At 38.4% G+C, this 239,086-nt stretch overlaps 1 protein-coding gene across 5 annotated transcripts; it reads right to left on the bottom strand.

Moving 5' to 3' along the window:
* Positions 1-5,434: 5,434 nt before the first annotated feature.
* On the bottom strand, positions 5,435-173,895 carry Rbpms (RNA binding protein, mRNA processing factor). Of its 5 annotated transcripts, XM_077792569.1 has the most exons (9): positions 173,276-173,895; positions 103,359-103,436; positions 100,585-100,623; positions 99,302-99,364; positions 73,427-73,577; positions 18,781-18,850; positions 17,429-17,437; positions 13,175-13,271; positions 5,435-6,971 (listed from the first exon to the last, which is right to left on the bottom strand). In XM_077792569.1, the coding sequence occupies exons 1-9, from the start codon at positions 173,339-173,341 to the stop codon at positions 6,966-6,968; spliced, it is 579 nt and encodes a 192-aa protein (XP_077648695.1). In that variant the 5' UTR covers positions 173,342-173,895; the 3' UTR covers positions 5,435-6,965. The 5 variants fall into 5 exon arrangements, 4 of the variants coding, with proteins under 4 accessions (XP_077648695.1, XP_026269833.1, XP_026269832.2 ...); XR_003303069.2 differs by lacking the exon at positions 17,429-17,437 and having other exon boundaries at positions 13,175-13,278; XM_026414048.2 differs by lacking the exons at positions 5,435-6,971; positions 17,429-17,437 and adding an exon at positions 32,346-32,476 and having other exon boundaries at positions 13,191-13,278.
* Between the last annotated feature and the right edge of the window lie 65,191 nt (positions 173,896-239,086).

The following is a 239,086-nucleotide window of genomic DNA, read 5'->3' as shown; positions in this document are numbered from 1 at the left end:
CTGGTATGGTCTTGAACAAGGAGTCATCTTGCCAACCTGAACATTAGCTTTACCATGTCTCACCCCTAACATGACTTGGCCTGAGGTTCATCTGGTTGAGACTCCCACTTTCCCCCTGTCACTGGCCTGGCTCATGAGAGCCTTTATCAAGTATGTGTGGGTTTTTTTCATAATGGGAAGTTGCTGTGGTCCTTCCTGCCTTCTGTAGCAAAGTTCCCATTTTCCCTATTGATGCTTTTTTAAAAAAATATTTTTTAGTTATAGTTGGACACAATACCTTTATTTTATTTATTTATTTTTATGTAGTGTTGAGGATTGAACCCAGGGCCTCACCCGTGCTAGGCAAGAGCTCTACTGCTGAGCCACAACCCCAGCCCCTTATTGCTGCTTTTTATATGGACTACTGTGGTCCTTTGTGTTAGTGGCTTCATATCACAGGTTGAAATTGTATTGGATTATAAAAGTGAGGTCTGGTGTTCCTAAAAAATGATGGTACCCAAAGCAGTGAGTCCTTTGATTAGATGACAGAAGGCATTTTGCTTTTTAAATTTATATTCTATATGTGAACTTCCTACCCATTTAGTGCTCTCTGTTTGCTTTATGTCTTTCTAAATTCCAAGCTCTAAAACATGAGATATGAAACTGAGACTCCCCTTGATAATTTGGAATACAGGAAATTCAACCTGTTTTGCTTTGTAAATAAGGAACTTTAATGACTTACAGCATAAAACTAGTTTCATTGTAAATGTAGAATTAGCTTATCTCCAAATGCTGGCTTTTGTGGTCTGTATACCCCATCCTATTTTATGGGCGATGCCTTTTGGATATTTCAAATACTTCATCTTATTCTGCAAGGAGATAGACCTTCATCACAGATTCTAAAACAATATGCTTTACAGCTCGTTGTGTATTGTTAATAATTTCTAGCTAAGCCTGTGCTCATCAATACTTCATGGACTGGCCTGATAATTGATTGTTGTCTAAAACTTATTTCAGAAATGAGGAAGTTTAGATCTAGAGAAGTGTATTGCCAAGTCGATAACATGTGTGAACTATAGCTTTGTTTCATTCACTTGCATTTTATTTTGCTGATAAGCCTTGATCCTCTTTGCCTATGACATGCAATTCCTGCATGGTGAAGTACTGAGATTGTATCACTGAATGATGTGGGGAGGATATTGTTTTTGTGGAAAATTTGAGAGGATCCTAGTTATGTTTATGATCATAATTAAAGAAGTAAGTTTTTTTTAGCAGTTTTTTTGGGTGTCTAAAAAATATTCTCCAGAAATTCCAAGCTAAAAGTTGTGTTCCCACTTCTGCCTGTTTCTGTTGGATCTGCTGCCATTCAGAAGCAAGTGGGGATGGGCATGGCTGAGTGAGTTAAAAGGGTAAGTCAGGCTGTAGTGCATTTAATTTATAATTCATCAGTCACGTGAGGCTTTTAGGGGATAGCTAAGAGAAGTGTAGTTGAGCCTGGACACAGTATAAAAATGAACATTTGGCCACTGCTGTCATAGCCGGTGAGTGTGGCTAGATGATGGTGGGACTCCAGGGACAGAAGAGCACTTTATACCTGTTGAGCAGAGAATTAGGAAAAATGCAGTGCAGAGACATCCGATTACTTCCAATCCCAGTGTTCATAGGGAAGGAATGCAAATGTACAGCCTTGGATTTTTCATATGAGCTGTTTGAAATCACTGGCAGCAAAAACATGTTATGAATGTAGTTGGTTATGTAGGACTAGAGTATTTGTATTTATCAATTACCCAGTTCCCCTCAGCTAATGGCTTAAAAGATGAAACTCAGTCCCCCCTTTCTTCTAGCCACTATTTTACTTTCAGCTGATTTGTGGGAAGATATGGGGTTTTCTGAGGTTTCACTGTTAGCAAGCTGAGGCAAGTATCGTGCCTTCTGTAGCAATGACCTGTTATCACTCACATTGCTGTCCTTGGAATTAATTTCCCAGTGTGTACTGAGAGAAGAGTAGGTGGGAGTTAGAAGCTCTGGGAACCTCTTGAAAGCCATTTCTCTAACTTTGGAACACTTGTCACCAGGCTGTTTTGTGACTGTTGGGGGAAGCATAGTTTAGAAAAGTGGATTTAGAGTAAGCCCTGGCATTATGCTATTGGCTTTCCTCTTAAGATGAAACTGGAGTTTTGAGTGAGACTTCATTCCCTACTTGGCCACTTTCCTCTTGGTTCTTGCCTGCAAGTTCTGAAGAATAAAATCTACAGACAATAATGGAAGGGAAGAGTAAACAGAGTAGGATTTATTTAAGCAAGAAAAGATAGAAGTCCCGCCTTGTGGAACGAGGCCTGATAGCAGAAAACCTCATTTTGGTGTGCCACCTTAGGAGTTTATGTGTAGTTTGGGCAGAGCATGGAGCAAAATAAATGTAAAATATGCAAAAAGAATCAAGGCTATAGCCTTATCATCTGGGTTCACCCCCACCTTCTGTTTTTCCGCTTTAAAGAACAAAAGCACATTTTCCTTCATAAAAGGATTTCCATTAGAAAAAATGAACATGTTCAACTTACCTGAACATGTTCAACCTTGTTCAGTCTCAGAAGCTAAGTGGGTTTGGCCCTGGTTAGTTCCTCCATGGGAGAAATAAAGATTGAGGAGGCTGCTATCTTAGGCCCCTGTAGAAGTTTGGGGCTGTAGTATTAATCCAGCTCATCTGATTTGGGCCAGCACCTTGTGAGCATGTTGTGGTTTGAAGATCTGGTGAAATCTTACTTTTCAACCAGCCAGAACTTTGCAGGGTTCATACGCCACAGGGCATTCAGTGCAAAGCCTTGTGCATTTATAAGAATACACAGCCTGAATCTGGCAGAACTAGCTCCAGAAGCACTTTTATCTTATACCAGTTTTATCTTGACTCTTATTATTAATGTCACTACCACTAGGATGTCCTGCATCATTGGTAGACAGAGCTTTATTTATTTATTTATTTTTTTTATTTATTTTTTTTTTTTTTAGTTCTCGTCGTTGCACAACATCTTCTTTGGTATACGGTGCTGAGGATCGAACCCGGGCCGCACGCATGCCAGGTGAGCGCACTACCGCTGAGCCACATCCCCAGCCCCTAGACAGAGCTTTAAAAAAACATTTTCCTGCAAGTGTGGTGGCACATGCCTGAAATCCCAGCTGCTTAGAGGCTGAGGTAGGATTAAGTTTGAGGCCCTGTCTAAAATAATGGGGTGTGGGGAGGCGCTGGGTAAGGCACTTCTGTGTTCAATCCCCAGTGCTGCGAAAACAACCCTCCCCCCTAACTTGGAGACCTTAATCAAATTGACTACTTATATTTGGTTTAGCATTACAATGATACTTTTAGTAGAGGCATTCTGAGGGTACTTCAGAAAATAGGGCACTAATAATAAACATTCTTTAGCCTAAGAATGTTGTAAAATTTGTTTTGTTAGGTGTGACATAATGGTTTTAAAGTAGAACAGTAAGAGAGCAACCATGTGCTGATATTTAAACTACTCTGGAAGAGTGGGCTTTTCACCATAGTTGAATGTTGCAGTGGTGTGGAAGCAGGAGGAAATCTGTCCACATTGTTAGCCCTGATCATCCCTTGTCCAGATTCCTCAGAAGTAACTTTGATATGGACACCAAGGATTGTGTATTAAGATACAGAATCCAGGACCTCAGCCATGCCTTTATCATTCTTAAGAATGTTCCTTAGGGGGGCTGGGGTTGTAGCTCAGTGGTAGAGCATTTGCCTAGTGCATGTGAGGCCCTTGGTTCGATCCTCAGCACCACATTAAAAATAAATAAGTAAAATAAAGTTATTGTATCCAACTACAACTAAAAAATAAGTATTTAAAAAAAATGTTCCCTAGGCCACACAACTCAGGATTCAGGGATGCCATAGAGTTTGAGATGGGGTAGTAATTATTGCAAGTTAGCCCATGAAAGTGGGGTTGACATTACGCAAGCACTAGGTCCAGTAAAGCTGGAGCCTAAATGTGATTAACTGGAGGAGTTTTCATTTGCAAATTGTAAAGTTCTTTCCAAATTCCCTTAATTCATAATTTTGTTACAGAAGTGGAAGGAGTGTTATTTCAGATGCTAGTTGATAAAATTAGTTCAATTAGTCTTGTATTCACAAGGGAAAGTACATTTGGTAATGAAATAAAGTGATGGCTAAGTTAATCTATCTACAGAGGCTACAAATTTGGGACATTGAGTAAGGGAGCAAGAGCTAATAGACATGCCTTTTTTATTCCATGTTCCTGGTTCTAAAAGACAATGCATTCATTCATTATCAGTAGAGTGACAGAAAAGACAAATTTTCAGAGACTGTAATGAAGTTGGTACTCAAATGCTTGGTCAGCACTGTAATTTGCACAGAACTGGTAAATACCATCCACCCTTGTCACTTGCACATCATGACCACCAGGCACTCATCCATCCCAGGTCCTCTTCTGAGAAATCATCTGGGAAGTGACTGTGTTCAGTAATGGCTATTGGGATAGTGTAGCCCACAGCTGTAAAACTGGCTACCCTCAATTCCTGGGCCATATGGCAATCTCTGGCGCTTTTGAGTTGGAGGCTGACGGATGGGCTAAAGGCAAAGGCACATGATCAAGCCTGCCCGGGATAGGCGTGGAGCCGAGTGTGGCTGTGGAAAGCTTCCTGTCCTTTTTCTGCAGTTATCCATGAGTTCAAGGGACCGGAAGGTGGCAGTGATAGCCTGTGTTTGGTGGATAGTCGCCTCTGGAAAAGGATATGAGATCCAAAACACAGAACCAAAAAACATCAGTGTTCAAGTCAAGGATTACAGTAGCTGTTGTTGCCATTGTTTGGAATTAGGCATTATTAAGAATGGTGAGGGGCTGGGGATGTGGCTCAAGCGGTAGCGCGCTCTCCTGGCATGTGTGCGGCCTGGGTTCGACCCTCAGCACCACATACCAACAAGGATGTTGTGTCTGCCAAAAACTAATAAATAAATATTAAAATTCTCTCTAAAAAAAAAAAAAAGAAAAAAAGAATGGTGAGTGAGCGCATGTATGAAACTCCATCAGTCATCTTGGCTAAGTCAGCATAAAGCCATCAGTGACACCTGAAGAGAATTCGAATGATCTTGAGCCTTAGCTTTGTAGCCTGAGGTGGATGTCTGTTGAACTCAGTGAAAGGCATCTCGGAAAAGTTGTGAATCTACCTTGGGCTCCTTTATGGCTTATGGCAGTAGTGACAGTGACCCAAGTGGTGCATCTGTGGAGGCTGTCCCCTGGTTCTCCCATTCCTACCTGTTTCCTCCTGTAATCTTTCCATTCTAGTGCTTAGCTGGTCCCAAAGCCTGAAACAGAAAAGAAATTTCTGGTCCCTAGGCTGCAGTGTGTGGGACACATTTGGCTGATCTTGAAAAAAAGAATTTGTCAAGCAATGGTGTGATAGCTGGAATAAGCACTTTATTTTTTAAAAATAACAATAGAAAAGTACCTTTAAACAAACAGTTTAAAAAAGCATAATAGTGAAGTGGCTCTGTTTTCCTTAAAATCAAATACAGGAGTCTCACCAAGAGCTAAGTGGTGCTGAGGGCGTAGACCCTCCCTAAACACCCAAGCAGATCTATCAGGAGCCTCTAGGCTACTGCCTGCCCTCTTTCTTCTTTTTGTTGGTAAGAAAGAGCCCCTCACTCCTGGCTTTGCTTTGTTGTGATAACCATTAAAAATGTTATTTTTATTTCTAATGAAAAATAATACAACAAACAAAACCCCCAAATCAAGCATATAATCATTAAAATATTGAATTTTTCAACACAGTGAGCAGATCAGTAGGAAAGACTGTGATCATTTCTAGCTATATTAGCAGTTAGAAACTCTTAGGTCAATATAGTTTTACACATGGCTTTTATACAAGGAGGAGGGGGAGAGGCTGAGCTGTCACAGATTCTGGAATGTGTCACCTGAAAACACAAAGACTGTTTAGCTTTTGACCATTTTGAAACAAGCCCAACTGTCTTTCTCTTGGCCATTGGTTACCGTGGTTCCCCCTGTGCCAGAGAAGTCGGGAACCTCACAACAAGCAACCTGGGATTCCAGAACCTGTGACAGGCGGTCTGTTTGAACACTAGCTTAGTTCAGCCAAAGTTGGGTAAAATCACTTGGCAGATGTGGGTTTGCCCATTGTAGTTGGGCAAAGCCAGCCCCGAAGCCAAGGTGCTCCTTCCCCATGAGGGCTACTACAGTCCCACAGGAGCAGTGGCATGGCTGTGGAAGTGAGTGATACAGCAAGTTAGTCACACAGGGGAGCATGCTCTCATAAAAGATAAACATGAAACTTGAAACACACAGTTCATACAGTCACAGATGGAGCTGCCAGATCTTTCTAAGGGCACACTCTAGTCTAAAGAATTTCTCCCCTAGTTTTCTTTGCCCAGTTGTGAATATGCCATAAAAGTAGCTCCTGGAAGCTTTGATTGTCTTGTAGGGATATCATATGGGAACTGGGATCACAGACCAGGGCTGAAGAGAACAGTTCTAACACCACATTACTAATGAACCCTGGACTTCAGCCAGGCAGACAGTATCTATACATTCACAATACAATTCTGGAAATGTTGGTAACTATTTCGAAACATGCCTCAAACATGCAGCTTATTTTAAAGAAAAAAATAGATATTTTTAATTACAAGCATTCGATAAGTCTAGGATAAAATTTGTGATCCAACCCAGTGTAAGAATCCATCCTGTCAGAATTAAAATGTTTGGTATAAAAATACTCACTTTCTTAGTTTTATTGTTGACTTCTTTTATGTTTCATTTGAAAATATCTCCAAACTGTACAGAAATTATGTCACACCATGCATTCACAAATAACACTATTTCTTAGAATTATACAGTGTAAAAGAGTAAAACATTTTTTATTATATATTTTTTTTCTTCGAGAAAAACAGATGTGTGATAGAGGCTGTGGCAAAGTCTTGAAGGGATCAAAACTGGGCAAGGTTTTTTTCAAGCCTGAAACAGAAAGAAAACATGTTGGCAGAGTAGACCTCAAAACCATGTACAGTACTTTTTTCCTAATGCCATGGCTGAGAAACCCATGGAGAAATTCAAGAGTGATTCCTTATGAGTGTGTAGATAAACAGTCTCTCCCAATAAAGACCATAAACAAGAGGATCCACGGTCACACCACAGTGAGATATAGGGCTAACATTTAATTTCCACTTATCGTTACTTATATAATAAAAACTTTTATTAAAGGTCCCCTTTCCTAAAGTTGCAAAGAACTACCTTTCTCTTTGCCTTGTGGCAAAAACAAGGGCCTTCAAATAGTCATTGAAGTCCTTGACTCCTACCTATCTGGCACTGGTCCTGGACGTTTTCTCTTTGTGTTGTGAGGATTGATTCCAGGGCCTTGTGTGTGCCAGATAAGCACTCTGGTCCTAAATGCATCTCAGATCTATTGTGTTTTGGTTTACCTAATTTGCCTGTACAATTGCTAAGGTGTGATATCACACTTGCAGTCTGAACTACTTGGAAGGCTAAGGCAGGAGGCTCACAAGTTTGAGGTCAGTCTGGGCAACTTAATGAGACCCCATCTCAAAAAGGACTACTAGGGTTGTAGATGAGAGGTAGAGTGCTTGCCTAGCATTAGGTATGAGGCCCTATGGGTGATCCTCAATACCCTCTCAATACCTGCCCCCTGCCACCAAAAACTCCAAACCCTCTATTTTTCCTTTCCTTCTCCAACTCCTAATGCCTTTGTTTCTTGCCAACATGTCATACTCACTTGTATTTGTAGAAAAGGTATTCGCAAAAGCAAATAAGTATATACTAGACATTTGTACAGGGAAATGTTTATGTGAGAGAAAAGGCTATGAAGAAAACATCATTATTGATAACAACCACTTAATTGTTCCAAGGTAGAAATTACTTGGGGAACTGAGTACTTAGTAAATCCTGAACTCAGAATATTTAGGTGAACATTCAAACATGGAGAACTGAATACTTTTGTAACACTTCTCCATAAACCACCACTGTATAGGGCTGCATCTGGACCTGAACTTTGACACACAAAATACCTTTCCATATCCTAGTTTTTAGATGACATACAAATGGGTAGAAATAATGGCTTCCAAGTCTTAAGGCCCAATATAATACCATGCATCCATGGATCATGGGAAATCCCTAGGGAGAAAGCAGGACAAGGTTTTCTAGAATGGGAATCTGGATATCCTGAACCTTAACTGCGGCGTTACTATGCTACTACCTATCTACCTATTCAGGTTGTTGCAAAAAGTGAATTAATCCTAGCAGGCCCAAACTAGAGAGCTGTAATGTGCTCAAGTGATCCTGGCCCATTTCCACCTTTACAGCCTCAGATTTCTCTGAGCCACAAAAAGGTTCTACTAGGAGCGAACAAGGAAGTAAACTGCTTCAGGAAAATCTCATTTTCTGATTCCTTTGCCTCCCCATGGTACCCAGCACAGAAATGAGGAGTCAACTACCACTTATCATACGCTCTGTAATGAAGAAATCACCCTGGGCGGGGTGTGTACACCCTGTCTTTGGTGCATGCCATATACCTGTGACACTCAGCAGGGCCAATAATAGGTCCCCTGCTGGTAACTGTCTTTTGTCTGCTGCATCCTGATTTCTACCTGGAAGCAGATGGGGGCACAAAACCCCACAATCTGAGAATATGTTGTATGAAGCAGCCCAGGGTTGGGACTTGGAGTTGCAGGGGGCTTATGGTGGGGCCAGACATTGTTTAGGGGGCTGTAGCAACTGAAGTTCCCTTGTGAATCCACACTTACTAAGCCTGGTTTGCTGCCCTTGGACTCCCCTCAAGTGCACTGATTACAGTGTGACGTGGTACCAACTCCTCACATTCTACTCCCAGGGAGTGTATGTCATAGTGGAGTGAAACTAGCTTACTAAAGAAATAGACAAGGGCAGTTTTCTTCTTCTGCAAGTTCCATCTCATTCTAAACTTGACCACATGCAAGCAGCCAAAGGAAGGTTTATGTGTGGATTCCTAGAAACCTTTCCTGAAGAACACTCTACAGTGGTTCTTACTTTGGGATAATTCACATGGGACAATTATCTAGCAGCCCCTGTGCTCTGAGAAGGAAGGGGCTACTGCTGCCTCTCTGGGCTTGGAGTGGAAAAGCAGCTGGCCTAGCTGTGGCGACGTGGCCTGTAACCAAAGCTGTCATGTTGCTTTCAGGGACTACAAAAGGAAGAAATGGAATGGGCAGGCAAAGGAAGTGGACCATATGAGTTTCCCTTCCTAAGCTGGCCCTGTGCAGTCTCTCACACTAAGTCCACATGATCATCTGTTCCTTTCCAATATCGCCATCACTACTTTGGGTGTACCTCTTTGTATATGGACTGTTACTGTGCATCTCCAACCGCTTTGCAATGGGTAGGCAGCAAAGTAATGATGATTCCCCCTTTTCCAAGCCCTGCTCAAGTGTCCTCAGTGACTCCCCAAGTCTCATATCCCTAATACATCCTTCAAGGCCCTCAAAAGCTCTGTCCCAGGCTCTGTACTTTCTCTTTTCTGTCCTGCTCCCTGTCCGCCCATGTTATACATTCTCCTATCTTTTACAACTCACCTTTCCTGATCCTTTCAGCCTCCAGGGCTTCTTCCTACAAGCAGGAATTCTCCCTGTCCAGGCCATTGTGGCTTTCACGGGGATTATCTTGGATAATCCTTCCAAAAATTATCTACTCCCTTCTCAACTCCACATATAGTCATTTACATATAGCAAAAACACAACCCTGTAATTTGAACATTGGGAATCCAGAGCAGATGAAATAGGAGCGATAGGCCACGATGGGATATGGCACTAGACTTGGGTCTGAGTCTTGACAACGCCAGGAGACTGTACCCAGGGGGCCCATCTCAGTTGTGCACACCAGCCCTGAGCACCTCAATGAGCAGTGCCTTCTATAGGAAGCTGATACCGCTGGGGGGAGGAGAAGGCATTTCCAATTTTTCTGGGCAATAAAGCAAACCGGTCCTGACTACAATTCTGTATACATCTGCCTGAACAGGAAGATAGGTAAATTTCTGGTTAATACTGGCTGATTACAGAAGCTGATCTTCTGAAGTGGGGGGAGGGAGACCATGGAAGGAAGGAAAGAAGAAAGGAACAAGTTCTGAGCCTTCCAGAACTGTGCCATACAGATGTAATTCTCACATGGGAAAAGAATGTATCCACATTGCCATCAATGTTCCCAGACTGAACAGAAGGTCAAAGTGTGGCTATTTCAGTCCCTGTAAACAAGGAAGAGGTTTAGCTAGGAACGGAGTTCAGACCTTGGAATGTATTAACAAGGACATTTTAAACAGAATCTAAAGACATCCGGGAACATGAAGCACCACAGAGGGACAGTGAGCCAGGGAGAGGGTCAGGATGAGGGGGGTGTCTTTTCACAGCACCTTTCCTGGGAAGAGATCAACTGTGACATGCAAGCATAGGACCTAGGGATGTGTAGAAAATCTTAGTCTGAGGTACACAGAATTTGAAGACAATGGAGAATGGTGCCTTAAAAGATATGGGTGTGGGGTCAGGATGCTTGCTGACTGACAGAGCAGGGGACACTTAACTGTAACTAAGTCAAAACCTGTTTGTCCAGGTGTACTGTGAGCTTTTTCTTCCAGTGCTAAGATTTAACTCTCCTTCCATGCTTCCCTTGTACATGTACTGTTTGACCTAATCACTTGTGATTTCTTTCCCAAAAGTTTAACCCTCTAATAATCATTTTTACCAAAAGTCAGATAAGGAATATTTCCCTCCACCCAACTCCAAATAAACATGGGACATCATATACAAATGTTAATAATAAGAATGTTTTAAAAAAATTTTTTTAGTTATACCTGGACACAATATCTTTATTTTGTTTGTTTATTTTTTATGTGGTGCTGAGGATCAAATCCAGTGCTTCACATGTGTGAGGCAAGTGCTTTGCCACTGAGCCACAACCCCAGCCCTAAGAGTGTTTTTTATATCTGTCAGCTTGACTTCTTAAAATCAAGCACTGATTCTAATACACAATATAAAACAAATTAGCATTTAAAAAATTTAAATGCAAAGTTCATGATCTATGGAATCTCTAGAGGAACAGTCTTCTGTAATCAGTAACTGTTCCACCAGTCTCATATCACTCTTCTCAGCCCACAATAACAAGTATGTGCAGGCTGGCTAGCTACATCTGTGCATGGTTCCAACTCCATTGGCTGGAGAAGGCCCAGCTCCAGATGGAGATTCTAACTTCTCAGCCAGGTCCTTTCTACCCTACAAAGGTCGATCACATAAGCAATGTAGTCCGACTTCAAATTTGGAAAGAGAAATAGCTTCTTCCAAACTCCCTTCTGTAACCTGAGGATGGCTCCAGAAACTGGTGAACCACACGCTGAGCTAACACGTCATCAGTGCTGAAACACCCCCTCCTCCCCACCTGCTTCCACAACAGCTGTCAGCTCCTCATCTTTGCCAGCACTTCTGGGGCATCTTCCCACCAAGTCATAGTCCCCGTTTCCAAATTTTTCTGCGCTGCTCCCCCCACCTCCCAGCTTGCATTACTAGATCCTTGCATTGCCGTGAATTCATCAAATGCTGCTGCTGCTGCTGCTGCTGCTGCCTTGCCTGGGCTCACGGGTATATGCCTTTTTTTTTTTTTTTTTTAAAGAGGGTGAGAGAGGGGAGAGAGAGAGAGAGAGAGAGAGAGAGAGAGAGAGAGAGAGAGAGAATTTTTAATATTTATTTATTTTTTTTTAGTTCTCGGTGGACACAACATCTTTGTTGGTATGTGGTGCTGAGGATCGAACCCGGGCCACACGCATGCCAGGCGAGCGCGCTACCGCTTCAGCCACATCCCCAGCCCGGGTATATGCCTTTTAATGACTGATGTTTTAGTTGCTTTACTGCCTTAAAAAAAAAAAAAAAATCACATGTAACTTGCTTCCAAAAAATTGCATGGGTAGCTTTTAATTGGTCTTTAAATTTATCTAGAGAAGGGGGGGGGGCGGATAAAACAAAACTAAGGCTTTTTAAAAAGTTTGAGTGATAATACCAACAAGAATTACATGAGCATTACTACTAAGAACCACAACAAAAGGAAAATCTAACAAAGCAGAAGACCACAGATTAGCAGGATAAATACCAGCTGCCCAATGAGTTGTGGAAAAATGTTGCCTGTTGGTAAGTTGAAGTCAGTGAAGATACACTTCAGTAGGAAAGATACTTGAAGTGCAGGTAGCTCACTTCCTGTCCAGAAAGCTGCCCAAGTGCAGGCAGGTGGAAGGTGGGCTGTGCACACCAGAAGCCTGCACTTCTGGTCAAGCACTGAGAGGGGCTGTTCTCTGAGTGTGAAGTTACTCAGGTCCTCAAAATGTGGTGATGACCTCTGTGGGCAGCACTACCTGGTCCTTTGTCCTTAGCAGGAATCTTGCCTCCTTTCTGATCCATCATGGGAATGAAATCTGCCACCTTATTTTGGCTGAGACATAAATTGCTGTCTCCCAGCCCCTGACATTCCTGTGGTTCTAAGCCAAGCTTTCCAAAGACACCAGAAGTCTCCATATGTGGTACCTGGCAGGCAGGATACTTCTGAGAATGTACATTATTATTATTTTTTAAGACTAGTGACTGAGAAGTGACAGCTAACACTGGCAAGAAGACGAATGGCCAAAATCATCACTAACTAGAAAAACTAAGTGGTATAGAGGGATTCCTGGAGAATCTTGCAGACTTAATTCAGTCATACCAGTCAAGTGATTATCCCTTTCAGAAGAGGCTCATAAAAATGTCCCCGAGTCAAGAAAATGCTGAATTATACTTAATGTAATTGGACTGATAAAGTAGGGGAGCATACACACTACATCTAAAACAGATTTCCAACAACATGCTGAATTTCCGAAAAAGGCTTAGATGCTGGTGGAATACTCTCAGTCTAGGTTGCTACTGGATAACCACATGTTAGTATCAGCCTTACCTAAGAAGGCCATGATGCACTATGAAAATGGCTGGTGGCTATCCTGAATAACTTTTCCTAAGCAGGTTGGGCTGGACAAAACAGTGCAGAGCACTGAACCACCTGGAGAGATGAGCACCCAGACTGGAGGCCCTACCCCAGAGTCTGGGGTTCTCAGGCAATGCTGGGGCCTGTCCTGACCATACTGGTTGACACTGGCCTTTGGAACTCACCAGCAAGCTCCAGTTTTGCACAACAGCTGGAGTACAGTCGCCACCAGTGAAGATCGCATTAATACCCACAAGACAGATTGCAGCCGCCATCACACACCTGGGACCTGGATGAACAAAGAGATGACCCATTAACCACGTACAGCAAACCCTTACCATGGGACTCTTGCTGGTGGGCCCTGGGCCTTGATGACCAGTCTATGACTGAGAAAGCCCAAGACCAAGAGATCAAAGGTCTCTGATGCTGAGCTGATGACAAACTGCCACTAAAGAATGACATCAAAGGCATGAAAAGCTCACAGCGAAGAAAGTGAACTGGGGCTTGGTGAACAATGAGGGTGCTCTGAGGGAAGTGTGCTGAGTTTTTCTGCTTCACCAAGGGCAGAGCTGCAGCACTCAGAGGCCACAAAGTCCAGCCTTTGGTGACTCTACAGATATGGTCACATGGTTAGATCCCACGGACTGTGCACTAGACCCCAGGTGCCACTCTGGAGCCTGGCCAAGCAAAGGCATGGGCTCTAAGGCCCTGGATAACCACCTCTAGGACCTGCTTAGAACAAACAGCTTCGGGCAGCCCAAGGCCATGGAGAGCTCTGCACATTAAATTTTGCTCTAAGCAACATCTAGAAAACAAAATCAAAACGAAACACGTCTGTGAACATATCCTGTGATGCCCGAGGGTCTGAGCATTTTGAAATATGAAGGTGCAGAGACACAGCAAATCATATATTTTTAATACTCTTGAAGGCTTGGGTATCTCTGGGCCAGTTGGTTTCCACAAAATCCCCAGTGCTTCTGGGTGTGGGGGCAACTTGGAAGGCTAAGGCAAAATGATGGCAAGTTCAAAGACAGCCTAGGCAACTTAGTGAGCCACTCAGCACTTTAGAAAGACCCTATCTCAGAATAAAAAAGGGCCAGGAATGTGGGTCAGTGGTAAAGCATCCCTGAGTTCAATCCCCAAAACAAGAGGGGGAAAAAAAATACTGTTGCAAAGGAAAGGACCCTCCATGCATGCGGACACCAATGGCTCTTTTTCCCAACATTGTTTGGATTTTCCATCCCACTGGATGCTCTTTTCCTTTATAAAGTCAGAGTCTTGTTGTACTGTGGCAAACCATCTGAGCTCTTCACAATATGTCACAGGCTCAGTTGGCACAGGAAGCCCTTCCAAGGGAGGTCCCTAGCCCCTCCAGGGCCCAGTGGGGAGACAGCCTGTGCACCCTTTGCTAAAACCTACTAAAATTAGGGGTAAACCTGAAGGAAAGATTGCCTTTGTAGAACATTTGTCTTCTCTGAATTAAGGGGGAAAATGTTCACCCCAGAATTTTACTATAAAGACATGAAATGATGAGTAGGTGTAATTCTAATTTTCTAGTAAAAGGTTATTTGAGTACAGGAAATAAATATGAATCCTTGCAAATGAAACCAATTGGCTCACCCAACTCCCTCCTGCCCTTGCAACACTCCCACAGCACCAGAGGGTCAGGGGGCATGCTGCGAACAACAGGCCCAGGGTGCCTCCCTGGAGTGCCCGATCCTTAGCTACATTTTTAGGATGCCTGTCACTGAAGAGGTCATACTGATGGTCAGATTCCTCTTGGCTTAAGCTAATCAGGATGACTCCCCAACTCACCCCCTGTTCCTAGAAGCATGGGGGCATCAATGAGCTGCTCTTTGTAGTTACATCAACAACAGTTGTGCACACTGGGGTTCCACTGGTGGGCAAAGAGCATGCATGAGCTGGAGTCATTCCAGAGACTTAAGAAGATTGCTCCTTAAGAAAATGGAATCCCAAACATGTTCACTGCTCACTTTATGCTGAGTACACACATCTTCTTAATTTCCTTGTAAAAAAATGAGTAGAAGAGAGGCTGGAACTGGATAATTGAGACAAGGGCTCCTCTGATGACCCTGGTTTGAGCTGTGAACCACTGAGACTCAGTGTCCTAGGCTCACACATGGCCACCCTCTTTGAACTAATGGGTAGCAGCCGCCAGCCAGCTTCAGAGAAACAGGTAAGGGGAAAAGTTAGCAGCTTGTACTCAGGGCTGTCCTAAGAAAGTTCTCTGGGGGAAGGGCTGCCATGGGCCTACCAACTGCCTCTTCCAGGGGGTCTCTGAAGTCTCCCCTGAACCAAGCTGGCTGCATGTCAAGCTCATGCACATACTTTTATTTAGCAAAGAGTAGCAAGAGGAACAGGATCAGAGGAGTTACATTATTCTCCAAACTTGGGAAGGTAAGGCCTGTTTTGAAAAAGCAGCCCCTTATCAAACTGGGAAAGTGCCAGGTCTCTAGAGTGCTGTTCTCAGGACGACCCTGCTAACTCTGCCACCAGGATAAAACAAGGGCCTGTCAACCCCACAGCAGTTGGCTTCCTGCCTGACTTCCCTCTTTCCCATAACACTTACGACCTGTCCTACTGTGTTTATTATTCTATTGCCCATCTCCTCCCCATTACATTGTAGCTGTCCCCTGAATATTTATTATATTAAGGCTTTTAAAAGTGATATGGAGACCTTCACTGATAGAAGGGGAATGGCTGATTGGTCACAAGAATTGCTCTGGTTTCTGGCCACACTGCAGTATGAAAGCACAGCACATGCATCTCTTCTAAGGGAGAGGGCATAGGTGATTGCAGGATCCACAAAAACTGTCTGGGCCTGCAAGCTGCCTTTCCCTCCCGTAAACCACCTCCATGTCCAGCCCTCTGTGCTCAAGGCTCTCATGCTCACATCTAAAGACAGGCTAAGCTATTCTTCCTATAACAAAATATAAGGAATAAACTGCTTTGAATTCCAGTCACAGTGCTCTCTCTCACCATTTCCTTCTCTAATTTGGTGAAGATGTAACAACATGTGCTTATAATTTCTATGCTGTGGTCCTGGTCCATGGCCAGGATCATGAGTTCTTAAGAATAGTGTCCCACACCCCACCAACTCCCAAACTCTTTTATTTTTTAAAAAATATTTCACTGCATTTGGATATCTAACAAGGAATGCTGTGATCTCTCATGATCTGCAAGGAGTGACAAAAAACTTGTTTATGTTTTCCTGTTCACAATGCATTGGGAAATTCATAAATTTCAATCATTATTATGTATTCTGAGGTTCTCTGCCACATAGCTGGACCAAACAGTTACCAAGACTCTAGTGAGGGGTGGGGGATACAGTGTGTAGGCAGACTAAACACTACTTGTCAGGCCAGATTCTGATCAAACAACATGAGGCCACCGAGCCCTCTGACACCCCTCTTTAGACAGCCTTCCTTCTGTCAGTGACAAGTGACGTACCTCCCCACATGCTTATCTTGAAGCATCCTAAGTAATCTCTCTTGTCTTTAATGTGCCCACAGTTCTCCCCCACTAAAACTTGAGCTCCTTAGGGGCATAGGTCTACTGTTACACATTTTTATATCTAGTGCATAGCAGACATAGCCCATGTTTATTTAAAGAATAGAGTTCAGTTTATATTTCTAGTCTAGTCACTGATTTCTCTTTAGCACAAAGGAATCAAAGTGGATAAATTAAAAATCCTTAAAGGACCTCTGGGAGAGCAAGATTTGGAAGATGGCATCTAATGCTCCATCCCATCAGAAGTGCCCGCCAATCTACATGTAGGCTGTTTGATACCAGGCATGGCTCTTACCCTCATTATCTGTTCTGGTAACACTTTCTACACAGAGAAAACAACAAGTGGGGGGAGCAAACCCTCTTTATAAAATTGAGGAGACAGTGATGTTACTGTGTGTGCTTTTCATTTGAGTTTTCTGACAGACTCATTTTGGTCTAACATATTTATATTAGCTCATCAACAACATAGTTTCGAATTCTAATTTACATTTCCTTAGGGTTACGTAGCCTGGATTATTAGCTGTTTTTGAAAAGACCTGATCCAAGAGACTAGAAGGAGTTGGAATACTGGATCCAGGCTGAGCTGGTCTAACTCTGGATGCAGCAGCAATAAGCACTATTGTCCATGATCTTTCTTATCTCCCCTCCCCAACACCATCCACATCCTGGGGAAGGAGTCTGGCCCACCATCCACATTTAGCTCTGAACAAATGACTCATCCTCAAGTGAGTTTGCATATTCGGATTCAGATCTTACAGGGTTCTTATATGCTGTATGTTGACTGCCAGCATTGCTTTGGAAGCAGTTGCTGTCTCTGGATCTCTGGCTGATGGGTATCCATTAATGGGTCTGTGGAGTATATAATTTGCCAATACAAATGGCAAGTCGAGGATCTTTTGGAATGAAACCCAATGCAACTGCTTAATGATGAATGTTTTCCTTTTGGTCTAGATAAATGTTAAAAAAAAAAAAAGTCCCTTTTTTGGCTCTATGCAACCATCTTTTGCCAGTTTCACCAACTGAAATCACTAAGGTGAAAGTGTTCTCTCCTGACTCAACATTCTGAGAGCACCTGCCACTGCTGACAGAAGCTACCCACTGGGCTATCTTGTATTCTGGTCCTACTTCCTTCACTCCTGCTGGGGGAGAAGAGCAGGCCTCCTTCTGAGCCAGGGCCTGTGCTTGCCCAAGAGTGGCAAGAACTTGGCCAAGTGAAGTCCACATCCTGGTCTGGAAGGTGACCTGACCCACCAACTGAGACTTCAGGTCAACAGGGCAATTTGCTTGTGGAAAATAAATCCCATCTCCTTTGAAAACTCCTCCTAAGAGGGCACTAAGCTGCTTGAGGACAGCTCTAGCACTGTCATTCCTTCCATCTTTCCCTGTGAGCACTCTTAAACACGTGTCTATTTAAGTGAAACCTGGTCACTAGATGCCAGTTCTTTCCACACAGTACCTCTCCAAGAGACCCAATGGCCTCAAGTGATGTAACGGAGCACACAGAACTCTCTGTCACAGTGGAAGAAGAAATAACATTACTTTTATTTTGAACCATTTTTATCAGAAAATATAAGGTCCCCAAGAAAAGACCCAGGCTTGCTATGACTTCCTTAGTGTTTCTAATAGGATTAAGGTCTGATCCCTTCCTCTTCCCATTTAATTTTCAGCAGCCTCCCCAAATTAACACACCAAGTTATAGTTTAGAATAATGATGCCTTGTACTTAGCAGAAGTCCATTCAAGATATTGAATTACAGAAGGTATGTGGGCCATTGTGGAAATTCTACATTTATAGGTAAAAATTCATTTGGTAGTTGCCTGAAGCAAAGTCAGGCCTACAATGGCACAAAGATGCCAACATAAGATATTGTTTCTCTCAAGATAAAAAATCTTAAGGAAAGAGTTTATTTAATGGTGGGAGGTGAACCACAATTACGTAAGGAAACTTTCTGACACGTGTTCTTCAGAAACAAGCACTGATTGCTTATTTATGAAGTGTCACAGACAGGAATCTGATTCCTAAGTTAGACTCAAACACTGCAGTGGCCATACCTCACTTTTCCCTGATCCCAGATGAAAGCTTTCTCTCAGAAGAGATGCACTGCCACCTTAGAGTTTTAGTTTTTAAAAGATGGACAACCAAAGAGAGTGCAGAAGGTGTGGGTGTGGAGAAAGGATGAAAGCTGCTGTTTACCAAAAGCCCTGTGCATTGTCTGTCTGCTGCTTGCTTTCCACATTCCTCAGTGAGACCAAGTACTTACAGAGCATTCAGCAGAACTGACGGGACTTCCAGCCCTGAGAAGTAGCCTCTGAGGGAGGGAGCCAGCGCATCTGGAAAGACACATGGGAAAAAGCTGTGAGCCAGGGGTCCCAGCCTACATTCTCATTCTTCCAATTTCCTACTGCTCCCAGGTAGTGCCCACTCACACTGGCCCGTGTGGGATTTGTCACTGAGGAGCTGAAAGCACCAGTGCAGTGAACTGAGAGCATTCATGCAGTTCCATGAACACCTTCTAAGCTCTCAGGGAAGCACTCGAAATTTTTCAGAAGTCCCTGCACTCAACCTCCTTTTCAAAGTTAGCAGCCATCATGAGGCATGGTCTGGCCTAGTGAATTCCCCTTTCCTTATCTGTGTTGATAAGGAAGAGGCAGTTCTTGACCTATTCTGTGATAGTGGCCTAGTCAAAACTTCTTTGAGGTTCTGATCCTATTATTTTAGAAAAAGGGTTCTGGTTTCTTAGAACTGAGGGCTGTCTCCTGCCTGAGGCTTTCTGCTCACTCTGCTGAGGAAAGGAACCTGCAGCTTGGGCAAGGAGCCTTGCACAGGTGAGACAGCAGTCCTATCTTTTCTACTACGTTTCCAAAGGGGAAGGCCAGTCCCAACACAAATTGAGTGATGCATTGTCCACTTGGCAGAATGTCTGGATCCCTGACACACCAAGAGCAAGTACACTTTGTTTTTAACAAATATTCACGTATTGGTGATGTCAGTTTTGCCCCTAAGCCGTTGAACTGAGGCAAGAAATGCCTGTTCATTGCTGCTCCTCTTTTTACACTGAGGAGTGATGGCCTACCCATCACTATGACAAGCAACACAGGAAGCACTGGTGGAGTGGAGAATGGAAAGCAAATCACAACAAAAAGGGGACGCTCCCCAGCAAAGGGCTGGAAGGCCCTGTGTGAGGCAGCACCTCCTGCTGGTGTGGCAGGAGAAAGCCTCATTCAAACTTCTAAAACATCAAGCTGAAATAGGAGCCATTCTGGCTGAAAAGGGGAAGCAGTGGGACTACAGGCTGTTTCATCTTCCATTTTATAGGTGAGGAAACCAACTGGGGTCTGGATATTCTAAGTGACAATGGTCACAAAGCCCAGTGTAGTCAGGCTTGGTCAGAACTCAGGACTAGGCTACTACATCCCCTAACTTGATTCTAAAAGCTAGAATGCCTAGAAATTAGTCCCAGAGAGAAGTCATATTGTCTCTGACCTTTTGCCTTGGTCCCTCCAGGTTAAGTCCTGGGAATTCTTGTCCACCTCATGGGCCTTTTCATGTCCTCCCTGGTTGTCAGTGCAGAGGCAGAGGACACACTGGGGGACTCCATCCACAGAGCCAACTTGGAGCAGGTCTCTGGCCTAATTTTGGATATGTGGCTTGAAGGGATTAAGGATGCAGTCTGAGCTTCTGCTTCCACCAAGAACCCACCTCAGGGAATCCCTCAGGCCATCCGTGTGTTAGGTCTCTTCTTGGAAGCACATGGGATATTACCAGAAACCAGATACCAGCTGGAAGGAGGTCCAAGTACTTTAAAAGGGCAAAGTTGTATTCCCTGGAAGCCACCAGAGCCCCCAACTCTCCTTCAGGGCAGGGCCAGAATTACCTTTACCACTCATAGTAATTAAGGGGTTGAAGAATCACTTTCCCCTGTACATTGGCTAAAAGCACATTACTTTGGGAATTTAGGGATTTGAAGGGCAAAGGAAAAGAGAAAAATAAAGGAGGGGGAAATGTGGGATGTAGGGCTGGAAGGGAGAGTGAGAAGAGTATGGAGGAGGAGGGGACAGGGAGAAGAGGGTTCAGAAGAAAGAGACAAGAAAAAACTTGTACCTACCCCATGGCTTATGGCTTTGTGCATCTGAATCCACTTGCTCACTAAGCAGAGAGCAGAGTTGGAGCTGCCTTCCTGAGACAGGTGGTAAAGAAGGGGCCAGGACACAAGGCCCCTGGGGCAGGTGGGGAGCTGGGAACCTAGACACATAGTAGAAGGGGGATGGGTCCATGTGCACCGGGTCAGTGTGGAGTGCGGTGGCGGCTGTGCTGCCTGGGTGTGGGGGCGTTGAGCCCTGAGGAGGCCAAGACGCGATGGTGTTTCAGAGGGGACACAGGAAGGGGTTGACCAGGTGGAGAGCCGCAGAGTGGATGGCATAGGTCTGGGATCAGTGAAGGTGAGTGCACAAAGGAAGCCCCTTACCTCCCAGCCACCCCAGCCTCTCCACCCACCTCTCTAAACACACAGCCCCTGCATTCTCTCAGGCGCACATGCGTCTGTCCATCAGCCTGGGCTGGGACCATCCAGGGTGACAAGAAATATGGTTCCCAGTGACGTGGTCCAGGATAACTGCTCAGCTGAGCTGAGGTTGGAGGATGCCAATGTGGAAGCAGGCCAGCTGATTCTCAGAGAAGATGTGGTGGCAGATAGGGTACAGATGGACCGCAAAACGCATCACTCTTGTGCCCCATGGTTGGGACTACCGCACTCGCCAGAGTGTGGGCTCTTGTCACTGCATTCCAGAGACAACCCAAGATACCTCCTCTTCTGGCACTGAGGCCCAGTAGCACCCACCTTCCAGCAGAGGGCAGTGCCCACTAGGCGGAACTGAGCATTTTAGGTATGTTCCTGGCACAACATGGGGCCAGAGTTTATGGGGCAAAGCCAGGCGTCCGGGCAGCTAGACAGGATGTTTTGTTCTAATCACTGCTGTTTAGGGCTTGTGAGTCGAGGATTCCCCCTTATTCCCATTTGGGCCGCTCCTGCTGTGGCTTTGGGACCCAGGTCACTCCTGTCTATTCTCTAGGAGCTGCTTTAGATACATCATTAACAATGTGGAAAATCACAGCTCCTTGCAGACTCCCTATTACTCTTCTCCAGGAACAGCTCAGCAGGAGTTTAAGCCTACTCATGGCAACTGTATATGGATAAGGGCTGGCCTTCCATGTAAGGCAATGACTCTTGACATTTCTTCATCCTGTTTGTAGAAAAACCTACGAGTGTGCTCACACGTACTCAAACTCACACATTCACAAACCTAAATACAATTCCAGGGGCTTCTAAAGTCCCCATAAGAACCTTTAACATAATATATTTAACCAACACCGACCCTGATTTAATTTGGACAGAGACAGTACTAGGCACTTCAAAGGACTGTGAAATCTGTGTGCAAACTGGAAGACCTTGGGAATCTTTTATACTAGACCAGTTGCTTCTGTTACAATTCACTACTTAGGGGCTAGGCTTTTAGAATCCTCCCATCACTCCCTGCTACAGTGCTCTTATAAAATGCAGAGCCCCCTGCAAGGCAATACACAGACTCTAACATCTATCTCCAACTGCTGATGGAGTGGACAGGAGTACCAGATGCTCAAAAAAATGACTGGGAGCAAAAATAAAATGAAATGCTAGAGTTAGTGAGCATCCTTAAAAATAATTTACATCCTCTTCCATCTATAGATGAAGAAGCTAAGCCCTAGAGGATTAAAACACAAACCAAATTTATGTTCCCAATTAATTATGCCAAGGAAAGAAAGACCTCGACTGTCTTCAGGGCAGAACCCTGCTTGATCACCATCCCTCCTCTTTTCCAGTGGGTCCTGAGCACAAGTTAAGACACTGAGAGTCATTTGCCTAGTACTAGTCCCTTTCTAGTGACTGAGTTCCAGGAGCACACCCGCCTTTAGAAATAGTCATGAGAAATGCTTACCAGGTGCTGGCCAATTAATGGTCACTAATGGTGACCAATTAATGGTGCTGGCCAATTAATGGATACCCTTTGGTTTGGCTATTTTATTCTTTGCTGAATAGAAAAATAAGTCCAGATCAGTGGTTCTCTAAGTATGGTCCCAGAACTATCAGCATCCCCTAGAACTTGCTAGACAAGCAGAAACTCTAGGGCTGGAGTTCAATAACTCGCCTTTTAACAAGCTCTCCAGGTGACTGCAATGCACACAAAATCTGAGAGACTATGCTCTTGATCAAGGTTTCCAGATGTATGGCTGCTGGACTATGCTTCTCAGCAGATTCTGGATATAAAGCAGCACATGAAATGTTCTAAGAAATTCCAAAATAAAGAAACCTGTTTGACTTGACCTAGCCCTGGGTTTATCTGACCAAGGCATCTTTTAATTCTAGAAACACTATTAATGTTTTTGGCTGCCTAGAAATGGTAGTCAGGAAGGCCCCTGCCAGTGGATTCCTAGATCCATTTGGTAGATCTAAGCAGTTGAGGTGTGCCAATGTGGCATTCAAATTTCTAGTTCTTAATAAAAACTAATTTGTATTGGAAGACCACTAAATTGGCTGGTGTCCTAGATGGCTGATCTGGGGCACTGAGGAGGATTTCCTTGTGCCTTTCCTAATGCAGGTGCAGGGTTTCTCAGGAAGCACATTCAGAAGATGTTCTGAACAAAACAATTAAAAACAGTAACTTGAACATTTTATATGAATGACTCAAATTAATGGATTTGTCAGATTTTTAAAAAAGAATTTAACCTTTATTTCTAATTTATAATAATTTTTTATGTGATGTGGGGGATCGAACCCAGTGCCTCACGCATGCTAGGCAAGTGCTCTGCCACTGAGCCACAACCCCAGCCTGGATTTGTCAGTTTTTTTTTTAATATTTATTTTTTACTTATAGGCATACATAATATCTTTATTTTATACTTATGCGGTGCTGAGCATCAAACCCAGTGCCTCACGCATGTTAGGCAAGCGCTCTACCACTGAGCAACAACCCCAGCCCCTGGATTTGTCAGTTTTTAGGCCTAGGTATTCTAAGTAGGTTTCTACCTCTGTCCCCAAATGGATCCTTGAATAATCTATCAGGGGCTTCCCCAACCTTGAAATGACTGCACTGAGCCACTAAAGTGCTGTTTTAATGACAATTAATTCTGTCCCCACTCACTGCAGACCTGTCTGGACCTTCTCTTGGGGCAGCATCACCAATTAAAACCCAGTCAAGTTCTTCAGTTGACTGACAGGGCTTCAAGCTGGAAGCACATTCTGTTGTAAAAAACCCCAAACTCATCCAAAAGAGTAATGGCTTGCATTGCAAAGATTATCCTCTTTATGGCACCAATTGTAGGGTTCTTAAGCAGCAACCTTCCCCATTTCTCATAAAGGAGAAGACTTTTCAAGCATGACTATGCTGCATAAAATGAGGCCCATTGGAGGTCACTGGTAAAGGAATCTCCATGCCCCACACCCTTCTACCTCCCCATGCTGGCAGCCATGTTCTCTATGAGCAGATGCACAGGGCACAAGATAGAATCAGCACTCTTTACTACTTGTTTGGCATCTTGATACTCCCTGCCTAAGACAATAAAACAATGTGATAATACTGAGGCAAAAATGTTAAGATTTATATAAGTTGGTTCACAGACTAAACCTGCCAAGGCACCCAACTTGGCAGCTGCAAAAGGGTGAGCAAGAAGGTCATGGCTTGGAGAAGTCCATGTTCCACCACCAGCTATAAGCTTTTGCAAACCTCTCAGGCAGGGTGGCAAAGGATTGCCAGGGTCTAAGCTGGGGCAGGGACAAGATCTAGACCACAAGAGCAAGGTCCTAACCATGAGCACTTTCTGCTAAGACCAATCAAGACCAGGTTTCATTAAACATAAGACCTCAGGGGTGGTTTTCTCTCCTAGGCTCTTAGACTTTTTTCCTGTCTGTCCAAAACACAAGTCAGGCTCTTGCTTCCAAATAGGCATGTGAAATGTGCTCAGACATCTCCAAGTTCACTCAAGTCGCCACTTAGGTTGAGGGCACCCAAGCATGTAACACCCTGTGTCAGATTAAGTCCACAGTGGTTGCTTGCCATCCATATTTAATTTTGTCAGTCTGTTAATTTTTAACTATGTTTGCTATCAAAAGCCATTAGAGGTCCCAAGGAGCTGAGCTCAGTGAAGCGGGTAGAACTTTGTGGCGGAGAATGCATGAAGCTTGAGGTTGGGATGTCCCACTTTTCCATCATGTCACTGAGTTCTGGCCTTCCCACTGGCAGCACAAATCCTGAATAAAACATGATCCCATTTGGAGTTGATTTTCCTTTTCCCCCTTGTCACAACTGGTTTTCTTCAAGGAAAAGTTCACTTTCTCCTTTGCAAAGATTACATTGTATAATTCCAAAGTTTTTCTGTCACCTCTGGTTTGTTTTCAAGCAGTTAGAATTCACATACTCTAAGATGGTGCCTGGGTTCTTGTACTATGTAAGGGCCTCAAATTCCTGGTGGATGGCCCCGAAAAGTGGCTTCCTCTTTTGTCCTGCTCTAGCTGCTCTTCTTCCTAACCAAAGAGCAAAGCCCAAACCCCTAAGTTTCTCTTGTCTGGTCCTGATCCAGAGTCCATGTTTTGTGTATTCCTCACACTTATTAAGAGGGCCATACCAGAACCCCTTCTGACAAAGGGAAGGTAGTGGAAGAGCTGTTTTAATAATAATGACTATTTTATGCGAAACATTTTATTCCTTTCTACAAATGAACTCTATGAAATAAGTGTTCATTCCTCTCATGTATAGATAATGAAATCGAGGCTCATCAAGGTTAAAACTCGCCTAAAATCTCAAGTTTAGTAGAGAAGGTAGAAACTATCATGAGAATCCTGTTTGTTTGATTTAATGAGTCCTAATTAGGTGTCTGGCTGTCTGCAATATGCGACTGACAGCTGGTCCACACCTTTGCTGATAATCCCAAGGAAGGAGTAAATTCACAAACAGTATTTACAGGCAAGGCATGGTGGCCCACACCTGTAATCTCCACTACTGGGGAGGCCGAGGCAGGAGGATCATAAGTTCAAGGTTAGCCTGGACAACTTACTGAGGCTTTGTCTCAAAATAAAATAAAAAGGGCTGAAAAATTAGTTCAGTGGTAGAGCTCCGCTGCATTCTATTCCCAGTACTGCAAAAGGGAAAAAACAAACAAAACAAACAAAAAATACCCAAAAACCCCACCCCACCCCACATTACTTACAGGTATGACTCGGGCCTGGGCTCATACTGCCAATAAGGTCAGAGAAAACCTGCATAAGATCCATCCGGCTTAGTTATACACTGAGGACAAAAATGGGACATGCCTAAGAAACTGGAGACAGTACAGACACTGAAGGTAGAGCTGCTGTGCCCTCAAAGGTAGCCATTCTGAGTCAGCTCCTGTCTTGGCAATGACACCACTGATTTCTAGGGAAGTCTTCTTGGGCTCAGTGACCCTGACCAGGGCCACATAGACACACACTAGGTGACTGATTCTGGTTTCTGTGACATGTCAACTACCTAACACTACCTGTTATGGGAAGGTTTGGGCCTCGTTTGTAGCTACCAAGATAAATGACTTTGGATTGCTTTTAAAGAGACCAGTGTCAATGCCTACATCTCTCATTTCTAACTAAGGGGCTTCTTAGTTCCAAAAATACCAGAGCAGATGAGGAGAAAGGATGGACAGGGTCACAGGGAGAGAATATTTGTTTGGCCAGGAGTGGGATCCCCTGGATTTCAGTCACAGCACTATAAAGAAAAGAATCCCCCAAAGCTCAAGACCTAAGTCTGCTGCCTGGAAACGAAACTGGGCAGAATTGTTGTGGAGGGAGACTGTGGGAAGAAAGCACCAGAGGCCCAGGGGGGAATGAGCTGGGTGACCCACAGGTCCTTCTCTTCTCCAGTTTCTGATAGGAAAGCAAGATAAGGCAGCAGCTGGAAAGTTCAGGGACAGCAGCTCTGTGGAAAGCAACAACAAGCACTGTTGAGTCTCTCTGGGATTTCAGCCATTTTCCACTCTTGTTTCCTGTCAGGGAGAGGTTTTCTGCTGGCAAGAGTGTCCCCGGCATGGCTGCGGGGAAACTTCCTTTCAGGGACAAGTTCTCCAACTACTGGCACAGCTGTGGAAATCATGCTGCTGGATGTGGGGCAGGTGCTGTCACTTGGCGATGTTGGGGGCACTCTGTCATTTGATATTTCATCTTACTCTGGTCCCTCATTCTTTCCAGCCTCTGACTTTCCATTTGGTACAGGAGGGCTCTGCAGCCCCATTACTGTCATCAAAACATACTGCATGTCCTCAGGATTTTAATTACCACTGCCCTATAGGCAACTTGGATTTAGTCCTAGATTTCCTTCTCCTTATTGAAAATTCAAAAACTCCTGGGAAAGGCTACCTTTTAAAAACAAGCAAACAAAACATCCCCCAGAACAAAAAAAACATTTTGTAAGCTCTTAATGTGTGCCAGACACTATTAAGTCTTTTATATGAGGAATGATTAGCTATATTTTTCTGAAGCTCAGATAGGTTAAAGAACATGTCATCATGGCCATACAGATTGCAAATGGTAGAACCATGCTTTCAGCTCTGTCTGGAATTAAAAAAGAAAAAGCAGCATCTTGTAATGCTCCTGATGGGCTCAGTTCATAGCACAAGACCTGGCCAACAGGTCTGGGTAAAGGAAGGGGACCTTAGTGTTCTTAATAATTGGAAGAGGCACTAACCACAGTCACAGGAGACTAATGCTGTGAGGACAATGTCTGGTCTTCCTGCCCCTATCTTCTGTAATCACTGAGCAAGATGTTCTTAGCCTAATAAGGCAAGACTGGCCCAGTCAAAGAGTTGGGGCACTCAAGGAATTCTTTCTCCTCATAGTCTGGCCTCAATGAGCTTCAGGTTTAGAGTGAAATGTAACTGTCAGAGGATTAGCAGTTTGTTTCATCAATGTCTGAAGACAATGTAAAGCTTTGGGTCTTTTGGACAGCTGCAAGCAGCAGCTTTGGAGGCCAGACAATTTACCCATCGGAGAGTCAAGCTTGAAAGTCAAGGGAGCCAGGGCTATGAGCTGACAGGATCTGAGATTCACAGAAGTGACCAGAATCTCCCTTACTTCCGAAAGCCAGGCCTGTATGTGGTGATAAAGCCTCTCTACCTATGTGTTGGAGTTTGAACACAGGTCCCACAGGAACAGCTACCATTATAACACTAGCTATTGCCTGATGAACAGGAAGTACACGCTGGGGGTGGGGAGGCTGAAGGGGTTGGGAGGGAAGACTCCTTGCCATGTGAGTTATACCAGGCACCTGGGTAGGATAGCTGCTATGGAGGCAGGTGATTACCAAGGGGCTCTGTGCATGGTTGGGTCTACATTTCCTCTCACACTCTTCAGACTTGCAAAACAAGACTCTGTGTTTTATCTTTCTAAATATTCTCCACAGAACAGTAATGACAGAGGAGATGCTTAGTGAAATTTGTGTTTTAAAAAATTCTCTAATCCAATTCTTGGAAGCTGCACCATGAAGCTCAGTAAATGCTTAGATGTGGTGGTGTTGGGGACAGCTCTGCAGTGCAGGCAACCCACATGCTAGTCCTAGGCCCACCTCTCCCTTTGTGATCTCCCTGTCCTGCCTGCCTATGTCTCCTTCCTCATGGTCCACTTCTGTATTTATTGAGATTAACCTTTAAATTTTTCCAGTGTGCCACAAGGGGCCTCCCAAGGGGTACACCTCAAAGAAGTCTGTGTTGTAACTTTGCCTCAAAATCTTCTGTTTCTGCAGTACCGGTCGTGCTCCAATCACAAACTGTACAATAGCCTGTGTGAGTTCCAAAATACCTGCTGAAACTTGGGCAAATGAGGCCTCTGGAGAAGCAGTAGGGAACCAGGATTTTCTTTCCCAGGCCTTCCTCCCTGCAAAATTCTCTGACCCAATTTTGTGACTGACTCTAGAGGAGGGTAATTGGTGCTAGATTTCTAGAATGTGGAGAGGACTATACACTTTCTCTGTCCCATGAGCAACAAGACTAAAAGCAGAGATGTGTGAGCATGAGGTGATAGGAAGTGCTGTATGTTACCTTTAGACCTTCCAGAAAGTAGTGGATGAAACCTTCCTACATATTTAATACAATTCAAAGATCAATGGCCTTCATAGTGAACTAGACAGTCACTTCTAAAAATGTTGATGACGTTTAATACACTTTTATCCCCCCAAATAATAAGGTGCTACCAGTGTGCAGTCCTATTACCATAGCCAGTTGTTTCTGAAAAAAGGAATTGATTGCAAAAAGTATCTTCAAATTAGAACTGGAAAATCTGAGGGGGTGCCAGATCATGACTAAAATCTAGGCAGAAGTAGAAATGTGACCTAACTCTGTTTTAATGACAACTTCCGTTTCCTCAGTCCTCTTTCCACTGGGTCACAACTGATGAACTGGAAAACACATCCACTCTTTGCAAATGGGCTTCTGCTAGCTAGATACACTGTCCTTCCTGAAGTGAGAGGTCCTGGTAGTTGAGAAGGCTGGAATGAGAATCTTCTAGTATGCAGCTCATAGTGGTTCAGGAGCCCAAGAAGATACGTGCAGCAGTGATGAGGCCTGGGTTCTGGGGCCTGGTCTCCCCAGTGTGCTTTTTCCGAGTCCTTCTGTGTAACACATTTAGCTGTCATGGGCCCAATTCTCCCAAAACCTCAGTCAGAGAGTAACAATTTTGCTTCAAAATTTCATCACCATAAAAACAAAACGCTGTAGTCTACTTGACATAATTTTTTGCTCTGATTAAAATTTTTATTGAAATCTCTCAAATGTTGCCAAGAAATAGTTTTTGCAAAAGGGGGAAAAATAGCTAACAGACAAATTCAACATGGGAGCTCCCTCTGCTGGTCTGCAGTAGGTTGATATGTGACAAACACATTCCCAGAGACAAATCTAATTTGCTGGAGAAGTGGACAAAAGACAGGTGTGTTGGGCTTTGCCTCAGGAGAGAAACACTAGAAGAAAAAAAAAATCCATGTCTCAAAACAGAGCACAACATTGCTAAGAAAAGCAAAATTACTTAGAAGACTCTCCAAAGACATTATAAAATTTCCAAAACAAAAACTGAATTATCCACTAAGGGGAGAGGCTCCACCTGGAGCTTCCCCACTCTGTTCTACCTCCAGTTAGTAAGATTCTTTGAGGCCCTTTGGGTGCAGGTTAAATGCTGATTCCCTTGTCTTTGCCTCCAAGTCTCTTCTTATAGGTTTCCCATCTAAAGTTCCAAGGAGTCACTGGATTGAGGCCTCTCCAAAATTCCATTAAATAAGTCTTTTGGTAAGCCAGCCTCGGAGTAGAAAGGGATAGGCCTGGGAGTCAGGTGACCAAACTAGGTCTAGTCATGGTAGAGCCACTGTGACTTTGGGTAACTCCTTCCATCTTCTCGGGCCTGTTTCCTCATCTGTAAAATGGGTCAGACCAGCTCATCTGTAAAGCTTCTATCAGTTCACTCTGTGAGTCCCAGAATTGACTAAGACATTTAAATAACCATATTCATGAATGAATCTTTGGGATACAGTTCAAGGTTGCATTGGGAATGACTCCAAACAGGAAGAGGGGTTAAACACATGGATCTCACTGATATTGGATGACAGTTCACCAAATCTAAGTAAGACTGATGTGGCAGATTCCAGGCTGGGAAAGTCTCAAGGCCAAGGAAGAACTCCCAGGGGAGGGCACCACATGGGCAATGCATCCCATTTATTCAAATAGGTCAGTCCATCTAATCTTGCACTGTGTCTCCAGCTTCCCTTACAGGTGGAGGCTTACTAATCCCTTAAGATTCATTAGGTCCTTTTCCTACCATGTCCCCAGGATCACTTCTGATTTCATTTGTTACATGAATGAAGCAATGGCAGATGTCACAGCCCAAAGTCACTATTCCCAGACCTTTTCGCTCATTGTCAACTTTTGATTCTCCAAGGAAATGGTGACTAACCAAAGCCATGGGCATTCAGAATAGTATGCAAACTTGTACTGTTTCATGGTATTTATTAACAATGGCCTTAACTGCCAATCTGAGCCATCTAGCAAATGGAGACACAATATCCAGATTGGTGGTGGTGATGGAGGGGAGCAATAAAAGGGGCTCTTTCAGTTGCTCCTCATTATTTATAAAGTCACCCAGACTACTATAAACATATTGATGACTCAGCAGAAGACTGCCACAGGCTTACATCTCCCTCCCTCCTGTTAGATGCCAGCTGTGAGGGTTACAAGCAATGACATGGACAGAAAGTGGCAAAGCAGCAGAGGAAGGGAAACCAAAAGGCACAGCTACTCCTCTAATTTGTTTTCTGTGCCAAGAAGCTTCTCTGCCACTATCTAAATTTTTTTTATAACTCTATTTTATTTATTTATTTTTATGTGGTGCTGAGGCCTGAACCCAGCACCTCACACGTGCTAGGTGAGCGCTCTACTGCTGAGCCACAACTGCAGCCCCCATCTACATTTTTCTTTACTACTTTTTACCTTTTCCTCCCAACACAGAGGTCAGTGTCTCTCAGGAGTCCAGGGACTGAGGAACAGCCCCAGAAGCCAGGTCACTAGTACATGCAGAAAGCATTGGTAATTAGTTACTTAACGTACATCACTCCTGACCTCATGGCTATGGAGAAGCCTACTTAGGGGCTACTTGCAGGTGAGTCAGTCAACATAGTTCTGTCCAATGTGAAAAGTGTTTTAAGTCAGAAAGAAGAATTTTCTGGGAAACTGTTTATTCCATCCAGCCTTGTAAACAAATATTACCCAATAAAACAAAAACCATACCTGTCCAGCCTGACAATTTTTTAACAACGAGGCTGAGGTTTTAAAAGCTTATGTGGGAAGACAAATATTCTTTCTCTTTTCTTTTATTTTGGTGTGCTGGGGATTGAACCCAAGGTCTTATACATGCTAGTCAAGTGTTCTACCACTGAGCTACATCTCCAGGCTCTGTATTCTTACTTTTTATTTGTTATTGATCATTACTCTCTGAAGGCCAAAGAATGAGTGGTTATTTCCAACAATGGATCTTAACAATGATTGCTACTACTACCAGCACTAAAAACAAGGCTCAGAGAAACATTTTCTCCAAGAAGAGAGGAAGTGTTAGTATGCAGAGAGTCATCTCTGGGGAGAAACAGGGAATTTGTTTATAAAACTCAGGCTATTCTTAACTAAGAATGAAAGTTGGGCAGAACAGAGATCTCTACTTTAACTTGTAATTACATTCTAAATACTATATTGCACCCTTCCTACAGGGCTTCAACATGGGAACAAGGAACTCTTCATCTTTCCTGTAATCAGTGTAAGAAAACACAGTCTTCCTCTTGGAAGTTTCTCTTCTTGTCCTTAGATCCTCATGGGAAACAACAGCAGAAGCCTCTCAACACACAGATACACGCACAGACACACATAACTTCAAGTACACTCCTCCCTCGGTAACCCTTCCACACGAAAAGGCAGACGTATCTATGCTTGGGTGATGCCCTCTAGCTAGCTGGGAGCCAGGGAAGTGACCTTGCCCCAGTCTCTCGTGTAAGATGAGGGTGAGATCATTAAGGAAGAGAGAGGTGTTTGGGGGGATAAACATCAGGCAGTGGGTGGTATCATTGCTGTCAGACGCTCCTCGTAAGTCCTGGAGGGGTGTCAGCTTGATGTAGAGGGGATCATTCATCTCCTGAAGGTGGATCTGTTAGCTGGATAGGTGTTAGTTGTATGGTGTGCTCTGGGGAACCAGGTTTGAAAGGGCTGGTGGTGGAGTGAGTGAAGTCGTGGCCGATGGGTATAAATTACCTGGGCATGCAGTGAAGCGGGATAGGTGAAAGCAGGAGGAGGTAGAGCAGGCGCTAACTCCGCTGGGTACAGAGGGTACGGGGCCCACACTTCAGGGCTACTGGGGTAAAGTGCAGGCACTGTGAGCTCATCTGCAAGAAAAGAATAAGGGAAGAGTTAGTGGTTACCAAACAGCTGCTTTCACATCAGAAAACAAAATACCCAGTAACCCCAAGACCCAACCAATGTCAGAAGTCAAATTATTCTCATTCTTTTAATAACCTGTTGGCTTTTGTCCCCAAACTCAAAGTAAGAGAACAGTAAATACAAAATTCTGCTACCTGACTGGCCTGCTGATACCTTAGGCCTGAACTCAGCCTTTGACACTCTGATCAGTCTTTCCAACCATAGCCAGGGAACCAAAGAAGAGTGGGAATTTCCTGCACAGACCAGAAAATGTGTCTGATGAGCAGAAGGAAGAGAGAGAAGATATCCACCAGGAGACATTCCATGAGAACCCACTGCAGAGCCTTTGGTAGAACAATGGTTTATTGGCATAACCAATAACCCAGAATAAGTCCAGAATACCGTTCTGTTTATCAGCATAATTACAACTGACAAATAAATCATGATCAAGCATTTTCCATTTAACCTTCAGAAGTACAGCACCAAACACTAGAACCTTAGGGTATTTAGATGTTAAAAATTCAGAGAATGGAAGTGAAGAATTTTGAGAATCCTAATTAAAGTTAGGCTCCACAAAGATGCAAATAAGCATGTTTACAGGTGTGTCTGCTCTGAGCATATTTTCTAGGAAGAAAAGTGAGTTGTGTTGCCAACTGCCTGGTCTAAATGTTCCTTGTGTAGTTCCAGTCCATTCAGGTGAAGCTGCAGTTTGTCAGATTGAAGGGCAAATGGCTGGGCCTCCCTGTGTATCAGGAAGCAATCCATTAAAGTAACAGAAAACACATGAGTGAGCTTCTCAGCAAAGGCAAAAATAACATCAGTCAATAGTTATGAAATGTGGACCCTGTGAAGCAGCAATCTCAATACGTGCTTTTATCACCTGTCAAAATCTGAAACCAGTGCACCAAGGATGCTATCCAGGACTGCTGAGGGAGCCAGGATAAGGTGACTTGATAAAGCCATTAGAAACACCACTGAGGACTTTCCAAAAGTCCATAGGGCATGTGATCCAAGGCCAAGATAGTCACATCATCATATCTTTCCATTGTCTCTAATAAGCCTTCCCAGGCCTGCTATCTTCCACATCCTTCCCATACCTGGAAACTCTGGTTCTGGATGCAATGGATTCCACAAGGGAAGTGGGCCAGGAACAGAAAACTGCTTTGCTGGATGTGACATGCTGACTACCAGAAAGCAGTAGGCCTGGGGGTAGATGTGGAAGAGATGTGTACAGGGTAGGTGAGACTTTGAAAGCCTGCATTGCAAGAGCTTCTCATAGGATGGGAGGGAGTCATGAGCTGATTGGTATCTGTCCATTCAGAGGGCAGTTCATATTCATTTCCAGACATCATGCATCCGAGTGAGGTGGTTTTTTTCATAGGCTATAGCTGACTGGCCTCCCTGATTCCCTCCCTCCTCACAAGGTAGGAAAGCATCTCAGAAGCTGGTGATGGGAACAGACAGTCTAGGTGTTGAGGCTAGAGGGGCCAACAGACTCCCAAGTCTTTTTAGAATGGTCAAGTCCACACCACTTACTTCAAGTTCTAGGGTACATGGAGGTCAATGCTCAGGAAATCTTCTCAGAGGGGATTTCACAGACCCCTGTGTTTCCTCTCATGATGAGGCCGAATGCTTTCCATTACAGCAATTCTTGTGGGAGCCCAGCTAGTGGAAACTGCTGCCAGGAACGGGCCTTGGATTTTAAACAAACACTACTCTCTGCAATGGCCAGCTATTATTGTTGTTATTGTTATTTTAGCTACTACGCTATTTTAAGACATTGAGAGTCTTTTTCTAAAAGTCAAGAGAATCTCAGGCCCCAGTACACTAATCCCTAGCTGGTATTTGTCAGGCCTGCCATGATAGCAGAAGACCACAGAGCTAATACTAGCTGGCAGAAGGAAAGACCAGCAGAGGGATGTGGTTGGCATGTCAGTGAGCCTTCACACAATCAGTGGGTACTTGAAAGTTTGAAAAATCGAATATGTCCTTTAAGATATCTGGTCCTAATGAAATAATGAAGGTAAGGCGGAATCAGGTTTCAATCTTAGTCCAACTGATGAAATTTATGATTTCCAGGTCGTTCTACATTTTACCTCAAGCATTATTTCTCATTAGGTTTACACTGATGCTCAGAAACAATTCACTGATTAACATTTGCACAAAACTAGCCCAGCAAAATAGGATTTGCTTTGAAATTCCCAAACTCAAAGTTGCTGAGCAAAGGCCTAGATGGGATTAAGGTGAACATTCACTTGATAAGCCCCTGGTATATCCAATCATCCCCCTCTCCCCCTCCTCTAGGAATTTGTGGTTATGGTGAATGTCAAAGAACATGTAATGAGCAAGTCAGCATCACACCTGCCAAGCAGTTTTCACAGACACCTCCATTTTAGCACAGGGCTGAGAGCTCTCCAAAATGACATATCCACTCATTTGAGGGAAGAGAGCATTAAGCAGAAGGAGCGTTTTGCATGTGGATACTCTTTCTGGTTGCTATTGTGGTCTTAAGAAAAATCACAAAAGCTAAAGAAGTAGGTTTTCCACAGCATGAATACTTTACAGGGACCAATCAGCCAAAGGAGCAGACAGAGGCAGGGTGGGTGACACCTTCCCCAGGTCCATCCAACTCTAGTTTAGCAGGAGCAGGAGAGAAAAAAGCAGGCCCAGTGGGAAGAAATGAGTTCAGGAGGCATTGAGAGTCCTTTGGACAAAAGAGGCTCTTTACCACCCAGGATGAGCCAAGCTCCAGTGAGCTGAAAGAGGACAGATAAAGAGGCTGGGGTCTTTTTGCCTGGGCCTAATCCCATCCTCCTGAGAAACTGGGTAAATCCTTTCCCATTGTCCCAGATCTCCTTATATCCTTTTTTTCTTTTGCACCTTCTGAGGACAATGTTGTTAAGGGCTCTCAATATACATCTGAATAGGTTTTTTACTTAGCTCCTAGAATATGCAACCAGAGGAGTTCAATTTGGATTCAGAAAAACAAGGAGGAGAAACTTGCAACTCTATCTTTCCATCCCTTTGAAAAGAAAAGAACTTCAGTGTCCAGGGAAGATCAGCCAGTCCACCTTTCTACTTCAGATGGGGACAGAGCCAGAAAGGTCTTCCAAATCAAGGCCATCTCAAAACAGAGGTAAAGAGGAATGATTCTTACAGGCAACTGAGAGTGATGAAGAAGAAAATCCTTAATGGACTTAAGGTCCAAGAACTTTAAATCAGTATTTATTCTGCCTTCTAGAAAGTTTTGTTTGGAAGTATATACAACCTCATCTCAACATACTCCAAACTAAATATGCCACCTTCAACAGCTGGTCCTCCAGATTTCTGGTCACTCTAGATTTCAGTAAAAGATGCTACTTTCTACTCCATGCCCAAATCAGACCTGGTCCTCACCTCCTTCTCCTTCACATTTAAACTTTCTTTAGATCTATCCCATTATCCACTCTGATTTTAACCATCAACAGTTACCCCACATGGTCTGATCTTTGTTGGTCTCTCCAGCCCTGCCTGTCACCTGGTTCTGCCTGTAATCTAGGATCAGTCATTTCCTGTGTGGCCACACTGACTTTTCTCCTGTTTCCCAGGACTTCCACACAGTACTCCTTCCCCCAGAGGCATTCTTCTCTCATCCTGTCACCTGGCATTAACTCTTCAGAGGACTCAACTTAGAGGCCATATCCTTGAGGCTTCCAGAAGTGCCCTCCCCATGCTACAGTGTGTCCTGTACCCCTCACCCTCCCAATAACAGCATTACCTCATGAGCAATAAGCTCCTAGTGTCTAGCACAGTACTATTAGAGAGTCAACTGTCTGCGGTGAATTGATGGAGATGCCTTCAGAGATGGAAATGATCAACTTGTGTTCTTGAGAGAGAGGTATGCACATATGGGCACCAGAATCTAAAACTTTTCAGAGTCAATTTAAATGGAACCCAGGTCTCTTATCTCACTGTTCAGGGTCCTTCCATATACCATCCTGCCCTCTCCAGGGGTGGGTGAAGCCCCACAACAGGTGGTGGTAGGAGGGCTCCTATAATGCAGTGGTCTTTTTCTATAGCTTTCAGCATACTCAATTTACTATAATAAACTCAGGGACAGAGTATTAGTGGAGAACTGGCATGGTAAATGAAGAATTTGGCCAGGAAAAATAGTGGCCTTTACAAAGAAAACCCAAATGTGATGAAAAATTATATTTTTTAATAGAAAAAAAAAAACCAAACCACAAAACACCCAATTCTGAAACAAGAAAATAAATCAAGGATTCTGTTAGCAATCAATTCTCACTTGCAATTACTTAGGACGTACTCTTTCGGGCTGGGGTTGTGGCTCAGTGTTAGAGTGCTTGTCTAGTATGCATGGGGCACTGGGTTCGATCCTCAGCACCACATAAACATTAAAAAAAATAAATAAAGATATTGTGTCCACCTAAAAAAACCCTAGAATATATATATATATATATATATATATATATATATATATATAAAATCTACTCTTTCAAAGACTGGAGTATTAGTACATGCTCTTCTAGTGTTAGACCTCAAATTGCAGCCCATGCCAGCTCTGATGGTCCAGGGAAATGCACATGAGCTCCTGTAATGGATTGAATAGTGTTGGCTCAAAATTCAAATTCACCTGAACCCTCAGAATGCAGGCACTTAAGGTAGAAACAGGGTCTTTGGAGATGTTATAATTGAAGGATCTTGATAGGATGGAGGCAGACACTGGAACCATGTGTCTACCAGCCGCAGGATGCCAGATTGCCAGCAGCCACCAGGAGTTATGACACAGGCTTCTCCCAAAGAGCCTCCAGAAGGACCAACACTGCTTATCCCTTGATGTCAGACTTCTGGCTTCCTAAATTGAGAGAATAAATTCCTGTCATTTTAAGTCACGCAGTTTGTGACAATTGGTTGTGATGGCTCCAGGAAATGAATATAGTTCCTATGGAGGGTCGGGCACCTTCACTGGCTTCCCTTGAATATAAGTATAGGGGAAAACTCTTTCGGAGAAGCTAATAAAAAGATGGCTTGAAAAGTTCAAGCGGTGCTTAGCATCACCCTGTAGAAATCACCCCAGTAATTTTTTATGTTCCTCACAGGGGAACCAACTAGATAAAGTGCTCAGGACATGAGGAGAAATCAAGTCTGTGCTCAGCTCACCACAGCTTTCTTTCTTTGCCATTTCTATCATCTCAATTATTGATTCTAATTAAAATAATTCAGACTTCTGTACCTTTTATTTCTTCTCTAATGTAAATAAACTGAACTCACTAAACTTAACCCATTCAATAACGCAGTCACTGATGTTCACAAATCAATTTCTTTCTTTCAATACTCTCCATGTTCTATGTACCAGTGCTCTTTATGAGAGGCAGTAACATCAGCCCCTTTTATATTTTGAGGAAGCTAAGGAACAGGGAGGTTTAAAATCTAGTTCAGAAACTCTCAACAACCGAGAGAAACACGATGTCAATGAATCAAGGTCATTTGAGTCTAGCCCTTTCCTTCTTGCATTTCACTGTCTCTCCATCTTGGTTATTTCCATATATTGATTCCTCTACTTTTCATGCTTTCCCTTTTCATCCTACTTCTGCTACCTTAATATAAGTTCTCACCTGGCCTGTTTTGAGTCTGCTGACTATAATTGCTACTTTCTCCTCATTCCAGTATTTCTCTCAGACGACATACACCTAGAGAAGCAATTTAAGCCTCTCAAGTGGGAAACAGAGTTCTATGTAGTAAGTTTGCTGGAAAAAATTCCAAAAGTTTATTGGTTTTTATTCAATTGGCCCAGAGTCAACTCCTTTCCAGTTAATCTTTCTGCCATCCCTCTTTAACAGTCATGCTATCAGGGTCCGTTTCTTCCTTACTGCCTAGCTGTTCCATGCCAAGAAACTATCCAATGCAATCTTGGTTTTAAAAGCATTTGATCCCTCATGTGACAGGTAAAGGGAACCTAGAGCATAAGCTGGAAGAAAACTGTCCCTCTGGGGACTTAGGTCATGACTGTTATTTATTCTTGTTTATCACTTCGGGAGATTTTCAGTCCTTTTCCTTGTGCCTTGAAGCAGCAGGGATGACAGCTGCCAAGTTTCCCCAGGCAGTCCACTCTCAGTCATGGGCAGATTGAACATTCTCAGTATCCTGTAGGATGGCCTGGATTACTAAATGGCTGCAATCAAAGCTGAGAATTTAACAGAAGCTGCATTTTCATAAAGGACTAGTTTTATGTCACACGAACTTGCTCCATGAAGGCACAAGAGTGTTCTGTCATATTCACTAATGCACCTGGCACAAAGTAGACACTAAATATTTCCTGAAGAAATGTACTCTCTCTTTTGTATCAAGTGCCTCTCCCTCTTATTCTATTCCAGAACTACACTACTGTCTATTAATTAAAATATCTTCTGTTTCTTTTCCATCCTGGCAAACAAATTATAAAGGAATCTTAGTATTCCCCATCAGGGTAATTATGTGGCTTATCCTTGGGATTCTTCACACACTGAATGGTGGTAACAAGAATATTGAGAGTCTGGTATTCCTGGTACTGAGAGACTGAGAAGGGACGATCACAAGTTTGAGGTCAGCCAGGGCAATTTAGTAAGACGCTGCTTCAAAAAATGTGGAAGTAGCTCAGTTCAATCCCCTAAATTCAATCCCCAGGAATGGAGGGGGAAAAAATCGTAGGGTTTATGTTTTGGGCAATATGCTTCATAGACTTTTATTCACTTAATCTCCAGAACATCCTTATGAGGTAAATTCTGCTGTTATCACCTCTACCTCAGAAACAAGGAATGCTAACCAAGAGTTTAGCAAGATATTAAATGATAAACCCAAGACCAAGCAGCTGGAAAGGCAATTTCATGAATACAAGCAATGTGGCAACATGGTGAAGCTTCCAGGATGGTTTTGTCTAGCCAATAAACATCTCCCCCAAAACCATAGACTTAACTTCTTAACTAAGTTATAAGACAGGTCAGACCTTCAACAACAATAACAATGAAATACTATTTTAGATGAATGAATGGTATAGGAGTTATCTGGAGACATGACAATTCTGGTCTACTTTTCCAGGCCTTGGTAATCTCTAATAAATATTTTATCTTTTAGATCTACTATAAAAACAAAAGCATTTTTTAGAATGCATTGACATATTATACAAATGGAGCACAACTTCTCATTCCTCTGGCTATACATGGTGTAGAGTCACTCCAGTAGTGTAATCATACATGTGTATAGGGTAATAATATCTGTGTCATTCTACTGTCCTTCCTATCCCCAAAGCCCCACCCCTCCCCTCATACCCCTCAACACAAATCAAACTTCCTTCATTCTTCCCAATTCCCCTGCCCCATTATGGAGCAGCATCTTCTTATCAGAGAAAACATTTGGTTTGTTGGGTTTGGCTTGTTTCACTTAGCATGATATTCTTTAGTTCTATTCATTTACCTGCAAATGCCATAATTTCATTCTTCTTTAACGCTGAGTAATATTCCACTTTGTATAGGTACTGCGTTTTCTTTATCCATTCATCTGTTGAAGGGCATCTGGGTTGGTTCCATAGCTGTTGGTTTAGCTGTTGTGAACATTGATGTGGCTGTGCCATTGGAGTATGTTGATTTTAAGTCCTTTGGATATAAACCAAGGAGTAGGGTAGCTGGGTCGAAGGGTGGTTCCATTCCGAGTTTTCTGAGGTATCTCCATACTGCTTTCCAGAGTGGTTGCACAAATTTGCAGTCCCACCAATAATGTATGAGTGTACCTTTTCCCCCACATCCTTGCCAAGAATTATTATTGCTTGTATTCTTGATAGCTGCCATTCTGACTGGAGTGAAATGAAATCTTAGAATAGTTTTGATTTGCATTTCTCTAATTGCTAGAGATTATGAATATATTTTCATATGTTTGTTGATAGATTGTATTTCTTCTTCTGTGAAGTGTCTGTTCAGTTCCTTAGCCCTTTTATTGACTGGGTTTTTTTTTTTTTTTTTTTTTTTTTTAGTGTTAAGTTTTTTGAATTCTTTATATACCCTGGAGATTAGTGCTCTATCTGAGGTTAAGTTTGGTAAAGATTTTTTCCCATTCTGTAGGTTCTCTCATCACATTATTGTTCCTTTGCTATCAAGAAGCTTTTTTTTTAAAATATATTTTTTAGTTGTTGAAGGACCTTTATTTTATTTGCTTATTTAAATGTGGTGCTCGGAATCGAACCCAGTGCCTCGCAGGTACGAGGTAAGCGCTCTACTGCTGAGCTGCAAATCCATCCCCTGAAGAAGCTTTTTAGTTTTCATCCATCTGATTTCTTGATTCTTGATTTTACTTCTTGCACTTTAGGAGTCTTGCTAAGGAAGTCAGAGCCTAAGTCAACATGATGAAGATTTGGGCCTACTTTTTCATCTATCAGGTGCAGGGTCTAGTGTGTCTGTCTTTGTTCCATTTTGACTTGATTTTTGCACAGGGTGAGAGACAGAGGTTTAATGCATTTTGGTACATATGGATTTCCAGTTTTCCCAGAACCACTTGTTGAATAGGCTATCTTTTCTCCAATGTATGTTTTTGGTGTCTTTGTCTAGTATGAGATAACCATATTTATGTGGGTTTGTCTCTGTGTCTTGTATTTTGTATCATTGCCTATATGTCTATTTTGGTACCAACACCATACTGCTTTTGTTACTATTGTTCTGTAGTATAGTTTAAGGTCTGGTATCGTGATGTTTCCTGTTTCACTCTTCTTGCTGAGGAATTCTTTGGCTATTCAGGTCTCTTATTTTTCCAAATGAATTTCATGATTGCATTTTCTATTTCTATGAAGAATGTCATTGGGATTTTAATAGGAGTTGCATTAAATCTGCGTAATAGTTTTGGTAGTATGGCCATTTTGACTATATTAATTCTGCCTATTCAAGAGCATGGGAGATGAAAAGCATTGTCTTTAAGGAAATTTTGACATGAGTTTCACTAAATCTAGTTAGGAGATATGCTATGTGTAAGAGCACAAGTGAGGGAGAAAGGATGCATGAAAAGGTGTAGGTTTAGATCACAGAGATGATATATGAGAATGTCAACAATTTATGCTATACTGAGAATATGAGGAGACATATAGGAAGGAAAACAGTTTCTTGCAACATTAAAAAAAATGGATATCATTTTCCAGTGGAACTTTCATTTGTCATTCACCTTTCCTAGCATACAGGCATTGTGTGGTGAGGGAGAAAAGTTAGCAAAGAAGAGACCAAAGTGTTTTTTTAATGAAACCAATGCTTGGGGGCATCTCTATCAAGTTTACAAAAAGAGATCACCAACAAAACAATTTTATTGAACTACAAGTCTCTGAGTGCAGGCGGCCTGGGTCTGTCTTGGTTACTGTATCTCCAGTGCCCAATATAGTATATGTTGCATAGAAGACATAATTTTTCTACAGGTGTTATGTTAGGCATAGGTTTTTAAGTATATCTGTTTTATTCTTGAGATAAGTTCTAAGAGTGTAATTAATGTCTAGGGCACAAACATTTCAAGGACCTTGTCAATATATCTTGCTATATTGAATTGTTTCAATGTATTTCCCAAAAAAATATTTATGTTTGCATCAACTTTTAATGACAATCCTGGGAATTATCATTGAAAACAAAAGTATACACTGATAATTTTATAAGCAAAACTAAAATCTACTCATTATTTGTACATTTCTTGTTAATGAAGCTGAACTAATGAACTTTCAGTATCTTTGAGGGAATAGTGCTACTTAGAAGTCCTTCAAGAGGGCACAATAAAAATACAGGCTACACCAAATATCTGTGCTTTCAAAACAGCCTAAGTGTATCATGATCATGCTATTTGTTATTTACATTGAAAATGATCTCTTCTGGGTCATTCTTCAAATTGTAACCTCCTATCCCCAGCATATAGAAGGTAACTTTCCATAAAAGTTATCATAAAATTGGTGAAATTAAACTGATGTTATCAAGTCCCTGTAACTTTCAATGCACAAGTTGAGAACAATCAACCTAAACTATAAATCATTAGGTTCAGAACAATCAACCTAATGATTTATAGTTTAGCTCATCTCCTTGACTTTTAGAAAAATGTCAGTCTAAATCTGCAAAGGTTCCAGTCCTTAGTTAAAAGGCAGAAACTTTAAGACTCACATTGATCTACAGAACTGATGAATCAGAACCCCAGAATACACTTCAAAGCACAAAAATCCAAACACACAAGGCACAGTGGTTTAAGGGCCATGTGAGCAATTCCTGAATGGACTAAGCTCCCTCATTCATCCACTTCCTTCTCTTCCTCTGTGATGGTTCGTCATCATCATGTCCAAGGGCCACTTGCTCTCAACTTATCCACCAGGGACGTCAAGATCCTTTGCAAGCCATTGAAGCACATATCTCTGCTGCACAGACTGAGAAAGTGAAGAGGAGAGGTGGGTGGGCCAAACTGGCAAAACCTCTGTCACCCTTGTTTCCCCTTGTCTGATTCTTTTTCACATCATATCAGTGCTGGTCAGATATTCTGGAAATAATCTGAGTAAATATGAATGGCCATGTCAAAAAGTATACTTTGTAGAATTCAAGAAATTCATGTTCTTTATCACAAGGAACCTTTCCCATCACTGGAAAGGAAAACAGCCTATCCACTAAAAAGCATCAGTCTTAGATGATAAAGACCTACTAGAGTAAAATGTTATCTCTATAGATGATTAATAAAGTTTTACTGCTTTCCCATTTCATCAGGTGATGTTGTAATTATAATTCAGACTCCCCAGAATTTAAAATAGCAATTAGAAAATTCAACAACGTAGTTGGAGTAGTGTGTGCCTTTTATCATCTTCTGGATCGAGGTAACCTAGGTTCTTTACTACAGCAGCCACCCTGCCTTAGCAGAATAACTTCCTCCTTCCCCATTCTCCTGGATGCAGGGCACTGAGACATACATCTGAATGCAGCCAGAGAATGCACTAACTATGCCAGAACCAAGGTCCATCAGAACCAGGAATATGACAGTCAAATTCAACATGTGCTACATGTCTAAAAAGCTCCAGGCATGACATGAACATGTTTTCCAACTGCTCCTGCCACAGTCTATGAATATTATTTGAAGAATGAGAGGAAAATACAAATGACATAGCATATCTAAACTTCATGGAGTGACAGAATGTCTATTTTCATTACCATCACCATCCTAAAGAAAGTCACTTTTCCTCTTCTGGCTCTTTGCTGAATCTCTACAATAACTGTCAGTTGTTATAATTACTCCACTGAAAACAATGAGAAGTTAATTAAACTTTGGAAGTAAAGAATTTAAAACAATTTCAATGTCCATCTCTTAGGATAAGCAATTCTATTTGTGGAGATTTATTCTACATTAATACACACAATGTTCTACAGAAAAGTATTTTGAAAGCAATAGAACTGCTTTAATAACAAAAAATATGAGATATTCATGATTAGGGAAATTATCTAGGAAAATTAGGGTATATCCATTTACCATTAAACTGAGGCCAAGCTGTTTATACTCATTTGAAAGAACATCTAAAATACTGATAAATTTAAAAAGGGTTGGAAAATAGTATGTTTAATGATTGAAATTCTACTTAAAATTTATGTCTGTATGTGCCTAGAGATACAGGCACATATGTGTTGACATTATAATTATGTGATGATATTTCACATGCATAATGTCTGATTTAATCTCCTCTAAATCCTTTGGGCTAGACACATCCATTTTACAGATGAAGAAATTGAGATTTTAAGAATTTTAGTGACTTAAGGTCCTATAGCTCACAGGTGGAGATGGAGAGATAGGAACCTAAAGAATCTGCTTCTAGAGTCTAACTTCCCTCGGCGGCATTGCTATCTCCCAACTGATTATTTTCTATATTTTTCTAAAGCTAAAATGCAAATTAAAATTTAAAACTAAAGGCAAACCATTTTTATATATATTTGAAATAATTTAACCTAGTTTGCATTTGACAGAATAGAAAATGGACTGTGAGAAGCAAAAATTATACCATTATTTAGCCCTGGAAACAAATTCCACACATTTGTTCTACCCTTCGGTGAGTGACGAGTACTTAGCATCAGATTATCAATAGTACAATTCTGATGAGTATGGAGAAGGTAACTGAACATTTCCAGAGCCAACATGTTTTAGCATCTCTGTTAGGGAAGCCAGAAATCAATCACTTACTTATCCAAAGTGTCATACTATCAACTACTGTGAACTGAGAAAAGACAACAGAAACAGCACCATCAGTACCTAGGGAACAGTACCTTCAGGTAACAAAGTACGTACAAGTAGATATCTCAAAAGAACGATCCTCCTTTTCCATCTGTCCTTCAGATTAAACTGAGTGCAAATCAAAACTCCACTTCTGTGGGCATCCATGGCTATGAGCTACTCTCCTCCCCCAACCCATGCTCTGAGGGGTGAGTGAGGGTTGACATTCCACCAAAGGACAATTCTATCTTCATACTCTTGTGATGACAGTGAATTAAACAATGTGTACTGGATGTTGAATCATGAGGACACAAGATGGATGAAATAACTGGGCAGCCTTCAGGTTAAGAATAACAGAAAGGGATTCTGCTGGCTCTTAAAGTTAAATGGAGCTCAGGACCAGTATGAATAAATAAAGTGCAGTTATCTAAAAATATCAATTTAGTCAGGGCTAGTCTCCCTCGAAGTTTATCTCATCTTGGACAGTGTCTTCAATAAATATCTTCTGAACATTTTCTGCAAGCCAAATGCCAGGTGAATACCATCGTCTTTCATTTTTCCTGCCCAAACCTAAGGGCAGTGATCCAAGCTATAAAAGGACCCCATTATACATACCAATTCCTGCTTAACTGAATGTATTTTGGAGACCCCTGGTGGAGGTGGGAAGAAGGTACTTGAGGTCTGGGGCTGTTGCCTGCCTCACATGTGTGAAGCACTGGGTTTGATCCTTAGAACCACATAAAAATAAATAAGTAATTGTATCCCTCTACAACTAAAAAAAAAAATGTTTTTTAAAAAGAATGTACTTGATAAAAATCTATGCAGAAATGGAACTCCTTATTAATTTCATGGAGGCAGGTGATTAAGAAGATGTGGTGATACTTCATCTGAAAAGTACCTTAAGACCTGTGAACTTGTGTGTGTGTGTACTAGAGATTGAACACAGGAGCACTTTACCACTGAGCTACATCTCCAGTCTTTTTTAATTTTGAGACAGGGTCTCACTAAATTGCTGGACCTGAACTTGTGATCTTCCTGCCTCAGCCTCATGAGTCACTGGGATTACAAGCATGTACTACCACAGCTAGCTGAGTTGTAAACTCTTTGGAGTCTGTAAACAAGTCACTGAAAAGGGCACAGACAGGAAAAGCACAAATGACCTTCTTGCGTCAGTTCCATGCATGAAGTGATTCCAGAATGTATGTCTAGGGTGGTGAAAAATGCTTCACTAGGATGTACACGGAAAGTCATGCATGTTTTTCCTCCTTAAGTCCTTCAGCTGTAAATGCTGCCAGCTACACAATTGTGGCCAACTCTCAGCCTCAGCCTCAGCTTCCTCAGGTAAAAATATAAACTATCACACAGGTTTGTTATAAAAATCACACAAGAATTTGAGAGGTATAGAGTGGGTGCATATTTTGAGGAAACAACACTAATTTTGATGCTAATGTAAGAAAGGAGGCAAGGATACAATCTGGAATGTAGGTAATGTTATCTATGCTACAGAAAATCTATCTTTTGCACAAGAAAATGCTTTGATTCATTAGATTATCTGGGGCCCACCTCTGTGGGCAGGGGCAGCCTGGAGGGATGCTTTGGGATTCTTGCCCTCAATCACTTATCATGTTTAATTCCGTTTCTTCCTCATTCTTTTGTGCCTTACACATATTGCTCAACTCTTTTTACTGGGAATAAGTTGATGATCATGAAGGTAGAGATTTCTTAATTACAAGGGTGTTTACTTCCGTATGTTTAAAATGAGAACAGTGCCTTTCATTTAAGAGCAGGAGACTTTCTTTAAAAAGCCACTCCCTGTCCTCCAACTTCCCTAAGGGAATCTGATCTGCTTACAAGGTCCACTTAATTAAACAACTGTCCATGTGCAGCTGAACCTCTGATGCATGCTTCCCTTAGCATCTGTCCACAGGGGCAAGCATGGTGCAATGCTATGGCAGTTCCAGGTGTTGGTAAAGCCCAGCTCCTGGATGGCCATGCTTTGTGATCCTTTTTCTTTCTATCTCTTTGTCTTATAAAAACCAGAAAGACTCACCACAAGATTAAGAACAACCATAACAAAGGCCTACGTTTTAATTTTGCAGGTGGTTAATAGACATAATGTTGACTTTCCAGTAAGATAAACAGTGAAAATTTGGCCAATGATCACATAAACACCCCCCCCCCTTCTTACTCTCTCATTCCTAAGGGCTGTATTCATTCTTGGGATGTGAAAGACAGTTAATTTAAGAAAACAGGGTACCCTAACCTGGTTAGAGGCACTGAAAAAAACTCCTTTAGTTTTCTTTTACCAAAAGAAAACTAAAGGAGTTCAGGCTAATTGAGCTTCTACATTTTGGGAAGTGGTGATTCAATCCCATGAGGATGCTGGTTTGTCATACCCTAAAAGGTGGCCCAATACTCTGAATCTTTCCAGTTTCAATCCAATGTAAAAATAGGAAAATTTAGGTATGAGGGTCAAGCTGGAATGCTAGATGATTTTGGAATGACTTTAGAGGGTGATCTCATAGGAAGCAATAAGTGTTGTGGGTTTCTCACTTTTCCTCCAAACCAGGTACCTGAACACTTTAGAATAGAATTGAGGTGCCAAAGCCATCTCAGTGTACACAGGGTCTCCCACAAATCTAGAACTTGCAGGTGGTTAAGCATAATGAAGATGGTCATATAAACTTAGGAAAAAAATGGTGAGATCTAGCATACTATAATATAGCATGTTATAGCCACTGAAAGTGGCGATATAGATAAACCTATATTTATAAATATAGATATGCACAAAGCAGTAAATGTAAAAATGGGTTACAGGAACAGTAAGTACAGTACGATGCCATTATCTCTCTCTCTCTCTCTCTCTCTCTCTCTCTCTCTCTCTCACACACACACACACACACACACACACACACACACACACACACTCATTCTGCATGAGGGATTGTCCTAATGCTTTGATAGACGGACCAAGGATTCAGCCCATCACTGGTCTGCCACTTTATCAGCTGTATGACTAGGCTATGTGTGACTTCTCTCAGGCCAAATTTTCTTATCCAAGGAGGAGCAAGAGGAATAAAGGAAGAAAGTAATAATTATAATTATTCTAATTAAAAATAAACAATAGGATGAAGATTTTCTTAATTTCATATTGTTAAATTTGTCAGTAAAAATACACAGGGAGCTAGTGAGCCCCTTTATTAATAACAACTGAGTATTATGTGTCTCGACCCTTAAAAGTAGGTATTACTCCTTCTGCTTTATAGACTAAGAAAGCCAGGGTCAGAGATAACTTGATAAACTTGACTCAGGTCCCACAACAAATTCATGTGTGATAGGCTTGTATTTCAAAATCCAGGGTGAAAGATGGAAACAACACAAGTGCCCATCAGCAGAAGATAGGATAAGCAAAATGTGATACATTCATACAATGATTATTCAGTCGTAAGAAGGAATAAGTTCTGATGCATGGTACAACATGGATGAATTTTAAAGACATTATGTTAAGTAAAATAAGCCAGACACAAATATCAAATATTGTATGGTTCCACTTAAATTAAATAGCTAAAACAAACAAGTTCATAGAGAAAGTAAATTAGAGGGTACAGGGGTTGGGAGAAGAGGGAATGGAGCTATTGCTTAATGGTTAGAATATGAGGTGATAATTTCTGAAAACAGATGATGGTTGCATAACACTGTGATTGTAATTAATGTCACTGAATCTCTACAATTAAAATGACAATTTTTGTCATTCATTTTACCACAAAATTTCCCCATATTTTTACTGGTACGTTACATAATTATACATAATAGTGAGATTTGTTGTTTATACATGCACATAATAGTATAATTTGGTCAATATCATTCCCCAGTATTTCCCCTTTCCCTCCCCCTGATCCCTTTCTTCTACTCTGCTGGTCTCTTTTATTTTCATGAGATTTCCCCCCATACCACCATTTCTTTTTCTGTTTCCTATCTTCTACACAGGAGGGAAAACTAAGACCCTTGACCTTCTGAGTTTGGCTCATTGTGCTTAACATAATGTTCTCAAGTTCCATGCATCTTCTTGCAAATGATATAATTTCATTCTTTTTTATGGTTGAATAAACTCCATTGTGTATATATAGCACATTTTCTCTATCCATTCATCCACTGATGGATAACTGGGCTTGCTCATTCCATGGTTTGGCTATTAAGAATTATACTGCTATCTACATGGGTATGCCTGCATTGCTATAGTATGATGACTTTCTTCAGGAAAAATATCAAGGAATCGTCTAACTGGATCATATGTTAGTTTTATTCCTAGTTTTTTGAGGAAACTTCATAATGATTGCATAGTGATGGTACTAATTTACAATCCCAAGAGTGTAATATTGTTCCTCTTCCCCCACGTCTTCTCCAGCATTTACTGTTTATATTCTTGATGAATACCGTTCTAACTGGAGTGAGATGAAATCTTGTGTAGTTTTGATTTGCCAAACAATTTTTTAAAAATATATTTTTGGCCACTTGTATTTCTTCTTTTGAGAACTGTCTGTTTAGTACATTTGTCTATTTATTTATTAGGTTATTTGTTTTTTGGTTAATTTTTTTGAGTTCTTTATGTATTCTAGATATCAATCCTCTGTTACAAAAGTAGCTAGCCAAGATCTTCTCCTATTTTGTAAGTTCTGTCTTCACATTCACAATTGTTTCCCTTGCTATGCACAAGCTTTTAAATTTGATGCCACCCCACTTATTAATTCTTGGTATTACTTCCTGACTTTCAAGAGTTCCATTCAGGAAGTGTTGCCTGTGCCTACATTTTCTTCTAGGAATCACATAGTTTCTAGTCTACTTCCTAGGTCTTTGATCCACTCTGAGTTGACTTTTGTGCAGGGTGAGAGATAAGGTTCTACACATAGATAACCAGTTCTACCAGCACCATTGTTAAAAGGGCTGTTTTTCCTCCAATGTATATTTTTGGCGCCTTTGCCAAGGACCAATGACTAATTCTGTGGTTTTGTCTCTGTGCTTTCTATTTTTTTTCCACTGGTCTATGTGTCCATTTTTTATGCCACTACTATGCAGTTTTTGTTATTACAGCTCTTTAGTATAGTTTTAAGTTAGGTATTGTGATGTCTCCAGCATTGCTTTTTTTCTTAGAATTGCTTTGGAATTCTGGGTCTTTTATTCTCCCCAATTAATTTTAGGGCTGTGTTTTTCTAATAATGTGAAGAACATCATTGGTAATTTGATGGGGATTGCATCAATTTGTAGATCACTTTTGGTTCTATGGCCATTTTAAAAATAGCAATTCTGCCAATTCATGAACATGGGAGGTTTTTGTACCTCCTAGTATCTTCTTCAACTTCTTCAGTGTTCTGTAAGTTTCATTGTAGAGGTCTTTAAACTTCTTGGTTAAATTTATTCCCAGCATTCTCCCTCCCCCACTTTTTTAAGGTATTGTGACTGGAATTGTTTTCCTGATTTCTTTTTTTTTTTTTTAATATTTTTTTAGTTGTCAATGGACCTTTATTTTACTTATTTATATGTGGTGCTGAGATTCTAACCCAGTACCTCATACATGCTAGGCAAGCGCTCTACCACTGAGCCACAGCCCTAGCTGTTTTCCTGATTTCTTTCTCACCAGATTCATTACTGGTGTATAGGAAAACTATTGATTTTTGTATGTTGATTTTGTATCCTGAAATTTTACCACAATTTTAAAAAACAAAAAAGATATATTTTAAATGGTGAGGTGTGTGGTATGTGAATTACATCTCAATAAGGGTGTTAAAAATGTCTTAAATATATAATAGCTGCTACTATTATTACCATTACTGAACTTTGCATTCCTATTGTTGCCCAAAGATCAATCATGTCATATCTATCCCAGGTTTCACCAGTTCTCAGAACTATATAAACCAATGACCCACCACAGTGACTGACAGGTAAATATCCTGGCTCAGAATCTGAAACCCAATATGTAAACATACTTGCAGAGGTTCTGCCATATCTGATACAAACAAGAAAATCTAATAGCTAATTAGATGAGGGACTGAAAATGTAGGAAGCAAAATCCTATTGCAAAATCCTATTGTAAGCACCTTAGATCACCCCTCCTCAATTAGCATTCCCCATACAAAGCCTATCACAAGATTTTTTCCCCTCTAAGATCACACATTTTTTTTCACAGTACCTTTACTTTATTTATTTAGTTTTATGTGGTGCTGAGGTTTGAACCCAGTGCCTTGCACATGTTAGACAAACATACTACCAGTAAACCACAACCACAGCCCCAAGATCACACATTTTTAAAGTATCTTTATGGATAATACTGTGACCATGACGTGCATGGCTTGTGTGGTAAAGTACGAAAAGAATAGATTATTCACATCCCCAGTGGCTATGGGCCAGTGAGTTCATGATAGCAGTTTACAAATCTCAGAGGGAAGAGAATGAAAACTAATGAAAAGAGATGACAGCAGAAAGTTTAGTAGTTTGGACACCTGGAGAACTGGTGGCTAAGGGAAGAATAAACCCCTTCCAGAATGAGGCTGGAAAAACCTCGAAAAGACTTGTCAGGATAGCTCTTTAATCACGGCCAGTGTAAAGTCATTGATATAGAGAAAACCCACAGACTCCCAGGCTGTTCCCTCTGTGAACTGCTCTGACCTGCTGCAAACAGAGCAGGCTGCTTGAGGGTCTACACAAATCTCAAGGTTTTGTTTTTCCCAGGGTATATTTGCTTTTAGAGTAGAATTTAGAATATCTTTAAATGAAAATAAGGTCTAAAGGGGCAAATGGTGCTGGAAATAAACAGTGGTAGATGGAGTACTGGGAAAGTATGTGTCAGCAAACCAAGCCAGCAGGCCTTTTTTACAATGGAGTTCCAGAGAACTGTCTGCGTCATCACCCTAGTACTTTTGTGAGGCATTTTTAATCATCTTCTATTTTCTCTGATGAGAAAATATCTAAAACAAAGCCACATCTCCTTTATTTTCTTCTGTTGAGTTCTGACAACATGATTCCCCTTCTGACAAATCTCCAATAGGTCCCAATGCCTTCTGAATCAAAGACAATCAAAGCTGTAATAGGGATTTCCATTTATTTCTTCTTCCTCGATACATCACACATTATTATCTCACCTCTAGCTGGGTAAAATTAGTTTTGATTTCCTGAAGTCATTCTTTTTTTATTTTGGGGTATGTGTATACTGGGGATTGAAACCAGGGGTGCTTTATTTTTCATTTTGAGAAAGAGTCTCAGTAAGTTGTTGAGACTGGCCTTAAACTTGGGATTCTCTTGCCTCGGTCTATCCAGCTGATGAGATTACAGGCCTGAACCACTTCTCCTGGCTTGCCATTAAACATTCAAACATGTTCTTCCTCTTGCTTGTAATGTAATTCATCTGAATCAAGGACGTGGCCACATAAAATCAGAGTAGGTTTCCCCAACTCTGTGTAGGCCAAAAAAGCCTTTGTGTTTGTGTGTGTGTGTATGTATGTTTCACACACACACACACACACACACACACATATATTTTTTTTTAAGATAGGAACTTGCTATGTTGCCTGGGCTAGGTTGGTCTCAAACTCCCGGGCTCAAGTGATCCACTTGCTACAGCTTCTAGAGTACCTGGGACCAAAGGTAGGCACCACTGCTCTTGGTTCTCATCTAAAATTGTGATTCAGAGTTTTACCTTTGTGGACCATCAACCCAATCCAGATCTTATGTTACAGCTACTGTCTTCCTTAAATATAATCAGAACCTCTGCTACTGCCTGTATTGTTGTCCTTCCTTCATTAGAAGAAAGACCTAAGATCCCCACGTACCTTATTTAGGAGGCAAGTGATCAGTTATTTCTCCTCCTGACAGCTTATCTATAATCTGCCTCAGTATAAGAAATTACCTTTTCTAGAATACCTCATTCTTTCCAAGGAATTATCCCTAGAAATCAAAATTCTCCTCAGTTAGTGGCAAAAAATGGGGCTAGAATTATCAAGTGTTTATTAAATACCTACTGTGTGTCTTGACACTACACAAAGCTTATTCTTGCTACCCAAGGAGCTTAGGGACTACAGAAAATGATGGAAAGGAATTGGCAGTTTCAATATAGCATGATAGGTTTTCTCTATAGGAATAAACACAATTCTACAGCAACCTAGTGGAATGGCTGACCCATGTTTAGAGAGTCAGACAAACTTTACAAAGGAGACAACTTCTGCTAATTTGTAAGAAGCTGAATTTATGGCCAGGGAATAAGCATTCTAAGAAAAAGCCCAGAGCCAAAGAGAGCACATGAGGGACTCTTTGGAGACTCCCCAAAGCTGTGTGAGTTCACTGTAGCATAGTTTTTTGAGAAGTCCAGTGGTGGCTGGGGATGGAGGAGGAGAAGTGCAAACCATGAAGGGCCTGTGTGCTATGCTAAGAGATAATAGTCTATGGGGGTAATGAAGATTTTCCATGTCACCACAGTAATCTCCATCTATTAAAAATGACTTTTCAACAAAAGGATGCTAATACAACTGCTATTAACTGGAATTTACATTTCACAGGAGTAGTGAGAACTCTTCAATACACTGTGTAGGTATTGAGGGGAGAAGTAGCCAGAGGGGAAAGCCTCAGGACAGCTGGGTGGTATTGGGATCAGCTGCAGGAGAGAAGACCAGCAGTTGGAAATGTTATCTGATTGGTCCCAACACCAGCAACCTATATGGTCGTAGGTCTGTGCCCCACGAATGCCTTTTTCCCATACTAGGATTTACCTACCTATTGTCCCTTCAAAGAGTTTCCATTCACCTGACTTAAAATCTCATTGCTGATTCACTTTTTTTCCCCTTCCAGTAAGGGGGTGGGGGGGCTTTTGTGGTTCCATTCCATCATTTTAAGGTACTTAATATTTCTCAAGTATAAAGTCTTACACTTTTATCTATGGTTTATATTATGGCTCCAGAATTCTGGATGATTAAAATTCAGTCAAGAGGGTTTTGCCATATCAAGTAGCATTTAAAATATATAACTAGGAAAAAGTAGGAAAGATAAAGAGAAAGATTTCTAAAGTGTCCATAGGATCACTGTAGGATTATTTATGGGGGAAGGGAAAAGAAAGGCTAAGGAGAAAAATGATTATATGATTTAAAAATTTTTAAAGAATCACAAAGTTCCTTGTCTACATATCTTTTGTGGCACTTGTTATTACCATAGTCTGGGTTCTGAGAGAGGCCAGTATATTTTTGACTTTTAAAAAGTTCTCTTGGGGGCTGGAGTTGTGGCTCAGTGATAGAGCACTTGCCTCACAAGTGTGAGGCACTGGGTTCGATCCTAGCACCACATAAAACCAAAATACAGGCATTAGTCCATACACAACAACAAAAAAAATATTTTTTAAAAAAGTTATCTTGTGGGGGCTGGGATTGTGGCTTAGTTGTAGAGCACTTGCCTAGCATGTGTGAGGCACTGGGTTTGATTCTTAGCACCACATATAAATAAATACAATAAAGTTCCATTGAGAGCTAAAAAAATATTTTTTAAAAAAGTTCTCTTGGATTTAAACTAGAAGCAGCAGACTATTAATTGCTAAATTTAACATCTACTCAAAATTGACTATATTAAAGGTTACTTAAATTTTGAGTAACCATTTGCCAGAAGTAAAGTTAAATTGCTATTTTAGGAAAAAAACTTGAAAACAAGTTGAGAAACATTTACTACATAATAAAATGGTTTTTGAAATAACTTTAAAATTTTTTTTTAGTTGTTGATGGACCTTTATTTTATTCATTTAATTATACACAGTGCTGAGAATTAAAGCCAGTGCCTCACATGGGCTAGGCAAGCGCTCTGCCACTGAGTCACAACCCCAGCCCTTGAAATGACTTTTCATGACAAGGTTTATCAAAAATCTTGACTAAATTTCTTTGCAAATATATTCACTAATAAATTAAGAGAAAAGTGCTGGAAAATTGTCATGATTAGGTGAGATGATGGACTAAACTTGGAATGTTCCCATGGGATGACAGCTTTGGTAATTTTATAGTTACAAATGGTCTGCCATGTAAGAGGGCCTGGGTTCCATCCCCAGCATCACATAAACAGATAAATGGCATGATAGAAGGCATTACAATAAAGCACTCTCATTGGCAAAATTTATTAAAATATTTATTCTTAAGTTTCAGGTAGACATAATATCTTTATTTTACATTTATGTAGTGCTGAGGATTGAGCCCAGTGCCTCATGCATGCTAGGCGAGCACTCTAACACCGAGCCACAATCCCAGCCCCTAAAATTAAGATTTTAAAGTCATTGATGTTGTCAAGTGTATATTTTGAAAAACACACAGGTTTAGGTAATGAATTATGAGACCTAAGACATATCCATCAATGGTTGGATTATTCTAAGCACTGGAATACTGACATAGAAGAGAAATTTGGGGATGTTTTGGAAATTCACTTTAGGGTCTTCAACTCTTTTATTGTTAACTGTTAAGGTCTTTCAATCTCTCACCTTGACTTCTCTACTTCTTACCTGGGAATGTCGTGAAAGGAGAAAAGGAAAGGTGCTATGTATGAGACTGAGGCAATACAAATATTTTGAGTTTGAGGTACCATACCGAACAGCTGCATAAGGTTGGGGGAAAATCTATAAATCTCCTTTAAGCCTCAGCAACCTCATCTAAAAAGAAAATGAACATTTGGATACTGTAATACATGGATGTTATCTATGTACATTGGTATAAAATCTTTATAAAATACTAACTGGAGAGAATACATTTTTTTTTAATTTCAAGAAATAACTAAAGGCAAGTGAACAAAATTACAAAGGAATATATTAACTAGGTCTATATTGATAACAATCATCAGTGGTTTGTCAACATTACAAAAAGAGAAAAGTAATCATTGTGCACCTCCTGACAGAAGTATACACTACTGGAAAAGTAGTCTTGTAAACATACAAAAAAACCAAACCCCAAACACCAAAAGAATTATTTGAATTTGATAAGAGTCTTTGTAGCTAACTACAAATTTTTTTTTTTTTTTTAAAGAGAGAGTGAGAGAGGAGAGAGAGAGAGAGAGAGAGAGAGAGAGAGAGAGAGAGAGAGAGAATTTTTAATATTTATTTATTTTTTTTTAGTTCTCGGTGGACACAACATCTTTGTTGGTATGTGGTGCTGAGGATTGAACCCGGGCCGCACGCATGCCAGACGAGCGCGCTACCGCTGAGCCACATTCCCAGCCCCGCTAACTACAAATTTACATAAAAAACAAATAGGAACATGCTAAATAATAAAACAGATGCCACCAATATCCGTACTACAGAAAAATTACAAGACAATCTGGATTCCTTCCCAAATAAACTATAAGGAAAAAATGGAGAGAGACAATGAAAAACATGTAGACTACTACAAGAGACCTAAGAGACCAACCAGACTCAAATAAGTTACAAATTTGGATCTTGATTCAAACTTAAAAACAGCAAAACACTATTGTGCTGAAAATCTCTGCTTCAGTTTATGCTTGAAATTTTCCATAGCTGGAGGTGTAGATCAATGGTAGAGTGCTTACTGGTCATTCAGGAGGATCTGGATCTGATCCCCAGCATGGGTACACACATGCACTCAAAAAACACTTGAAAACAAGCTAATAACAAAAATCTCTTTTCTTGTCTTGTTGTTGTTGTTGTTTTTAATTGGGGGTTGAACCCAGAGGCGTTTAACCACTGAGCTACAACTTTTTAATATTTTATTTAGAGATAGGGTCTCAATGAGTTACTTAAGACCTTGCTAAGTTGCTGAGGCTGGCTTTGAACTTGCGATCTTCCCGCCTCAACCTCCTGAGCTGCTGAGATTACAGGCATATGCCACCATGCCCAGTTTCTTCTTCATTTTTAATGAGTAAAAATTATAGTAGTCCCCAGTTATCAGAAGGGACATACATTCCAAGTTCACCAAGGCACATCTGAAACCATGGACAATACCCAGTTCTATTTACACTGCTTTTTCCCCTTATATACATGCCTATGATAAAATTTAATTTACATTAGGCACAATAAGAGATGAACAATAATAATAAAAAATAGAACAATGAAACAACATATAAAATTATGTGAACATAGTCTCTGTCAAAATAACTCATTGTATGGTACTCAACTCATGATAAGATAAAGTAAGGAAAAAGATGTGGGCATTGTGCTATTATTTAAGATTATTACAATAAGATAGCAACTGACTAATGACTAAGTAGCGCATAGTGTGGGTATACCTGACATAGAAATGGGGGAAATTCATGTCTCAGGTGAGACAGTACAAGATTTCACCACACTACTGAGACCAATGCAGTTTAAAATGTATGAATTGTTTATCTCTGGAATTTTTCAGTTAATGTTTTCACAATGAAATTACAGGTAACTAAAACCAAGGAAAGTAAACCACAGATACACTGTACATCCATGAGGCCAAGACCACAATCAGTATCATGAACATATCCACTGGCTCCCAAAATTTCCTTCCATCCTTTATTTTTGTTAATTATTAAATAAAAACCTTATATTTATGGTGCTATAAAATATGAATATAGATGGAGTGGATAAATCAAGCTAATTAACATGCATTATTTCACATACTATGTTTTTGTTGTTGTTTTTTTTTGTGTGTGTGTGTGTGTGTATCCCCAGCCCTATTTTGTATTTTATTTGGAGACAGGGTCTCACTGCTTAATGCCTCACCATTGCTGTTGCTGAGTCTGGCTTTGAACTCACAATCTTCCTACCTCAGCCTCCTCAGCCGCTGGGATTACAGGCATGTGCCACCGCTCAAGGTCACATATCTTTTTGTAATAGTGATATACAAAATATATATAGTCACCATGGTGCAACCAACTAAAATTGTGTATCTTTTGCTCAATATTTCCCCAATCTCCCTCATCCATATTACTTACTATTAGTTGTGAGGAGGGTCTATGTGATAAGAAAACTTAACATCTACCCTCACAGCAAAACTTTAAGTTTAAGGAATTAAAATCAGGATCTTGAAGAGATATCTGCATTCCCATGTTCACTGTGGCATTATTCAAAATACTCAAGACATGGAAGCAACATGAATGTCCATCAACAAATGAATGAAAAAGAAAATATTGTATATCTACACTGAAATATTTTCCAGACCATTATAAAAAAAATGGGAAAACCTTGCCATTTGCAATAACACAGATGTATCTAGGACATTCTGTAAAGTAAAATAATCCAGACAAAAAGTACAATTATATGACCACAATTATATGAGGAATCTAAAATACTTTATATGATAATAATTCAAATTAAGGGAGAGTGGAAAGGAAATAAGCATTCCCATATCAAGAGCCTACTGAATATACATCTTTTGCCAGGCCTCATATTGTTGATGTAATTATTCTACTTTTCATAAATAAATGATGAAAAGTCAAGTAAGTTTAACCTCAAACTCAATCCTAGACTTGAGTGTGTCGAGTCTTTTGTTGAAAAAAAGTCAATGAACACAAACAGATCCTTACTATCTTGGTTTTAGAAAGCCACCAAATATTCAAGAGTGTTAACAACTAAAGGGTTGTGCAGAAGAACCATCATTTCACTCAGTCTTCTTGTCTATGCATTTTATTTAACCTAACCTAACAAAGTCAGGTGTTACAAGAAGCAGAGGACCAAACATGTTCCAGGAACATTCCATCAAGGACAGACTGCTTTAAAGTTAGCATTTCACACAATCGAAACATTTAACTTTTTGCCTCTGAGCTTATTTTATAGCATCTAGTATCATCGCTCAATCTGTTTGATGCTTATTTTCCATGCAAAGATACTCTTAATGAGATAAATTAAATAAATCCATTTCTTGTTGATGACGTGACTGTTAAATGCTCCACCATTCTACTTTTTGTTTCATTTCACTGTGCAGGGAAGGTTGGAGCTGCAGCAGTGGGGGTTCGGGGTAGGGTGGAGGGGTTGATAACCAGACACATAGAATCATTCATTATTCTTTTGCTGACATAATCTTAAATTAAGAAGAAAATAACAAACTGTATATAATGATTAATAATCCCAGTGTTCTGTGGCAGTTCCTAATTAAAGAATCTTAATTAAAATATTTTATTTCCTTTCTAAAAATCTTTAGCTCAACAAACTTGTAGATGTGGCCTTTCCTGTGGATAAAAGAACACTTGCTTTAACCGGATAAATAGCCAAAGAAACACTCTCCAATCCTAACAATGACAGGTCATCCTGGGCAAGTGGGAAAACACTTTTTAACAGTCCTGAACTACAAGCAGGGGACCTGTCACTCCCCTGTGGGACTCTGCCTTGAGACAGTGCTGGCATATCCTCTCATCAAAAAAAAAATTCCACCCTTCCCTGCCTCTGGGCATCAGAAAGAACAATGATTATAATACACAAAACACCCTGAAATATAAAGCCACAGGAGTTCATGAGGATACTCAGAGAAAGAAAAAAAAAGCAATAGACAAAACTTCTTGCCCTAAAAATAGTGATCTGGACCACTTAGAATTAAATAAGTAAAAACAAAGGTGTACAAATAAAATAAATGTTTTTTAAAAAATAGTGATCTCGTTCTGGGGATGTGGCTCAAGTGGTAGTGCGCTCGCCTGGCATGCGTGCGGCCCGGGTTCGATCCTCAGCACCACATAACAAACAAAGATGTGTCCACCGAAAACTAAAAAATAAATATTAAAAAAAAGATTCTCTTCTCTCTTCTCTCTCTTAAAAAAAAAAAAATAGTGATCTCCAATGGAGATAACCAGGTACCAATCTCATGCTGAAAATTCATAATTAAAGAGAAAGCAGCATTTACTTTGATTTTTATGTTAAGCTACATTTCAGGGTAAACTTAACAAAAAAATAAACATAGATGGAACTATTAAATTCAAGTTGATCAGGACTTTACACCTGATCCACACATCAGGTTTTACTACCTGTCCACAGATCCTTAGAATCACCCAACCTGGAATAATCCCCAAACTAATTACTTCATAATGGGAAGTCAGATAAAGTTTACAGCACTACCTGGGATATATTTTTGCCAAAAAAGCAAACCAGAATTTAACCAAACCTTTCAAATCTTATCAGGCTTCTAAATTTAGAGTCAATAGAAGAGATGCAGAAATAAACAAAAAGAACACCAAAAGGAAGAAAATAGGCTGGAGATGTATCTCAATGATATAAATGATATAAAGCCTAGTATGCAAAAGGCTTTGGATTTGAGCCCCAGCCTAAAGGAAGGAAGGGAGGGAGGGCGGACACTTTTCAATAAATCAATGGCATAAAAAAGGAGTGGGGGAAGGGAGGCTGCTCTAGATTACAAGACTTAACTAAATGTACTGAGTTGACCTGATATAAGTAATTCAATTAAAAAAAGAAAATTGGGCAGGTCACTGTGCTGCGTATCCATAAACCCAGTGACTCAGGAATGAGGAGGAGGAACACAATTTTGAGGCCAGCCTCAGCAATTCAGTGAGGCCCTAAGGAACTTAGTGAGACCCTGTCTAAAACTAAAAAATACTGGGGATGCAGCTCAGTGGTAAAGTGTCTCCCTTGGGGGGGGGGGGGGAGGAGGAGGAGGAGGAGGAGGACGGGAGAAAAGAAATACATTGTGACAAAATCCTATTAAATACAAATGAAGAATTTCCAGGACTGATTATACTATCTTCTTTATATTTTAGTGTATTTGAAAATGCACAAGGGTGGAATAGATCGAAATACACCATTTTCCTGGAAAAAATGGGACACAAATCACAGAGATACCAATCTCTTCTGTATTGTGGCTTTAAAAACATATTTCTTTTAAAAAAAAAAACTTTCACTGGATGGGGGTTCTAGATTGATGGTGATTAAGTTATCAGAGGAATGTTTTAGCTAACAGTGTTTATTATGTAAACATTACCTGCCTTTTTCCTCAAAGTCACAAGGTAGAGACTTTTTAATAAAAGGCTTCCTTTCCAACCAGAAGCAAGTTTCTGGGTAAAGCACAATAGATCAACAATACTACCTAAAAGACTCTTTCTGTGCTCATTAAGAAGGGGTTGGTGCAATAAGCATCACGTTTACTCTATCTCCTATTTCTTATCTATCAAAGGAAGATAATCCTGTCTTACACAGTTGACGGGAGGGATAAGTGATTACATGATGGCATTTGATACATGGTAGTAATTAAATTAAGTGAATTTAAAGAATACGGCTAGCTAATTGTCTACAACTTCCAGACCATGAAATCTCCCATAACTATGTAGGTACAAACACCAGGTTAAATTGAAGCCCAGCCATCATTTATTACATCCTGTGAGACTGTGAGCAGTGGCCCAGGCTAACCTAAACCTGGACTTCTGACCTACATAATCTGACATAATAAAAGTGTGTGTTAAGCGGAAAAAAAAAAAAAATCCAAAACCGAACCATACTCTAGATTTTGATTATTTCATAAATGTTTCTCTGAGAAAACTAAATCAGCATGCTGCCAAGATGTTGGGATTTTTAATATATCCAGAGGGCACATGTATTGTAGGCTTGGTCCCTAGTCTATGTTGCTTTTAGAGGTGGGGCCTAGTTGAAGGGAGTTAGGTCATTGGGTCCTGCCAGGCTGCCATGATGGGAACAGGATTCCTCTTACCTGCTAACTGCTCCTGTCATAATGTACAAAGCCACCACAGGCCCAAAGCAACAGGGCCAAGCAACCGTGGACCAAAACTCTTTAAGATTTTTAAGTCAAAATAATCCTTATAAGTTGATTTTCTTAGGTATTTTGACATAATAAGAGAAAGGTGATGAACACAGATGTGTTTGTTCTATGACAAGAGTAAAAACATAAAATGGTTTCCTCCCATTTCTAGAAGCCTTCTGCTTGAAATGTAAAGATTTTCTAGGTCGACCATGATGTCTTGTCCAGTGTGGTTGCTTCCCTTTCTTTCTGTTCAGTTCCACAACTCCACTAGACTATGAGGTCCTTCGTAATCCCTTCCTTCCAACACTTCCAGTTTTAATCCTTACCTTGGTAATGTCTACTGCATGGAAGATCTTTTTGCATATTCTCTACTGAAACTTTTCTAGTCTTTAGCTAAAAGGTTAAAAGACCTACAGAAGGTCTTCCAAATTCTTTCCATAATTACCAGCTTCATCATCTGCACTCAAAATTTTATCTATTTAGCACCTGCTCTTCAGTATTAGGAATACTGAAGGTCTTACAGGCCAGCTTCCTCTAGGGTAAACAGGACAGCATGACTATACCTTATTCAGCTTTTTAATCTCTCACCTCCCCTCAAATGTTTGTTCAACTCAAGTGAGAAAATTAGAACAGGAACTCACCATAACTTCCTGAACAGAGCTGTAAATGTTTGACCAGCTTGATCTCCTTAACCTTCTGAGGGATATTTCATTAAAAGACAGAAAGACATTCCTGTACCTTCAGCCACTAATTAAACCATTTTGTTCATGTATAATGCTTCTTCTTTCTCATCATTTCTTAGGATAGCTAAGATCCTAGAGGCTACATTTGCAGAACTAGAAGAAAGGAGATCTGGGACTTGAGTTGGTGCCGACTATTATACCAAAGGATTTTTCACTTCTTTTACTCTTCATGTCTGTCAATCTTTCTTTCCCTAAGGTACTCCATCATTGAAGAGCAGCTATATTTTGACTTATATGAAAACTATGAAGCCTATACTTGAGATGGAAAGCAGGTATCAGCAGCATGTAATGTATAATTCCATCTGTAAATCATCTATTTGTTTATTTGTACAGCTATTCACCAGTATATTAAAATACTTATCTCTCAGTGGGTAGCATATTGTTCTGCATTTAATTTTTAAAAATATGGACAGTATGTATTGATAATAAAAAGAGCTATGTATATGAATATAAAAAATTATATATGTATACTTTTAAAATATTAAAATGTTAAGATTCCTTTAGCTTTCATATTTAAGAAATATATGTTATGTTTAACTTCCAAGATTCCTGAAATATTATATTTGGTAATGAAACAGATGGTACGGTGGGGGAGAATCAAATATTTTTCAAAGATATTCTGCTAGGGAACATTCCTCCAAGATGGTTCTGAGAATTGATGGGTGATATTGTTATCCAGTTTCTTGATCAGTTCTTCCTGACCTCTAATTAAAAGAAGTTCAAGCTTTCAGGGTCCCAGGTATGGGATAGAAAGAAAGTACTGTTTCCTTCTAGTCTAGCTCTATTGTCTTCAATTTCATCACCTGCTTCAGATCTATTGTAGATACATACTAATGTCAGATTTCCATGACCACTCTATTCAACCAGGCACAAAATGTTAACTTTACATGTTTAAGACCAGAGGTTTTTAGACTTTGGTTTCCAAACACCTTTACACTTGTAAAAACTCGAGGAAAAAGGAACTTCTGTTTATGTGATAATGTCAATTGATATTTACCATATTTAAAAGGTTTCAAGTTTGAAATTCTTATTGAGTCATTAAATACACCCATTATACATTAATGTACATAGGGTGTTTTATGAAAAACAAACAAGAATAAACCTCAGTTCTACATTTTTCAAATTTCTATAATATATGACTTAATTAAAGAAAACTGGATTAAATCTATTCCAATGTATTGTTTTGGCTGTAGAGTATGAAAAAAATATCGCATTACAGATTTATGTAGAAACCTGGCCAAGTTGTAGATACCTTTTATGGGTAATTGTAAATATTTCTCTTTGATATTACACCAAAAGTTGACGAGAAACAGCTCTGGAGTGGTGGCTCAGTGGTAGAGCACTTGCCTAGCACATGCAAGGTGCTGGGTTCGATCCTTAGCACCACATAAAAATAAATAAATAAAATAAAGGTATTGTGTCCAACTACAAATTTAAAAAAAAGTATATAAAAATATTTGTTGCAATGTGGAATCTGAAACCTTATCAATGAGTTTCTGTATTCTGTTCCATTTTGTATTTCAGATGATTTTTTTTTTTACTCATGCATGATATTGTAACATGATACATCCATCAGTCATTTGGAAAATATTGGTTCACTGATTTATGTGGATCTTCCAAATGTTGACTCATTTCATTATGCAAGAAAAAAAATCTATTAATATCACCAATCTGCAGGGAAGTTGTCAAACTCATGATGGTAGCTTAGTTTTTGAGAAAAACATCTCCCAAATATCCAAGTCTGAATAACCAGTTTATTAGTTCCAAATAAAAACAGCACACAGACAATGGTGAGTTCACCTCACAATTTAAACAACTGCAGAAGAGCTTTATACAAACTCTCCATTGACATACTAAACTATAAAATTATACTCAAGAACTGAGATTGAATGAAATTTATAGTTACTCTTCAAGGATATTCTTAAGTAAAGCTGGCTTCAAGCAATGAAGAATATACTCTTCAAAGAAGATTACTGGTTTGTTTTGGTACCTGTCTGGAAATAAAGGTGCCAATAGTTGTGCCCAACACTACATAGTAGGAAAAACAAACTATACTCTCATGAAAGTAGTTTAGGAGCTGGGAACATAGCCCAGTACACTCAATACCAGTACCTTCAAAAGAAAGAGAAAAAAAAGAAAAGAGTTTGGATCTCGTAGACTCTCTGAGAAGGTTTAGAGACCATATAACAGTAGGTGGGCCATATTTTCAGAATTGCTAAATTGTATTTTTTTTTCTTACAGCAGCTGTTTATTTGAGGATGACAAATATGGATGGAAAGGTGGCAGATAAGAAATGGGAAACCTGCACCAAACATTAACACAGGAAGAAATGCAAGTGAGAACAACACAAGGGCCTTAAAAGAAATTAATGCTACCTGTTTCTTCGGGATTATCCTAGTAAATTAACTCTCTTTAAGCTTTCATTTCCCCGAAAAGGTAATGAATAATTTGAGTTTACAAAACACAAGTGAAGAGTTATTACAAAAAGTCTATGATTTCTAAGGAGATTTGAGTTTAGGAGTTCTTAAGGTATCTGTTTATAGCAAATTTATGATTTGTAATAGAAACACATTCAAGGGCTGGCATTGTGGTTCAGTGGTAGAGCGTTCGCCTAGCATGTGCAAGGCCCTGGGTTCGATCCTCAGCACCACACAAAAATAAAATAATAGTATTGTATCCAACTACAACTAGAAATAAATATTAAAAAAGCAACATATTCAAAGCAAAATATTAATAGTCACTGCTAATCAAAGACAGGCTATCTATTAAATTATAAAATAAATTAGCTAATATACACTGTGCTGCAAACATTTACCTCTCACATAAAACAAGCTACATCTAACCATTTAATTACTTAATTATTACCCAAATTACCAAATAATTGCTTAATATTATTAAGTTAAAAATTATATATCTTAAGCAAAAGCTAGGAATGCATGCGTATTTGAAGACAGAGAGAGAGGGAGGTGAGCTGTAAACACCGGTGCGTGATGTAGTTGGGTCCTGAATATTACTGGAAGGCCCATGTATTTAAATATTAAGGGCTTGTTCTCCAGGATGGCACTATAGGGAGGTAGTAGAAGCTTCCAGAGGTGGGGCCTACTGAGAGATCTTTAGGTCACTGGAGGTACGCCCTTGAAGGGAACTGTGGGAACCCTGCTCCCTCCTCTTTCTTTTTTTTTTGCTTCCTGTCAATAAAGTTAAGTAGTTTTGCTATGTGGCACTCAACCACAGCAATGGGGCAAAATGATCATAGGCTAAAACATCCATAACTGTTGATTCAAAAATAAAACTTCTCTTTATGAGTTCATTATCTCAGGTATTTCATTTAAGAAAATGGGTGAAATAATGATTTCTGTCCTTATCTCCCATCTTTCCAAAACATCAGGGTGTAGCAGGTGGGTCCCAGGCGATTTCAAGTTATATTAGGAAATTTTAGGGGAGGTCCTTTCTTAATTATACCAATACTCAATTTTTGGTGTTCAGCTCCTATTCCCGTTTTGCCAATGCAGCTTCCTAAAGCTTAAGGAGGGAATGTTCGTTAAATAGTGACACTCAACAATAAGTGCTCAACAATCTTGCTCAATGATATCCTTCTCTTCTTACCACTTAATTAAAAAAAAAAAAAAAACACCTCAGCTTGGCATCTAAGGTCTTTACTGTGCCTCCCCCATTTTCACATAATAAACCCTTAAAATAATTGCTCTGGGAATAGTTTTGGAGAGAAAGGTGTTCACAACATAAAGAAATGACTCAAGTACAGTATGCTCTAATAAATGAAACAAAAACAACCTGCTAAAGTCTGTATTTTATATACATGTGTATAAATGTAGGGAAACAGACTGAAATATCTGTAACACAATACTAACAGTGGTTATTTCTGGAAGGAAGGAAGATCTACAATTGTAACTCTTTAAATTTCTTTTATGGTGTCCTTTTATAAGAATAAAGTAAACCAGGCAGGATTGTCTTATAAAGCAAAATGAATATAAATTGAAGTGTAAGAATAGGGTTCATGAAAAAAGGCAATTTGGCCTGTATCCCCCCCCACACACAATATTTTATTGGTGCATTTATAATTATACATAATGGCAGAATTTGTTGTTACATATATGTACATACAAACAATATAACAAAATCTGATCAGTTCAGTTCCCTAGTATTTCATCTTTCCCTCTTCTCCCTCCCTCTGGTCCCTTTCTCTGCTCTACTAGTCTCCCTTTGATCTTCATAGGAACCCCCATACACACCCCTTTCTTTCTTTTTTTTTTTTTTGGAGGAGGTGGTACTGAGGATTGAACTCAGGGGCACTTGGCCACTAAGCCACATCCCCAGCCCTATTTTGTATTTTATTTAGAGACAGGGTCTCACTGAGTTGTTCAGTGTCTTGCTTTTGCTGACGCTGGCTTTGAAGTTGTGATCCTTCTGCCTCAACCTCCTGAGCTGCTGAGATTATAGTTGTGTTGCCATACCTGGAACACCTCTCTTTTCCTTTATCCTGACTAGCTTCCATATGTGAGAGAAAACATGACCCTTAACTTTCTGAGTATGGCTTATTTTGCTAAACAAAATGTTTTCAAGTTCCATCCATTTTCCTGTAAATTATGTGATTTCATTCTTTTTTAATGGCTGAATAAACTCCACTGTGTATACAAACCACATTTTCTTTCCAGTCATCCACTAATGGCACCTCGGCGGGTTCCATGGTTTGGCTATTATGAATTATGCTGCCATAAACATGAGTATGCATGTATCACTGTAGTGTGATGACTTTAATTCTTCTGGATAAATACTGAGGAGTCATATAGGTGGGTCATATGGTGGTTCCATGCCTAGTCTTCTGAGGAACCTCCATATTGATTTAGTACAGCAGCTGTACTAATTTATAATCCCCACCAACAGTGTAGGACTGTCAACATCCTCTCACATGCTCTCCAGCATTATTATTTGTATTCTTGATGGCTGTCATTCTAACTGGAGTGACATGAAATCTTAGGGTAGTTTTGATTTGCTTTTCCCTGATTACTAAAGATGTTGGACATTTTTTCATGTTTTTGGCTTGTATCTCAAATGCAAAGAGGCCAGGATTATGCTCATGTGATATTTATACCTCTGTCTTTAGGAATGTTCTCTTAAAAGGAACTCAAATTCCTTATCTCCCTGAATAACAAAACTAACATCCTATTAGACATTCCCTTATATATTTCCATTAGTTGTATTTTGAACAGATTACAGGACTGGGTCTCTCAGTCCCAAATTTTATAAAAGAAACAAGTAAGGATTTAGCTAATTTGCTCAATCTCTTTGAAAAATTCCCTGCTTTTGGGGACTTGACATCCACATCATCTACTTATCCATAAATCTGTGACTACTTATGCTTGTCTCATACCATAGCTGTCTCCAGGAGTGATTCCACATGAGGTTTTAGGATCCCAAATTTTGCAATGCAGATCTGTTATTATTGCACCTTCCCATTCATGCTCATTTCCACTGCCATCTGAATGATTCAAAACACTCCGGGAGGAACTGCTGGTATGTACTCCCAATACAAAGCTAAGCATAGCTTCATCTTTGCTGATGATTAGCTATTTATTGAGCTAAAATAATTAAACTGTTGAAAGTGGTTACTCTTGTTTTCTGAAGTAATCCTGAGAGAATAAAGTACACCAACACTGAATGACAATATCAAGAAGACTTTCTATTTTTCTGGACTGCTTGAAATCTTTTTCCCTTGAGATACATGCAGAATTTTTATCATCAGGGAAATTCAAAAAACTATTTACATTATAAAACACACAAAAAAGTTGATTCTCAGAGTAAAAATCCTTGCTCTCATTTGTCTATGTCCCTCCCTAACTACCTTCCTTGTGTCCAGCTTTCTATCCACCATAAGGGGTTCCTCAGGCCCCACTGTTGCTGTTCTAAACAATCCCACTTTCAGAGAAGGCATGAGACACCTTAAGTCTTTCTCATGACACATACTGTGCTCTGCTGTCATGGAAACTGCAGACACCTTGGCTCAGTTCCATGGGCCCAGGAAGCTTCAGAACAAGGGCCTGAATGCCCCTTCTCCCACAAGGATGAAGTTCAGAATTCATATTTGCCAAGTGTTAGCCCTGGGAGGGCACTTGCTAGATACTTTACAATCCTGAACTTTCACAGGATAATTTTAGACATGAGACAAAGTACTCAATTCAAAAAAGCCCAGGTGAGTATTGGATAAATGGGAAATTCCAAGGGTGTGGCAGGCAAACAAGGAAGTGATTATTCACCAAAAGATTATGTACTCACCAGGTATTTAAGAGAAACAATGTAACAGAGCATGCTTTGGGTTGGAAGTGGGGAGGTAAAGTGTAGGTATAAGGGAGTGTGTGAGCAGAAAGAAGAATTTAACTTAATAGAATTTAATATACTAGAATTTAACTTTTAATTCTTTGCTCTATTAGTGATCCTCAAATGTTAAGCCCCAGGAGCTTTTAAAAATACAGAGCTAAATCCTAGTCCAAACTCCAAAGAATCAGAAACCCTGGGATTAGAATATAGGAAACTGGATTATTGCAGATTTTTGGAGTCTTTTGATATTTGTGCCACAAAAACTGAATTAAAAGGGGAAAACTATTAAACACTGGCTGTTCCCTCTTTAAAGATACTACAATAATAAGGTATACTAAGCAATCTAAACTCAAAATATTTTTTACAATTAGAGCCTGATAAAAATAACTAAGTTAAGACACCATGAATATGTATATTTCATTATTCCCCAATTATACCTCAATAACACTGGAAATTTACAAAGTTCCCTAAAGTGCACCTCCTTCTGCACTTGCTGGGAATAAGGCATTATGACCAAATAAAAATGCATAAAAATAAATCTGTGGCATATTTAAAACATTCCATGTGTATTTCTACATTCTATATGCTGAGTACAAATGTAGAAAAACAATAGGCCTCATAATTATGAGGGACAAAAGACACATAAACATGCATTTTGACACACACTGCCACACCTATACATACTAGTGGTCATACTGATGGTCACTGAGTACTGTCCCTGTGGCCCTTTTCTAATCTTTACATATAGAGTACTGTCCCTGTGGCCCTTTTCTAATCTTTACATATATTAATCAATCAATAACCTATAGGAAGGGTCAATTTTAATTGCCATTTAGAGCTCAGAAAATGGAGACACAGAAAGGTTAAGTAACTAGATCATTACAAAACTTATTAAATGAGAGTCCAGATTTAAATCCAGGCCATATTGCTTGACATATTAGGTTGCTTCAGCTGCCATAACAAAATAGCAGACCTCATAGCCTAAATAGCAATTTATTTTCTTACAGTTCTGGAGGCTGGAAGCTCGAGATTGAGGTGTTGGCAGGTTTATCTCCTGGGTTTTACAGGTGCTATCTCCTGTGTCCACACATACCTGGTATCTGTTTTTCTTATAAGGACAATAGTTATACTGGATTAGGTCTCTAACATTTGAACTTAATCATCTTATTTCCAAATATGGTTCAACTTGCGGTACGAGATTTCAATTTCTGAAGTTCAGAAAACAGAATTTAGCCTATAACACTTGTTGACTGTATAACCTCATCAGTTACTAAGCCTTCCTAGGCCTCCGTTTTTTCAACTGAAAAGTAGTGTTGAGAACTGAATGAGATAATTCATGTACAATGCTTGCAGAATATTTTATTCATAGTATCATTTTGTAGATGAAGAAAACAAAATAAAAGATGGTGACTTGCCCCTTTCTCTTTTCTAAAGCAGACTTCTTATACTATGGCATACAACCTTCCTGTACAACCCTAATGCATAATTTTACATAATTTATATTTTTTCCATCTCTCTCTCTCTCTCTCTCTCTCTCTCTCTCTCTTTCTCTTTGGTGCTTGGGATCAAAGCCAGAAATTCACACATACCAAGTATGTGCCCTATGAGCTACTCTCCCAGCCCCTGTATCCCTTAACTGCTTTCTTATAGCTTAACTCAAATTTTATTACATATAAAAGAACAAAAGAAGGTGTTCTAGTTAGTGATCCTATTAATATAAATTTAGTTAGGAAGATATACTGCTTTCCTGGGACTATACGTGAATTCCATTCATCCTTTCTCCTAACTTGCAAGGACAATTGTCTATAGTCACACAATGATGACACTTGTTTAACTATTAGGAAGGAAAGGCAACCCAATGCTTTTTATTAAAAGGAAAAAAAAAAGAAAATGAGAATTGTACTTTTTATTCACCTAGTGCTAGTGCTCTACACATATTAATACTCCTACTTAATCCTGAATGCAGTCTTGGGATACTGTTTTATTTAGCTCTCATAACAAGCAAGTGAACAAAACATAATTCCTTCAGAGATTATGGGAACAGGAGCACAGCAAGCTTAAAATGTTTTCCTTAAAGGTCACAAGGTTGATCAATAATTTTCAGACAAGAACTCTTACTGATGTCTTCCAGTCTAAAGCCAAGGCTACCAACTGCCCTGCTGGGCTGTAAAACCTGGTTTGTTCATTCTTCATGCCTGTCATGAACAGAGTAGGTGCTCAGCATATATGGCAGTCAGACCTGGAGGCAATCTAGACTAAACTGCAGAATCTTTTTGACATTTACATAATAAAGGGCCAAGATTTTTCTGACAACTTTTGACCACGGCCAACTCCTTGGACTGCCAACTTTGTTAAGGCAGTAACCAGTTTTCTTCTCCCCCAGGGTCTAGCACACTGGGTGCTCATTTGAGAATTAGGAGTTCAAGTAAATGTTGGATAATCAGATTAAAGAACATTCTTCCTTTCGTGATGGCAATGAGTGTTTTTCAGCTACTATGTAAAAATTTTAACAAAAAAAGTCATGTATAGGGCTGGGGATGTGGCTCAAGCGGTAACTCGCTCGCCTGGCATGCGCGGGGCACTGGTTTCGGTCCTCAGCACCACATAAAAATAAAATAAAGATGTTGTGTCCACCGAAAACTAAAAAATAAATATTAAAAAAATTCTCTCGCTCTCTCTCTTTAAAAAAAAAAAAGTCAGGTATAAAAGCCCATCTCATGACCTGTAACAGAAGCCTTCAGGGTTTTTCCAATCCCAAAATTCTGACGTCAGCACAGTCTACACTTGACAGATGATGAAACTGACCACCTCGAGTACGGATTATAGGTACAATGAGATTCATTTGCTGGTCTGGATACACACCACAGCATTCTTAGTCTCTAAAATGTGCTAACAGGAAAGCACTAGATATGTATATGTGACAGGAAAAGTCAGGATTCCCAGAGGGAATGGTAAGGGTGATAAGGTCTATCTGAGTCATAGTGAAGTTGTTGCGTGTCAGGACTCCTCTGTCGTAAGAAGCTATATTAAGAGAAATCATGCTAACTTATTTTCTCAAGAATACACTCGGCTATTTGAAATTTTTTCTTAAACTTCAAGTTTGCTTTGTTATGAGCAGCTGGACAAGTTTTAACCCTGCCATGGAAACTATCTGACCACTTCTGAGCTGTTCCATACAAACGGAAGGGAAGTGAGCAGAGCTAGCTGGAGTAGAGTACTCTACTCTGCTCCCCGCTCTCCTGGAACTTCAAGGGTTGTGAGTGGCCAGTTTGTTTATCTCTATATGTGGTCCCATCCCTTGCTACCTATTTCACAGGGGTGTTGTAAAAGACTGAGAAGAATGTTTGAGGTTCAAAACAACAACAACAACAACAATAAAAACATTCAGCTAAGTACTGAAAGGCCAAAGTTTAACATCACCAACATCATACTTCCTGTCTGAATTAAATCTTTTTAAGTGATACTGAGATGTGAGGAAGACAAATTTCACTAAAACAAAGGCATTTGAAAAATACTATTTTCTGATGACTTAACAAGAGAGAAGAAAGTTCAGACAGAAATAAAGAGGCACACAAATGCCTCTATTAATTCTATGAACAACCAAATAAAAATCTCAGTTTATCCACTCAGTAATAAATATTTATCAAACATATACAATATATAAAGCACTGAGCTAAATGCTTAATATTAACAATTATGTACGGAATGTCCCTTTATCCTCCTGTAATGCAACTGCATTATAAGATGAATGTTTGTTTAGATTTTCTCCTCAAATAAATAAAGGTTTCAACTTTTCCTAGAATATGAAATAATAATTTTTCCTTGGTCATGACTTTCTGGTTATATAGAAAATTTTTAGAACTTATTGGGAGATAAACTATATTGGCCAGCATCAGCTTTTTCAAGGGTAAATGAGCTACAGAATAACTTTCACTTCCACCATGACCAGATTAAATCCCCCACATACACACGACATGGGGTTGGGGGGAGCCAGGAACCCATGTGCCCTTCAGTTTCAATAAGAATAGTTGGAGCATACTGTTAAGGAATGCAGGAAGATGATCATGATCGTGTGATTTGGCAAGAAGATCAAGAACAATAGGACAGAAATATTCCAAATAACTTGGTTAAGTAACTTCGTTTCCACAAATACCCTTCCACATTAAATTACATATGGCTGGAAAACTTGAAAACTGTCTCATGCCTCACTTCTGCCACTTCTGAGCTTGAAAAAGAAAACCAAGACAACCTTTTTAAGGATTTCATTCAAAAGCAGAAATCACAGTCTGGACATTTAAGCTCACCAATGTGGGGTAAAAGACTTCTTTAACAATCAGCCAAAGTCCTTTACCAAATAATTTAAAACAGGAAGTCCCAAATTTCCTTAAAACTTTATTGGTATTAATTTGCAAGAATTGATTGTTCCAATATATGAATTCTTTGTGTATATCTACTATTTCCTCTACAGTTAGGGCTAAACAGTTTTGAAAAACTGGACCACTTACTTCTTAAGTTTTGTTTCTTTCAATTTTAACATCCTATTTTTCCAAAGCCTCAGAACAGATATCCTTCAATAAACAAGAATAAAGTGAATGCTGAGAACCAATTCTTCTGTCCAAGGGTTCAGGGAGAAAGAGTTTATACTCCAAGGCAAATAAGGGCGTGCTCACAATGATCAATATCACATTAAAGGAAATTCATAGCACATCAACAGAAAGAAGTTATGGCTCTGTTCAAGGTAAACCATGTTTTGGAACAGCCCATCACCAACACCAATCACCAGCCAATCACCATCTGTGTTTGGTATTCAGACAGCAAGAACAGGCAATCTCTTCACAGAAATGAAAGATGAGAATCAGCTGGCACTACATTCCATGGTGTAATCTCACATGCAGCACATGAAATAAAAGTTTTTAACAAAATGAAAAATAGATCAACTTACATGGCTCTCTGGCAATGAACTGAGGTACAGTGTTGGGCAGAGGAGTACTGGGGTTTGGAGTCCCTACTAGTTTGTTCTTGGCCATCTTCGTGTTTGCCTTAGCAAACTCTAGTCGTAGTGTTTGCGGAATTTCAGGATCAAAGCGGATGCCCTTTGGAAATAAAGAAAAGTGGAAGATGTTTTCATTTCCTTAGAGTCAAACCAGAATGGTGACAAAATAAACAACACCAGTTAAACCCTAGCCTATCAGGAAAAAAGGTCAGCAAGAGCTTTCTTTCTGTTTACATAGAACATACAAAACCTCACAACACAAATGTGTCCACAAAGGCAGGAGGATTTAGCTTATTCCACTGAAAAAGCTTTTCAACTATTCCTTTTATTCTTGGACAAAAATGTTTTGTACACCAGCAAATCACTAGTACAGTTAAAAACCTGGATAGATGACTACTAATAGGAATGAAAGATGTAATTGCAGTACAATATAATGAAAATGAAACACTGGGCAACACTGGAATCTTGACACCTAGGTCCTAGGAGGCCTGGACTCTGACCATGTTTTTCATTTCATTATCTATATATGGAGAAAAAGAATCCATCTCCTAACTTAGAGCTTTACAAGGTTAATGCAAGTATACTGCATTACTCAGAAGTAGGAATTAAGCAGTTGATATGTGTACATAACAAATCATTAGATTGCAGTTAGCTTATGAATTACACAAAGTCTGAAGGCTTGATGTGGTTGTCTTGATTCTGATAATAGTGAACTTTCTAGCTACAAGGCGGACAAAAAAGACACAATCCTCAGAGATGACAATAATTTCAGTTACTCTTGTCCTTATTATTGCAGTTTGCCTTTTTTTAAAAGGATCATATTCAATAAGACAAATAACAAACACTATCAATAACAAGGGTTAGGGCAAGGCAAGTTCTATTTGGAGCCCTTCCATTAAAGAATGCCTTTGTTACTAAGCATAACCAAGATCCCAAAGAAAACCGTTCAATGTCATGAATTCTAGACATCAGCAATAGTGTCAAGAAGCAGATGGCACTATGTAATAGTGCCTGAATGCACACCCAAAATAGATTCATATCCAATGTTTGTCTGAGTCCTAAAAACGAGTATCCTAAGAACACAGGTTTTCCATTTAGTTTTCTAAATGTACATACATGGGCCCAATGGTCCCCAAACTTCCCTTGCTTTTTTCCCAATTAACTTGAAGAAAAACATGAGAATTTCCATAAGAAATGAGTAAGAATCTTATTCTGTAGACTAGGATGACTCTGAACTTCACAGGCTCAGTTTCAAAGAAGTAAGAAGAGCAAGACAATAACAGCTATAAGAGGAAATGGGGTTGGGGGAAAGAGAGGTCCTCAGGGAGTACAACAAAAGCCACAGATCCTTGACCCAGAGACATCTGGGAGTGGGTGGAATTTCTTCCCAAGTCTGATTTATTCATCCTCTGAGAAGAACCCAACTGAGGGTGGCAAAATGGGGGAGGAAGGTGGAGGATCCACTTGTGTAGACCTAACCACCAAAAGTGAAAGGGGTATCAATTTTGTAAAACATTAAGAAACTCTTTTTTTTTTTTCTTAGTACAGGGGATTGTACCCAAGGGTGCTAAACTACTGAGTCACATCCCCAGCCTTTTTTATATTTTTATTTAAAGATAGGGTCTTGCCAAATTGCTTAGGGTCTTATTAAATTGCTGAGGCTGGCTTTGAACTCAAGATCATCCTGCCTCAGCTTTCCAAACTGCTGGGATTATGAGTGTATCACAAGAAATTTCTTTTAATTTGTCTTGGGTTTTGCTGTCTTAATTTGAGAAATTTCAATACTGTCTTTCCAAAAACATACACAAGGAAAGAAACAAACTGCTGTGCTTCAAGTGGTATTTGATTCTGCCAGCTTACAGCATTTTACCCTATCAAAGCCACTATCACAACAGAATAAATATTTCCTAATATGGAACTGAAGAGTTGTATTCTTTGCTGGGAGACAAGCATAGTCACTGGCTGTCATTTAAAGAGATGTTGTAGAAGGTCTTGCACATTCACATTGCATCCTATCAGACACCTACAGTAGGAACATGATAAGAATTTCAGGCTATTTTCCCTGGCACTGAACTCCACCAATCTTCCTGGGAAGAATCAACTTTCCTGGATCACAGCCCACATCAATGTGAGGGTTTCAGCTAAGACCACTGGGGAATAACATTACAAGAACATCTTGGGACTTGTCTGGGATCCTCTAAGGCTTCTATCCTTAAATAATGATGCAAATTCTATGCCTCAGTTCATTCACTGGTGTTGTAGAATCAAATGAAGCTCCACACAATGTGTTTGTTTCTTATACAACCTGGGTTGGTGGCTCACGTCCTAAAGCATGCTCCACTGAGTCTTCTCACTCCCTGCCCTCTTCTTCATACCCTTCTCTTGTTTGGGTTAAAATAATATCAACATCATGTTCCAAATCGACGTTCCAGCATCTTTATTTAAAAAAAAAAAGACTCAGAAGTTAAAATGATCTAATTTGCTTGGCAGCTTATTCAGAGGCTGGAGGCTTAGAATACAAGCCACATTCCTCCAACATCTTTAGCAGCAATACCATATTTGGTAATCAATATCCTGCTCAAAGCTAAGTTTCTATCCATAGAGATTAGCCAAGTCCAAAATATTTTAAATGTTAAAGGATAATGAAGAGGAGACAGTGGGGCTGGGGAAGAGAGAATATACAAGTTAAGAGGAAGAAAAAAAAAGGAGAAAAATGGGGGAGAAAAGATAGAAGACAAGGAAAACTAAAAGTCTTGTGCTTTTAATTAAAGCCTAATAAGATACTTCTCTGGCTACAGTGACTTCACATTAAATGCTGTCAGGGTGAGATAACTGCCAAATGAAAGGGGGAATCTGGGCCTTTCAAAATCAACTTTATTCCCTTCTACCTTATAATTTACCCAAACGTCTCATATGAAACAGAGAAACCTTCTCTTCCAAATGTAAATGGTGTTCTATTTACAAGAACCAGAAAGGACAGTTTTTAGATATAAATTATGATATTGAAGATTAACTGTTATTTAGAAGCAACCCATTCTGACTGGTTATAGGGACAGCCAAATGTCTTTTCCAACCCAGGTTCACTATTATCTATAGAGGCTGCACTCCTTATACTTCGGCATGGTGGAGGAAGTAAGGGAAGAGAGAAAGTTCACCAGGTACTGTCGGTCCAGGAAAGCACTCAGCACATTTTTATGTAACAGGATGCAGGGAGGAGGCCTGCATAAGCAGGGTCGGGTGAGATCACAAAGGACCTTTTATGCCAAGAGGGAGGACTTTTCGTTGCATGCAGATCTAGATCCTTAAATGTTAGTGTATATGAGATTCAACTTGCTAAATAGAGTGCTGGGCCCTAGGCCTAAGTTTGATTTAGCAAATTTGGGATGGAACCCAGGAATCTGCATTTCTAAGAAATAGTACTACTGAGGCTGTCTGTGTAGGAAACACAATTAAGAGTCATGGTAGTCAAAGGGTAATACTAGCAGTGGTAGGAAAGATGGACACAATGGAGAGCTTGGAAGCAATAAGAGCCCTGGGAAGGGAAGCTAGGTGGATGGCTGCACCTGTTGGTCCTTCTTTTTTGGGAAGGGCACCTAGCGCAGTACTATGCCCTTACTTCTCTGATCATTTAAGGGACAGATGCTACCAAAAGTGATAAAACACATATTCTCTTTTGGGAATTTCAACTTTGAGTAGCCATATAGAAAGTGAAGGTCACCTCACCTCCTACTAGAGAAAATTGAGATCCTCACAGTACCTTGATGCTTGATGACAGTTTTGTTTGGCACAATAAACAGCGCTTCAATTCTGTGAGCTATCAGCTATCCCAGGTGTTTACAAATGGTTCCACCATTAAAGTGAGTTAATGGTCCTTGAGTTTCAGGGACAAATGAATCATTCATTTAGAAGGGAAAACATGATAAAGAATGAGACAGACTGACATGTACTTATTGGATGTCCATGGCTACATTAGATTTTTTTTAAAAAATGATACTCAATAATGTTTTATAGTATGGACATAAAGGGTAGAAAGGGACCAGGTATGTGTGTGTTACATGCTTGCCCATGTATGCGAGAACGTGCGCGCATGCACACACATACACACACATACACACACACACACACTCTGATGTCTAAGTCCAGAAATGTTTATAATGAGACAACCAATCTGTTAATAGTGGTGACCTTAGAAGAAGGGGGTGCAGGAACATACTTTCGTACAATTTCTCACTATTTGAAATTTTTACAAATATGTTTAATTTGTAAAATTTTAATTTATAAAATGCAATGCAGATTATTTATTTCTTTTTTAAGAGGCAGAGAGCTGGAATTAGTAGTAGTTTATTAACGAGAGTTCAAGTGTCAGTATAGAGCCAATAATAGGCATACTGGCACAGCACAAGCAATTGTTGGTATTTTCTGTTTACATAAAAAAAAGACAACAAAAACATTATTCTGAAATAACTTTAGACTTACAGAGAAGCTACAGACATTGTATAAAGAATTTCTGTACAACATTTGCTCAGATTTCTCAAATGTTAGCATATTACCACATTTACTTTATCATTCTTCTCCACTGTGTTTTCTTCTTACACACAAACACATACCAAGAGGTTTTTTTTTTCTCCGAACTGTTTAGGTTGCAAGCATAAGTCCTTTTACTCTACTTCAGTTTGAATTCCTAAAGAATAAGTACATTTCTGTTTTCCTGATTCAGGACCTAATCCAGAATCATGCACAGCATTAATTCGTCATATCTCTTTATTTAATCTGGAAGGTTTCTTCAGTCCTTGTTTTCCATGACCTTGATATTTTTTAAGAGTACAAGCTATTTATTTTGTAGAATGTCCCTCAATTTGGTTCTAATTTTTCTTTTTAGATTCTGGTTATGTATTTGTGGCAAGATTATCAGAGAAGCAAGCGCTTTGTGTCCTGCTCAGTGCACCATAAGAGGCACATAATGCCATTTTTGTCCCAACAATAGTGATATGAACTTTGATCACTTGCCAAGTTTCTCTACTGTAAAGTTTCTAATGTTTTTCCCTTTTTAACTAATAAGTATCTTATAGAATAATATCTTCAAGTTATAAAAATGTTGTTTCTCATCAAATATACTAGTAGTTTTAACATCAATTACTGATATTTTTGGTACCAGGGATTGAATCTGATTCTAGTAAGTGGTCTAGTAACCACTGGACCACATCCTCAGACCTTTTTTATGTTTTATCTTGAGACAGGGTTTCACAAGTTGCCAGGGGCTTGCACACTGTTGAGGCTGGCTTTGAACTTACAATCCTCCTACCTCAGCCTCCTAAGCCTCTGGGATTACAGATGTGCATCACAGTGCCAGGCTTATCTGATTCTTACCTGAAGCAATCATTACTCTTGTGCCAATGGTGCTCTGGTAATCTCATAATTCCTTTTTTATATATCAATTTTCTACTCCAAGAAAAGCTTTTACTTCCACCCCTTTATCAATTAATTATTCATTTTCATCAGTGCTAATACACCGAATTCTATCTTATTGTAGCCTCCCACCAATCAGTGGGTTCCACATCCACAGATTCAACAAACTGTAGATTGAAAACATCTGGAGGGCAAAAAAACATAGTATATATTAAACATACAAAGACATTTTTCTTGTCATTATTCTCTAAACAATACAGTAGAGCAACTATTTACACAGCATTTACATTATACCAGGTATTATAAGTAATCTAGAGGGCTGGGGCTATAGCTCAGTAGTGAAGCGCTTGCTTTGCAAGTGTGAGGCACTGGGTTAGATCCTCAGCACCACATAAAAATGAATAAAAGAAATTGTATCCATCTACAACTAAAAATATTTTTTAAAGTAAAAAAAATGATCTAGAGATAATTTAATGTTTACAGAGGATGTGTATAGATCATATACAAATACTATACCATTTTCTATAAGGGACTTGAGCATTTGGGGATTTTATCTCTTACAGTTGCTAAGAACAACTTGTTTATTTTGGCGTTTGAATCATCCCAGAGTTGTGAATGAACATATGTGTGTGCACACATGCAAACACACATGGTCTCACACTAATAGCTATTTCTCTAAATAATTTAGATACATAAAAGTTCACACTGACAGCACCAAATCCAATCTAATACCACCAGGTTAACTCTAGCCTTTTCCTTTGCATATTTATAACTCCTCTGATATTGAAAATCCTAGCTCTCATTATCTGCTACACATTAACTTATTTGCACAGTACAAGAAGGTACATTAAGGCTTTCAAAACTGCTAACCAAAACCACAAGAAAAAAAAAAGGAAGCTATTAATTACAGTTCAATATTTATTTACAGGTTTTTTTTTTTAGCCTAAAGGCATATAGCTAATATGTATATTCACGAATTTTTGAGAACTAGAAGTAAAGCTCTGTGGTGGAACACTTGCCTAGCAGGCAAGAGACCTTGGATACAATCCTCAGCACTGCAAGAAAAAAGAAAAAAGAATTTTGGGGGTTTATTTCTCTACATATCCCAAATACCTCAGTGTGGTTTTGTTATTCATATGAATTATAGTTAGATCCATTCGAAGTGGGGGGGGTGTCTCCCCCATCCATATTGTCTGTTTTATTTCTATGCATTCATTAACAGGTGAAACTGTTTCACCATTTTAAAGTTGAGTTTTATAAATGCTGATTAGAGTAATGAACCCAGGATTTTAAAACCCCTATCCCCACTGCTGTGACTGCCTAAAATAATAAAAGTCTTGACTGAAAGCTTTCAAATTAAAGTCCTTAAAGATAATCTACTTAATTTTTAAATTTAATTTTCAATTTTAATTAAAATATGCTGAAATCTAAAAATAAAAAGAGATAACTGGAGCTAAAACTGCTATAATAAAACACTATAGTAAGAGGTAACTTCTTCACCAAAGCTGAGGGAGGAGAAATTCTCAAGTCTGAGTTAGACTTTTCTTGATGATTCTGGGTCAAGGAAACCTGCATGAAACCCCATTATGGGCAGATTCAAAATTTTAAGAACACTATTCCACTAAAACGAACCATATGCAATTGTCTCTCTACTGGCTTTCCCAGTCTCAGTACCTGGTTAATATCAGCCCTTCATTTGGTTTCTGGCTATAAAATCCAGATCCTCTAAGGGCTCAGTTCTGAAATGCCTCTCCAGGTTTACCTAAGTGGAGACCACACTAAATATCCAGGGCTACTTCCTAACCTGCTGATAAGACTTGGACCTCCATCAGATACTAGCTTATCTCTCTGGTAATCACTGCTGACTTATCACTTGCCAGAGTTTCGAGGTTTTATGTCTTTATTTTTCCTAGGAGGGTAGTGATTCTCATTCTGGAAGGCATAATATTGGTAGTTGGAACAGTAAAGTGATTTCCATTCAAATTATCAGGAATTACCAAGAACTGAACAAAGAGTTGAATCCACAGTGCTGATTACTGTAAGCAACGGTAACAGAAAACAGAGGCAATATAAAACAGAGGGAGGAAGAACTATCCCACTTCTGAGGAGTAAATAAAGAGAACGTACTACTCTGTTGATGCTATGGAGGTTTGGGGGGAACTTTAAATTCAAATTCACTGAGATCATGACTTTATTGGGCTTTAGTAAACTACTATATAGCTTCTCAGCAATGTCTTGCTGTCTTCCAAAATAAACTCAGTGCTCCCATACCTGTTTCTTCCCCTACAGAAGACCAGAACAAGATAATAAATAAATCAATTAAGAGAATGATTCCTATTACCTATTTTAACAAATAAAACCCCAAAGTTTTCTAGTTGTAATAACATGTGGGGAAGACATGGGCTTGACAGTCAGAGACTGTAAGTGGCGTACTTATACTATTCTATATTTATAAGATTTCTTTTGTTGAATCACAAAAATGTATTCAAATCCTTTCGATGAGTGATCCAATGCTGAGTATTTTGTTTTACATTTCAATTTAACCCATCTTATGGTGATTTAATTGAAAATTTAGTGTTCTTATTTCAAAAGTTGCTATTAGCTATCTTTACAACAGCTTTGAGATATAATTCACACACTCTAACATTCACCCTTTAAAAAAATTTTTTTGCAGTTATAGATGTCGAATATGCTTTTATTTTATTTTTATGGTGCTGAGGATCGAACTCAGTGCCTCACATGTTCGAGGCAAGTGCTCTACAACTGAGCTACAATCCCAGCCTACATTCACCTTTTTAAAGAGTACAATTCAATGATTTTTTGTGTGTGTGTACTCACAGAATTGTACAACCATTCACTTTAGAGGTTTTGAATCTCTTCATAGTCTCAAATAACAAACTATACTCATTAGCATTACTCATTTCACCTGTCTCTCCACCCACAGCTTTTCTGCTTTCAATCTCTATGAATGTGCTTATGTATTCTGAATACTTCATATAAGTGGAGTCATATAAAATATGGTCTTTTCTGACTGGCTTCTTTTACCTATAAATATAATGCTTTCAAGGTTCATCCATGCTGTAGCAGATCACATTACTTAACTTTTTAATTGCTAAGTAATATTCAACTGTGTGGCTCCACACATTTGTTTGTTCTTTCATTAACTAACGGGCACCAGGCTGTTTCAACTTTTTGGTTAAATAAGGCTGTCATGTGTGTACAAATTTTCTGGGTAAACATATGCTTTCAATTGAGAGCAGAACTTGTGGATCATATGGTAATTCTGTTAACTTTTGTGAAGTGCCAAATGGTTTTCTAAAACAGCTAGGTAATGTCAATCCCACAAACGATGTATGAGCATCCCAATTTCCTCAGATCTTTGCCAGATACTTGTTATCACCTGTCTTTTTAATTTTAGCTACCCTAGTAGGTGTGAAGCAATACCTCATTGTGGTTTGGATTTGCATTTATCTATGCAGTTATATTTTAAAATGCTTTGTAAAAAGGGTCAAGAATAAACGTTTTATACTATTTTTCATAGAGCATTTTGGTCACAAGGAAAAGAGATATCATGGGGACAACAAATCTATCAATAATACTACAAGAAAACAAAGCTGAAGAACTGACTTTTACATTTTATATATTAAACACATGTTAGAAATATAAACTGTTATTTTAAAAGTAATTGATAGGTTATTTATATTAGAAACTAGGGGGTAAATGCATAGAGATATTCCGAGGTTTCAAAGGACCAAAATATATTTATGGGTTTTTGTTTTTTTTTTTTAGTATTATCAGCTTTCTCTTCTATAGGCATCATAAAACACTCAGATTAGAAACAGACTCTAGGCAAGGTATATGCTGAAGCCTCCCCAGGAATCTGTGAAAACAATTATTTCATTTAGTTGGAGCCTTAAATGATTATAAGAGGTATTGATTATAGTTTGCAGCAGGTTGGGACTCATTCAGGGACAACAGTGTGGAGGCAAGTTAAAGGAAGAGCTTCATGTCACACATATAAATAAAAAGGATGCTTTGACAACAAGAGGAAATAAAAAGAGAGGGGAAAGAGAAAAAAAATTTTCCAAAATTTCTTCCAACTCAATATTTCTGAAAATAAATGAATAGAAATTTTCTATAATTTATAAATATATCATTGTGTCAAAAATGAAAACATGATTCTCAAACATTTTAACAAACAAAACTATGTGAGGAAGCTGATAAATAGGATTAAATTCTCTGATAATAAGTAACAGAAGGTGATCTACTTTAGGTAGGAAACTCACAAAATTTTAATACTGTGAACTTTGGGGACTTCTTAGCCTTGTAGTTCTCAACCACAGGTAGTACTATTAATTGCCTCCCTCCCCTACCCTTGGGGATAGGTAGAAATGCCCAAGGGTGTTTGGGAGATGTTATATGACTGGCCATATTGACATTCAGATGATAGGAGGCAAGAATGGTAATGAGCACAGAAATCCCACAAAGTGTAAGAACTGCCTCACCTAAAAGGCTAATAAGCCTCTTCAACACAGCTGAAGAAATTAAGATCCAGAAAAGTCAAGTAATTCACTTTAATTCCCAGGTAAGTACTGTAGAACCGTACCAGAATTCCATGTGCTGACTCCCCTGATCAGGTGTGAATCTAAGCACCCATTACAGTCCTGTGAAGTTCTTTATTTCACAAATACCACATTGTTTTCAGATAATAATCGAGGTTATTGTTCACTTTCCACTGTGCTAAAACTTAGGTAGATGTGGGTTCCAACAAAGAATGAACAAGTGAGGGAGGGAAAGAATCCATCACATGTAAACTGTATTTCATACTTTTCCTAAATAAGGATATTGCTTGCAGAAACATCAGGACTGTTAATACAAGAGTCTGTGCTGCTGGGTCACTGCCCATTCAGAAACTATATCAGACCAATTACGCCTTGTTCTTTTTCTTAATCCAACTACTTCCAAGTGCTTGCCCTGGCTTCACCTTAGAATAATCTGATTTAATGCTCACTGTCCTCCTTACCTGATCTAGATTCATTTGAAAGTATGTGTCCCTATTAGTAAAGTAGCTTTCTTTATACTTAAAGAATATTACTCCATATCTAGTCTAGACTGTTTCTACAAGTTTATCCTTAAATTCAAGTATATGTGATTTCTCCTGATAATACTTGTAATAATATAAGGCCTCTGAGTGTTAAATAACAGAATGAGTCTGGCCATGATAGAGAAGCCAAATCTCACCCCTTATTAACTATCCTGGTTTATTATATTTCCTAGTGATTCAGCCATTTTCTTAAATGCAATGTATCCTTGGCTTTGCTTTTATTTGTGTGAACAAACTTTGTCATTCAAACTCACATTCACTTATCACTAAGCCTGACTCCTATAGTGAAACCTGTACATTAAGGATATATCTGTTCAAACAACAAAATGTGGAAAACTTCATTGTTGCCCTCTGGGTCCAGAAGGACTAGAAAAGCAACTCAGAAATGATAGTTCTAGGGGCTGGGGATGTGGCTCAAGCGGTAGCGCGCTCGCCTGGCATGCGTGCGGCCCAGGTTCGATCCTCAGCACCACATACCAACAAAAATGCTGTGTCTGCCGAGAACTAAAAAATAAATATTAAAAATTCTCTCTCTAAAAAAAAAAAAAAAAAAAAAAGAAATGATAGTTCTAACTACTTCCAGCAGAGGCAGTGAGAAAGCTATTGCTCCAGAACTACCATTACCTATAATAAATTTGTAGTGAAAACTATAAAGGAGATACCCCAAGTTAGAGTCATGAACAATTTTATGGAAACTCCTTGCAAACAAGAGGTTTATAACTTTGGGAATTAGCAGCATGGGATTTGAGGTATGATTGCCTGGACTCAAACAGTATCCCCACTGATGACCTTGGATATGTTTTTTAACCTTTCTATGCTTCAGGTTCCTCAGGTACATACTGAGACAGAAAACAGCCCACACCTTATAGGATTGATTGTAAAAATTAAATCACTTCTCCCTGTGAATGGTTAGATTTTAAAAAGTGACATCTGATAAACACTAATTCCCTGTAGCCCAGTGCTTATTAGCTATGAAGCCACTACTACTCCAAATATGAACTGCTAGGGTTTCTTTCTCCTTTTGCCTTTTTGGAGTACTTCTGTCAATTTTGAAAAAGAGAAAATGGAAGCAGGATACCTGAGCTGTCATCTAATGTGCTGCTGTGTGGTTTCATTGCCCCCATAGAAGCTAAACTGTGTCCTGTTTCTCAATTCTCTCAGTTCCCAGGGTAGGAGTAGCTCCTAGGGGCCTGGTTGGTAACTTCAGAGACTGGATCCTACAAGAACTAGGCAAATGTACTTTGGAAATTTTTGGATCTTCATCTGATCTGATCATCCACCCCAATTTAATTAATTTCTTTTCCACTAAAGTACATTTATTTTTTGTTGGCTAGCCAAGCTTGCGTACATAAACATGTTCTAGGAGAAACTGCTTTGTATAGGATGACTATAAAGTCATGACAGGGTCTTTGAAGAGCCTATAAACTCAATCTTTAACATGTCAACAGAATAAAAGTCAGACAGAGTTTATTTTCTACAGGGTTGAGAGGGCAGGGTTGTTTGAACTTTTGCCTCTATGTTCTCAAACTATCCTGAAAAGGGTGATTGAAAGACCTAGACCCTGACAATGATAGGAAGGGGCTGTTTCCCAGTCAAGTACAGTCAGTTATCCACTAAAGCATTATTTTATAGTGAAATAGTGCTTTAGTGGACAAAATATCTTTGAACTAGATAATACTACATGGAAAGAAACATTGACAAGAGTGCAGACAGTTCTCTTTTTTACTTAGAAATCCTCATGTTAACATTTTTATTCTGAGGACTTTGAAGGTAAACAGGATCAACTACTGACAAAGGAATATCTTGGATTTATGTATGTATGTATGTATGTATGTATGTATTTATTTATTTATTTATTTATGTTTTCGGAGGACACAACATCTTTGTTTGTATGTGGTGCTGAGGATCGAACCCAGGCCGCATGCATGCCAGGCGAGCGCACTACCGCTTGAGCCACATCCCCAGCCCTATCTTGGAAATCTTAACATACAAATACCAAATGTGGCTGGGGCTGCTATCATTATATAGCCCTTACTGTGTCCTCAGCTTTTGCCTCATTGCTGCAACAATAAATAGACCCACAAGCAGTTGTCTTTCCCCTTTGTATGACTGCATTTTACTCCTGCTACTAACATTCAAACAAATGGCACTCCTTTTATTGTGTGTGTGGTGCTGGGGATTGAATCCATGGCCTTGTGCATGTGAGGCAAGCACTCTACCAAATAAGCTATATCCCCAGCCCACAAATAGCACTCTTAAAGTTTAAAAGGAAGTATGAGGTAGAGATCCACCTCAGTGGTAAAGTGCCTGCTTAGCATGTCCTAGATGGATCTCTAGCACCAAAAAAGGGGGAAGTAGATCCTAGACCACAATTTCCAATTTAGTTAAATTTGTCTCTGAGAAGATCTTGCAGTTGATATGGGGAAAACCTATAAACTTTTAATGGTACAAATCTGGAAACCAGTGAAACACCAGAAACAACTTCATTTGTTTGGGAAACCAACAAGAGGTTCTGTTCAACCAAACACTCCTAGTACTTCACCACGGTCTTAGGGGTGTCACAGCAACCATTTCAGAATAGCCTAAAGAAATATAGGGTAGAAACCATGGTCCATCAGTGTGACCACATAAATTGATTTCCAGATGATGAACTTCATCTGCATAAAGTTCAGATTATTCACTTAAATCATAGCCTTATTCTTGCTCAGTCTATATATTACCTAACCAGCACTATCTAGTAAATATAGGCCTTTGGTCACATAGTATATGTAATAAAAAAACAAAAGTGTTTACCATGTGACAATTCATTGCCAGTCACAACTTAATCTCTTTCCTAAGTAATGGCAAACTGACAGCATCACTTTTCATAAAAGCCACATATATTCTCATACAGCTCATATAAAGCATATAGCCCAGAATTAAACTGGGAAGGGATGAGTTTCAAAATACTAATTTCATTTCCAATTAGTGAATGGATTAATACAGGTTCTTCAGATACAATTTTTTTGTTTTTGTTTTTAAGATAAAAAGTTTACTGGTTTCAAAGATGGTGTTAGCTCTTCGTGGAAAGGATTATACCTCCTAATTACTGAAAAGATTTACATGATTTTTTATCCAACACGTTTTATGTTCATAACAGGTAAAATAAGACAAAGGATGCATATGTGGAAGAAAGTGCTTTATGACTTTAAAGATGTTAAATGACTATATGACAATATAAAGAATCTAAGAATTATATGTGTGTCAATGCTGAAAATCATACGAAAGATACTAGCAAGACTGAGAACATCCATTTAACACACTCTTCTCTTTTTTTAACTTAACCTAAGTGCCTGCTAGGTCATTTGGGGGCCCATTTTAACTTTTTGTAAATGCTTTAAGGATTGTTCTGCAAAGTTTACTTTGAGCTTTTATTAGGACTTGTATAGAAGAAAAAGAGGCAGGGAATAGCAGGGGAAAACAGTGCTGACATAAACAAACTCTACAATTGAGAAAAGACAGTTGCTTAAACTTTCCAAAACCATTTTGAGAAGACTTCCATTTAAAGAATAGGCACAGACCACAACAAGCCTTCAAGTACATTTTTATAGCTCTGTTTCTGGTCTTTTTTTTTTTTTTTTTTGCAACAACCTCCCCCCACTTCCCTGCAAAGCAATTTAGTGAAGGCTCCCACACTGTGTTCAATCAGTTAGGTAATATTAATTGACACTAAATATGAACAGGAAGTAGAACACATTCTAGTTACTTATTTTCAAGTTGTACAACCAGATAATGAAAATTCTGTAGAAAGAAGAAGCTATTACATTAAAAAAAAAATTTTTTTTTGTAGTTGTAGATGGACAGAATGCCTTAATTTTTCTTGTTTATTTTTATATGGTGCTGAGGATCCAACCCAGTGCCTCATGCATGCTAGGCAAGCGCTGTACCACTGAGCTACAGCCCCAGCCCAAGCTATTACATTTTAAGAATTGAAAATGTAAACGTCAATGGCAAGAGTTGTCTGTACTATTAGTTGACCCTCAAAATCATTTACTAACACTAATACAGATAATTATTCCATAATAGAGTGGGAAATAGGGAATGGAGAGGAATCTCTGAGTGAATACAGAAAAAAAAATATTTCTGTATTTAAAAATGGTAGAATTTGTTTCATAAAACTAGTTTTTAAAATCTCTAACACAGACCATGAAATAGTGTACACGCTCTTTCCAACCAAGAATCTGGAGCTTAGGCATGAGTGAGCTGAAAAGAATGTAAACAGTCAAGTCTAAACTTCGGAAGTTCACTGCAAAGTACTTCCTGTGTTGTACTGGGAGCCAAAATGAAGTGAGGAAAAATGCATCTCACCTCTGAGAAAACTTAAAATCAGTGCTCTTGCTCAATGCTGAAACAACACTGCAAGACCACTTACTGGTGATTTGACAGAGCTGAGGCTGAAATTCTTCCTTTCTGCAAAAAAGACTGTCTGTACAACAAACTCTAATCAGGAAACTCACTGTCTGCTGAACAAAAGTTTATAAAAAATGGATATAAACAGAGAGTCAGTTGGAGTTTGAAATGGAGAAGGATATGGACAATTAATGAGGTACAAATAAAGGGGAGATGAGGGAGTCTTTGGCTTAAATATTTTACAGGCTTGAGAAAATTTTTTTAATCTTTATTTATTTTTTTAGTTTTAGGTGGACACGATATCTTTATTTCACTTTTAGGTGGTGCTGAAGATTGAACCCAGTGCCTCATGGATGCTAGGTGAGCACTCTACCACTGGGCCACAATACCAGCCCCAGGCTTGAGAATATTAAGGACAAAAGTGCAACCATGTTTCCCCCAAAGATTGCCAATGAAGGGCAGGCGAATCAACTGACCATTAAGCATAAGTCAGTGTTCAGAAACCAATGGAATTTGGGATTCCAAAGAAATTATTTTTAAAATATTCTGTAGAAAGGGTAAAAACCAGAATTCTGTAAAGGTTTTTACCACCATTAGTCATCAACATATTAACCAATTATCGAATATGAATAGTTGTAAAAATATCCATTTCTTTAATTTGATTTTCTTACTGTTTCAGGTAGGGATTATCAACAGCATACTGAGGGGACGAAAACTGAGAATTAAAGAGTCCCAAGTCAGTAAGTCGCGGTACCTGGATTTAAACCAAGTTGAGATAGATATGCGATGATCAATTTCAGAGGGACATAAGATTAAGAATTATTAAAAAAACAAAGCAAAACTGTTTATCAAGAAACTCTGGGGCTGTATGTGTCATGCATTAAGCCCTGACTTCAATTCCTAGTACCACAAAAAATAAAATTGATTTCCTTGATGCCCTCTTATCCTCAGTTTTGAGATTTAGTATCTTTTTATAGCTGTAAACTCACTAATGACCCTAATGTTAAGCACAAACACATAAACTACTTTAATATATCAAATACACAGGGTGTTTTTAGTATCACTAAATTAACATGAAAAAAATTTTTAAATATAGCTTTGAGTATGCTTTCAGAATCTGGTGGACATCCTTAGAGGTAAATCAACAGGGCATGAAAGATTTTAAAAAATCAATATCTTCTTGTGGTAGTTAGCCAGGCTATCCCTACACACCTAAAAGCCTTTCTTCCATTAGTTCTGGTAGTTTTTTAGCATTCTAACGTGTGTAAACAGCCAGATTCTCTTTCATAATCAGTGTGTTTGCCATTTTCATACAGATATATCTGTTTTTCCTTCTATGCAATGAATGGTTTTATTTGGACATCATTACATTTGCCTTTAAGTAAATACCATAACTCTATGAAAAATTACACAGCAATATTTCAGGTTGGTTCTATTTTTAATTACTACTTTTGAAAGTCTATGTAGAAATAATGCTTTTATATTTTGCATAAATATACTTTGTTTGCTCCTGTGTTATAACTTCACACTTGAGAATATGATGTGTATTCCTTTCCATCTAAACATAGAAAATTTCATATTTTATATGCCACAATGATTCGTATACAGCTGGGGCTGTATATCAGTGGTACAGTGTGTGCCTCACACTGTGAGGCACTGGGTTCGATCTTCAGCACCACATAAAACTAAATAAAGATATTGTGTCCACCTACAACTAAAAAATATTTTTTAGAAAATTTATTCCTAGTGGCTTGGGAGGGCAGGAGGATCTGCAAGGTCAAAGCCAGCCTCAGCAACTCAGTGAGGCCCTAAGCAACTCAGTGAGACCCAGCCTCTAAATAAAACACAAAAAAGGGCTGGGGATGTGGCTCAGTTGTTAAGCACCCCTGGGTTTAGTACCCTGTACATCTGTGTATTTTTTTTTTTTTTTTTTTTGGATGGTGGTGCTGGGGATCAAACCCAGGGCATCATGTGTGGTAGGCAAACACTCTATCACTGAGCCACATCCCCACTATGACTGATGTCTTGTATGGCAAATAAAGTAAAAGATGGGTTAAAAAACTCAAAATGAAAGAGAACCATGGGCTGCCAGTTTAAAGCAGGAATTTTCCACCCAACTGCTATTCTGCAGAAATTATTCTTCTTAATTTTAAAATATTAATCTTAAAAATTCACTTATCACACAATGTCTGGCAAAACAAAACAAAACAAACCCGCTTAGATCCTTTTTGCAATGTTGAGGTTACTCAAAACATTACCGTAGTTTTCAAAATGTTTTCTATTAAAACACTAAATTTTAAAAGAAAGATTTTAGTCTACAAATGAATACAAGACAAGCCTTTTTTTTCCCCCAGATCTGGCATTAAACAGTTTAGTAATATTCATTAGAATTCAATTTTATATCTTATTCTTCCTGATCTTGTATTTTTAAGACATTTTTTCATATTCTAGAAACTTTTAGTCTCTCAACCTACTTACATTATACCTAAAAAAATCTTTACTAAGTGTTGGGGGTTTAAATCAGTAGTAGAATGTGAGGCCCTGGAGGTTGGATCCCTAACATCAAATAGATAAATAAATAATCAAAGAGCTGGAGATGAAGCTCAGTGGTAAAGCACCCCTGGATTCAATCCCCAGTATCCACACCCCACAAAAAAGTATTTATAAAATGCCTATAAAAATTTTAAGAAAAGCTTAAAATTAATTACAAAGGAAGAAAATACTTCATATTAGATATACTATCCTATCTGAGTATAATAATTGAAAAATGTCCTGTCAAAATACATTATTCTACTTTGTCGGGGATAAATCTCATCCTACTCCCTAAGATTTAAAAATATTCTAATACATTCCATATACAGGGATCCACATAGATTATCCTCATAGATTACTGAAACATTAAGTCACTTTTAGACTACTGAAACATTAAGTCAGTGTTAGAAGGAAGCTCTGTGGCCCTTAGCCATTGTGATGGTGTGATCATTCACTAAAAAGGTAGAACAAAAACAGTGATTTAAAGCTCTAAAATGTGCTGCTCCAGAAACATCAGTGATGTGGATGGCCTGCAGAATCATAAGGTTTTGATTCCAAAAGTGGCTTGATATTTAGCAAAATATAAACAAAAGTTATTTTCTCTTTGCACTCTGTTTCATAGATAATGACTTTATTTTATGCCTATAATACAAGGAAATTTGTTTCTTATCATTTTCTGAAATATCTAAAGAACCATGGAAAAGTACAAGATCAAATGAGTACAATGATCAAAATGTTGTTCAAACAATTTTAAACAAGTAGATCTTTTAAAAAAGGCCACAGGAAAATCTGAGAAGTTTCACATAGCCATGTTATAACTGATTAACTGTTTTACCTAGAGAAGAGATGGATGGACTTGAGATCTTCACATATACCTCACATTGGAATATACATAAGTTTATAAGTGAGACCCTGTGGTTCTTTCTGCTCATTTCCTCAGGGAAAGGACTATTCCTAACATTTCTGGCTAGTTTTCCATCTTCAAACTTAACTTAGAATTCCTTTTACTAATGTTATACTTTCTAGTTTCCTACTAAATGCTTAATGATTCACTTCCTCTTCTTTAGGCAAAGACTAATTGGGAATTTAAGAAAGTCTGCATACCTAAAAATAAAATACATCTTCATTTGTTTATTTTTCAGTACAACTTTTAAATCATGCAGTAATAGCATCCAAAAACAACCCCAAAATGCAGGGCAATTATAAGGAGATCAGAGAAAAGAAAAAAAGAATATTTGGACAAATCTTAGTACTACATAATCACATGCTGGACACTTGTTATCTAGTGTTTTTTGTTTTTTAAATTATATTTGGGCTATGAGTCAATTTTGGTGGTTTGCTTTTTGTGCTAAACCAATTTTCAACTGGGGTAGGGAAACAGCTAAATTAAGCCCCTAAGTGTGTAGACATGTTGAAAAAAAAAGAGGATTCAACAGCCCCATATCACGGGCCTAATCCCCAACCTTGTGACGTCAAATAGTTGCCTTAAAAGTTTGTACTTAAGAGCAGTTATAAACAGATTTAACAGATAAACACTAGATCAGACTCATGATCTCATCTGGCAGTCCTGCATATTTCCCATCCAAAAGTCCCAGCTGGGTTCTCACTGATTGGGCCTCTTCAACTTTGAGCAATAGACTTAAGAGAAACATAGGGAGAAAATTTAAAAACTGATAAGAAACATACTGACATGGGACCTAGTGAGGGGAGGAGGGCTGAGATAGGCCATCTGGATACTTATATTTTTGAAAAGTTTTGTTTAGTAGAAATAATTCACCTAATTCACAAGCTGTATAAATATTAAGATCAAAAGTCCTAACTTGCACAAGCTGTCAGGAAAAACTGAGATACAGGAAACAGACAGGCGTGTGTCTAACCAGAGCCAAAAGGTCTCTGCAGGGCCAGTGCCTCCCTCCACTTCCCTGCTATCCCTCTGCACTCAAGAGTGTGTTCCAGGACTGGATGGCTCCATCTTTTGGCTAAGAAAGTAAATATGTTAATGATATAGGCTACCTTTAGACTAGTGGCAAATATGTGTTCTTACAGATTTCCCTTTGACACTTTGAAAGTGAATAAGATACCCATTTCAAAGATGAGAACTCCAGCACAAGACTAACCAATTGTTCTCAACTGTTCAGAAATTTGGTAGTCTGAGAACTCAAGTTATTCAACATAAATTATGTACAAGGCTGGAATCATTGTTGTATAAGTAATTGCAGTGTTAACCACAGTGCAGGAATTTATAAAGATTAAAAAAGTTTTCCTGATGATAGCAGTTGGTTTCTTCAACATTTGACACTACCCAGTGTTTTTTTTTTTTTTTTTTTCCTTTTGGCACTGGGGATGAAACCCAGGGAGATTTTTATCTCTAAGCTACATCTCCAGTCCTTTTTTATTTTGAGATAGGACTTCACTAAGTTGATAGCCTATCCTTGAATTTGTGATCCTCCTGCCTCAGCTTTTCCAATTGCTAGGATTAAAGATGTGTGTCACCATGCCCAGCTAAAGTGCTTTCTATTTCTAATACATCTTTTCTTACAAATTATTAAAAGTTTTTCTAATTTTTTTTGCTACACTGCTGAACCGATAAATTTCTTCAAAAACCAAGACACAGTTATATAGTTATATATTATATTAAAATTAAGAGGAATTGAATATAAGTATACAATGAATATATGTTCAGTTATATATGTAAATTAATATAGATACATATTGAATATATGTATATATACATGCATATATATATTTTTACACACACATATATCCTCTTAATTCTTTTATTTATTATAAAGTCTTCTTCGCTTTGGAAGTTAAAGGATGGCCACCCTTTTCCTCTTCACAACAAAACTGTTTTTCACTTCTTTATCCCAAACTCTGTTTAGGTCTTGAAAAAATACCTTTCCTTTACATCTAATGTTATTAAATGAATAATCCATGTGTCTGTCTACTTATTAATAGATAAAACAAACTGTTAAGAGTAACACAATTCTATTAAATCAGAACTGCCATCACAGAAATGTTACTAATCTGTGTTAAATATTTTAAATCACATAGGATTCCAAAAGAAATCAAATTTACCATTGAAATTAGTCAGATACTATTTATCAAGAACAACTTTAGGGGCAGGGGTTGTAGGTCAGTCAGTGGTAGAGCACTTGCCTTGTACACATTTGATCCTCAGCACCACATAAAAATAAATAAATTAATTAAAGATGTGTGTCCCTCTACAACTAAAATAGAGAAAGAAAAAAAGAACTTTACACCTTTAGAATAGTTGTAAAATTTAAAATAAAAAATAACAGATACTGATGAGGATATGAAGAAATTGGAACCTTCATACAATAATGGTGAGTTGTAAAATGGTGCCACCGTTATGAAAATCAGTTTGGCAGATATTTTTTTTTAATTTTTATTTTTTAGTTGTAGATGGACACAATATCTTTTTCTTTCTTTTTTTTTTTTTGGATTTTTAACACATTTGCTTCTTTATTTCAAAATACAATATCTTTATTTGTTTATTTTTATGTGGTGCTGGGGATGGAACCCAGGGCCTCACTCATGCAAGGCAAGCGCTCTACCACTGAGCTACAACCCCAGCCCTTGGCAGTTATTTAAAAAACTGAAGATACATTTGCCATAAGGAATGGAACAGACACTTCATAGAATAAATATAATCTGTCAACAAATACACGAAAAAATGTTTAGCATCTCTAGCAATTACAGAAATGCAAATTAAAACTACACTAAAGTTGGGCGCAGTGGCACATGTCTGTAATTCCAACAGCATGGGAGACTGAGACAGGAGGATCGAGAGTTCAAAGCTAGCCTCAGCAATGGTGAGGTGCTAAGCTCATTTAGGCCATGTCTCTAAATAAAATACAAAATAGGGCTGGGGATGTGGCTGAATAATTGAGTGCCCCGCTGAGTTCAATCCTCAATACAGGAAAAAAAAAAACTGCACTGAGATTTCATCTCACACCAGTCAGAATGACAATTATCAAGAATACAAGTAATAAATGATGGTGAGGATGTGGGGGGAAAGGTACACTCATACATTGCTGGTTGGACTGCAAAGTGGTGCAACTACTTTGGAAAGCGGTATGGAGATTCCTCAGAAAACTTTGAATGGAACCTCCATTTGACCCAGTTACCCCATTCTTTGGAATACACCCAAAGGACTTAAAGTCAGCATACTACAGTGACATAGACATATCAATGTTTATAGCAGCTCAATTCACAATAGCTAAGCTATGAAACCAGCCTAGATTCCCTACAACAGATGAATGGATAAATAAAACGTGGTACATATACACAATGGAAAACTACTCAGCCATAAAGAGAAATGAAATTATGGCATTTGCCAGTAAATGAACAGAACTGGAGACTATCAAGCTAAATGAAATAAACCAACCCCCCAAAAAAACCAAAGGCTGAATATTCTCTCTGATATGTGGATGCTAACTGAAAGCATGGGAGGGTGGGGAAGAGAAAAAAGTGCATTGGATTAGAAAAAGAGGAATGAAGGTAAGGGAGAAAGGATGGGAGTAGACAAGACAGTAGAATGAATCGGATGACCAGTGTTAACTCCACATCATGTACAACTACAAGAATGGGAAGTTATATTCCATGTATGTATAATATGTCAAAATATATTCTGCTCTCATATATAACTTCAGAACAAGTAAAAAATTTAAAAATATATATACTTAATTACTGTATGACCCAAAAATTCCACTTGTGGAATTTTTGTGCCCAAAAAGAACTGAAAAGAGAGACTCAAGATAGTTATATGCCAATATTCACTGCAGTAACACAATAGTCAAAAGGTAGAAAAACTGGCCATCAATAGACAAATGAATAGACAAAATATGTACATCTATACAATGGATTATTCCGTTGTAGAAAGACAGAACATTAATCATAATTAATGCTACACATGTACAACCCTCATAGTGAATATTCAAAGAAAAAGCCAGAAACAATAGGATAAATATTTCAATATTTAGAATAGACAGATTCATAGAGACATAAAGTAGATCAGAGGTTACCAGGGACTTGGGGGAAGGGAGAATGAGAGATAATATTTGATGGCTATGATGTTCTGCTTGGGTTAATGAAAATATTTTAGAAATACATAGTGATGATTACACAATATGGTGCACATGCATTTGTATACTTTGAAATTGTTACAATGGCTAATTTTTACAATTAAAAAATACAACAGAATTGGACATTATTACCCTGTGTGCATATATGATTACATGACCTGTGTAACTCTATATCATGTATAACCAGACAAATAAGAAGTTATACTCCATTTATGTAAGACGTGTCAAATGCATTCTACTGGGCTGGGGATATAGCTTAGTTGGCAGAGTGCTTGCCTTGCATGCACAGGGCCCTGGGTTCAATCCCTAACACTGCCCAAAAAAAAAAAAAAAAAAAAGTATTTTATTGTCATGTATAACTAATTAGAACAAATAAAAGTATATTAAAAATTTTTTAAAGAACAAAAAAATACAACAAAACCACTGAATTTTAACTTTATATGTGTGAATTGTATCTCAATAAAGTTTTTTTTTTTGTTAAAATAGAAATTAAAGATCACTTAGAACAATGAGTATAATTGAGAGCAAGGCAAACTACTTACTAGCCTAAGCAATTTATAGTTATAAAGGTAATATGTAGTCATGTATATAGTTTGATTATATCAGACTTCTCTAGTTCTGATATAACAATTTATAGTAGAGTCCAAGGTAATATCTACTTAATAACAATAGGGAAGGAGAGATATCAAACGAATGACATGTATATAAAGAGTCCACAATTTAAGTACTTTAGATGAGCAATTTCTAATACCACTGTTATAGAGCAACTATAAGTAGCAATCAAACTTAACTCTGCTAATCTGAAGTGTTAACTACAAATCATTCTTATTTGTTAAAACAAGATTTCTACTGGGCAACAATGGCAATTAAGGAGTCCTGCCAGTTGACAAAAATATCCAGGTGGTGTAGTCCCACATCTGCTCAGGGTCTTTATCCTTACATCTGCTCTTCTTCCTCTTTCTTTTTAAAATCTCCACAAACCAGAATTTTTTTACTATATTGGCTAACTTCAGATGTTACTGTATTTGATTTGCCTTTCAAAATTATAAACAAATTAAAAATATAATAGGGTTCTTTAGATTATCAGTTTCCTCTTTCATTAGCATGGAAATTAAAGAACTGACTATGGAAATTAGGTATGTGTCACATTATGAATGGGTCAGATATTTTGCTGTCAAGTTAAAGAATAGGTGAGGTTTCCAATCATGTGGATTAATGAGATTATGGATAACCTAAAGGGAAGTATATGTTTGTGTAACCCCCTAATAAAAATTCAGTATTGCCATTTAATCTAACCTATATGTCTTTCCAAAAGATGATCACACTGATTAAAGCACAGTCTGAAAATGGCAGAAAATAAATGGTTTAAAAATCAGTCATTTTGGGAAAAGACTATAACATTGAAGGGATTTCTAAGGCACACAAGACCACAAATAAATCACACACAAAAGTTTTATGATGTCAAGAAACATTTTGGCCAGGAACTCAGTAAATACCCAATATGCACAGGTCTATCCTGAGAAGCTGAAAGCCTGGGCTCATTACAATACAGGTAAATATGAGGACCTCCCCTTAGACTCAAAACAGAACCAGACCTATTCTTTTTCAGGTTCTTCCCAAGTAGTATTAAAGATTAGGGGACAGTACACTGGTAATTATAAAGTTTGCTACCAAGGAGAAGAGAGAGCTGAGAAAAATAACCTATAACCAAAACTGAAGACCAGTAAAGCAGGGATCTGGAGCCACTGGCCTAGGGGCAAACCAGCTTTAACACCTCTATTTCTGATGATAACCCTCAAGCACCAAGAAAAGATGGTAATTATGTTTGTTGTATTTAATTTAGCATGTAAAGGAAGGAAACATGGTTTTATTCTATTATCATTTAAACATTAAAACAATAAACTTCAGTATTTAAAAAAAATCAATTTACCCCTTAAGGAAACGAGGGAATGTTGCCTTTATAGATGACAGGTCACTGCAAAAGTCTACTTTATACACACACACCAAAAATAAAGCAAGGCAAGGGGAGCCCATTCTATGATGGGGATTCAACTACTATTACTTCCTTTATGAGAATAAGGAAAAAAATATTTCTGCATTTAGAAAGATGGTCACCTGGTTAGAATAAAGGAAAACACTGCATAAATCACAAAATGTGCACCTCACACACACACTTTTGCAGAGCTGGGGATTGAACCCAAAGCTTCACACATGCTAGGCATGTGCTCTACTAAGGCAGTTATTCTGATTAAAGGTCATCTATCCAAAAAGATTCTGGAATCCTAAAACATTCCTGAGTGCTTTACATGAAAAATAATCTGTTTCTTTTGAGAGTACACATTTTTTTTTTCAAAGTCAAAAAACACAATAGCTATTATGCTGAGTAAACAGACTCACATAAAGGCTTTCCCTTGGGCCTCTAAGTCATCAGAGTATCATATCAGGTATCCAAGCTACCCTCTTCCCGTGGTCTGCTCAGAGAAGCAGCTGGTGGGAGCATCTGCAAGTACCACAACATTACAGAGAGCAGCCCCAAGTTTTCAGAAGACTAAGAATGGTACTTCTATTGTAACCAGTAGAGTATTCACTTGCCTTTTAGGAAGCACCCTGTATGCTCCACTGCTTTCATCTACACTTAATTCATATCTCCTTAGGTCAACTGCCTGGAACATGCTGGAGCCAGACCTGAGGCTCCTCACTTGAGGACCAGACTTCAACAACTGAAAGTAAATTCTGCTTCTTTCCACCTTTTCTTGGCAGAGCTCCCATAAGTTGTTTTGCTTTTCAAAATACCAAAGAAAGGAAATGTTTTCTAAAACAATGCTGGTAAAAGCTACAAAACATATGGCAAACAAGATGCCTACAAACCAAATGTGTACGGTATCTTTACTCAATACAAATGACTAAGATTTTATGCAAAATGTCTTTTGGGCAAGTCTTAGATACAAATTTTTTTTTCAATCAAAATAAAAACTGTGATTTGTTTTTTAAATAACAACAGAAGTCACATACCTAAAAGGGAAACCTCATAATATAAAAAAAAAAAAAAATCCAAGATTCTGATCTCTTTTTGACATAGACGTTTAGGGTATAATGATGACCCTTGCACATCTGATCACAATTCATTGAGAAAATTCGTTAGAGGACTCATCACATAAATGAATCCCTCCATGTTAGATTGAGCAGTCACATTCCTTCCCTTTAATTTCCAATCCAAAGAAGTTTTATTAACTTCCCACCAAGTCTAAGGAAACCACTATGATTATAACATTAGCATATACTTACATTCAAAGCATTCTTTGCAGCTTCTGCTTCAGAGCGACTGTCAAAGCTGACAAAACCTACAGGCTGAGGAAAGAGAAAGAGAAATACAAAGAAAAAAAGTCAGGTAATATCTTTTTCTGGGGTCAAGGTTGATGTCAATTGAAAAGCTAAGATAAAGAAATGACCACAAGCGACAGGTAGAAGTAAGAATAAGACCCAAAGAATCATGACTCAGTGGTATAGCCACATTTCTAACATGAATCAAAGGGATGGTCAGTAAGGGTGGTTCTTCAAGAGCACAGCTGGGGATTTAAATCATTAAAAAACAAAACTAAACTAAAAACCTTAGAGGTGATTGGATGATGAGCAGGAGTAAATAAAGGGATAGAGACAATTTGGAGTTGAAGAGGCTCTACTTTCTTAAATTGAATTCACTGTATTTCAGTTTCTTCATCTTTTAAAATGGAAAGAGAATAGAATCACCACCAATGACACAGTGGTTAAGCCCTATACTCTTACTGCATGACCAAAATTACAAAGTGAGCATGCATGTCTATCTCAAATCCCTAGGGATGCCTTCAAAAAAAAAAAAAAAATCCTGTATTATAGGCATAAACCACACTGTAGGTGGGAGCCATAATCCCTTTGGACTCTATTTTAACAGCCAAGCAAGTTACATGCAATGTAGCTTATTTCAGATGAACCAGAGAGACAAAAGTGATTGAGAGGCAAGAATGCCAAGTATTTGGCTTAAAAAAGAGAAAGCAAGCAACCAAGCAAGCAAGCATATAGCTAATCTCCAAGAAACTTGTAGGAACTGCCAGGCCACTGAATACCAGCTCCATTCTGTATCTTCTGTGCTCCATTCTCAATTAGGGACTCTGCCTGAGTTATTAGGGGTTTGAGGAACAGCATGATTCTTCACTATCGGATATTCATATCACTTGTAAAAGTTTACCCATTTAACCTCTTAAAAGAAATGGAAAAAAATTGGGAGTACAAGTGAATTTGGTTGATATTTAATCATTTTATTTGAACATACAAATCAGCCTTAATATAACTATGTTGGAGGCATCATTTTTGCCACATTTTGGGACAATCCCAAATATCCTAGCTAGAAGACTATAGAACTACACATTATCTTCCTACGCAAATCCTAATAGAGCTCACCCTTAATTTTAAAGCAATAGTAACCACAACAAAAATCAAATCCTAACTGGAATTAAAAAAGAGTGTTAAACCCCATTTAATACTCTGGAGAAAGTAAAAAAGTCATCATTTATACAGAAGTTTGAAATTCTTACCTGCTTAGATGTAAGCTTTATAAGAGAGCCCTCATAGCCCTGGAAATAAGAAGAACCAAGTTTAGCCCTCAAAATGAATATGGGTGGGGAGAATGTAATACCATCTAGCTAGTAAACATGACCCTCTATGACTATCTAGCTTTTTGCACAAATGCAGTTGGGAAAGCAAATTACAGACACATAACCCCACACACCCCTATTTTATTACTTGGGGTCCAAAAGAAATCATGTAGTTATCTATGTTTTCCTCTTTTCTATTTTTTCCATGAAATTATGCAATATAGGGTAATGGGAATGTTTGTCAACAACAGATCTTTGTCTTCTTAGACTCGGTAAGGATAGGGATTTCATAAAACTAGGAGAGGGAAGAGAGTAAATTTAATAATAAGAAGTTTAGAGCATGTTTAATTTGGTCATACATTTGCTAATAAAATAATAATAATGAAACACTTAAGCATACAATTTATTGATCAAAACCTCAGACGACCATAAAAGGCTGAACAGACAGTGATACTGCATTTTGTTGCATTCTGCTTATTTAATGAAGTAGCTGGTTTCCATAATGCTGGGACATGCAAAACCTCCCTCTGGGGTTTCTATTCCAGCTCATTCCTAAGGAAGATGGAAACATCCCCTAACTTTTCCACTACCTCTCTTCTCCCTTCCCCCAACTAGTTCCTCAGGATAAGAGTAAGAAAGTGTGTTCATTTCTGGAAATAATCAATAACTAGTGGCTTTCTCTGATGGATGACAGAAAAAAACACCACTTGACATGATTGACCACTAAAAACATCAGTGCAAAGACAGATTTGTAGACTAGGGTCAGCCTCCAGGGACTTTAATTAAAAGAGGGCTGTTAGTAATGTACCAAGGTCCTAACTTTAGCATTGGGGTTTTTGGACAGGATTTTAGGATTGATTCATCCTCACATCTTTCCAGCACAAAACCTGGTTACCAATTAGCTACTATAAACATTCTACCTCCAAGGCCTTGAGCTCTTCTGGACAGAAAGGTCATGATTCACAGTCCTGCCTCTTTCTTTTTTCAAGGTAGGCTCTCTCCTAAAAAACCTGGAGGCTTAAACAGTCCCAAGGTCTCAGAAGCAAAGGACAAATGGATATTTCATTCAAGTAAAACATCACTGGCAGGGAAATACCATGCTCTGAAACCACAAAGAACTGTATAATATCATAGTTTAAAACAGGACTGGCAGTCAAATGCCTGCCTCTTTGGTCCTGCCATTTATTATGTGTGCAAACTTGAGCATAATATATAGTTAACTGTTCCAAGTTTCATTTTCATCATTTGAAACAATGGGGCTAAGCCACCTTAAGGAACTGTGGTAATAATGAAATGAGATAATAATACATCTAAGGGCTTTGTTGGCCAAATCTTCCTCTTATACATACAAACATAACAATATTTTGTCGGTTAAGAAGATCAACTAGGGGCTGAGGATATGGCTCAACTAGTAGTGCACTCGCCTAGTATGCATGAGGCACTGGGTTCGATCCTCAGCATCACATTAAAAAAATAAAATAAAGATATTGTGTCCACCTAAAGCTAAAAAATAAATTTAAAAAAAAGAAGAAGATCAACTAGCTTTAAAAGTCACAGAAATGGCTCTTTTTATACAACTGTGATCCTGTATATGAAACTCTAGGAATTCCATAAAGTTGACACTCTCTTCATAATACCTTCTCCTCCTTTCCCATTTCCTATCAGCCAGTCTTGAATTACCCTTCCTGTTTCCCTCTGTGCTGTCATCATTACTACTTCATTCTGCAGTTGGCTATTAGAATGCAGTGAGGTCTATCACCACATGGTGTCTTCTTGGCATACAACCTAGACTCTAATCTTTCCTCCTAAGCTGAATCCTGTCCAACATGTCCTGCCTCAATCAGGATGGATCTTTAATCAGAAACCAAGACTGTCTATTGCCTATCATAAGGGTGACCCGACAGGTGTTGTAGCTGACATATCCACAATGACCAGCTCAGAGCTCCTGGACATAGGCCCTGAATTCATGAAGCCTTCAAGGCCCATATTCTGATAAGTTCTAGTTTCCTCCTATCCTCCAAAAGCCAGCATGGTTATTTCAGCTTTAGTCCAATTTCCTATTAAGTTTTCATTCCCAGTAATGTTAAATATCTCTAAAGTAACTTTATTTCCACAGTCAGGAAGGACAGGTGATTGCATTAAATATTTCACTAAACACAGAGAAAGATTCCTCTTAATTTATACACAGCTTTCTGCAAAATTTGGTTTGAAATTTAGAACTTTTGCCAGGGAAAAAATAATAGTGTTCAAAAAAGACCATTTTTAAATGTCTCCTTATCAAGAATACTATTCCAACTAATAAGGAAGCAACTGACAGGGTTTGATTTACCTTATTGCATTTGAAATATAAATAGGTAGTATGTAATTTATAACCTTTTCATTGTCTATAGTTAGCCTCAATTGGAGTAGAACAAACAGGGGAGATTACATGGAATAGAGACCCCTGGGGCCAGATGTATATTTACATCAGTAAGAGACCTCTCTAGCTAGATGAGTCGTTGGAGGCCAAAAGGCAGTTTCAGTCTATCTTCCTAGGTGAGACTGTGCATGAAAACTCAGTTGTTAACTCTCTTTTACTCATTAACCTTTTTGAAAACATCTCTTTACAAGGTGCTCTCTCAAACATTTTTTCTTCCTCCAAAAAGCCCTTTCAAAGCATGGAAAACACAGCCTTTTTGTATCCTTCTACAATTTCTGAAAGATATAAAAGGTACCTTAAATGGTCTGAAAAGCAGATAGAGCTCCCGAGGTTTGATATCGAGAGGGAGACCGCTGACAAATAGGGTCCGAACCTAGAAAAATAAATTTAAGAAGTGAGTAAAGGTGTGGACACAAGCCACAAGATAGCTGTCACCTGAAATTTCAAAAATATTTCCCCAATTATTCATGGCTCCTACCAAATCCATGCTCTTTCCATGATACAATGAATACTGTAATGTGGAGATGCCATTAAGCTCTTATAGTTATTTCTACTTGGATTTCTCAATGAATTATATCTAGCTGATTTAAAATTATAAATTGACTTCCCATTCTCCAACCAACTACTTCCCAGTTCTAAAATCAGAGAAGGAGGTTTGTGTTTCCTTATAATTTAAGCACTAGCTTAAGAAAAATACAAAATGAGTACGGTAAATCTACCACTCCTGTGCTCTAACCATATGACCACATAAGGAACTTCAAAACTAAAACCTGAAACACTTTATTTCTCCTGCTTGTCCTGTCACTGCTTCCCTCAATGATGTTAATTACAATAATTTTAAGAAATATAAAAGTATAATAAATATGTCAAACACATCCAAGTAGTTGCTACAGTGTGTAATTTTGCATCTGCTCAGTTCTATTCCCAATATATTCTTCTATGGTACCACCAGTATGTATGTCTACTACGTACAAGGTAACTACTAGGTGCCGTTGACAAAACTCATTCAAGACATATATGTAAATATGCATGGTTCAAGGTGCCCAGTACAAACTATGTGCTTAGTGTCCACCAACATACAGAATATAAATGACACTGAGAATGAGAAAGCATATTAGCATCTGAATGTGAATTTAAAGCACTGGTGGGATTTTAACCAGATGGAGACAAAGGTGAGGTGAGGATGGGTAAGAATCACAGGCAGAAAAAGTATTAATCAAGATAATGATGTGGGGGACAGTACAGTGTGTTCTGCGGGCAGGGTGGGCCAAAACTGAACAGGAATTTGTAACTTTTTCATGATCTACAACAGAAATTACTGTTTCATGTGTACTTAAAACAGATTTGTGTTTGCCGTTGTTGGGTGGAAACTTAGGTCAAACCACAGGGCATATCAAAAGCCTAGGAAACCGATCTTGATTCAATAGGCAAGGAATAGCCATTGATTATCCCTATTTTTTATTCTACCCAGGTAATACAATATGATTAAGTTCTTCATTAGGTTATCTATCATGTCATTACTTAAAGAAAAATTCAATGCTCAACTGTTAACCACCCATAAATATAAAAGATTTTTCCTCGGTGAGAAATAGAACATTTCCTAGGTTTCTGACACTTTCCACTGATTCTGATTGTACAGAAGCACAAACTAGCAAGCAAGATCCTTTTATTAACCTAGAATAGTATACAACAAAATGTCAGGTCATTTGTATACAGGTATTTAATAAACACTATTATGATACAATAGTGCCAGAATTCTAATTTATTATTTATATTTCAAGCAGATATTTTTACATAATTGATATACAATGAACTATATACATCTTGAAAGTATACAATTTAAGTTTTGACACATATAACCTGAGAAACCATCACAATTAATACACTACCAAGAGTTGTCTCACATCCCTTTAATCCTTCTTCCCATCCTGGCCCACCATCTCCCATTCTTAGGCAAGCACTAATCTGGTTTCTGATGCTGAAGATTACTATGTATGTTCTGAAAGTCTACACGAATGGCACCACAGACTATGTACCCATTGTCTGGATTCTTTCACCCATCCACGTTGTCAAATGTATCCAAGTCTGTTCCTTTGTCGCTGAGTGGTATTCTGTTATATGGATATCACAGTTTATCTATGTACCTGTTGACAGACATTCAATTTCTTTCTAGTTTTTGGCTTTTGTAAATAAAATGGCTATCAGTATTCACATACAAGTCTTCATATGGATGTATACATCTTTTTTTTTTTTTTGGTGCTGGAAATTGAATCCAGGGCTTGTGCATGTAAGGCAAGCACTCTACCAACTAAGATATATTCCCAGCTTTGTATACATCATTTTTGTATAAATACCTAGAAGCAGAATGGGTATATATGGTAGGTATAAGCTCAGATTCAAGGCCAGCGTGGACAAACTAGCAAGACCCTGTCTTAAAACTAAAATATTAAATTAAATTTAAAAGGGATCTGGGGGCTGGGGATGTGGCTCAAGCAGTAGCGCGCTTGCCTGGCATGCATGCAGCCCAGGTTCGATCCTCAGCACCACATACAAACAAATATGTTGTGTCTGCCGAAAACTAAAAAATAAATATTAAAAATTCATTCTCTCTCTCTCTCTTTTTTTAAAAAAAGGGGGGGGGCTGGGGAATGTAGCTCAGTGGTAAAGGATCCCTGGATTAAATCCTCAGTATCAAAAACAAAACATCAAAAATTACTGTTTCATATGCACTTAAAACAGATATGTGTTTTGCTGTTGTTGGGTAGAAGAGACTATACATATCAACTCATTGTTCCAAGTTTTTCATATAGTTTCCTTCCTTCTCTAGCTATCTTTGACACAGATAAAGAAAGGTCCTGGGAAGAGTCTTTATCAAGGTTGCTAAAGCTGACAAATGCAAAAGACACTGACCATGAGGGAATCTTGCTATACAGTGTGCCCACTGTTCCAATCAGAAAAGCCAGGACAGATAGGGATTCCCACCTCCCATTCATTCAGATTCTGCAGAGTGTCCACTACCTTCCTGATGTTGCCAGGTACTGCCTAGATTACAGAGATTTGAACAGAAGTAACATGATAAGCAAATCCTGTATTCTAAATGCTGGGGCACCATTTGTTTAGAAGCTTAGCTGAGGTATGTGGCAGGTATCAATTAGGACCTGAGGAGTTTGCCTAGTAAATGAACTATCATTTATAACATTATTCTAAAAAAAAAAAAAGTTCTCTAGAAATCAGGGGATTATCAATAAAAGTTTCCTATGTTGTATGATAGAATACTTTTCATCCAATAAAAATATGCTCAAGTAAAAAGTACATGTAGTTCAACTCTATTCTGCAAAGCAGCTGACATGTATTTGGAGAGGGGAAAAATGCTTTTTATGATATATAAGTGTTTATATCGGTTAGCCCTGAGTAGTAGAATCGTGATTTTAATAGTTTTTATTGGCTTATTCATGGTTTCTGCTTTTAATAAACATGCATAAGATATTGTAAGTTTATTTTGTTAGGTTTAGAACTGCCTTGATTTTATTTCCTGAGGAAACCAGCAAAAAAAAAAAAAAAAGTCTACATTTTTACCAATATAAATTGTAAAGTTTATGGAGGAAATTTTCTTATATAAATATTCTAGAATGAGATGTGAGAGTTTTTATCCTAAAGTCTCAATAAAAAACTGCTACTCCCCAGGCATGGTGACACAGGCCTGTAAGCCCAGCAACTCTGAAAGGTGAAAATAGGAGGACTGTAAGTTCAAGACAACTCAGCAAGACCCTGTTTAAAAAAAAAAAAAAAAGAAAGAAAAAACTGGAAATGTAGCTCAATGGTAGAGTACCCACCCCCTGGGTCCAATCCCCAGTACAAAAGGAAGGAAAGGAAAAAGAAAAAATTGTTGTACCTTTGAGAAGGGGGCAGGAGGGGTGGGTGTGTGTGAGACTCCCGGTAAGCCTAAGTTTGTAAATCAACTATAGACACCCAAGAGGCTCAAAGCCAACACTACTTTATCACATTGGAAACAACTAAAAAGGTTTGCATTTCATTTAAACATGGACAAAACCCACATTTCTTAGACTCTAACCAAGTTCACTATTGTCTTAGGAACCTGTCAGAATTATCACCACATTAAGAATATTCCCTCCTCCGACAGAACAGCTAAACTGACAAGGGGAAATAATTCTCAAATATTCAGATTATGTATTTGAGTCCAACTAAAGGTTACTTAAATCCAAGTCATAATGTACTTGGAATCCTTTCTAGATAGTCTCAGACTAGGAAACAATCAGGTTTTAAAAAAGAATGGGAAAGATAATTCTTAAATATCTCATTTGTTTTTCTATGACAACTGGTGTATAGAGTCACAGGGATATTTGGAAACATTTCTCACTTCTATAATCATTTATTTATTTATTTTAGTTGTAATTGGGCCCAACACATTTATTTATTTGTTTGTTTGTTTATTTTATGTGGTGGTGAGGATTGAACCCAGTGCCTTACACATGCTAGGCAAGTGCTGAGCCACAACCCCAGCCCCTCACTTCCTTACTCTTACCACCACTTTTGATCTGAGTGACTACCTACTAATGCAATTCTGAGTTTTGATTTTTCTAAGTCTATGGAAATCACGAAGATAGGATTCTTGCTTGCAGAGAACTTGCCATCACTAAAGGAAACGGAATATGGATGTGATCATCTGTAGTAACAGAAAGTTTATCAGCTCAGTCATAAAGTAACTAATTAGAACCCAAAGAGTGATCTAAAAGTGTCATACTGAAAATCTATTCACCCTGAAATAGATAATGCTAAATGAACTTTGTTGCTGGTGAAATCATTATATCTAGGACAGCAATGTCTATGGACACAGATGTGCCTGGCACTATGCCTTTAGCATTGCAGATGTTTACTTTATAAAACACATGGGAAAACACATTTCTTGGTCAAGGACACAGCATGCCTCATAGAAGTTCAAGAGCTGAAGCTGCTGACAGCTATATCCCAAAGGGACTCTAATGGATTTTGTAGATGTACCTCCAGTCTCATTTTTGCCATTTTCTGTTGGTAAACTAAGGGCTGCCCTAGATAATGATGTGACTAACAATAAAATTCATTTAGCATTATTTACTTCATGGGGAATAGATTTTTATTTTAATGTGATACTTTTAGATCACTCTTTGGGTTCTAATTAGTTATATTTGACTCAGCTAATAAACTTTCTGTTATTGCAGACAGTCATATGCAGAACAAAAGAATAAATGCTTGTAAGAATTGTCTTGTGCTGGACATAAGAACAAGGGAGTTTTGGTTCAGTCATTATCTAGCATTACTGCAGAGGCCACAGTTATTAAATGTGACTGTCAGCTCACCAGGAAAGACAAGTCACATTTCCATAATTGACTTCTCATTTAACCGGCTTTAATGCAATAAGGAAAGTTGTTTGTCCATCTTGAGTTTTCCTGCATAGAAAGGCCAAAAACAGACCATGAAATGGAAAAAGGCCCTGTCTTTAACAAAGAACATGCTTATCTTGTTGGAAATCTAGACATGAAAGGGAAGCAGGCAGAATGCTTAATTTCAGTACACAGCACAGAATTATCACACATACTTTTCAACCAGTGGTCACATCTGATGAACAGTGTCCAAAGATTGTGGATGTTTTCTGTGTATGCTTTAGTTTAGTAGTTTTTCTTTTTCTTTCTTTTTTTTTTTTTGGTACAGATGATTGAACACAGGGACACTCTACCACTGAAGTATATACCCACTTTTCATTTTTTATTTTGATACAAGGTCTCAATAAGTTGTTTAGGCTGGCCTCAAACTTGTGATCCTCCTGCCTCAGCCTCCTGTGTTGCTGGTATTCCAGGTGTGTGCCATAATACGCAAGTTGGTTTTAGTTGTTTATAAAAAGGTTTCATGGATCATATCTGGCTATGGAAGGAAGCAATTTCTTACTTTCTAAAGACCCATGAACCTTCCAATGAGTAAAACCCATGGTGGTATGTCTGTCCACCTATCCCTCTGCAAACTTTCTCTCAATTTATCATATTCATACAAATGTGGACTCTAAAAGCAGCTTTCAAAGGTGCTGTATATTTGAATCATTCTTTTAGAAATACAAGTGGATCCACAGCTAAAATTTTTCTCAGGGAGTTTTAGAGTGTAAAGGTTCTTTTTGTGTAGCAATCCTAGACACAGAGTGTACAATCCTGGCTGATTTAGGAATCTACAGAATGTCAATGCATAGCCATGGGAGATGTAAGTATTTGCTTGCCAATAGTTCTAGGGATGACATGACAAACACGATGAATTAACCACATGTCCTAGTTAAGCAGCATCCATGACATCAAATGAAAACTTATGACAAACAGGCAGACGAGATTAGTATTTTTTGGTGGGGGGAGGGGTGCCAGGGATTGCACTCAGGGGCACTCAACCATTGAGCCACATCCCCAGCCCTATTTTGTATATTATATGGAGACAGAGTCTCACTGAGTTGTTTAGCACCTCGCTTTTGCTGGTGTTGAACTCATGATCTTCCTGCCTCAGCCCCTCCAGCACAAAAATAATATTTTGAGAGACAGAAATCTAGAAGAGGAAAAAGAAAATTAAGACCACAAAAAATCAGAATCAAGGGAGAAAAAATAAAGGCATAAACAAAGAGATAAAAAAGAAATAGATAACGAAGACTATGTTAACCCATTTATAATGACAGTAACCAATATATGATTAGTAGTAAAATCACATTTCAATTCATGGTAATTTAAACATCCTTATAAGTCCATGTGAACTAACAAATATTTTTTTAAAAAAATATAAACTCATCATCAACTTGCACATTTAAAATGGTGATTAGATTTCTAAATTAACATGGGACGGGGCTCATAATTATTAAGCGAAAGGGAAAACATCAGAAATTGCTCATAGTCCTGGACTGGGGATACAGCTAGTATCAGAGTACTTGCCTAACTTGTGCAAGGACCTGGGTTTAATTCCCAGTACTACAAAAGCAATTGCCCATATTCCCAATTTAATTATTTTAGTGTTTTTGTAAGTTAGTATATGCTCAATGCTCAAGGGGGAAAAAGAAGACAGTGAAGGAGTATATTCCAAGTTACTTATATGTTAATAGTAGAAAAAAGGTAGAATTATCAAAACTTTTAGTTTGTGTTTATAATTTTGGCATTTATATATTTATTAGCATGTTTCTTTAAAAATGAGAGAAACAATAACAAAAACAACTCAACACAAGCCTAAATGTATCTTCTTCATTTGAAAATATAAATATTGGCTCCTTCCTATCCAACATCTATTCTTAGAAATTTTCTCAATTTTCTACCTGTCCTTGACTCATAGGGACACAAGTTTGTCCTTGAGCTATCAAAAGGCAACATGGACATAACTTACTTCACATTTTAATTCTGACCACAAGCCAGTGCTTGTTTGTTTATATAAATATTTTAGTTGTAGATGGACACAATACTTTTATTTATTTTTATGTGGTGCTGAGAATCAAACCCAGTGCCTCACATGTACTAGGTAAGTGCTTTACCAATGAGCCACAACCCCAGCCCACAAGGCAGTGTTTCTTAAGACTCACCTCTAAAAAAGAACAACCTAACAGCCTGGTGCAGTGGCATATGCCTGTAATACCAGTGGCTTGGGAAACGGAGGCAGGAGGATTGTGAATTCAAAGCCAGCCTCAGCAAAAGTGAGATGCTGAGCAATTCAGTGAGATCCTGTCTCTAAATAAAATACAAAATAGAGCTGGGGATGTGGCTCAGTGGTCGAGTGCCCCTGAGTTCAATCTCTGGTACCAAAAACCAACCAACCAACCAAACAAAACACCTAACCAAAGAAGTGTGCTAATGACTCAAAACTAAGGCCGTAGGAACAGAACCATCCTGTTGTCAGCCAACAGGTATTTTTGCTTTGTGACAACCCAACTTCCCACTAAGACTAGAACAGATGAATTCCTCTTTAATAACTAATGAATGGTCACCTCTCTTCTGAGACACCATCTAATATAAACTTGAGTTTCAAGGACTGAGAAGTTAAGAGCTCTACATACATGCACAGCATAAATTCCGCTCAGCTGGGTTGTTTTAATCAGGGATGGGAGTGGGGATGGGGCAGAGCCCTGCTTATATCTTTTGTATACTGGTTAAATTACTTTATTCTTGTAAAATAAATTATGAGTGGATTTGATTCTTTGCTCATCTTGTAAGCATGAGCTGAAGACCATGTTACAGGGCTGAATCCTACCCAAGGACTGCTGGTCATCTCATTTCCAAAGAAGGCTTTGTTGGCTTAGTGGGATTTTCCATTCAGGTCTTAATGCCATGAAAATAGATCATCACAACCATTAAAATGGTCTGCCAGGCATTTAAATCTGGCTGCAGCTTAAAACAACTGACTGGCCTTTGGTCAAGTTCCAGTTTCTTATAGGTGCTGGCTTCAAGATGAAGCAGATTCCTTCTTCCGGATAATGGCCACCCACTGGATTCAAATACTTATTCCTCTTTCATACCTGGGAAGTTGTTCAAAGGGTCAGGCTACTGCAAGGACCATCTGACTAACCAAGCATAAAAGGGTCACTATGCTGTTCTTGGAGATTCTCAAGTTTGTTTTAAATTTGATAATTATTCCTTCCTTTCTAAAGAAAAAGCCACATAATTACCCATAGTGCATGGCTCTCTAAGTTTGGAGGAATACACTAGTGTTTCCCTAAGTGATATTTAATTGGTTGATCCTCAGGGGGAAAAGACTAATGGGAACATGTATGGAAAAAAAGAGAAATGACCATGTTCCATAAATTCACATACATAAGGCCTGAACACTGCAGAACAGGGCAAACCATGTCACTTTTGTTTGATCTTTGAGGAGCCTATCCAGATGGTTTCATAATTTCCCAATTTGAAAATACTTCATAGGAGTCAGGACCCAACCGGGTCATTCTTCATCTAAAAAGAGGAGAGAATAATTAAGAATTTCTAGGTTTTTAAACAACTCTAGGGAGGAAACATGAATATACATGTCAGCACTGTAACCTCATTATTAAAGAATTCCCTTAGTGCTATCAGAAACAGAGGGAGGTGAGTATTACCAGAGGCAAATCAGAAAATTTGGGTTTGGACTAATCTACATAGAAAACTAGATACACTTATGAACTTAATCTCATTATTAGGAACGTCACTGAATGCTGTCAAACACAAAATAAGATTGTACCTTATAAAGGCAAGCTTTTAACTCTGGTCTGATTCGTACCTCACACTGGCTTCCTGCAGTTCTCTGAACCAATTTTCAGGTGGTCTGCTCTACTTTAACTCTGGTTGGCCCACAAAATATTATTGTTCTTTCAGATACACTGCTTATAATGCTAAAACACTGAAAATTTAAATGTATGTATTAATTCAGTATTTGTAAACAGAAGTTTACTTTGCAATTCTCTGAGGTGTACTTACCCTTATGGTTTTAATCCTATAGAGTGCACTGAAGCTAAAAGATGTCAAAAAATCACCACAAAACAAACTTTCCCATGGATTGACAAAAAGAAAGCTTTGCAGAAAATATGAAAATTATCTTAACAAAATTACCAAGTCTTTCTTCCTTTCTCCTGCTGCATAGTTTGGGTGATTTTTATTCAAAGGAAAAAGTCATTCCATCTCTCTCAAATGATAAAGGAAAAACTAACCCAGACAGCATACAGAGTTCTTTCCAGTCACTTAAAGGATCTAGAAGAGGGGAGATAATGGATACAGGCAGATTATGATACCAATACTACTATCATATCTACTGAATGAACTAATGAGCCAAAATTATAACTTGAGTACTAGGAATGAGGCATAAAAGAAAGGCCTATATAACCTAAGAATGTCCAGATGCAAATGAATGAGTATTAAGAAATCACTGTGATTTTTTTTATATGCATTTAAGAGGTTAAGTGCTCTAGGCATTTGAAGGAGGAAAAAAAAAAAAAAGGTTCACAAAGAGCACAGGGGTTCAAATCCTGATTCTGCAACTCACTGTCTGCTATGTACCATGGTCAGGTCACTTAACCTTTCCATTTCTAAGTTTCCTCATCTCAAAATGTGTCCAAAGTCTTTGATACTTCTCCATTCAAAAGGCAGAACCTATTCCCCTTCCTTTCACTGTGGGCTTCCCTTGATTCAATTCCAAAGAGGAGAATATGGCAAAAATGACAGTGTATGACTTCTGTGATTAGGTCAAAAAAGCATGTGGCTTCCTGAGAAGCTGTTCCTAGATGACATACTCTGGGGGAAGCTGATTGTGAGGATATAATTATACCCAAGAAGCCCTATAGGGAGGTCTACATGACAAATAATTGAGGTCTCTGTCCAAAAGTTGTGTGGGAGCACCACCTTGGAAGCAGATTTCCGAGCCTCAGTAAGGTCTTCAGATGACTTCAGCCTTCACTAAAAATATCTTGACTACAACTTTATGAGACCCTAAGCTAGGCCACCTATCTAATGATTCCTAAATTCCTGACCCTCTGAAACTGAAAGAATAAATGTTGTTTTAGTTAGGGGTAACTTGTTACAGCTATTGCAAGAATTAAATGAGTGGATACATGTATAGTGAGTTCAGTGCTTCGTTCATAGTAAGAGTTCAAACAATGTTATTTTATGTTAACGTGGTTTGCAACACTCAAAAACAAGATGCATTTTCATGTGCCAAAGCAATCTCCATGATGGGGATGCCTCACTGTTCAGCCTGGAGCAACGGAGTAAGCCACTTACAGAGTGAGACCTCTGAAACTATGACCCCCAAATAAACTTCTACCCCTCTAAGTTGTTCTTGTCTGGTATTCTATTTACAGGAACAAAAAGCTAATGAAGACAATTAATTAATTATGTAATTAATTATCTATGTTTCATTCCAGTTAAGATATGTGTGGCAAAACAGTTCTCACAGTGAGAGTCTGTGTTCTAATAGAACCAAATAAAGACACAATCAAATAAAGACACAACCAACATTGCAGGTATGCAGCTCTGTTGTGCCAAAGCTTTTTGATCAAGCACCTCAGATGACACAGAAAACAAAAGAGCAAAAATATAAATTTAAATACTTTGATTGATACCAGGAGGGGCTGGGGATGTGGCTCAAGCAGTAGCTCGCTCGCCCGGGTTCGATCCTCAGCACCACATACAAACAAAGATGTTGTGTCTGCCGAAAACTAAAAAATAAATATTAAAATTCTCTCTCACGCTCTCTCTCTTCAGGAAAAAAAAAAAAATCCATTGTGATTGATACCAGGAAAAAGACTAAGAAGGTCAAGCCCAAGGAAGTTCACAGAGCAGATATATGTGCAGGCTACATTTTGTAGTAACAGTGCTTTGGTGAGTTCATTACTAAGAATCCATTCTCTTTTCTAAATGAATTCTTACAGGAACATTCATTTAACAAATATTTGTTTGCATTTAAAATGCCACGGGGGTGGGGGGTGGGGATGGGGGGCTCTGGGTTGTGGCTTAGCCGGAGAATGCTTGCCTTGCTTTTATGAGGCACTGGGTTCGATCCCTAGCACCACATAAAAATAAACAAACAAAATAAAAGTAAAAAAATAAATAAAAATAAAGTGCCACAGAGCCAAAACACAAATTTTTATAATATATCCTCTTTTAAGTCAGCTACTTCCTTTAATTCACAAACTAGTTTACTTGAAGCACTTAGCCTAATACTTATAAGTACTTCCAGAAAAAGAGCAAACTTCTGTTTTTTAAGTTTAGATCACCTCCTAGGTTTTCTGATTTTAAGAATCTCCAATTTCAGAAAACATTCAAAATTTGTATACCCCAGCCTGTAACAGAAAATACACTCCTCTGAAGACTTGTTCAAACGGATAACCACCTGTAATTATTTCTATTTACGTATCACTTGGATCGTCAATATTAATTTTATTATTTCTTATATATAGTAATTATGCAAAGTGATACAGATAGTATAAGATTTGATAACTTACAAATAGAAATGCATGTGTATGCTGGAAACAAAAGATTTATCACAAATGGAGGGGAAACGGTGAGATATAACCTAGATTAATGTGCTTAATATTAATGTGCTTTCAAATCTAAAATTTTTTTTAAAGTCTGTTGAAACACTGAACCTGGGTTTCCATAGTACTGTGTAAATTTTCAATGACTATAATGGAAAAAGACCATTAAAATCATCCAGTAGTGTAAATCATATTTCTACTTTTAAAACAGGTGGTTCGGAGTAAGTAACAATGAATCTTACCATTATGTACAACTATGATCCATCAATAAAAAACATGGGAGGAAAAGTTGTTGAGGGCTTAGGTACTAATTGCTCTCTGGGTATGAAAGAGTTGATTTCCAGGTTACATTCCAACTACAAAGGTATACTGAAAGAAAGTTTTTGTTAAAAGTATACTGGGGGCTGGGGTTGGCAGAGTGCTTGCCTCGAATACACAAAGCTCTGGGTTTCATCCCCAGCACCACAAAAAAAAAACAACAACAAAAAACCCATACACACACACACACACACACACACACACACACACACTGGGGTCTTGCCACTGAGAACCTCTTAACTCACTTTTCATTACATATTCATTTAAGTATAATTATTAAGTTGGAGATTTATTTAAGGTTTGTGCAGTAATTAAAACAGAATGATATCTTAGGCCACAAATTCAAAGAATTTAGCAGAGTTTCCAGTGCAAAACAAGGTAAATGGGCTCCACAGCTACCGATATACGCCAATTCCTCAGACACTTGGACCTAGTAGCCATGATTAAATAATTTATATTGTTATTATTTTTTACCTTTGTGAAAGCATTATTTAGCAGAGTATATATAGTGTATAAGCACACAAACTCTGAGGCCAGTCTGAGTTTGGAGCCCAGCTCCAACATTTATTAGTTTTGCAGTCTTAGACAAGATATTAACTAATTAAGGTCTCAATTTTCTCATCTGCAAAATGGGAAAAATAAGTGAAGAGGATCAAATAATAAAAACTTATAAAGTATTTAGAAAACTGTCTAGCAGTCGAGCATGTTGGCACACGTATGTAATTCCAGCAACTTGGGAGGTTGAGGCAGGAGGATTTCAAGTTTGAGGAAAGCCTGGGTAACTTAGCGAGAACTTGTCTCAAAATAAAAAAAGGGCTGGGGGAGAATATAGCTCAGAGGTAGACTGGTCCTGGGTTCAATCCAGTACCTCCCACCCCCCCCACACACACAAAAGGGTCCTGGAACAGAGTAAAGCACTATGCAAGATTTTGTTAAATAAATAAAATAAATATGACCCACCTTTAATTGCTATCTGGTAGCAGTTTTTGCTAACAAAAACAGAAAGAATATTACAGAAATAAATTTCCCAAATTCTAAAATTCAAGGTTTCACTTAGCCAGCTAAAGACAATTTGAATAATTACAAATTTGGACTTCCATTTCAAGGTTCAATGTGAGTATGTATTTGTAATATATTTATTTGTGAAGAACAAAAAGAAAACATAAAATTTTATAGAAACCAGGTTAATATTTTTCAATTTATAAATTTCAAAGCACTCAAGTAATTGCCAAAACTGTTCTTTTCCAAATGAGAAAGAATTCTCAGAATTGTTGGAACCTGAGGGCATATGAGGGATCTTTCAGAGTGGACATGACCTGGCCTGTCAGTGATCTCTGGAACCTTGTGTGCCAGTTCAGCTCTGGCCAGAACCTGGACTAAGACATGTGCAGGCAAACAGTTCTCACAATGCCAAAGAGTCTGTGTTCTAATATGACCAAATAAAGACACAACCAACATCCCAGACATACAATTCCACTGTGCCAAAGCTTCTTAATCACTCTTCCAAATGATGACATCTAAGTTACTGTGATTTATTTGGATCTTAGTGAAAGAATTTCCAAATAATATAAATCAAATAAAATTTTTAAAATTTCATCAGAAATCTAAAAGACCACATATGTAGATATTAATAAAATACCCATGAGTTTTTTAAAAAATCTTTTTAGTGTGGTTAACACCATAAACCACACACAATACTCTCCTCCCCAAACAAAATTATATCAAAGGTACTATAAAAGATTAAAATGGGGGGCTGGGGATGTGGCTCAAGCGGTATCGCCCTTGCCTGGCATGCGTGCGGCCTGGGTTTGATCCTCAGCCCCACATACAAACAAAGATGTTGTGTCCGCCGAAAATTAAAAAATAAATATTTAAAAAAAAAAAGATTAAAATGGATACTTAACCTTAAATCTTGCCCAGGTGTGGTGGTGTATATCTATAATTCCAGCAATTTGAGAGACTGAGTCAGGAGGATTGAAAAGTTTGATGTCATTCTCAGCAACTCAGTAAGACCTGTCTCAGCATTTTAAAAAAGGGCTGGGAATGTAGGTAAATGGTAAACCACACCTGGGTTCAAACCCCAGTACCATGAAGGGGGAAAAAAATTATTTATTTATTTATTTATTTATTTTTATTGGTTATTCAAAACATTACAAAGATTGCAGAATCACATCAGTTACACATCCACATTTTTACATAATGCCATAATAGTAACTGTTGTATTCTGCTACCTTTCCTATCCTCTACTATCCACCCCCCTCCCATCCCATCTTCTCTCTCTACCCCATCTACTGTAATTCATTTCTCTCCTTATTTTTTTCCCCTTCCCCTCACAACCTCTTATATGTAATTTTGTATAACAATGAGGGTCTCCTTCCATTTCCATGCAATTTCCCTTTTCTCTCCCTTTCTCTCCCACCTCAGGACTCTATTTAATGTTAATCTTTTCCTCCTGCTCTTCCTCCCTGCTCTGTTCTTGGTTGCTCTCATTATATCAAAGAAGACATTTGGCATTTGTTTTTTAGGGATTGGCTAGCTTCACTTAGCATAATCTGCTCTAATGCCATCCATTTCCCTGCAAATTCCATGATTTTGTCATTTTTTAGTGCTGCGTAGTACTCCATTGTGTATAAATGCCACATTTTTTTTATCCATTCAACTATTGAGGGATGAATGGATAAAAGTTTAATAGTTTTCCCTTTTCACACTGTGCAAATATAAGCAGAGCTTGGACAAATGATTCACAATCTTCAGATGACCCTTTAAGATTAGTATAAAAATCATGTTTTGTCACAACTTAATCTGCACTGCAGAGTATTACCATTCATCAAAAAATTTCAATTTTATTTGCAATGTCATCTTTGATGACAAAAGACATTAAAAAAGAGAACATCAAATAAATACACAAAGACATACATCTTGTTTTAGAAATGCACTAAAAAATAAAACAAAATAACCGTTTTTCTAATCTCACAATCAGCACTGCTAGCATGCATCAGTTTCTTCCAACTACATCAAAATAAAATTCCCAAGGCGTTGGTCTTTGACTATTCCATACACCATCAATTCCCTGGGCTCTACTGGGTAAGTTGTAACAATACACCTTTGGAATAAAAGAGTTTTTTTTTTTTTTTAAATATTTATTTTTTAGTTCTCGGCGGACACAACATCTTTTTGTTGGTATGTGGTGCTGAGGATCGAACCCGGGCCACACGCATGCCAGGCGAGCGCGCTACCGCTTGAGCCACATCCCCAGCCCCATGGAATAAAAGAGTTTTAATAGTTAATTTTTGCTTCCAAAAAAGACACTATTCTCCATCTAAAAGCCCAAATTAAACTACTTCTCCAAGGAAGCTTTTTCCCATTGTTCCACTTCTTTCTTTCCCTATTTCTCCTCTGAATCTCACTGCACTGAGTGATCAAATCTGTTATGACTTAACCCTGTTCTTTAATTGTTTTACAGGCTTTAGTTAACTCCTTTCCAATTAAATTAGAAATTCCTTCAGATCAGGAAGTGTATCCTATTCACATAATATTATAACTTTGGATTAGGGACCTAGTTTTAGGAATCTAAGTTTCTTGTGAATCTGACATTTACAGATGATACACTAATCATGATTTATATACGTGAATAATATATTTAGCGACATGTAAGACAGTAGTACCCTAAAGAATCTGATAATTCATCTTTTTTGTCTTATGAATTAATCTCATCCTAAATTAGCAGTCAACATAATTTGTTTCCAAGAGCCAGCTACCTTCTATAAAATGCAGAAAGAATGACATATGAGATTTTAATTACAAGGAAAAGGAGGCATGAATCTCTAAACAAAGGCAATAATAATCTCTGTGGTTAAAGCACATAAAAGAATTAAATGTGAACAAAAGTAGTTGTGGGATAAGAGATGTCAAATCACATACATAATAATCCCTCCTGATGATCCCCCACACAAATACACCCTCATGTATTCCATGTTTCACCATTTCTTTTAGATCTTATTTCCTTGACATGTAGAATGTGCTTTAACATTTGCCATCTTCAAAGAAACAACAACAATAACAACAAAAGCATGAAATAAATTAATCAAGTATCTTTAAGTTGTGGACAGGCAACACTATGCAATATTTAGTTGTACACATTTCCATTTTTCAATAGTCAACTAATAATCCTGAGTTGCCTCTTTATTACTCTTGGGGCTTAGGGTGATATATGTTGAAGAAAATATGGTGAGGTCAAAAAGAAAAAAGAAAGAAAGAAGAAAATAGTTAGAAAAGTAATATTCCAGAGGAAAGAGCACGTAACTGCAAGAATTTTCTAGATGTCTGCTAAAACACAGATTGCTGGGACTCTAACCCAGAAATTCTGATCAGCGGATTTGGGGATGAAACTTAGGAATCTAAATTTTCTTTTTTGGGGGGAGGGGTGAGGAGTAATCAGGGATTGAACCCAGGGGCGCTCAACCACTGAACCATGTCCCCAGCCCTATTTATTATTTATTTATTTAGATATTTATTTTTTAGTTGTAGTTGGACACAATACCTTTATTTTATTTGCTTATTTTTTATGTGGTACTGAGGATCGAACCCAGGGCCTCATACATGCTAGGTGAGCATTCTACCGCTGAACCACAACCCCAGCCTCCCTCCCCAGGCTCCCTCCCCAGCCTCCTCCACCCCCAGCCCTTTTTATTTTAAGACAGGGTTTTGCTAAATTGCTTAGGGTCTTGTTAAGGAGTCAATTTTTTTAACAAGCAACAAAGATGTTTTTCTTGACCAGGCACATTTGGGAAAACATTGATGTAACACATGACCAAAAATTCAGAAGGGTTTCTAGTTTAAAAAGAACACACAAGCAACATTCATTTATACCTATTCCCACTGGGATTAAGTTTTGGTCCCGGAAAATTCCTTACTTCTAAGTGTTACTGGGCCTAGGGAGACACTGCTTCATCTTGGAAGAGGGATCTTTGAGCCAAGCAAAGAGTAAATCTTGTATAGGAAGAGAAGAATCAGATCCTTTCAGATGAGAAAAGTTTGCAATTTATGAGGTATTTTGGCACTAACTTAGGTGGAAATCACAAAATCTGTGATACCATGAACTTCCATTATTTTTCTTTACTGAAAACAATACAATTAAACTATAATTCTTTTGAGACACTCCCTAAATTTCTAAGAAGCTAAGTCTGTCATTTTTTTTAAGAAAAGTAGAATATCTGAGCAGCAGATTCACAAACCAAAGGAAATGATTAATGAAAGCTTACTACTTGTAAAGAGCTGCAATTTGTTCAAACTTGAGTGCACAATCATCATATAGAATTTTACAAACATTAGATTCAGTAGATCTACTGGGGCCTGAAATTCTGTAATTGTAACTAGCTGCCAGGTTCATATAGCATGCTAGCAAGATTATACATGAGTAGTTGACTGAACTTTAATGTGCATGAAGATCATGGGGAATATACAATGGTTATTCAAAATGAAGACAGATTACTAATAAAGCTTAACACCTAATTCTTGCGAACTTTCAGGAAAGGAAGACACTTGTACTAAGTAACCATACTTCAAGGCAGTTTATTTTGCTGATATGTAAATGGTTCTATGGTAAAGCTAGCTGTCTTGGTATATGCTGTGTAGTACACAGGACTATAAACAACTCAATAGTTTGCAGGAACTTGAGGCTTAAGGACCACTTGGCACTCTTCCCCACCTAGGCTATAATCATAGAGGCCAAAGATAGCAGGATTAGAGATATTACAAACCAAAATAAATGAGAGAAAGCTCATTCCTATGTACTAACAGTATTTTTTTTTAATCTTGGAGTAGGTAGAGGTGGGGAAGCTAATAAATACAGTTATGATGATCATGTGCATCTAGTGTGCCAATAAAATGCCAGCAAGGAATGCCTAACTCCCACCTAGTGATTCTCAACCTCTCCTTCCCATCACATCTAGCATATTTTGTTAATTCAATTTGGATGCCTTCTCATAACTGGTAACACACAGTACAATCATCTCTGCACATCAGTCATTCCTTCCCTCCAGTTCTCTCATAACCTGGACTTTAAGAACCCTGGTTTTTGGACACCACTGACTTTCCTCGATATACACATATTTTTCATAACTAAACACTAATGATGTAAAATGCACTTCTGATCATTGCCTGCCTCTTATTTAAGTTTAATGGACCGTGAACTTTGTGCAATACATCTTATATTGATTTTAGACATGTGGAGGCAATTGAAAAACAGAAAGGTAGAGTAACACAGAGGAAAAGCATTTGACAAGAAATTTTGAATCCTATGTTCTAGTTTAATGATGTTTATCTGCCATTTCCATAAAAACTACCATTTATGGAAATGACATCTTTCTGAGCATGCTTGAAATACTATGACTAATATAATAATGGAAAAAGAAACAAGCTAATGATAATTCCTGGAAAAATACTATTATTGCTGACTGTTCACCATTCTCTAGAAGATGAGAAAGGTCTGTACAATTTGCAATTTTATTTTTTAAAAAATGGGCTCAATGTCTACATAAATAAAATATGCCTGTGCGAATATCTCCAGTTTCTCACTTGTTCTCAATTCTTAGCAGTGTATCCATCACAAATGGATTGTTTCCTGCTGGGATACATCAGTAAGATGGCAGTTTTCCCTGAAAGACACTAGCCCTATTTACACTTCTAGAGCCTGAAATAATGTGAGGTATTCCAAAGAGAAAACTGTTTGAAAGGAAGAAAGATAATAATCTTTATCAAAATCTCAACTCAGTTCCTGTGTAAAACATTCTGGTTTTGCTTGACAGACAATCTTCACATGACCTATATCAAAACATTCACTAAATAATGAAAGACAGCTCAGTCCTGCCTAATCAGCAAAGCCCCATGTGAGTACAGACCTGAGTCAACGGCTGAAGTAATTCCTGATAAACATCATTTTATACATGAAGTTTATTATAAAAGGAACAAGTTAAGGACAGGACATATTTTAAAGATCTTTTGTTTGGGGAAGTATTAAAAAGAAATCTTCTGAGTCCAAGGGCACTGGGATGCTAAGTGTGAATCTAAAGACTTCAAGAAACCTGGGTTCCTCAAGTGTGAAATGCTATTTCTGCTACAAAGTCATATTAAAAAGGAAATGCTGTTCTGCTGTGGCACCCAGTGCCTATGCAAGACCCAAGGCTGGGTATACAAATAATTGATTAGTCTACCTCCAGGGTATTTAAAGCAGTCTTTTTTTTTTTTTAATGTTAAGAAATGCTTTCAGGCAATCGGAAATCAAATAAAACCAAATAAACTAACTGCTACATTTACCTGTGTTGTCATTCAAGACTGTGCCAGCTGTTAAAATTCTATTTTTTTCATAGTCATGCCATTCCAGAAGTATTATGCAGCATTTTATATTACAACTTTTACCTCTTCAAGTATTATGACATTCGCTCACCACTCCAGGGCTCCCAGTCAACAACAAAGGTGTGGGCATGTAAGATGTTCTGCTTGTACCTCCAGACCCTTACCAGAAATGGAATAACACCATTATTCCATGGTGTGCCCTCCTTCCTTCTCAAAGTCCAATTCTGGGTACGAAGAGTAAAAGTAGAGGTGAGATTAAAATCATCCAGTGTTTCTACCAGGCTGAAACTACCTGGCAGGAAATATCAAGCCCAAAGAAGTCCATCCACAAGTCTATTTCATGCTGAATTGTTTAATTATTAATTCTTGGGAACTACCTTGCAAATGATTACTTATTCTACCTCCAGGGCTTTTAAAGCAGTCAGTCTACTTTTAAACAAATATTAAAATGCTGGCTAGTCACTGTGCTCCTTGATTTAAAACTGTCTAGATGTGGCAATCTAAATTTTCCTCCATCTTCCCATCCCTTCGTTTTAAGAGGTAAATTATTTGGGAGAAGGAAACCATGTATTATTTTATTTTGATGTAGCAACCTGTATTTCATCTGTGTTCCCCAGTAACACCTCTACTTGTTTAAAAGAAAGATAAACTATTCTTTAAAAAGGGTTGGAGCCCTGTTTCTAAACAGGACATCTTAGTTGACTTGAAGTGTAACTAAAAGTAAATTGTAATTTTTCACGATTTTCTGTTGAAACCAAATCCTACCCATAAAACTGAACAATTGGGCACTGAAGGAATCCTTTCTAAAACATGGAAAAATACTCTCTCAAAGACAAAATATCTAAGAGACCCAGAATTGCAGAAAGTCTAGAGTCTGGCCTCAAGTATTATTTGAGCAGTGATCCTCCTCCAGCCAATCACCACAAGGCCAAACTTCCCTGTGTGAGGTAGAAGTGACAGAGCTTGCTTCAGTCTCCATGCAAAAGGAGGCAGTGAGAAGAGGACCACTTTGAAAACTAAAAGCTGAAGGGGAGAAGGGGGACATTATTGAATTTGCTTCAAGATATCAGAATAGGGGACACTAAGGCAGAAAAGAAAGATCATGTTCATTTCCTTGTATTTAATATATAAATTCATGCTTTAAGAGCACTGAAAGTTTTTTATTTTCTGTTTTCCATTCTTTTTTTCTTTCATTCCTAACTAGATTCATGAAACACCTAAGTAATGGCAAACCGTTCAAAAAAAGCTTGAGAAAGTAGGCTTTGCACTGTCCTCATTACTGCAGAAATTTCCTATAATTCTACAGCATCGCCAGCAATAAAATGCAATGCACAACCTCCCCTCCCAAATTTCTAAGACTGTGTTCAATTCTACTTCAGGGACTGGGCAGGTAAGCTAGCCAAAATGACAAAAGAAACATCCCAGGGGCAGAGTTTCCACTCTTTGATAAAGCAGATATAGAAAAGAAATGAACAGTATATACAGGTTAAAAATAGTACCAAGCATTTTATTACATAGCTTATTTAATTCTAACTCAAACTAGATAAACTAGGTTCTATTTCTGTTCCTATTTTACAGATGAGGAAACTGGGATTCATAAAGTTCAAGGTAACTAAACTAGAAAGTGGCAGAGCCAAGATCTGAACCTTGAACAAGACCTGACTCATGAATCCAAGGTCTCACCCACTGCACACATTTTTACCCACTACCTTCTATATACTTTTTCAAGTTCCTACAAAGGTCTATGAGCCACTCTTTTATGTGCACTGAAAAGTCTATAGTATTTGATTTTTTAAAAAAAGACATCTTGACTTCAATTTGAGAGGCAACACAGTCAAGGAGGGGACAAAATCAAAAGGAGAATGGTGTTAAGACTAGTACTGAAAACAAATGGGAGAGCTGATCTTCAAGTTAATATAAAGAAGGGTGCAAGGCAAATACTGAAAACATGTTATCATGGTTTGGATGTGAGATGTCTCCCAAAAGCTCACATGTGAGACAATGCAAGAAGATTCAGAGGAGAAATGATTGGGTTGTAAGAGCCTTAACCCTAATCAGTGATTTAATCCCCTGATAGGGATTAACAGTGGTAACTGAAGTGGTAGGGTGTGGCTAGAGGAGATGGGAATTAGGGAATGGCTTTAGTGTCTATATTTATATCTGAAAAGTGGAATCTCTCTCTCTGCCTCTTGATCACCATATGAGATGCTTCCCTCTTCCACACTTTTCTGCCATGAAGTTCAGCCTCATCTCAAGCCTGGTGGAATGGAGCTAAGACCTCTGACACTGTGAGCCCTCTAATAAACTTTTCCACATCTCTACAGTTGTGCTGGTCTGATCATTTAGTCACAGCAGCAAAAAGGCTGACTAAAATGTGTAATTTTGCAAGCATCTTGGTGTCTTCTACCTTGGTTATGCTGTATATCAAAAAATGTGCAGAAGAGGATTTCATACATGCTAACTGTTGCAAGGCATGTGAAAAATACCAAATGCAATATGTTAGTCAGTCAGCTCTGTGACCAGAATACTCAATAAGACCTCCATAAAGGGGGAAAAGTTTATTTTGGGCTCACAGTCAGAGGTTTAGTCCATGGTTGGCCAAGTTCACTGTTCTGGGCCCAAATGAAGCCAAACATCATGGCAGAAGGGCATGGCAGAGGAGTGTTGCTTACTATGGTGATCAGATAGCAGAGAAAGGCAGGCAAAGCAGTAGCAGAGAAGATGAAACTTTGCAGGACACACCCATGGTAACCCACCTCCTCCAGCTGTGCCCCACTGCCTAGTTACGACTCTGTTAGTCCACTTAAAGAAGGATGTGCTGATTAGGTTACAGCTCTCAAAATTCAATCATTTCACCTCTGAACACTCCTGCATTAACACAGGAACTTTTGGGGGGACACTTCATCCTAATATAACATACAGGCTGACTTTTCTAATGCTTAACATACATAGTAAGTTAAAAAATTAAACTGCCTACACCATAACTCTATTAGGAACTATTTCTCAAAGGAGGAAACCAAGGGTTAGAAACCTATCCAAGGTGTCCCTAACCATTACACTATATGCAGACTTTTTTTCTTCCTACACCATTCAGAAAAATGAGGCTTTTTTGCTTTTTAGCAATGATTACCATAATTATTAATGCAATTAATACAATTAAAGAAACTGGGAAAAAAACTAACTTAGGCTTTAGAGAAAAAAAAGTATTATATTTTAAGGGAAAATAGATTTGAGACACCCTCATTCCAATATTTTACTAGTAAGCATTATCCACGCAGCATGTTGTTCCAAATTAGGAGTGTCACAAAGGTACAGAATTTGAAATGACTCTTGTCAAAGCGGGTTTTGGTACTGAGGAACCACTGCCAGGGGTGCGGCCAAGAACGTTTAAATACACACTTTTTAAAATAACTTCTATTACTACAAGTGGGTATTTGAGGGGAGTCTTATTTTATTTTTTAATTGTTATTTATTTCTAAAATTTTTTTAGTTGTAGGCGAACACAATACATTTATTTTTACGTGGTGCTGAGGATCCAACCCAGTGTCTCCCACAGGCTAGACAAGCTCTCTACCACTGAGCTACAGCCAAAGTCCCAGGGGAGTCATTTTTAACAACAAGGCTTTTAAAAAAAAAAAAACCATTATGGTGAGAAAACAAAAAGTAATGATAGGCGACATCACATTACCAGGTCTCTTGGAAGCCTCAGTTCAGTCACTAGGATCACCCAAAACGCCACCCTCTAACCCTTCCCCAACCAGCTGGTGACGGTTTAAAGGAGCCTGACAAGTGTTCTGGATTTTGATACCCGCCCCAAGCAGAGACTCGGGCCCAGCCGGCAATCCCACATTCCACCACAATGGCGGCCTCCTCGGAGCGCGCGACCGGAAGTACGGCTGCGCCCCTGACCCAGTTTCCGGCCGCGCTGCAGGCAGCGTAGCCGACATCCGCCAGAGGAAGGGAAAAAAACGGAGCCCCAGAGGGCTGTAGGAGACGAGGCCCCACGGTGAGCAAAACAGGAAGCATTCCAGGAAGACGGCGGGGGTAGGGACTGTAATGGGAAAGCCTGTGACTGGCTGCGAAAGTTTACACGAACACCAGGCGCCTTCTTGGAGCTGCCACGGTGGAGGAGCTGGGATGCCGAAATGGGAATTGAGGAAAGCCAGGAATGGTGTGCTGCAACACGAAGAGCAAGGGTGGAAATAGAACCTGGAGAGGTGGATTGATCACAAATGGTAGTGTAAGGAATCCGAAATGCTTTATTTCATTTTGACTTTATTCTGCCTGTATCTCCCGAGAGAATATTTGGTATACAAAAGGTCTAAAAAAACCTTGTTTAAAATGGTTATTCAGCCACTTAGGGTCAGAAATTTCCCATTTCAAGTTTATGACAGTCTCGAAAATATGTTGTCTAGAGGAAGCAGATTAGAAAAGACTTTCCTAATATTCGAGACTATGTGAACAAGAAAACTGATGACAGGTACGTCGAACTTCCAAAACAGATTTTTTTTCCTGAAATTTTTGTAGCTCATTTTTCAGATATAACAGGAAGGAAATATTGTAACAGAAAGGAAGTTACGCAATCTGAGGGAAAAAGTGAATCACTGAAGATAGCTGAAGAAATCCACCACCTTATCCATCTTCTTTGTACAGTCTCTGGAGCATATTCATTAATGGGCAAAAAATATCACAGTGTGTTGTACACCTGTTATTTGTAAATTCTTAAGACATGAATAATGCTTTCTCCAAAATCTGTTACTGAGCTTTTTTTCCTATCAGTTGTCAAGTGTGGAATCTGCAGCTTTTGCTACAATAATGCACCACCACTTTTTTTACCTTAAGTTAAAAATACCCATGCAGACTCTACTGAAAATCACGAATAAATACTGTTATTCTACAGATCAGATAAAGTTCCAAAATAGTGTTAAAAAAAAATCAAGGAGAAAAATTTTAACCTCCACCTTTGTAGGCTGCCCACATATATCATATTGTACACCCCTAGATACTAAAAATTATTTGATCATTATGATTAGTGTTGAAACTGACAGTTATGGTTACTATTTTTAAAAAAAGAAAACCCAAAATAACCAATGTTGGGAAATGTGAAAGTGAAAATGTTGGAACCCTATGCACTGTTGGATGGGAATACAAAATGGTGTAGCTGCTATGTAAGACAATGGTGGTTCCTAAAAAAATTAAAAACAATTACCAAATGACCAGCAATCTTCTGAATATATATGGAAAATAAGTGAAAGCATGAGCTGAACATCAGTGTTGATAGCAGCATTATTCGAAATAGGCAGGAGGTGGAAACAACCCCGATGTCCATCCAACAGTTGAATGTACAAATGCAATGGATAGAAAGGTACACACTACAACATAGTTGAACCTCAAGGATATTAAGATAATTTAAGTGGTAACAAGCATACTGTATGATTCCATTTAATATGAGGTATCTAATCAGATGGGTAGAAACAATAAGTTGAATGTTGGAGGCGGGTAATTTGTTATTTAATACATATATTTGCTATTTTGCAAGATATAAAAGCCTGGAGATTTGTTGCATAACAATGTGAATATACTTAACACTACTGAACTATACACTCAAAAATAGTAAAAATGACAAATCATATGTTATGTGTTTTTAACCTCAAAAATTTTTTTTTAGCAAGTACAGAAGTAAACTGACTAAGGAAGAACTTTTTCCGTCTAATTTTCAGAAAAATGGACATTCGGGACACCAAGATAGTTTCTTACAACATTCCTTTCTTTAGATATTTACTACAAAGTCAGCCTATTAAAGGTTCTCTTAGGGGCTTCAGGATCCCTTGTAAATCATGAATCATTGTCTCCCTACCACTACACTACTCTATGAAAAGACTCTGAAAGAAAAAAGATTTTATTTTATTAACCAACAAAAGCACATTTTTTGCTTCTTGAAAATTGCCCTTCCATGACTCTTCTAACTCAACTGTTAGATCTACCAAAACACATGGAAGAGACTACATCCTTTCCTTTTGGCTTTGATTAAATAGTTTTGTTTTCAAATGGACTGATAACTGCTCATGTTAACTAAACTACCACTAGTACTATACACTACAAAGTAAACTTGGATATTCCCTCTCTGCAAATAAACGTTTAAATAAGATCATATCTTCTTATTTCTAGATGTGGATATATACATACTTGATGACCCAAATTGTGGCACTGCCAGCCTATTTAATAATAATATTAATTGGGACTGGGGTTGTGGCTCAGTAGCAGAGCACGGCCTCGAACATGTGAGACACTGGGTTTGATCCTCAGCATCACATAAAATAATAAATAAAATAAAGATTTAAAAATATTATTATTAATGCCAAAGGGGGAAAAATTAAGGTAGAGTAATATCTGTACTTGAAACGCCTCTCCAAACCTCCTACTCCCACATGTTAGGATAGAAATAAAGATAGTATCACACGAAAAACTTAATTTCAGTTACAGAAGTAAATATAATTAGTACTCCTCTATGCACAGTTACTTAGTCAAGATTTTGCTTGAGCAAGTGTTTCCTCAACCAAGTCTTGAGTTTGGGGTAAATGGCATTTTTTGGCTGCTACTGCTTTTCTTACCCCTTACAACAATAACCACCATCAACTTTCTGGTTCTACTTACTGTAGTTTCCTTCACTGCACAGGAAGGACAGAAGGGAAAAATCCACTTAGTTATACTCTGATAAAGGTTATAATGACCATCCTAAAATTTGGAAAGAAAACAAAGAATAAGACAAGAGTTGGCTCAGTACCTTTACTGACTATACTATTTATAGAACCATGTTGATTAACTGTTATTTTACCAAAAGTCTATCAGTGAGGGAAAAGGAAGATAGGAGTGAGTAACAAATAATAAATAGCTGCAATTACATTCCAAGACGAACTTGAATAATAGATAAATCAATTCCTAAGTAAAAAAAACAACATAGTTCTTGAAAAAAAAAAAAACATTTGGAGTTCAATACAAAACTTATCCACAGTAAATTTGTTTTTCCCAATGTCAGGTTCTGATAAAATCAATTTTGTTTTGACCTATAATCCAACTCTAGGTCAAATTGCTACTCATATCATAACAAGGGAATATAAACATATAAGGTTCATTATTTATTCATTTCCATTCAGGAAATATTTATTAAGTGCTCAAAAGCAAGGATCTCTGTTAGTATAAAAATCCAATCCTGTGAATTCAAAATAATGAATTCTTTTAAAAACAAAAACACAAGCAAATCCTAACAGCATGAAGCATGCAAGGGCATCAATGAGTTGTGGCATACCACCTAACCTAGTGTTGGAGAAGCAGGGAAACAGGTTGATGTGTTGAGAACACTAATATAATCCTAAATGTTAGAGAAACGTGATGGTGCCAACCTGTCTAGCATAGAAGGGCTTTGCTGAGTGCACAAAATCCCGTGTGAAGACTGGCAGGGACAAGCTGGCAACTCAAAAGAACAATCAGGTCTGTAAAGGAACAGGAAACAATGAAATATAAAAAGTGGTTGAAGAAAAGTAGAAATGGTTAACGTGAAGAGGGAGAAAAAAATCAAAGACAGGAGAAATTTGATAGCACCTTTCAAATATTTTTAGAGCTGCTCTGTAGAAGGAATAGATTAATTATGTAGTCATCCAACAAGGAAGAAGTAGTAGCAAGTGTGGAATTCACAGGAAAGTCCTAGGAATGAATAACAATTGAAACTGTCCACAGTAAAATGTACTAGTTTGGAGAATAGAAGGCTACTGGTGCCAAAATATGTTTAGAGGTTAGGGAAAGTAAAAGGAAGATTTGATTTGAGAAAGAAGCTAAAGTAGTTTATTCTAAGAAAGGACAATTATCTTCAACAGAAAAGGGGGCAGATTATTGGAAATAACTAAATTCCAAATAAGGATTAAAGAATGTCAGCAAAAGTATTGTTCTCTTCTTCATTTAACCATATTCCCCCAATTTCTATATATCCAATCAATCCTATTATTGATATGTAAATAATCTAGCCCAAAGTTGTTTTTCTCTGAATTTCAAGATTATTCTTGACTGGAGTCTTACCTAATTTACCACTCCCCTTGCACCCCCATATACTCTGTACATACATTCTCACTAGCTTGTCTCTCAGCTAAGCTCACAGCTTTATCTGTGTATATCAACGTAGTATACATTAACCCACAAGTTATTGATATTAACAGAATTTTAAATTAAAGCAAAGTGCTTTGAACTTATAAATGTCATATATCATAAAATATTAGTTACCACAGGAATACAAGATTTATGATTTATGAAAAAGAATTAATCTAGGCAGGCCTCCAGAGGGATCTGTTCCAATTTAGCACCTGCACAAGTGGTAAAGAACCATTTGGACATGTATCTTTGGAAGTTCATTCCTCAGAAACATGTTTCAGTCCTATTTTCATTTTATACCATTTATGCTGGCACAGATTATAAATTCCTTGAAGACAGCGGTTGTCTTCCTTTCCCTGTGCCAAGAAAGCCTTTAGTTGTTGGTTAAACAGAATTCCATAAACTCACCAACAGGGAAAAAACAAAACAACAACTAAATAATGTGTACAAGGGTTAGATGGATTAATTGTTTCATTGTTGCAAATCTAGTAGAATAAAAGCTCTCTTCATTTTTTTTGTTGTTGTTTTTATTCTTGGTGGACATAAAAAGTCCACTTATGGTTCATAGCAATTCCCTTTCCTTTATTTTTATACAACTCTTTGGTACAACTCATTTCCTCAGAGTTGTAGAAAAGATCCTAGTTCTATTATTGGGCTTATCACAGAATTTCAGAATTTGATGGTTCTTAAGACCATCGAGTGTACCTCTCTCACATTGCTGAATAAAAGGGTAAGGTTACTTACCGACCCAAGTTTTTTTTTTTTTTTTTTTCACTTTGTCTTTTTAAGCCATTAAAAAAAATGTATGTTCAGTCACCTCAGAAGTCACTGCCTTGCTTCTAGGACCACTTGAAATTAATGATTACTCAGCCATTTTATTTTAAAATAACTTTTATTTAGAAGTTATCACTTAAATAACATGTATATAATAACAAGAGAACCATAATCAGAACATGAGAGTTCTTAGTCAAGTCAATACATATTTATAACAGTAAGAACAGTTATCATTTAATCAATTCCTAGGCAGTTGACCAGATCCTATGCAATAGGCTGGGCAATCATCCCAAAGATACTGTTATTTTAACTGCCTCTGTTTTACAGCTGAGACAAATGAGCTATTTTGTCAAAAAAAAAAGCTTTAAGTACAGTGTAGATTTAAACCCAGGCCTGCTGTGTTCTCTATTGGACCACTGGGATAATGTTCTATGGTTCTTCAAATCCGTTCTGGTTCTCTTTGACCACATTTCTGAGTGTTTGAAAAGGTATAAAGGAGGGAGTAAATTCACTGCAAGAGCAAAGGGCTTCCATGCCAGGTCCACCAGGGTTAGAGTGCCAGCATCACCATTCACCAGTCCTAAATAATTGGGCACATGAGTTCTAAATAATTGGGCACATGAGTAGACAGGTATTATGGCAAGACTAACAGGGCAAACATAAGAAATGAAGTCTTATGGAATTAGTTATTCACAGATTATCACCATTAAAATTCACAGGACAATTTTCAGATGTAACTTGATAAATTATCCAAACTATGTATGACAACCCTAGAACAAGAAAATGCACCCATTAAAAAAAGGATATTTTAAAACCCAAATGTAGAAAACTCTCCATTTTGCCTTCCTAGTTAGTGTTTATTTTGTTTCACAATTAATTGGCCATTGGAAGAGTAATTTTTTCAACAATTCTGGAAAGTCATCTTAAATTAGGCCCCCAGGAAAGAAATGGAATCTCTTTTAGTAATGACTCTTGTTTTCTTTGAAAGTTCATGTTTGGGTCAGCCAAGTTTTAAGCAGTAAAATTATATTGCTGTGTTGTTCATCAAGTTTGAGGATGGGGAGGGGGTGAAGCTGCTGGCTATTTGGATCATTGTCCCAGGGCTTATCTGGTTTCTATGCTAAAAGGGTCTATTCTTAGGCAAAACACATCATCACTTTAGAGGAGCAGAAGTTTGCGTTGAATTTCTCTTGAATGTCCCACATGGCAGTATTCAGAAAAAGTGCAGTTCTTCAAATAAAAGTTTCTTTTAGACCTTATGTGAATTTTCTTGGGTCAATGGAATGTCTAAACCAGAAGGTTTGTCTTTTGTTATCTTATGTTGCAATTTGGGCAGAAAACAACTATGTAATGATTTTTTTCCTATTCTTTGCCTTTTTCTAACAAGAATAAAATAGTGAATAACAATACTTTTGAATTACTGCTAAATTATGAACAGGCCAAAAATCTGACTCACTTTCATTTTAACAACTATTACCCTGATTTTAAATTATCAATTAGATAAAACTGTATAATTTAGATTATAATTTTAAAACAAATCATACTCATAAATGATTTCTTATCATATTCTATTGGAATATCTACTTCACTTTTGATTACCTTTATCGAATAAGAAAAAGGCCTTATTTTATTTGCCTTTAAATTTCATCAGCTTGCATAGTACCCAACACACAGTAGGCACTTAATACATCTTTTGAAATAAATGAACTGTAAAATAAATATTTTTAAAATTCATAGTAAATTGTATCCATATGTAAGTAAACAAAGATGAAGCAGAGGCTATAATCTTAGCCTTTAGGAAAAACTCCTAAATAAGGTGTTAGTACAAGTTCTTCAAAGATACCTACTTCAAACATGTTTAAAGGATGATTATGCCATCATATTCAATTAATAACTGGTACCAGGAGCACTACTCTCTTCATATAGCATTTAAGTTATCAGTAACTTTTACAGTGCTGTCATTGTTACATTTTTGTTCTTTAATATATTTTGTACAGTATTTGGGGAATGGATCAAAAGTTATTAAGCAACTTTCTAAAAGAAATAATATCTGAACACTGCCAAAAAAATATACTTCAGTATTATGCACCATTAAGCCTCTTTTACTTTCAGCTTGAAGCTATTTTTTTTCACATTATAGACAGTACAGGTGATATCCTCCTTTTTTGTTCTGTTAGACATGACAGTAGAGTATATGTTGACATATACATACATGGAATATAACTTAGGATCCCATTCTTGTGGTTGTATGATGGAGTTTCACTGGTGGTCAATTCATATATGAACATAGGAAAGTTAGGTCCAGTTCATTCTACTGTCTTTCCTATTCTCATCTCCCTTCCCTTCATTCCCCTTTGTCTATGATTTTCTATATTGCCAACAATTAGTGGCAAGGGGATTTAGGTGATTTAAAATTTAAAAATTTCCAAGCTTATGTATAGATTTTGTAACTGTACAATCAATTGTATAACCAAAAGTAATTCTGGGATCTCACCATGTTGTCTCAAGCTAGTTTCAAACTGCTGGGCTCAAATGATCAGCCTCCTCAATAGCTAGGGCTATTTGTATATGCCACATTGGCTATGCATCCTGTTACCCAAAGTATTTTTTCGGTAGGTCAAAGCTACTAGAGCTTAAGCATTTGATTTTTAAGTTACCATTATTTCACTTATTCTAAAGCACTCTCCCTTTTCCATGTTAAACATAATTAAAAGTCACAAATTGACTTAGATATTGAAAAAGACGAAGGCAAATGTATACTGTTTTTGAAACATGGAAATCCAAAAATAACAATTTGCTGAGCTGCTGACTTAAAAACTATGCCTAGGGCTGGGGTTGTAGCTCAGTGGTAGAGCACTTGCCTAGCATGTGTGAGGCACTGGGTTTGATTCTTAGCACTGCATATAAACAAATAAATAAATAAAGGTTCATTGGCAACTAAAAAACATCAAAACAAAACAAAAACAAAAACAAAAAACTATGCAAACACCAAGAAGCCAAAATGTGAAAGAGAAATGGCTGCAAGCAAAGGTAATAAAAGGGATCTTGGTGGTTGACTTCTCAACCCAATTGCTAAGGACTGTTTCAGACCTACTATAATTGGTTAAATACTGATTACAAGATAAGATGAGACTTTATATTTTACTACAAAACTTTGGAACAAGCATATCAGTCACTGCATGGGGTGGTTAAGGATTCCAATACTATCATTATCTTAACTGTTCTTTTTAATAGGGAAAACTATCCTTTCAGAAGGCTTGTATTTCACCACTTTTAATTTAGACAAAACTTAGTTATGAAAGCACAAAGAAGACACTGCCTGGAGAGTGCAGGAAAGCTTTCTAAAAACAAGTTGTATGCCTGAAGACACAGGCTTCCACACAGAGAGGGCTAGAGCCCACCATAGCCCCTGGGCCTGAACCCCACCACCGGCCATATGGTTATCTATGGCACAGATTGCTCTGCATCCGCAGCCCAATGTTATATATCACTTAACTTTGGGGGGCCTCAGTTCTGTTTGTTTTCTCTTTCTTTCTTTCTTTCTTTTTTTAGAGAGAGAGAGAGAGAATTTTTTAATATTTATTTTTTAGTTTTCGGTGGACACAACATCTTTATGTTATTTTTATGTGGTGCTGAGGATTGAACCCAGCGCCCCGCTCATGCCAGGGGAGCGCGCTACCGCTTGAGCCACATTCCCAGCCCTCAGTTTTCTTATCTAAAGGAGGGGAGACTACACAAATGCTGAAGAATAAATGTAACGAAAGTATACTAAAAGAATACTAAAGTGTCTTCCAGTTAGTTATAAAGTAGGATTTTTACCTTAATGACTTGAGCAGGATATTTCTTTCTTTTTTCTCTATGCATTTTTATTGAAGTTAAAATAAATTTAAAATTAGAAAATCAACAATAATTATATTTCATTGAAAATTAAAAGAGAACAATTGTGTGACCACCTCATTGGGAGAAGAGAATTTAAAACAAATTCAACAGTCCTGCTTCATATGAACTTTTAGGAAACCAGAGTAGGGGGCTGGGATTGTGGCTCAGTGGTGGACAGAGGGCCTGGCATGTGTGAGGCCCTGGGTTCAATTCTCAGCATCACATATAAATCAATGAATAAAAGAAAGGTCCATCAACAACTAAAAGAAAAATATTAAAAAAAGAAAACCAGAGTTGGAACTTCTTAACTTGCAAAATAACATCTTTTTAAAAATTACACAAAAATCATACCTAAGTGTAAAATATTGAAAGCATTCTTTTCTTTCTCTATGACTATCAGATATAAGTCAAGGATGCTCATCATTTCTACCCAATATTGCATTTTAGGTCCTAGTCAATAAAGTAGGATAGAAAAAGAAAAAGAAAACATAAGACTTAAAAGGAAGAAACAAAATTGGCATAATTGGCAGATTATATGATTGTATACATAGAAAAACCAAATAGTCTACACATAAATTATTAGAATTAACAAGATATCTGAACAAGTTCACTGGATACAAAAATCAATATTGTACTAACACCTTATTTAGGAGTTTTTCCTAAAGCCTTTGTGCATTTCATCAGCAATAATTAGAAAAAGTAATTTTATGAAATATCACTTTGCAGTGATAATAAAAATATATAGAATGCTGAAGAATAAATGTAACAAAAGCATATAATCCTTTTATGAAAAATAATAAAAATTTAGTAAAAGACATTAATACCTGAATAATGAGGGTACATACTATGCTCCTCCCAGGAAAACTCAGTAGCACAAAGATGTCAAACACACAAACTTATGGTTACTTTATTACTTACATTTATTATGTAATAAATTTAATGTAAATCCTAGTAGATATTTTTCATGAAACTAAAGTTCTTCTACAATTTATATGGAATAAGGCAGAAAAATATTTTATTTTTTTGACCGATATAGGTATGGTATTTTTTTAAGTTTTAATTTTTTTGCATAGCTTATTGAAGATTGAAGTACAATAAAATGCACATATTTGAAGTATGCAGTTTGATCAGTTTTGACATGTATGTAACAAATATAATCAATATAAAAAGCATTTACATTATCTATTTTTTTTTCATGGAGCAGAATCACTCCAGTAGTGTAATCATACATGTTATAGGGTAATAATATCTATCTCATTTTACTGTTTTTCCTATCCCCACAGCCCTACCCCTCCCCCCACTTCCCTCTACACAAACCAGAGTTCCTTCATTCTTCACTACCACCCTACCCCCCTGCACCTCACTATGGATCAGCATCCACTTATCAGAGAAAACATTCAACTTTTGGGTTTTGGGGATTGTCTTATTTCATTTAGCGTAATATTTTCTAGTTCCATCCATTTACCTGCGATGCCATAATTTCATTCTTCTTTAAGGCTAAGTAATATTCCCCTGTGTATATATGCTTCATTTTCTTTATTTATTCATTCATCTGTTGAAGGGCACCTAGGTTGGTTCCATAGTTTCGCTGCTATAAACATTGATGTGGCTATATCACTGTGGTATGCGGATTTTAAGTCCTTTGGGTATAAACCAAGGAGTGGGATAGCTAGATCAAATGGTGGTTCCATTCCAAGTTTTCTGAGGTATCTCCATATTTGAGCAGGATATTTCCGTCCTACCTACAAATACACTAAGGAAAAAGTTCCTACAATGACACTCTTCTTTTTCTCACATGTGGCTTGTGGAAATAGGAGCAAATGCTTTTGCTATTGTTTTCTTACAAGATTCCCACAGGGCTGAATGTTACTGGTAAGACTACAGATGGTAGTGGCCTCCCTGCTAACCTCCCCAAAGCTTGCTGGGGCTACTCAGAAAAGTGTTTTGCAAAATGAAATTTTTGGCAGAATTTAATCATGACACTAAAATAATATACATGGTATTTCCTACCCTCAAGGAAAAAAAAGCCTTATACTCTCACAGTATCTACTCCTAAATGCTTAAGGCCATCACTCAGATGACAGTTAACTTAAAGAAATGGATAGTAGATTGTAGAAAATGTCCTACCAAGCTTCTCTAGGAATCCTATAAAGAAATATATATTTCAGTTCATTTATGATAATATAAACTTATGAGAATACAGAATTGACTGAATTTCTTTAAGTCTAAATAATGTTTTCTTCAATTATGCTGGATTCATAAGTTTCACATTCACTCAGTAATACTGTTTGGTGTTATGATTAAGGATCTGGATAGTTAACACTTGCTGAGTATTTTGTCATATATCAGGCACTATTCTAACTCTATGCACTGGCTCAATTCCCCCTGCCCCTTCAAAGGCCCACAGATGAGGAAACAAAGGCACAAGGAGAAGAAATGAATTTTCCTGAAGTAACCCAGCCAGAATTTGAATGCTGGCATTATAATTCCATAGCTTACTTGTTTAAATTCTGGATAGCAACACCTCAGCACCTGACAGACACCATGCTGATGTTGATCAAAGACGATAAAGACAAGCATTTGGCTTATAGGCAGTGGAGTCTGCCAAACATAAAAAATAATTACAACATGATATGTGGTCTGTAACAAAGCCTTTAAAACTTGCTATGGAAACACAGGAAGAGAAAGAGGATGCCAGGGTTCAGCAAGGCTCCAACTAGAGCAGAGTGCTGAAAGATGAGCAGGCATTCCTAGGGTGAAGAAAGATGGGCATTCCAGGTAGAGTACAGGATGTGCCAAGGTACAAAAAGGTGAGTGAACATAGGGAATTCAGTGGGGTAGGAGGGTAAGGAAGACAGGACAGCCCCGGGGGAGCAAGAGAGTGGATTTTGTAGGCTAGCCCACTGGACCCCTTTCCTTGTGAACTCCTGTTTGGCTAACAGGTGCCTAGGAAAGCAGGTGTCTACCTCTTGAAGTGATAACATCTGATGGACATTGAGGGGATGTTAATTTCATGCCTTAGGAGACTTATTTCCTGAGTCAGAAAGGCTTTAAAATGCAAAAGAATCCTAGAAGGCAAGAAGAATGTAAATATAAATGGTCCCTGGTTTAGGATGATTCGATTTACAATTTTTTGTCAATTTTACCACAGTGTGAAAGCAATACATTGACATGTATATGACACATAGGCTTCCAAGAGAAATAGTACTTCTGATTTTAAATTTTGATCTTTCACAGGTACCACCCTCTCTCCCACTGGCAGAACTGCAGCTCCCAATCAGTCCCTGGATCAAGAGGGGAAATTACCAAGACACTACAGTGCGCTAAGCTAAGACAGGATGTTCAAATAAGCTAAGTGTATCCGATGTATTTTTGTCTTGCCATAACTCACGATGGGTTTATCAGGACCTAGCCCCAAATAAGTCAAAGAGCATCAGTATAATAAACATATTTGCTGAACTTTAACCAAGCAATCCAGGTGGAGGATGGCACACAGAAGCGGTGGGCACCCAGAAGGGGAGGATGGCACCCAGTAAATAGTAAAAGTTCTATGAAACTTTTTCCTATGAAACCTAGGCTCTAAAGGCTAGATCTGTGATGCCTAAGGGGTTATGAACAATATAAACAATGATATGTATGTTTTCTATGGATGTTACCCAGGGGTTTCATTAGACCCTGAAAGGGATCAATGACCGCCTCCCTGCCCCCCAATTTTTAACAATCACTGCTTTTAAACCAGCTTGGAGCCAGATCTCCATGCAACTTATAATAGATAGAGAAACCCTAAGACACAGTAGGCACCCCCTCCCACAGAATCACTGCGAAATCAGCAAGTCCCCTTTCTAGCTTGCTCTCGTGTCTTATTTGAAATCATGACAAACATTTTAGCCTCAAACTCTGTTCAAAAGGCCTTTTAGCTAGTAATGTTTGATAACTTTATTCAGGTCTATCATGTAAGCCCACCACCTATTTAGGACCCCAAATACTCATGATTTACTGATAAGGTAGAGCCACCCCTCCCATATGTGATCAAATTCTCCTAAAGAAAGCCATAAAAACAGTAGGGAAATCCAGGCAGCTGGATCCACAGGCCAGGAACTTCTCTAAATATTTAAAAGAAAACTTAGAAATAAACCACACTTCAGTGAAACTCATTTTAATTTTCTACCACAAGATTAAAAGGATGACTGACCCCCGTTGAAAAATAATTACCAAGACGTTTGAACGCAAGAAACCTTATTTACAGATGGACAATTTGGCCCCCTGGTGGACCATGAACATGGATCCAACATCTGTCAACATACTCACATCTTACATTACCAGCATTTCAATGTATCACAAGTCTTCCGTTGCTAGTTTTCACTCCACCTCTGCCTTAACTCTGTGCTGCCATCTTAAAAGCAGTGTACAAGCTGCTCAGGCTTCAGGCACTTGGCAGGTGAGGGAGCAAGGAGCAGAGCATGTGAAAAATCCCACGGCTTGCTGAGAGTGTAACTCTGTGGTAGAAAATGTGCTTTTGTTTGTGTGAGGATCTGGGTTCAATCCCTGCCTTTAAAAAAACAAGATACCCTTGCTGGAGTCAGTGGCTATCTGGGTTCAAAATGCCAGCCTTGGCCAACAGGGAGATGTGAGCTTAGGAAAGTCAGTTACCCTTTCTGGTGTTTCTTCACTCATAGGGGTCATAGTTGTATCTCTTCACACAACTGCTATCAGGACTTGGTAAGTCAATGTTTGTAAAAATGTTAAGAACAGTATCTGGAACATAGTAGGTATGTAACAAATACAATAATTCTTAACAAAAGTTCTTGGTTAAGGAAAGTAGTTGTTACAATAAAGAAAAAGCATGTTAAAGAATATGACATATCTGTCCAATGTTCAATTGTGAAAAAAAATGATAATCTCTACAGTGTCAATAGTTAAACTGTGAATGGAAGGAAAAATATTTTAAGAATCAAGAAATTGAATAAAAGAGCCATTTATTAAACCCCTACTTCATGTTAATCCCATGCTAGCTGTTAAAGAAAATTAAGATTACTTATAAAATACATATTTAAATCACAGATGCAGAGAATAGTGCAAGAGAACTCATGCTATATACATTGCAACATTATGAGGAACCTAGCCTTAGCTTTTGAAAGAAGATAGGAATTTCTACAAAAGAAGCCAGAAGGGCTGGGGATATAGCTCAGTTGGTAGTAGTGGTTGCCTTGCATGCACAAGGTCCTCGGTTCAATTCCCCCCCCCCCAAAAAAAAAGGTCATTGTCCCATCTTTCGTTATATATATATATATATAAAAAGAAGAAGCCAGGCGCGGTGGTTCATGCCTGTAATCCCAGTAACGCAGGAGGCTGAAGCAGGAAGATTCAAAGTTCAAGGCCACCCTGAGCAACTTAGTAAGACTTGTCTCAAAATAAGTAAAAGGGCTGAAGGTAAGGCTCAGTGGTAGAACACCTCTGAACTCAATCCCCAGTATGAGGAAAACAACAACAAAAAAAGACCCCCAAAAAACTACAAAAGTAATAATACAGAAAAGAGTTAACATTTAATAATAGGCTAATGAAAGTTAGTCTATTTTCACTAGAAAACAAAATGTGGGCATGTCAAAAGGTTGGAAACAGAATAGTCATGCTTCAAAGGACATAGAAAGCAATAATAATATAATTGCTATGGAGTATTAATTGCTTTTACTATGCCTTAAAAGTTGCTATAGGGGCTGGGGATATAAGCTCAGTAGTAGAGTGCTTGCCCAGTATGCTCAAAGCTCTGGATTCAATCCCCTGCAATGAAGAAGAAAAAAAGGTTGAGGGTGGGGGGCGGGGGTGGGAGAAGAAAAAAATAAAAGCTATGAAGTGAAAATAGACTTTTTTCTAGACCAAATTCTGTGTTAGACGTGGTGCAACATGTTTTACATACCAGTATTTCTCTTTAATCATCATAACTCCATGAAATAGGCATAATATTGTCATTCTCTTCTTGCTAAAGTTTAGAGAAATTAAAGGTCACCCAGCAGCAAGTAGAGCAGACTACGGACCTAATTATGAATCCAACATAACCAGGCATCTTAAGTAACTGATTTATATATAATTAAGTTTCCAGTGTTACCAAGCAGGAGTTCCTGGACTGACCCCCCTTCCCCCGAAATGGACCTCATTTCTTGTCTAAAAACTATCATTCTCTTTCAAAAACAAATAATTAAGTAATAATAATAGTACCAGCAGTTTCCCATTTTTGAAGACATTATTTAAATTCTATTGAGGCATTAGATCTATAACTAAAATGCTACACTCCATATTCAACCCCATGTCACAGACTATGTTATTCCCACAAATGTACACAAGAAGAACTAGCCTCAGGGAAACTAAGTACAGTACCTCCCTGCCTTACCCATGGTTTCACTCTCCATGGTTTCAGTCACCCACAGTAAATTGTGGTCTAAAAATATTAAATGGAAAATTCCAGAAATAAACAAGTCATAAGTTTTAAGTTGCATGCTGTTCTGAATAAGCATGATGAAATCTTACTCAGGACATGAATCATCCCATTGCCCAGCTTATCCTTGCTCTGTACTCTATCTGTCTGTCACTTGGCTATCTTGGGTATCACAGTCATGGTGTCACACTGCTTGTGTTCAAATGACCCTTATTTTACTTAATGGACCCAAAGTGTCAGGATAGTGATGCTGACAAATCAGATATGCCAAAAGCATGAAGTACTGCTTTTACACGAAAAGCTGGAAGTAGAATATTTTAGAATCTCACCTGATTTTTACCATAACATATGGTTATAATTGTTCTATTCTTAGTTATTGTCATTCATCTTTCATGTCTAATGTAGAAGTTAAATTGGCAGGTATGCCTAGTGGGAAAAAAATACAGTCTATGTAAGTGATACAGTTTGAGTGTCTCCCCCGAGGGTCCATGTTCTGGGAGCTTGGTCCTCCAGCGTGGCCAGAGGCGGGAGGTTTCATGGAACCTTTAGGAGGTGGCGCCTCGAGGAAGGTGCTCAGGGCCTGGTGGAGGGGACCTGAGAAAGTTAATGTCCTTCTCATGGGATCGTGATCAGTTCTCAGAAGAGGACTGTTCTTAAGCAGCAAGCCTGGCCTTTCCCATTTCACCACGTGATCTCTCCCACTTGCACAGACTCACACCATGATGACAGCCATAATGTGACACAAAATGCCATGCTCTTGACCCTCCAAAATTATAAGCCAAATAGATTTCTTTTCTTTGTACATGATCCACCTTCAGGTACTGTCACAGCAATGAAAATGTGACTATGACCACAGGGTCTGGCACCATCTAAAGTTTCAGGCAATGACTGGGGGTCTTGAATGTCTCCCTCTGTGGATGAGAGGGGACTTGCCCTAGATAACAGCGAAGAAGTGATAGAGCCAGGGTAAGAAACCGGGATGCCAAATATATACCAGCTGACTCCAAAACTCATATGCTATGAAGACATAGAAATTTTCCAAATGGAGACTCCCTAAAACTTCGCCAACGTGCCTTTCTCCCCGAGAAGCATCTTCTCTTTTTAACTTACTCAGGTGACTACTTGTCTCTGAAAAACTAAACTGTGATTTACTACTTCCAGGAAGTCCTTCTCCATCAATTTACTCTGCAGATTCTTTGGTCCTGATTGATACCATGGGGCCTAAAATACAAGCAGAAATGAAAAACTAAGAGAAGAAAGAAAGGTTTAAGAGAGGGGAAAACAGAAATGGAAGGGAACAATAGATTTTCCTGAAGTCCCTGGAAGTCCTGCCCAGACTGGAGAACAAGGACAGGCCTAACTTCAGCTTCGCTGGCCTCCCCTTTCCAGACCCATCCCCACTCAGAGGTGACTAGGCCACCAGGCCCTGCAGGCACAAAGAGGAAAGAAGTGTTAAGCCCTGCCAGACAGGTCTTCAAACAAAAGCAGAACTGGTGACCTATAAATACCCACCAGGTGACGGAACACATGAGCAAAAAGATAAGGGACAAATATGACAAATGTCTGAGAGTCTGGATCTCTCACTAATAAAAAAGTCCTGGTGAGAACTGGTAGATTAGACTTGGAAACTGGTTAACAAACCCATGGTTCAGTACCCAGAGTAAACAAGTGAGGTGAGGCTGGGTAGCCTTCCTACTCACATAGCACAGGAGGCCTGAGGCATGGATTTTGTAATAGACAATTCAAATGTTCAGAAGCCTTAAGCCAGGTCTCAATGCTACTTTAAGATCTTCCCTTGTAATAGAATTCCTTTCTTCAATGAGTTCCCGAGGCACATATAGTAGACATAAACAAATATTTATTGAAAAATGCAACTTTGTCTCAATAAAACTCATTGATTCAATACTATTCTGAAGTTATTGTATTCACTCCCTCCTACTGCTGGGAATCAAACCCAGGGCTTTGAGCATATCAGGCAAGGACTCTTCCACTAACTAATCCATACCCCAGCCTTCCGTTTTTTCCATGAAGGTACATTATATATTTTTCCTATGACTTCTGGAGTCTTAGTTTACATAAGAAAATGCCTTGTCCCTCTGGCTTCCTGTATCACCATGTGATCTCTCCCTTCATAGCACAAATAGGTTTTGTTAAAATCTATCCTCAGATTTGTTTAAATATGCTAAAAAACATACATTTGGGTTTCTCTTGTACCTTATTTAGTTCCTACAAAGGAAGTGCTATAGAACTCTCATGCCTAAACAAAGCCCAAATTTTCGCATGATAATCCAACATATCTCAACCCAAATGCTATCTTTCCTCAATTTCCAACTCACAGTGTTTTATTCTTGTCTGTTATAGTAATTAGCCTTTTCTAGTTTTGTGACACCTCCTACCTAGTCAGTCCATCAGGAATTTGAGGGCATTATAGTCCTTGTCACATAGTAAGTACCTAGAAAATGTGATCTTCTGCTCTCAAATTTAAGATGACTAAACATCATATTTGGATATGAAATCTGTGCTTTAGGAAATTTTTTGTCATTCCTATATTTTCTTTGAGAAATTCCTACATTTTCTTTGAGAAATTGACTTAAAATAATGACTGCTGCAAGTTTTTGCAGTTAAATCAGCGTGACTGCTGCTGTCTGGTGATAATTTTCTTAGTGCCAGGAAGCTTTCTTTGTATGTGATTAAACATGTTTCCCTCTTTGCTCCACCCTAGATGCTATCAACTTTGCTAAACAGAAGGTTTTGCAGCTGACCAGCTCACACAGGGTATATAGACACACAAAAAAATCCCTAAGAGCCAAACTACCAAATTTTCACACAAGCTATTACATATAGATTCTCAATCACCTTCAATCCCTGTACTTTTTACTCATTGTCTTCACAATGCAGCACAAACCAATATAAAGCAAGGGAGGAAAATAAATAAATAAATGAACATTTTCATTATTTCAAAGAGATATTTTAAACTTTTCACTTGCAATGTTCACCTCTGAAGTATGCTGCTTCAGGAATGAAAGAAGTATTTTTAGGGAAAACACCAGACCATGAAACACACAGAGACTTGCATGATTTGCATTAGCATTTTCCTTTTCTAGCCATTATTAAAACTATTTGACTGTCCAATGGATTGAGTCCTTGCATAAATTATTTTTCCAAAAGATAATATTTTTCTAACTGACAGAAAAGAATGCCCAAATGGGAACCTTGCTAAAAGTTAGAATCACATGCAATCAGTCCAGAAACTGAGAAATAACTAACTAAATAAGTAAGCCCCAACTAAATGAGCTTAAACTAATTGTTTTACCTTCCTAGGCTTAAGTATTCATATTTGGTGATTTGTCTCTTAACCATAGGAGTTTAAAGCTGAGTTTTGATACCTAGTTAGGAAAACGCCCCTCCCAATAGTTCTTTTACAAAAATTTCTTGGCTTTATATACATCTAGGAGTCCAGTTTACTTATGAAATTAGCTTGTCAAATTCTTTCAAAAGTACTTTGGAGTTTTATCAGAATTGTATTTTTCAATTAATTTGGAGAAACTAAAAATTGTATAATATCCACCTGTGAATACAGTCTACACCTCCAATTATTCAGTTCTTTAGTGTTCTTCAGAATACAGTATTCTTCAAGCAGTTCTTAAAAATTTATTGTTTTTGTTGGTATTAGGGATTGAACCCAGGGGCACTTAATCACTGGGCAACATCTCCAGCCCTTTTTAATTTTTCTTTTTGAGATCAAGTCTCACTAGGCCCTCACTAAGTTGCTGAGACTGCCTTTGAACTCGAGATCCTCCCGCCTCAGCCTCCCGAGCCACTGGGATTATGGGCATGCCCCATTGTGCACCAGACTAATTTATTGTTTTTAATTGCTGCCAAGAATGACATCTTTTTCTTAGTTTTCTAATCAATTAGTGGTTTTCTAATTGATAGGTGGGTTTTTCTGTGTATGTTTTTGGGTTTTTTTTTTTTTGACATATCATACATTTGAATCAAATAGGGTATAATTTCTCATTTTTCTGAGTGTACAGGTTGCAGAATCACATTGGTGGTACAGTCACGTATATACATACAGCAATACTAGTGTCTATTTTATTCTGCTGCCCTTCCTGTCCCCCCTCCCATCACTTCTCTCTACCCAATCTAATGTGACACACTTCTTTTTTTTTTCCCTCACATCATCATACATGTATTCTATATAAGGATGAGGGTCTCCTTCCATCTTCCATGTAATTCCCCTTCTCCCTCCCTTTCCCTCCCACTTCTTTTCCTTATTTAGTGGTAATCTTCTTCTCATGCTCTTCCTCCCTATCCCATTTTGAGTCACCCCCCTTATATCAGAGAAGACATTCAGCATTTGTTTTTTAGGGATTGGCTAGCTTCACTTAGCATAATCTGCTCTAATGCCATCCATTTCCCTGCAAATGCCATGATCTTGTTATTTTTTAATGCTGAGTAATATTCCATTGTGTATAAATGCCACTTTTTTTTATCCATGTTTTTTTTTTAAACTGATTTTTGTGTTGATCTTATCTGGCTACCTTAATAAAGTTTGTTATTCTATTTTTTTCCCCAACTGATAATCTTGGATTTTCTAGCTAGATAATCACATTGACAGCAATAATGATAGTATGAACCCATATTTAAAAGACAAGCAAAAGACTGGGGGAATATTTCCAAAATAATAAGAAACATAATAGCATTTACAATACATGAGTGCCTAGGAATCAATAAAAAACAGGCACTTACTGGATAGGAATATAAATAACCAAATGATGAAAAAAGTTACTCAATAAAACATAAAAATGCATTTATAATAAAAATACAAATTAAGATAATAATGAAATGCCTTCTTCCAGCCAACAATTGCTGGCTAAGAAAGATAATATATCTAAATGTTGGAAAGGATAGGAAGGAAAGGACCCAAGATGAGGCTATAAACTGATTTTTTTAAATTTATTTTTTATTAGTTCCAATCACTTATACATGACAGCAGAAAGCTTTTCGATTTGTTGTACACAAATGGAGCACACCTTTTCATTTCTCTGGTTGTACATGATGTAGAGTCACATCACTTGTGCAATTAATTATACATGTACCTAGGGTAAATGATGTTCCACTCCACCATCTTTCCTACCCCCCCCATTTTCCCCTTCCCTTTGGCCCAAAGTTCCTCCACCACCCCCCATTATGGATCAGCATCCACTTATCAGTGAGAACATTCAGCTTTTGATTTTGGGGGATTGGCTTATTTTGCTTAGCATGATATTTTCCACCTCCACCCATTTACCTGCAAATGCCATAATTTTATTCTCTTTTAATCCTAAGTGATATTCCATTGTGGATATATATCACAGCTTTCTTCATTCATCTATTGAAGGGTATATAGATTGGTTAACTGATTTTTTTAAAGGGCAATTCAGTATTATACACTAAAAAGTTAAATGTGCAAAATTTCTTTATCCAGAAATTTCATTTCTAAGAATCTTTACATTAGATTGAAATTCTAGAGTTAAAGAGTAAACTATAAAATGGCATATGGCTTCTAAAAAATTCCTTTGGTAACCCTTAAGTTGTTCAAGTGTATGTGGTTCATTCAAATATGTGTGATCACATATATAAAAAAATACACTATATTTAACCACATATACTTATCATAAAGAACACACAGTGGTAGAGTGCTTGCCTGGCATGCGTGAAGCACTGGGTTCAATCCCCCTCACCACATAAAACTTAACAGATAAAATAAAGGTATTGTGTCCATCTACATCAAAAAAAAAAAAAAAAAAAAAGGTCCATTGGCAACTAAAACACCCAGGCAAAACAGAAAGAACATTCCTTTTGTTTTGTTTGTGTGTGTGTGTGTGGGGGGGGGGGTCCTGGGGAGTCAGCATTGGCCTCCAGCATGCTACCTTACCATTGAGCTACATCCCCAGCTCTTTTTCTTCTATTTTGAGATCTTCTGAAGTTGCCCAGGCTGGCCTGGAACTTGCCATCCTCCTGCCTCAGCTACCCAAGTTAATGAACTACAGACATGTGGCACAGTGCCCAGAAAAAAAAAAAAAAAATGGGTATTCTAATTACAAAATCTACACATGCTGAATGCTGGTTAGTGCATAAAATGCAGCTATACTACGATATTAGAAATACCATCACACCGGTGCGCAAAGACGCACCATGCAACGATGCTTCCTGTGAAGCATTAGGAACAACAGAAATACTAAAAATAATCCAAATGTCAGTCAACAGGAAATGATTACAATATATAACTACATTCACACAATGAAGTACTATGTGTCTATTAAGAAGAATGAGTTACAGCTGCATACACTGATCCCAGCTGAAGGATTTAAAATTTACTGTCAAAATTAAAAAGAGGGAGCATGAAAGATTAAAAAAGGGCATTTTACCATTACTTTAAGAATGTAAGTGCATAAAAAGATGCATATGAATTTTGACTATACTTCTGGGACAGGGAATAGGACAGCGGGTAAATACTGAGGAACACTTAACTTATTTGATAAATTTTTTAAAAATCACACTTACTACTTCTTTAATATCTTTAATAAAAGAAAAATAGGGTGAGATGGTATTTAAAGGTTTTTTTTTGCAACTTTCTAAAAGTTTATTAAAATCAAGTTTCCTAAGAAGCCTCCATGTTGATTTCAGTCACTGATAAATATGTTGAGATTCACTGTGAATCAGTATCGTGAAGATAGCAAGAAAGAAAACAGAGACGACTCCAACAATTCCAAACATTCTGGTAAAAACTTAAACTACCCAGCCATTGTGACATATTTTTTGTTTTTATGTGAGAGTAAGATATCTGAAAACATTACTTTTAACAGACTTAAGTAATCACAAACAAAAGATTTTATTATATTCCTTAAGTAGGTAAAAAGAGGTATCTGTTCCTTTGAAGAACAAGCTTCTCCAAAGAAAAACAATGAACGGCATCAAGACGGCAGAATGAGGGCAGAAGAGTGTATATGTACGGCTGGAGTGCAAAAAACATTCTATTTCTCATGGATTAACATTTATACAAACATTAACTCTACTAATGGAGGGCCTCCTATGCTTCATCATCTTGTTTAAATTATCTTGCGTGGGGGGATGCAAAATGAAATCCAAGAAGAAGCTGGGGACATGGACAGTATATACGGAACTCTTGCAAATCATAAGTCATGGATATATCCAGGGGGGAAAAAAAACAAGCTATATCCTGGCTCACAGGGATTTCCCAATTTTGAAATTCCCTCATTGCAATACAACATCACGTGGAATGTTACAGAAGAGATTTCTTGTATTCCATTCAAATTTAACCCTGTACAAGGTTACTTTTAAGTATAAAGCTAATACAAAACCAAACTAACAACCTAGAGGCACTTACTTTGGAGGAACTCAAGACATCTTGGAGCTGGGATTTAGCTCAGTGCTAGAGTGCTTGCCTAGCATGCAGGAGGTTCGAGGTTCCATGCCCAGAACTGCCTCCTTAACCTCCAAATCAGGATGTACTTCTCTGTGCAAATGCTTTCTTCCAAGGAGTCATCCTTCTAAGCCCAGCAGAAAAGCTACCAGGGATTGTGCAATGCTCAGTATATACACATACCACCTGCCAACACACCAGAAATTAACTGCATATGCAGAGCCCTGCCTTAGGTTTTCCCAAAGCTGGGGTCATTACCACCACTCCCATCAAGCCCACTCCCAAGTCTGTCTTGGTCTTTTCCCCAGCCCGTGCTTGGAGTCTCTGGAAGCATGTTCCCAGAACCTGGTGTCTGCCATAGCAGATCATCGGTAACAACATTTACTAAATAAATCAAAGAAGACCCATCATTAAAGACATGTATGAAGCTCAGTATGACTAAAAGCACACATCCTGCAGGAGAAAAGTCACAGATGAAATTCTCTGGCAAGGGGAAACAGTTACGGGAGAATGACAGACCATATTTGCATTTGTTGAAATATTACTGAGAAGTATGCAAGGATGGGGCAAAAGAGTGATGCAGAGCTGATCCAACAGTGCTAAAGCTCTGCTGTGGCCTGAACTTGAATGATAATAGAAAAGATGGAGATAAGTCAGCAGACTTGAATGATATAGTGGAGACTGAACTGTTGAGTCTGGTGATGGGTTAGTTAAGGAGGAGAGTGGTGAACTGGGCACCGAGGTGAAGAGTGACTCCTAGAGACGGGGAGCACAGGGACCAGATTTGGGAGCAAGAATGATGAAATTAGTTATAGGATATGTTAAGTTTGAGGTGTGGGGGAGATATCCAACTGGAGGTGGTGTGGACACTTGAATATTTGATTCTGGAGCTTAAGACAGAAGTTTGGGACAAAGAACACCATCTATGGGAGTGTAAGATAATGAGAAATGAAGATGCAGAACAAAGGGCTAAGAACGCTATTATTTCAGGACCAAACCAAGGAAAATGGCGTAAAGAAGAATTATAGGGATAGGGTCAAGAAGGAAAAGGAAAGCTGAAAAGGGAAGAGCATGTCAAGAAGAGAAAAATCCAGAATGTCAGCAGCAGGATAACATATGATTTTGATTTCCTTCCTGGTACTTTTCTTCATTTTTCCAGGATCCTCAATAATACATACTTTGTTAGTGATCAGCAAAAGGCTTAAGAAAACTGTACAAAAACTTCTAAATGTTAGGAGAGCTTGATAAACAGTCTACTAACCACAGGATGTGTGTTTTGAATTCTTTCTCTGGGTCTGAGGATGGATTTGCACTGATCTATCTGTTGCTTCAGCCTCATGACCAATGACACACATTACCCAGTCTCTGGGCCAAGGTCTGGAATCCCAGAAGAGCAGAGCTGGTGACCCATACACAGATGGCCCAGTGACCTTGAGTTCATTAGCATACTGTTCTAATCAAATGAGCTAACCAGCAACACTCTCTGCCTACTTTGTCCCATTGCCTACCACTACTAGGGCCAAAATTCTTCAATCCTGCAACATTTCCTATAAACAAGTGACTGACTACAAACATTCACAGATACAGAGGTCCAAGGCTCACCAAAAATATTTGTTCACTGCCTCTAAATAGGGTTTCTGTTTACTTACAAGCCACTTGTTCTTGCAAACACAAGTGTATCATTAATGAAAATGAGCCACTGAGCCAGTCTAGATGACCCAATGCCCGTTGTGCTGGTAACATTAAAATATAAAAAGAATATGATCAAATACTTCTGGAGTCAACAAGGATATAAGAAGTAATATTCTAACTTTCCACCACACTCTTGAACCTTCTTCTTCTTCTTCTTCTTCTTCTTTTTCACAGCATTCACCTGTAGTAGCATCTTTCTTGAAGCAGGCTGAGTAGCTATCATCATCTCTGCTTCATGAATTAAAATATGCAACAGCCGGTTTCAGTGGTGCACACCTGTAATCCCAGTGGCTCAGGAGGCCAAGGCAGGAGAATTGCAAGTTCAAAGCCAGCCTCAGCAAAAGTGAAACAAATCAGTGAGATCTTGTCTCTAAATAAAATATAAAATAGGGCTGAGGATGTGGCTCAGTGGCCAAGTACCCCTGAGTTCAATCCTGAGCACCCCCTCCCTGCCCCAAATTATGCAACATATGGTGGTTATCCTGTTTGACCTCAAGGGATCCAGAAAGACACTCCTCTCTTATTCCAGAGACAAATACAGACATTAGAACAATGCCAGTTATTATACTGTAACCTACTTAAAAAAAGAGATGTGTTCCAGACCCAACCTTGGGCTTTAGCTGCCTCATTGTTCAGGTAAGGGCATTGAACACAAATACTTCTTAAGTTCCTTTCAGCTCAAAAGTCTATGATAGCAGGCATGGTGGCATGCTCCTGTAGTCCAGAGTGTCTGATGCAGGAAGATTGAAAGTTCAAAGCCAGCCTCAGCAATTTAGCAAGACCCTAAGCAACTTAGTGAGACCCTATCTCAAAATAAAAAATAAAAAAGGCTGGGGATGTGGCTCAGTGGTTAAGCGCCCGTGGGTTCAATCCCTGGTACCAAAAAAAAAAAAAAAAAAAAGGAAAAATGTCTATGACAACATAAGTCTATGCTATTACACAGACAATCCAATTAGAGTAAGAGAGAAAAATTGTAAAATTCAGTTTTGAATGTGTAAATTTCCATGTTCATGATTGTTTGAAATGTCTGTTCCAATGAAAAGTGAACAAACTTTTGTAAAAATCCACATTGAATAGATATACAATTTATTTATTTGTTTTGGTACTAGCGATTGAACCCAGGAGTGCTCTACTACTAAGGTCTATCCCAGCTCTTTTTATTTTTTATTTTGAAGCAGGTTCTCACTAAGTTGTTTTGGCCCTTGCTAAGTTTCTAAGACTGGTTTTGAACTTGCAATCCCCTTGCCTCAGACACCCAAGTAGCTGGGATATTACTACCACTGCAACCAGCATATTTGTACATTCTAATTTATACTGATTTAAAAAAAAAAAAAGAGCACTACTGGAATGTTTTATTTTTTTAACATAGAATTTTGGAAAGAATGAATTTACTTTAAATAATTTTTGGGATAAGTAACCTATCTTTCCAAGAAAAGAAAAATTAAAGACTTAACTTTGGAATATTTCTGTTCAAGTGGATTTTACTATAATTGGTTTTGAGAAGGCAAGAATCATGAAGCGGGTGCTAAAAATAGATGTTATAAAACTCAGGGGAACATACTTGTGAGACCAACACTAACGATTAGCAAAAATGTGGTATCACTAGTATTAAAATAGGAAATCTGAGCCCATTCCCGGAACACTGTCACGAACTGCCACAGTCATCTGGGCTCAGTGCTGGTCCAGCTCCCCACAGAGGTCCCACAGCTCAGTGGACAGCCTTATAAGGCAACTGTGCTCCACAGCAGATAAGAACACCACCAGGCACTTAACATTTCCAGAGGCTTCTACAAATATTAACTCATTAATACTCATAGTATTCTGGGAGAGCCACACTACTATCATTTCCACAAGAGAGTATAGAAGAAAGATATGTAACTGTAATTAATAACAGCTAGGTGGGTAAGGAGTTGGCTGCCCGTCGTGTTAGTCACCTGGTTCAGGTCCAATGAACCCTAATGAACTAATGAACAGGAGGAGGAAGAGAATTTTTCCCTCACTTTTTTTTTTGAATTGGTACATTACAATTATACATAATGATGGAATTTGTTATTACGCATTTGTATATGCATACCAGATAGTAATATAATTTTTGGCCAATACCAACCCCCAGCACGTCCCCAGCCCCCCCGCCCCCCCCTTCCACTCCTTGGTTGGAAGAAAATATTTTAATGTTGACAGTAAATGAGAAACCCACTCCCGGACTCCCTCCTCTATCAACCATGGAGGGCCCCACAAGATTCCAATTCTTAAAATAATTGAGCCTCCTCCTTGAACAAGCTGGGAAGAGGAGCAAAGTGCAGGCCAGGGTGTGGAGTGAAAACACAGATAGGAGGATGTGAGAGATGTGCTTTCCCCAAGACTGCTTATATTCCATGGGGATACTTAGTAGCCTTTGACCTTCATGAATAAAACTCAGCAAAACTATGCTTACAGTGCCAGTAGGAAGACAGCAACCCACACAATTGGGACAGGATTAAATGACTTCGTTAAATTTTTGAAAATTATTAAGAAGATTTCAATGTGAATTACCAAATAATGTTTGAAAATCTATCCCTTAAGACATCTAGAAACCAAGTGCTAGAAATGTAAGAAAGTAGCAAGTTAACTGTATTGGTGGGGGGGAGAGGTGGCGGGAGTTAATGGCAATTGAACTCAGGGGCAACCAACTACTAAGCCACATGCCCAGTCCTATTTTGTATTTTTATTCACTGAGTTCCTTAGCTCCTCACTTCTGCTGTGTAACTATATATATATATATATATATATATATATATATATATATATATATTTTTTTTTTTTTTAAATGAAAGGAACACCCAAGAATGTAAGCTCTCCTAGAATGTAAATCTGCTAAGACAGGGTTCTAGGCTTTGTGCATTAATTCCAACAGCCAATCTGTGCCTGTAACTTAGTAGGTGTTTGATATGTATTTGTTAAATAAATTGTCTTAATTTTAAAAAGTTCACGGTCCAAATTAACAAACATATATAGAATGTCATCAAGAGGCTGGGTATAAACTAGAGGTTAATTTGGATCATGCTTCTGGTAGCTGAAGGGTTGACACAGCATGGCACTGGTGCCCTGGCAAGGACCCTTGGCTGCTTCACATGGAGAAGAAGAAAGGTAGCCAGAGGGGCCAAACACATGGAGAGGCCTCACTTTATAACAATCCACTCTCACCAACTCTAGGCAAGGAAAACTACATTGACCCCTTCCCAGGGTGGCGCCCCCAGGACCCAGAATCCTCTACTAGGCCCCACCTCTTAAAGAGTCACCATTTCTCCAGATTGTTACTTTGTAGACCAAGTCTTCAGTACATGAACCTTTGGAGGACACAATCAAAACCTATCCAGACCATGGCGGACATATGAGAGGATATAAGCAAAAATACTAGGTAGCATATTCAGGATGCAACCAAGTCAGTTAAGTGACAACAGGCTAGAAAGCCCCGTGGACTAATAAGTAACAAAGTCCCTCAAGGTAAACAAGAAATTCAGGGACTTGGAGGTGAGTGGGTCTTAGAAGAAGTGGGCACCTAAAAGTCGCAACGACTCAAATGTTTATCAACAGATGAATGGATAAACAAAATGTGGTATATCAATACAGTGGAAATATTATTCAGCCACAAAAAGCAGCAAAATATCCATTCCATGCTACAGCATGATCACTGAAAAAGTTATGCCAAGTAAAATAAGCAGGACACAAAAGGCTGATATTGTATCCTACCATTTGTAGACAGGTCCATAATAAGAATCCATAAAGATAAAAGGTAAATTTAGTAGTTGTCAAGGCTGGGGAAGGAGGAAATGGTTGAGTGGTTGGTTAATGGGTCTTGAGAGGGGGAGGAGGGCAAGAAAATGTTCTAAAATTAGATAGTGGTTATAGTTACTTATACAACTCCATGAATATACTAAAAACTATTTAATTATTTTACTTTAAAGGGGAAGATTTTTAGGTATGTGAGTTATATCTCAAAAACGTTGTGTCTTATTACAAGAATAAAAATGATGGTGTACATCAGTAGACAACTCCGAGGTCTTCAGAACACTCTGATATATATCAAATCTTTGATCAAGGAACCTCTAAATGTTTTCAGGTGCTAATTGATTAACAGAGACTACAGGTGTGGAAAAGACCTCTGCCATTAGTGCTGAACCAGCTAAAGATAGGAGAGTCAATTTAGGGTCTGAGGATCTGATTTGGAGTTCCCCCAGATACAGTGGGAAAGGAGTAAAGACTTGATTGTGGCAAGGGAAGTCAAAGGTCACCCAGATTTTCTGACACCTAGCAATGCTGTAACTGAGTGACTTGCCTCCTTGACAAGAAGGTACCACATGACTTATCACAAAGGGCTTAGGCAAGTTCCATGTCTCAAATTCCTCTAGGAAGGCAGGATCCTGAGAAGTGTTAGGCTTAGGAGAACTCCAGATTCCTTGAAATAAACTTCTCTAAAGAAAAGAGGAGTTCAAACTAGCAGTGAGTACACTGTCACAAGACAGATTTAAATTAATTGCCTAGATTAAAAGCCAGACTTTTTGATTTATTTGCTGTGACTTAGAGCAAATTTAACTCAATCACCTCAGATTGTAAATTTAGGAATGAGAATGCTTGGTAGCTATGTCATACTGTTGTGAGGATTAAATGAGTTAACACACATGAACCAAGGTGAATGCAACTAGGACAAAGTAGAAAAGGCCCCCTTTGCCACCAGTAAGTGAGGCGTGTCCTTCACGGCACTTAACACAGAGTGCAATTTGATATTTACTTAAGCTTTTGTTTGTTTCATATACACTTCCTCACTACCATCAAGGACAGTGTCAGATTGCTGCTCACCTTATCACCAGGGCCTAATACAGTAGAAGTTTATCTCTGGATAATTTACTATCTTTGGAATGACTATATCACTTAGAAATTATAGATTTAGTTTTCAAGATTAAGAGCCACCAATGACTGATAAACAGCTATGCTGTTCAGAAAAGGCAAAATGAAGGAACAGAATAACAACTGGAATCATGGGATAGATCAATGGCTTCAAGGAAGTTAAGGGGGCAGAGTCAAAGAGAAAAATTCCTTGTTTTACCTGTATGCTCTTCTGAAGAGCTTGCATGGCCTTGCAAACTAAGATATTGAAGAAGAAGAAGAAGAAGAAGAAGAAGAAGAAGAAGAAGAAGAAGAAGAAGAAGAAGAAGAAGAAGAAGAAGAAGAAGAAGAAGAAGAAGAAGAAGAAGAAGAAGAAGAAGAAGAAGAAGAAGAAGAAGAAGAAGAAGAAGAAGAAGAAGAAGAAGAAGAAGAAGAAGAAGAAGAAGAAGAAGAAGAAGAAGAAGAAGAAGAAGAAGAAGAAGAAGAAGAAGAAGAAGAAGAAGAAGAAGAAAGGTAAAGGAAAAGGAAAGAAAGTCTTAGCATATTGGCATTGGGTTCTAAGATGTCTAACTTTGTACTGATTGGGAAACCAATGTCAGATGAATAAAAATTCTTTAAAATAAGCCCAAACATGTACCATTCATTTACTTCTTATTTCTTCAAAACTAACAGGCAGATACATCACTCCTGCTTCCAACTTATGGCTGTGAAACTCTCCTACTTCAGGGCCCATTTCTCTTTATTTAAATCTTAAAGAGTTCCTCCAGGCCCACACTTTTCCACAAGACCTGTTTTACTCTGGTCCACACTGATCTCTCTTGCTCTCTCCTTGTATATTACATAATGTTGTCCATTTATATAGAATCTCAATTTATTCTCCCACTGTTTCCTGTGTCCACTGGGATCTTTCCAGGTAGACAGAAAAACGGTGTAGTCACTTCTAAATCTGGCAGAAAGGACAACACTGGGCTCTAGCTCTACCTTCAACAAATACCAATCACTGTACCCCAGAGGGGTCATACCTTCTCCCCACTAATCAATGCTCTCTTTGCCAGCTATCAACCTGAATCAAAGACTCCAGGAAAAGAAGCATGCATTTATTTGCCAGGGAGCTTCCAGCTCCTTTGAGAAAGGTGCTAGGATGCATAAAAATTCCGTATTTCATGAGCTCAATGGGAATTTACCCTGCAATACTGTTAGAGTAAATGCCAAAAGAGATGCAAATTCCACTCACATAACAAACGGGATGAGTCAAGACGGAGGCTTCCATTACATCTGCTCATTTCCTAGAGTCACACTCAAACAACATGTGTGCAGGCTTTGTGGAAGGGTGTACACTCCACAGAATGTTCTGGTAACAATTAAGTAGGCCTGTGGGCTGGGGTTGATGGTGATTGCCCTGCCCACACGGGGAGACCTGAGCTGCACTCCTGAGGCAGTATTTGGCTCTTGGTATGTTGTGGGCATCCGCAGCAAAAACAGCCTGTGCGGTGGGGGCGGAAGAATGCCCTGAAGGGTCGAGGAGGACTTGGGGAGGCTTCCACACTGGAGCTCCAGGCCTTCCTCGACTGAGAGGGGAAGGGAACATTTTCAGAAGTAGATGTGTATCTTGATCTGCACCCAATAAAAGGTACTGTTGATTTAACTGTAATTATAAAGTTCCTTCCAGATATATAATCAGCTAGCTGTCCACCAAAATTTCTGTGAAACTGACCAATGTCTAAGATTGTCATCACCTCAGGGGCAAACCAGTCATGTGACCAGAAAAATAGAGACAAAGGTCTTAGCCACTGATTCTGAAACACAATTCTATGCTGTAACATATATAAAATCAGAATGGACCTTCCAGTACAGCTGAACTAGCAGTGTTATTAGTTCACCTGACAAATGTTAGAGCTAATTCAATGAGATTCTGTACACGTACACAAAACACCCAAATATACCACCCTTATCAGCAGACATTAACAGCCAGCAAAATATATCAAGCATCTAATACATATGATCATAAAGTTAACACTTTCCATTGCATTTCCCAGAAATTATCTGCTAGTCATTGTAGTGCCTATCAAAGCAATCAGGCATTGTCTTGAAATGGATTGAAAGAAAAAAAACTCAATGTAACATCCAGGTGTTGCATGGATCAGGCTGGAATATCAATTATGAAGCAGGGATAGAATACAATAAACATTAAATGTTTTTAAAAGAATATATTACCTTTGACCCATAAATTCCACTTTTAAGACTAAGCTAAGGAAATCACTAAAGATATACACACAGAATTAGCTGGGAGGATGTACTGTTTATATCACAAAGCTGCAAAGTTCCATGCCCCATAATAAGTAATGGGTTAATAAATACATTTAAGACACATTCATACTATGACACAGTATGAATTAAAAATTGTGGCTGCAAAAAGAAAACTACTGACATGCAAAGGCAATCATAATGATGTTGAGTGAAAAAAATCAAATGTAAAACACATTATGATCTTAACACAGATGGTGTGCACGCATGTCTGCGTGTATGTGTAGAGAAAAGAATACATCTGAGAAAAGGAGTGTACAATTTTCTTTTTTCCTTTTTTTGTTTACCTGTGTTTTCTGGTGGGAGGGGCAAGGAAATAATGTATTTTTTAGTTTATTTGCCAATAAGAAAAAAAAAGACTTTATATTGTTGTTGCTGGTACTGAGAATTGAACCCATGGGCGCTTTACCACCGAGTTACATCCTCAGTCCCTTTTATTTTTTCATTTTGAGACAGGGTCTCACTAAGTTGCTGAGGGTCTCCATAAATTGCTGAGGCTGGCTTTGAACTTCCAATCCTCCTGCCTCTTTCTCCCAAGTGCTGGGAGCACCACTCATACTTGGCACGAAAGACCTGGCACAAAAAATCTCTGCTGTGCCCCACTTGCTATAGAAATGATTACTAGATATTTCTAATATGAGGACCTTGAATATCCTGGAAACCACCTCAGAGCTTTACTATGAACATAAGCTTACTTTTTATTCTATCCCAGTACATGAAATTCCCTAATTCTATCCCTGTACATGAAATTCCCTAATTCTATAAGGCTGCAAATTAATTCATTAAAACTGGGGAAGGAGAGATGGTATTTATAGAAGGCTCTCTAAGGAATATGATTGCAACTTCAATTTGGAAAACATAATGCTAGTTAGATTAGTAGAGAGATATCAGAGAGCACTGGAATGAAGAGAGGACAAGATAAAACTGCTAGATTTCTAGACCTGGATCATCTTAAATGCAGGAGCTCCCAAGATTCATTACTGTATTGGGAAAAAATAACATTTTTTTCAGTGACTTTAAGGTAAGGTCACCAATAGGATTCCTCTGTCTAATCATGACTCATGATATTACAAGAGAAACAAACAATTTCATGTTGATGAAAATTCCCACAAGGTTTCCTGGAACAGACAGGAGGGGACAGTTAATGATCAAGACATCTCAGGTAGGGCTGGGGATATAGGTCAGTGGCAAAGCTCATGCTTAGTATGCCCAAGGCCCTGGGTTCTATACTCAAAACCCCAAATATCTCGGTTGCATAATGGCCAAAGCCCATAGTACTTTAGAGTCCCTGCTCCCTCCCCATGGACTTTTGTTTTTGTTCTTAAGATTCAGAGTCAGCAGGCTGGGTGCACTATGACCAAATGGCAACAGATGCTGGTCCTGCAAAGGGCAAGATACTTCCCTTTGATCTTTTAAGAACATAGAAAGCATGGACAAACATTCCTGTCTGTACTTTGATTTGGGGCTCACCAGTAGTTTCATGAATGTTTAGAGTTGCGGAAAAACCAGCTCCTACACTAATATAATCAGATATACTACATTCCTGAATCCATCTAAATCATAAATGAACCTACAAGCAATGTACCCGCTGTGACTGGTCTTCTGTGACTGTTCTTCCAAGCTACGCTTGCAAGGCAGAGACACAAACATTCTCAATGCAATCACCTGAGTGCCATTACTCTGCCTCTGGATATTGAACAGAGCTTAGAGCTTAGAGCATGGAGCACACTAGGTAAAAATAGAAAGTATAGGTAGTAACCGGAAAATTAGTGACATCAGAAGAACAAAAAACATGCCAAATGTATACCGTTCCTAAGCTCCCCCAAATGAATCCAAATCAATATAAATTTCTATATAAATTGTAAATTGATAATTTGAAAAAGGTTAATGTTATAAGTTAACAGTTTGAAAATTTTCATAAGAAGGGCTGAGAAGAAGTTCAGTGGTAGAGCACTTGCCAAACATGCAGGAGGCCCTGTATTCAATCCCCAGCACTGCAAAAAATAACAATAAAATTAAAATGCATTAAGAAAATGAGAAAACCTACCAACACTTCAGACACTGGAATCTGCAATAGAATAAACTGTACCTACAAACTTTGGAATTTACCATAATGCAGGTTTCTTCTGAAAACACCCCTGCTTCATATTTAAAATAGTCTTCCCGAACATTTACTACATAAACAAAACTCTTTCAAAATGAGATCTGAGTGGCAACTTTAATCTTATCTCTGCAATTCTGTTAAATATCTGGTGCTTCAAGCAAATATTCCACCCCTCCACCCTAACACACACACTGCTCAAACATATTAGCCTGCTTTTCTAAAAATATACTCGTAATAAGCCTAAAAACAGTGGTGTAACAATGTATTTTCTCTGAAAAGATGTTTGATGTTTTTAACTAAAAATTGAGTAAACTACAAAATCATTCTCCAAAAAACGTGTTTCTAATTATTTGTGAAAAGATTTATATTCCAGGGGAAAAAAATGCTCTAGAAGAACAGAAGTTCAATGCTGCAAGTCAGCAAGAATTTATAAAGGCAAAATAATTCTGATAAGACCTAACTACTTAGCTCGAAATATAAATTCAGGATCCTGCTGAACAAATACTGACAAAGTGAATGGTCACTTTGAAGTGGAAAGAGGGAACATTCCAGTGCAGGGCAAGGGGATATTTCTTCATTATGGATCCACTATCACCCCAAAGATTACAAATCCCTTCTTTGTTGGTCTATATACTATATTTTATAGGCATTATTTACTATGGAGTAATCAAACTGAAAAGATAGTAGTTGACATAGTAATTCAAATTTATTTTCAGGATTTTGGTTAGCAAATTACAGCACCCAAACTTTCATGTTATGAATTAAACATACAAAAATTATTTTCTTTTGCTTTCCCCATCCCGTGTGTATTTCTCATTTTGAGGGCCATGAGATTTTCTGAGCAAAATTTGAAAGCCCATGTAAAGGCTGAATGTCACTGCGTATAATTCTGCAAAGAGGGTTCTTTTTCTCCTCCCCCACCCCAACCCGCCCCCTGGGGGTAGTAGGAAGCCCAGCAGTCCTGAAGAAGCGGTGAGCCTACTCTTGCATTTCTTTGGCTTTCACAGTGGGTGCTGCCAGGCACTTAGACTCTAGGAGGGCGTGCTGGGAGCAGATCTTCTCCTTTCTCCCCTCCTCCATTAGAATAGCTAAAGCCGAGGTTCATTTCCTAACTCTGGTTTTCTGCATAACCCCTCCTCAACACAAAGACTCAGGATGGGCCTTCAGGAGTCCTTTTGTTTAGAGAGGGTCATTTCCTGACTTTAGCTCACACCCACAGACTCCCACCCATTTCACATAGAGAGGCACTGACTTGCTTCCTAGAAACCAAAACAAAACAATTTCAGGTATGAAAATCAGGCACAAGAAATTTTTTTTCAAAAAAAAAAAAAAAACTTCCAAAGTCCAGTACTTCCACCATATAACAAATGAAACAGAGGTAAGTGAGATCTAAAGTTGTTTTTTTTTTTTCACTTAAAAAGCTTAAAACTATCCCTACCCCAACAGCCCACCCATGTCATGAGGCATTCTTATCACATCCAGGAAAAGAAAAATGGAAACATGGACGTTAGGATTCTGTTGATGAACAGCAATATTTTCTATACAATCCCTACCTTTATTTAAGGAAACAAAGGCTTAAGTGAGCTGCTTAAGTGACTGACTAGGTCCCACAGAAAACACAAGAGATAATAATGAATTGAAAAACATCTGAGGAGTGCAATTAGTCAAAAACTGACTTCCCTAAAGCTTTATAATCTACTGGTTCTGAGATTATCAGATAATGGATGATGGGGGAGTTAAGAAGTCTGACCAAGGTCAGGGATGTACATAAATGCCATTGAGATAATCCAATGATTCTGCATTTTCATGAGTATACTGGTCTGCTCAATCAACAGGTGGCCGGGCAGTGTAATGCCAAGTAACACTGATTTACATCTTACATTTCTTTTTTCTACTAGAAGGCAAAAAAAGAAAGAAAGCTCCAGAATCTGTAAGGCTAGTGAGGAGGCTCCCCTAGAGCTGGCAAAGCAAATTAGATGCCCCTTTGTGGTGCTAGATTTGTCTATCTGAAGCCAACACTATCCTGAGTTATGCACTATTTTCTTTTGGTAGGCAAAAGAAAGCACAGCGACCTTGAGGCTAGACTTCAAACTAAAGGACCAAAAGTGGTAAGTCTATATATACAAATCAATTCCACTTGGGATATTAACATTAACCCTGGCAATCCTTGAGTCACATCTGTGAAATAGGAATCACATTCCTGTTGCCCTACTTTTACTAAAGTTCAGTCACTCCATGCCAGGCCTGCATTTGTCTCCGGGTTCCATGGAACTATGTAGACAAAGGAAAAGATTCCGTTGTGTGTGAATATATTATCAACCCCCACAAGGGAACCATCACCGACCATCCAGACAAGAATTCTGACTCAAAAGGATGTAAGATGATAATTGTGGTTTCTGGAGTAATAAAGAGAAGATAGAAATCCAGGAAAGATCACTTCTAAGGCAGAAATAATGAAAATTTATTCTGAAAACCATAGGGAAAAACGTGTACAGGCTTCAGCATTTGAAGGATGGCTTGTATTTATTTCACAAATAATAATGTATTGGGCAGTGCTGAGTATTGTTCTACACATCAGGGTTTTTAAAGTATTAAGACAGAAAGTCCCTGCTGCAGGGAGTTACATTCCTGGAGCACAAGATAAGTACAAAAAGCACATAAGAAGATGTCAAAGGTTAAGAGCACTACCTGGAGAATAAAGAGGTATGGTAGGGATTGGGAACATAGGGCTAATTTAAACTTGGGGTCAAAGGTCTCTCTGGGATGATATCTGAAGTGAGATCAGAATGAATGGTTGAGATGCGGCTGCCCAGTAAAACTTCTGGCTTTAGGGCTTTTTAGGCATACAAAAAGGCAAGCACAAAGGCCCTGAGGCAGGAACAAGTTTGGCAAGTTGTAGATATCTAAATAAGGTCCAAACAACTGAAGCATAATGAATTAGGTTGTGATTCCTTGCAGATGAGGTCAGAGATCCATCAGGTCCCAGATCACATGAATCTGGTGTGCCACTGGAAATTTTTAAGCTCGTATCAACCAGCTATAAAACCTCAGACAAATTAATCTCTCAGAGCCTCAGTTTTCTTATCCCTAAACATGCTTCATTTGACTTGTTAAGCCAGGCATGGTGGCGCATGCCTGCAATCCCAGTGGCTTGGGAGGCTGAGACAGGAGAATCCAGAGTTCAAACCCAGCCTCTGCAACTGTGAGGCACTAAGCAACTCAGTGAGACCCTATCTCTAAATAAAATACAAATTAGGGCTTTGGATATGGCTTAGTGGTCAAGTGCCCGTGAGTTCAATCCCCCGTACCAAAAAAAAAAAAAAAAGAAGTAATGTTAAAAGCTTGGGTAGAGGGACTGGGGAGTGCAGCTCAATGGTAGAGGGCTGGCCTATCATGCACAAAGCCCTGGGTTCAATCCTTAGAACTGCCAAAAGGGGGGGGGGGGGAGCAGATAGAGATACTTTCTCCATAAATGTTTAATTAACATGCAAAAATCATAAGAGCTTTTTAAGTTTGATTGTATTTGGATTTTCACCTGATCTCCAATTCACCCTCCAATTTTCCTAAACACACTGGGAAAAACTGAAAGGAAAAATTTTGCAATTAGAACGGCTCAACATCAGCTCTAAGGATTCTTTTGCTTGTTAGTGGAAAATGTCTGGAGTTTCTGGGAAAAAAGGAATTGAGTTTAGAAGAATCTAGTGAGCCCAGTAGTGGCTCACGAGATTCCAGCACTTTATACCAATTTTCTTGTTCTTTCTACTCTGATAAGGAGGGTTCCAAAGAGCAGCACTACACGTAACAAGGGTTTTGTTCCCAGTCAAACAGCAACCAGGGGCAAGCACAGGATGAAGTACAAGTCCTCCCACCCTCCCTCCACCTCCCCAAACACATCCTGAGGGGGTTGGAGCAATACTGTATTTTAAAACAGATGCCTCTGGAAACTCACACATTCTTAAGTCCTGTAAATCACACATGCTGGGTAAAGCAATTACACTTTTGTAGCACTTCCCCTCTGAGCACAAAGGAAATTCTGCTACTTCTGTAATAAGATCGCACTTTCAATGTGCACCTTTTCCCACCAGCTATCCATCCTATAGGTGAGCAAAGAGGCAGTTTCACAAAACAAGATCCTCTGGATTGAAGAAGAAAAAATTTTATAACCCTTACAATATAATGTTGGCCACCTACCAGCATTACCTTCCTGGTGACATGTAAGAATTCAGGAAAATTAGAGGAACATCATTAAATCTAATTCATAATTAAAAGTAGAAGTTGGCCTCTAACTTACTCTCTTGGTTGGAGAGGATCTCAATTTTGAGTCTCAGATTTCTTATACCTTTGCTAAATCCTAGGTGCTGACAGGATTGAACTAGGCTGCTTAAATATTCCCTTGTCTTTTTAATTTGTGTAACAACACAATACTGGAGACTGGCACTTAGATCTACCTTCCCAGATGTAACAGGCATTTATTACTGCCACCTCTCTTTAAAAGTCCTACATATTACGAATCATAATGGTTATAGGGGTTAAAACACAAAAGAAATTCAAATGCAAGTTGTTGTTGTTTAAGTTCCTGGACTAATTTTCTTTCACCTGACACTGAGCTGGGCTTCAAAAAAGGCAGCAAACTTTTAGAAAAGCATGAAAGGGATAAATGGAAAATATGACCCACAGAACCCTCTTTTTTCTTTGACACAGCTCTGTCACCGTTCCTCCTGGGCTTGGGCTGCTGGCCAAAGGTGCATCCTATTTTCACTCCACCTCCAATGAAGTCAAAAAAGAACAAAGCAGCTAAGAGAAATTTTGTCTTATGAAAACATTTGAGCCTCTCTAGATTTTATGGCAGGTTGATTTTCCCTTCTAGGTGAAGAGGTGGGAAAAGAAAAGTTGGAGAAATGAAAGCCAGGGAATTAATATCAAATTTAAATTAAAACAAATCAGTGAGACTCGATGAAAGCAAAAAGCATACAAGAAATACCATATACACCTACACATTTTAAGCCCCCCAACCTACTTCCTAATAGGTAAGTTTGAGTTGTTTTTTTTCTTTTCTTTTCTTTTTTTTTTTTTTTTTTTGGTACCAGGGATTGAACTCAGGGGCACCTGACCACTGAGCCACATCCCCAGCTCTATTTTGTATTTTATTTAGAGACAGAGTCTCACTGAGTTGGCTTTGAACTTGCAATTATCCTGTCTCAGCCTCTAGAGCAGCTAGGATTACAGGCAAGGGCTCTAATAGGGAAGTATACCAAATATCTTAAATGTTATAACTCAGCTGAGTATGTGTAATGCGTCTTTATGTTAGTAAATTAAAGAACACTTTCTAAAAGTTGTCGCAATTTTTTTCTGAGAATTTGTAATTCTCCCTTAATATCCACCTTCTCTCTCTTTTTTAATATCTTTATTTTTTTTTAATTTGTTTATTTTTATGCGGTGCTGAGGATCGAACCCAGGGCCTCACGAGTACGAGGCAAGCACTCTACCACTGAGCCATAACCCCAGTCCCCATCTTCGTTTTTTCAAACATGGCTTCATATTTTAGGTAATTTCTTTTTTTCTCTTTCCTTGCTTATCCTCACAAGGTTCCTAAGAATTAGGAATTCAATTTCCTGGGCACACATTCACAAGATCCACATTTTAAATTACCAGCTATATATTCAAGAATTGTTCTGAAAATTCTATTCTAAGATCAGACCTTTCTTCTGCACCCCAAATTCAACATCTTTACCTCCTAAGCTGTTTTTTGCCCCTTCCCCTTGAAAACTCTATATTTTGTATTTCTACAAATACAATTATCCTTTAGTTAGTCATCCAAAGGAGAACCCCAAAAGGCTTCAAGAATTTTGTCTTATGAAAACATTTGAGAATGTCTCCTAGTCTTCCCTCCTGCACATTTAACAGTTACCCAAGGCCATGATAGTGCCCTTTTGTCCCCACTTCACCTCCCATAGCCTTATACTTTTGAAACCAGGACTCCTGCAGCAGTAGCCTCATTAACTTCTCCACTGCATGTCCCTTCCCCTGGAAGTCCCAAGGATGCCACCTTCTGCCACACCTCCACCCCAGTTCTCCATCAGAGGACACAGTCCTACTTTGTATCCTGGAAAGCAAGCTCCTGACAATGTCCCTTCCCCAGTTTCTCCCTTACTCCCCCTTCCTCTCTCCTGCCTTGCTTCTTCTAAGACTTTGTGTGTTCACAAAGTGATGACCCTTTGCCTAGACCATCTTTCCTCCAGTGTCACAACTTTTTCTCAAAATCCTTATTCAGATTTAACTCTAAGCTCCAATGTCTCTTCCACTTTCTTGGAACTGCTCTGTCACCTCTTCTCCTGGTAGGGTTGGCTGATGCGCAAATCAAACAATTAGCACCAGGCTTTATTATACCTATTTGTTTACAAAGGGCCATCCCCATTAAACTGTGTGAAACTTCAGGGTATGAAGTGCCTCTTCTGAATCTTGTCATCCCCATAATCTTCATATAAAGGCCCTACCTAGTCCATTAACCTAACCTCACAGTGCCTCAACTTTCCTCCCCACCAAATGAGGATCCAAATACCTACAGCAGCTTGTCATGAGGATGGGGAACAGCTGGTCAATACTCAGCCCACAGAAAATGTTCAGTGATTATTATTTCTTGAGTGAATGAAAAAAAATTTGATAATTTGATCGGTCAAATAACTATATTTCTCTTCTGCTATCAGCAATATTCACCAATGGGGCAACTTTATTCTGATAAGCTCAAACATGTCCTCTTCAGTCAGTTTCAAGCTCTAGGTCAAGCACCTCTCACACTCCCTCTCTGGCAAATACACACACAGAAGACATTGAAGTTGTTTAAAATATTCTCCAGGTGTACATTAAAGATAGTGATATGAGTGTGAGAAATCATATTCAAGTCATCCCCATAAATAAGCTTGTCTCCATCAGGGTCACGGCACTGACATCCTCTATCAACACAGCATCAATTTAAATACCTGGACCTCCAGGGCCTCCAGCCCACTGAACTATGCAGCCACTTTTGCTCCAGCTATTAAGGTTCATTCTCCTCATTCCTTCCTAAGTTTTTTTTTTCTTTCTTTCTTTGACCAAAGCAAGCACTGTTCAAGAGGAACATTTGCATTCCCTTTCCCCTACCCCCAGGCAGACACTAAGGTGCCAAATGAAACTGAACACAAACATTCCAAAGTGGCTGTCACACAGAGGAGGCTTGTTTGGGAACATAGGGAGCTCCCCGCTCTTCCACCTTCCGGAAGCCTATGGCCAGAAGGTCAAATGGAGTTTCACTGCAAAAACCCAATTCAAATGGTGAGAACCCAATGGTACCATGAGATGAGTGGTCCCACATTGACAGTGGCTCTAAGATAAGACTAGGCATTCACCTGTGCCCTCAAGATGAGGCTATTGATGACAGATCATTTCCCAGCGGGTCCATTCATAACTTCTTTAAATCCCCAGTGAGCAAGGGAACCCCTCAATATTAAATGAGTGGCTACTTGTTAATAGCTTATCTATACAAACACATCAACACCAACCTACCAATAAGGATATTCCACTTCTTTTTTTTTAATTTATAAAGAATAGCGTGTGTGTGTGTGTGTGTGTGTGTGTGTAGTAGAGTACTTACCTGGTCACAGGTACTGCCATTGGGTAAGTGTTGAGCATCAAGACTGTCATAAAATGCCATCAAAACTATTATAAAATGACATCAATCTTAAAAAAAAATGGTATATAAAAGGTGGGTGATGATCCCGGAGTTAAATGGAAATAACAAAGTAACTCCTGGACTTCTGAGAAAAAAACATCATCTCTATGGGATGGGACACCCAGTTGAGAGGCTAGTATAAAAATACAGGCTCAAACTTGAATCCTGCCTCGGAAACAATGCAGGCTGCCTCAGGAGAACAGAGGAGGAAGTTGAAGCAAATGGTCTGCAGAGTATAGAGATACATTAGGACAATTCTAAGTGCTGAATTTGAACTTTATTTTGTGGAGATTAGAGTAGCGTTTTAGAATTTGAAATATCAAAAGACGTAACTGTATAGTGTAAGGATGGTTTGAGGAAGGATACTAGAACAGAGAGACAGCTAAAGATACTAAAATGATCCAGGATAAAGTGATGATTAGATAAATATGAAGAAGGCTATGAGAACAGGCTAGATTCACGCAGCCAGGATGGTGACTAAAAACTACATATAACCAACCGGCTTGACTTGACTTGGGACACCTACAGATATCACAAGGGAATTTCATAAAATCTTCAAAGCAAAAAGGCATCTCATCTGTTCATTCTCACAGTCATTTTTTAAAAAAAAAGGAAAACAAAGGAAAGCATCAGAAAATGATTAATAACTATCCATAACCCACCAATTACATGAATTTTATTTACATTTGGTTTTACTTACATAAATATAAAGAGCAGCAAAATCTGCTCTTTTTATTTAATGTTACAACTTGAAAATTATCCCCTCAATAAAAACAGACTTCAGAACATTTGGAGCCACCAGAAAAGGAAAAAGGCAAGGAAGAATTTTTCCCAACACTTTACAGGGTGCATCACTGCCTTGCCGATACAGTGATTTCAAATTTCTGGCCTACAGAACTGAAAGAGAATAAGTGTGTGTGTGTGTGTGTGTGTGTGTGTGTGTGTGTGCGTGTGTGTATTTTTATATAATTTTTTCCCTTTAACAGCATATCCTTTAATGGCTGCCTAATATTTCCTTATTATAACTTTATAATGTTTTGCTTAGCAATTTCCCTATTAGATACAGTTTGTGAATCTTCAACATCATAAGTAACTGTTATAATTATTTCTATAAATAAGTCTTTATTATACCCTCTTTCCTTAGAGTAAATTCCTAATAATAAAAGCATTCAAAAAAAAGGGCTGGAACAAGTTTTGATACAAAATTACCAAAGTCCCTCAGAAAAGCTACACTAATTTCTGTTACCTTACCCCACACAGCTCTGAGTTCCCAATATACTTCCCTATTACCAGCACCAAACACTTTTATCCTCAAAGCAAAAATTAAAATGAACTTACAAATATAATACAAAAGCACCTCCAAAAAAGAACTACCTCATCAAAAACAAAACATTAAATGCCACTGGAAACAAGAATGCACATGTGCACAACGGTTTATCAAGGACATTATAAAACCATCCCTGAAAAATAACCCAAAACTGCATGCAATATTGACAGGGGTCTTGCAGCATCCTTCTACTATGAAGTCACTATATTTTCATCCAAATCACTGTCACCAAATCCTATTCTATAATTGAAATATAAGTTTTTTGTTTTAGATTTGATTTGCAATAACAAAGACTCCAAATTCAATTAAATTGCACAAAACCATTCTGTACCTTCCCAAAGTCATCATATAGATTCATCTTAAAGCTCAATGAAAACCTGACATGGCTACATCACTGACATTACCCTTTCTCTGTGTCAAGTATGAAAAACAATTGTCTTTACAATTCTCTTACTTTAGCAAAATTACTAAGCACTTTAAAGGAAGAAATGTGAAGTAAAGTTTGTATGAGTCTCTGAAAGGTTTGGCTTTACATGATTTCTGCCCAACATCTGCCAAACATCTTTTCGATCAATATTCCAATGGTGCCAAGTTTTTCACTTCTCTAGTTTTTCCTGAAATTGCTGTGGCTGAACTGACTTACACTATAAATAAAACTACTTCAACACAATAAAATGCCTGTTGGAAGTGATTTGTAAAAAGCCAAAATGTACCCAATGACATGAATAAAATAAAACTAAAAATAAAACTAAATTATATATTTATATGATTTCCAAGAGAAATTTCTATTTTGAAAATTCCATGCCCAGCAAATAAATTATTTCTGTCTATAAGACAGAAAGAGTCAATATATTAGAATATATTAAAAATTACAAATGATAACTAAGACAAATAATTATGGGTCTGTTAGGTATTTATTAACTTCATTAAAGTCTGATCATACAACTGGAGACAAATTCAAGAAATTATTTTATTAATTGTAAAGTAGTTAAAAAAATGATCTGACACCCTGTACATATCAATATAAACCTATAAATCTCAGATAACTCAGTAAGATTTGACAACTGGTTTTTTCTTTACAGAAACAACTTGCATAGGAATACACACAGAAAGCCAGTACATTCTGTCACCCGGTTGCCTAGCTAAATCTTAAATTATTCTCTTCAAAGTTTTAAACGCTGTCCAAAGCAGAAGTGCATATTCTACACAAATTCTCAAGAAACTTCCAACCTTAAAAAGCTGCAAAAATTCTCCTACATCCCATACCATTCATTCTATACCACTGGAGCCAAATAAGCAACAAGAAACTTTCAAATGGGGTTAAAACATACTGAATGATAAGAGAACTCATGTCAAAAATAGAAAACAAACAAACTTGGATTCTCCAACATGGAAGAAAGCCTAAACCACCCCAGCAATCTAGGAAATAAACTATTTTCTCTTAATTATGATTGGATTCATTTTTCCACATCAGTTCAATGGCCACCAGAGATTAAAACTAAGCATATTTTTCCTCTCTTGCCATTATGTATATGTACATGTTATATGTGTGTGTTCTGTTTACTGGAGTTTACCGCCAAGGCTTTTAAATGTGTTTGAGAGCAAATTGCTGAACGCCTGGGTGGGCAGGAAAAGGGTCCAGAGTGGTGGTTTTGTATAATGTCAAGCACATTAATGGGACTCACCAAATACTGTATTTATTTTACTTGTGGCTTTGGGGTGGGGGGGCGACATACCAGTATTTTTTCAAAAACAAAATGTAAAGCAAAAACAAGGAATCATCCAGACCAACTTATTCCCCCTGAATCTCTAACATTATAAACCCTCATTCTTCATTATATCTATATTATACATTCTACCTTGGGTGTAACTAGGTTCTGAAACCTTCCCAAGGGTCTTGTATTTAAAAAACAAGTGTTTTGCTAAAAATACTGATACTCTGAGTTCTATATACCATTCCTACCTGCAAAGGAATACCATCAGGACAACGAACAAGACAATGACAGCACTGGGATGGCAGTCATTGCACTAACTATACAGCAGCTCACAGTGAAAAAAGGCCAATACCTCAGTCCTAGAAGCTATTCAGCTGTGATAGTCAAGAGGAAAACATGACGTTCCTCTACATAATTTTAAGTTAACCGGATATGGTTTGGGGGACACACACACAAACCTATTTTGCTACCTACAAAACAAAACAAAAATCTCATTGTTCTGATTAAGTTTTTTTCCCAGTTTCAAGTTTTCTCAATTGGACTAAGGGAGAAAGATGATTTCACACCTGACATTCTTTTACCTTTAGAAGTAAAGGGTTTTGGCAATCTAACTGAAATGTTTCAGAAGCAGTGATTATCTTGATGTGCTAAGTGAATTAATTAAACAGCAATTTCTAAAAGCAAACTGGCATCATTTAAAAAAAATGTTAGTGATCAGGAAGTAAATTGCAAAGCAATCAATAAGGTTCAAGAAAAGAGTGAAACTTGCAAATTCAAGTGTCTCTTTCAAAAAGAATAATGATATTCCTATACTTGTAGAACAACAAGCGTGTAAAAAAACACTTTTCAAAATAATAAACTAGGCGACTTCCTCAAAAGGTAAGAAAACAGTTTTCAGCTTTTTGCAATTCACCTGGATTGCACAACCATACAACTGTGTTTTAAGAGAAAAATATTTTGCAGTTTCACATGACCTTAGGTCTCTCCTCTTATCTTGTACATAGCCCACTATACAAGTGGATAATGTCCAGGTCCTAGGTACATTGATGAATTCCTCTGCAATGTTTGGTTTCACTCTCCGAATTTCAGTCTGCACACAACACGGTGTCTCAACAATAATCTCACCACCCTAACTGCCTTAGTATCAGTTTACCTTCTGTGTCCTTTATTCGGACGTAATACCTGTAAAAACCCTTTACAGATTATATTAAGATGTGTATTTCCTGCATGTGCACTCTTAAGTTCCTTTTAGAATGTTTAAGAACTCAGTTATGTAGGATCTTTAAAAGCAAGAAAAACAGTTTCTTGGACTCCAGATAATGTACTTACAGGAACAGAATCATATGATATCACAAATATCTTAGCTGCAAAATCCTGAAACATTTGTTTCTGAGTTCCTCCCCTGCCCTGCACCCTGGTCCACACATTTACTAAATGTGTTTCTACAAAAGGAACGCTCTGCAGCCTCAAAACTTTTTTAAAATCATTACTTTAGTCGCACTACATAAAATTTATATCCTAAGTCAATGTCTTATTAAAACATCCTCGATGAGCACTTTTCACTTTTATTCTGCTCCCCCCATCCCACATCGCTCCGAAACATACAAAAGCTAATCGCCCAGGTTCAGGGGTCTTTGACTCATCAGAGAAGAATGCAGCTGATGAGTTATCTATTAATCCAAACTGTCTCGGCTAGGTATTTCACCAAGAATTTTTAACACTGAAAGAGAGGGAAGTGGGCAGGGAACTGAGGTGTCTTTTCACGAGAACTTTTCCCCGAGTTTCTTCCTTAACCAACCTCCTAAGTTTCAGTTCCAGACAGAGAGAACTAAGTTCTGACGCTCCTGGTCCAGATCGTCTGAGGTCACTCAGGAGTCAGCTCTCGATTCCGCTTTTAAAATCCCAGGCAAACAAAGCTCACCATTATACTTTAAAAAGTGTCCTCAAAGTCCTCAGAGTTACGCAATTGTGGACACGCAGACGCGCGTGGACACAGACACACGGTCCCGGAGCCACATTTCGGGGCTGCGTCTCGGGGCAACGAATATTCCCAAACCTTTCAACGCGGCGCCCCCTCCCCGAAGCGCAGCCGGGAGCCCGGGACGAGCGCCAGCGCCCGCCCGCCGGCCCGCACTTCCGACCCAGGTCGCACCCGCCACCGCACCGAGCCCCTCAGTACCTCTTCCTCCTGAAGGTTGGCCTCATTCGGGGTGTTCTCCTTCTCCGCTTTGCCGCCGTTGTTCATTTTCCCGGTCCTTCCTCGCGGGGCAGGGCAGGGGCGCGGGGCTGGGTGACGGCTCACTCGCCCACTTTTGCCTTCCCCGGGCGCCGGGGCTCCCTCGGGCGGGGGCCGCGGGCTGCGGGGGCTGAAGCCGGAGCAGCGGCGGCTGGGGCTTGGGCTCCGGCGGCGCGGCGACACAGCGGCGGCCCGCGACTCAGGAAATGCGAGGGAAAGAATGGGCCGGGCGCGGGCGCGAGCCGACGGAGCAGGGGACGGAGACAATCGGGACCCGGAGGGAGACCTGGAGAGGGAGGGCGGGCGCGAGGGAAGGAAGGAAGAAAGGATGGGGCGAAGACGCGCGTCCCAAGAGTGAGCCCTGAGAGTTGGGGATGTGGTCGAATTGGGGTTGGGGGCTGCTGCTGCCGGTGCCTAGCAGTTGCTGAAGGAGAGGACGAGAGGTGGCCAGAGAAAAGGAGGAAGAAGAGGTGGTCGTGGTGCGGGTCGGGGGCCGCGGCTGGGACGCTGGGACCCGTAAAGCCGCTGAGTGCGCGCTCCTGGCAGGCTTGGGGAGTACTGGATGGAAGCAGCTCCCTTTCTCTACCCTTTCTCCCTCCCCTCTCCTCTGCCCTCCCTCTCTTCCTCCCTCCGCCCTCTTTGGACGTGGGCTGCAGGCTTCAGCCCACAGGGATGGGACGAGGAATGAGAAGCCCCCCGCGGGAGGAGGAGCCGTGCCGAGCGCCGTGGCCCCGCAGCCGGATGGCGCGCGCCGGGGAGGGGAGGCTGGCCGGGCGGAAGCGGCCGACCCCAGACCCCGACTCCGCGGTGGGTTGGAGGGCGAGGGCCCGGGAGTTGGCGGGAAGAAGGTGAGGTCCTCCGATTTACTTGCGGGATCCCGGGGTCCCAACCTGCCCTGAGTTGGCGCGTGGGTTTGTGGAGGGGATTCGGGAAACCGAGGACCTGGCAGTGCTACTTTGTTAGCCTGCTTTTCACCAGGAAAACAAATTGCACCCCTATGCCCAAGCCTACCCTCCTGGTCAGTACCAATTGAGACCCAGTTGGCAGTTCTCCTAGTTGGCAGCTTAAAATGGGAAAGTTCAAGTGATACCGGGGACAGCCCACTCTGGGCCGGCTTTTTCAGGACCTGGTTTCAAACCCATTTCAAACGCCGGGGGTTCTAAGAAACATCTTCAGCCTACCCGCTGCGTTGTTGCTCTCAAGGCTTCGCATGTCTCACTGGACTATTCTGGAATCATTTGTTTACCTGGCAGTCTCCTCACTCTTAGGGGAGCTCCTTCCTGGAATGCAAGACTGTACCCCTTCTTATCTCTTTAATCCCACTGCTATTCAGATGAGCTACCTGGCACTCTGTAAATACTTGTTGGCTAAGTGAGTACTCCTTACTGCAAACAGAACTGGAGGTCAGCACAATACTCTGCAGAAGGTCAAAGCACCAAGTACTCAACATCTGGCCTGGTCATAATCCAACCTCAGAAGGATCGCAGAGCTTGTTTCCTCATCTATGTAATGGGAGAGTTATATGTAATTTCTCAAGATTTTAGAGGACATTACAGATGGATAGAGTTATAGCACCTAGGGCTCAATTCCTGACGAGTTTAGGTTTACATTACATGAAAGTTAACATTATTATTAAGGAGGTGGCCATTTCCCCCCCAATATTGAATTATTTAAGTTTTTGAATTTGACTGCTACAAACTAAAAATTTAAATTTCAAGCTGGGCCTGGTGGTGTATGCCTGTAATCCCAGTGACTCAGGAGGCTGAGGCTGAAGGATCATAAATTGTAGGCCAGCCTCAGCAATTTAACAAGATCCTCAGCAATTTAGGGACACTGTCTCAAAATAAAAAGAACTGGGGATTTTGCTCAGTGGTAAATTGCCCCGTTCAATGCTCAGTACCAAAAACAATTTCTTAAAAAAATTTTTACTCCATATATTGATAGACTCTACCTCACTTCTAACACCTAGGAATTCTCAGTGCACTCCTGTTCCTTTTGTGCCTAGCACCCATCACAACTTCTAATTATTATTTGCTTGCTTAACCATTTACAACTCCCCTTACTCCCCACCCCACCCCCAACTAGACATTCTTTACCCTACACTGGTTTAAGTGCTATTGGGGCCAGGGTGGAGGAGGTGGTGGGAGTTTGAAGATAAGAGCCCTGCCTTTAGGGAGTTTGAAGTGGTGTTGTGGAGACAAGATACCCAAAACAACTCCACAGCAACATAATCACAGAATCCTGGTTCAAATTATAGTAAGCAAAACAATTTTTTTTCCTCTTTCTTTCTTTCTTTCTTTTTTTTTTTTTTTTCTCTCTTTAAAGGAGTTATAAAGAGAAATGCAGTAGTGGTACTTAGGTTTACATATTGAGTTTTTCTTGGGGGTGGTGGTCTGAAGGTTTTGAAAAAAAAAAGTTGTTAAAGGGAGAAAAAAAAAATCTCTTTCATTGCTGACACAATGTCATTGCTCTCCATAGGAACTGTATATCCTGGAGGGAAATAAGCCAAGAGTCTATTGAAGCTGCAATTGAAAAAATTCAGAAGAAGCAAGGCTACCATGAATCAGGAAACTTGGCCCATGTTTTGATGCATTGATTGTGTTAATTGGCATCCCATCCCCATGCCCGCTTTACCTCAGTTATATGAAGAACCACGAGGGGGCAATGTCTTCCTGAGCAATAGCTGATGGTGGTCCTGAACCCCTGTGCTGGCCAGTAACCAGCACTTTGCCCTCCTTGGCCATTCTTGCCTGTTACTGAATACATTCCACAGAAAGGCATTGTTTGGCTGGAGCCTGGCAGGGACCCAAGAAAAACGACAATTGATCTAGTCCTTGATGGTTCCAGTCAGACCCCACTTAGTAGGTAGAATATGTTGTGACTGCAGGATGCTGGGAGAACCTTCCCTACCCCCCCACTCAGGGAAATGTGGCTTAATTCCAAATATAGAACCTTATTCTTTTGTTTTTAAGCCAACCAGGATTTTGTCCATTGTTAAAAGTCAGAAACCTGTGGGATAAGAAACAAAACCAAGTTCCATGAGAGGAGCCATGTCGGGCTTACTCATTGTTTTGTTCCAAACATCTAGACAGTGCCTAACACATAGTAGGCACATAATTTTTAAAAACTTATTTATTTATTGCTTTTTGGGGGATTGAACCCTGGGGCACTACCACTGAACTATATCACCAACCGTGTTTGAGACAGGATCTCCCTAAATTACCTTACTGGCCATAAACTTGGATTCTTCTGCCTCAGTAACTGGAATCACAGGCATGTGCCACTGCACTTGGCCACTCAGTTATTTTTTAATGAATTAAATCTTATCAGGTACTAATTATTGGACTTGGCATTATGGGATACTTTCAAGATCCTGGGAGAAGGACTGAATTATTGGAAGACTCTTTGAGTGGAGACTCATCACAAGGTCACTGGGCAGGGTCATGGCCTGAGTCTTTATTCATTATTTTGTGAGGGGTAGGACCTAGATAAAAACTTTGTGCAGAGTGGAACAACTAATGAGATTTCAACAAATAAAAGGTAAAATCACACCATGGTCTTGACACAACAAGCAACAGAGTTGAGAAGACAACAGGATACCTAAAATTTATATAGTCACGGGGAAGGGGAAATGCAGGGTGTTTGCAGGAAAGCGGAGAAGAATGGGATAACATGGCAGGAGGAAAGGGATTTCTGTTTGCCGTCCTTTCCATGAAGAATGGTTTAGACTTGTTTGGAAGAAAAATCAGTAACGTATTATCAACAAAACCCAAGGAAAATCTATAAACAGACTTCCACTATTTATAAAACTTTATAACAGAAGGGAAAGGGGGGGGGAGGGAGAGAGGGAGGAGGGAGGATGTTCCTTCAATCAGGATATAAATGATCTTTATGACTTGTTTACTACTTCAAAGAAAGTTTCAAAAGTAAGATCACTTGGTAGTGATAGTTTCCAGACCTACTAAGAATCATAAGATAACAAAGGGATGTTATATCCTGGAAAAATTGGGCTAATGACCAAGAGACATCTGCCTTCTCCCCTGTCCACTGCCCTACCATATTTCTGTCTGGCCTACAAGGTAACATGCCAGATTGAAAAGGAAATATTGTATGCACCTGTAGTTTTTATGACTCATCACTGTTTCTCTGGCAGTGTTCCTTTTGAGGCTTGCTCTAAGAAATCCAAACCTATAATTATGTCTTAAATGTTTGTCTCTGGGAATTGCAGACATTAAAGATCTATTTTGAGGCTATTTGCATGGCATGGGCTCTAGACCTGTGCTAGCTTTGCAACAGAAAGCTGCAGTGTCTACCATGTGTTGTGATTGTTAAAATCTTCCACAGAGCCAAGGAAGTTCTCGAGGTCAAAGGCTGTTTTACTGCTGTCTGTCATCCTTGATAACCCTCTCTCCCTCACCCTGCTGCCATCCTCCTCCAGGCCATCATCGTCTTCCCTGTTCTTATATATTTATGATCTTGGTTTTTTTTTCTCTCATAGTAGCAAAAGATACATCATATAAAATTTACTATCTTAACTATTTGAAGTACACATTTCAGTAGTGTTAAGTATATTCACACAGTTGTTCAACTTCCCCCTGATTCATTTTAATTTTTACTTTTAATTTGTTCTAATTAGTCATACATGACAGTAGAATGCATTTTGACACATTGTACACAAACGGAGCACAACTTCCCTCTGATTTTTACCTCCTTAATAGTTCTGAGATCCATTCACTTCCCTGGGATCACTTGAGGACGCCCATGCAGCCACATACAAAGGCTGTCCGGGAGGAGAGTCCAGGTGGCTGGCCTACCCCCTGAGCTGGGCTCTCAGCAGACAACCAGTACCAATTTGCCAGCCTTGTGAATGAACTGTCTTGAAAGTAGATACTCCAGCCCTAGTTGAGCTGCCCCATCTCATGTGGAAGAGAGATGAGCTTTCTTCAGCAAATGGTGTCCACATTAAAAAATTGTTAGTAAAAAGTGAATATTGTTTTCAGCCACTAAGATTTAGGGTCCTCAGTGTATAACTGAAACATAATTGCATACCCAAGTGGGACCCTACAATAATAGAAAGCTAAGACACATGACACTTACTTTGGGTTCAGGTAGAGGATAGAAGTTAGAAGAACCTTGAAGGATCTCTTAGTTAAGAACATCATTAAAGGACAGTGAGGCCAGGTGTGGTGCACATGCCTGTAATCTCAGCTACTGGGAAAGCTGAGGCAAGAGGATAAGAAGTTCAAGGACAGCCTGGGAAAATTAGTGAGACCCTGTTTCAGAATAAAAAGAGCTGTATCTATAGGTTAGTGGTAGAGCACTTGCCTAGCATGCATGAAGCCCTGGGTTCAATTCCCAGTACTGGAAAAAAAAAAAAAAAAGACAATGAGAATACTGTTATTGTAGGCTGGACCCAATTTCTATGTTAGAAGAAAAATTATCCACATTAGTCTGCAGTCACATAAAAGATAGAAAAGATACCTAAAGAACATGTGGACCTGACTATGTATATTTCTGGATAGAATGTTGAAAGGGTAGAATGTTTTCTTTTAGATGTTTATGATAAGGTACAAAAGAAGTTAAGGGAGCTAAAAAAGAACCTGTTCAGCTTTCCATCAGAATTTAGAAGAAACAAATGAAGCCAGGACTTGTGGGATTTGAAAGAAAATGTTCTTCTCATTCCTAGCTTCTTCAGAGATAGAACTCTCAAAATAATAAATGGTCTAGGGTCAATGTAAAATCCAGGATAGTACCAGAAAAACATGGCTGCAGGTAAAGTTCAGGACAAGGACAGTGCTCCAAGACCCTGGGGTAGGTAGTCTTGACAGTGGTCCCCAACTGCCTCCTGGTATTCACGCCTTTGTGTGCTCTCCAAGCCTTTGTGTAGTCTCCACCCCTCCAATTGGGCTGGACCAATAGGTTTGCTTTTAATGAGTACAGCATGGCAAAAATGATGGATGGAGGGGGAAAGACTGAGGCTCATGTTCTACTTCTCCTTCCTTACTGTCTCACTTGCTGCTTTTGGTAGAAGTCCCTGCCACAACAGGAATGTCAGTATGTGGACAGGTACATGTGCTAAGGAACCATGGAGGCTTCCGCCCAAGAGCCAGGGAACTGGCTTTCAGCCCAATAATCCAGGAGAAGTTGAATTCTGCCAACCACCACAAGAGTAAACTTAGAAATAGATTCTCCATAAGTGCAGTCTGTAGCTGAAACTTGTTATGGACTAATGTTTGTGTTCCCCCCAAATTCATATTATTAGGTATTAGGAGATAAGGTCTTTGGGAAGTAATTAGGTTTAAATGAGGTCATGAGGGGGCACCCCCATGATGGAGTTAGTGCTCTTATAAGAAGATAAAAAAGATCAAATCTTCACCCCACCCCCGTCTTATGAGCACATATGAGAAGGAGTCCCCGTACAAGCCAGGAAGATGGCCCTCATCAGGAACCACATTATATGGCACCTTGATGTTGGATTTCCTAGCCTCAATAGCTGTGAGAAATAGTTTAAACCATTCAGCCTATCATTTATGATATTATGGTCTGTGTTAAGATAGTAATTGGGAAAGCTATAAAGAAAATTTCCATTATCATCTTACAAAATATATAAGTAATCATGAACAGGATATTGGTAGAAATATGAACAGTAAGGGCATTCTAATAAGGTCTCATATGGAAACGAGGAAGCTTTTTGAAGATGGTATTGGAAACTAGTGGAAGGGAAATCTGTGTTATAAGATGATAATGAGTTTGACTGAATTGTGTTTGTGTTCTAATTTTTTTTTTTGTGGAAGGTAGAACTTCCAGGAAATGAGACTGGGAGCTGGAAGTGTAACTCAGTGATAGAGTACTTGCCTAGCCTGTGTGAGGCCCTGAGTTTGATCCCCAGCACTACAAAAAAGAAAAGAAAGAAGAAAGAACTGTATTGAAGGAGTAGCTTGGTGCCTTCCCACTGCTTATAAAGTGAAATGTGAGAGGTAAGAAATAAATCAAGAAAGGGATTGTTAAGAAAAAAAGGAAATTCAACTTAAAAATTTTGGAAAATTCTCAGCTTTTCCAGATTCTAAAAAAAATGAGAAAGTGAAGTTCATGAAAGAACACCAAGGATGTGACAGATGTACCATTTGATAAGATTAGTGTGGGTGTGAACCATAGACCCAATCAGCTATCTCAAAAGAAGCCTTGGGAATATAATAACGGAAACAGAGCCGATGAGGACTAAAGGAAATAAAGAAAATGGGATGGACTGAAGGAAGGCATTATTTTTCAAAAAAAGCAAAAAGGGCCCTAAAGGAGATTCAAAGATCATCAGAGCTGCTCTTCCCACCACAGACCCAGCGTGCATGGACTGAAGGACAAAGCTGTCTCCACTGTGGGCAGGACCACTATGCAGTAAGCCTTTTGCATTGTGGTACTCCACAGGGTTGTAGGGGCAGGACCCACCACAAAGTTGGACCCTGGTGGATCCAGAAGGCAGGATGCCACCTCTCTGGTCAGTAGGGCAGAGCATCAAACAGAATAGGATTATTCTTGAGACTTAAAACCTAATGGTACTTGTCCTGTTAAGTTTTGAACTTCCTTGGGATCCAACACTGCCTTTTCTTTCCCCTTTATCCCATTTGGAATAAAAATATCTATCCTATGCCCATCCTACTACAGTATTTTAGAAGTACACAATTTACTGATTTCATAAGTTCACAGGTAGAGAGGAATTTTGCCTCAGGGTGAATTGTACCTTGAGTTTCACCCACATCTGATTAGATGATATGTACATGAGAACTCAGACTTTAGAGTTGGAACTAGAATGAGTTAAGTAAGATTTGGGGGATGAAATGAATGTATTTTGTTTGTGATAAGGACATGAATTTGGAGGGATTAGTGGTGGAATGAATAACTAAAATAAGATCAAAGCCCTGGCTGATACCTGGATTTTAGCCATTGAGAAATCTTGAGGCAAAGATATTCAGCTAAGTCAAGCCTGGACTCCTAACCAACAGAAATGGAAATAGTAGCAGTTTCTTTAAAGTTGTTAAGTTTTGGAGTAACTCATTGTGCAAGCAATACATAAGTTTGTACTTCAAAATGTTTAAGGTGGTAGTCACAAGTCACTTGAGGATAAGAATACATTTCTGATACATTATTAGGTGATCTTGCCATTGTGCAGAATCAAAGAGCATACTTACACAAACTAAGACAGTTACAGACAGGCTATCATCTTGTATGTTGTCTGTAACTGTCTTAGTTGACCAGCTATCTTCTCAGAATCCTGTCCAAATTGCATGCAGCATATGACAATGTCTCACAGATTCCATGATGATGTCTCATAGATTACCTCAACTAGACAATAGGGCTTCGAAAAATCTGAAGGGAGTTGCCTTATATCAATGTCACACTAGCCCAAGGTAGAGAAAGGGTCTATCTTGGAAAGAAATATGAATATGGGTTTTTTCTAAGGGAGATGATATAACTTGAATTATAAGACACCTATGGTTTTTTTAAGGATCTCTATTAACTTGCACTGAAATACAGACTGTTTATAATGAAAAGATGCTTATGAGCTTTCAACTTTACAGCCAGGAAGTAGGCTGAAGAAGCTACTTATTTAAGATTATTGGTTATTTCCAAAAGGAAAGATAGCTCAGAAGATGGAGCCAAGAACGACTGAGACTCATTCTAAAGAGGAGGAGTGGGCCTAATTAAGGGAGTACCCGGATTACAGAATTGCTATGGACCAATTTCTGTCATGTCTCTCCCCTTTTCTCTCTTTTTCAAATGGAAGTGTCTATTGGAGGTTTTCTATCCCTACCTTATGTTAGGTGTTGGTGGTATGGCAACCAAATACTGGTCTCCAGATTAAATAATCTGATCAAATATGGATCCTTGTGCTCCTACCTCTAGAACACTTCTATGAGTTCATGGTTCATAGAACTGTGTCTGAGGACTCACAGTCAAGGATCTGCACCTAAGGAGCTCTGTCTATTCCTGGACCTGATTCAGATGATGATATCCTAGAACAGAGGTTAGCAAACTTTTTCTGTATAAGGCCAGATAGTGAGTAATTTTAGGTTTCGAAGGCCATACATATGATTCATACTATGGAGTCTTCTTACTTTTTATAATCCTTTAAAAACAAAAGCCATTTTAATCTTAGGATCCATATGAAAATAGACCACCGGTCAGAGTTGGTCATTAGACTGTGTTTTGCTCACCCCTGTCCTACTCTATAAACTGATTATAATAGGATGAGGTAGTCTGATATCTTAGTGGAAGAAATAAGTATATTTTTCTTTTTCTTTCTTTTTTTTTTTTTTGGTACTAGAGATTGAACCCAGTGGCACTTTTCCACTGAACTATATCCCCAGCACTTTTTACTTTCTATTTTGAGATAGGGTCTCACTAAGTTTCTTAGGCTCAAACTTGTTATCCTCCTGCCTCAGGCTTCTGTGTCACTGCATGCACCACTGTGCCTGGCATACGTGTAGGCTAGTCTTCCAACACAACTCCAAATAATTTCCCTTTTTCTTTCTTTTCTTTTCTTTCTTTCTTTCTTTCTTTCTTTCTTTCTTTCTTTCTTTCTTTCTTTCTTTCTTTCTTTTTAACATGCAACCATTCCTATCATCAAGAGATAGTGCTTATGTGTCCCCCCTTCCCTTTTTCTCTAACAGTGTTGGGGATTGAAACCAGAGCCTTGAGCATGCTAGGCAAGTGTTCTACCACTGAGCTATGCCCCCGACCCTTATGTCTTCCCCTTGATTCTGAGCTGAGCCTATCATTTCTTTGACCAACAGAATGCAGAGAAAGTGACATTCTGGGAATTCTGAACACAGGCATTCTATAATCCTGGCAGCTTCTATTTTCTCCCTCTTGGAACCCAACCTCCATGTAATAGAAAGCCCAGGCATGCATCTGGAGAGGCCTGCATGAAGGAAATTTAAACCCTATCCCTGTCTTTTAGAGCTTCATCTGAGCTCCCTGTCAACAGCCAGTGCTGACAACCAGCCTTGTGAGTCTGCTGTTTTGGGGGCAAGTCCTCCATGTTTAGACATCGTAGCTGGTACAATGAAACAGAGACTAGCTATCTTCTCAGAATCCTGTCCAAATTGCATATACCTTTGTGAGCAAACAAATGGTTATTGTTTTAAGTCATTAGGTTTTGGGGTATTTACCTCTGCACTAAGATGTGATTAAAATACTGGGACTGGGGGCAGGGGTTGTGGCTCAGTGGTAGAACACTTGCCTAGCATGTGTGAAGCACTGGGTTTGATTCTCAGCACCACATATAAATAAATGAATAAAATAAAGGTCCATCAACATGTAAAAAAATATTTTTTTAAAAAAAATACTGGGTCTGGGAACAAAGTAAACAGGATTTTGGAAACCAGATGTCACTGGGCATTTTTTTTTTTTTTTTTGCACTAACTACTGGGTTCAATTTTTGAGCTACATCCTCAGCTCTTTTTATTTTCCATTTTTAGACAGGGTCTTACTAAGGTATTTAGAGCCTCAGTAAGTTGAAGAGCCTAGCCTTGAACTTGAATTTTTCTTGCTTCAGCCTCCTGAGTGGCTGGGACTACAGGTGTGAGCCACCATACCTGGCTCACTGGGCATTTTCAAGGATTAGCAAGTAACAATCCCTGACATAAATTAGATCTGTAAAACAACAAAATCACAAATGCTATTTGTAGCATATACTTTTTCTCTAAAAGACAGTATAGAGAGATTGAAAAATACATGTACTCCTTTCAGAACCTTGATAAAAATTGCTGAATACATGATGATACGTAGAAAACAACTGGGAGACCCAGTCAAAATGAGGTGTGGCTATTGGACATCTGGCAAGGCACACTCAGGTCACTAATTTTATAACATTTATGATTTGAAATTGGATCCCAGGCAGATAATAAATTAGCAAATGTCTCTTGGCCTTTTGGAAAACCAGTCTAATCATATATCAATAGTAAATTTATAAATTTTAAGTGTCTAGTGTAGTCTAACTTGTCTAGAATGTAGAGAACTTATAAGTGAGTGTTAGTGTTAGGAGATAAGTCGGAAAACTTAGTTCGTTTCTTTTTTTTTTTTTTTTCAGTTCTGAAGATTGAGTCCAAGTTGCTTTACCACTGAACTATATCACCAGGCCCCTTGCCACTGTTCCCCCCAACCCCCCCCCCCTTTTTTCCCCATACTGGGGATTGAACCCAGAGTGCTTTGCCACTGAGCTACATCCCTAGCCTTTTTTATTTTTATTTTGAGAGAGGGTCTTGTTAAGTTGCTGAGGCCGTTTTTGAGATTGTGATCTTCTGGCCTCCGCTGTCAAGCAGTTGGGATTTTTAGGCATGCAGCACTGTGCCTGACTTTCACTTGGTCATTACCAAGTACTGTAATGCACTTTAGAAAAAAAAATCTTCAGTGGATTGTAAGATAGATTTGAGTGAGGCAAGACAGGAGATGGAAACAGTGATATAATGTCTATGAGTAAGCAATGAGGAAAGGAAAGTTATTCTCAAGGGAGAAGTTATATGATTTGACAAAAGATTGAATGCAGGGCTAAAGGGGAATTAGGACCTGACCTAACAGCCAGAATTCAAGGTTTGCAGAATAATGAATGACAGCTCAAAAAAAAAAAAAAAAGATGGAAGGAAGGAAAGAGGAAAAAGTGGTAGAGGGAGGAAGAGAAAAGCAGGAGTCAGGAGAAAAACTAGTTATACAGATAAATGAGTTCAGCATGGGTTTTATGAGATTTGCTAGTTGTCAGGATTACACTGATAGTGGAAAAATGGGTCTATAAATTGAGCAAATTATTTTGTGTTTATGTGAAAATATGTAACTGTGAACCTTACTAATATTTATAATTATGTACCAACTAAACTTAGGAAAAGAGGGCTGGGGATGTGGCTAAAATGGTAGCGTGCTTGCCTAGCATGCGTGGGGCACTGGGTTTGATTCTCAGCACCACATAGAAACAAAATAAAGATATTGTGTTCACCTAAAACTAAAAAATAAATATTTTTAAAAAATAAAATAAAATTAGGAAAAGAGTCTGTAGCTCAAAAATCATAGAGGACAATAAACAAATTTATACATAAAATATAACATTTATATGTAAATATGCAATAAATACATAAAATATATATTATGTCAATAAAAACATATTAATATGATATATATATATATAAATATATAATTGAGTGCCATCTAAATAGAAATCACAGGTGAGCTTAAACAATAAGAGGCCAGAGAATAAAATCTTAGGAAATATCTATACCTAGAATAAGGAGAAAAAGTAACCAGAAAAGAGACATACCAAGAAGTCAGATGAGAATAAGAACACTAATATAAATAATGGCAACTAATAGCACTGAGAAATGGACTGAGTGTGCCACAACTTTTTATTTTTTTTAATGATACAACCCAGGGGAGCTTTAACACCAAAATATATCCTCAATTTTTATTTTTTATAGCAAGGGCCTTGCTAAACTACTGAGGCAAGAGATCTGTTATATCACAGGGTGACTATAGTTAAGAACAACGTATTATATACTTGAAAATTGCTAGCCAGATGGGGTGGTTCATGCATATAATCCCAGCAATTTGGGAGGCTGAGGCAGAATATTAAAAGTCGAAGGCCAGCCTCAGCATTTTAGTGAGCTCCTATCTCAAAATTTACAAAATAAAATAAAAAGTGTTGGAGATGTAGCTCAGTGATAGAGCACCTCTGTGTTCGAGCTCTAGTACCACACACACACACACACACACACACACACACACACACCATTGCTAGGAAAATAGATTTATTTTGTATGTTTTCACCACAAATAAATATGTGACTTAGTACATATGTTAATAAGCTTGATTTAGTAATTCAGTACATCAGGTAGTACATTATAAATATACACAATTTGGGGGATATAATTCAGTTTAGGATATGTAAGATGTAATAGATATGGTCATCAATAAACTTCCTGTATCACAAACAAAACTAGTGGTTGGCCATATTCATCTTAGTCAAATATGTTTTTTGAATAGCATGTTTCAGTCAATTTACTAATTGTTTTGAATCTGATTTCATCAGGTTTTAATACTTTTAAAAAATAATAACATTATGTACTAATGCTACATAAATACTTTTCCATTAGAAATATATTATGGATATTTATCCATATGAAGACATCCATATTTTTTCAACCTTTTTTCAAAGCCATGTAGATTTCCACTGTGTGGATGGACACTTAGGTTAAAGTTTTTAAAATATTGAGCAGGGTTGTGATGAACATCTTTATGCAAACATCTTTGTTAATTGCATGATCACTTCCTTAGAATGCATTCTAGGGAAATTACTCAGTTAAATAGTGAGCACTATTGAAGCATTGAGGTTTATGGTTAGAAAGTTCATACGTTCATACAATTTACACTCTCCCCTACAGTGAATGAGAGTGCCCATTTCATTGCAACATTCCTGAAAATATTCTCATTCTTTCTCTGGATAAATTTTTTTTTTCATTTTGCAAATCTCTTGGTGAAAAATGATACAATGTGATTCTTCTAATTTGTATTTCTTGGTTGTTAGCAGGACTGATCATCTTTTCATCTGTTTATAACAAAATTGCTCATCATTGTATAGTTTTCTAGTGGGACATTTGCCTTTTGGAGTTTTAAAAATTATTATTTTTAAAAATATTTTTTTAGTTGTAGATGGACACACAATATCTTTATTTATTTTTATGTGGTGCTGAGGATCGAACTCAGTGCCTCACACATGCTAGGCAAGCACTCTACTACTGAGCTACCGCCCCAGCCCTTAAATTATTTTTTAATTGACAAAAAAACCTGTACATATTTATCATGTACAAGTTGTTTGCCTTTTTCTAATTGACCTTTGAGATTACTTTGCTTCCAATATACTCATTCATGTGTTCTACAAGTTGTGACTGCTTACTACCATAATAAGTTCTTAGAATCCAATAATGAACAAGAGAGGCACAGACCTTTTAAAGTGAAATATGCGCAATAACTGTGGAAGTTCAAAGCTCTTGGGGTTTAAAAAAAAAAAAAAGCAAATACACATTCTGGGTCCTGGAAGTCAGTAGAGGCTTCCAGTAGGAGGTCATACTCACTGAGTCCTAAATGATGAGCAGTAGTGGCTAGTTAGAGTAGGTGTGGTGGGGCTGAAGACAGTTGGTCAGAAGCTAGCCTAAAAGGATGAAGAAAGGACATTTGACTGGTGAACTGTAAAGAATGCAAAATGGAAAAGTGATGAGAGACGGATGAGCTTAGAGAAGTAAAGAGAGGGAAGATTATTAAGATTTGAAGGCCTTGGTAAATATAGATAGCTTGAACTTCAACCTAAGACAGTACTAATGTATTTATTAGAGCACTTTCAGCTACGAGCAACAACTACAACAACTTGTTTCTAGTGACTTAAACCAGGAAAACAGTTTCTCCTATGAGAAATGTAGTACCTGGCTTGGCTCACTGTTTTATCTTTTCATTCTTCTAACCCATGGTATGGCTCCTTTTAATCTTAAAATAGCAACAGCAAGTCCAAGCTTTCTTACACAGTGATACTCAATGACCTGGAAAAGGAAGCAGAGTCTCTGATAGCAGGGAGAACAGAGTCTGTCCCAGAAACCTCTAGCAGAATCCCTCAGATCTCATTGGATAGAACTAGATCACAGGAACCCAGCGTTGCTGTGAATCCTGGGAACGTGGCTGTCTGGCATTTTTTCCCTCTGTGTTGAGAGGGGACTTACACCTTCAGGAAACAGTAAGAGCCCAGAGGGGAACCCAGCATTCTTGTTCTCTGCATTTGAAAGGTGTTGAGCAAGCAAGTGGTGTGATCAGGTTCACATTTTGTTCTCTGATCCTCTAGGTTTTCATCCTCCTTTCACACAATTCCCCCTCACTTCCTTCCTCTACTCTCAATCACCTTTTTCCACCTCATTCTTCCATCTTTTTTTTTTTTTCCCCAAGCATAACAAGCTCATTCTCTATTTTTGTAGACATTCTCAAGTGTTTGACTTGGCTCTGATATAATTAACGGAGTCAATTAAACCCACAGCATTTGACATGAATACTTCAGAACGTGCCTTAGTTAATCCAAAAAACATTCTAAAATGACAAATATTTTGGGTTTCAAATATGAGCAAATATGTTTTGTATTGCCACTGGCATGTTAACCAAAATTTACTTAATTTAGCCAGGCAGGGTAGTGCACATCTTAGTCCCAGCTACTAGGGAGGCTGAGGCAGGAGGAACCCATGAGCCCAGGAGGTAGAGGCCCATATGGGCAGCATGGCAAGGCCCTGTCTCAAAAGCAAAATGAAATAAAACTTAGTTACTTCATTTCTATTATGAACATAAGAAAATGATATATTGACTTGGATTGTGGGTCTGGTGTGTCATCAATAAATATTTAGAGAATGAATAACTTTAAAAAAATTAACGATCTCCAATCTGTGCCTTTATTTCAATGTGATTTTTAGGAAAAAAAATTGAAAGTAAACATAGGAATTTTGCTGAAATGTTCATTGACTTTTAAAGACCAAATAGTGACATAGCCTCATCTGACACTCCCATTTTGTCTACTTATGGCATATTTGAAACATGTGAAAACCATTACAGGCAGACTTGGGCTAGATGATTCCTGTTTAACCATGATGCAAATCCACTGAATTGTCTTTCAAGTTTGATGCCACATCAGTTAAGCATTGTAGAAATATTTTTTGAAAACATTATTTTCTGAAGCTGTCTGGAACTTATTTCATGAGTGCTGATCTTAATTTATGGCTGACCAGAGATAATCAGACTTGCTGTCACAGATTCTGGGTTACAACCTGTTCTGATTCCTTGCATCTTTTTTTTTTAAATTTTTTAATATTTATTTTCCATTTCTGGGCGGATACAACATCGTTGTTTGTATGTGGTACTGAGGATCGAACCTGGGCCGCACGCATGCCAGGCAAGCGGGCTACCACTTGAGCCACATCCCAGCCTGATTCCTTGCATCTTGAATGTTAGTATGAACAGAACAACAGCCAGTCAACACATAGTAAGGGGTATGTACGTGAAGATTATGGAAGAAGGTTTATGCTTCAGTTTTTGTAACATAATGGATATAATTTTAAGCACCTATCAGTACTTCTAATAAATGTTAAATGTTTTAGAAACAAGGTACATAAGTACTTTACATTTCCTATTATTGGATGAATGAGTTTTTGATCTATATATACAACATTAAAAATGATTTGACCTCAAAGTTACTGCTTATGTTGATTTGTGGTTCTTTTGAATAAATCTGGTAAAATAAGATTACCATGCATTTAGAAATAAGATGTCTGTGTTGATTTGGAGCTCTGCTACCTGTAAGTATCAACTTTGGAAAGGCACTTTACTTTGCTTAGATATAGTTTCCTCATTAATAAAATAGGGCTAGTGATCATAGTTTATCTCCTGCTTAGAGCTGCTGTCAAGAGCACAAAAGTATTATTGTTATTATTATTAGAGATGGGGTCTCATTGGGTTTCTCAGGCTTGCCTTGAACTCCTGGTCTCAAGCAATCCTCTTGCCACAGGCTACCAAATTACTGGGACAATAGGCACCTATCACCACACCCAGCTGACACACATTTATTTAATTTAATCAATTATTATTATTATTATTATTATTATTATTATTCAGTACTGGGCATTGAACCCAGACAAGTGCTCTACCACTGAGTTACATTCCCAGAAATATTTATTTATTTATTTTAGGCACTGAGTATTGAACCTAGGGGTGCTTTACCACTGAGCCACATCCCTAGCTCTTTTTTATTTTTTATTTTGAGACAAGGTTTTGCTAAATTCCTTATGTCTTCAATAATTTGCTGAGGCTGGCTTCAAACTTGTGAACCTGACTCAGCCTCCCAAGTTGCTAGTATTACAGGTGTGTGTCACCATGCCCAGCTCCCACATATTTATTTATTTATTTTAATTTTTTTTTTAGTTGTAGATGGACATAATACCTTTGTTTTATTTGTTTATTTTTATGTGATGCTGGGGATCAAACCCAGTGCCTCATGCATGCTAGGCAAGCACTCTACCACTGAGCCACAACCCCGGCCCCACATATTTATTTTAACAGAAGTACAAATTTAACTTAATATATAAGTTGCCAGTTCCTAAGGTCCTCGTTGGATATGTTTTCACGTGAATAATCACATGAAACAAATTAAGGGCATGGTGTGTCTTCTATCTTTATGTTGAAATATAGACTTCCTATTAAAAGGTGTATCCTTTATTTGAAAAGACTGAGTAGGATGATTCTTTAAAAAAAAAAAATTCCAGATGGTTATATTTAGGTTATATTTAGGTACTAAAACCCATCCTGAGAATATCCTCTGGCTCTTTGCCTTATGTTTTGTGTTGGATTTTGAACTGTATGTGACTTCACTCAGTTAAATTTTTTGCTATTCAATGTATAGCTGATGGACATTAGTAGGCATGCCTCCTTTTCTGATTGGTGTATTTCTGTTGTATTTTTGCTCATTAATAAAATTTTTATTTGCTGAAATGTTTACACTACAGGTTTATAAAGGAAATATTGATATCTTACAGTAATTTTGCCCTTTTATCCTTTAATTGGAAGGCTTTTTTAATCCATCTGCCACAAAGAAGAGGTTATTTGAGTGCTCTGTCCTATTCCCTCATCTGAATATAAATCACACACTCTTCTAGCTTTTCTCTAATTATGATTTGTTTCTTTTTCATTTTTTACTTTGAAATAATTTCAAACTTACAGAAAAAATTGCAAGAATAGCACAAGGAACTCCCATTTACTCCTTTGCCAGAGACACCATCAAGTTTTGCCAATTGTCTAAATAATAGCCTTAAATGCAAAAGGATATGATCCAGGGCCACACAATGAACTGAGCTGTTATGTTTCTTTAGTTTCCTTCAGTCCAGAACCTAGTTATTTTGTAGACTGTCCCTCAGTGGGGCTGATGTTTCTTTCCTCATGATTAGGTTAAGGCTATGCATTTTTGGCAGGATTATCACAGAAGTGGCTGTGAGCTTTTCTTACTGCATTCCCTGTAGGTAGCGCATGGTGTTAGTTTGTCCTAAAATGATTTTAATAGTGTCTGATGGCAAAGCAACTCTTTTTCCTTTTGAAATTGATATCTACTTTCCAGGGAGAAGCTTGGAGGCTGTGTAAATATCCTGTTCCTCACTGAACCTTTGTCATCCAGTTTAGCTCAGTTGATGTTTCATGTCTGAATTATCATAATAATTGATGAGTGGCAATCTTTAAAACTCTACCAATTCTTTTACACCTATTAGCATTCTGCTCTAAGGGAAAAGTTGATCTTCTCATAGTGTTTTTATTCATTTGTCTATTTTTTGTATTTTTTTATTTGTTCTTTTTATGTGACAGTAGAGTGTATTTTGGCATATTATACATACATGGAATATAACTTATTCTTAGGACCTCATTCTTTTTAAAAATTAATAAATTAATTATTTTTAGGATCCCATTCTTGTGGTTGTACATGATATGGAGTTTCAGTGGTTATGTATTCATATAGGAACATAGGAAAGTTATATCCGATTCATTCCACTGTCTTTCCTGTTTCATTTGTCTATGTTGATGTAGATTCATAGATTTCTGTTTTATTCAATGGGATATAATCTGCTATTATCATTGTTTATTTTAATACTCAAATTGTACCAAATCTGCCCTGTGGAACCCCTATTCAAGCTGCCTTCTGTTTCCTTTCAATATGTCCCATTGTTAAGAGCATTTTCTTACATTCTGGTACAAGAAGATATTGTAGACTCCAATTACCACAGAGAATGGCATTTCCATAACAAGACTTGGGCATTAGGTGTGTTCATTATTATAAGCCCTATGGTGGACAGAGCTGGGGAATAGATAAATGCATGTGTGCTCATGCACATGCGCGCGAGCGCGCACACACACACACACACCAAGGAAAGAGAATTATGTAAGTCAGCTTTTTGTTGTGACAAGAAAATTTAATCTGACAAGAGCAATTTAGAGGAGGACAAGTTTACTTTGGCTGACGATTTCAGAGGTTCACTTCATGGCTGACTGCCCCTGGGTCTAAGGTGAGGCAGAACATCATGGCAAGTGTGTGCAGGAGGAAAACTGCTTAGGTCATGGCAGCTGGGAATCAGGGAAGCCCTTCTTTTGTGAAGAAAGAGTGCTTGCCTTATGTTCAATAGTTTAGAGAACAGAGAAGGACTCCCCCCAAGTATCTGTGTGAGATAACAAAATTATAATTAAATTTCACAATTACACAGCCTTATGGAAGCTAAGAGAATGGTGGTTCCATTGTTTCTAGCTGAGAGATGATATTAAAAGTGTAGACATCTAAGGCTGGGGTTGTGGCTCAGCGGTAGAGCATTGCCTAGCACCTGCGAGGCCCTGGTTCGATCCCTAGCACCACATAAGAATAAATAAATAAAATAAAGGTATTGTGTCCAACTACAACTGAAAGATAAATATTTTTTAAAAAGTGTGTACATCTGGGTTGGGTTTGTACTCAGTGGCAGAGCACGTGCTTAGCATATGTAAGACCCTGGGTTCGATCCTCAGCACCACATAAAAATAAATAAATAAAATAAAGGTATGGTGTTCATCTACAACTAAAACAAATAAATAAATAAATAAATAAATAAATAAATAAATAAATTTTTTAAAAAAGTGTATACACCTGGCATGAGCCAACAGTACCTCTGAGAACAATTCCTACCTCTAAGAAGATATAAGAAAGACAATTAGACACATGAAAAAATGTTCAATATAATTAGTTATGAGAAAATCAAAACTACAATGAGATTACACTTTTCTCTACTAGAATGACAAAAATTTTAGTTTATTTTTTATATTTTCTCAGTATTTTTTTTTTTTTAAAGAGAGTGAGAGAGGAGAGAGAGAGAATTCTTAATATTTATTTTTTAGTTCTTGGCGGACACAACATCCTTGTTGGTATGTGGTGCTGAGGATCGAACCCGGGCCGCATGCATGCCAGGCGAGCGTGCTACCGCTTGAGCCACATCCCCAGCCCCCTATATTTTCTCAGTATTGATGGCTGAACTCAGGGCCTCATGCATGCCAGGAAAGAGTTCTACCATTGAGCTACACCCCTAGCCCAAATGGCTAAAATTTTAAACACTGATAATACCTAGGTGATGAGGATTTGGAACAAATGGAATTCTCATATTTTGCTGTTTGGAAAACAATTTGACTTCTTAAAATGTACTTTACATTTTAAGTAAATGTGGCTGCGTGTGGTGATGCATGCTTGGGAGGCTAAGACAGGAGGATAGAGAGTTCAAACCAGCCTCAGAAATTTAGTGAGGCCCTAAGTAACTCAGCGAGATGCTTTTTCTAAATAAAATATGGAAAAGGGCAGGGATGTGGCTCAGTGGTTAAGCAATCCTCGGTTTAATCCCTGGTACAAAAAAAAAAAAAATGTACCTTACAACTCAGTAATCCCACTACTGGGTATTTACCCAAGTTAAATAAAAACTCATATTTACATAAAACCCTGTATGTGAATGTTTTTCTTTCTTGTTGTCCTTAGTTTTTATTGTATTTATTTTATTTGTTCTTTTTAGATATACATGGCAATAGAGTGTATTTTGACATATTGTACATACATGGGTATTCCTTATTCTAATTAGTATTCCATTCTCGTGGTTGATCATGAAGTGGAGTCACACTGGTCATATATTCGTATACAAACATAGGAAAGTAATGTCCAATTCATTCTACTGTCTTTCCTATTCTCATCCCCCCATGTTTTTAATGGCCTTATAAGACTGAACACAACCAAAATGTCTTTCAACTGGCGAATGGATAAACACTCTAAGATGTACCCATGCAATGAAGTACAACTCAGCCATAGGAAGGAACAAGCTATAGATGCTCCTCAACTTCCAATGGAATTATATCTGGTAAACTCCTAGGAAGTTGAAAATGTATAAAGTAAAAATGTGTTTAGTATAGTTAGTTAGCCTGGACTATCTTAAATGTGCTCAGAACTCTCAGAAGAGCCTATGGTTGGACAAAATCATCCACCATCTATCCCAAAGCCTATTTTAATAAAATATTGAATATCCCATATAAGAAGTAGGGCCTTGGGGCTGGGGCTGGGGTTCAGCAGTAGCTGGTACACTTGCCTAGCATGTGTGAGGCACGGAGTTTGATTCTTAGAACTGCATGTTAACTAAATAAAAAATAAAGGCCTATCAACAACTAAAAATATACTAAAAGAAGAAGAAGAAGGAGGAGGAGGAGGAGGAGGAGGAGGAGGACCTTACAGTGAGCTCATTAGCATGTGCTCCTAGAAAACTATGGGATTCCACTCTCTTGCTCTTTCTCTCTAACTCACTTTCTTTCTTTGCTTGTTGGCTGCCATGAGCTGCACAACTTTCCTTTATCACACCCTTCTGCCATGATATTCCGCCTCACCCCAGGCAGTTAGACCACCATGCACTGAGACCTCTGAAACTATAAACCAAAATGAACTTTTTCTCCACTAAGGAAAAAAAAAAGTCAGAAAAAGAAAACAAACAAACATCAACAAAAAAAGTGTAAGTCTCAGAAACAACTGGAAGTAGGGTCTGCTTCCCTGTGTCTACTCAATCATTTGGAAAGCCTGTTTTTTCCACATGCTGGCAGCTCCTAGTTTTATATCCTAGAGGTCTAGTTACTAAAAATGTCTAAATTGACTCTTTAGGTTCCAAATCATGGAGAAGAACTCATTGGCCCAGGTTGTGTGTGATGCCCTGGACTGGTCAACTTGGGCTAGAAGAACACAATTATATCTGTAATCTCAGGGGCTCAGGAGGCTAAGGCAGAAGGATTACAAGTTCAAGGCCAGCCTCAGCAATTTAGCAGGGACCTAAGCAACTAAGATCCTGTTTCAAAGAAAACAAAACAAAACAAACAAAAAACACGAAGAACCTGAGTTCTCATACAGGGATCATGCCTCTGGAATAGGGGATCTTTTTCAGAGGATAAGAGTGGTGAGGTTTGGTAGGTAATAGTGAGGCATAGAGAAAGAAAAAATAGTACCAGAGTCAAGAAAAAATATACTTTTATGTTGTTCAAATGAAGTAAGACCTCGCATTAAAAGGCATAGGCTAGTCAATGCTGAGAAAACAAATCAACTCTCCCAAGTTCTATGGTTTATTTCTTATTCACAGGATGTTCAATGTCAACAGGATGTTTTTCTCTTCAACACTGTAGCAACACTATCTAGAATGGAACAGTTACCACAATAGTGGAAAGAAGGTCTAAAGAAAGCATGCTAACTTCAAACTGCCTTGGGCCAGAAGGGATGCATATCATCCCCACAGTCCTCCAACTAGAGCTAGTTTCATAGCCGCAGCCCAACTGCACAAGAGGCTAGGAAACATGGAGAGCATATGGGTATTCTGTGATCACTAATTTTATCATAGGTCATCACTTCTACTCAATGAATAGTTCACAGAGTCTACTTCACAGAAAACTGAGAATGTGTCTTAGAGAATGCTTCTGACTTAGATAACTGGAGGGAAGAAGGAAAGCAATAGAATTTCTTGGTTTTCTTAATGGTCATTAATGATTTCTAGGTAGAAGGGTGGAAATCTGTGTAAAGGTAAGGTTAGAGAGTTCAACTGGAACAAGATTACAAAAGGTTGTGAATGTTTATCTGAGGACATTAATGCATAAGAATTATTATGTACATACTACTGAAAGATTTTCAGCCAGAGACTAATATGAATAGGTGAAATATTTAGGAAGAGTAATCTAATAGTCACATGTAACTTGGCTTATGTTATTCTAGGGACAGCTCTGATTGTGAGCATTCTATTGACCTTAAAACATCTTTTGGAAGACTTCCATTTCTAGGAAAATGGCAGGCTAGAAATCCCCAAAATATCCCCTTACAAAACACCTCAGATATAGGGAAAAAGAATCCAGATGGCTCTGGAAGCCAAAACTCTTTCCCATTTCTGTATTTTAGCAAGAAGCTGCCTCAGCAGATCTATGTTAGCTGAGCAGAAGAACAGTTTTGTGTTTTGTTTTTGGTACTAGCTATTCACCCCAGGTGTACTTAACCACTGAGCCAAATACCCAGCACTTTTTTATATATATATTTTATAGAGAGACAGGGTCTCATCAAGTTGCTTAGGGCCTTGGCTTTGCTAAATTATTGAATTTAAACCCATGGCTTTAAACCCATGATCTTCCTGCATCAGCCTCCTGATCCACTGGGATTATAGGCATGAGCCACAACACCCAGCAGAAGAGTTTTCCAGAATCCAGAGGCTCCTCCTTTTTAAACAAGCTAGTTTCATTGACCAGGAAACTCTTATCATCTGTCATAGTCAAATTTCTCCACAAATTAGCTATTCCTTAGCCAAGTACATTAACTATAGGATAGTGAGAGAATGGAGTACCCAGTACTCTGCTGATTCACTGCCTACTAATTCTGCAGTAAAATTCACATTACATTTATTATACCACATGTTGTTAGTTGTGTGTGTGTCTGTGCCCTTTGCATGATAGAATGAACATCTTTTCAATGTATTGTTATAATTAAAGCTTCGTCCCAGGGTTTCATAAATTGATTTCAGACCACTCACATATAATTGAATCAAGCCTGTATTGAAGCACACTGGTGGCGACTGACCAATACATAAAGCTGTTCCCCTGATCAGGCCCAAACAATTGCAAGGGCACTCCTTATAAGCCTGACAACCGCAAAAGGCCCCAATCGCATGGGGGGCCTAGCCAATGCAAGCAAGCCAAGTTACAGAAGCGGGACAGTGCAGTCAAGCAGTGGGAAGCCTATCACAGTTAGCCCAGTCACCCCAGTTACAGAAACAGAGCCCCGTTACCCTAGTTACAGAAACAATGCCCCATTAGGTAGTTCCATGTTCTTAAAGGTTCTATAGCAAAAGGAAAAGAACATCTTGCTCCAGTCATGACCCTTCTATTTGACATGGTTGTTTTACAGAATGGAGTCACAAAACAAAATGGAGTCACTTTGGCTTGACTATCACAGAATATCCAAGCTGATAACAAAGTAAGAGAAATCCTCAAAGGCCAAAGGTTGAATGCCACAAACTGAGAGATGTTTGCAGCCAACAAAGAATTAGTATCCAGAATATGTTAACTGCTGTTAAATATTAGTAACAGAAGACATACTGTCCAGTGGGGCAAAAGGAAAAAAGACAAGAGCAGGCAATGCACAGAAGAAAAAAAGCATGAAATCTATGAAAATCTCATTAGTAAATCATGGAAATAGATAAATAAAATCATATCATCTGGGGACTGGGGATTTAGCTCAATTGCTAGAGTGCTTGCCTCGAATGTACGAGGCCCTGGGCACCACCTCAGCACCACACACACACACACACAGACACACACACATATCACATCATCAAATTTAAAGTTTGGCAGATTCAATGGTCACTGCCATTACTTACAAAGCAGAAACAATAAAACTTTATATACCTCCTGGTGGAGGAACATACTACCACTTATGAAATGTTCTTGTTGAAAATTTGATTCCAAATCTGCTCAAGCCTCTGAATCTAACAAACACATTACTAGAAGTATAGGGAACAGAGAAACATGTTAAATAGCACTGAAACCTTCTTCAACAAAATCTTAATGAAAGGAAACTGCAGAAAAATTGCAGGAGTGGAGAAGGATAGTTTTTATTTGGACTCTGGTTTGTACAGGCAATAAGATAAACAACAAAAACAAAGGCATGTGACAAATTGGAGAAATTTGAACATCCAATGGATATTTTATGATATTAAAAACTTACTGTTAGGGCTGGGGATGTGGCTCAAGCGGTGGCGCGCTTGCCTGGCATCCATGCGGCCTGGGTTCGATCCTCAGCACCATGTGCAAACAGGGGTGTTGTGTCCGCTGAAAACTAAAAAATAAGTGTTGTAAGTTCTCTCTCTCTCTCTCTCCTCTCTCCTTAGGGAAAAAAAAAAAAAAAACAACTTACTGTTAAACTTTAGGCAAGATACTTATATTGTTCTCATGAATTTTAAGGATGACACAGACAAAACTTCCAAAGAAGCTGGAAATAGTCTAGATCTTAATCTGACTTTAGCACCTGTGAACATATTAAAAAAAAAATTCACCAGTGAGCAACCCTCTTAATATTTGTGCATTTTACTCTATAATATTTATTCATTTATTTCATGTTTTGGTACCAGGAATTGAATCCAGGGGTGCTTGATCAATGAGCCACATCCTCAGCCCATTTTTTAAATTTTTATTTTGAGATAGGGTTTGGCTAAGTTGTTTAGGGCCTCACTAAGTTGCTGAGGCTGGCCTTGAATTTGCAATCTTCCTGCCTCAACCTCCCGAGTCACTGGGATTACAGACATATACCACTGCATTTGGTTTACTTTACAATTTTTAAAAGGCAGAGTCCCTAATTTTCAGGGATATATTTTGAAATGTTTACAGATAAAGTGATATAATATTTGGGGTTAGCTTTAAAATACCCTAAGAAAGATGTAGAAGATTGGCCATGAGTTGGTAAATGTCAAAGTTGAGGGATGGTTTACAATATAGTTCTTGTACCTGTTTGAATTTTTGCATAATATAAAGTTTTAAAAAATGTTTGACATGATAATGTCAAGGATGTTTACAATGGAAACCCTATATACTGCTGGAGAGAATGTAAATTATAAACTGAACAACAATTTCATGTTCTCTAATAAGTCTGAAAATGGATATATGCTGTAATTTAACATTTTCTCTCTGAGGTTATAGCCTAGAAGAATATAAGAAGTTCTGCTTACAAACATGTGTACATATAGCAGTAATAGCATATATGACTATGCATTTAAATCTATTCTTTCTTTGTATGACTAACTTCTAGAATTTTATTCACTATATATAAATTAGGGCTAAAGATATTAATACTCTAAATTAGAGAAGAAAAATATGTATGTGCATATAAAACAGTTTACGCAACATTGCTTGTAATAGACCAAAATAAAAAGTGCTGTGTCTGAATGTATCCTCCTAAATTCATGAAAAAAATGTTTAGATTTTGAGGATTATGTCCTCCTGAATTGATTAATGTCATTATAAAATGGTCATATGGAAGGAGTCTGGCTTTTTAGTTTTTTTTTTTTTTTTTTGTACTAGAGATTGAACCTAGGGGTACTTAACCAGTGAGCCACATCCCAGCCCCTTTTTTGCTGCAGTCTGGCTGGGCACAAGATCACGAGCCACTCACAGCTTTGTAGATTCAAACAGCAATTCTTTATTCTCGAACTCACACTGGCCTCTACACACGTTCTGGGGAAATCCAAGTTCTGCCCACAAAATTCACGTACTCCACCAGGCTTTTAATCCCAAATACTTTCTGAATTCCACGAGAACTCAAGGGGAACTCAGGCAGCAGGATATGCCCTATTCTCGGCAGGAATAACCTTAAACCTGGAACCGCCCTAAACCCAGATTGTCCTAAACCGGGATACTTCCTAAAACCTTCAGGATACACCCTAAACCTGGATCCACCCTGGTCCTTGAGCAGGGTCACCTTTCTCAAACATACATGCAATGTCACAGCGAATGTCCAAGGCAAGTCCATTTCCACGAGTCCTTCCTCTAAGCAACATGGGGTACGCTAGCAAGGAAATTTTGATGCGTCATTCCTACTTGGCAATGGCCCTCAGCACTTTTTAAATATTTTATTTAGAGACAGGGTCTCACTAAGTTACTTAGGGTCTCACTGTGTTGCTGAGGCTGGTTTTGAACTTGAGATCCTTGTGTCTCAGCCGCTGGAATTATAGGCATGCCCCACTACAGCCAGATGGCTTTTTGTTCTTCTGACACTTCTGCCATTTGAGGTTACAGGACCCCTCTGGAGAATGCAGCATCAAGGCATCATCTTGGAAGTAGAGAGCAGCTCCTACTAGAAAATCAAGGCTGCTGGCTTCTTGATCTTGAACTTCCCAGCCTTCAGAACTGTGAGGAAAAAGAAAAATCTGTCATTTATTAGTTACCTAGTTTCAGCTCCAAGTAGGCGTTGTAATAGCAACACAAAATTGGACAGAAAGAAACAATGTTGACTGAAAGGAGAATGAATATATGAATTGTAACATATCAGGACTGGTTTGTCTCTCAATGGTAGAGCAGTAGAGCCCTCACTTAGCACTTGCGAGGCCCTGGATTGGATCCTCAGCACCACATAAAAATAAATAAACAAAATAAAGGCAAAAGAAAAATGTAACATATTGACACACCAGAATTCTACATAGATATGAGAGAGTTATAGCTATACTTATCAACATAGAGGGATCTCAAAAAATTAATAAGCAAAAACTTTGCAAGTTGTAAGAAAATAGAGTGATACCTTAATTAAAGCTTCAAAATATGCAAAACATGATAATGTATTTTAGGGCTATGTGGTGTGTGTGTGTGTGTGTGTGTGTGTGTGTGTGTGTGAGATGAATGTGTTATTACACACAAACCCTAAAGAAGAACAAGTATGCAAAAAGCACAATGAAAACACAGGGTGGTGCAATTGGAGAGGGGCCTACAGAATCTTCCAAGTTCTGATAATATTCTATTTCTTAAGCTGGGTGATGGATACTTAGATATTTATTTAAATATCACTTTATATCCCATATACATGTTATAAACAATTTTCCTATGCAGAAATATTTTATAATAAAATTAATTTAAAAAGTCATGTTATTTTTCAGTAGCCCTAGGACCTGGCTCAAAGGTGATGATATGTTATGATGCAAAGAATATGAGACCAAACTGAACAGACACTTCCCAGAAGAAAAAATATAACTGATCAACAAATATACCAAAAATATGAAAAGAATGTTCAACATCTTCAGCAATTAGAGAAACGCAAATGAAAACTACACTGAGATTTCATTGCACTAGAGTCAGAGTGGCAACTATCAAGAACACAAGCAACAATAAGTGTCAGCGAGGATGTGGAGAAAAAGATACACTCATCCATTGCTGGTGGGACTGCAAATTGGTGCAACCATTATGGAAAACAGTATGAAGATTCCTCAGAAAACTTGGAATGGAACCACCATTTGACCCAGCTAATCCACTCCTCAGGTTATACCCAAAGGACTTAAAAATCAGCTTATTACAGTAATGCTGCCACATCAATGTTCATAGGCGCTCAATTCACAATAGCTAAACTGTGGAACCAACCTAGATGCCCTTCAAAAGATGAATGGATTAAAAATGTTATATATATATATATATATATATATATATAATATTCCATCATATATATATATATGTGTGTGTGTATATATATATGTGTGTATATATATATATATATATATATATATATATATATATATGATGGAATATTACTCAGCCTTCAAGAAGAATGAAATGATGGCATTTGCTGGTAAATGATGGCATTGGAGAATATGCTAAGGGAAATAAGCCAATCCCCAAAAGCCAAAGGTGAAAGTTTTCTCTGATATGTGGATACTAATTCACAATGTGGGAAGGAGGGCTAGGGAAGAATAGAGTTACTTTAGATTAGGTAGAGGGAAGTAAAGGGAGGGGGTATGAGGGTAGGAAGGATAGTAGAATAAATCAGATATTATTACCCTATGTACATATATAACTATATGACTGGTGGGATTTTACATCATGTATAACCAGAAGAATACATATATACTTCATATATGATGTATCAAAGTGCATTCTACTGTCATGTAAAACTAATTAAAAAAAAAAAAAAGAATACCAGACCATCAGGAATTTGGGAAACTTGGATTTTAGGTCCAGCTTTACCACTAAGTAGTCCTGTGATTTTTCACAAATCATTTTAACTTCTCTAAACTCATTTCCTTATCTAGAAAATGAGCTAATTAGAAATTTAAAACTATATTCTTCAGAACACTGTATGTATTATATGTATCAATATATATGTTAATAGATATTTTGTAGCAACCAAAAAAATTTTTTTTGGTCAAATTAGACTGAGAACTCTAGATTAAATAATATTTAGAAAGCTTATTTATTGTAGGACTTCTCAGACCCTTGACTATACAATTGTGAGTTATGAATCTCCAAAAGGGGAATATGGAATTTTCTCAAGTAGTTTATATCACTGCTCTGGTTTGGATATCATTTGAATATGTCCCCCAAGGGTTCATATGTTGAAATTTAATTCCCATTGTGAGGTATTAAGAGGGTGGAAACTTAATCCAACTACGATGTGTTAAGTGCAATCTTTGGAAGGTGATTACAATTAGATAAGGTCATTAGGGTACATCCCCAATAATTGAATTCTACGGTTTTATAAGAGAGACCAGAGGACATATGTCATGCAGACTCTCCCTGTCTCTTGTAATGTGATGCCCTGCACTTCCTTGGGACTCTGCCAGAAAGAAGGCCATCACCAGATGCAGATACCTTGACCTTGGACCACTAGAACCATGAGCCAAAATAAACTTTTTTCTTTGTAAGCAGTCATCTTCAGGTGTTTCATTATAGTAATAAAAAACCAGACTAATACAGATGTGTATCTGTATGTATAGCAGCTTTGAAAAGGAGCACCGTTTGAGAAATCTTAGAGGAGCAGCTTTCTAAGTCTCCCTCAATCTACCTTCAACAATCATACATTTCTCAGATAACCCAGATCACAGAATGTAAAGTGCATTGTCAAGAAAGATAAAGAAAATGGGGATACCCAGGAGGAGATTATTTCAATGGTCTAAGCATTCATGGGAGCATGGTGATAATGGGAATGGAAAGGGGGAGGCGTGGTCAGGAAACATTGCTAAGGGTCAGTGACCCAGGGGTGAGCACAAGATTAGACTTTGAACATCTCAAGCAAAATCCCAGTATTTGATTCCTGCTGAATCAGTTCATTACACTGCACTCAGCTGTGGCTTTGCAACAGAAAGTTTTAATAGAAAGGGCTCTTAGAGCTTGTTGGGTCCAATTCTTAAATTTGCATTTGAGTTGTTGTGTTCCAGAGTTCAAGTGACTTTCCCAAGGTCATATAGCTCGTTAGTGTCAAGAGCAGAACAAACTGATAACTTAGAATATATGAATTAATTCCTTGAAAATCACAAACTACAAAAACTCATGCAAGATGAAATAAACAATCTGAGTAGTCATATAATCATTAAATATCTTTAATTTACAATTTAGAAGCTATCTCATGCTGCCGTACAAAAACCAAAACTTCATATGAATGGGGATATGTCAAAAAGACACAGGGGCCAGCTGGAAAAAAATGCCCAAAGGTCAAGCTAGAACAACTTTTTAAAATGATAAGAATTTTTTAATATTTATTTTTTAGTTTTAGGTGGACACAATGTCTTTATTTTATTTTTATGTGGTACTGAGGATCGAACCCAGTGCCTCATGCATGCTAGGCAAGCACTCGACCACTGAGCCACCACCCCAGCCCCAATAAAATTTTTTTAAAAAGATATTTGATTATAATCTAAAGTTTAAAATGAATTTTTATGAGCCTATATATATATATATATATATATATATATATATGAATAAATAATTGAATAAGAAAACAAATGGGGAGATGAGATAAAATCTTCTATGCAAAAGAATTCAGTGTAATTTGCCATGGGTACTATGCCCTCAAGAAAGGGGAGTATAACCCTCCATTTTTAAAATGCAGGCTGCATATAAAGGCTTCTTTCCAAAACATGGAAAGTAGAGAGGAAAGAAAGTAAATTTACGGTGGAGACATTCTATAAATACTAGTTCAGCCAGGTGATCAAGGTCCACATCCACAATGATAAATCATGTAGATAGTAATAGTGGTCTTCCTGCAGAAACCCATATCTCCAGTCTCATCTTGAGAAAAACATTGGAGAAATTCCAGGAGGTAGAAATCCTACAGAATACCTGATGACTACTCTCTGAGATTGTTAAACTCAGCAAAAACAAGGAAAAGTCTGAGAAACTGTCTCAAACAAGAAAAGCTTCAGGGACCGTGGCAACAAAATGCAAGTGGTAGCCTAGAGGGGATCCTGGAATGGAGGAAGCACACAAGGTAGAAAGTAAGAAAATCTGAATAAGGTATGGACTTTAGCTAATAGTAATATCAATATGTTCACGAATTAATACATGTATCATACTAATCTAAGACAGTAATAATAGGGGTAACTGTACATGGGGCATATGAAAACTATGGCATCTTGTCAATTTTTTTTTTTTTGTAAATCTAAATTGTTCTAAATAATTTATTTCCCCCACCTCTTGAAAAACAACAACAAAATCCAAAAACCAAAACAAACAAACAAACAAAAAACACACAAAAAAATTCCAAACCAAAACAACAAAAACTTGTGGCTCAAATAGTTTCATTGGAGAATTCTACTGAACATTTAAAGAAAAATCAAAATCAACCTTCCAGAAAAGAATCTTTTTTTTGGGGGGGGGGCGGGGTACTGGGGATTGAAAGCAGTGGCACTTAATCTCTGAGCCACATCCCTGGCCCTTATTTATTTATTTAGATTTCTGGGGATTGAACTCAGGGGCTCTCAAACACTGAGCCACGTCTCTAGCCCTATTTTGTATTTTTATTTAGAGACAGCGTCTCACTGAGTTGCTTTGTGCCTCACTAAATTTCTGAAGCTGGCCTTGAACTTGCTATCCTTCTGCCTCTGACTCCCGAGTTGCTGGGATTACAGGTGTGCACCACCATACCCAGCTCCAGAAGAGGATACTTCTTAACACTTTTTGTTATTTTTTATTCCTATTGTTGATAATATATATGATTAAAGCTGTGAGAATCAATTTGTTTAGAAAATGTTTTATAATATATACAAAACCAGCAACCACATGTATGCCAAAGTTATTCCATTTTAAGAGCCAACTCTATGAAAAAATAATAATTTTATCTCAATTTTATCTCAAATATATATGATGCTTTGGTTTTAATAGTGCTTTTTTATTGGTTCTTTTCAGTTATATATAACATTAGGATTCATTTTAACATAATTACAGAAGCATGGAATATAATTTGTTCTAATTCACTCCCCATTACCTTTCCTTCCCCTCCTCTCTCTCCCTCTACTGATCTTTCTGCTCTTTACTTACAGTCTTGTTTTAAATTAGTGTCTAGTGGATATACATGATGGTGAGATTCAACAAGATATATTCATATGTGTACATAGGAAAGTTAGGTCAGATTCATTCCACTAACTTTCCCTATCCCATTCCTCTTCCCTTCCCTTCATTCCCCTCCACTGATCTTTCTTCTGTTTCTTTTTTTTTTTAATTCCTCTCAACTCATTTCATAGTCGGTGTTACCCTAATACCCAAAACAAAAACATTAAAAAAATAATAGACCAATATTTCTCATAAACTTAGATGTGAAAACATAATCAAAATATTAGCAAACTGCATCCATAAAAGGAATTATGCATCATAACCAGGTTGGATTTATTCTAGATACACAAAGCTGGTTCAATATTTAAAACTCAATCTGTGTAATCACCATATTAACAAGCTCAAGAAAATCATGACCATATTAATTTGACATAGAAAAAGCTTTTAGTAAAATCCAACATTGACTTATGATAAAATCTTTCAATGAGTTAGAAATAGAAAATATCTGAACTTAATAGCACCTACCCAAAAATAAAAACAAATTCCCAAACTGCCTAGGGCTAGCATCATACTCAATGATAAAGAAATTTTTAAAAAGGAATTTTCTTATAAAATCAGGGAAAATGGCTCTCACTACTCTTATTCAACATGGTCCAAGAACTGGATGTGATAGCATGTGTCCATAGTCTTAAAACTTGGGAGGCTGAGGTTAGAGATTTGCTTGAGTCCAGGGTTTGGGGCTAGTTGGGCAACATAGGAAGACTCTGTCTCTTAAAAAACAGCTTCCCCTATATCCCAACAAACAAAACAACAGCATGATACTGGAAGTTACTGAAAAAGAGAAGAAAAAGAAATAAAACTGTATAAATTGGAAAGGAGGAAATAAAACTATTTCAACTTGAAGATAGCAAGATTGTTTATTTAGAAAATCCCAGGAAGTCTACAAAAAATATCTTAGAACTAATAAGTGATTCCGTGAGGACTTGGGATAAAAAAATCAACACACAAAAAACTTCTGTATTTCCAAAACATAGGAGATAAAACTGAAGAAAATCTTCATGATCTTAAGGCTAGGCAAAGAACTCCTGGACTTGAAACCCAAAGCATGGTCCATGGAAAAAAAAATTGATAAATTAGATTTCATGAAAATTGAAAATATTTGCAATTCAAAAACCCTTTGAAGAGGATGAAAGAAAAGACAAGCTACCTATTGGGAATAAATATTTGCAAATCACCATCTGATAAAGTACTACTGTCTATAATATAAAAGGAACTCTCAAAGCAAAACAATAGAAAAACAAACAACAACAACAACAAAAACAAAACCCAGCCAATTGGAAAATGGTAAAAGACATGAACAGACAATTCAATGATAAGGATATTTGGATGGTAAATAAACACATGAAAAGATGGAAGTGTGAACAATAAAGGAATATTATGAAAGTTATGCCACAAGTTTGATAACTTAGAAGAAGAAATGGACTAATTCCTATAAATGTACAATCTACTGAAATACACAAGAAGCAAACAATCCAAATAGGTGTAACTTTATTAAGAAAGTTAAATAAATAACTAGTAACTTTCTAAAACAGAATGCACAAGGCCTAGTTGAGTTCACTTGTGAATTCTATCAAATAATTTATGGAGAAATTTTACCAATTCTCTACAACTGCTTTCAGAAGAGAAAAGCAACAGAATCCTTCTTAACTTGTTCTATGAGACCAGCATTACTCTAATACCCAAACCAGACAGCAACATTAAAAGAAAACTATAGATTAATATCTCTCATAAATATAGCTGTAAAAAATCCTCAACAAAATATTAACAAATCTAATCCAATAAAGTACATAAAGAAATATATACCATCACCAAATGGAATTTATCCTAGTATGCAAGGCTGGTTCAACATTTAAAAAATTAATGAATATGTCTGGCATGGTGGTGCTTACCTATAATTTCAGCCACTCAGGAGGCTGAGGCAGGAGGATTGCAAGTTCAAGGCCAACCTCAGCAACTTAGCTAGACCCTGTTCCAAAATACACAAGGGTTGAAGATGCAGTTCAGTGACAGACCGCTCCTGGGTTTATTTCCCAGTATGACACACAACATAATAATAATAAACAAACAAATAAACCAATGAATATAATACATGTCATCATAAGCTAAAGAAGAAAATCACACGATTATATCAGTAGATACAGAAAAAGCATTTGACAAAATCCAACACCTGATCATGATAAAAACTCTGTGAACTAGGAATAGAAAGAGAACTTTCTCAAGTTGATAAATAATATCTAAGAAAAACCTTCAACTAACATCATATTTAATGGTGAAAGACTAGAAGCTTTTCCACTAAGATCAGGAACAAGTCAATGATGCTCCTTCTCACTACTGACTTTCAGTATATTATTATACTGAAATTATACTGGAAGTCCTAGATAATACAATATGAGAAGGAAAATAAATAACAGATATTAGGACGAAAGAAACAAAACTCTTCTTTCACAGTCACACTATGTGTGGGTGATGTGATTGTTTATGCAGAAAACCCAGAATAATTGACAAAACAACAACTCCTGAGACTAATGAGTGGGTATAGCAAAGTTACAGGTTACAAAGTTGAAATGTATGAAAACTACTTTCCTATATACCAGCAATGTACAAATGGAATTTGAAATTAAAAACAAAATACCATTTACATTAGCATCATAAAAAGGAAAACTTGGGTATAAATCTAAAAAAATATACAGAATAGCTGTATGAGGAAAACTATAAAACTCTGATGAAAGCAATCAGGTAAGAATAAATAAATAGATTATTCATGTTCATGGACTGGAAGATTCAGCAATGTAAAGATGTCAGTTCTTCCCAACTTGAGCTATAGATTCAATTTAATTCTAATAAAATTCTCTGCAAATTATTTTGCAGATATTAAAAAAAACTGACTCTAGGGCTGGGGATGTGGCTCAAGTGGTAACACGCTCGCCTGGCATGCATGGGGCACTGGGTTCGATCTCAGCACCATGTAAAATAAAGATGTTGTGTCCACCGAAAACTGAAAAATAAATATTAAAAAAAAAGAACCTGACTCTAAGGCAAAAGACTCAGAATAGCCCATCCAATATTGTTAATTAGAAATAGCTTTGTAGGGGCTGGGGTTGTGGCTCAGCGGTAGAGTGCTCGCCTAGCAAGTGTGAGGCCCTGGGTTCAATCCTCAGCACCACGTAAAAATAAATATATAAAATATTGTGTCCAACTACAACTAAAAAATAAATATTAAAAAAAAGAAATAACTTTTTATGATGTTAATGTAAAAGTGATTGATTCTCTAGCTAGCCCGTGTGTCTCATGATCTACAGACTCTTTAAGAATATCAAATGCTAGACCCTACTTATGCTGGATAACAAAATCTCATTCCATCCTGTCAACAACTCTATGAGGTAGGTAACTGTTACTATCCTAAATTTATAGATGAAGAAACACAAGTAGTGAGAAGATGAATGACTTGCTCATTCCACACAGTAAACTGGGAAACCAGCACATACACCCAGTCATCTGTCCCCCAGATCTACTCTGGCTGAGCCTATATGTTCCAAGTCAGAGTCTCTAAGAGGTTGGTGTCTGAGTGTTTTTTATTTTATAAAACAGATGCATCTCTACAGATGACAGAGTGCCAGGTTTGGGACCTCTAGGTTAAAAGCCATCCTGAGTCAGGTATGGTGGCATAGGCCTGTAATCCTCCCAGTGACTCAGCAGGCTGAGGCAGGAGGATTACAAATTTAAGGCCAGATTCATCAATTTAGTAAGATCTTATCTCAAAAAAAAAAAAAAAAAAAAAGGACTGAGAAGGTGGTTCATTGGAACAGTACTCCTAGTTTCAATCCCCATTACCACATACACATGCACAAAAAAGCCATTCTGAAGAAGAGGTAGTGGTCATTTATTTATTAGGGCAAGAAAAAAGACCTAGTGGCTGATGGGTCAATTACATGCACCAATGAAAGTAAGAGCCCTAGTCATAGCATCAACTGCCATCTCCTGAAGAAGCAGGCCTTCCTCTTACATTTCCTTCCTCTGTCCAACTTGCTGTGCTTTCAGAAAAAGTGCCCCGAAGAGGCTGCAAAGAGGAAACTGACCAAAACTGCTGATGATTGATGGACACCATCATTTCCTGGAGTTAGAAAATGGGCAAAATTCTCCAGCTGCTGAAATTTCTTCTAGGAATATATATATATATATATATATATATATATATATATATATATATATATATATATAGAGAGAGAGAGAGAGAGAGAGAGAGAGAGAGAGAGAGATGTTGTTTTAGGACCCTTCTCCCATCTCCCATGCCCAGCTTGAACCCAGGATGCCAGACCTGAGAGGGTGTTGATTGTATGTGGGTGCAGGTTGGGTGTTAGTAGAGGTGCTTACCTGGCCTTGGGAGGTCCCTGCAGCTCATGGCTGGCAGGGAAATGGGGGTCCAGCAGTTGGAAACAGACTCTCCAGCCTACCTGCAAGAGGCAGATGCTCATGAGCACAGGCACAGCCAGGAGCTAAGGGCTGACTTCCCGGTGACCTGGTTGTCCTTAAATAGATAGCATCTGCAGTACTTAAGTGTTTTATATGTAGTTTTTCCTTACAACTGCCATCCAGGTATCTTTATTTTATTGAGGAAGAAAGTGAGACTCAGAAAAGATAAGTTGCCCCAGGTCACTCTCAGCTAGTAATTGGCAAAGGCAGGATTTAACACTGAAGCCTAAGTTCTTAGCATTCCTGCTGCCTCTTCCCATGCACCTGTCAACCCTGACCAACTGGTTAGAGCTCCTGGCCCAAGGGATTAGGGGAGAAATATCCCAGAAGTGCTTTGCAATCTTCAAGGTAGAATAATAAACATGATTAGTTTTCAATACTCCAGGGAAAATTTGAAATGCTAGGACCTCAGGCACTGTGATTAATTTATAGGAAAAACCTATAAAGACTGAGAAGTTGTTCAGGACCTCTTCATATCACAGCATCCTCAGTGCTGCCTGTGGGTACCCACCTGTTCCCAGCCCACAAAGCTGCCCTTTGCTAAAACTAAGAGTGACGATATGTTGGCCCTATCCTGGCCTTTCTGACTTCCGGAAAGTTTCAATTTTCATTCCTTTTTTTTTTTTCTTTGCCTCTACCATTAAATTTTGCCTTTTCCATGAATAGAATGAAGTTTTTTTTTTTTTTTAAAGTTCTGTATATGTATAGTTCATGTTTGCCCAGTTTAAACAAACCACTGTTCGTTGTATTGTACATAATGGTGAAACTCATTAAGTGCATAATGGCTTCATGTTCCCTAGCCTAAAATATAGATTGTGTTCAATATTAAAAATTAAAATCAATCCTTCAAAATCTAATAGCTAAATAGGGATATTAAAAAGTAAGAAGCATTATTTGGACCTGTGTAAATTTGTCATGGGATTCATGAAAATAATTGGAAATTTTGACATAGGACAGAGCCTGAGGTAAAAATAAAATCTCTTGCAGTTCAAATTACAGGTTTATGATGGCCACTTAGGGTAAGGGTTCACCTTCTGGTGCCCAGGTCTCAGTTCCATTGTCCTGAGCCCCTCCCCATCTCTCAGCCAGCGTGCCCCAGGGTGACCTGAAGCCCAGACAGTAAAATGAAGAGGGAGTAATCAATCTACACTGTTAAATCTGCTGTGGGCTTCCTTCCTGCACCAATTTTGTCTTCAACTCTTTACAATATTTTAATCATTTTGAACTCTTTCTGGTGGGTCTTTGACTCACCTGGCCCTGTATTGATGTCTGTTGTGGAAACTTGTTTAAATTTTTTAGCATTGATGCATGGAGTGTGTCACTATGTAACTAAACAATAAATGAAGTAATGAATATTCAGTTTTGGTAGATTTACAAGATTATTATTATTTTTTTTAAAAGTGGAAAAAGAAAAATTTTTACTTTACTCATTAATCCCAAAGAGGAATAAATATTTGTTTTTTTTAAACCATACCTTTCATTAAAAAAATTTTTTATAATTATACAGCAACACATACTCATTTTAGAAATGAATAAAAGAAGAAAGAACTATTATATATAGTCCAATGATAATCTCATACTTAAAATTTTGGTTTAAAGTAATTTTTCCTCCTGTATATCATTTTTGCAGAATTACTCATAATGGACACCAAGTTCTATATATATTCGTTTAAAACTTAATTGTAAAAAATATTTTTCCCATCATATAAGCCATATTTTAAAGAGATGGGATATCCTGTTGAATCAATATATACTATCTTGCATAAGCATTCAAAAATTGTTGGACAGTTTTAAGACTTTTTTTTGCCATTTTATAAAGAGTGCTTCAATTAATTTATAGACACAGAAAACTTTCTGTCCATAGAATCTAGCTTAGGATTTGTATCCAGAAGCAAAACTACTTTGAAAATTAGTGTTTAGTATTTTGATATATATTGCCCAATGTCTCTACAAAAATTGTACCACTTTACATTGCCCAATCACTGTTCAAAGGTTTCCAATTTACTACATCCTCAAAAACATTGACTATTGTACATTTTAAAAATTGTTCCAATCCAATAATCAGAAGCTGGTGTTCCAGTGTTGTTCTAAAACCACATAATATATTTATTTGTGGTGCAGGGGATCAAACCTAGGGCCTTGTACATGCTAGTCAAGCACTCTAGAATACACTCACCCTATTAAAGCCACAATTTTTAAAAATTGCAATAGTCTTATTAATAATGTCTTCTTTAAAAATATTTTTGGATACATATATTTAGCTATGACCAAAAATAAATAATTCCTCATGCCTTTTGAATGCTAAGAAAACACTTTATTACTAAGCTATATCCATAGCCTCTTTTAAAATTTTTATTTTGAGACAAAGTCATGCTATGATGCTGAGGCTAGACTCAAGTTTGAGATCCTCCTGCCTCAGCCTCCCAAGTAGCTGGGAGTTTGTCACAGTGCCTGGCTCATTTTAAATTTTTTTAAGTTTGTCATGCTTACTCCTACCCCATAAACTTTGCATTCGTTGTTCCCTTTGCCAGTAATTCCCCTTTCCTTTTTTCTTTTCTGACCTGGTTAACTGCTATTCTCATACAGATCTCAGCTCCACATCCCTTCCTAGGGAAGTCTTCGCTGATCTCCTCCTTGATTCCCTCATAGGCCCTTCTACTCTTTCATACAACTTACCAGGAGTTACTATATAATTATGTGATCATCCCCACTATACTCCCATAAGGTCCTTGGACCATGTCTATTTGGCCCACTCTTCTGGGCATGAGCACAGCATCCCACTTAGTCCTCAGGAACATCCAAGAATTATTTATTGAATAAACAAAAGGTCAACTCAACTTGAATTTCCTCCTTTAAGCTGGACATGTTTTCCCTCTCTTCTGAAATTCAGTGGTATGTGAGATCCTCCCAGCCACTCTCACGGCATTCATTGCACACTGCCTGGTGTGGCTAATTGTTATATCTAATTGCCCCAGCTAGATCAGGAGCACCTGTGGGCCAGGGACCCTGCTTCCATGAAGCTGGCCCTGTCACAAGGCCCCGTCCAGTTCCCAGCGTTTGACATGTGTGCAGTAACAATTTATTCAAAGAATTAATAAAGATGTTGGTGGTGATGAGAGGAAGTTTTAATTCCCTGATGCTTGGAAATGCAGTGGAGACTGCATTTTTATAGAGTGGAGCTAGGAAAAGATATTAGGATTTTGTGTCCTTTTATTGCAAGAACATTTTCTCTGCCAATTTTGCTTGGCAAAGCAAAGCCTTTTCTGGAAACACAGCAACTGGTTCTAATTTTATGCAAAAAGAGGAAATTATAACCAAAATGTTGCACATTCACACAAAGGTAAACTGTTTTTTTTATGTATTGGTTTGAGTAATATTTTCATTATAGTTTGCTCATGATCACATGCTTTCTAAAATCACAACTATAACTTTCAATCTGCAGTATTTCACAGTGGAAGACATGGGTAATATTATCAGAACTGTGGAACTAATAGGCCAGACAAACACAAGAATTAGGATCTCTTTCTTGGACATATTAGGCAGGGTCTCCCTGCAGGAAAGCACACTGATTCTAGAGCCATTTCAAACATTTAACCCAAACCATGATTTTCTGAGTGTGCTGGGTCAAAGGAAAAAGATATAAACATTGCCCAAGGACACCAGAAGATATTGGGCTGTGAGGGAAGAGGGAAATAACAGATGGGGAACAAGAAGACTGCCTGGGAGAATGAAGAGAATGGTGTGAAGAACAAGGTATGATCAGGGCCAGGCCTTAGTTGGGTAGTCAGCCAAACCATTAGATTTTGGGTATCTGGTGGACACTCCTCTAATTCAGGCCCTGGTAGGAAGAGGGCTGAGGTGATTCCTCAAGGGTTCTAGGACAAACCACCAATTCATCCTTGCCTTTGAGATGTTTACAGTTAGGGGTCTTTGCAGATGATCACACCCACAGCTGACTTTAAAGACATTGAATCACATGTGGTACAATGGTATGAATATCTGTCCTTTCCAAAACACACGTTGAAATTTAATTGTCATTGTAGTGGTTCTGGGAGGTATGGCCTTTAAAGAGGTGTTAGGTAGTGAGGGCTCTGCCTTTATGAATGGACTCATGCTGTTATGGCATTTTCCTCCCCCACTTCCTCCTATTCTCTTCTTGCCTTTCTGCCATTCGATGCCCTCTATCCTCTTATCATGCAGTGAGACAACTTTCAACAAATGCCAAGACCTTGATACTGTACTTACCAGCCTCCAGAACTGTGAGCCAATGCATTTCTGTTCATTATAATTTACCCAATCTGTGGTATTCGGTGTTAACAGCACAACACACACACACACACACACACACACACACACACACACACACGGGCGTATGTCCTGAGGCATACTCCAAAGCCAGCAATATTGGATGAAAGGTGAAGAGAGTGTGGCAGAGTTTCTGCCTGGACAGGGATATATGATGGGAGGGGACAGGTTAGGGAAAAACATTACATTTCATATGTTTCCCCTTTATTCATTAAACCTCTGCCCTCCCTTTCTAACTTGATCTGTTTGCCCTTTGGTGGTCTTCAGCTTGGATTTCACCCACTCCTAGGACCTTCACAATGGCGCTGTCTTGAGTGGGTGTTTCACTTTAAGTCCTGCCTTTCCACTCACCCATAGTCCCCTGCTTTGTGTCTTGGAGGCAGGGATTTCTCATCCCCCAGGCCAAATCCACTCATGTTCAGATAAGGACTTTGCACAGGAAGAGCCTACTTGCCCATGACATTGAGCTGTCTTCTGGTCAAGGTGAGTTAGACAGGTTCTTACTTTGGGGAGTGCATAAGCCAAAATAAAAAAGGCAGATACAGAAGAGCTGCCTCAACAACTGAGCTGTACCAGGGAAGAAGGCAATGGAAGGCTCTGAGCTGTGAAGGGCCAACAGTACAGATGCTCCCTCTACATGTGCCTGTAGCCACTGGAAGCCTCAAGCCTTATCTCATGCAGGTGATTCCTGAATCTGTTTCCATAATTACTGTCTTACTCACCTTCAAAGACAAATCTTCATTGTGTCTGGTACATCACTGCTTAAATACTTCACTCTGCAAGATAGGAAGTTCCCAATCTGAACACATCACTCTTTGTCCTAGACTATGGCCTTTCCTAGTTTTTCCTTTCTTAGTTTGTTTTCCTGTACCTATGCCAACCATGGACATTGTTTTAGCACTTCACAGATTATAAAACCTGTCTTTGCAATTGAGTTCATTAATTTCCCCAGTTGCCATCTAGTGTGGTGGTATACACCTGTAATCTTAGTTCTCAGGAGATTGAGACAGGATCACAAATTTGAGGCCAACCTCAGCAACTTGCTGAGACCCTGTCTCAAAAGTAAAATAAAATAAACTCTGGGGTTGTGGTTTAGTGGTAGAATACTTGCTAGTATGCATGAGACCCTGGGTTCAATCCCCAGTATGACTAATAATAATAATAATAACAACAACAACAAATTTTAAAAAAGAATCCCTAATTGTGTACCTGCCCTTGGTTTGACTTAGAGATAGTGTGATTGTCATTCCTTTTGGTTTTGTTGTTGTTGTTTTAGAAATAAGACCTATCTCATTTCACTTATTTATACAGAGAAGCCAAAGCATTTTTGGAAAGTGAGATGTTTGCCATTGAGCTTAGACAGGGCTGTAAATTTGACACTAGATCCCCAAAAATGCATGGCTTGTGAAAGTAAAGAAACATAAATAGGTAGTTTGAAGATGTTCTTGTTTATTGACTTGATGCATACACAATATCTACACAGTAAAATAACATTTGATTTTTTTAAAAAATATTTTTTAGTTGTCAATGGACCTTTATTTTATTTGTTTATATGTGGTACTGAGAATGGAACCAGCACTTCACATATGCTAGGCAAGCACTCTACCTAGTGCCACAACCCCGCCCCTACCTTTTGATTAAAAAAAAAAAAATTCATTATATGGTCTTAATAGACCCTTTACATTAAATTATACCTCTTAAATGTTTGCATTCAAGCCAATAAGTATTCCCAAGGTAGATTAGCTCCCTATGTCCTCCCCCTAATCCCCTACTGCCTCCTCTCCTCCTCGCTCCCGTTGGGGGCTATTTTACTGCACAAACCTCTCTAGACAGTATAGAGAAGTCATATTAAATTTAATATTTGCACTTTAAATCAATGAACTAGAGAAGAAGAATCAAAGGCAGTAGATTTATGGGGATTTGAGGAAGAGCCCCAAGTAAACAAAATTTTGAGGGAAGGGCAACCAAGCCGACTGGAAGTTAGTTTGTAGACAGGTTCCCATGGAGGAAAATGACTTGAACTGGAGAAAGTCCAGGGTAGTGCAGTGGAGGGAAGAAAGCAGCTGCCTCTACAAACATGTCAGTTATTTTTGGAGGCCACTCCAGTATCTTTCTACCTTCCTGAACTCGGTGGTCAGCACGACCAGCCAGTGGAAACATGAGTGTCGGCTGCACTAAGCAGGTTTAATTCATTCAAGGTGTCTCATGTTCAAGGCAATCAAAGAAAGCATTCTAAATATTTTCTTAACTGGGAAGCTCTGCTTAGTGTAAAGCATGACAAGAGAAGGGCTGAGACACCAAATTACCGATAACGTTTAACAATAGAAAATTGCAATGTACTTGGTTTACAAGTCTTGCCTGCTTACTATGCCTTCACACGGATTCACATGAATGTTGCATTTATAACAATATAAATTATATAACAACTTATATGTTTAGCCATATATTTTAGTAGCAATTCTGAACCCATAAAACATGCTGCATTTTGGTTTTTGCTAAGCTGACGTTTTATATATTTGGACAAAATTAATTTAGGTACTCAGATTCTCTCATATTTAGGGTCAGCTCACTTCCCCCTTTCTTTTGCTTTTGGAAAACTCCCTAAAAGTCCATTTGGCTCTTTTTGATCACTTTAGATATGGTTGTTTCATTTTTTTTAATTAGAAAAAAAATAAATGCACTTCTAAATTCATAACTAAAATGACTGTTTTTAATAACTTTGGCATGTACTAAATTTGGTCTTAGATAAGAAATAAGGCCTTATTCAAAGAAAACAGAATTTACGTATCTATATTTGTGGATATTTTTGAAATGTCTTTCTTCACAGAACCAATGTTTTCTGCTACTTTAATATTTAAATATTACCTCTGATATGAATTTGTAGAACTAAGTTATAAATTTTTACATAGAAAAGGAAGAAAAAGAATAACTTAACTTGAAAAAACAAACTTGAATTAACAAATATTTCATTATGAAGAGGTAGTTTTATCATTTAATAGCTATACAGTAGCATAAGCTGATGACAATTACAGAGTTGTCAAATATGGAACTTCTAGCCATAGGTATGGAGCATACTAATTGTGTACATGGTATTATTCCAGCACAGCCTAAAGGTGAGTGGAAGTCACCCAGAGCTGGGCCTTACTCCCTGACCTTGGTGGGAAATAAAATCATCTAGTTTCAGGGTAGTGAAGACTGATTAGTTTACAGATATGGGAGGGGCTTCCTTCTGCAGGAGCCCAAGTTTATAGGTTGCATTCAGGCACTGCCACGGGAGTCTGTGACCTGGAGGACCAGAGCTCAGAGGGGAGAAGCTCAGGACTGAGGCATTTGAGACTGTTTTTTTTTTTTTTTTTTTTTTTGGTGGTGGTGCTGGAAATCAAACCCCAGGGCCTCACACGTTAGGCAGGTGCTCTGCCACTGAACTGCATCCCCAATCTGAGAAACACCTTGAGAGACCCTGAATATAAGAAAATTCCATCCCTGGGAGACCCTGATGAAGATCTACTTCATTAGGAAACCAATTTCATTCATTAACATGTCTTATTTGGGGGGAAATGTCTCATCTTTATTTTTTTTTAATTGGGGTAAATGTATCATCTTATTGAACAAATTCTGCCTGTTTGCAACATCTAGTCATTGGCCCTATTCTATATCACACCATTAATACTATATCTTGAGATGTGTGTGTGTGTGTGTTTGTTTATTTATTTGTTTACTTACTTATGGAATGTGGAACCCAGGGGCAATTTATCACTGAGTACATCCCTAGTCTTTATATATTTATTTTGAGGGTCTTGCTAAATTGCTGGAGCTGGCCTCTTACTTGATCTTCCTGCTTCTGCCTCCTGAGTTTCCGAGATTATAGGCATGCATCACCATGCCTGCTTATATGTCTGCATTTAAAAAATTTTTTTTTTTTAGTTGTTGATAGACCTTTATTTTATTTTATTTATTTATTTTTATGTAGTGTTAAGGATCGAACCCAGTGCCTTACACATGCTAGGCAAGCACTCTACCACTGACCACAATCCCAGCCCTGGCTGCAATCTTTTTAAAGGCGGAATTGATAGCACAATAAAAATGACTGGAGTTTCAAAAAAAAAAAAATCAAAATTGATATTAGGTTAATTCTCCCCTATTTTATCTTTGTATATTTTAAGACAAGGTCATACTTATTCTATGACAGTTTGTATTGGATTTTTAATTTATCTGTCTCAACTAATTGGAATGATATTGAATCTTAGCACTTCCTAAAACTAGAAGGAAACTGACATTTACTGAAGTTCTCTCTGCAGTGTTTTACTTTTGTTGTATGGCTTAATTCTCATTTGAAGTATTCCCATTTTACTAAGTTTCAGAGAAGGAAATTGAAGCTCAGAGACCATCCTGAGCAAGTGGGTGGGTGAATGCCTGCATGACACTCTCCAATATGTCAGTTATCCCTTACAACACAGGGTAAATTATAAACCTGATAAGCTAGTCTTCCATGTTTCCATTTAGGAGACTGACAAAACTATGGCACCGAACACTCAGACACAGTAATCCTAGGTCCCCAGGATTACTGTGCAGATTCAACAATTCACTCTAGCTGTTTGTTCTACCAGCCAGGCAGCTGCTCTGTTTCTGTGAAGCCAGTACTCCCGCAGACTTGATCTTGCTGATCAAGCAGAGACCCTGAGAGATCTTGTTGAATGTTTGTTGCACGTAATGGTAAGCAGCTTCCCGTTCTGTGTGTTTTTATCAGTCATTTAAAAATATTTTTGAAATAACTGAAGTTAGTTTGGCTGTTTATTTTATTTGTTCCTTTTCGCAGTGTTTACTTACCATCTGTTATTTGTCCCTTTGGGAATTTTGCTGGAGATCAAAATTAAACAAAATCAAACAAATCTTTTCTAGGTTATGTTCTTTCCTTTATGTTGAATTTTAGCACTTTTGGTTGTTACCTGTTTTAAGTTTACAAACAATTACTGAAAATGGCTTAAATTACATTCATAGTGTGCTGTGGGGTGCCTTTCATGTTGACTTAAAGTTATTTAAGGAGATAAATAGAAGTGGCTCTTTTGCTGTTTTACCATTATAATGCCCAATTTTTAATGGCTAAGGGTTATCTCTCTATAAACAAAGTTGAGGGGACTTTCCTTCCCAGTATTTTTTCATTGGAGATATCCAGACTAAAAGGAGTGTTGACTAAGCCTCTGAGAGTTGCTGTGGTGGTGCTGAGTGTTTAAAATTTGTTTAATTTTGACCTCTTGAATGTGAGACAAGTTGGACTTCAAAGGCAGATTTACCATTCCTATTTTATATCTAAAGTGTGTCTTTGGTGATTTCTCTTCAATCTTTCTTGTCATCTAAGCACATATAAAAAGCAAGTGAAACTAAACAGCAAAGGACTAGTGTTTTGAATTCCAAAATTCTGAGGGTTAAGTGAGTTCAGACTTCTCAGACACTTTGCCCTGTGTGGAGCTGCCACCATGGTACCTGTTGGTCCATCTGGATTTACTTAAACAGCCATAACCGCTTATCTGCTCCCTCTCTTCAACAAAGCTCTTCCTGGAATTCCTGACAGCACTTAGCTCAACCTAATGAGCAGAATGTGATTCCCAGATGATAGTGCATAATAAATCCAGCCAACCTACCGTGCATGAATGTCTTCAGTGGGCATGGAACTTACAAAGGACTAATTCTAGAGTCTTACATTTTGAGATAAAACAGGTGCCCTTACTGGGAATTTGAACAACTTTGGAGCAAATTTGTTGTTTTCTTTGATATTTCCAGGTATGGGTTATGACCCAGTTCACATAGAAGGGTTCAGCTTCGGCAGGGCTACTGGGTACTTGTCTGTAGCAGTGAAGTCTTCTTATTTTTGTGTCACCTGTCACAGTGGCCAGGAATCCTCAACCAAGAAAAGAGACGTATGCCACATTGAATGGGAGTATCAATTGCCTGATAACAGGAAAGCTGTTCCTAGAGCCAGATGTCTGTTTACTCAGCTTATCAAGCACCTAAAATGATTCTTAAGGATTTACAGAAGGTATTTTAGACAGATGTGATGGGATCTAAGGATATCTGAAAGATGGATTTAAGTTTGCCCTTCCACTTAGGGGATTTTTGGTGTTACGCTTTGTGTCTGGAAATGTGCTGTTTATGTCTTTCTTCTGTGTAGCAATCTCTCTTCTGTCTTCAGTTCTTGGGATAGATATCATTTCCCTGAGAGGCCTGTTTCAAGTACCTCATCTAAAGTAGCCACCTCCCCCCTTCTTCCATCCCCTGGTATTTTAGCAGGGAACTCAATATGTAATTGGATATTTATTTGCTTACATGTGCTTTTTTGTCTCATATACTTATTATCTCCATACACTCTCCATACACTCCAAAATTCTATTTTCTCCTCCACCTCCTCTTCTTCTTTCCTCAATGCCTAGCACATACTGCTTAATTGGTACATGGTAAGTTTTTTAAAAATTATTTTTAAGTTGTAAATGGACACAATACCTTTATTTTTTATTCATTTGTATCTTTATGTAGTGCTGAGGATCTAACCTAGTGCCTCACATGTGCCAGGCAAGTGCCCTACCACTGAGTCTCATCCCCAGCCCCATAGTAGGTTTTTAATAAATGTTGAATTAATAAGTAAATTAATCAAATAAATGATAGCACTATTGGGGAGAGTTTTTTTAAAGCTTTCTATTTATTCTTTTTATTTTTTTTAATTGGTTATACTTTTAAACTGGTTTGGAAAAGTTGTTCAAATCTCAATGCCAGTATCTACCAATGGACCTAACATTTTTCAGTGCTGCAGTACTAATCAGATATCCCATCCTTTTAAACCCCAATAAATTGAACTTGCCTCTTAGTTGGTAAAAACTATGGTCCCTAGACTGAGGGTTCATGTCCAGATACACTCCAATGAGTTGAGGAAGAAAATATTAGAATATCTATTTATGTACTTTTATCTACAGATAAGAAATAAAGTTTTATGAATAGTTAATGTTTTGGCAGCCATTCTTTTTTTCTTTTCTTTTCTTTTTTTCCCTTTTTTTGGTACTAGGGATTGAACTCAGGGGCACTCGACCACTAAGCCATATCCCCAATCCTATTTTGAATTTTATTTAGAGACAGGGTCTTACTGAGTTACTTTAGTGCTCACTTTTACTGAGGCTGGCTTTGAACTCATGATCCTGCCTCAGCCTCCAGAGCTACTGGGATTACAGACGTGTGCCACTGTACCAAGCTTAACAGCCATTCTTATATAAATATTTAATATATGTTTGAAGTAGCTCCTGTATAATTAATTGCACATTAGCATATGAACATTGTAAGGTACACGCTCACACTTCTTTTACTGGTAGGGGTTCTCAAGTTACAAAGTGTGGAAGCACTAATCTAGAACATCATACTAATAATGAAAGTGTCTTGAAGGTAGGATCATAATTTATACTTCTTGAATTTCTCTGAGGGCCTAGCATAATGGTTGAAAAATACAAATAAGTGACTCATAGTTGCTTGCTTGATTGATGAGATCAAAGATCACATGCCCCGTTAAGGACCATTAACTTTTCAAAAATAGAAATCAAGAAGGCTATACCTCTAGTCATCTGTGGTTCATGACAGCATCACTTTGCAAACACTTATTACCAGTTCTAAGAAAACAACTTCAAATGGAGTTGATAGTGTGTTGCTGGTAGTGAGTTGGTAGCATTGTCTAAAGACATGAAGGGTAGATTATTCCATTCTTACTGTACATTTTCCCCTGAGTCTCAGAATCAGAATCAGATTCAGAATTAGGGTCTATTTAAGTGGGTGAAAGTCAAACTGGAGGGTCATAGAAGAACAAGCTGTTATTTATATGATGGATACCTACATTGCTTAGCTTATACACTTCTGGTAGTGTGGGACACTCTACCTCTGTAGGATACTCTGCCTCTTTTGAATGCCTAATCCTCATATTGACTTTTATTTATAGATAAGAAATAAAGTAAGTTTTACTCTGCTTCTCCATAACTTCTGCTTACAGACAACTCTTGATGCTTCTCAGCCCCTAAACAAGCCTAACCTTCTTCTACACAAATGCTTCCCAGGGGCTGGAAGAGAGCTTCTAATGTTCTTTGGCTAGAAGAAGGTTAGATACTCTTAAATTTTTCCAAGATTTTCCCATGGTTTTGGTCTTGGGGAAGAAAAGTTTTATGAATAGTTAATGTTTTGACAACCTTTTTTTTTTTTTTTTTTTTTTTTGTACCAGGGATCGAACTCAGGGGCACTCGACCACTGAGCCACATCCCCAGCCTTATTTTGTATTTTATTTAGAGACAGGGTCTCACTGAGTTGCTTAGAGCCTCACTTTTGCTGAGGCTGTTTATTATTTTCCTGAATCGAGCACTAGTATGTTAGTCTCCCCTGGAGTATTGTGCCCAGAACTATATGTATTTATTAAAATGTGGCTTCGAGAGTGTAGGCCAGGTGCCCCTGCCTGGTTCCAAACATTGTTTTCTATTAAGTAGGTGAGCACAAATTTGGCTGTTCTTAGTGACACATGGATTGCCAGTGTCCACTGGGACTCCAGATTAGGAAATCCCCTCTTCCTTCACTAGCTCCAAACCAAAATTTAGTATTTTTATGGTACTGTGAACTTTAGAAGAAGAAAATGCTACAAACTTAACAGTATCAGCTCTTTGCAGCTCTCTGCTTACTTCTGATCCTTATCAATGATCAAGCAGACTGATTTATATTTACAGCTAGTGTACATTTTCTTTTGCATTATTCTCTTCTAGCAATATGTTACATGTGCACTTTGATGTATCAACACAATTTGTAAACTCAATTCCCTTCATTAACAACGTAGAATCCCATTGTCTCAAAATATCTCAGTTTGTATAACCTCTTCCCAATTTTGGGCATGGGGTCACATCCCACTTTTTCACTGTTATGAATGGTGTTACCATAAACATTTGTAGGCTTTTTGCTTTCTTTTCTTTCTTGTATATTTCCATGGAGTATATTCCAAAAGCAGAAGGATTGGTCAAAGATATAAATAGTTTTATAGCTCCTTTTATATATTGCCAGACCCATCTCCAGAGGGGACGAATACTTTTAAAAATGCCAAATAAGACAAAGGGGACTGGAAAAGTGGAAGTTGAACTGAAATAACTGGGTCTGCATGCCACAGCAGGTCCTGTTCCCTGTATCCCCTTTCAGGTCCCTTACTCTTAGCTCCAGTTATCTAAATGTGAGTGAGGGGACATTAGAAAACCCAGCATCCTCCACATTATGGTTTAGATATGAAGTGTCTCCAAAAGCTCAGGTGTGAAACAATGCAAGAATTTTCAGAGGGGAAATGATCAGAGTTGCGACCCAATCAGTAGATTCACTGATATATATTGATTAACTGGATGGTGACTACAGGCAGGTAGGGTGTGGGTGGAGGAGGTCGGTCACTGGGGATGTGACTTGGGTTTATATTTTGTCCCTGGTGAGCAGAGCTCTATCTCTGCTCCCTGTTGCCATCCTGAGCTGCTTCCCTCTGCCTTTCAGCCATGATTTCCTGCCTCATTTTGGACCCAGAGCTAGGTCGTTGGCTGACCATTGACTAAAACTCTGAGACTGTGAGCATCAGATAAACTTTTCCTCCTCTACATTGTTTTTGTCAAGTCTTCGGTCAGAGCAAAGAACCAAAGCCCTCACCAGATGCCCACCAGATTCCAACACCATGCTCTTGGACTTCCCAGGCTCCAGAAGCATGAGTCAAATAAGCTTCTATTCTTTAAAAAATCACTTGGCTGTGGGCTGGGGTGGTGGCTTATCGGTAGAGCATTTGCCTAGGATGTGCGAGGCGCTAGATCCTATCTTCAGCTCCACATAAAAATAAAAAATAAAATAAAGGTATTATAAAAAAAAAAAAATCACTTGGCCAGGCCAGGTGTGGTGGTTCATGCCTTGTAATTCCAGTGGCTTGGAAGCTGAGGCAGGAGGATCACAAGTTCAAAGCCAGCCTCAGCAACTAAATGACACCCTAAATAAATCAGTGAGACACTGTCTCTAAATAAAATACAAAAAAGGGCTGGGGATGTGGCTCAGTGGTTAAGTATCCCTGGATTCACTCCCCAGTACTAAACAAAAACAAAACCAAAAAAAACCCCACCTGGACAAAGCAAATGACAAAGCAAAAATCCCTAGAGCTCTTCCCATTAAGTTAAGTTCCCCAGTTATGTGTGGAGTGACTGTTCTATGGCAGCCCTATCCCGAGAGTCTCAAATCTTAAATGAGGACCTGCTTAGAACACTCAGATGCTTAGGCCAATCAGTAGACCCTCTTGACTTGTGGCTCAGTAGTAGAGCAGTTGTCTAGCATGTGTAAGGTACTGGGTTCGAGCGAGTCTCGGCATCAGATATAAATAAATAAATAAAGGTCCATCAACTATATATATATATATAATCTCACCTGTAACTCAATTGCAGAGCACTTGCCAAGCACTTGTGAGGCACTGGGTTACATCCTTAGCACCACATAAAAATAAACAAATAAAATAAAGGCATGCTGTCTATCTACAACTACAATTTTTTTTTAAAATTACCTGGTCTCAAGTATTTTGTTATGGCAACAGAAAAGGGACAATGACATACATGCCCTTGAATGTTTATAGGATATTTGGGGCATGAGCTTTGGTTTATTCACCAAGCCAAAATATATGGCTGCAGGAAGAACATCTTTAGGACTTCCCGATGCATAAGATTTTGCAGTAGAGATACCTAAGAAGCTTAAGGAGAGAGGTCTGAGAAAGTGGTTTTAACAGAGACATCCTGGGTCTCTAGGATGTTTGCAGCAATTCTCAGCCTCCAAGAGAGTTTGGAAGGATGTGTTTTTAAGACCTGCTTGGCATCTCTCTGGTCACCTCCCTTTTGCTGAAGGGGAAGCTGGAGAAATGAAAGGGTATGTGTGCAGGTGGTCCTCTTCTGGGTAAAAACTCCTTTCATTATCCAACATTCTGGGTTGATAATGGCCACAGATTTTTGATACTTCTCCCATTGAGAAGTGGCAACTAATGCCCCTGTTGGGACTAGTCTGATCTCAGAGGTCTGCTTGATTCACAGAATAGTACTACAGAAGTTCTTCTCTCTGAGGGAAGAACATCATCATTTTGTAGCTTCTACCCTGGCCACTTAGAATACTTTTTCTGAGAGTCCTTAGCCAGCAGGTAAGAAGTCTGACATCCAAGAAACTGCCATGCTGTAGAGACCACATGAACATGCTCTGGTCAGCAGCACCAGCCAAGCTCACCACGGCTCTAGATGGACGAGTAGAGCCACGGTGGACCCTCAAGAGAAGGCCACCTGCCAGCTGAATACAATGGCCTGAGATCAATGGATTCCACACAGGAAAAAAAAAATTGTCTGGTTAAACTCTCCCAAATTCCTGACCTGCAGAGTCATGAAATAGGATATTTGTTGTTTCAACCTCCTATGTTCTGGAGCAATTTACTAGGCAGCAATAGATAGTGGACTCCAGGGCTAGCCAAGCTGTGTTGAACCTCTGCTTGGCTCCATTTCCTCCTCCCAGCACTACCCAGCAGAACCAACACTGGGATCTGTGATCCTGCTCCTCATTGTTTGGACTAAATATCAGAGGCCATGTAGAAGTCATTGACGTCAGTAGTTCTACTTGACAGAATTCCCCAAATGTATTTTTGGAATGGTCTATTATTTGTGATCCCTTGTTTAATTTTACAGTCAGATAGGGCAGGAAGAGTTGACAGTGTTCCAGAATACCAGCTACATTTTTTTTTTTTTAAATGTAAGGAGGAAATGACAAAGCAAAAATCCCTAGAGCTCTTCCCATTAAGCTAAGCTCCCAGTTATGTGCGGAGTGACTGTTCTAAGGCAGCCCTGTCCTGAGAGTCTCGGATCCTAAATTGAGGACCTGCTTAGAACACTCAGATGCTGAAGCCAGTCAGTAGACCCTCTTGACTTGCCTCATCCCTTGGCAGGTAACCAAGAGGGTTTTAAAAATTTTATTTAAATACTTTAGAAGCTTAAAAGAGTGTCTTGCATTGCTGATGTTTTTCCATGGGTTACATGGTGACTCTGACCAAGATCCAGACATACAGGAGAATCCAAAACAATGGAACAGTTGGCGTTTCAGTTTTCAGGTTCTCAGTTACAATGTGTCAATTATGAACTAGAAAATTAATCATTAAGGGCATTAATTAAATTGGTTCAATGTCTCAGGGAGCTACCTTGCTTCTTAAACAACAAAGTTAAAGGACGGATACTACCTGATTTCAAGTCCTAGAGAAAAGTAACAAAAACTAAGGCTGTGTGTTATTGATAAAAAACAGAAAAATAGATCAATGGAGCAGAATAGAGAACGCTGAAATAGATTCACATAAATGCAATCATCTGATTTTTGACAAAGGAGCAAAGGTAACGCTATGTAGCAAAATCGTAATGGGACATCCATATGCAAAAAAAAATGAAACCATACATCAACCTTAAACCCTTCATGAGTGAACTCCAAATGTAAAATACAAAATTACAAAACTCCTAGAAAATAAAGTAGAAAAAATCTAGATAGCCCTGGGCTTGGTAATGACTTTTTAGATATAAAACCAAAGGCAGGATCCATGAAAGAAAGAAAGAAGTTGAACTTCATCAAAATTAAAACTTTTTTGCTCTGCAAAAGACAAGCAAGATACTGGGAAAGATATTTGTAAAAGACATATTTGATAAAGGTTTGTTACCCTGAGTATACAAAGAACACTTCATATTGAACAATAAGAAAACAAACAATCCAATTTAAAAATGGGCTGATGACCTTACCTGACACCTTACCAAAGATAAATAGATGAAAAATAAGCATATGAAAAGGATGAGCCCCGTGATACTCATCAGGAAAAAGCACATTAAAATGACAATGAGATACCAATACAGACATGAGAATGGGAAGAATCCAGACACACCACTAAAGGCTGGTGAAATATGTGAACTCTCATGCCTTACTGAAGGAAATGCAAAATGCTATAGCTGTTTTGTAAGACAGTGTGACAGTCTCTTACAAAACTAAATATACTTTTACCATTTGATCCAGTAATTGTGCTCCTTGGTATTCACCTGAATGAGTTGCAAACTTCTGTCCACTCAGAAATCTGTATATGGATATTCACAGCAGCTTTATTCATAATTGCCAAAACTTGAAAGTAAGTGATCAAGTTGTCTTTCTAGTTGTACAAGTTGTGAAGGGAAAAACTAGTTCATACTGACAATGGAATATTATTCCGCTTTGTAAAGAAATGAACTGTCAAGCCATAAAAAGACACGGAGGAAACTTAAATGCATATTACTAAATGAAAGAAGCAAATCTGAAAAGGCTGTGTACATACTGACTGAGTCCAATGACATGACATTCTAGAAAAGGCAAACAAAGCCAAACTATAGAGAGAGTAAAAAGCTCATTGCTCACAGATAGAGTTGGAGGCAAGGAATGATGAATAGACAAAGGACAGAGGATTCAGGGCAGTGAAACCATTCTGTGTGACACTATTGTGGTGGACACATGTCATTAAACCTTTATTAAAACCCACAAAGTGTACAATATAAAGAGTGAACCTTTCTGGATGCGGTGGCACACGCCTGTAATCCCAGAGACTCAGGGACTGAGACAGGAGGATCCCAAGTTCAAAGCCAGCTTCAGCAAAAGTGAGGTGCTAAGCAACTCAGTGAGACCTTGTCTCTAAATAAAATACAAATAAGGCTGTGGCTAGGGATGGGCTCAATGATCCAGGGCCAGAGTTCAATCCCCAGTACCAAAAAAAAAAAAAAAAAAAAAAAAAAGTGAAACTTAGTGTAAACTATAGACTGCAGGTGATAAGAGTATGACTATGTAGGTTAATGGTAACCAGTGTAACATACTCGTGGTACACTGGGGGATATTGATAATGTGAAATGTTGATAATGGTGAGGCTTTGACTATGTGGGGGAAGGAGATGTATGAGAATTATCTGTGGGTTCCTCTCAATTTTCCTGGGAATCTAAAGCTACTCTTAAAAAAAATAGTCTACTTATAAACAAACAAGCAAACAAAGCAACAACAAAAAGCAGGTCATAAAATAGTACAACTTAAACTGGAGAAAAATATACTAAAATGCCAATTGTTATTAATATCTCTAGATGGAATGGTGAGGGTTTTTTTTTTTTTTTTTTTTTTTTTTTTTTTTGGTACCTGGGACTTAAACACTGAGTCACATCCCCAGCCCCCTTTTGTATTTTATTTAGAGACAAGTTCTCACTTGAGTTGTTTAGGGTCTCGCTAAGTTGCTGAGGCTGACTTTTTTTTCTTCCCCCACAAAGAAACCAACTTTAATAGATATTATTTTTTATTTATACAGCACCTTCTTCAAGAACCTTAAATACTTTACAGAAATTATCTCTGATTAATCCCCACAACAACCCTATGAGGTAGGTTTTATACCCATTTTAGAAGACAGGGAGTCTGAAGCACAGAGAGTTTAAGTGACTTGCCCAAGGCCACACAGTTAAGTTCACTGAAAAGCCAGGACCCAAGCATCTTAGGCTTCTAGCTCCCAGATGAGACTGACTTTGAACTCACAATCCATCTGCCTCAGCCTCAAGAGCCACTGGAATTACAGATGTGTACCATTGCGCCAGGAGAGTGATTTTTATTTTATATTTTGTTACTGAGATATTCAGTAAAAGAATATGTTACTTAGATATTCATTAAAACCGTAATATTTATTTTTAGATAAAAGAAAATAAAAGAATACAGACTTTGAGCTAAGAACTGAATTCACTTCAGGCTGAACCTCTTACCAGTGCTGTGACTGGACACAGAAAACCTGTTTCCCCATTTGCAAAATGAAGATAGCGGGACCTACCCACAGAGGGTTTGTGTATGTGAAGAAATAATTTATATAAGGTTGGGGTAAGTAACTCAGTGGTAGAATGCTTGCCTAGCATGAGAGGGTTCAATTCTTAGCACCACACACACACACACACACACAAAAAAAAATTATTCAAGGAATATGAATGTGCAGGGCTTGCTATTGCTAGTTTTTGATCACTTTAAGCACATTTGGATACTAACGGGTTCCAAGAAGACTTTGCAGAGCTTACACAGGGCCTTTTGTTCATAGTTATTCCTTTCCCATCCTCCCTTTCCTGCTGAAACAAATCATCAGGCCTAGGGCAGCTCCTGCCCCACACCCACCCAGCTCCTCCATTTTGGAGGAGAGAATGGACGCCTAGAAAGGAAGCCATAGTAAACATTTATACTTTGAAAATCCCAGAAAGCTCAAGGCTCTGGAGCTGGCTGGGTTTTGTTTTTCCTCTCCCTCTGCCATTCTTGAAGCGTGTTTTGATTCTTCCTGTCTCAGCCCCAGAGAGAAGCCAAGTATGCTTCTCCCATCAGGAAACAGCTGCAGGGCCAGAGTCACACGTGGATTTGGGGGGGGAACAGGCTCTTAACAGACAAGGAGGAGACTGTTGCAGGCTTGGGGGCAGCAAGGAAGGATGCCCAGAACCACAAGGAGCACAGAAACAAAGGACTTAGTCTCACAACAAGCCTGGGCCAAATCAGGTAGAATTGGGGAGTCATGGGGGGGGGAGGGGGGAGGGGGGAGTTTGCTGTAGCTAGGAGTGAGGTGTGGAATGTGAAAGGACGGTGAGTGGAATGGAATGAAGGGACTTTGGTTCTTTTACATGTCAAGTGTTTGCTCTGAAGTATTCCAAACATGGCAGGAACAAAGCCTGCGTGAAAAGGATTATTATCTGAGGCCAGGGCAGGACATCAGGGATGAGAGAGGCGCTTGGGTGGGGTGATGGCTGACAGCTGGAGAGAGCATTCCAACTTGGAGATAAGTGAAGGCAGAAAGTTGGGCAGAACTGCTGATTTCACTCCTGATGTGAGTTAAAGTGAGATAAATCACAGAGAACCTCTGGGTGGTTGTTGTTGCTTTTTTACCTTTCTGTGGTGCCAGGAGCTAACCCAGGGCTTCGCTCATGCGCGGCCCCTGCCACTGAGCTATGTCCCCAACCCAGACCTCAGAGAACTTTTGATGCCGGGGACAGATTGGTTGCCGTCAGATTTCCTTTAAAGGCTACTCTTAACCTAGATTTTAAGTATCTCTATTTATTCTCTATTCTTTCTTTTCTTGTTTTCAATGGCAGGCGGGGTTTTTTAAACTAAGAAAATTTGAATTAAAACTACCCATAACCTCCTTCAGTTGACTGACAGTCATATTACTAGAGCTGATCATGACAGGAGCATGACAATAGATGACAACAAAATTTCACAGGCACCCTTTAGTGATAAACACCACACGGCTGTCTTTGTCATTTTACCTGCCTCCAGCCAAATTCCCTTTTGTCCCATGAGCTCTCCCTGTGCTTTTGGATACAAGCCGTTTTGGGGACTGGAGATGAAGGGTATGTTACAAATGCACCTTTGGCATCACTCACAAACATTTACTGGTCACCATGAGGATATAAGGATGCAGGCAACTCACTCCTTGCCTTCCATGATCTTACACTGTGCTGTCAGGACATGTAAGAGTTTTTGGTGTTTTACATGGATAAACCATGAGATTATGGAGCGCCCCAAGAATTAACTCATTTTGAAATGTTGGGGAGGCAGGTGTTCACTTATGAGCCTAGTGCATCATTCTGGTTTAGACTCTTTCCTTGATCTTCTGAGCTACTATCTTCTTTTTATAAAAAACAAAACAAAACAAAACAAATACCTGACACAGTAATTGTATGTATTTATGAAGTCACTGTTGTATTTCAGTACGTATACACAATATGTAATAATCAGATCAGGGTACGTGGCATATCTACCACATCATTAATTTGTGTTAGGAACATTCAAAATTCTCTCTACTAGTTATTTTATAATATATTACTTAGTGTAAACTAGAGACTTCAGGTGATAAGGGTGTGACTATGTAGATGAGTGGTGACCATGATGGTTACCCAGTCTGTTGTATATTATTTTATAATACACAATTAATTGCTGTCATCCATATCTCTACTACTGTGCAAAAAAAAAAAAAAAAAAAAACATTACAAGTTTATTCCTTCTATCCAGGCCACTATCTTAATTCCCATTGTATCCCATCATTCTATGTATAGGATACCTATAAAAGCATATTGAGCAATTTTATAGGTATCCTATAAAATTTTATAGGCTTTTATAGGTGTCCTGTATGTAAGATGATGGGACATAATAGGTTAACTCACCAAAATGTTGGAGGAAGGAGCAAGCCAGGCTTTTGCATTTGCCATTTCATGGGTACATGCTATTTCATGGCTCACCACTTCCTTACTTTCAGATTTTTGCTCAAATGCCATCTTCACAGTGGAGTCATCTGTAATGGGTTGAATTGTGTTCCCCAATAAAGACATTTCGAGTTTTTTAACCCAAAATGTGAACATGACCGTATTTAAAGAGGGTCTTTTCAGGTCATCAAGTTAAAAAGAGGTCAGTAGGGTGGGCCCTAATCCAATATAACTGGAGCACTTTTAGAAAGGGCTGATTTGGACAGAGACACATGCATAGAGAGAAGACAAGAAGACAGAGGGGATATGCCTGTCATCTATAAGCCAAAGAAAGCCTGAAGCTACCAGCACTGGTGGAGAGACATGGAATTTATTCTCCTTTACAGTATTCAGAAGGAACAAACCCTGCTTTCATTTTGGACTTCTGTGATACAATTAATTTGTTACTTAGGCCATTTAGTTGGTGATGCTTTGTTACAGCAGCCCCAGAGATCTAATTCACCTTCTTTGACCCACATTATTTAAAAATGTTCACTCCATTCTCTTCTTTTCTCTAGAATACAGTGATACCTCAGTGTCAAAGGGCACTGCTCTCAGGAACCCCACAGATACCAAAATCCAAGGATGCTCAATTATTTTATTTAAAATGATGTAGTAATTGCCTGTGACCTGCATATATTCTCCCATATACTTTCAATAATCTCTAAAGGTTTTATTATGCCTAACATAATATAAATGCTATGTAAATAGTTGTTATATTGTGGCATTAAGGAAATAATGACCAGAAAAAAAGTCTGTACTTTTTTTAATATAGATGGCAATTTTTTCTCTGTCCTTCCTCCCTCTTCCTTCCTTCCTTCTTTCCTTCCTTCCTCCCTTTCTTTCATTTTCTTTCTTTCTTTCTTTCTTTCTTTCTTTCTTTCTTTCTTTCTTTCTTTCTTTCTTTCTTTCTTTCTTTCTTTCTTTCTTTCTTTCTTTCTTTCTTTCTTTTCTTTTCTTTTCTTTTCTTTCGTGGTGATTGAGCCCAGGGCCACTCTACTGCTGAGCTACATGTCCAGCGCCCACCACCCCTGACCCCCTGCTTTTTAAAAAATTTTGAGGCAAGGTCTCAGTTGCTGAGGCTGGCTTTGAACTTGTAATCCTCCTGCCTCAGCCTCCTGAGTTGCTGAGATTACAAGCATGTACCACCTGCATGCCTGGCTTAGATGCAATTTTTGTCAAATATTCACAGTTGGTTGAATCTGCAGACGCAGAATTAGTGGATTTGAAGGACTGATTGAACTCATTACTGTTAAATACACTATATATTTGGTTATTTATTTTCTCATGTATTTGTTTATATTTGTCTCCATTCATTGAAATGGAAGCACCATGAAAGTAGAGATTTCTGTACATTTTCTTTATTAATTTTTAGCATCTAGAGTTGGGCTGCCTGATATCCAGTCAAGTTTCAGGCTGCCCTCTCTGTCTACCTAGTCTCCTGGTCTTAAGAGGTGGAGAGATTGGGCAGCCAAGTGGATGTGCCCACAGGACTCATTCTCCATTAACTCAATGCTTCAGAAACTCATACCTTGCAATAATCTGAACAGATGGCCCCAAGCCCAATTCAGATTCTGTAAGCCACTTCTTGCCCATGCTTCCTAGTGTACAGCCCCAGGTTGTGGACAGAGTTTAGGCAAGTTGGATGCAGTTTCTGCAAGGTTTATACATGGCCCCTCCAGGGACAGGATTGGGGGACATGAGAAGGGAAGGGTTCCATGGTCTTTATTTGTCTTCTTGCCCTATGTTCTACAAAAGGTAGGGGATTAGGGATAAGCCTTCCCTGAAAAAATGATTAGTGTGAGATAGGCACTCGATGAACTTAAATGAATGGAAAATAAATGTGTGAGTTACTTTTACAAGAATCCAATAATTTAGAATCACAAAGATAAATGGAACTCATAACAATCCCTTAATTAAAGAGAACATCAGGAATTTAACCATTCCAAATGGAAGCGGAGCATCATCTTGCATTCAAGTTTGACCCAGCCTTCTATAACTATGCACTAGAGTGAGACAAAGCATTCCCCATTCACCCAGTGCCTTTCATCTTTGCAGCTTAGTCTTTTCTCCTCTTCTCCCTGTCTATCCTCCTTAACATCCTATTTAGTCCCTTTCAGACAGAACAGAGATAAGTGTTGTTTACATCAACTCACACCAGAGTGTTAATAAAATAAGATATGCTTTCAATAGAAGTGGCATTTGAAAGAAATATAAGGAAATAAAAAGAAATAAAAGAATTACATCTAAGGATAAAATTTGGGAGACAGTGTGACACCTGGAATTGGGAAGGGAGATTAGATTTTGGAACTTTTTACCGCCCTGTATGTGGCCAGTATGGCTGGCTTTTGTGATGTAAATCAAACCTGGATATAAATTGCTTTCTTTGCTAGTAAACCATCGGGTAGACCATTTTATTTCTGATGCTGACCAACTTTATTTGCCATTCTTCTCTTATGCAGAATTCATAGTTCATCATGTTTGAATGTAAAGGCAGTCTCCCTATTTTACAACTGTAGAAAGCTGGGCTCAGTTTGAATGCAAAGGAAGATTCTCTGCTTTCAATTGGAATTTTTGAAGTCTTGACATTCTGTTTAATTAAAGGATTTGTGATCCTAATAAAATTATTAGATTCTTATAAAAGTAAATTACACATTTAAATATTCATTTATTCATGTCCATTGAATGCCTTCCATAGGCATTCAATAGCTCGTGTGAGAGATCTCACATGAGAGATCTGTGGTGACTAGAGTTGATAGTAGTGTAATGTAGAACTTGAAAATTGCTGAGAATAGATTTCAGTGTTCTCACCACAAAAAGAAAAATGAAATATGCATATATTAGTAGAATTTAACCATTCCGTGACAGATACATACATATATATATATATATATGTATATATATGTGTGTGTATGTATATATATACATATATATATTTCAAAACATCATGTTGTATGCTATAAATAGACAATTTTTATTTAATTTTAATTAAGAATTTTTAAATCAAATGAAAGACTTATTTAAAATAAGTAGATGAATTGTGACTTTTGGCAGTGGGATGAGAATACATGATATTTGTACTAATTACTGCCCATGGACTCTTATGGAAGGGCATCCCTTTTGTTTTTCCACAGGAAGAGCCTGGAGAAGCTGGGCCCTGCAGACTTGTTGTGGGCTCCTGCATCACTTAGAAGGATGGTAGGTCCAATACCCATATCTTTTCCTGAGCATTCAGTACTATACAACCCAAGACCCCCAAATTATGTAGCCCTAGAGAGGCTGCCTATTTCACATAGATAGTTGATGTTTTGCAGGTCCTTACTGCTGCAGGGTTGGAAGGACAGTAGCCCAGTAGCCAGGTTTTTCAACAAGTGAAGCACAAACACTAAAACACTGTTTTTTGTTTTTTTGTTTGTTTTTGGTGGGAGTGGGGTTTATCAAGTGTAAAGAGTTATGTGAAGAACACCCAAGTATGGGATAAACATTCTTCTTTTAGAAATGAAAACTAGAAACTGGATTAATAATTTCTGATATTTTTGCAACTAAACTGTATTGAAAAACTATTTTAATTCTTTGAAGACTAGTAATTGTGTTATGGTTTAGATATGTTCTGTCCCCCAGAAGCTCATGTGTGAGATGGTGCAAAAAGGTTCAGAGGAGATATGATTGGGTTATGAGAACCTTAACTAAATCAGTGAATTAATTCCATGATGGGGTTAACTGAGTGGTAACTGAAGGTGGGTAGGCTGTGGCTGGAGGAGGTGGGTCACTGGGCGCATGCCTTTGAGGTATATATTTTGTATTTGGTAAGTGGAGTCTCTCTCTCTCTCTCTCTCTCTCTCTCTCTCTCTCTCTCTCTCTCTCTCTCTGCTTTCTGATCATGTGAGCTGCTTTCCTCTGCCACACTCATCCACCATGATGTTCAGCCTCACCTTGAGTCAGGAGGAATGGAGCCAGCTGTCAATGGACTGAGACCTCTGGAACTGAGAGCTCTCAAATAAATTTTTCCTTTTCTACTGTTATTCTGGTCAGGTCTTTAAGTAGCAGCAGCAGAAAAGCAATCTATCGAGCAGTGATTATAGTTGGGAACTTCACCCTTGTCTTTCATTCAATTCTTGAAGTGGAAACAGTAATTCTCCCCATTTTATAAAGGAGCAAACTAAATAAAACTCAGAGTTGAAAGATCTCACCTAAGGATGCACCATTCATTAGTTAGGAAGTGGCAGATCTATCTTACTGCACATCCTGTGCCACTGACCTCTAAATTACTATGCCTTTCTGATGTGGTTTCCATTTTATAGTTAATTACTTCATCTACAAATGTGTGTCAAGTGCCCACTTGGTGACAGGCACACTGCTACTTTCTGAGGACTACAATGGTGAACAAAAATAGACCTAATCCCTGACTCATACATCTGATAGGCGACTAAGAGACAAACAATTAAAAATGCACATGAAGGGGCTAAAGGTGCAGCTCAGTGATACAGCCCATGCTTATTATGCATGAGGCCCTGAGTTCAATTCCCAGTACGGGAAAAGAAAAGAAAAACCCATCTATAAAAATAAAATTGCAATTGCAAATGTGACAAATGTTACAAAGGAGAGGCACACAATATCTGATTTTAAATTCCCATATTTTTCTATAATTGCTTTATGTGTATAGATCATGTTACTTAACAAGATGATGTATACTAGTTCTCCTCCCTTACATAAGATTTCTCTTTCTGTGGTTTCAGTTATTAGCAGTCAACTGTAGTCCAAAAATATTAAATGAAAAATTCCAGAAATAGACAAATAAAAGTATTAAAAACTTTAATTACAGTATGATTATTCTATTTTATTATTAGTTGTTGCTGTTAAAGTCTTACTGTGCCTATTTTATAAATTAAAATTTATATAGGCATGTATAGGAAAAACAGTATTTATAGTGTTTGGTACTATCCAAAGTTTCAGGCATCTGCTGAATGTCATGGAAGATATGCTCTGTGGATAAGGGGGCCACTATACACCTTTTAGAATTACACCTCAGAACTGATATTAGAATTAGTTTCCACAGTGCTGGATACACAACAGATTCTCCAAATATCCCTTCTGGGCTTGGTGAAAACAGTTCTTTCTATTTCTGCAATCCAAACGTCTCTCATACTATCCATGAAGAATGGCATGCTGGAAGTCTGATAGAGTGTCTTCAGGAGTAGGAGAATCAGTACTGGGGATAGAGATTCCAGTGGTATTTTGTGAGTTACATTTTACAAGCTCATATATTCTTTTCCTGCTCCCACATCCACTCGTGGAATGACCATCCTCAGTTCAGCTCAGCGGGAGCAGAGGAAGACACAAGCCAGGCCTCAGAAAGTATGTTAGAAACTGAGCTTCTCAGACAGGTGACTGGGAGGGTGGGACTCTGTACTACCGACAAAAGGCAGTCTGTCACATCCTAGCACTCACTGAATTTGTTCTTTGTTCTTACATTCCGATTTTATGGTACTTATTACCTCCCAACATGTTAGATTTTTATATATTGTATTGTCTCTCACCTCTGACTTCAAGGTAAACACCCTTAGAATAAGAACTTGTATTTGTTTTGCTTTTGCAAACATTTTATTTAAGTAAAGCAAAGATACAGAAGCTGCACAGATCCTCAGTGAACAACTTGATGAATTTTTGCAGCATAAACATACCCAAGTAATTAGCTACCTGTTCTATGCCATGAAACATTGAGAACACTCCAGAAGCCTTGCCATTCACCCCTGACAATGGCTTTATTTTGTGCACTCCATTCAGAACCTGGCATATAGTATATGTCTAATAATAGTTGAGTAAATTAATCCACTTATTTAGTCATATTTATTAGGTGCTTATGGTATGCTAGGCACTATTCTGAGTACTAAATACACAAAGAAAATTAAGATAGTCTGCCTTTCTGTAAAGACTCTCAGTTAAGTTGGTCAAGTGAACTTCCAAGGTGGACACCCTCAGAGGGTGATTGGGAAAATACGTAGCTGGGATCCTGTAGAGAGTGGTCTACTCTGAGGGATATCAGCCACTAGGCAAAAGGAAGGAATACAGCCTGAACACCTGGGGAATTTCTCTGGTGTCTCAATGTTTGGCTCTATGTTCAACTCTCTTTATAGAGGTATCCGGTTTGATTAACACTTACTGCCTTCTCACATTTCATAGCAAAAATGGTTTACTTTTGGTAGGGTCCTTAACAGAATCATTGAATATTAAAAGCTGAAGGGGGTCTTCATTGATTATCATGTCTAAACCCCCATTATATGAGTTAGAAATTGTTTTAGTCGGCTTTTGCATCACTGTGACTAAAACACCTGACAAGAACAACTTAAAGGAGAAAAAACTTATTTGAGGCTCATGGTTTCAGAAGTCTCAGACCCTAGTGAACTCTGATTGCATTGCTCTGGGCTGTCATAGGGAAACAGCCTAAGGGAGGAAAGATGTGTGGCTCAGAACAGAGTCAGGAAGCCAAGAGGGGCAGGTGTGGGGAAGAATGGGCCTCAGGGAAGAAGTACGATTCTAGGGCAAGATCCACCTCCTCTAGCCATACCCCACCTGCTCACAGTTACCACCCAATCAGTTCTTTCAAACTAGGATGCACTGATTAGGTTACAGCTCTCATAATCTATCATTCCACCTGTGAATATTCCTGCACTAACAGGAGCTTCTGGGGGACACCTTATATCCAAACCGTAACAGGAATCTTTTGATTGAAAGTAACAGAAAATCCAGTCCCAAACAGATTCTACAACAAAGAGAAGTTACTGGCTCATATAATTGAAAAGACCAGGTATATGGTGGTTTTCAGGCAAACTTTGATACAAGGGTCAATAATCTCAAGAAAAGCCCACTACACTACCTGTTGTATCATGAGGCTGGCTTCTCTGTGGTATCAAGGTGACTGCCAGCATCATTTGTGGGCTTAGCCTTTTTCATTCATGTCTGTATGGAAAAGAATATCTCTGAAGGCAGCATCCATATATATATTTTTCCCCCTTGAAACATATCACCTATCTTGCATTTCCTTGTCTTGGAGGGAGATCCATCTTTGACGAAATCACTGTGGCCAGGGTAAAGTCAAATGGGATGTGATATCATTAGCCAGGAGTAGGATCAGATTTCCCCAAAGGGCATAGAAAGTACCAGCAAGGAAATGATACTTGACGAAAAGTGGAATCCTGCTATCGAGAAAAAGAAAGGACAGACAACTGTCAAGAGAAAAAGATCGAGCATCTGCCACACTTGTGTTAGTCTCATCTTTAGTGGCCAGGCCAGGTTTAGAACCTGATCTCTTTGCTCTGTGCAACCTTTTGTTATTTTACCTGTAATAGGCAACTCATTGCACTCAATGCTTGGTAAATAAAGTCCCAGATGCCCTGAAACCAGAGGTTTAATATGAGATAGAAGGCACACACAAATAGCTATAGTGGAAGGTAGTATATAATACATACCATTAAAA

This window comes from Urocitellus parryii, chromosome 14, assembly GCF_045843805.1.
Source record: "Urocitellus parryii isolate mUroPar1 chromosome 14, mUroPar1.hap1, whole genome shotgun sequence".
Classification (NCBI taxonomy): Eukaryota; Metazoa; Chordata; class Mammalia; order Rodentia; family Sciuridae; genus Urocitellus; species Urocitellus parryii.
This window is presented reverse-complemented; position numbering and strand designations above follow the sequence as displayed.

What these genes read in the sequence shown, in the direction of transcription:
- Rbpms (XM_026414046.2), bottom strand. Translation starts at nt 173,341, where the DNA reads ATGAACAACGGCGGCAAAGCGGAGAAGGAGAACACCCCGAATGAGGCC. An exon ending in CCAACCTTCAGGAGGAAGAG is followed by an intron (nt 103,437 to 173,275) that starts GTACTGAGGGGC and finishes TTATTTTTCTAG; the next exon opens with GTTCGGACCCTATTTGTCAG. An exon ending in GTTCATTGCCAGAGAGCCAT is followed by an intron (nt 32,477 to 73,426) that starts GTAAGTTGATCT and finishes CTTTTCTTGCAG; the next exon opens with ATGAGCTCACAGTGCCTGCA.